A 273,121-nucleotide genomic window follows, 5' to 3' on the forward strand; every position below is an offset into this window, starting at 1 on the left:
AATGGTTTAGTCTCAAATCTCCTCAATATATTGTATCAATTCACCTCCATGGCCATAAAGCGTGTTAATGGGCCTCGGTGTGTGGGAGACAGACGAATACAGAAGGAGCAATTCTCAGGCTATGAAAGGAAAAGGGTTGGAAAGCTCCCAAAAAAGGTCTTGTGCAGGTCAGTACAGGAGGCTCAGCTCTGCACCATTGAGGGAAAAAGCAGCTTCATGTTACTGGTAGGTGAGGTGTATGAAAGAACAATAAAATGCTTCAGCTGTGGGACAGGTTGTGTTCAGGTTGCACTTGGACGTCTCATGTCACACCTAAATTAGCACACGTCAGAAGTGACATTTGCAATGGCAGTAATGCCACTGAGCTGCTGCAACAAAAGCCCAGGGTTTTATTACACAGGGTTTTATGAAGCTCTCGCTTACAGAGAGGCCCCTTTACGCCTGTCTGGCACTGGAGAATGGCCTTACAGTGGGTGCAAACAACATCACATTCATCTTTGTGCCCTCCACACTGGCAGAGGGCTGCAAAGGGGCCCTGTAGCAAAAACAAGACCTCAGTCCAACCTATTGTCTTAAGGAATTATATAGTCTAAATCACCACAGTACGTATTTTCTTCCATAAAAAAACCCTAGGTTCAGAGGATGGTTTCACAAGAAACGAAACTTTAGTATGCATAAGCTGTAAAATGCTATGTCAGTTTTCTCATTGGGTCATCACAAAAATTTCCATCGCATTATGCATTTTTTGCTTTGTTAGCATTTTTGTAACATTGCTGATGAATCCATAGAGCACCTTCCAGATGTGCAGCTTGGTATGTCAGTTTAGGGGCGTTGGTATAGCTGGACTCTTCCAGCTGAACTTATTTTCTCTAAATTCAGAAAAATTAAAAATATATACATATAGATAAATAAATGCAGTAGTCTTCTGTGACCTTAGGGCATCTCAGATCGAGGTTGCTGCTGAAAAATTAGTCATATTCATTCACGGCCAATTTCTGCTTTCCCAGACACTCAATGGGAGCCCAGTCTTCCCCCACCAGCCCCAAACTACCCTTCCTTGCAGGCAGCACGGTTTGTTTATGGGTAAAGCATATTGCTACAGGCAGAGAAAATGTTTTTAGTGTAGCTCCCCTTCTCTCCACGCACTCCTGCACTCCCAGCAATGCCGCTGCCAGGTCCTTGAGGATAGCAGGATAGCAGGAGCAGGACGGGGTGCCGAGCATCTGGCTGGCAGCCACAGCCCTGAACAGCACAGGTTTGCACCAACCTCGGGAGCGTGTGGTCAGGAATTAGGTTAGTATTGATTGGGACAGGCTGGTGGGAGCATCCTTTGCTTTAGCCATAGACAGGCTGGTCACATGAGGAACAGCTGGCGTGCACACAGAGCCTTCTTTAATTAAAGTGCTACTCGCCATTTTTCTGGCAGCGCTCCCAGAAAAGCAATAAAATGGCAGCAGAGAAAACAAATACTGCATAACACACTTCCACTCTCCTTTATGTTCCCAAGTCCCCCCTTCTCCCCCAAGCCCAATCTCCTTACTTTCTTTTTCTTTGTTTTCTTTAATTTTTAATTTTTATTTCAGTTAATAACCATTCCTCATCTGTGACAGGCTAGGAAAGGAAAAGGTCAAGAGGAAAGAAAAAAAGGGTCAGGAGAACTGAAGCAGCCATTCACTGCCATTCATGATTAAACATGTGGAACAATGTACCTGCTTATTAGGACATCTCCAGCTCTGAGAGAGAACATCTGCAGCACACACACCTTTTTCGGAGCTGCGAACACACACCAGCACCTCGTGGGAGCTCATCACCATTCACGTGCCAGTCGTTATGGAAACATTTTCCTTTTCCCCCCCTTTCTCCCTTGGATCTACTGCTTAAACAAGCTTGGGGTTGTCAACACACCAATAGCTGCAGTCTTATCCCAAATTAGCCAAAGCTGGTTGTGTTTCCCCAGCCTCCCGGCTCCCACCAGACGAGCTCAAGGAGAGAGGAGCGGTGCCTGTCCTGCAGCACACGGACATTTCACAGATGGGTCTGTTCCCAGCAAGAGACCTGTGCGAGGATAATAATAGCCACAATGCTATTTTTGTTGTTGCTGTTGTATTATTAGGCTCTCTCCAGCACAGGGCATGGAAAGAAGAACACAGGGACACATGGAACAAAAATGTGAACCCAAAGACAGGTACATGTTGCTTCCAATAGAGGAAACGCATAATAGTCTTCTGAAGGAGAGCAAGGTTATCAGGGACAGGGGTGCTGAAACACAAGGGGTGTTTTGCTCCAGGAAAGCACATTGGAGTGGAGAGAAATCAGGAGCTAACCCAGGTCATGAAGTTTAACTGGAGTGCAGTGGGACACAGGGTGTGAGACCCAATCCTGTCTGAATGCAAGGAAAGAAGCTGGATCTAAATGAAAAACCAGTCCCAAATCCTCAAACCCAAAGCCCACAGTAGAGCTGATCTGAAACAGAGAACGTCAGAAATCTGGATTTGAGGTTTGCAGCTTTAGCCCATCTCTGTGTCTGAGATTTACAGTTTGACATGTTTATATTGAAACAAGATGGCTATAAATACAGTATATTTTTCTCCCAGTAGATTCTAAGGAGAGGAATGTTTAAAGCACTCAGCAGGGGACTAGCACAGCTCCCAGTGAATTTAATTATAAACTCTCCCTGCTTTTGCTCCAACTAGTTTGGGCTGGGAGTAGTTAAACTGCTTTTGAAAATCCCGCTTTATTTTTGAATAGCTGCAAATCATCTATATTTATATAGCTGGATGTGCATCCTAAGAACATACACAAGAATATATTTTTATTAGCACAAATCAGAAATTTTCCATGCAGAACTTTTTAATTTAGAGGGTTAGGAAGAGAAGACAACATTAATTCTGTGCATAGGGACAAAAATAGCAATTTTGACAAAACAAATTGATACTGCGAATAACCAAATAAAGAATTTCACTTTATATCAGTTGGCCTGAACCATTACCTCTCAGCACTGCTGGCATAGCCTCAGGTGCTGTGGATGGAGGGATGGCCCTATTCTCTGCCATGGGCTGGGATTTCTGCCCAGACCACATGCCCAGTCATGCACAAGTCTCATTACTGCTTTAAAAGCAGCCTGGTATCATTTCTGAATAAAACCAACACTGCTATTAACTTATTGGGCAACACTGGCCTACTTAAGAGTTTTATCAGATCTGTCTGATGATCCACAGCAGGGACAAGAACCTCTTGCAAAATTTTATCTGTGGCCATGTAATCCTGTGTGATTATTTTTCTCATTGTCTGAGCAAAATTATTTGGCCTCATAAGCATTTCTGGCATTTCACTCCACACAGAATGAACCAGTTTTTAAAATGGAAAAAGATTGAAGGCAAAAAAGCTATTGTTGATGTACAGAGTCTTTAATTATAATACTTTACCTTCGGAGAAAACTATTTTTCATTAACTGAACAGGTAGTAGTATATGAGGGTGATTATGTTTAATGGAGCTGAGACCAAGGTGGGGAAGATAAAGTTACAACTGAGAATCCACTTTAAGTGCAAAGCCAGCTTCTGTTTGGAGAGGTGTTTGATGGAAAACTGCACTGCTTCACACTAAACGAGGCTTAAATAGGTGTAATTTTGTATGTATTAAAATTAAGATTCCTTTAGGTATAAACTAGGAAAGTTTCCACACAATTACCACTCTTGAGGAGCACAGAGTGCACACACCATAAGGAAAATGCCACTTTTTGATTTAATAAATGAGACCAAACACATGCTTTTCCACTGGGAGAAGGAAATAGAGCCATCAATGAGCCAGATTTAGCCAAAATTACTGAATAAACCTCAAAACCATTCACTCCAGTGAATTCTGCCTGTTCCAGTCTAAGAGAAATATTTTTCTTCCTCACCCTGGTTTTCCTGACCTGGGCTGTCTCTCCTCCTGCCTCCTGTGGACCCTCCAGCCCCTCAGCCGTGGATGGAGACTCCGGGATGTGTATGAGCATGGCCTTTTGACCCTCCTCTGTTCCCTGCATTTAATCCAGAGGTTTATCCCAGGGAGGATAAGTACAAGTGGGAATTTCTCCACCGCAGGCTCATTTAGAATCATCCCCCTGGAGCCAGGCAGTGACCTGCCCCATCTCTCAAGCACCATGAAACACAGAGAAAGGCTCTAACTTCTTCATTAACCATTGTCAGCACAGGGAGCAGAATAATGGAGTAAAAAGGTGGGAAGATAATAAACAGGCACCATCTCACAGGAAAGTCTTGATGAGACAAATATCAGACGCTGAATAAAATGCATCCCCTCTTAAGTGGCATTTCTATATTTAACACGATCTAAAATGTGATAATTTACACTGTCACAACATGTCTCTTAGAAACAGTCCCATTTTATTTGCAGTCAGCCAAAGTCTGGAACTCAAATTGCGACCTCCTTTCTAATAGGGAAAAAAAAAAAAGGAAAGGAAAGGGGAAAAAAATGAATAAAAAAAATAAAAGGGAAAGCTAACATCTGGCAGAGCTGGGTATTTATTAGACTTTATAAAACTCCACGCTTCTGTTGTACATAAGACAGGCACAAAAGGGGCCCCCAAAGTGTTATTTCCCCACCAGTGTGAAACAAGTGGCTTATTCAGTAAGTTTTCAAAGAACAGAGGCAAATGGATTATCTCAAGGAGAAGTTAAACACAGAGAAATGCACTGTAGCTCTCTGTTGGGTTTAGCTGCCTGCTGGATGTGGAGGAAGGGGGAAATCTATAAAATCTATCATCGTGGTGTCCAGCTGAGACTTTACACTTCTCAGGGAAATCTGAGCTGTGAAGCACCAACAGCTGCTTTTCTCCCAACTTGTGAAATCACCCACGGAACGAAAGTGTTTTCTTAAGAAATTCTCTAAACACAGCAAAGAAGAACTCACTAAATCCTCCAGCTCCTGAGGCCGGGTCAGGATGACAAGGTTTTTCCAGCCTAGCTGTGACTGTCAGGCACAATGAGGTGTGATTTGTGACCAGTGTAGCTGGGCTGCTGAAAGCCCCAGCCCAGGGAGAATTACAGGCTTTTGCTTGTTTTCTTTCATCCAGCCTCACCATAACACAGGTTACCTGCTCAAAGCCAAGTCCCTCTCCACGGGTGCTTGATGCATTCCCCACTCCCAGTTTTCCAAACAGGGGCAGATCCGAGGTAGGATTGCAAGTCCCCTTCACTTTGCACCCTGGCACGGTGCTCCTGGGATCTGCTCCAATGGGTGCCCCCAACACCTAGATCACACACAAAACCAGTGTTTTCTTAGGTCTGTGGGGTAAAAGAAGCACCTTTTACCTAAAAGTTCCAGTTGCAGACTCCAGGCAGTGAGAGCCAGGACCCAAGAGTGACCTTGTAACAAGAGCAATAATTCTCCTACCTAATTCAAAAGCAGAAAACCTGTTCTAAATTTGGATTTGTGAGTTGTTATCTTTTGTCTTGATAAGACTGAGATGTTTCTTGTCTCTTCAGTATGAAGGACACAAGGGATGGCTAAGGACAATGGTTAAAATGAAGGCTACAAGGGGGTTTATGAGCAGTCCCATGGGATGATCAACACAGTACTTGGTCCTAAGGCTGTTTATAGGGCACAAAAATAAGAGACTGGTACCAGAGGGAGGCAGAGCTGCTGGACAGTGGGGGACAAAGTCCAACCTGACCATGACACAAGTTCCCCAAACCCTGGGGTCAGCTCAGGGAACTTAGCTGAGCCTTTTCCTGGTAGAACCCAGCACTGTCTGAGCTAATTAGTTTTTCTTTACACCAGACAAATTCTGGCTGCCATTTTCAAAAACAAGCAGGTCCTTAACACAGAGATACCATCAACCAGTAAAATGAGTTTGAGGATTTCTGCTTGGCACAGCAGTACAACAGGCTGGAGGAGGTAGAACTGATATGTGAAAAATCAATTTTTTTTTTCAATTATACAGGGAAGCTGCTTAAAGATCCTGCTTCAGCCAACCTGAAACAGTTTGGGTTGCACTTGCTGAGTACTTTTAAATGTATAAATAGTTTCAGGGCATTTGGCACCTTTCACAGATTGAGAGACACAGCTGATGTCTCTTCTGCTGCAGCATCTCAGACATTAATCTCAGTTCAAATCACATCCCTGTTGAATTCAAAGTCTTTCTCCTCCAAAAATAGCCTGATCATGCAGCTACAGGGCATGTCCAGGGGTGGGCACAGCAGGGTATTCCCACATGGGGTGATCAGAGATTCTTTCCTGAGCTTAGCTCACCAGTCAGAGAGATGATCTCCCTCTTCACAATTCTGCCCACTCATTTTTCACACAAATGGTAGAAGAGATGGAAACCAGCCCAATTCCAAGGCACCCTCATGGAGGGCGACGACTGAGACCTGAGCCCACATCCCAGAGTACAGTCAAAAAGGAGAGTGTCATGGCAGGTATTAGTATCTGTTCTGAATGTCCAAGCTTTCACTCTTATTTATAGGACTCATTTTTGGTCAATAAAGCATCTATTTAACCCTGAAACCCCTTCTTTTCTTTCACTTTGCAAATCCCAAACCAGTCAATTTGGGGCCAATCTAAGTAATTACAATAATTGCTTTAATGTTGAGCTATTCACTCAACCTAAAGCAATTTATTCATTCAGCCTATTCCCCTTCACCTAGACTCCAGGTTTTATACCACCCAGCAGGGGTGACACCCAGCCCAGAGTGTCTCTACAGTGTCCTACCACCCCTGAGGATGATCCCCACAGCAGGCATGGAGCACCTTTGCTCTGCATCAGGTCCTCCCAAAACATCCAAAGAAAAAGATAAAAATAGCCCCCCCCCCCCCCCAAGTCCTTGTCTTACTCTGTCTGCAGCAGAGATGTGCCAGTTACCTAATGGCATCAAATTAACAAATGAACAGGTCTGCTAGACCAATTAGCAGAGAGTGCAAGCAATTTTCAAACAGGCTGAAATTGTCAGCTAATGACCTTGGGAAAAGCTTTAATTTTTCTGGCTCCCTCAGAAAAGTCCATATTAAAATTGTTGATAGCTGCTGAGCGTCACTTTTTGGGCTTTCATGCCATGAAAGTGAGCTGGGTTAAAAAAAAAATAAATTAAAAAACGGGGAGGCCACGTAGGTGTAATTCAAGCAGCATCTCACTGCCTTGCCAGTCATTTAAGAGCACTGCATCTTTTCTCAGCAGGCATATCAGCTTCTCTCCGGGGCCATTAACTTCTCAACACCCAGTAATGCACCACACACCTGCTGGAGCTACCATAGAATGAGCTGAAAGATCATCTCAGCTGCACCCTGCTCTTCCAGACATCACTGGGGCTTTCCTTAGTGAAAGGCAGCTGCCTTCTTATGCTTCTCAAGGAAAAGCCTGGAACTGAGTCTTTCCCTCTGCCCCTCCTGTTTTTTAAATAAAATCAAGCCAGCGTGTGACCCACAGAAAGCTGTGCACACCCATCCAGGAACTGATACCTCGTGTGTTCCGAAGGTTGGTTACCCCTCAGTGCCTGCCAGGAGAGCACAGTGCTGAACATAAGGTGGGATAAGATAGATTCCTGCATACCAGAGCATTTCATTTGGGACCGTGTAGGTGTGTCACTTCACCTTACTTCAGCTGGCCCCTTCCCAAGAGCTGCCATCAGCCCTGGAGCAGCCCAAGAATTAACAGCCAGTATCACTCCAACCCTCTGGGCTGGAGGGGAAAGGTTTCCTCACCCACAGGAAGCTGCTGTGGCTCTGTTGAAGCCAGCTGAGTCCCAGACATGGAAGGGACACGACCTCACGGGGAAGAGGAAAATCCCAAGTGCCCAGGGCATGCAGGCTTTGGTCCTCATTCCCATCCCTCCAAGGTGACACAGCAAAGTCTTGAGATGGCCAGAAACACAGAGCATGTTTTTGGTTGGCTTGGAATTCCCCAAACCCTTCCTCAGGCAACTGGAGTCCATGATTCCCAGAGAGGTTCCTCTAAAAAAGGAGAGTTTAGAGAGGGAACAAAATAGTCCAGGAGAGCAGAACCACTGCTGGTTATTTTTCTTGCATGCCTGCAATTTTTATACCTTGCTTTGCAACACACCCATGGTATTTCACGTGCTCCCCTCTCTAGCACCCGACTCTGCCACACCTGGGAATGTCATGCTGGAGTCTGTGGTGGTGATCCCCCAAGGGCTTCCCTGTGCTGCCAGTTCCACAAAACTCCCAAAATCCGAGTGTCTTTGAGACCTCCATCCCTCTGTCTGCTGCAATTGGAATCAACTGAGAGGCTCACCCTTATTAAAGGTCAAGAGGAAGATAGAGAGGCTGTGGGTGGATAACTCCTGCAATTGTATGTGCCTTGTTCCCTTAGGAAAGCTGGTTAAAGATGGAGTGGAAGGGATTAAATTCTCTGAAAATGCTTCAGAACACACTTTTCTAAAAAATATACCACATACCCATAACTCCTCACAAGAAAGAGCAAGATGAAAAGATTTTAAAGGTAATTTGCCTAGGAGGAACAAATTATGAATTACCTCTGGCTCAGATGCTCCTGAGTAAGGGATCAGACCAAAATGAGCCTGACAAAGCCTTTGTAATTTCTCCTTACTATGAGGTAGTAATAGCATCATCTCTCCTGCAGCATCAGGGTCACAGATGATTGTGTAAATCAATAAAGTAGACAAGCATCTTTCATCTGAATCAGCTACTCTGTGTGCTGTTTATTTGGTACCACTGTGACTCAGAAAGTTTAATTCCTAGTCTGTTATTGGACCTGGTCCAAGACCTCAGCAAGTTCCTGTGCCTCAGTTTCCCCACTATAAAATGGAGATACTGGCATCAACACAGTTTCAGAAAGGGCTTGGAAACAGGCACCGATATTAAAAGGTGACCATGACAAGTCTCTTGCTGCCACATAGCCTGCAGTGTTCCACAATTTGCTATTGCAGTGGAAAAAAACAGCAATTCAGAACATCTCCACATACAGGTGTTGACAAGCTGTCCTTTAGGCACCCTGGGCACTACCAGAAGCAAGAAGAGATCAAAATAAAGAGTAAAAATGGGCTGTTACCCCTCCTTTAACACTGCTGACTTGCAGTTGCAGTCTCGGAGGTGCCTGATGCCCTGGGCTTGCCTTCCTCGTTCCCAGCCTGCCTTAATCCCTCCCTGGAGGTGTTGGGAAGGATCCATTTTGGTCTTAGTCTGTCCCTCTTCTCTTACCAAGGTTTGTCAGGGTAGAAATGAAATTTCCACAAGCTTGATACAGGTGTTGCCAGTCTTTGCTCACAGCCAGAGAACCAACACCATAACTTCATACACACCCTCCCAGGCTCGTTTTCTCAGATATGTTTTGGGCCAGGCATTTTCACACAGGCTCCATCCCCAACATCACATCTGATAAGCTAAAGGGCCGAACCATTCAACTAAAAAAGAAGTGTGAGTCAAGAAGTTTCAAGTAAGAGAGGGGAAATTTTCTGCTGAGATAGGAAGTGAGATGATGAGCTGATAAGTAGGAGAGGGTTTGCATGGCTATGGATGCCTTGTGTTTATATGGCTTCACACCATAAGGATGAGCTAATAAACAAGATGTACTTGTATGGCTATCTCTCACATCCAGCTGGTGATAAGCACATTGTAATGACATAACGATACAACCCATATAACCAGATTAAAAGGCATTGCTTCTTTTAGCAATGCACTGTACTCTTCCTGGACATAAATATATTTACGTGGTATTTATTTGCCATTCACCGTGTGTGTGACAACGATTAAATTTCATCCAGTTCTCTCTCTTTGCATGTATGTATTTGTACCCCTATTGCAGACTTATTCAAACCTTTTAGGATCCAAACATGCATTGCTCCCGCGGCTTTAAATTTCACGTGCACGCTCACCAAAAGCGCTGGGTTCAGAGCACTGCCGGACTGGGTTCACTGCACCAGAAAAATGAACACTCTGATTTAAGGTCATCGCTTTGCAATCACACTTAACACCAGCCAGGTTAAATTAAACAAACAACCAAAAACTGTTCCAAAGTGAACCATACTATTTCGAAATTCCATAAAACCATCCACCACCACCAGAGGAAAAGTCATTTATAGTGGAAAAGTTAAGAGTGTGGAGATAGTTTTACCTCACCAGAGCTAGTTCAGAGGATGCAAACAACTGAGAATGCAGAAGTGCATTCACACAATGAGGGTGGGGGGAATAATCAAGAGTTGGTGCATCCTGTTTCTCCCCCTCCTTTAAAATCAAGCTCCGTTTAGTCTCAGCATCACTGATGCCCCACCGACGGGAGGCAATTCCGCCGATTTTCCCGCGGGGCTGGGAGAGCTCTCCTCTCTTTGGAAATGCAAATCTCCAGTTGGGTGGCCAGGTGCAGCCATCTCCTGTGCTTGGGAGCCATCAGGAAATGATTCCAGTGCTGAAGGAGAAGCTGCTCGGTCTCACCTGGGCAGGTGCTGTGCAGCCTTTCTGCATCCTTTGTCCCAAGAATGCAAACACGGGCTCAGCACATATGCTAATGCTCCCAAATGCTTCTCCACCGAGCCGGACCTAACAGGAATCTGCCCCTTTTGGATGCAAATGGAGGGGGTTGGTACCCCCATTCTTATCTGGGACAAATTCTCCTGCTCTGTTGGAGATTAATTGCTTGTGCTGGGAAATGTGTCAACACCTTCGGAAGGGTGCCCGCCTATATTTTCTTTTGAAGTCTATCTCAAACTACATTTGTCATTCAGTTACAGTAAAAAAAAAAAAAAAAAAAAAAATTATTATGTTTTATTGAAGTCCACTTGAAATTTCCTGCAAATCATGGTTTTATTCCTCCTGGTACATGAAGGGGATCTGCAAAGGGGATGAAGGGGAATTTGCAAAAAATGTGCTGATTTTCAACTTTCTTTCCTCAAGATCTCAAAACTTCTGGCACATTCTTCTTAGGTGTAATTCTGAAATAAGAGTTGTGTTTTAGAATACAATAACAGTAAGTTTTGTTTTCTTTTAAGAGCATTAGCCAGGGGTTAAAATGACAAAAAGATCCCTTAAACAACAGCTTTCAATTGTTTTTTTTTCTTGTAAAGAAATATAACTAAACACCCATTTCAGATGGTGGAATTTTATAAGTGATGGAGGGAAACTGTGAACACTTAGGTATGCACATGAAAGACTTGAGTTGCCCCAAGGACAGCACTGCAAAAGCCCTTCTTCTATATTGCCTTTGGGAGGGAGAGAAATGTTTAAACACATTAACCAATTTAAATAGAAAAAAGGAAGGGAAGTTATTTCCTTTAGAATCTATAATTCGCTGCAAATCAAAGAAACTTTCTGGAAAATGTAGTAGACATGAGATAACAGATAAAAGACAAGCCAAAAGACACTCAACTTATTGCTGTAGAAAACAACAAAAAAAAACGAAGTACGTTCGAATTCTGTTGTGTTAGATCCCTGTTCCCAGGGAACATGATTTTCCTTCTGAAAGAGAAAAGAAAGAGGCATGTAGGTCTGGTTTCTGTCTGCCTCAGTTCATCCAATGTGTGCCCAAAAGATAACCAAGAGAGTTTGGTCTATGCTGTCATCCATCTTTAACATCTCGACTAGCCAAAGGGATGCTGAGGATGTCAGGGAAAAGAGCAGCCCTGTTAGCCCACCTTTGATCTTTCTAATGTGAGATATACAAATAAAACCCTGCACATTAAAACTGGTTTGGTTTTCCAGTTTAGTGCGATAGAGAGACAATGCTGAAGCACAGAGATGACTGAAAGGAGAGAGAGTGCCGGGTCAGAGAATGCAGAGTTTGCCTGGGGACATTTGAGGACCATTTTATGAACCAGGCTCCAGCTGAAGTTCATAAACCAATTTTACTGCAGTGCTGCCCACCCAGCCACAATTAGCAGGACTCCTGTATGGGGTGTAGATATCTGTGTCTGCCAGGTTACAGCCCATGATATCCTTGATAATTGTTGTTTCTCTTTGTGAATGTTTTAATTATTGAAGAGATCCCTGAGAAATATGGTAGCTCAGGGACTATCAACACGTTCAACCAGCTCTGCTTCAGGAGGGGTCACGCTGGGCCAAGGAGCTGTGGATAACCATGGGCAGAATCTGGTTTGCCTCCCTCAGCCCACCCTGACAGATCACATGTGTGACAGCTTAGTTTTGCGTGTCTTCACCTGCTTTTATCTACAGTGTGGGAGAAAGATTTGTGATTTAAATGTCTGAGAGCATTGCTTCAAATTGCATGTACCCCTGCTGAGAGCCTGAGACAGGTGCCAAGGATGCTGTTTGATAGTCAGCAACATCAAGGCTGATTCAGGTGATGAGAGAAACCTGTCCTCTGCTAAAATCAATGAGATGTCTTTGCAAAGTGTCCTACTGTTCTATTTGTGAGGCATGAGACCCTGGGAGTACTGTTTGGTGTAGATATATTTTGTTGGCATGTTTCATTACTTGACATTTCCTCCACAACAGCATTGCTCACCATAAAAAACGTGTTTGAGGTGCAAGTCAATGCCAGGCAGCCAAGGAGAGCATTTACTGCCTCCTCTGTCTGCAAGGTTAGAAAGCTGGGAGGGGAAGAGAAAACCATTTGTTCTAGCTGGGATCATGGTGTGCTCATCACTGGGGATGTGCTCAGCACAGTTCAGTCCCCAGAGATCTGCTGGGGATGAGGGCTGAGCCCTCTTGGGTAGCACAGTGGACAGTGGAGCTGTGGGAGGTGAAGTACTTTGACAATTCAAGTGCACTGCAGGGAGGTACTTGGCCTCTTTGCAAACCTCTCAATATCTCTCCATCCCTCCATTACTCACCTGGCAGCAGTAGGCACAAGAAAAACCCAAGAGAGCTTAAAGCCAACAGGAGCTCATGCCTGGGGATGTGTGTGGAGCAGTAAGGAGCCAAGTGTCTGCAATAGCTGCTCAGTAAGTGAGCACCATCTCCTCTGCCTCAGCTGAGACTGGCTTTAGTGGAAGAAATAGATGGTGACACTTTGAATGAAGATGATATCGTGGGGAATTAGGGTTGCATGAGCAACCCTGAACCTGGCCTTCCCTAATGGCAAGACCTGAACAAGGCTCTGGAAGCAACAGTGGGATTTCTGGGGAAGCTGCAGCCCACCCTTAATGTAAGAGTAATCACAGGGTGAATAAAAATACTCCAGTTTTCTGTTTTTTTGAAACCTCCTTATTTCCCTCAAAGACAGAAAGGATATAAGACCTTCATAGCATCATGTTGCCATATACATTACACAATTCCTCCGAGTAAATATTGCATTACACCACGTCACACAGTCCTACAACATGCAAGATAATGTCTAAGCCATGGGGTAAGCTGGATAGCTCTGCTTTTTCAGCCAAAAATTATGCATTCACCGTGGTCTTAGGGCTTCCTCATTTGCTTGACTTCCCTATTCTTGTCTCAGCCCATAGTCTTCCAAAAAAAGTAAAGGTTTCTGGTTAGAGGTAAAAGTTAGTTTGAGGTGTCATGCCCTGGGATGACCCTGCCATGCTCCAGTCCACAGCCCTTCCCACGCACACACAGCTCATCCAGTGGGGTTAAGACACAGAGATATCTGTTGCCAATAGGACCTTTTGACTCCAAGCTTCAGCTCTGAACAATTATCTAAGCATATCTGGGTCTGTGGGTCCTCACTTTTTGCTTTCCTCTGAAACAAGGTTTTAAATCAGCTCATGTTTGCTCTCTCTTGAGACACCACAGGATCTTCCTCTGCCACACTGCCTGGGAAAAAAAGAAATCTGTGCAATCACTGAGACAGATCTAAATACAGCATCCTTCTCCATAAGTTAAATACTTTTAATAGCAGTCAAAAAGTCTAGTACAAGTCCAAATTGTCTGGCCACCTCTTCCTGTTCTCCAGGCTGTTAAAGCAATGCCTGTGCTGAGCTGAGTTTTACTTTGTTAGCAGTAGCTCTTTCTTTTTTTTCCCAGACCACTGCTCCTCTTCTTCTTGGGGACATTTGCCATCTGTTTTATAATTTCACCATTATCTGATAGTAGGACTCAATGACCTTTCTAGACTTTAATTAAAGTTTCTTTCTTTTTAAATCATCTTCATCAAATTCGTGTTTCCAAGCCACCTCTCTTGTGAATATTTTATCATTCTGACTGCAAGGAGATACATGACAGAAATATATTAATTACTTTTTATTTTATCAAACCAATGAATTAATCTGTGATTTGGTATGAAAAGGGTAGAAAATGTCTCCTGAAGTCTATACAGATGTCATGTTAGTAACTCTGAGTCACTTTACAATTTTTACACTATTTGAGTTTTCAACTGCAAATGCAGGCTTTAGCAGTTCAAACCCAACATGTGACCACCCAGTTAAACCTTGTTAAGCATTTCCAACAGCTGAACCTGTCTGCATGCACACACAGCAGCAGCATCACTTTCCCCTGCAAAATATGTTAAAGGTGGTAGAAAGGAGGTAACAAGGTCATTATCTACTCCAGGTGGAGGGACCAAGATGGGAGCACTTGAGACATGAACTCCAGGTAGGTGACCTCCAAGCAGGGAGATGCTTCCCCGGAGCCAGATGGAGCCTTTCTGGTGCTCACAGTGGCACTTTGGCCAGTGCTGCAGGGCTTCTCTGTGTGGAGGAGAAATTCTTGGTGACAGGCTCCTTTCTCCACTGTGGAATTCTTTGATGGCTGCTGTCAAGACAGTCAGGCTGAGCTTTAGCATCTCTGCTCCACTCCTCATCCATAAAACAGAAGGAGAAGAGAGGAACACATTCCTCTGTGTCCCAGGGAGCTGTGGATAAACACATCAAATTCTGCCATGCTGTCAGGCAGTGTCTGTGCAGGGACATGCAAAATCACAAGCTCAGAAAGTCAGCCTCTGCTTTTGAGTAATCAGCAGGACAGGAGTGATTAGTCTCCCCCTTTGCTAGTTTCAGACACAGACACTTCCCTCCAGGCTGGGGAGGAACCTCGGTTGCTCTGCTTCCCCTGCTGAAGCAACAGAGCCCCAGCGATGAACTGTGAGTGCAGGCTGGGCTGCATCTGTTCACCTGCTCGAGCTGCTTCCCAGGGCACACAGCTGGAAGGGAAAACCTCTACAGGGCCTGAGAGGTGTTACTCAAACTAGGAACCACATTTATCATTGAACCACCTGGAATACAGTGATCTCTTTATCATGTTTCCAAAATAGCGTCGCACGTAAGTGTCACAAAAGTCTGTTTAATATTTTGTAATGTGAAGCATGAGGTTTTACAAGATTATGGCCAGAATGGAATTAGAGAGAGAAATAAGTAGCCTAATGTTCAGACTGACAGTTACATCATGAAAAATAGGAAACATTACTCAAAAAACCTCTTAGGAAAGCAAGGAGCAGGTAAGATGAGTCCATCCCTCTCTGGTCCCAAAGTATTCTGTGGTTCTTGTGCAACCCATCCCAGCCAGCAATGAGGGAAGGACTCTAAAGGTCTGGAGCAGTTTAACCTCAGGTGACGGTGCATTTATTCTGTGCCTTTCTGTCCCCTAGAAAAACTCCTATGGCAAGGAAACTCCACTTTGAATTAATAGAGGGTGATTCCAGGTTCACCTAAGGGAAAGAGAAAAAGAATCTGGGAGATTAAGCCCTGGATATTAACAATGGGAAGATCACGGTAAGTGTCCAGCTCCCTAACATATTCAAACACCACTAAATGTGCTAAGAGTAAATGCACAACCTGGCATGAAAATTGTCAGAACAGAGCTCAGGGAAGGAAGAAATGTCTTTCTCTGGCAGGGAGGAGCATAGCTGAACCCCAAGGAGTTTGTGAAGGACAGCAGTCATTTCTAACAACCAAAAGACAACACACTACTGCTATACCCATTAAATACTGGTGTTTGGGCTGTCCTAAGCCCCACCACTGCACATCTCTGTCTCAGTACGAGCTATACTTGGAGAGATCTGCCTTTGTTCAGATGTATAACTGTGTGCAGCTCTGTACAGCTGTGCAGAGGATACCTCAGTTATGCATGAAATATGCATAAATTGATGCTTGAGTCGGGAGTTTTTGGCACAGAAGGAGAGCCCTGGCTTTATGAGGGGGCTAGAACAGGAAAGGAACAGAGGGTGGGCTGTCTCTCCTCAAAGGCACTGAGCCTCTCAGGGTGAGTGAGAGCCCCAGTAGTGCTAGAATACCTGGGTTATGGGTGGTGAGAGGATCCATGGAAGCACTCTGTGTCATCTGGAAGCCAGACTGATGCTAACTTCCAGTACACAACCCTCAGGGACACTGCATGTCTTGAAAAATATAGAAGTGAAACTTACTTTTAAATTGAGGGAGCGAAGGGACATTGTTTTCACTAAGGCAGGACAGGGAGCAAGGATCCCTCTGCTCTCTCCTTTGGTTTTCTCTAAACTATCTGTGCTAATTGCTGAATTGTTTTGTGCCTTGGTTTCCCCATCTTCATGACGGGGAGGGTGCTGCTCCATCCCTGAGAAGTGTTCTAGAAGTTCACAGACCTCAATAGGGACACAATATTATCTTAACTCTTCTGGCACTCTAACCAGACAATCCTGTGCCTGTCCATCTGTCCATCCATCCCTCCATCTGCAGGAAACATCACTCAAGTCTGTCCCCTTGCTCTGGCAGGCTGTCTCTCTCCATGCACCCCACTGTACCTCTGCTGCTTCTGGTTCCTTGTTTCTCTGCCCTGAAATTCCCTGTTTCCCTGCCCTGATTGCAGAGCAAAGGATGCACAGGCCCTCGGGATGCTTTGGGACTACTAGCAGCTCAGAAAACAAACCCTTCCCGTCCCACACTGTGCTGCCTCACATACCAGCACCTCGGGGAAATAACTCAGCTCCACTGCCTGCTGCTCACCTCCCCAACCAGCTGATCCCACTGATGGTTCCCTCCCACCCACCAACTTTCTGCTGAATTTATGGCACAGTCCAGACATGTTGCACTTGGGGTTCTCCCCTCTTCCACTTGGAGAAGGAGGAGTAATTGTCACTTCTGATGGCACACCCAGAGCCCAGGGAAAGCAAGCCTTTATTCTCATTTACAAACAGGCAGGTAATCTCTTCTCACATGCCCTCAAAAATCATTGTGCTATCGGAGCAGGCTGTGCAGATTAGCCAATACTGGGAGACTGTCCTCAGCAAAGCAGTAAAAGCCCTAAGTGCACTAGATTGGTTTCTGATTGACTTCTGGAGGAATAGTATATCAGAAGAATCCCAATATGCTCTCCCTGTGGTATTTTAAGTGGACATAATGGTCAGAACTGACAGACAGTAATGAGCCTTGTAGGCAGGGTCAACTGTATGTTATTTAATTTCCACTAAAGAAGATATCTCAGCATGGAACCTCAGGTTTAAGACAACACACACTCACCAGCCAGATTTTGTTTCTAACGCTGCTGAAGCACAGGGCGGTCCAGTTCCCTCTACTGCTTAAAATTTGGGGGCAAAATCTTAAATGTCACCCAGCAAGGAATGCAAATAATTACTTCCTCTTTGGAAAGGCTGAGCGAGAACTCTCTCATACACCCCACTTCCTACCGTCTAATGGCTTTTACACAAATCATTTCAAGCTGAAAATGTGAGAGTGCTGATTAGTACCAGGGGAATTTCAGCTTGGATGTGGGAGAATGAATCCCCTCTGCAGCAAATGTCAGACAGCAAGACATGGACACCCTTCAGCTAGGGGTACTGTGGGGTTTTTTTCTTTGAAGATGTGAGACTTGAAGGAGAGTTTCGTAGAGAACATGGGTTAATTACCCTGTTAGACATTCCACACCAGGTTTTGGGAGGGTCTCCATGGCTTTCCACTATCTCCTGATTCAGGAAGAGGAGAAGAATATTCTAAAATAACACTTCAATGAAAATTCCAGACAATCCACAAAACATTTAATATATAAACAGGACCGGTTGGGTGCTTTCATCCACTCTACTAAAGATGTAAACAGACTCTTTTCTGACTTGCACACTGCTGTTTTCTCATGCTTTCTTCCCAATGGACAGCAGGAGACTGAATTTCAACTCTCTCGGGGGTCAGATGGGGCTGAAAGCAGAGCAGGCAGCTGCCAGGCCAGCAGGGAGGAGGCACTGCCCTGTCCATCCCCAGCTGGGACCATACCCAGGAGAGGAGCCCGAGCCAGCCCACGCTGCCTGCACTGCCCCAGTGCCCAGCCCATGTGTGCTGCTGCTCCCAACAGTGCTGGAGTCAGCACAGTTCTGCTGGGAGCTGGCCCAGCCAGCCCACCTGTCCTGAGCCCCTTCCCAGCACCTCATCCCACTGTCTGGCAGACCCCACTCACCATCCATCCCCTTTCCTCGTGACAGCAGGCTGAGGTTGCAGGGGAAAATATTATACTGCCCCAGTTCTCATAGTGCTGTAAATAGTTTTAATGGATTTATGACTCTCCCTTCAATTCCTATAGAGCTTGCCCTATGTGGCCCTAAAAACTGGAGCTATTTTTAATGTTTTTTACTGGTTTTCTCATATTCCTCTTGGTTGTCTCAGCAGTCACCCCATCGGTCTGTGCAGCAGCCCATCCACTTACTTCCCTGTCCTCTCATGTCCTCTTTTTAATTACACGTAGACAAAGATATTAAGTCTGTGACAGATTTGGATAAAATGTGCCTAAGCCTGGAGGTTTTCCTTCATGGCAGCTACAGCTTGTCCCCTCACCTACTAAAGTCAGTGGTCAGTGCCAGCCAGCAGCCACCACGCCCTGTAAATGTGCTTAAAGTCCTGGCACTGTTTGCCACCCGGATAGGGAACAGACTCATCCAGTCTGCTGTGGGAGGCACAGCAGATAAGAGGCTAATGCAAAATCTATAGGAAATTAGAAGGCAGTAAATCTGCTTGTTTAATGAGAGATTCGGGCGCTGAGGCTTGGTCTGCTTTCAAGAAAAGAGGAATTAATCGCTGCTCAATCCGCCTGCTGCTGAAGCAGAAAGGCCAATATTGAGAAAATGCTGCCTGTGTGCTCAAGATGTGTGTCCAAGGGGTCCTGGCTGAAACGCACTGAAATATGTGGAACCCAGTGCCAGTGACAGCCGTGCCTGAAGCCACACACACGGACAGGACACGCTCTCCCACGGCAGCCCCCAGCCCACATGGAGCAGATAAATGCTTTTATCCATCCCCAGGGGAAGGGAAAACGTCGTGTCAAGGAACTCCAGTGGAATTCAGGGCAGGCCTCAGCGTGGCTCTGGAGAGTGGCTTTTTACTGTGCTGTTTTCAGCACACAGGCAAGGAGCAGCTGGGTTGTGGCCAGGTCTGAACATCACCCCAGGGCTCGGCTGCTTCTGCAAGGGCTGAGACTTTCACCCTGCTCAGCTCCCCCTGCTTTGAGGGGCTGATGGCAGCACCCCAACATCCCACCCCCTTGTGCCGTGTTTCTCAAAGTCCTGCTTTCCATGTGCAAGGGCTGAGCGAATCAAATGAATTCACTGGCAGTGAATTAAGGGGTTAAAAGCTCTCTAAGAAGTGTGTTTCTAATCCCACAAAGCCATCACGATCTATTATTTTTCTTTAGTTTAATGTTTTACTTCATTTCTTTGATTATTTTTTTCATCAGATTTTGCAGCATTCTCTTCTCTCTAGAGATGGTCTGAGACTTGCTACTTGCATGCCTGGGGATGCACTGGACATCTGTGACCCCACCCAATACAATCCCATCCTCCAGCACACATGAAAACCCAAATCATATTTGCTGAACTGAGCCAGAGGTGGCAGAGAGGCTTTTCTGGTTCTCTTGTTGTAGCAGGGGGCTGTGACAGCTGGGAGACCCAAGAGTCTCCACGATTTAAATGGGTTTCACTGGTTAGACAAGAGCTGCAAAGCCAGCACAGGCAGCTCCAGAGCTTGCTATGACTGTATGTAGAAGATTTAAATAACAGAAGACACATACATAAAACCCCTGGTTGTCCTGCCTCCCAATTACAATCCCAACATACTAATACCTGCCACAGCATTCAGAAACAAAAATTCACACAGGAGCAGTAATTCAACACGCTGAGCTAGCTATAAAAGTCTCCTTCCCAAATTCATCTCCTGGTACCTCCCCTTCCTCTCCCAGTAGGATCAGAGCTCTCACTTTCCCAGAGGCTTTGCAGAAAAACTCACAGTTTGTAAATTCATTTTTACCAAGCTCTCCATCCCTCAGCACTGGCTCAATGGGGCTTGTCCTTAGAGGAAAGTTCAGGGAAATTAACCCACACAGCTAAGCAGGATTTGTCTTGCCTCTCACATTGGGAGTTGAATGACAGGGGAGATGTGATAAGGGTCTATAAGCCCAGAAGTTGTATGGAGAGGCTGAGCAGGGACTGATGTCTCCTTGCCTTCCACACCACAGGAACAAGGTGGCATCAAACCAGTGGATGACAGTTAAAAACAAACAAAAAACAGGGCTTTAAAAAAAAACAAACAAAAAAACCCAAACAAACAAAAAAAACCCCCAAAACCTACACACAAAAAAAAAACAAAAACAAGAAAACAAAACACAAAACAGATCAAGAATAAACAAAAAAAAAACAACCAAACAATTAAAAAAACACAAAGAAACCAACCAACAAACAAAAAATTGAGATTAAAAAAAATGGAAATAAAACAAACAAACAAAAAAACCACCAGCTCTGGAGCTCCTTGCAGCACTGCCCTGGGGATGCTGAGCATTTACCTACCTTCAAGGAGAGAATGAAAGGTGGAACATGTCCACAAAAAATAAACCTGGGGGTGGTTAATCAGGCTTGGGATTAATACCAGTGCCTGGTAGGGGCTGGGGGGTGCTGAGGAGAGCCATCCTCTCACATCTGCTCTCTCTTCCCCTTCTCCCAGGGTGACAAGGATGCAGGCATTCCTGCAGGATCCTGGGGCCGATGCCAAGGGCTGAGCAGTCCAGGAAAGCCATGTCACAGATCCGTGGGATGGAAGAGCTGCCGCAGCTGCCAGGCTGAGCTGGGGCTGCACCCACACCCAGACACCTCCCAGGGCACCATCCCTGGCTGCCTCCATCTCCAGCTGCACGTTCAAAGGAAAACAGCATCCATGCTTAGATTGTGGCTTTCACTTTCCACCGCTTTCTAATCAGCGGCTAATTAATTCTCAGTGCCCCAGCGAGGTAAATATGTCTGTTTCATGCATTAATACATATATATATAATGTTTGATCTTTCCTTAACAAGTCCCCATAGCCCTGGAAATCCACACTGAAAACTGAGAGAGGGGGGTAAAAAACAGCAGCAGCTTTGAAATCCAAAAGATCTTCATTTGTATGTCAAATTGAAAGTAAAAAGAAAATAGTTATTTGGCAGGTCTGTTTCCACTGAGGGATTGGTTTGCCTCAATTTGTATTTAATAAGTGTACCACCAAAAAGTATTTAATGCATAATGTATAATATAATACAACTAGCACTACACTAAATAATATCCTGTGACTTTAAACATTAATGAGTGCGTGTGACTGTTTCTTTTGAATTTCAAACTACACAGAAAATATTTGTCAGCAGTAAAAATATGCTTGTGATAGATAAATAAAATATTGGCGCAATAAACCCGAGCCATGATGTGCCTATTTAAATGCATATATACCTCTATTTAATGCAGAACAGTGAATGCTGGTTTTGTATAATATTCTACTAATGTGTACACTACAATATAGTAATATTCAACATATTTTTCCCTTCAGCTGCAGAAGAATTGCCAATTCAGTACAACACTTGCTGCTGAAGGATATGTTTATACCTTCTCATTTTTGTAACTTCTTGGTTTTATGCAAAGATGAAAGAGATTGTTTCACCCACATACAGACGGGGGATTTCACACCAAAGAGTATTTAGATGACATAAATCCAATTATTGTCATTTTATTTAACTATAGTTTTTACATTTCTGGGAACTGTGCACTGGGCTCATTCTCTTTACCCAGAAAGGCAACAGCTTTCATGGGAACCTTTGGGACAGCAACAAACTGAGCTCTGGAAAATACATGAGCATTTTCAGGGCCATGTTTAGATCCAGTTTAAGTACATTCCTAAGGCTGGGAACACGTTTAAGTGCTGTCCTAGCTCAGGCTGAATTAATTCAACTTCATAACTGTTATCTGAGCTGGAACTCGAGCTCTTCTATTTTTATTTTTATATTTTCCAATTGGATCTGATATCACACTTGGCTGGCAAAATAAGATGCAGTACTACAGCAACACACAGGCTTGTCACTGTGATGGTTATGTAGATCAGAGCCTAAAAGTTTGTCCCTCCCAACATTTTTTAGCCCTTCTGTTGTTCAGAAAATTCCTGCTCTCTGGGAAGCTGCCCTGAGTTGTCACAGGAGACCATCCTGAAAGACCTGATGCTCTTCAAGCCAAAGTCATGCTTGGCAACACAAATGTCAGTTCACCCACAGCTTTCACATGGGGCACGGTGCCAGAGGCAAGACTTGGGGGTGTAAGATTGGGAGTTCCACGTAGGAAAACCAGCCAGAAGTATTAAGGTGCATAAAGATTTTTTTTTTTTTTAATGAAATTCTCAAGATGGCCAGATTTTATTAGCTTGGACTGAACTTCTTGGGTATGTTCCAAATTAAAAAAAAATAAAAATGAGAGGAGTGGAATTCTTGGAAATTCAGGCATTAAATACATGGCTTTGTTTCAAGCTTCATAATGAAAAAATAACAAAGTCAAGTACCAGAGCAGTCAGACTTTATGTTCTCAGTAAAACAAAATATTTTGCCTAATATTTCACCTTGCAAAAATACTTTTAAAAATCTACTTTGAACTGATCTAACCTGAGCTTCCTTCACAGTTTGGCCAAAGAACAAAATACTGGAAATCCAGCATTTGCACAGTTCCCTTGTGTTCATGTGGGCATTCTATTTTGTTCTGACCCAAAAAAGATCTTTTGGTCCTCTGATACTTGGTGAAAGGGAGCACCGGTGCCTCCCACCTTGCTCTGCTCAGGATATGGAACCTGGGCACAGGCAAGTGTCTCAAATGTCTTAAAAAGCCTCTAGAAATTCTGTTTCCAAAGAAAAAAGTGTGGGAAAAACACAGATGTCACAGAGATATTTCCTTGAGTTTGCTGAGAGCTTGGAACAAAGATCCATGGGGTGCCTCTCTCAGCTGATGGAGAGATGGTTCTTTCTACAGCTCTTCAAAGCAGCATAGGAAAAAATAACTTAATGTATAATCTGGCAATCTACGTAAATAGCAATAGGTCAAGGACGTGCTCGTTTTGGTACAAGGAGGCCTTTACAAGGCACTCCAATTACAAATGCTGCAAAAGTGCTGAGTTAACCTATCTGCTGGTAAGTGCAATCTTAACCCAGGGTGCAGGCATTCTTGTGGCACACAGTTGTCAGGGTGGGGTCAGAGTCAGGAAAAGATGGTTTCTGAGGCATTCATGTCTGTGCCACTGCTTTATTACATGAGAACCAGTGATAGCTCTGAAGTGTGAGCCACATGCTGCTCTCTGTTATACTGGATTAAATGTGTAACCCATAGGATGCTAAATCTGGGTTTACACTTGCTTTGAAAATGCAGAGTCTGGTCTCTACCCCTGCAGAGTGTCAGGAGGTGCAAACACTCGAGACAGTCACTGCAGCATCCCTGGACTGCTCTGAATGCAGCATCCTCTGCAACCCAACCCTCATTCACGAGCACCCAGCCAGTTTTCCAGCCAGCCTATCAGAAAAAAAAAAAAAAAAGGCCACAGAAGACCAGGAGTATTCCCAAATCATGAATCACTCAGTGTTTTCATATGCTGCTCAGTTGATTTTAATGAGGTTTCTTCAAAGAGCTACAACGGACACTCTGTGCTTTTACAAAGAGCCATGCAACCTCCATCACCTGAGCTTCATTTATCCAATTTCCCTGGTACCTGGAAAGGCAATGCATGGTAATTACTGAAAGTTATTTTAGTAACTCAATCATTCAAATTTTGCCAAGCTTCTCATAAATTCAGAGAAGCCAGGGTTATGCTATAGAGATGGGTGTGTTCACATGCCAGCTTTAGGTATCTAAAAAATTAAAGACTTGACAGCAATTTAGAAAATGAGTTGCTGGGTTTTTTCACACCAAGGAGATCAAAGGACTGATGCAATTTGGGGAGATGTTGTAATTGTTAACTATTTCAGAAAGGATCTCCCATCCAAGTGTTCAGCTTGAGGAATTGTTTGGCAGTGTACAGGATAGCTCTGCATCTCCCAGCCTCAGAACCAGCACAGAAATATGCATGGGATTTACTGTGACAGAGAAAAAACCCTCCTCATTTGGAGTTGGGCTAATCTCAGAGCAAGACAGCTGAGGCAGGAATAGCCATTTAAGTAATGCAGTGTTTAAAAGGCCTGGTCTGACCTTCATCTCTATCTGCTTTCTTGCAGGGCTGCCTCTGAAGTGCTGTACAACATAAATAGCATCTGCCCTGGGATTTTAGCCTGAGCTTAGCAGAAATGGCTCTGGTGGCTGTGATGCACGCTCTCACACTGATTAGTCACCCAGGTTTTCCAGTTCTTCTGCCATTTGAGGCATATGTTACACTTCTATTTATCCAGACATGATTGGGGAGGCTACTGATTAGTAGTGACTGAGGGCACTCTTATTCAGCAAACCTGTGTGCCAGATAAAAATAGCAGGAAGCACATAGAAGGGGAGGATGAGAACCAGCCCAGCAGAGAAGGCAGCTTCAGGACACAAAGATTTCCTGCAGCCTCCAAGTCTGTTGGAGTTAAACTTGTCTCCAGAGTCAAGTGATCAGACTGGCAAGGACTGCAAGGACTTTCTTGCCCCTCTGTAGCACAGGCAGCTTCCTGGGGCAGGTTACACAAGAAATTGCTGTTGCAGGGACTTCAACATTGCTGATTTGCTTAACCTCCTCTGCACCTTTGCTGATTTATTCTTATTTTATTAAAAAAAAAAAAAAGGTTCTGGCTGATACAGGTGGTCAAGAAGTTTCTGTAAGCTATGGCAGAGTATTGTGCGACTCCTCAAGATGACTGCTGGGTTCAGGAAGAGGCCAGAAGCAGGATCCCTGCAAACTTTTGTGCACAGCTCAACCTGCAGCTGCTGCAGTTTTAATAATGCTTCTCTTCAGTTCATTGCCTCCCGTCTGACCACGTTTGCACCATCATCCATTCTCTGGTCTCTGAATTATGTGGTCACTGACTGGAGCTGGGAAACAGCAGGGGTGATGCTCACTCTTCCCTTGCACTGCACAGAATGCCCTGCAGCAAGGAGGGCAGAGGGGATGGTGGAAGGAGGGAGGGAGGGATGCACAGCCCACCATGGGATGCCCACATGGAGGATGGGGCTTGGAGCAGACACAGGAGCAGGGGCCAGTCTGCAGAAGCACAAAGGGAGGCTGATAAAACATCAAACCCTAACTGAAAGCAGAGCATAAAACAAACCAAGTGCCAGGCACATGGATGTCCTTATTGGCTTTAACAATGTTATTCATTCATTTAAAAACAAGCACACACACACTTTGCAGCCAAGGATCTCGGAGGGGCTGGCAGGCAGCTACAGTGACTTCTTGGACAGGGCCTGAAAGCAGAAGAGCAGCTTTTATTCCAGTAGAGATTTTGGGACAAATGTTTCAGGACATTTCCAAGTTCTGTCTGACCTTCTGGGAACCTCACAAAGTTTCTCAGAGCACTGGCAAGGACAGACTATATGTTAAAGACCTTTTAAAAGCCCAGCAATTCTTAGCACATCCAGCAAGCTGCCAGCACCTGATGGAGCAGAATCAACAGTCCTGACTGGACAATGAAATCACTCGGAAACATTCAGCCTCAGGCACTCACTTGTAACAGCAATCTGGGCTCAGAACCATTCGAGCATTTCTTCTCACCACATCTCACTTGTTGTACAGGGGAAAAAAAAAAACAAACCACCGAGCCCATGAGACATCTTTTTAGGGCAAATCTAACTTGCCAGGCTCCTAACCCAGAGCTCTAGATAGCCAGGGACATCATTTCTCCATAGGGTAACCTAATACACCAAGGGGTGGGATGATCCCATATCTACCCTCTGGGAAACCTTGGGGTCTCCGTTTGCTATTTGTAAATCTGAGCTTGAGGTTTCTCTTATAGTTCCTGCCTGACCATAGCAGTGTTTCTAGATGCTCCACACAAGTCCACAGGCACCTCCTGTGACACCACATCCAGTCCCCTGGGTTTACAGTCTCCATCAGCCAGACAGACAAAGGAGGGATGAGGAAAACCGCAGCATCCTCAGGTTGCAGAACAAAGTGTGGCCCCTTAGACAAGTTATGTTTTGGGCCTCCTGTGCCAGCTTTGATGAGGAGGCAGTTCAGCTACAGCTGGGGGGGGGGGAAGATTAAGAAGTCCTCAGTTTTGGCAGCAAATCCATTTTCCAAAGTTCCTCCTTCCCATCTGACCCCACATCTCCAGTTGCAAACAGGGCTACTGAAATTACCTGGGGCTGGATCTGGTTTTAACCTAGGGTTAAAAGAACATATATCCAAAAAGGATATCTCTAACGTGGATCATGTCAGAGATTCAGTCAGTGTCAGGGCAGAGCAGGGCATTGTGATCTGACCCTGATATGTCCCTGTTTCTGTCACATCCTGATCTGGTCAACCAAGCCCCCAGGGATCCTGGAGAAACCATTGGTCCCACAAAGGCACCTGCTGAGCAGAAAGGGTTTGCAGAGCTAGCAGAGACACTGAGGAGCCTGCAAATTCTTCAGATCTCCCTAAAAAAGCAAAAAAACTGTGGTGCTCTGGTGAGAACAGAGGTTTGGTTGCTTCCTTCTGCCAAGATGGAAGTTCACATCCCTCTCTAGAAAGACCTGGAGCAACATGTGCCTCATCCAAAGTCAACTGTCAGGAATGGGAGCTGGGTATTAACTTCCAAGGCCAAACCTTCCAGTCCTTAAACAAACAGAATATGAAAGTAATACAGACAGAAAGAGCTCACCATTTCCAACACGTTTCAAGGAGCAGTGTTCACTCCCTGAGACTGAGGAGAAATCTCACCAAGACAACAGGAAGAAGTTAATAAAGTTTTTCCATGTGATTTTTATTTGGTGTCAAATATCAGTCAGTTTGCCCATCTGGGATATTAATATTGCAAATAGTGCTAAAGCTTGCTTTGCTCGGAATAAGCCACAGGAACTTATAGAGTTCATTAGACTCCCATATTTACTCTCCTCCCATTTAACTGAAGAGAGGGGACGCTGTGCCATTTCCTTTCACATGAAAGTGTTGGGCTTTGGCAAGGTTTTTACATTATCTAATTAGCCCACTCAAATTTCACTGAATCGGGAATATTCTAGTGACAATAATGTCCCTCTCCTGCTGAGTATCAGAAGGTGGAAAATAAAAAACTCTGTCATGCAAATGCAGCCTCAGCAAAGTGCCTAAGGTGGTTGGAAAATATCATTTAGTCCAATTATTCTTCCTGCAATTCTTGTGAATTTGGGGAAATGAAAATGAACCGGAGATGTTCCCCTCTCTAAAATCTGCTGCTGCCTCACCCCATGAAAAAAGGCACTCCACAGATCAGCCTTGCCCACTGCTGGTGCACTGCCCCAGGAACCCCTGCAAACACACTTTGCAGTCACCAAAAAGGAAAACAACCAACACAACATGACCCAAAATATGATTAGCAGACAAAAGCCCTATCCAAGGCCTAATGTAAAATATCCTGCTGCTGTTCATGGGAGTTAGCAGCAGACAGATGACTCACTGATTGATATATTATCCTGCCCTGCCAACGCATCTGGGTACATCACAAAGTGGAAAACAGTGCATTAATCTCTGTCAGAGGGAAATCAATGAGAATCAGGCACCTAATTCCCTTAGCTGCTTTGGGAAGTCCCGCCCTTTCTCCACTTAGCATAAATCAAATTTAAAAGAAAATCTTTCTCTGCCTGTGAACATACTGCATCTGCCCAGCCATGATCCCTTCCCTCTGAAATTCATCCCTCAGCATCTGCTCCTGGGCCTGAGGACCATGTGCTTCCATGGCTCTTTCCAAGGTCCGTGGATGATGCTGCAAGAGGCTGTGATGGTTTTGTTCCCTGAGTGAGAGTCACCTCCTCTGCACCCAGTTATCCCCGAGCTGATAGATACAGGGGAAAAAGCAAAATGAAGGTGACACCTTAAAATAAATATAGAACTGAGAATCAATTATTAATTTCGCAGTTGGGCACCTGCTGGCTGAGCTATTCTGCTCCTCAAAGCACTGGAGCTTCTGCCTGTGGTAGAAACATTACTTAAAACCACCTTTGTTATTGGGCTGTTACCAGTTCAGCTATTTAGATACATATCTATGAGCAATCACTTCCTGGCTTGCCATGTTCTGGGTAGGATTTTCACAGGAAAAGCTGATTAATCTCAGGAATCTGAGGGTGACAGAAGGGCTGAGCAAGATGCACACCAGGTGGATTTGCCCTCTGCACAATACAGAGCTGGGTCCACAGAGTGGCAAAATGTTTTTGCCTGCTGACAGGCTGCTGAAGTTCACTCCCAAATGTGGGTGTGGTGGGCTGAGCACATGCACATTCCCCTACATTTCCCACAGAGGGAAGAGTCACACACGGAGGAGGTTTTCTGAAGAAGAGGTGGTGCTGCCTTCAGACAAAGAGGAAAGAGATGAGCACTTGCTCACCCCCCTTTTCCACACCTCTGTGCCAGTGCTTTAGAAAGCACTTCAAACCAAACCATGAAAGTACAGAGCAGCCAGTCTGGGGGCTAAGTGAGCCTTACACCTAGCTCAGCCATGCCTACAGAACACCCCCCCCAGCCCTGCTCCTGCTCAGATCCCTCCACCAGAGAAGATGTGGGTCACTTCCAGTCTGGGGAACGAAAACATCAGTCCCCAACATCCACTGCTGAACAGCAGTACCACCAAAAAATAATATATAAAAAAAAACACTAAAAGCAAACACATTTTCTTTTCTCGGTCCTCAGGTGGTGGTGTTTTGTTGTGGTGGATTTTTTTTTCATCTTCAAAAGACATTGATTCATGTTAAATTGTACAGAAATAATTTCCCTTTCACGGCACTGCCAAAGTCCCTTTCTGTCACAAAGTCCCACCTCTATAAAGCTGTTGGCTTCCTGCCTATTAATTTTCTCCTTCAGAAATCAGCAGGAGGACAGCAGAAGTTATCCCTGCAGAGATGTGAGCTCAGCCAGGAGCAGGGAGCATTGTAAGGCCCCAGCTGCACCCCAAAAACACCAAGTGCTTCAATACAGAACAGCGATTTCCTGATACTGCTGCTGTACCAGAGGAGTTATGCAAAAACTTCCCAGACAAGAACAAAAGGCAGGAGAGGAGCAGGGGCATCTGGTGGTGTTGGGGGCAGAGGATGCAGAGCAGCTTTCTCCAATGCAGGAAGGAAACTCTTTGTTCAGAGCTTATGCAATTGAAAATGCAGATTCAGATGGACCCAGAGTTCACAGATGCATGTCAGGCTGGTTAAAGAAAAAGGGAGCTGGAAGGGTTGTCTGACAAAGGGAAGTTTGACTACAGTATTAACATTTTTTTTTTTAAATTTGCTTTGTGAAGCAGTGTTTTAAAAGTTTACACATGATCCCTTACTATAAATACTAGAGCAAGTGTGCATTAAATATAACTTACATTTCAGGTGTGTGTGTGTGTGTAGTAACTATTAAAAAATACACAGTTCCTTTGGAGCGAAATCAGATATCTGGATTGAGATCAAACAAAATGTTTAGAACAGCTTCTTTTTTTCTCTTTTTTTTCCTCTCTCCCCTCCCCCTTCAGTGTTTTAGCTCAGCTGACAAATCTGAACATCCATCATTGCCCTGCTTATTCTTCCGTCCTGTCTGATAATGCATCTCCACATGGGGATCAGAAGCTGTGGCTTCCCATAAAGCCCACCTTCCAAAAGCACAAGTAAATCAGCCTCAACAAGCCCCACAAGAGCTGCCAAGGAGCAGAAAAAACACCCACATGAAAATGAACTAGATCAAATCAGGAGCTGTGCATTTGTTTGACAGGTTGTGTCCTCTGTAGTTCAAATAAACCTACTGTACCAGGGATGTTTTCACTGTAGTGCACAAACATCAAGTGCTAAGAGCATTTCAGTTTATTGCAAAGAATCTGTTTCCTAGCAGCTGCTCCAAATCCAATCATATTTTTCTCTGATCTTGGTATTTTTGCATCTATCAGAGACTTTAGTCTCCTGCTACTTCTACAGGATCTTGAACTAAACTCTGACAGGCTTCAGGAAGCAGGACAGCCCTGAGAAACCACTGGCAGAGCAGGCTCTCCTCTTGCAAGCTGCTTTCCAGCTTGTTCGTGCTGTTGCCGAGTTAATGAGGGTTTACAGGCACGTAAAGAAATGTGCATCATAGAATCAGAGAATCACAGATTGCTTTGTGTTGGAAGGGAACTTTAAGACTCCTCTAGTGCCAACCTCCCTGCTGTGTGCAGGGACATCTTCCACCAGACCAGGCTGCTCAGGGTCACATCCAGCCTGGCCTTGAACACTGCCAGAGATGCAGCATCCACAGCTTTTCTGAGCAGCCTGTTCCACAGTCTCACCACCCTCACAGTAAAGAATTTTTCCTACTCTCCAATCTAAACTTACCCTCTCTCACTTTGAAGCCATTCCCCCTTGTCCTGTCACTCCATGCCCTTGTAAAAAGTCCCTCTGCAGCTCTTCTGATTTAGGTACTTGAAGGTGTTCTAAGGTCTCTCCAAAGCCTTCTCTTCTCCAGGCTGAACCATCCCAACTCTCTGAGCCTTTCCTCACAGGAATGGTGCTCCAGCAGGGCAGTGTCCTGGGGGATCCCAGCTCATCCACACCTCATCCACATGGCAGAGCTGACAGCCCCCCCATCTTCACAGCCTGCCTTGAGTGTGCAGTTAAGAAATACAGGGGAAAACATGGGATCTACCACTGCTTTGTTTCTCGAGCCTCTGTGCTGGCCCAGCCCCAGGCCAGTTCTGTCCCACTTGCTGGCAGAGCAGCATCACAGCAAAATAAGGATAAAATGCTTCCCCCAGCCATCTGAGCCTCCTCTGGCTGCTTTCCTGGGGGTAAAGGGATGAGCTCCATCCGAATAACAGTGCTGCCTGCATAATCCTACAGCAGGAGTAAACATTCAGGCTTAACTGTTTTGCAAGCACAAACTGAGCTGGCACAGCAGGAAGATTCTACCCCTGTGCATCAAGACTGGGGGTGACAGGGCTTATCCCTTAACCTGAGCTCCTACAAAAGGAAGATAACCCCATTTAGGGTGGAGGAACTTAATGCAAGTTGGGAAACTCCTGTTTCATTGATTCCAGCAAAGCCCCTTTGCCCTCATCCCCTGCAGAGCCTTTGGCAGCACAGGGAGGGAGAACCCTGGCTGGGATATCACTGCTGGCAGGGTTTGAACCAAAGCTGGGGACACAGCTGCAAAATCAGATGGTGGCTTGGCAAACAGAATTAGCTGAGCGTTATCACCTTCCTGGCCTCAGAGTGGCTTCCACAGCACATTAGCATTCCTGAGTTTTATCCTTGTCCATCCATAGCATCTCACCTTGCCTTTCTTTGCCAGCTCTGCTGCCACGGCACCCTGGCACACACCTGGAAATGCCATCACAACTGAGGAAGAAAGGAAAAGTTTTTGCTTTTTAAAAAAAAATAAATGTGAAATAGATCAAGTTCTTTTCAGGGAGACTTTTGCCCAGTCCCCATCAGTGGGTTCTTCCACCAAGTGATTGGTGTGACACTGCAATATGATGTGTGCTAGGAAGTGGTAGGTGGTAAAAGAGCTGGCAGGGAAAAAGCCAAGAGCTATAAAGGTGCAGGGGGAAAAAAAAGGAGGTGAGATTTCAGCTGTTAACACACAGTTTCATGTGTGCAAGCAGCACTTGGCACCTGCAGTGTGAGGGGCGGGAGAGGTGTCCATTGCTTTCACAGCTCACCCTGCCAGCCCTCGCCTCTCCACTGGGCCCACAAGCAAGGCAAAGCTCATGTGGAACCCATGGAGTGGGTGCTGCATGGATCTGCATGCCAGAGACCTCCATCTCCCAGGGGCTGGAGCCACCTGGGGTCCCACTCACTGGTGTATGGGCCCCAAGGGGACTGGATGCTGCTCCACGGGAGGATGGAAACCTGTACCCACCATAGATCAAAAACAGTATTTGATCTAATTAATGCCAAGAGTGATCATAAAAATCAGTGCAACCACACCCCTCTTCCCGTGACATTGCTGCATTCATTTTAATTGGCTTTTCTGCTGGCCCAACATCTCTTGGTTTCTAAGCAGGAGAGGTTTTGCATCACCAGTGCTTGACCCTATTGAAGACACTTCCAGGAGCCAGCCCCAGGCAGCCCTGGAGGTGGGATGGAAGGGTGGTGATGCCCATCAGGAGCGCAGGGCAGGGCTCAGGATCATTCATAAGCACATTAATTTTATGTTGCTTCCAGAAACAATCAGCAGCAGGACAGTCAGAGATGTTGGCATGAACATGTTGGTCATTACATTCCAGACTCATCCTGTGGGATGCAGAGGGAGCAGCCTTTATCTTCCTCTCCCAAATAAACAGAACATAAAACCAGGAGAAACTCCCTAGAATACCAACAAACCTTCCAGTTTTCAGCCTAGATCACTCCACGGCTAATTTATTCTTATTTATTCTTATGCAACCTTGGGTTTTTTTGCTTTCTAGATGATTCCCTGGTGCCTGCCCCTTTGAAGTATTTTTAGATTGAACTCAGATCCCCTCTTTGCCTTTGCTCGGTGAGACAAGACACATACTTCTGAGTGTCTCCCAGGAAAAATGCTCTATTTTCCTGCCAATCTGCTCTCATTTACAGCCACATCATAGGAGTGACCAGGACATGAGATCTAGTGGTCCAGGGTCAGCATCACACAACCAACCCCTTCCCCTCTGGGGCTGCACTTCATGGTGACTCTCCCCTGCTCAGCATCCCATGGGCCAGACATCCCTTCTGCAAGTGGGTCCCAGGCACTGGAGTGAGGGCAAGGACATGATTTCTGTTTGTGCAGAAAGGTGGTCCTGTCACAGAGTCACAGCATGGTTTGGACTGGGCCAATAAAGATCATTTTGTTCCAAATCCCCTGCTCTGGGCAGGGACACCTCCCACTTGTCCAGGTCACTCCGAGCCCTGTCCAACCTGACCTTGAACACTTCCAGGGATGGGGCAGCCACAGCTGCTCTGGGCACCCTGTGCCAGGGCCTCACCACCCTCACAGTAAGGAATTTCTTCCCAATATCTGGTCTAAATTTGTCCTCTTTCAGTTTAAATCCATCTCCTCTTGTCCTATCAAGATGCTCTTATAAAAGGTCCCTCTCCAGTTCTCTTGGAGCCCCTTTAGGGCGCTGTAAGGTCAGCTTGGTGCCTTCTCTTCTGCAGGCTGAATAGCCCTAGCTCTCCCAGCCTGTCTCCAACAGCTCCATGTCCCTCTTGTGGTGGGGGACTCCAGAGCTGGACAGAGTGCTGCAGGTGGGGTCTCACTAGAGCAGAGCAGAGCAGAGCAGAGCAGAGGGACAGAATCACCCCCCTCACCCTGCTGCCCACGCTGCCCTTGATCCAGCCCAGTTTATGTTTGTCCTTCTGGATTGGGTGCACACACTGCTGGGTCACCCTGAGCTTCTTATCAACTAAGACCCCAAGTCCTTCTCCTCAGGGCTGCTCTCTATCCACTCTGCCCAGGCTGAATTTGTCCCTGGGATTGTCCTGACCCACGTGCAGGACCTTGCACTTGGCTGTGTTGAACTGTCCCCACAGCCCGGCAGGTGACTGGGAGCTCCTAAACCAACACCAAAGCTGAGGAAGAGAAGATGCACAAGATCCAGTGATGCAAACAGGAACACCCAGCCCACTTTTCAGAGCTGTTTTCAATGCCTCTGTCCATGCTGTGAGAATCAGTGGTGGATGTCACAAAATGCCCTCTTGCTGCCACTCAGGACCTGGTCCCTCCCAGCAGGATGTCCCAGGGTTTGCACAAAGCTCCTGACACAGAAATTTTTAGTGGCTGCCCCACTCACACCTGGCACCTCTCAGATTTGTGGTCCTGCCCCTGCACATCTCATCTTCTCCTCTCTGTCAGGAGCATTTTTGGGAATTTCTCCACAGTGCTCAGCAGTGTTTGCCTGGGAAAAAGCAAGCAGCAGAAATGGTCTAAATACTTTCAGGCTTCTGGCAGTTCACAGAGCAATACCCCAGGCAAAGAAAAAGATATCTTGATTAGAATAATTATAATTGTCTTTTCCTTCATTCTTTCTACAGAAATTCCAGGCTAAATTATCATCTAATTTCAGAGAGCTCCATGACCAAGATTATCTATGAGTCATTTGTAATTATGTGCCAGATTGTATTAAAGCATGAAAATACAAAGGTTTCTCATTAAATACTAAGGGGGTTGGGGGAAGAGAATCAAATTACATTGGAGCAAGATAACTGTTCCAGCCACTTTCTGATTCATGGCATCCAGCAAATGCAAAGGAAAAAACCTGAGAAAAATTCTCATTTTAATAACTGCGTAATTGTGAAAACCTACAAATTACAGGAAATCTCAGTTTTAGGCTGACATACCATCCCCTTCTAGTGCTGCTCTAGAAAACACTGTAAGGAGCTTAAAGACTCTCCCATTCTGACTCTGCACTAATTCCCATGGGAATTTCTACAGCAGCTTCACCCTGGGCCTGAGTTTAGTGCTAAAAAGTGGATAAAAACTGCCCATTTAGAAATGCAGCCTGTATCTATCCAAACAGCTTTAGCTGGGGGCAGCAAACACAGCAGCTGTCTTTCTGCACAAAAGAGAATAAATACTCCAGCAGCAGGAAACATCTTGCAGGGACTTCTGCATCTCTCTCTGACTGCCTCCCTAGCCCGACTCTCCTGGGACAGGAGCTTCACTGGAAAACCAGAACTCTTCTCCCACAGCAGCACATCCATGGCCCCAGTTCTGCAGCATCAGTGAGGAGCCCCAGGGTCAATCCAGGCATGCTGCATACTGTATTTGAAATAGCCAGAGGGAAACAAAGGAGTGTGAGGAGGAGAGGAAGGAGAGGGGATATTGGAATGGGGGTCATTGGCTGCAGGGGCACAGTTTGGGGCTGCTTGTCAAGGGAGACCCAGATGGCAGCCTTGACAAGGCTCTAATGTGTTCACTTCATAAACAAATGCACACACGAGTTTTAAAAGAAATATTAACATGCTGTAGAGCTTGGATGGGACCAACTGTCCTTCCTCAGAGAACTGAGTTTTCCCCATATAACTGAGCAGTCATAAACAGCAGGGGAAAGTCTCTAACCCCAACAGCCACGTAAAACAAAGCACAGGATGATGAGAGCTTCCATGTGATGCAAAGGCCTGGGATTGTGTCTCCCCACATGCCTTTGGTTAACTTGGATCCACAAGTTAACACATCTACCCAGAGCCAGAGCTCCTGCAGGTGCACCTGCCTGCCATGCTCCAGGGCAGCTCACACCTTCCTCTGCTCTCCATAGGCACAAACGTGGCAGGCAACTCATCCTCACCATCACAGGCACAGCTCTTCCAGACAGCTGTTTTGGGAGGAAATGAACTTCTTTTGTTTTCCTTGACTTTGCTGTTGGCCTCTCACAAACCTACAGTCAGAGCTCTGCCACAACCCACAGGGATTCCCCATGACCCTGGGAAGGTGTTGCACTGGGATTTGTGCCCCAGAGTCCTGTTCACAGGTTTGCCCAGCTCCAGGGAGAGATCAGATATAGGGTTACACAGGTGCCTTCAACCATGCTTGGCTCACACAAGGCAGGTGAAGCAAAATGTCAATAACAGCACTTATTTACTCAAGGAGCACCATCACAAATGTTTGTAAAAATCAGGGAGCAATTAAATAATAAAATATTGGCATCTAGCAGCCCTAGCTTGCCATAGGAACCATATCCCCCATTCCCAGTCACACAGTTACTCTGTGCCTTAAGCCACCCCTGCCAGCTGACCCCATGACACACCTCACTGTGAAAAGGAGAACCCTCCACACGTGCCCAGAGTACAGCTTTGAAGTCCTCCAGGGGACCTGAGAACTTTCTTTTACTCAGAAACTCAGTTCATTCCTGCTGCCAGGAGATAATCCTGTTGTTTTACTCAACTGAAATGAGGACACCTTGTTCTCTGTGGGATGTAAGTGTTTCCTGGAGCCTCATGTACCTGCCCTGCCCTTTAGTGACCCCCTGCCTCAGGGAAGGGCACTAACTCCCCTCTCCCTTCCCCATCACACTGGTGTGCCTGAAAACAATGAGATCTTTCAGGTGAAGCATCATTTACAAAAGAGTTCCAGAGGCAGATGGAGCAGTCGATTTTGGAGGGATCACAGCATCCTGGGAGCCTCCTTGGAGGGCTTCAGATGAGTCCGAGGCACAGCACATGGACACAGGCACCACAGCAGTGAGCCAAGGGACAGGAGGAGACCCACAGCATTCAGGATGTGGTTTAACTTCAAATTTCATTGATGGAACCCACATTAAACAAGCACAGACACCAGGATGTGACACAACTTTAGTAATAAAGCTTCAGTGTGGGAACTGTCAGGGAAAGAAGCTAGCAGCAGCATCAATGAGTGTGCAGGGCAAACAGGCCAGCTGCAATTTATTCTGCGTGTGCTTCAGACATTTCACATTGTCTTCATTCCTCACAAAAGTTTTTGTGATGCCTGTCGCATGACCATGTTCTAAACACCAAATTTAGCCGCAATGAGCATTGCTTAGCAGCCTCATGAATGCTCCCCCTTCCTATTGTAAAGGGGAAAATAAACAAATTATTAATCTGAGCTATTTATGGTGCAATATTTTACGATGACTAGTCAGCCTGGCTATACATTAGAAGCTGTTTTGTTTTGTGGCACATGGTGGCTGGTTAATAGCAGAAGGGAGGCACTCCGGCCTTTCCTTTCCTCAGAACAATTAGCTCTATAAAGGAAAGGTGAGACAGGTGGGAATGGGATTTCCTCACCTCATTCCTGGGGCCTACAAGGTTGCCACTCTGTCCCAACAACTTCAGTGGAGAGCAACAGGCAGTCCAGGGAATCACCAGGCTAAGACGATGGCTATAAAATATTCCTAGAGAGTGGACAGCCATATGTGTATCTGTGGGTGTGGCTGGCACTGTCACACCTGAGAGCACAGAAGGGTGAATTTGGAAGCCAATGAGATAAATAGGCCACATCAGTGGTGCACAGTCAAAACAGAGCAAGAACATGAGTCCCTGTACGTTTTTGTGTGACCACAGAGGCACAGGTCTGCTTCTTTCCAGAACACCCTTGCATGGAAACCTTCCCAACTGCAAAGGTGTTTCCTCACCCAGCTGAAATGCAGGGCTCCTTCTTGCCCCTTTGTCCCCTGGGCCACCACACCAGCCAGCACTGCAGTTTGAGAGTTAGAAACTGCAACCTCTGCAGCGCCAAGCCTGGCAGAGCTATCAGGAGTGGGCTGACTGGAATTCTGCAGGAATCACAGCACTGTGGGTGGCAATTTCCTGCTCATCAGCCCCGTGGCCACTTGAAGGCTGTGTGCCAGGGCTGAGAGAAGCCCTCATCATGCAGGGCATCTGCTGCAGGGGGCAGAGATCCTTCTTGGGCAAAAAAGCAAAGGCTGGGATTGTTTCTCTTGGCAAGCGACCCTTCTTTTCAGCACAGGGCTCCACAGAAATACCCACTGTTGCACAGAGAAAGCAGCAGAACATGACAAGGGTCTGTGTTACCAAAGAGCTGCTCAGGAGCTAATGGGGATGACTGCAGGGATGGTGACAAAGTGACAGAGGATGCTTCCTATTTGGTATTAAGATCACAAAGCAGGGGAGAGAGTGAAAAGCTGGTGCTTCCCTTGATACACCCCTTCACTATAGGGATCCTGAAGGGCAGTTTACCCTGATCTCTGTTTCCCAAGCTCCTCCTGAGCAGCTGGCAAGGAAACTGCTTTTTGAGGAAGGAAACTTCATGTCAAGTCTTTGAAGCTCACAAGGCATTTCAGAGCAACTGTTATTTTCGTTAGGGTTTTTTAGTTTCGTTAGAGAAATTCTCCTCTGCTGAGTGTCAATAACCCAGCAAACTGTCCTGTTTTCCCTTCTATGCATTGGTCAGGGCATTTCTAACAAGCCTATCACTAGAGCCCCAACACACATCAGAGATGTTATTTCTTGCTGGTGTGTAGTTGCTCCTACACACTCTGAGAGAAAGGGGAAGGCTTTCCTTCAGGACCTGTGCTTAGCTGTGAGACTATTCCAAATCTGAAAAAAAAAAGCTTTTGAGATCAGATCAGCCAGATCTAGAAAAACCTGAAGGACAAAGGTCCCAAACAGTGCAAAAAGCTGACACTGAAGCTTGGCCAGGGGAGGAACAAAGGGTTGGACAGCCTAAGGAGGTAGCCAGGCAATTACTTATTTAGGAGGCATTTTTATTGCTTTTATGAAGCATGATTCATCTCTTAATATGTGCATGGACAGTCAGTTCTCTGGCTGTTCAAATGAATCAGCACTCACTCCCCTCTCCCTGCTCCCATGAGACTGAGACCCTGCATGGCCAAAACCAATCCTTGAAGGAGCAGGTCTGAGAGTCAGCAGCTGCTCACAAAATCACAAACAAGAATTCACATATTTTAAGGGACATAAACCCCTGCCATCATGGACTGGGTGTTGTGGATGTGAACATATTCCTGTAAGGCAGCTTGCACCTCCTAAGAACGTGGCACTGGTTGCTCAAGAGACAATTATGCAACTGGAAGAACCATCAAGGCCTTGAAAGGGGTTTTTTGCCAACCATGTTCCTACCTGCTTTCAACACAAGCATCTTATTCCTCAGGATATTTATCAAGGGTGGGATAGTTTTCACAGGGCTTTCCCACATGGATAGGTTCTCAGTGCTCTCCAACCTCATTTACCTTATCCCCACATGCTGCTCATGCTCACATGCAGAGATGTCCAGAAGGAGTTGGCACACTGCTTTACTGCCTGTCAAGGGGCTGCCTCTAAGCTTCCCAAAAAATGTCTTGACTCCAGCAAGGGGATGAGGTGAATATACAAAAAATATACTATTTTCCTGAACTGCATCAAGTTAATGATATTTTCCTCCCCCTTTGCACCTCTGTAAATCAATGCATGACTGTGGAACTCAGCAATGTTACACTGATGTAGAACCACTCTTGGGAAGGAACTGGTTGGTGTAAATCATCCCCTTCTCTTTCCTAGTACGTAATCTGGTGCCAGGTTCTGCCAAAAACACAGAGAAAACTTTCACTAGATTTTTCCAATGGCAGTAGTCGGTCTAAACACAACTTTAAATGTCTGCCATTAAAGTTTTCTTCATCACATGAAAATGACTTGCAATACCATCTGCTAGCTAATGAGGAGTTTTTAAAGCTTTAATATTTTATTTTATAATGAAATATACAAAGGGGAAAACAGGACAGGTATTTAGAAAGGCAATGGCAACAATCTGCTGTTCTTCCACAGAAAGCTGATGATGTTCACTCCCACGGCTAATTAAAGTGACTGAACACTTCAGCCCTTTGAATATTCCTTGTACAAATAATGCAATTCCTATTCTCAAGATATTTTCCTAACACACAGCAACTGAAAGCAACACTTCAGGAGCTATTTATCAGCATCCTTCTCTTCCAAAAATACCAGTGACTGGTACATTACAGAGAAGGGCAGGCAAAATTTATGCTAAGGATCTATGTACACTTGCCAAAATCCCTTGGTGGTTCTAGATTCCCTCAGCCCTCACCCTCAACTTCCTTGAGTTACTCAGAAATTGAACAAGACATGAGAAATCTTGCTGAGATCAAGAACAGCCATCAGCCAGATGCAGAGCAAAGGCATGGGCAAAACCCCAAGGGACAGCACTTCCCTTTCCAGGAAAAGGAGCTGTTGCCATTACATCCCAGTCCCTTTTCCTGTGGAGTTGCAGAGCTGGGCAGGATCTGACTGTGATCTGTCTGTAATCACCAGCAGGAGGAGAACAAGTTGGGTTCATGCCCCTGTGAGCAATTAATGGCAAGGAGTAAGGGAAGCCCTGGGGAGCCGTCTGAGATGGTTCCACCACCCCGCTCAGCAGGATTAGGAGAGAGCCCATCTCAGAGCTGAAAGGAGGAGGAATTTCAGGTCACAGCTTACCAGACCAGGTCTCCTCCACTCCCTCCTCACTTCTTCACCTCTGATGTGGGACATCCCTCTGATGGCCCTGATACCTGCACCAACTGATGATTTCACACTCAACATTTCACCAGAATTCTCTGTTTGTGCTGCTTTCCCCTGCTTTTTGTCTTATTTAACATCTCTGCTCCTCAGTAGTGATTGCTTACTCCTGCTGAGCCCTGAGGACTCTGCTCAGAAGAAAAGCTGCAATCCTAAGCACAGTCCTTGCAAAACATGGCAATAGAGGAGTAACTTAAAAAAAACACATACATCCCACCCCAAACCCTCCAAAGCACCTTCTTGGACAGCAAGCCATCCTATGGCCTTATCTACCTAAGATATAACTAAGATAAAACAGCTAAACCTGACTGGGAAAGTAGGCTTGAAATTACACTGGCAGAGCTACAGCCTGCCTTCCAAAGCTCTGCTAAGTCCTGTAATGGCTGTGTCTTCATCCTGCCTACTGGTGATCTTCACCTGAGGTTTCACAGATGGCCTTAATGGCTTATCTCCTTCTGAGCTTCATACCTGCTGTGGTAGATTAACAGATGGGACTGATCAGTGGGCTGAACACAGCCCTTGGGACCCCTAAACTACCTCTCTGCACAGTGATTAGTGCAATGGCTTCTCCCCACTCCCATAAAATTCATAATCTTCTAACTGATGTACTGTCACATCTCACCTTTGGTGTAGCCCCCTTCACACTGTGCTACATCCACAGGCAGTGACAATACCTGGGGTCTGTGCTGGGCAGCTTTACAGTGCTGGCACCACCCCTGCTGACAGAGACCTTTTGCCCACCAAGAGGCATGGGGAGATCAGAAAGTCCACACTTGCACCTGTGCCAAGAGCACTGGCCAAAAGTGTTTCAGATGGCATTTTATTAAGGCAGTGCAGCCAGCAACTCTGAACCAATATAAATTATACTGGGAAGATGAACAAGATGAAAGATTGTTCATCTTACCACAGGCAGAAAATACACTCAGACTCTTCCTCATGGTGCCTGATGGTCTAGAAAGAAAACACAATGATTCACATTGTGCTGATTTGCTGTTGGAGACCTCAGAGCTTATGGTAGGTCCTACTGATTTAATGCAGCATGCAGCAGTAACTAACAATTTCTCAGTGGCCTAGCGTAAGAGTTTGCTTGAAAGCAGTGAGTAGAGTTTTGAAAACATTTGCTTTAGCTCTATTTTATGCCATGCCAACCCATGAATCTTACCTGAATGGTGCTGGTGTGTGTTGGACTCCTCTGCTGAGCTCCAAGAGCATGGGCAGCAATCACAGCCAATACAAGCATTAATCTGTTTCCCAGACACAATGCTGTGCTGAAGAACCATTATTCAATTACAGCACATCCACATCAGAATAAGTCTGTGACCACCTAGAAAGTTCTGACAACCTCAGCCATCCCAATTTATATTAAAAGCAGTAGAATAGGTAACACTCCTTTGCTGCTTAATTAGGCAAGGCTTGACTAATTAGTCTTACTCTTAGAGTAAGAAGGGGCTTTGGACTTAGCACAGTATCTGGATTTACTCCAGGGCTGGTTTTACCCACAGTACTCTGGTTTTATCCCAGAGCACTTCTATGCCTTCCTTCACTACTGCTACCACCTCTAGAGACTGTTGGCAAGAGCACAGATCCTTGAGTGATATAAACCAGCAAAGCTCTTCCTGCCTGATGCTCACTGCCTATTGCACAGGGCAGTGCACATCATTACAAAGAATATTCCCTCATCTTTCTGGTTTTAATGCAGCTTTTCTCCTTAACATCCCCTTAAACTCACTCTAAATAATTCATCTTTTTTTTTTTCATTCGAGAAATAATGGTACCTCACCATCTCTTCTTCCTCATCTGGCTTGGTGTCCTACCTCTTTCAATACCCTCCAGTGGACTGCTCAGGCTATAAATGATGAAAATCATGCAGGATATACCATGAAACAGAAGAGTCTGGAACTCCGGTGTGGAAAATGAACAACACTGCTTCACCTCTGCTGCTGCCAAGATGCAGCTTTTGCCCTTCTTAGCCTCTGCACATAAATCCCTTTTACTTTTCCCACAGAGGACCACTGGAGAAAAATTACCTGGAAATCAGAGTGTTGGTGCTGTTTCTTTTCATTGCTCTGCTCAAATTCCTTTAATTCGCTGTATTTTTCTGCTTTTAAAGAATGGAGAAACTTTACTAGGAGCACTGAGAGCAGTGAGAAAGCATTCTTGCTGTAATTTGGCAATAGAAATGGGTAACACAGTGATTGCCATCCCCATGCCCAGTACTGTGCCACTTACTGCCCTCCCACACAATAACAAATGTACAGTTCAGGCTACAAGTCGTTAAATCCTGTGCTCCTGGAGTCCCATGGCAAGAAGGGAATTTCATTTTGCATTTTTATGAACTGTATGTGCCTCCCTAATTTCCATGAGAATGCACAACAGGTCCCGTAAGAAAAAAAATAATTACAACGAAGCAACTCACGAAGTAAATTTGTTATGCCCTAAGCCCTGAATTCTCACTGAGCCTCCTTTCTCATGTATTTAACCCCTTTTGTTAAACAACCACTACTCACCAAGATCACTGCCAGGTACCAGGGTGGGCAAAAAAACCCCTGAATAATGTGCTGTAACTCTTCTTATAGACAAGACGGGAGTAGAAAACTGTAACAGCCTCTTCTGCATTACAAAACACAAATGTAAGAACAAATGTGCTATGACCTACTGGTGACAAATGAAGGTAATACAAAGCCTTGTAAGATTTCAGCTTTATTAGCATTATTTAACTTCTGAGACCATTAAAGGAGGCATATTTGATGAATGCAGCTGTGGGGACAGAATGGTTTTCGTTATGAAAGCCTAGTGTGTCACAGAAAAGAAACATTAGAGGACAAAGCCAAGAGCTGTACAGCTTGTGAAGAGCAGAAAATATGAGGCCAAGGAGGTCAGTACTTTTTAACAGCTCAGATGTTACCAGGGAGAGGGCATCCCTGATAGACACTGCTGGAGAAGCTCCCAACTCCCATTGGAAATGGCTGGAACAGTTGAAGAGAAATTCAGATTAAAACATCCCAATGTCAATGAGAGAAGAAGTGTGCCCTGATCACACTATGGGAACACAGTGAAATGCTGGAATGACACATACTGGCTTATCAAATCTACTGTTAATCATCCTTTTATAGGCTAAAACTTTTCAGGAGACACTCCTGAGAATCCAGTAGTATCTCTTTTTCCAACAAAAACTAAAAAGAACAAACACCCATCTATACAAAGGGCAGATGTGGATTTTTGTCTCAAAACTGTGGCAGCCATATGTTGATAAAATAACATGATTTTTAACTCAGCACACACCTTATTTATCAAGATACAACTTTCAGAAACAAGCACTGGAACAGTTCCACTAAATACACTCACGATATATTGTTCCCACAGTCAGTTAATTATACAGCTTAGTGGAAAAGCCTCGTTAATGTTATGCACTTTACAGAAAGTATCTACATCTATCAGTGGAACACTGTCTTGTAAAAAACACTTGTCTGATTAGCTGTGTCTTCCCTTTCAGAGACAAAAAAAGCTCTGAATGACAGATTTTGGCCACGACCAACCAATCACACAGCAATCGAAACCAAACACTTCTAAGAACAAAGACAGAAAAATCAGAAATTATCAGGAAAGCATCATAATAACAGACGGGCTATGTAAAGGTTTTATTTTTTATTTACAGCAAAAATATTACAGTAAAAAAGATTAACATGACTCGTGGCTGTGGAAGGATAGTATGCATGCTTACATCAAAAAGGTTTCATTTCCTTGGCACTAACTGAACCAAATACGAGGACTCAACACAAAAATAAGAAACAGAACATTTACTAGGCAAACTCGAACTGTACACATCTGCAACTGGGGTTTCAATGCAATTCAGTCATCAGGATGGCAAGGACTTTTTCGACGAACATATTTAACCCGCAAGACAAGGCTGTCTGACACCACTTAAAAGTTGCTGTACTGAACACACTGATTTTAAAGAAATGTCATAGATGATTAAGACACTGAAAATGCACTCAGCACAGTGAAGAAGCCCATTATTTTCCTTATTTCTTTTTTTACTCCCACAGTATCAGAGTGTTAAAAGGCTGCATGGCAGACAAGCTGGATGCAGCAGCTGGAGGGTTTTGCCTGTCAAGCAAAGTGACTTGCAGCAAGAGATGTGCTTTCTGCAACAAACCAAATGATACACAGCTTGTGTGGCTTCAAGGAAGATGATCTAAGAACAACAAATGTTGAAGCCTTATAAGCTCTTTACATCATGATCAGAATCCTCAAAAAAGCAGGATCCAAATTACTCCACGTGAATTCGGGCTTACTTACACACAACAAAATTGTCCAGACAGATCAACAGTAGTAAACAGAGTTAATGCAGTGTTAATCCTTTTACATTTTAATGACTAGCTATAAAAACAGAAACTAGCATGTTCAAATCTGTTTACATTTCCTGAGCTTAGTTAAATGAAGAAGGAATGACATTATAAAAAATCCCAGTAAGTCACCAATAAATTAAAAATGTACATAACCACTATAGCTTAAGAAGCTCAGAGTGAAGTCTGCCTATCCAATATCCTTTCTTTAGGAATCCTGTACAGGAACCATGACATTAACTTCACCAGAAACACTGAGATGCTATGGAATTGTAGGCCTTTTCTTTTCTTGCTCTTCCAGCAGATTGCCTGATGGCCTTTCGTAATCAAATCATATGAGAGCATTCAAGAATTGCAACCCTCTGCTTGCAGTGCACAAAACAATGTTCTCAACAATGTACTACTGAAATTCAAATTTCCTAGCTGCAGTTATTTGGGTGGGCTCTCAGCTCCCACACACAACATCACTACCCTGGCAGCAGGTTTGGTATCTTTTGGGGGAACATGCCAGGAGACTGGAGGGAAGACCCTCAGCAATATTAATCTCAGCAATATTCATCTTAGCGGTTTCTTTAAGAGCCAACATCTTGCATCTGAGAAAAGCACTCGACCTACATGAGTCATACACATGTTTATTTATGCATGTTTATTTCCTGCATAGAGAATACTGTGTACCTTGGAATAAAACCCAAGCCTTGAGAATGTACTGAGAGTATATTTGCAGCAGTGCTATGGAAGATTAATTCAAACCCAAACAATCAAATTCGACAGTCTCAAAGACTTGCAGAGCAAAAACTTTGATAAAACAAACCACTTTTAAAAAAACTGTCTGCTTATAGCATACTTTTATTTTATGGTGTAGATAAAAGAGAGGTAGAAAGGTTTATCTCCTCAGTATCAGTTTCTGTGCAGTATTTATAAAGCATCAGAAAAAAATCTATAGCTTTTCAGTGAAAATGCCAGCTTTTCTCCTAAGAATTATAAGAAATCTTCTTTCCACTTAAGTGCTGCAAATTAACTAACTGGAGTCTGGTTCAGATGAGCTATTCTTTCCAGTAGCCTCACCACACCAATTTTGTTACCAAGTTCTGCTTCTAAGAAGTTATTACAGAAATACTCCTATACAGGGCTCAAAAATTCCTCACAGATACAACCCACCAAACCATATTTACCAGCCAAATAGTATCAAGTCTACTCCTAAAAAAAGCATTCACTCTTGCTCAACTTGCATGATCATCTTATGCAAGCCACCAAGAGGGAGAGAGAAGAATGGAAGCACGGAAGGCCCTGTGGGCCTTCCCCTCTTTGGTGATGACCTCAAATGTGAGCACCACCATCACCCTGTCTGACAGAGCATCCTGAGGCAGCTTCTCTTCCTGCCACAATCCATTCTCTGTAGAAGGATGGATGGTGCTTTAGTAATGAGTGCTCCTCCAAAAAGGTAGAAAGGAAGACCCAGCCAGGAGACACAGCTGAACAGAAACCATGCTGGTAATACCCATCTTTCCCTGGTGTTAAGACAAGCCTGCAACACTAAAGTTCTCATGATTGTCACCAGATAAGGGAGAGAAATGGAAACATCAGCTACAGACATCAAGAGGGTGATCCAGAGTGCAGCACGTTTCCCACGGAGCCGAGAGTCTCGGGTCCAGCACTGCCAGGGGAAGGCAGGTCAGAGGCACCAGGCTGGGATCTGCCCACAGGGGCTCCACTCCTGACCCCTGCTCTCATGGCACTGCCAGAACTGATCTATCTGTAAGAGAGGACCTGCCTGCTGACATTTCGGGGCACACAGGGCTGGAGCTCCAGCTTTATTCACATAGCAACGACTGTTCAAGGGCGGGATTTGAGCCATGAAAGTCAGACTGCTGCATGGTGACCTTTAATTTACCCAGAGAATGTTAAGCAAATTACATTAAATTAAATTCAGTCACAGCAGATGCTAGCTTATTTATTAAAAAGCTCAGCTTTCTCTTTCTTTCAACTGGTTTTAGAGACCAGCAGCTCTTGGGAGCAGACCTTCACTCTAACTTAGTCAGATGAGCAGCTCCACAGAGATGGCCACAGTGACTCTCCTGCAGCAATACCAGCCTAAAGAAAACCTGGCTGTCCCTAAGGATGCCCAGCAACACCTCATGAGCATAGCATCTTTGCCTCCTTGCTCCCTACACTTCCTTCCTGACCCAGGTCTCCTCCCTCCTTCCACAAAAACCACACCAGACCCACAGTGGAAGACAATTCTTCACTGCCAACACTGACTTCTACTGCCAGATATTTTAAGAAATCTGTGAGTTGATTAATATAAAGAAGTATGTACTCTGTTTCAGAAAACCAGTACTGCTCTGCAAATATGTAACTTGTCATTAACTTCTGATAGGGCTGGGTAAGGGAGCTTGGATATTGTAACATGGTCACATTTCACAATCCAGGTTGGAAACCTTTCTTTTTGTCAGTTGTAGCATGAGGAGACAACTAATGCAAATAATCAAGAGGCCCTGTCCTTCAATCTGCTCCCTTTCAGCAGTATGCCTAAAAGCAGTCACATAAATAAGAGATGTGCTGTTTTCAGCCACACAGGCTTCATGCACAAGTCTGTTTTGTCTCTTTTCTTTTGTTCTCTGGAAACATTACTCTCATTAATTTAATTCTCCAACTATGATCCACCAAAATAAAAATAAATTCAAGTAGGAATCCAAACTGGTTATTGCTGGGTTATGGGTCAATGCAAACTGACCAGACCCAATGCCAACCTCAAATTCACTTTACAAAAGTAAGGATTGTTTGTTTACATTTGCTGACCATAGACAGCTTCTTTCACTATCCATACAGTTTGAAGACCAAAGATTTGCTGAGAACAAGACACAGTCCATGTCCCCTGGAAGTAAATGGAGCTAATAGCCATCATCTTCATCCATATCACAGCCATAATCTGCAACACACAAAGACAAGGGCATATAAAAATGCAAATATTCTCAGTAGATGGAAGACACAAGAGAAATATTTCTTCTTTAAGGTTATTTTCTTGCTATGTAACTACATGGTAAGTTTTGCCTTAGGCAAGCATTTTAAAAATCATCTATTTTCTTAGGCCTAAATAACATGCCTCTTGCATGTACTTCCCTCAATGAAATAAAATTATTTTTAAGCATGTATGTGTAAATATCTCTTTTCACTTGTCACTAGACCCTCATTTAGGAATACTTGGCACATGTATATATTAAATACTTGGTTTAATTTAGAGACTAAGGTAATCAAGCCTGACTGTCACAAGTGACTTGGCACACAGTGGCTGATAAGCAGCAGCATTACATTTACAAGTAGGCACGTTTTTCACTAGACACAGGCACCAAGGAAAAAGCTGGTTTGTTTATATTATTCATGGATTTATGAGCTGAAATTGCAAGGATTCAGAGATAGCTCAGAGTTCCCATCAACATCAAAAGAGTCATGGAACAAATCCTGACCAATGCATCTGACTCAGATCTCCCTTATCTTCTTACTTCTACACTTAAAATTTTTGCCCAGATTTTTAAATCCAGTTTTGTTTTCTTAAACAATGCTGAGTGCAAAAACTGTGTGCTGTGTGTCAGAAGGCAAGTCTGTATGTTTCTAATGCACCAATTTCTCTTCTGTGTGCTTCTGCATGCACCAACACAGATACTCTCTGTTGTGTAGATGAACCTATGGATAATTATTACATATGAGCAGTGAGAAAAATGAAACTTTATATTCCAAATCCAATGCAGGGCAACATCTCACACAGAGAGACAAGCAAATGTTCAGAAGTAGAATTAAGTGTAATCTATAATGATTTGTGTAGAATGGGCAAAGTTCACCATCTTCATGTGTGTTCACCATCTTCATGTAATTCATGTAGTTATTCCAACAAGACAGGTCTAAAATCCATGGAGAAAGCAGCTAGGAAAGAGTTATTTGTTGTGCTGAGCAGCTCTGCACACCTGCATTCAAATTCTGGGAATACTTTCCTTTTCTTTTTCATTTTTATTTTTATTTGTTAACTCCAATTTTTCAGCTTTGTCCAGACCAGACAGGGAGTAGTGGAATGTTCTCAGAATGATTCAAAATTAGTAACATTTACAAAAAAAAAAAAACAACTCAGTGACCTTTATTCTATTTTTGTGGGGGGTTTATTAATAAACATAGACCCACCCTCCCCCATATGGGTGCCTTTTCTTGGGAACGTTATTCTAATAATAAATGCAGGCAACAAACTGTTTTTCCTATGGTTCAGCAATTATTTTCCAGCAGAGAAATCAATTTAAAAGCAACAGACACTTTTGTGAAAAGTATACATATTGTCCACAAAAGCTAAATGAACAGTGATAGAAAGATTTTTGCAGTAAATAACATTTCAGTAGGAAACTTATTCCCATCTTGAGTCTTCACAACCCATAATTAGCAGCTCTCATTTTAAAAATAATTTTGTGTATTTTCAAAGCTTAATTTCCAAACAAGTTTTTAATAAAGGATAAATGTGGATGTGTCCAGCTAGGAAAAGCCACATCAGAGAGGGAACTGCCTTTTCCTGCCAGCAAAGAAATGTAATTAAACCAGTGGCTTTGCTGGGTAACCCAAAGAAATTAGCACACATCTGTGTACCATACATGCACCACCAATGCCATGCTTGCACTTGGGAACAACTGCTTCCTCCTTACACCTTCCCCAGAAACAGAGTGTGATGATTTGCTCTGTTTTGAGCTGGACAGACATGTCCCCATGGCTCATGGACAGCCTGGACATAAGGGGAGCAGGGAGGGGAGCTCAGGGAGCCCCAGGCACTGCTAATGGAGGGGTTACTGACCCTTAACTCCTCAGATCCACCTTAATAAACTTAATTCTGGAAAACACTTCACACTTCAGTTTGCTCTTGAGAAGCCCTCTTAGCCTAAAGCTTGAGAGGCAGTTTTCTCAGGAGGAGTCCCTAAGATCAGGTTTCAGACAAAGGTGATTCCAGGCTTCCCACAGAAATGGGCAATGCTGAAAGGGCAGCAGGAGCTCCGGGACAGGGACCAGCAAGGGAACCCTGTGTGCCCCCACCCCTACAAGAACAAAGCCCACAGCACCAGGAGATGGTAACCTCAGCTCACCATTTCCTCCCAGTAACTGCAAGGCGCTCATGCAGTGTTCTTCATCTTCTTCTACCTCCTCCTCTTCCACCTCTTCATCAGGGTTGTAAGCTACTGGGCCACTCTCCACAAGCACAGCTGCTGGTTTTTCTACATCAGAGGCTTCAGCCTGTGCATTTGGAAAGGTAACCTGCATAAAAGAAGAGGGAACAGTAGAGCAGCCCTTCCTTTGGCCCAATATTTTCACAGAACTTAAGCAGCTTCCAAACAATGGGGACAGGAGACACGGAAGCTCATGTCCATTCAGATGTTCTAATAAAATTCTGAATGAAAGTCAGGCAAAACCACTCAGATTTTGCTTGGTCCAGAACCAGGCAACTGAAATATCCAGTAATGTTAACAACAGAACAAGGATTCTCTGGCAAGCACAAGGGGAGGAGAAATTTGGGAGTGAAGGCTTCTCAGTAGAAATCTGTGGGAAAACTTAAAAACCTCTCCCACGGTGTGCTCAACTCACACCAGGCCTATTAAGAAATAAAAACATTATTGACAATTTAATGATAGCAAAAATGTACCCTTCAAATCAGAAAAAGTCCAACATGTATTAGTTTTGACAGCTCTGGTTGGATTCATTTGGCGGCGCAATGAGCTGTGGAACAAATAGTACTCTGTAGACAGCACTTAATGTGATGGCAGAGCACTCAGTTGATAATACACACTGGCACCTGTAACATTACCTATGGAATTCATCAGAATAATGATCTCCAAACAATAACTTGGGAATCAATCATTGACAGGACCTGTTCTGTACGTGTTCCTCCCCAGCTGCTCCAAGGTTAGGCATGACACAGCATGGAGGGAGACAAAGGGCAACACCACAACGGGACAGAGGTGGATTTGGAGTAGATAATAGTGTCTTTGGTTCACTAAGGAGAGACCTGGGAACAGGGCAGGAGGCAGCAACACAGTCTGTGCCAGCACAGCCCAGGCTCTGGTCTTTCTGATCTTTCTTCTCATTTTCATGGTGTGCTCAGTCTGGAGCTCCATCTCCTTCTCTCATCCAGGGAAGAAACATCACAGAAGCTTTACCTCCATCAGCTCTGTAACAGGATACTTTCCACACCCATTCTGTACTTGGACTGTTTGGGGTTTGTACATTAGAGTCCATGGCACACAAAACCAGCCAATTAGTAGCAATCTGAAGAAACTTAAAGATTAACCATGAATGCTCTGTTTTCATGTGAAGAATTCTGAGGAGGGAGCACTGACAGTACCTGTCACCAGTCTGCTGGGACCAGCACTGAGTCATCTTCGCCAGTAAGAAAGATGTAAAAGACTGGGACCACTTCCTTGGAAGGACAATGGTGAGATGCTTCTAAAAATGAATGGTCCAAAGGAGACCAAAAACTTTGACTCCTCTGGTCTGTACCATGAGAAAAGTGCCACAGAGCTCTAGGTTTCAAATTACAGTACACAACTATGTACTGCTGCATGCTCTCCAATTCCACTGGCAGCAAGTTCTGATAAAATGCTGCAGTTTTTATTTATTTATTTACTTATTTATTTATTTATTCACTTGTGATGCAGTAGCTCCCAAAATCCCTGTAACTCCAGGCACTTCAGAGATACACCGTAAGAGAAAATCCCTGAACCAGAAAGTTGATAAGTCTAATTATTCAAACATCAAAGCTCTTCCTGAACTTGTCATACACCATGACAGTCAACCTAAAGAATCTCCCTGAGTTTTACAAAGTCACCTCAGGGTTTGCTCCAATAGCTCATTAATAGGGCAAAAAGGCACCCATTAATTCTGATAGAAAATCAAGTATTTAGGTATTCGGATCAGTCAAAGACAGGTTTTCATGATTTTTTAATGTTCAAATTAGTCATATTATTTAGAGGAACTTCCCTCCAGTTTATACTTCCTATCACTGCTTTTGCCTCTAGAGTGATCATATGAGTCCATCTTGGTATAAAAAGAAATAGACACAACAGTTTGAGACAAATCAGCATCATAATATACAACAATTTATAGGTTTAAAACTATCCATCTGCTCTGAAAAAGTGGGTGAATATAAAGGAGCTACAATTGAGTCATTATTTTTTAAAATTGCACCATGCTAATTAAAATGTGACCTTCTTCTAATTATCATGTCCACTTCCAGACTGCTGTACTTCTAAAAATGTGCAGAGTTTTCTAATGAGCATAGAATAAGAAGTGAAAATGTATCTCCCCAGGCAGGATATCAAACTGTTTCTGAAAATCAATGACTTTTAGTCATTTAAAAAATAAGGCAGTCAAACAACACCTTTAAATAGAACTTCCTGAATTGACTTCCAGCCGTCCTGGACTGCAGTTTTGCACTTAGCTTTATAGAAGGATGGGCAGTTGTTAAAGGTGTTTAACTATCCAAGGGAACTACTTCACTTTCAGAAGGGTGTCAGTGTCACACATTCATGGGCAAGAGGGAAAAATACCTTTGGTATACTGAATTTTTAGATATGCAGTAGACAGTTCGATGTACACAAAATGCCTGTGAATACTGTGCACAGTGTGAAAATAACAGTGAAAGAAAGCAGCTGTCATTGTCTGGTTTCACTCTCTGATAATAATCATCATCCCTTTGGGAGGTGCACAAAGCTACCCAGAGAGGGCTTCTGGCAGTGGCCAGTTACCAGCACTAACTTTTCTGTGGCACTATTGCATTTTCAAACTAAACAAACAAAGCGAAGAGTAACCAGGCTGTATAGGGTAAGCTCTTTCCACACTGGTCTCTGACAGAAGCCCAGCCCACCCCTGGGGTCAGCTCAAAAGTGCAGTTTGCAAAATCCTTCTTCTCTGTGGGAACAGTCCAAGGAGCTCTGCCCTCTCCTACCCCTCCTGATCATTTATTTGACATGGACCTTTTCAGATGCTTGCAGGGAGTTTTCTCCTTTTTGCTCTCCAGTGAAGCATCATGAGGCTGTGCTAATGTTCCTAATGAGTAAGTAAGGGCAAGTCTAATCTCAGCTTTGCAGTGTTCAACAGTAACCAACTCCTGTCCTGATCAGACAGACAAGACTCATTTCTTTCACCCTTATCTATCACATGACCAGAGCCAGGCTGAAAACAGCTGTGGGAATTTCCAAATTTAACCTGTTGCACCAGGAGAAGTGCTGGACTTTCCATACCTCTTCGGTGGCAGCTTTCTTAGCAAACTGGGTTGAAATCAAGGGTCTTAATCTGCAAAGAAAGAAAGAAAAGAAATGCTGAACATCAGAAAAGTTGCACAAGAGTTTGACACAGAGTATTCATTCTCCAAACAGTGAAAGCACTTTGCTAGTGTTATGTTGTGCAATTACTTTTTAAATTATTTAAGATAAAGCACAGAGAGCCACAAATGCCACAATAATTAACACACACATTCCCTTGGAAGTGTCTGTCCCAGATCAAGGTAAAAATAAAAGATGCCAGCACAGTAGCAATACCTCATCTCAAACTGCAGCCCCAGCTGCTCCCCAGGGTCTTTGAAATGGCTGTGTTTGTCACATTTTACAAAAATCAAAAGAAAACTGATTTTTGGAAGAATGCAGACATGGCAGGATTGGGCCATACTCTGATTACCTAGCACTGGTCTGCAACTGCTTCCCTGTATCTGATGATACATAGAGGATACCAGTGAGATTATTCATGCAGGATACCATAATCACCACAGGCAAGATCCTAACATCCAGCTACAGAAATCATAAAAAAAAAAACCCAAAACAAAAACAGGGACCCTGAATACCCTGAATGAGAAATAACAGAAAGTGAACATAAACATCTTTTAAAACTCTGCATCAGATGTGAAAGAGACCTGCATATTTGAGGAGAAGAGCTGGATCAGTATAACTTTACAGCTAAGTGTTAAATATTATTACTTCTGAAAAACATTTCATAGTCTGTTGTTTCCTTACTGCCAAGAAGGCTGCTCTCAATCCATCATTTATTGCTACTTTCTGGTCTCTCCTGCTCATCTAGATGTATCTAGTCACGAAGAGGATGACTTGCTTTCCACAGAAACACTGCTCAGACAGCTCCTCAAGCACGTCTTTTAACAAAGTCTAGGCAAACAACTTAATGAATACCAATTTATGCCTCCAGAGATACAGTCTTTTATGATAAGCAGTATTTTACTCTCATTTTTCTCTTAGTCATTCCTCCTTAACACACAGAAACTCATTGTTTTCCTACTTATTTATTTATTTATTTCAAATAATCAGCAGGAGGAAACAAAACCCCAGAGAACGAGCAGGGGAGACTCAGATCATTATCTCTGATGGTGGAGACAATATTAAAATACAAGATATTGGCTAAGCTCCGAAAAGGTTCAAAAACTGGTGATCTCTGAAACACTTTGCAGGACCCAAAAGACATTTCAGCAACTCAAGTAATTGAAGGTGGCTCCTCCCAGCAGATCAAAACAAAAAGAAGCTAAGGGAATGTTTCAGGAGCTGTGCCACTGAAGAATCCAGAACACATTATTCTGCTACAGATACTTCTTGTCATATTATATAACTATAAAAAAAATTCAAGAAAGAGATTTTCTTGACCTACATAAATGTCTAGTACTTACAAATCCTGGTTGACTTCTGGGCTCAGAGAGAATACATCTGAAGGCATGGACACACTCCTCCCTATGTGCTCAGCCTTCTCTTTCCATTATCTAACCCCAACAGTAGTTTCCACCTTTAAATGCTGTCTAGTCCAACCTGCTGCAAGGAGCAGAGATACCTTTAACCTGATCAGGTTGCCCAGAGCCCTGTCCAACCTGACCCTGAATGTTTCCAGGGACAGAGAATCCACCACCTCTCAGGGCCTGTGCCACTGTCTCACCATTCTCATAGCAAAAAAATTTCTTCCTTAAATGCTGAAAGTTGAGGGTACCTACCTACTTTCAAGCATCGTTTTCCAAAAAATCACCCTGTCTAGATGCTTATAAACATATGCATGCAGCAAAGCCAAAAGGTTGCACAGCTGAAGGATTCTAATTATCAAACAGGTTGTGTTTCATTGACATAACTGAAAAACACCCAACACTGGTAAGAAATGGAATTTATTTTAAACTCGTAGTCATGATTATTGCAATTAACATTGTACCAAAGATAGCACCTTTTCCCTCCTGCTACCCAAAGACATCAGACCTCCCTGGAGCACCCTGAAAATATTTCCTCCCCCCAATTAAAATCAAGCTGTTGAGTAAGACTCACAAGGTAATCAGAAACTGCTGACATTTCTTTTAAAGCAAATTATACATGTGCTCACACAGTGAAGAAAACAATCACAGCTACAGGAAGCAGAGTAAACATTCCAGTTTCATTTTAATTAAAATGGTCCCCTAATGAAAATAAAAATATTCACGTTTATGAAAAGCCTATTTGCAAAAACTTTAGTGCTACATCCAAGATCCCTTCTACACCATTTCTCAGCAGCAAGGGACTCAGACCCAAACTGAAATTAAAGCTGTATTTCTGTTCCACAAGAGCTGCTCACAATGTGCACGTCTTCCCTTCCCTACTACAAATACAGCACTGCCATCTGATTAGGGCAATAGTTTCTCTCTCAGCAGAATATAAAATGCATACGAAAGCAGTGGGGTGGATCCTGCTCCTCTGCCATGGACGGTCAGCACTTGCTGCAGGCTGGATCCAAGGGGGTCACTCATCACATGGGTGGAACAGCCCAGCCCACTTCCCCTCCATACTATCTGCTTCCTGAAACACCAGCCACAACAATGGAAAAAGGCAAAACCATTGCAAAGAGAGACAAAAACTTATTTCCCTGCTGAAATAATGGCTTCGATTCGAACGACAGCTATAAAAGTTATAAATATATAACCCCCTTGGCTCTCCTTATGCCTACAGAGAAACTTGCTATTACTGTACAGAAACATTTAAGAAGGTTTTATAGTTGGGATGTTGTTTTGTTTCTTAAATGCCCCAATGTCCTGACCTCCTTAAACCAGAGCAGCTGCTGCCACACCAGCCATATGGAACAATAAATTACTGGCTGCCATGGCTACAGATACAGGCTCCTTCTGCTGTCTGGCTGCACCTCAGAGGGTGGAAAAAACGTGTCTTCATGGAAAGACATGACTGCTTTTGAGGCTGGCACAAGTCTGAGTATTAGTGATCAAAAAGCACCTTGAAAAAATAAGCAATTCAAGTATCTTATCCAGCTTTCACTGTGCATGACTCAACATCATCTGTAAAAGGCTACCAAGGGACACACATGCACGTATACACTACAGAAGAAAGATCCTGTCCATCAAAGTCCAGACTGAATTAGAGGTTCACAAGCTCCATAAATAATAACATCCTACATTAAGGTACAATTCCATATATATACTGAGGTGGCAACAGCATCCATTTAAAATGTAATATTGTGACTGGGAAGTAACGGGGTTCCTGGCCTTCCAAAGAGTGTCAGTTGTCGTTCACTATTTATCATGACTTCTAGTTTGGGGCATTTTCCTTACGAACTTTGAAAATTAACACAGTACCTTTTGGGAGGGAACAACAGAACAAGCAACTTTCTGAACGTCAACATGATCCGTAAAAGGGGATAAAAAAGATTTCACACAGCCCCGAGTGTGTTACATCCACACTTCAAACTACTTCAAAAATTATGCAGATCTACTAATGCTCATGTCAGCCAACACACATAACACTGGAAGCAGATTATCTTGACATGTTTGTGACAAAATATAATGGCATGGTACAAGGCATCAGAGGCTGCTCCCTGCCGAATCTGCTCCGCTCTCAGCTGAGATGTGCACGGTAACGTCTGGGTTTGTCCTCCAGCTTAACAATTTAAAAAGAAGATTCAACGTAATAGCTCCTGACAGGGCTGGAGATCACACAGACTGAACTTTCAAAGTGTTTTTCTCTGAAAAACAAGCTGGCTGTGACAAACAACAGTTTTTATTTTGCTTATTATTTAATAACAAAAGATTACACAGCACAGTACATAAAAAAGAGCAGTGAGAGGTAATAAACCCACCTCACTTGCATCAGACTGTTAATCCACCAAAAAGTTTGACAGTACCGTAACAATCTCCTCAGTGCAATCCCACAAATAATTTGGAAACTCACCCAAAGCTCTGTTTCTTACTGAATTTTAAGTTAATCCACCCATGTAGGGAAAATCTTATTGCTGCTTACTGCCCATACTAATTTTATACACGGATGGTCCCAGAATACACAATGGGAAGCAAAAATCAAAAAGAGCCCACAGCCACAAGCCTGCAGTGCAATTATGCAGGTCATCCAAGACAACTGTCCATGATTCCTATATACCCATGCCTTTCATGTGCAGGGACAGAAAAAACTATTGAGAAATGACTCAACAAGAGACAGGTCAGGTTCTTCACGCTGGCCAAGGTCCTCCTCCCACCTGAAGCCAGATGGTTTTGCCTCAGGAGGTCAGTTTACCAGACATCTGTGTGAGAAGGAAATTAATATAAATGTTTATACAGGCTAAGAGTGCACTTTAATTAGGTACCGTCAATGTTATCCTTACCGGAAAGCTGGGAATTACCTCTCTGCTAGGATTTAAAGCTCCTCGTGGAAACACAGCAGCATCAGGAGATCCTGACCCACTGTCCTGCCATTGGGTCAGGACAAAGGGGTGACCCTCCTGGACTTGGATGACTGCTGTTTTCCAGAGGGCAAAACAAAGGCTGCAATGACAACCATAACCCTGGAGCACTTCAGGGCTTGCACATCCAGCTGTGGAACCCACCATCTTCTACATCTGCCACACAGCCAAGGCCATGGCTCACCATGACATCTATGAACAGCAGCATGATGCCCTGAAGACAGGGGCAGGGGGTCAGGGTGCACTGCACCACTTCAGAAGTTCAGATACTGACACAGATACCATCATGCTCTGCAGAATGACAAAGCACCTGTGATGCTTGCACCTTGAAACTGTGTGTGCCTGAATGTGAGGTAGCCAGGTTGTTTTGGCTTTCTCAAGACCAGGCTCTTTACCCTGTCGAGCTCACCGTCACTGGGAAAGCCCCAAGGAGTTTCCCTGAATTGCACCCCCAAGTGCCAGGGCTGCAGAGACCCCAACTGATGGCAGAAAGGCTCCAACTAAGAGCATGTCCAGACTGCAATGAGCTCAGCTCCCACACAGAAAGGTCCCTTTGGAGATGGCTCAGTACTGCCAGCTGTACAGATATGACTGATGGAGCAGCAGGCAGGTCTGAACCCTCCTGGATAATAGCAGACAGCTAAGCCAGTGCTTTCATCCTGTTTCCAAGCAAGCAACACTATAGAAAGAGCCATTTCAAGCAGGAAAAAAGCAAACTGAAGTTGACAACGAAAACTTAAGTCAAATGAGGAATTGTTCCCACTTCTGATTCCCACTCAGTCCGCTTTCATACTGGATCAGAGGAGCTTGGTTTTCATCAGTGCAGCAGCAGACAACACATCTGAGAACATCATGAGAACATCTTCAGCGCTAATGAGAGCAGCCTCTCTCAGCAAACACCTGGAACTGAGCACTGAGAGACCAAAACTCGCAAGAGGACACTGGAAAAAAGTAAGAATCTCTATAATTCACTAAGGAATAGATTTATCACTGAGGAATTAAGCATCTACATCACTCACCCACAGGCTTTTGAAAAACAGGAACATTGCTAGTGTGTCGTGAGTTAAACACCTATTTCAGGCTTTTGTGAGGGGGGCAGGGGCTATGACATCTGTCTTCAATAACCCAACTCAAGAGTGGGCAATATTTTTCTGCATAGCTGCAGCACTTTTTCCTCAATTAGATGTTGGAAAATAGCAACTTGCTGTTCTTCCCCATGACTAAACCAACAGATTTTCAACAGCAAAAATGAAAAGGCCACCTCATTGGGACCAAATGAAATTATGCTCCTGCAGCAGATCCCAAACAGTATCTGCACATATCTGCTTCTAAAGGAAATTGCTGCAGACCATGGGAAATTACAATTGCTTCAGGACAAGACAGGCTGACTGATCTAATATTTCTGGTTGACACACCTTCTTCCTGGGTTTGTCAATAAAGATACTGATGAGCTCATCTCTCCACAGGTCAGGAAAGTATTAGCTGAAAATAATGTTATTCCTTTCACCATGGAAATTTTTCCAGATGAAATGATGGCAGCAAGGCAAATCTGCACCTTGCTGAGAAAAGCTACTTAAAATAAGGAAGCTATGAAGCATTTTAATGAAGGTAAATGAGTAATCATAATGGTCTCAGTTAAGCAAGTCTAATGGCAGTGTCACTTTTAAAACATGGGCGTGAGACTCATGTGGTGACAATCCATATGTCTTAACTATCCTGTAGCGCCGTCCTTCAAATGGTAACAGTGCAGAATGCAACTGCTATGGCAGAAAGAACCATTATTAGCAGACAAGGAAAATAAAGATAATTTTTAAATGGTGTTTGAAACTATAGTAACAAGAAGTGAAATTTTAAAAGTTAAATGAACACATTATCACCTCAACAGAAGGATTATGCTATTGAAAAATTCTCAGCAGTAGCACTGCCGTCTGTTTCTGGTGCAAATATATTTTTCTAGACTCAAGCAAGGAGGATTACTGATATTTGCTTTTGGACAAGTGTTTTGATCAATCTTAACCTCATGAAAGCTTCAAATGAGGCAAAAGATAAAAAGAAAACACCTTAGTAACCTGCAGTCTCTGGGAACAATTCATTGAGGTTGTTATACCCAAAGGTGATGCCAGATCGATCGCTGGATCTTCCCTGTTGACATTACAAGGACAAAAATCATGCCAGACAAAAGAGTAACTCACTTCTTCCACACCTCTAGCAGCCTATACCACCGGGCAAATTCAGTTTCTCTCATCCAATTATACAGGTAAAACTAATATTTCAGAATTCAGGCAACTAAAGATGGATGACTGATTTTTTTTTTTTCCTTGTGTCTGGTCTATTATACATTAAAGAGCAATTTCACTGGCAGCCATCTGGAAATCAATGTATTCCAAGCTTTATTTTATGATTACCAACATTCTCCTTCATAACTCATTTCTAATTATAAGCAATAAATCATTCCTTCTTGCTTGTAATTTATAACAGCCAATTATGGCAAACCTCTTATTTAAATAGCAAATCTCACTGTAAAACATCACATAGTTTGAGGTATGCACAGAACATCTAATCAGGCAGCTGAATGGTAGAACAATGATTTAATGTGGGTTTTCAGCCACCACGAAGACACAAGTGGAAGAATCCACCCTCCCCTGTGACCTGTAATGCACACCAGAACTTTTCAAAACTGAAAGCACAGGTCTCATCTGCCTGACTTAATGTAGAAGAGATTTACATGCAGCAATAGATGAGCCAGGACACAACTCAGGGCAGGCTGGTGTCAAGGATTCCCTTACTGTGTCAGGAAATGAATAAAGAGGCTGTGACAGAAGAAGCTGTAGGTTGGTTCAGTAAGAATTTCTGGGCAATGTCTAGTTTCATTTTAGGAGCTAGCAATGAAAGAACACAGTTCTAAATTTAATATTTTTAAAAAAACAAACTCAAGTAGCTTTTCCCATGTCTGGATTTGTGTTTGAAATGGGCTGGCTTCCTCCTCCCAAGCCAAAGGACTCCTCCATGCACTGCCCAGGTGTTCAACATCACACCTACTCCCTGTTACATGGGTTTTGTAGGTGTTAGCATAGAGTATGAGCAAGGCACTCACTCAGACCACTTCTCCCCATCCCTTCCAGCCAGGAGAGGATCAGCCAGAACAAAGCAATGAAACAGTCAGCAGAGAAAAAGTGTCACCAAATAAATCCAGATTCTTCCTTCGGGGAGAAGCATTTAATGGTGGTCTGCTATGGCAACCCTTCCAACAGAACACCAGCAAAGAAATGTAGTGGAGGATGTCAGATAAGACCAAACAGGGTCAGTCCAAAAGCACAGGCAAGGACACAGAAAAAATTTAGTTATATTTGCTCTTCAGTGTAGGTCTGAGTAACAGGCATGTGAGTGCAAACACAAGAGAGAGGCTTCTCATAAATAGCTCTGCTGGGATTTGTCCATTAGGAAAAAAACCTCACTCTTGTCAGAAAAGTATTTGATACAATTTTGGATACAGAATTTATTACATGAGAAACTGATCTCAGGAACGTGGAAGTGGTTCCCACTGAGATTTTATTCGGTCATCACACAGCTCGAGTCTGTTCCAGCTTCACATTGTGTCATCTGGTAACCGTTTACAGTAGGAATCTAGGGAACTGGAATTGGAAAAAGTCCATCACAACTGACCTAAATCTGATCTGACCTGAATAATCAAACTGAATACCAAATTCAAAAATGGCTAGACAGAAAAGAAGAGAGGGAATTCTTCAGCTGCAGGACTTATCTCACACTCTCCTCGGCCATACATTGGGTTAGGCACCCATCTTTTCCCAAACAGCCACTATGAAGAGGGCTACGTGAACATCCCCTTGTTCCAAAGGTGTCAAAGACAAATGCACAAGTGCTGCAGGCTCCACCATGTTCCCTTTCCTTTTGAGATACCATTCACTCATGAGAGAACATGGTGGTGCATTCCTGCCCCCCAGGCTGCACTATCATCTAAGCGAAGCACCTGGAAATGGGGAATGGAAGATAGCAAGTGAATATGAAAATCCAAAGAGAATGCTTTGGAAGGGCAGTGGTGACCATAACAGTACCATCTGTCTGTGTCTTTGCCACAGAGTCACCCCAGAGGGTGGCCTTGGCTGGCGTGGTGCTGCAACAACCACTGGGAAATGCTTTGTTAGACCCACAGCCACGCCAGCCCATGCTACAAACACATGTCAAAGCCACAACCTGCCTTGTCACCAAGCCCTGCCTGCATTGATACTTCAGGGTCTCAAGGGGTTACACTGCTAGCATAGCTTTACTGCTGAGAGACTGAGCTGAAGATGTACAGGTGCAGCACCACCTAAGCAACACACAGCAACTCTCCATAGATAGATCATTATTTACAGAGACCTTGTAGTGATGTGTTTAACAAAAAGTTTCACCACTTTCAAGATTCCTCATCTTCTTTTTATGAGAGATCTAAATATTATTTATTAGTCTTCTCCAAACACAAAGCTCAAAGGCATTTTAACATCTGGTTTATTCTCTCAGCAGTGAGAACAAAAACACTCCGAAGAAAACTAAAAAATCACTGGCTTGATTTCGGTGAAACTTGGGCAGTATTTCTGGCAAAAACTTTGAATAAGGATGCAAAAAACAGCCTGTAGAAAACTAAAGGGAGGGAGCAACAGACACCAAAGCCTATAAATTTCATTTTGAAAACAAGGTGTCATTCTTATTATGCCTGTGGATGTGTATCTTCCTCATACAAAGTTTTAAAAGCTTTATATAAACTATACTTCTAAGCAAGCTTGCAATTAGCTAGGGGCAGGCTTGGCTTTAATTACAGCTTGAAGAGGCACACATTATGGAAATACTTAGCTAATAACCACAGCGATGCTCTGTTGATGGCTGAGGTCAGGCCAGCATGTGATTGCCATGTAACCACCTGAGTTCCCTCTGTGCTGTGCAAACTGGGCTCCCTAATGAAGCAGAAGGACTGGTCTGTCAGGTCTTCCTCCCTCTCTGCCATACAGGCTAAGCCAGGCTTTGCTGGCAGCAGTGCTGAGATGTCCTGAGTGCCTGCATCTGGCCTCCCTGCTCCTTACAGGAATTCTGTGGGATACCTGTTCTCACCTCACCTGGAGATGCTGTGCAAAAGGAACCAGGGAACCTGACGGAGAGAGATGAAACTGCACCATTTCAGCACCAGGCAAGAACAGCCTGCACCAGTGCATGAATTGGTCAGGTATCAGCATACATGATGAATACTCACACATGAACCTGCACAGCTTTTTTCAAAGTTAATATGAGGTTGATCCCATATCCCATCCCAAAAACCCTACAGGATGGTCTACAGGAAGAATATACCTCCAATACAAAATTCCTGCAAGTTCACACAGCCCTCTAACAATTTTGGGTCCAACCTTTACTAGCATAAGAAAGGACCAGAAAGTAAACTATACTTTATTCCAGCCTCAGAAACTGCTTGCCTGGTAATCTCTACTTGGGTGTAAGTATGCATGGATAATGAAGTGCAAAACCAATACAAATCACTGGGAAAATGGCTATTTACCACTGAATATGACACAAGCTTAAAATATGCATTGCTACACACTGTGGGTGCTTGCTCATACGCTCTGTTCTGTACCAATGAATTGCCGAACTGGGTCACAGAAGCCCTTCATGATCTAGCAGTCTTGTCTCCTTCACAATGCATTTTGTACAGATAAAGAAATGAGTATAAAAATACAGCCACATTTTTTTACAGAAAGAAAATTGCAAATGGAAATGTTGTGAAGGAAAGCAATACTAATTGCTGTTTTAAAATATGTGTACAATACGTGCAACTGCTTTTGAGAGATGAGAACACTGCTGCTGATGTGGGGAGCAGACAGCACCATCTTCTCTGGTTTGTGTAAGGTTGCACATCTGTGGTGAAGTTAGGTGAGCTTTGCAGGAGATCCTAAATGTAAAGATGACTTACTTGATAGTGGTTTTGCTTTAATACACCTTAATACTAGTGTTAACAGATAGAATTATCCAATAGAAACCTGACTGTAACTGCAGGGACTGTGCCTCTCACAGCCTCTCATGCTGGTTTAACTGGATCCATTGGAAAACCTGTCTAGGTGAACACTGTACTGCCCACAGTCAGCTGCACGTGGCTGGTGTACAGGGGGCAGCTCTGGGCCACCAGTCCCTAATCTGGATCAGTCAAAACAAGCCAGGTCAGCCTAAGGAGACCTCTGCTAAGTACTACCTTTGAAATTGCTGGAGTTTTCACAGTCAGTTGAAGGGCACTTGCACAAGTAGGTCAGGCAGCAGATCTGAGCATGGAGAAGCTGAGTTCAGCTGGGGAGAATTTTTCCCAACCTTGGCTTATAGCCAAGATTCCCAGCATCTCCTCTGCACCAAGCCCTGACCTGGACAGGTGGAAGGCTGACCCCAGTCTCCAACGCTCAGATGGCCAAAACTTCTGTAACCGGGAATCAGCCACTCCCCATCAAAGGAAAACATGGCAAAACCCACGTGACAAAATCTGCTTAAAAATCCTTACTCCACCTCAATTTTTTATCCAACCCTTCTAAGAAATTATAGCCCCTGCTGCATCATTCTTCAGCCAACAAAAATCCAGCTTCTGAGAATGGCCAATGTAAAAGCAATTCCTCTTGCTGAACATCCTCTCCTCCACTTCACTGTAGCTACGGAAGCTGCATTAAAAAGAAAATTACTGTAGCTACAAGGCTCTATTCAAAAACTGCTCATGCACATCCTCAGCTCTGTGTACACAGAAATACTGAGGGGCTGGGGTTGTCCTTTAGCACTGTGCTGCTCTATCTGGGAGGGAGTCACATAAATGCTGTGTAAGCTACACTCCTACCACAATTACTGATATGGGCTGTGAACAGTAAAAGAAGTTCAACTGACCATGAAATGTGCAAATACTACAATAAATAGATATTTATACACTGTCTTATTTATACAGAATTCCTCCTTTCCATCCAAGCATTCATATTTTGTCACTGTATTGTGTCTAGTTTTTCAGACAATTTTGGACATATAACAGATTTTAGTACAACTCTTGTGACGATGTGTAAAATCTGAAACAAATGCTATCCATCTCAAGTAAATCCCTTCTTTTTCCTTTGTACTTAGCAGAGCTTGCTCTCCAACCCCGTCGTGAAATAACAGTAGTGAACAGAGAAGACAGCAAATTCCCACTGTAGTTCAAACCCCCCTAAATACTAACCTATGTTTGAAGATCAATTTAAAAAAATATACTGTCAGGTTAATCTCCTGCCTCTTTTTTATTTTTATTTTGAACTTCAACTCCTCACAATGAAAATTCTCAGCAAAGAAACTGATATTCCTGCAGGACCTGAGCTACTTGAAGTGAAGTGCTCAGCAGCATGGTGAGGGTGGGTGTGCACAGCCCCTTTCCAGGCTTTGTGCCTCCCACCCTCTCCAAAGGGAAGGAAGGGGCTCCCTGCCGCACACAAAGACGAGGCTGTTTGGGCTGAAGTCACAACTTCAAAGACCAGCAGCACAGAACTTGCCAACTTGCTTGGCCATTCAAGCAAATGTCAACTGAAACAAAAGCACACCCAGGAAAAGTTGTTACCCAAGGCCACGCTGAGAAAATAATGCAAATTTGTATCAATGATCGACTTAGCTTTAACTGAGCCTAATGAGCAAGTTGCTTATGTTAGTTTTGTTTTGTTTTGTTTTTTTTTTCCTTTCACCACCACACTCATTTTACTCTCTGGAGGCATTGCTTTAGAGAAGCATCAGTTTCAGAAAAAAATTGATTAAAAAAAAAAGTGACACCCTCCCCTTCCTTTTTTAAGAAACTTTCATGCATAAAGTTTAGAACTCCTACATTCTGTACTTGGTGAAAATATGCAGCAAATGCCAAAGAAGTGCTTGGCCCCAGGGAGACAACAGTCTGTACAGACTCACTTGTAACACACGCCTGCCTTTCAGCTGTTTAATCTCCATATACTGTATTTCCTTCATCAGCACTACAGCATCGCTCCACTTTGCCTTAGTTTTTTGTGTTTTGTGTCTACAAAGTATCGTGAGAACATCAATACTTGGCAAGCTAACACTTGAGCTTTTAGCATGACATCACAGTTCTCTGGGTTACTTTGCTCCGTTGGTTAGTAAAATGTTACAGCAAATAAATAGTTGTATAAAAGAGGGCTTTTTGTTGTGTGTGGGGTTTTTTAATGCAATTTAATTCTGTACTGCAATATAAACACTTTTTACTGTGCACATTTTTATAGAAAAGGTTTTACAGAGTAAACTGCTTTAAAGAAACTGAATCAGATTTAAACACATGCACAACAGACTTACATTAGAAATTAATTTGGTAGCAATTTATGATCCTTTGGTGTGAATTTTCACAGTCATTCTTAGAGCAAGAATGTATAAGTTCAGAAGTGTTATGTTTTGCCTGGCCTCAATGGGGAAATTACAGCTCTTAGGTTCTTGTTACCTCTGGGCCTCTGAGTATTAATAATTTATTTGAAAATCTTAATACAAGAACAAGAAAGCAGCCTAAACCTCTTAAACAAAATACATGTTTCTACCATAAACACACTTCACAAAGAGGTGCTAAAACCAATTGCCAACACTGGCAAAAGTTGATCAATCCAATATTGAATTCATTTACCGTCTCTACGTCTTCCCACTGAATTGTGATGCCCATGCAAGCAGTCCTAACATTCAGATTCCCCATCCATCTCACAGCGTAAATATGAAAAAATACACTTCAGAGACATACGAGCGATGTGGTGTTTGCAGCAAATGGCAGCACCACGCAGAGAGCCCAGCAGCAGATTTCTCTCATCTCTCAACAAAAGCAGTCTGGGGAGGCCACTGAGTGAATGCTGTCCCTACAGTCATGTCCCAGGCTCCTGGCCCACCAGCCCTCCTGGCAGCACAAGGAATGTGTTTGGCAAAACCACGCTGGAACAGCTCCCCTCCCCTGCCATGCACCCATCCTGAGATCCCCCCGGCCCCCATTCACAGCTGTTGGTGTTCAGACACAAAATCTACAGGGTGTTCCAGCTCCCAGGAAGCTCAGGGCACAGCCTTGGGAGCTTGGGATCACCAATCATCCTCCTGCAGACATCACCTGAACAAATCCTCCAGGATGAGGCAGGAGAGATCACGCTGATGCTGATGCCTGACCCACCAGACCCAGCTCTGCTCTCCTCCCATTTCCCAGTTTTCAGAAGAGGACTCCACCAGACTCACCCCAGCATCAGCAACAGCATCTCAGACCCAACCAAACCTGACTGGTCCAAATGCTGGTATCCACCTTGGCCAGCAAGCAAATCCAGGTGTGTGCCCTCTTATACAACAATGCTTATGCAAAGCATTTTTGCAGCCTGGCTTTTGCTTTCCTTTCCTTCACACATTTCAACATCACAGTTCAGGGAAGATGATGTGAAAGCCCCTTACATTTTTAAAAGGATAACAACACCCTTAGTGTCTTTAGCAGCAAGAGCTATAAAGTTAAGACTCTACATGTCAAACTGCAACTCAAAGTTGGCTTTAGTTCTGACATGAACAGCGTGCAAGCCTCATATTTATTAAAAACAGATGAAAAAAGTCTCAATTCTTTTTGAACAGCAAAACTACTGAAGAGACCTGGTGGAGTTTAACACAGTGGGAGGTTCAGTTGTCTATCACCACACGTTTAAACACTTGAGGTCTCTGCAATAAACGTTGAGTTGAATTCACCATCAAAAGACAAAATCCATGTTCTATCTGCCAAAACCTTTAGCAGCCTAAACAGAAAATGTCACAGTTGATTTTCAGCAAGGTTATCGAAATAAAAACCAACATTTTCAAGTCTTTAGGGGATAGATAGATAGACAGATAAACAGCATGACAGACAGATGAATTTACTTCTACAGGTAATTCTTTTATTCCTCCTAAGCAAAAATCAGGCTTCAAATGGATTGTTACAGCTAAACAGATTAAGAAAAAAAAGCCCAACTAATGAGTAATTTTATTGTTAAATTCTCTGGCCTGTCACAACTATCAGCCTAGAGGTATAAAACAAGCAATTTTTTTTTTTTCTAAAACACTACTGTTTTATTTGCATTGAGGTTAAAGAGATTCCTCTCTCCTTGACTAGTGTCAGATACAGTAAAATAAAACCATTTGAAAGGAGAAAAAAAGCCCCGCCTGGAGCAATCAAAAGTGCTGTTTTGGAGGCTCTTTTCCTCCCTCTCCATTTCTCTGACAAAGTCATGAACTACCTTTGGGCTCACTTCACACCACAGAGCTGCTGCTGGGGTTTGTCTGCAGAGCCCCCCCCAAACCCCTGGCCAGCTCCAGCTCCCAGTGGCCAGGAGATGCATTTGCTGTGGGAGGAGGCAGGGCTGGTGCACTCACAGACTTCCTCTTCTCTCTAAATTTAGCAGGGGTTTAAAACTCCTGGTTTAAAGAGTGCAGTAAAATACAGAGCAAAGGAAACACGAGCCAGTGTCTGTAAACTCCCAAGGCTGACTCCCAGCATTTACTGAGCACACGATGCTGGCAAGAGGCAGCGGCTGCTGAGCCGAGCCCTCTGCTCCGCTCACAGCCAGGCTCCCACGTTGGAGGGGACTGCGAAATAACCAACTTCATACCACTGCTATAAGTTTAAAGAATTCATAAGAATTAATGCTAATATTAGAAAAGCTAATTTGAATAATCGGGCTCTGTAAAATGCAGGCCTACTAAGCAGCAAGCTGGACCACTTTCAAAGCTACCACGTAACATGTTTTTACACAACCCGTTCAACATGAACAACTGACCTGCACCCACCATCAGATTTTAGTTTCCCCCTTCTGTTTGCTACACTAAAAATCCCAAAGAAAGAACTTAAAGCAACGGCTCCTACTTAAAATGGTAAAACATCTGTGAGAATGGCCACCAGAGTGGGGAAATAGTTAGCTGGTGATTCGTTTCTTTAGGACTAAACCCACTTTAACAGGGTCAACAGGAGCAATGGTGGAGAGAGGTCAAGACAGCTCCACTTCACACCAGCACAGCCCTCAGGTTGCAGGCAGGAGCTTTTGGCTGCCCCCATTCCAAAGAGCATGTGGCAGCCCCACTCATGCAGGAGAAACAAAAACAGCTATGGTGATTTACAAACTCCTCTTAAGATGTTTTCATTTCGCACTTCTACTTGTGTGAGTACCCAGAAAAAAGAAACTTCTCAGGTGTTGACTTCAGTGAAGGAAGATGAAGCTGGCCCAGCCTGGCATCCTCATCCTCCCCTGTCACCCATTAGTGACTGGGATGTGCAGCACCTTCTGCTTACACACAGTTATTGCTCACCTCCAGCTACAAAGCATCCTTTGAAGTGAGTAAATGCTTCACCATCACCATTTATCTTTTTCTTCCAGTTTGTGAGTGCCCTAAGGAAGAAATTCAGCCTTCATCTAATCAGATACATCTCCAAAAGGAGACAAAGATCTTAATTTACCTCAGTATTTGGCTTTGACCCTGTATTTTGACTGTGCTCTCTTCCAACACAGCACCCAACCTTACCACCACTGAGACTCCTGCTGTCCCACTGAAATGAGCCTTTTCCTCAGCTGTATCCCAGCTCGACCATGCCATATGCTGCTGTTTCCATCATCTACACTCCAAAAGCTTGCACGCTTCCCTGTTCATGGGCTCCTCACACCATACTCGGGATGGGGCTTCAGCATTTCCTCCAGAACAACATCACTGTGTTCTTTCCTGCTGAAACCACACTAATGACTCCCTTCTCTCATCTGCAGAGGCAAATGGTTCTCCAAGACAGGCCTAATGCCTCCCTTATCTGTCACATGCTGCTCCTCCAATGAGTGGCCCAAATTGGTCTTTTTGTAGAGCCTCATATCTAATTTGCAGTCCACTATCTCTTTATCTTTTTCAGCCTTATGGCTTTTACAGCTTCGGCTGCCGTGTTCCCTGCGTTTCAGATTGTATTTCTTTGGATGCATTAGCCTGGATGTTTTCCAAGATGCTCTTTTTTATTTCCTACTCTCGGTTATATATTTTTTTCCTTAGCAGCACTACTTTGCACAGCCATTTTCAGTCAACTTTGCTGTATGACTCACTTTATTGTCTCCTGCAGATTTCATTAGTGCAGTTCTCCAGCTCATTATGGGGTAGGACTGAATTTCATGCATTGTTCAAGCTTTCCATAAAACATCTTCTTGCAAGTTAGCACCCTCCTTGCTGTTCACTTTGGCAGTTGTGGAATTGCTGCTCAAAAGGAAAGATCTTGGGGTAAGAGAATCTGCCTAAACAGAGCAGCTTTCCTGAAGTGCTATGAGGAAAATGCTAACAGAGACTCCGGGTGTGTTATCACCATTAGCTCCTGGAAGACTTAGGTTTTTCCCATGACCTGTTTTGTTAGGTATTTGAAGGTAACTCCTTGCCAGGAACAGATGGTGTTCAAGCAGACAACTGGCAAAGGATCCAGAAGAGTGCACTGAGATGGTGGTGTGTGAAAGTCTGGCCCATTATCCAAAACAACACTGTGAATACAACAGGAGCTGCCAAAAGGCATTGTTTTGGAAAGAAAATGTGGTAAGTAGGACAAAAAAACCCTGTAGGTGACAGAATTTAGGAAACTTTCTGATACAAGGATGGTGCCTTGGCTATTAGCTAAATTTTTGAATTTGTATCAAATAGTCTACAGATGGCTGGAAGTGAGTAATGCTTTGACACGTGCCCGGATAAAAGAATATGATAATGATCTTCCACAGATGTGATGGCACAATTAAAACAGCGGACAAGAGAAGCACTTTTTGAGAAACACTTAAAACCAAACAAATCTTAATGCTCCACCGAATGCCTTCAAGTGGCTGAATAAATTTCCTCCCCATTTTTACTCCAATATTACCTTACTTCAGACCAAAAAAAGGATAATATAGGAGACCTTAAAAAGAATTACACTATACATTATGTATGGGTTTCAGATAATCCCTGCTAACTCAAAAAACATTTCATTTTTTTAAATGAGAAATTGCATACTCCCCCAGCATAAACATTTCTAATGATGCAAAATAGAACCAGAAGGGATCCATCTCCTTTCTAATGCTAAATATTCCACAAGTAACTACCATCTTTGTAATCTTAACGCTGCATCAACACAATTTCCAAAATAGAATACAAAATTGAGAATAAATTGTTAGGAGATTACTCTTCAAGAAAACTATTGCCAGTAAGCTCCTAATAAGACCTGTCACTTTGACCTTCATGCATATTCTTTAACACCTTCACTTGCTGCAATGTTTGTGTGAGTCTCAGTGCAACGAAGAGCCCATTTAGGGAGCAGTCCCTCGTGCATTATGCCTCAGCAAGCCACAACCTTGAAATACCCATGGAACCATTTAAAATATTTACAGCCCCCAAGGTCAAGCTCTGGAGAGCCTGGACAGAAATCTATCACGCTCTGAGAAATGGAAACATTTCTCCCTCCCTGAAAAAAGTATAGTTAATGCCAAATAATTGTTTTAAGCAAGCCCTGCATAAAAGGAAACCCACATATTTTTTCTCATAACTCACCTCTCTGCAACACACAGGTAACATTAATCTTTAGAATGCCCCCTATAGAATTTGAAAGCGGTCCTAACCACAAGATTCCATGCCCTTATTTTGAATCACTGTATTCCTGGGGAGCAGGAGATGCTGCAGGTGGGAAGCCAGAGCCAGCATTACAATTCCAAGTGCCAAACACTGCAGCAGAAAAGCCCCATAAAGCTGTTTACCAAAGACTGCCCTGTTACCTTATTACTCATCAGGGGCAGTGGGGCCAGAGAAGCTGCTGCGTTTCAGGTTGTGATGTAACTCACTGTATTGTTGCAGAATCCTCACTGAATGCCCTGAGGTGTCATTGCTCGTTCATGCCAGCTCCCTATTTCTCTCAGATCAGTGCATGTACCTACCATTTAATGGACATATAGGCAACTCCAGACTTTGCAACATCACAACCCATTTAGAATTCACTTTTTGCCCCTTAAGCATCCCTCCCTGCACCTCATCTGTAAATGACTTTGATTAGGGCATCTTAAGTACAGTCAAATAATTTGATCATGATATGATTTCTCATAACTGAGCAATCAGGGAAAGTTTTAGTTTTATGTAGACACCATTTTGAAAGAAGTTGTTTGCTCTGTTCCTCCCACTTGAACAGCAAATTGATCCTTCTCATCCTAACCAACAACTGAAGGCTACTGAAGAGCTACAAAGCCCACAGAACGATACTTGCATAACCATTAACTGAATGTTTGCTGCAATCAAGGCAATAATTAAAAGCCATTAAAAACAAGCCACAGGCTGACCCAGCATCAGTCTCAACCCTTTCAGGCAAGAGAACTGTCACTAGAAGTGACAACTTTCTGGCTCATCAGGACACTGGCAAAAAAAAGGCCCCAAGAAATCTTGCAATTTTTTTAACAAGATCCTAGTCTATCTCACAAGTGAGGTTTTCCACTGCCAGATGGTCGATAGGAATGCTAATGGAAAGAGTTGAAGCTGAAACAAATCTGCCACTTTTAATCAATCACAGACAACCATGTCATCAATAAGGGACTTGTGTTATGACAAACTCCCTTCAGTTCTCTACAAGCACAGTTGATAAAATACATCACACCTATGTATTTATTACCAATATTGGGCAACTTTAACATAGGTGCTCTTGAGGGTTAAAGGTTATTTTTGAGGTTATTCTTTCCCTAGCAATGTGGTGATTTTGGATTCACCCTGAAAAAACAGAAGTTACTAAATGTTGGAAGATATTTAGATTGCAAATCAGTTGGGGAAAAAAAAACCCAAAACCCAACAAAACCAAACCCCACACCACTATAAGCTCAGAAGGTCCCATTAATTTACAGAATCATAAAACAATTCAGGTTGGAAGTGACCTTTAAAGGCCATTTAGTCCAACCCCCAAAAATCAGCTGCTACCTAAAAGAAATGCACTCCTTATTTCCAAGTCTTTGCCCACACAAACAGAGTGCACTCTCCTCTGTTTAGAAAAGATAATTATGAAAAGATAACTGTGCAATATCCTGACACTCCATCTATGTCTCTTACACTGCACTCCAACCCCTCTAAACATCTGGTGACCACAAAAAAAACATAGAGGCAGAAGACACCAAGATAAACAAGTTCCTTTGTGAAAACTGCAGAGGAAGAGGAGATTCAAAGGGGAAGGAATCAACCACACGCCCCACAGCCAACAGCTACAGAACTGGGGATCTTGCTTCAGCAAAGGAAGGGAATGACCAAGGGAAAAAAGATGGCCACCAGTAGAAAATTAGACTTTGATATTTCCATTGCTTACTGGTTGTTTTGCAAACACATTTTTAACAGAGACTTCCAAATTCAGCCTCAGTACGAATCGTGTCTTTTTGCTTTTCACTGACAATGCTTCAAAATGTAATTATTGCAAAACCAAGACTCTATGATTAGGTGAAGGAAATCTAATATTTTACCAGATTAGAGGCAATATGTGATTCAGTTGCTTGAAAGAAAAAATAATAAATGACTGAAGTTACTACAGCACAAGAGCAAACAAGTCATTTCAAATCCATTTACAGAGACACAGGAAATTACAATTAGCCAAAACTTCATAACTTGTCTATCAGTACAGCAATAAATACATCAGTAAAGATGCTTCTCCCTCCTCAACCAATTATAAACTTATAGTATCTAACAAAGACCCTAAGTCGACACAAAAAATTTTCAAGGTGGATTTGCAGCTCTCTCTGCAAAAAATCAGGCTGACACAGACACTCCTTTGCCTTTTTTTCATCAGCCACCTGAGAGATGACATCTTTGCAATGACGAGCAGCAGAAATTAAGCAGTCACACTTTGTTTAGGTTTCTTGGATTTTTTTTACATCCCCATCCAAGAGTAACTGTGCTGGACAGGATGACTGGAACAGCATGATCATCCTTCAATATAATTTTGAAGGAATATTGAACTGTGTCTACACACAGAGAACACTGTGGATCCATTTTATGAAATAATGAATACCAGGATGAGGATCCCGATATCTTCACAATTTAAACCCAACAATTTATATTCCAGTAATAATACTCTGAAAGATAATACACTGGAGTTATTATAGACTGCTGCAGCATCATAGATTAGTTTCACAGTATTGATTCTCAAGAGACCAAAACAGCAGATATGTGAATGTTCCCTACAGTTTAATCAGTGAGCCCCTTTCAGTGTTTCTGAATTATTTTTCTCCATTTTCCTACTTAAATTTGTTTGTGCCTGTGAAGTTCTAAGGAAAAGAATAACATGGCTATTTTCTCCTCTTCATGTGAAATGAAAGGGATTTTCTAGATTTTTGAGAGAACTGCAGTCAAAACTGTGCTTAGGAGCCTAAGTTAGACAGAAAGATAATAAATCACATTGAGATATAATGATCATATAATCAACTCTTGGTAAGAGCTGAAGAAAGATCATTAAACACAAGGGTGATGCCCATCCTAAAAAGTCTCACAAAATAAGAAAGGAAAATATTTGCATCAATAGAATAGACAGCATCTACAGTAATTTATCTGAGAAAGCTGCAGCATAATTTGGAAAAAAATCAGATGTTTTAAAGTAGATTGTTTCACCATTTCATTCCAAAAGCATGCACAGTGCCTGGGTACATCCATTCAAAGGGCTGCCTTGCTAGGGACAGAGCCTCACCATTTTGTGTGGTGCCTGTATACATACCAAAATATACCATATGCATACCAAATTACACCAAAATACACATTGCTCAGGTGTGAGAGTGTGAACCAAAGTCCACTGAGGTCAGCAGGACAAACTCCAGGCCTAGGTAAAAAAAAAAAATCTTCAGGTGATCCATTAACAGAAGATTTGGGAGATTGGAATCACTTACCTAAAGCATTCTTTATCTAATCTTAATGACATTTTAAAAGCAGCTACATCTGAATTCCTCTTCAAAAATTCTCTTGAATATCAGTGCTTCTGCAGCTCCTGGCTTCGACCCTTTGGTTATGGTGGTAAATTGAGAGTGTTTAAATCATTTCAAATTTACCCTATTAAGTGAATTTAAACTGGAAGCTGGCCAGATATCTCTGGAGCAGTGATGTGGAGCAGAGTGCACAGGCGAGAGGAGCTCTGCTGTTCAGAGTGCTTTAGGAAAAGATAAGTCTCCCAATAAAAGCCTGAAAATCTTCATCAACTTTTAAAATTACTTTGAAGTAGAGCCTGAAATGGGTTACCTCTGTTCCACTATGTTTCCCACAGCATATGCCAACACCCTGCCCAGCACAGGCAACAGCAGCACAAACATCAGCTCTTAAAACTGTGGTCTGTAGAGAGGTGGGGTATTAAAGGTCTTGATTACTGTGCTAGAAAAACCCTTAGCTATCTCATTTGCTTTAAAACGGATTTTAAAATGAAATCAGCAGATACTGAAATTGAAAAGAGAGGGAAAGTAATTTAGACAAAAATGCATCTGTTGCTGTGGTTGGCCTCTTTACAAGCACTCTGCAAAAAACATCTGAAGTCTGGACTTCCCTCAGTGGCAAATCCTATCAGCAAATACTGAACCATAAACTTGAGTTTTCTAGTGTCTGGACTTCACCAAAACGTTAATATAATGCTGTGCTTAATACCTGTGAGCTACTGAAGTAGCAACAAAATAATGAATATATACTATACTGCAAGCCCATTCAGTGCCTTGGATCTCAGGATTTCCTACTGCTTCATAATTTAAGACTTCCTTAAGCTTTAAGGAGTAATTTTAAATTTTGACCCCAAGCTAACAGAAACTACAGCCTAGTAATCATTGGATCTCAGAAATATTGTCAATTCTCCCCACGAGACAGAAATAAATGCATGAAACCTGCATTTTCCTCCAACAGCTATTTGAAGAAATTTATCTGTAAAACTTGTGTGTGTGTATATATCTATCTGCATGTATAAGAATATATAATTTTTTAAAAAACCTAGACTCTGAGGATTACTATGTTGAAAGGCAAACTTTCAGTGTGATGCAATTACATTATTTTTATATTCTATTTTTCTATTTTATTTTCTGCCGCTGAACATAGGAGATATTCATCCACTCCTGGATGAAACACAGGAAGCACCTGAAAAATGTTGGCTCAGTAAACCCAGCAAATCTTCCAAACAAGTTTGGGCAAATGAATCCCGGAGCCAGGTTTCCCATCCATCATGTCAAGAGCGGTGGGTTGTTTTTCCAAGGATGGCCAGCCTGACCTACAGCCGGGGTTGCATTGTTGGTGCCAGCAGGGGAAGGCTCCGGAGCAGGAGCAGGCTGCTGCTTCCTGAGAAATCACTCCTCAGCACAATGGGGCTCTGGGAGACAATGGTGTCTAGGGCTCCTTTTGATGTTTGGAGTTTTTCTAATCTCTTCAGGTTAGATTAAGAGAGAGGCAGCCAGGGTCGGCAAAGGTCAGCCAGATGAGGTTTATTTTCACAGAAACCTTTCTCTTCCATCCAAGATCTCTCAAGCTACTCAGTCATTTGCTATGAAGTTGTTTTGCATTATACAGAATTTATGATTCCTTACAGCTTACACACACCACACTTTACATTCGACTCAGTTCACTGGTTGCAAAAATGTCCAAAGCTCAGTGGCTTTAAATCCTTAATTAGCCCTTTTTCTTTGTCTTTCTGCACTTCATGGCTTCCCCACACTCCTTATTTTTTTTTTTTCTTAATAGAACAGAAGCACCTATTGTCATCTCATGCTTTTAGATCTGCTGAATTGGTACAGCATTAGGTTTATTTTCATGAAATGTGACACAGTCTATCTGAGCCATACAAGATCAATGTATGAAATCCAGTTAAACTAAATCCTTTAATTAACCCAGTGCTTTGCTCTTGAAAATGAACAAGAACATTTCAAGAAATAGCAGGAAAATGGAAATAAGAATGGACAAAAAGTATCTCTATTCCTCCAGGGATTTGTGGAAATTTAAGATATACTCTGGACTCTTCCCATTATGATACTAAAGTTTTCTCAGCAAGCTTCTCTCTTGTACTTTTGGACTATTTATGTTCTGACTTGAAAAATAAATTACATGTAATCTGATCGTAAGGCCCAATAATTTTTTTATATTCCAGATTTCCCAGGGGTGGAAATCACATTTGTACTGGACCAGGTTGTAGGCAAAGCAAGCTCTTAATTCACCACTGCCTTTACATAGTTTTAGAGGTGGGGCAACAAATGAACATGCTAGCAAACAGTGGGGTTTTTTTTTGCACTGGCACATCACTGAGAGCTACTGATGATCCTAATCTCCTGGACACTGTCCAGAGGTTGAGGAGAAAGCTCAGAAGGTACAGCCTGACATGGGAACCCCCAGACAAAGCCCACAGTAGGCACCATCAGTGATACCAGCAACCTAAGCTGCTCTCCCAACCACCTTGTTCCACAAACAATCCACACAAAGGAGTTCACAGTTCTGCTGCTCTGCTCCCATCATTTTCCTCTGTAATATTTCAATAGTTATGAATAAAGTGCAAACATGTCTAAGATGTGCTGTATTTGCATATCAAATTTTAAGCCAATATTGCTTGCACACAGTTTATCTGGCAGGAAAAAGAAAAGGTTTCTAAACCACCTTCAATTAAGCAGCACCTTCAGGCACAGAATTAACCCTTACATTGACCTACTAAAGCCCAGACTGGATGGTCCCACCTCTGCCTCCAGGAACAAGGCAGCAAGTGACATTGCCTTGTAATAACCTGCTGCAATGTTTTAAACTGCCCTGATTTCTGTCTTGCTTCTCTTCATCTAATAATTTGATTCACTGTTGACTTTCATCTCCGTTATTAATTCATCAGATCTCTGATTGATTCAACTACAGCTTTAATCTGATGATTATCTCACTCAACTTCAGCAACAGATTTAGCTAGGATTCCAAATTATTTTATTTCTTTATTGCTCCATGATAAAATCCATGCAGAAGTGTGCAAAGCCGTTTTTCTCTTAATACTACTACATTACCCCTGTAGACAGGCAAAGATAACCTTACAAAATAAATATGCCAGCCACTTCATTTCACTTCCAAATCTGTATGCATGTCCTTCATACTTCAGATTAAATATCTCAAACCACTCAGATTAAATGTTGATAACTTCTTAAAAGAACACTAGGCTGCAACAGCATATATTTCTTTCACATAAATATCACATCTTAAACAATTTCAGAATAAAGAGGTGACAGACTACTGAATACATATCTGAATACTTCTATTCTGCATGTGGCCTGAGAGTGCTCTTAATGTCCAACATCTTCCAGTGCTCCAATTCAGCAGGAAAATTACACTCAATTCTGAGTATAAATAAAGCTTTAAAATCTATTGCACCATGTCACACTGTGGGCTGTTACAGCTTTGCTGTATCCTTTAGTTTGCCTGGGTTTTGACAGCTGTTGAGCCAAGCAATGCCTGGGAAGTGTGCTCATGGCCAGAGGTTCTCCACCACAGATGGACAGCAGGTCCTGAGGTCCACACATGCTGTACTCTACTCTGTGTCTTCCCATCTGACCTCTGTGGCAGCACAATTGTTCTGTTCATGGGCAAAACTGTGGGGGAGAGCAAAATATATATAAAAGCTGGTGGTTTCCCTCCATCATACTTTGTAGGTCACAAGGCAGGGGCCTACATGAGAGAAGATGAGCTGCTCTAGAGCAGGTCAGGAAGGGTGCTCGTTTCTGAATATCCTAAACACAGCAATGGGTTTGTTCAATCTATGGCCTTGCAGCACTGGAGGAAGGGGAAAATGCTGGGCAGAGATTTCTGACTCACAATAAATTGGAAATCCAACAACAGAAGAAAAAGTTAAAATTGCTGCATATATCTTCCAAGACCACATGTAGAAGTTATCTCAGAATGTTTCAACCTATTTTTAGCAACAACTGCAGCAAGGTAAAATTGAACTCAGCGAGTGCACCAGCAGCATCACTGGGTAATGGAACAGCACTTAAATAAATGACTAAGTTACAGCACACTGGCTGATTTAAAACTAAATATGTGGATGCTGCTAAATATTATGTGAGCAAATAGTACTTCAAGTTTTGTAATGAACTGAGGCAACTTTCAAACATTTTACCCTGCCATGGTGAAAGAGCTGCACCCGTAACCACAGCCACCCATCCCAACTGGAAATGCCTGCACACAGCAAGGAACACGAAGTTTTGTGTGACTGCTCCCCTAGTTCTGTATTGGTCTTGGTAAAATAATGTATGCCACGTTGAAGTGAGGTTAACTTTTTGTTTGGTTGGCTCCTCTCTTTTCAACATTTTACTAATACTCACTGAAGACTGAACTTCACTGACACATCTAAAACACATCAGATATACACTTCCTGCAGTTTAAACTGGAAAAATGAGCAGACACACACTGTAAAGATTAACAAGAAGACCCTGCTGGAAAAAGGGTCAAAGAAAAAATCAATTCAGAAACCAACCATTTTCCACCCATGAAAAAAAAAAAAGGAAAAAAAAATCAGAAAAATCTACAGACTGAGAACAAGCATTTCACAGTGCTGAAGGCCTCTCAGCCACAGGACGTGCACCTCCAGGGTTTGATAACAAGACACATAACACTTCCAATTTTTTGTTTCTTCCCACTCTCCTCATCCCTGCACTACATGCAACTGTTTTTGCTAACACGCTATAAAGTTCAAGAGACTTCACATACATATTTATATTGTCTCCCATTTGACCCACTGAGTGTAATTTGGAAGAAAAAAGCTTGCACAGTCTTTTCTTATAACCAACCTGAAAATGAGAACATAGATAAACAAGGCGCTTGCAATCCAACTGTCACACAAAATTATCTTCTGGGCTGAAATTGCTCCTATTTGGTTTTAAAATGCAAGAAGAAATTATATCAGACAGACACCAAAAACCCCTCTGCCCAGCCACCCTCCCCCAGAATCCAACACAGGGATGACTTTCTTGAGTGGGAGGCAGAAAAGAAATATCCAATTTATATTAAACAAACAAAAAGGCTGCTGTAAAAATAAGGGGACTTGACCTGGGTCTAGGCCACAAGGTCGATCCGGATCAATGCCTTTTTAGTTTTAAATTGAAGGCATTCTAGTAATTTGGGGTAAATGGAACAGAGCACTGGATTTGCCAGATTCTTGTTATTCCTGAAATACTCACACAAGTCTAGATGTGTCCTCACCCAATCTTGAAGGGTTTTTATATGTATATTTCTCAAAAGTTCTCATAACTCCCAGTAAATGACAGCTCAGGAACACTCCTCTGCAGTCCCAGCAGACAATGATCCCTTATCCTTACACTAAACCACATTCTGACAGCATTAAGAGTCTGTACTACAAAATTTGAAAGCTCTTAATGAATGATGTACAACTAGGGATGGATGATTTGCAGCATCACTGAACTTAAATAAATTGGTACAGGTCACATCAAGGAGGCTTCTTTACATTATTTCTCCTACCACTAAGCTATTTTTTCTCCAACTGTATTTTACAGAGTGAGGATACAGATGTGTTAATTGCCATACTGAAATTCTGGCATTTTACTCCAGTATTCAGAAACTAATGAACCCCAAACTGGGATTTTTAACAAGAATACTCATTTTACTAATGTGACAGCCTAGAAAATCTTTTAAGTTAGTTTCTCTTACTGGCAGACTCACTGGCAGAACAGGCATGAAAGGGGAAATTATACACCTCCTACAGAAGGAAGGAAAGAACTAAGGGACGAAGGAATGAGTTTTTGATAACCTCACCCTAAGAAACACGACAAAAAGTTCAGAAATGCTGGAATGTGCAGGGAATGACCATCAGCAGCAGCTCCTGCAACAGGCTGGGGACACAGGCAATGGCTGGGTGGGAGCTCCCTTCCCAGGGGTGCAGAGCACAGCCAGTGAAACATCCATACATGTTTCAGAGTTTAATGCAGCTGTATTATGAGAGGCATTGAGCCTGACAGATGTGAAATAAAAATGCTATTTTATCAGGGGAATTGATCTTCAATATAGACTGAGTAATCAGAATAAATATCAATTCCTGACAAGCACCTGACATCTTCTGTAAGGACAGGGTTGGGGACAGTTTGTGGGGTTGCTTTGTTGATGCATTTTTTGTTTTGTTTTGGGATTTTTTTTTTTTTTTAGAAAAAATTATTCTTTCCCCATCTTTCTGTCCTAGCTCAGTGTCAAGAGAAGAGAATTTCAGGGTTAAGTGAAAACCTGCTGCATTGTTGCGTGGACCCCAAGCTGGTTCCTGCCTCCAAGTCTCTCAGTGGCATTTGCTCAGCTCTGTATCGTCTCAGTGAGAGGTGTTACATGCAGAAGACTTCTTTCCTTTTTCCTCCTGTGTCCTCACTTACTGAAGAAGGAAAGACTGCTGGTCATCACATTTCAGCGTTCAGATGTTAAAACCACACACGCTCCTTTTAAAACATGTTGGGTCAGATCCATTTCTCTCCCGTTCTTGCCTCTGCTTTATCTCTTTATTACAAAAGGCTGCTCAGCTCACAGGAACAGCAGTAACCTGCAGCATTAGCCAGGTTACAACACTACAGGCTTGAGCAGATCCACTCCTCAAATCAACTGTGAACAAGCAAACTCAAGTGTCAGCTCCTTTCAAGGTCATTCGGGAGGCTCTCCCCCGAAGAGCTAACTTTAATAAGGAGATGCATGACTTAAAAGGCAGAACCTTGGAAGCCTTGAATTCATTTTTTTTTCCCTTGGCTTAGCTTTTTGTAAATAAAATACTAAACATAATTGGTATAAGCTTGTCTCTCTAAAAGTTACAAGATTGGAGAACACTGGTAGGATTTATTTAAAGTGGAGATATTTATCAAATGTCACCGTTTTCCTGTTCAAAATGAGTAATCATTTTGATTAACCTTTGATTTAAAGGATTATATACCACAGCAAAGCAGAAACACACATGAAATTACAATCCAAAGAAACTCTCAAAGCGCAGATCACATAAGAAAACAGTTATGTCCAAGTGGTTAGAGAATTTATTCACCATGTACACAATATTCAAACCAAAAGCTGACTCTACGCACTCCTACCACATGTACCCAGGAATCACAGTCTAGCCTGAATCCTGCAGCCAACATGATACTGCTTCCATACAAAACACTAAATAATACTAAATAACAACTAAGCTATAAATTCCTAACTGCCATCTCAGAAAGGACTACCAGTATCTTCTGTGAGGAATTTTATTCCAGATGGGAAATTAGTGTTACCCCTTTAGTCACATATAAAAAGAAGGCCTAAAGCAACACAAGAAAAGAAATAAAAGTTAGTATCTCACTTTGAGTAAATACATATGAATTCCATACCCTGTAACAGAATTCAAAGCAGACAGAAAAAAAGCATGGCATCAAAAGTAAATTAGACAAAGAGCTGAAGGCAATTCTGGAAAACAAAAATATATGGTAGAAAATAAAAACATATTAAGATCTCATATGAAAGGGCTCATTTGTAGAGAGAATGACCACCAAAATCAGTATGGAAAAGACTCTCAAAAGCTTCATATCCACCAAACATAGGGATCTGTCCCTCTTAAGAGCTCTGCTTCACCACCAATTGCCAACCTGTAGGACTGGTTGCAGACACCCACCAGCCCACCAGACTCCACTGCACCACCTGAAGACAGGAAACTTTTAAGATACCCATTCCCAAACTTTTAAACTATTACTGCAATGTCATTTTTCTTAACAAAGAAGGTTCTGAACCAACAACTGTCTTCTTGATACAGTGAATCAAAAGTGCTCTAACTTTTGTAATTACCTGGTTTAATACAAAGGTTTTAAGATGCTTAGGAATCCCTTAGATTATTCAAGCTGAACTTTGCTTCAAGCTGTTTTGGAATGGCTTCAGTCATTAGGGAAATATGAGCTGATGCTCCCCCCCTCCACAAATACTGGTCTTATAATGTAGAACTAAAAACATCATACACTGAAAAAACCCATTTCCTTTGGTTTTATAAAAATCAGTGACAAACTATGGCCAATGTAGGATAATAATTCATAGAGTCATGGAATCACAGAGTAGTTTGGTTTGGAAGAGACTTTCAAAGACCACCTAGTCCAGCCCAAGGGACAGCTTTCACTAGACCAGGTTGTTGAAAGCCCCATCCAACCTGGCCTTGAACACTTCCAGGGATGGGGCAGCCACAGCTGCTCTGGGTAACATTCAGACTTGCAGCTGAGTTTGGAGCACCCAACCTTACAAAGCAGCAACTCCACCCTGGACACCAGACAGGGACAGCTACAAACCAGGGTGGAAGCTGGGGGAGGCAGCTGAGGGCCTCTCTTTGTTTCCCCAGGTTCCCTTGGCAGTGTGGTATTGCAGGCTCCTCCAAAGCATCAAAATTAGGCTTCTGCCCATATTTCACTCTCCAGGGAAATATGATTCCAATTAGAGACAAGAAAGGACCACGCAATTTATCAGGGTAAACAAGATGTCGCATGCTAGGCTGCAGAAAAGCATCACATACATTCTCCTTAATAAAGAGGCTTTTTCTGGAGTTGTGACACCCATTGAAAAGCTAACAGAAATGTAGCTGGAGCAGATGGTAACTGAAAATGTGCATCCTAGAGCAGGAACTTTAGCAGCAGAACAAGTCCCTGGCACTGAAAGGGCACAATTCCCAATACCCAAATCCCACGGCTCTGAAGTACAGTGGAGCCATGCACCGAGCTATACTGGCAGTATGGATGGTCAGCAAATAAAAGTGACACCACAGAGGTGAATTTTCAAATCAAATCAGATCTGAGATCACTACCAAGGGTTTTTGTCATACTCATAGTAGGCATGATTTGGTTTGCTATTATATATTCATATGGTTCCATTCACAACAACCTTGTTTCATTACAGTGGATTCCACTGTGCTTCACAGTCCTGCTTCATTTCTTCCAAGGCAAATTCTTCAGGAGATTAACCTGACACATTTACTCCCCTGATAATAGATCTTGTCTTTTCTGATATCATTACCAATTTCAAGCACATAGCAAGAAATAGGCTTAAAATTTTTAAAAAGTAGTGACTTGAAAGCTTTCTTGTTCCCACATTTTCTTGGTACAACACATTTCACTTTACATGTAATGTTGTAAAATTCAGCTCAAGTAAATACAAAATAAATTATTAAGCTTCTTCCAGTCCTAAAAACCATCTTTGTTGAACTTGAAGTGCTCCAGCACATGGCACAAATCTAACTGGAGTTCAGATTTTAAGGAGCCTGAAGCAGCAATTGTTCTTTTCTTGGAGTTCAACATATTATTCTTATGTTTCATGAGCACAGAAGACATTAGTGAAGATAAACTGTGCAACTGGTAATTGAAATTAGAGTTGCACCATCTATTATAGTAACATCCACTGTGCTACATCAACACACTGGGAATGAAAAGGCTTTTGCATATGAAGCACCAGTCACGATACTCACTGGAACAAAAATGCGGTAATAAATTGAATGAAATACATTTACACAACATAAAGTTTCCTAAAATTACTTATATTGTTGTTACTAGTCTTCTACCATCCTGACAGATAAAATAAGTAAACTCCTAGTATAATTCTGGGAGATGTGTCTGAGGAAAGCCAGGCTCTTTCTAAAGCTCAGCAAGTTCACAGCAAACAAACCTGTTCAAAACATCTGTTTGCTTCTGAAAATACTGATGTACATAATATATACCCACCTTACAAGGAGAAACCTGCATGATCTTTGGAAGAATTCTTTGAACTACCTTCCTCCCCAAATTGCAGAAATTACCAAACATTTCTGAGATTTCAAAATTAGGATTTTTGATAAATAAGACGTAGATAAAACTATTTTGTCTTTGAAATCCAAGTCACCATTAGGTGATTATAGTATCAAGAAAGCTGTAATAAAAGGGCCACCAACTGAAAAACTACCCAGTTTAAGCATACTCCTGGGACCTGCCTAGCATTTCACCTCTTTATACATTTCTTCCAAATCCACAACTTTTTACAAGACTGTAAAATTTGCCTGTCATTATCACACCAGGAAACAAAAGCCTTTCTGTATTTAAACTGATTAACACAGTAACTGCTACTTTATGTGATATTAAAAAAAAGAAAGCCCACCCAGAGACTGCACCTGTCTGCTTGGGGTACCCATTTTTTAGGGAGAATCTAAAGTCCTCTGTGTGGAAATAACAGCACAGACTGTTTTAGAGCAAGAAAATATTAGAAAAATGTAAATTAATATCAGCTTCCTATTTCCAGAGCGCTTCAGACTGTATATGAAGATGATTTCTAAGACACATGACAAACTTGGCTACATCATCTGTCCAAATCCAGTGTGGTAAGTAAAATTATTTGCAAAAGGAAAGCAAGAAAGATATTTATCTATATATATATATATATAAATTTCTATTTTTATACCATTACAGAAGAACTGCTTTAATCACCAAGAATGAGTATTCAATTCTCATCCTGTAACTTGGTACTCCCTGTACTGGCATCTTCTAATTGGCATCAGGACTAAAGAAATAGCTCTTTAAAATCCGACTACAACTCCAATGAACTAAATGACTGGATCAAAGCCTGGTTACTCATGGTGCTACTGCAGTCAGATGCAGCTTACTAAATATTTAAAATACATAAAAATAAATATGCAGCCCTGTAAATCACTACAAACCAAAACAATAGATGATCTTTAAAGACCCTTCCAACCCAAACTATATGATCCCATTTCTGCAAATGCCTCCTGGAAAAAGACACATTATGTGATTCATTCATTTTCTAATAAGCAATGTTCAGGAGTTTTATTTTTATAAATTGCATAAAAATTATGACGATTTTTGTATCCCTAGGAAAGTATTTAGCCATTCACCTCTCAGAGGAACAATGCTGAACAAAGGCAATGAATGCAAGGCATATAAGAACAATGCAGAACACAGAAATTTATGCATGCCATTTAAAAGGCATGGCATTTAAAAAAATAAAAAGTGTATCATAAATCTTTAATTATAAGGAAAAAAAAAGCCCAACGAATGTTTGTCAAGTCCTTGATAATATTTAAGCAAGAGCACTGCCTACTTCATGAGTGCAAAATCTTCTTAAGTCACTTATCTGCATGTATCCTCAACCTCCTCTGAAGTGTACTGCTGCAAAATTCATTGTATCTGCTAATCATCATCAGGAAACTCTGTTATGCATCTTAAGGACGTACTTTAGGTTCTCAAGAGGAAAAATAAACACATTTTATTAGCCGCTTTTGGAAAATACTGATTTGTATTTATTTAGAAACCTTTTCAAGTTGCACCACTGTTAAATTAAATATTTATGGCATGATTTTCAAAGAGTTTAACACCTGTTAAGTTTTACATGTTGACTCCATCAGGAGTTCCAAGGGCCCAACATTTCTGCAAAGCTCAGAAGTGACAAGTGGGATATGGTGAAGGAGCTTGAGCTTGGATGTCACTGCTCAGCTCTGAAATGCAACCAGGATCCTGTCTAGCCCCTACTTCCCACCCAGCATTGCATTTCGGATAACTGAATTGGTCCTACTTTACTGGAAATACCAGAAATATGACTCATTAATACCTGCTAACTGCAAGTAAAGCATAAGCTAAATGCTGTTAAATTAATCCTCAATGCATGCATCTTCCCTATCCTCTCCCTAATGGTAAACTTAACATGCAACATACAGGAGAGTCTAAAATCCCCAGTGAGTCAACAGCTGGAAAGCAAAGCATTTGATACTGACAATAAGAAGTTGAATGAGGATGAAGCCAAAAATACAGAATAAAGAAGAAAAGATGTCTGATACACTGTAAAAACCTGCATCTGGTGACAAGTGGGGCCAGTGATTTGGGCGTTTGGCTTCTCAGCCCAAACTGAAGCCTGTGCCTCATGGCCTCACTGCCAAATGAAGTTAAAATAAGGGGTTAGGTTTGGCCATTCTTATTTTCCCCAGCTTCTGAGAGATTTGCACTTGCTGTCCTTCCCCTACCATGTTTTCAGGTATCCCACATATCCCGTCCTTTCACAAAAAGATGTTTTCTCACACCTTGTAGGTGGCTGCCCTCCTGCGCTCCTGGGTCCCTTACCCAGTTTCAACACATGCCAAAATCTGAACAACAGTGCAAAGACATTATTTCATATTTTAAAATTCAACACCAAGATTTCCTTGCAGCATTTGGCCTATAATTCTGGCAGTAAATGAACAGGCAATAAATAAATAAATAACATCTAAGTAAGAAATTACATCAAAATGATTCAAATGATGATCCAACGTGACTTCATAAACCAAAGACAGATAAAATAGTTGAATATTGCAGATTGGACACATCAATCTCCTTATACATTTTACAGCACACTACAAATCTGCCCAGCAAGTTGAGTATTTCTCTCATTAAAACAGGAGCTTTCATCACACTATAAAACATTTTCAAAATGCAGACCAGAAAACCGACAAGCGTATTTACTGTAAAGCTTTGTATTTGTGTCATCAATTAACAACAAAAGTTTGGAATAAAACGAAAATAAAAGCTAATCAAAGCAGCTAGCTGTCAAAACAGATGGGAATTATAGTTTTCAAATCAAGGAAAAAGGCAAAGCTTTCGAACATTTAGTGTCATGTCAGCTCATACAGACAACTTAAAGGAAGGACAGCAAATGTCAGGATTTTATGAAGAAAAGGTTTCCCTGACTGATAGATTCACATTTATGAATTTCCATTGATTTTGGTGGATTTTTTGGCTTCAGGATGATTAACTCACACCAAAGCAGACCTCTGAAATGTGAACTATAAATAAGGTGTCACCATGACAGTGCAGGCAAAATAAATAAAAACAGAGCCCCGACATTATTTTAGCCTCAAACAAATGTTTCAGTCCCTACATTGTCTGGCTCAGAAAGATACATAGACAGTCTCACAGACAGAGATATAAATGAACAATTGCAGTACCTTTTTCCCACACTGTTTACAGGGTTGGCTATATTCCTACTGGCAATAGATTTTCTTCTTGACAGCTTCTTGGTGTTGGTGCTGTCATCAGTGCTGTCATCCTCTTTCTTTGGTGTGCTACTTCCTTTGCTGTTCAGGTCCCTTAGCACATTATAATTAATTTTACTTGAGATTTTCTTCTGTTCTAACATCTTTTCAATTGCCTCTCCTGCTGTGCTGGCTTGAATTGGCTCCCTCTTCTTTGCAGATTTCTTTGGCTTAATTAAAATATAAAATTAGTGATGTAGATACAAACAAAGTTCCCATGAAGCAGAGGGGCAAGCTGGAGTGCAGCAGTCCTGGCTCAGGTGCTGCTGATGTGGGGGATGCAGGTGATGTGCCCAGGCTAAGCCAGTGCTCCATCTCCTGCCACTCAATGGGAGTGAAGGGTCTCTTTTCTCCAAGAGATGTGCTTGCTTTCTTGCGGAATACCCAGGGAGTTTACTAGAAATTCTTTACTTAACAGAGAGGTGAAGGATGGGCCATTTTTCACATGAAAAAAAAAGGGGGGGTGAACTATTGTTACAGGAATAGGGACCTCACAGCACAACCCAGCATGTAAATAAAGAATCTCCCCTGCTAAAACTGCCTCTAAAGCGAGAGTGAAGCTGGGTCACAACTCCCCAGAGCACTGACAACTCTGTATTGGAACTGTGACTGTGTTTCATATCAGATCTAAACACAGTGTGGGAAGGGCTCTACCCAACTCCTCCTCCATGCTGAAAAGGGCCCAGAGCAGGAGCAGCAGCAGCAGCTTCCCAAGCCTGGGCTGGCAGCAGCACCGAGGGACAGGGGCAGGAGGCTGCAGAGATGGGAGCACTGTCACCTGCAGCTGCCTGTCCCAGGCACAGGCTGCAAGCCCAGCTGATGCTGTGCAGAGCCAGGCAACCAGGAATGACACCAGAGAACACTTCCAGCCATGTCCCATGCCTGGGTAGGTACAAAAAAAAAAACAAAAACCAACCCAGAACCTCTGTTTCTCATTTGGCATTTTCCTATTCAAAGGAAGGTTTTAACACCAAGCTCTGCGGGAGATTTATTTTTTAATGGATAATAGCCCCTCTGTTTACCTACATGGGTCAAGTGCTACCTTGAAATTGGAAAGCACCATATTAATCAAGTTCTACTCAAGCTGTCAGAAACAATAAAGGGTTAGAGAAAAACTCCTGTGTTGTCTGAACAAAAAAGTGGATGTTTGGGCTACTTGGCAGTGCCAACGAGTTATACAATTTTGAAAATTGCTGGTAGACTGCCACGTCTGCATAAACGCAGGATGAATGAGAAACTCTGAAGTATAAAACAGTGTTTCATTGTCTGGTTTTGTTTTTATTGTTAAAATACCTAGGGGAAGCAGGAAACTCTGCCTTTCGCATTAGTCGGAAAAAAAGACAGAGTATATACACACTAAAATCTAACATGGGTTTTAGCTGCACGTGGAAGATTTGACTTGTCACTTGCTCAATTACACAAAATACTAATGCTGTAAATCGTGAATATACGGCCAATTAGGCTGCTTTAAACTGCTAAACATGGAGACAGGACATGCCATTTGTTAACATAACCGTTGCATTCTTTATGAAAGGTAGAACAAAATACCCCTTCAAGTGACTGTAACAAGGATCTGTTCAGTTCTTCATAAAGAAATCATTATTGTAAGAGCAAAGAAAGCCACTGAAGTTATGGCAAGTACAAACAAATTCCCCATGCACATGTTAAAAAAAAAATCAGACGTCTTAAAACCTGTATTTTAATAAGCAAGCAATTAGAACAGCAATCACAAATGCAAAGAGCTAGCTCTGATTTTGACATGCACAGAATTTTCTCATAATAGCAATTTAAAATAAAACTTTGGGCAAGAAAGTGTTTTACTCATCACCTAAAAAAATACAGCCTTGCAATTCAGTAACAGTTAGATGTACTGTAGCTTTTGCTCCTTTAGTAGTGACCTCTACCATTATGCCCACACATCTACATGAGCTGATCAGCAGATATAATGAATTTCCAGGACATTTTCAAACAGACACAATTAATACACAATTTAATACCTTGTGTTCCTTATAAATCCCAAGTTCTTTCTCTTTTGCTATTCTTGCTTCCTTTTCTGAAAGATGACAAAAGGGTAACCAGCATGAAGATTACGTATTTCAGCAGCACAAGCCAAAAGGCAAATTTCAGTCCTACATACTTACCTTTTTGTTCCTTCAAATAATCTGCATTTTCTTTCATCCACAGCTCTGCTTTTATCTGAGCTTCAGCTTCATTAAGTATATACTAAAAGAGAAAACAAATAATCTTTCAGAAATCAAATTGAAAACCATAGAGCAAAACTGAACTGAAAAACCACTGGCAAGGTCAATCTATATGCCACTTAAAAAAATACATTAAAAGAAAACATGAGTGATATATGACAATCAGAGAGCATTTCTAGTAACATCTGAAGCTGGCACAAGCAAAAACCTGTTTACAAAAAACAGTACTTGGTTTCCAAACTATGATGAAGTGACCAAAAACCACGCAGGACTCATTATACATGGTCTGTTAATTGAACAAAAATGATCTGGGTTTATGATCTTTTTCGAATGATACAAGAGGTTATCATGACAACGTGGTTGTCTGTAAGTAATTCTGTGTGTTGATGGTGGTCTGTAATTCAAAACAGGATGGGAACCATTGCCCTGTGCAACCAAAACAAAAACATGTGTCTTCTGGGTAGGTTTCTGCAAAGCTGTACACAGAGTTAGTGAGATTATTAGTTCAATGGCCACATCTGTGTGAAGGAAACCAGCTCAGATTGCTGGAGCTTTAGGCCTCCAGATTTCAGACTGCTGGGCTCAGTAACCGCATGTAGATATTTTGCAGTTAACTCCATCTAGTCTCAGCAACATCTTTAGTGGGAATGAAGCTGTAAAATACACTATTCAGATGAATCACGGAAATAAATAGACAGATAGGTAGCACTTACATAATTGCAGATGACCTAAATGTAAAAATTAACCCAGCATTTATCACAATTATCAATGAAACAAAAGGTGTCAACAGATGATGCTGTTTGGGAGTGAAGAACAACAGAATGAAGATAAATTAGGTCATCCATCATGAACATGACACTTGAATTTTAAGCAGTGCACCTGAGACTTGTAAAACTATGGTTAAGTGCAAGAAAAGCTATCTGACGTTTCTCCATCTTTTGGGTCCCAGCATTCTGATTTTCTCCAAAGTAACATGTACATCTAGGATTTCATAAGAAAAATAATTCCAGTCAAATGAAACTAAGGGAGGTGTCCTTCCTCTGAGGGCTAAGCAGGCGAGCAAATATCTGTGCAAGTCCTGGTTTATCAGACCAATATTTTCACTCTTTCATCTGCTTCTATTAAAAGTGGGCCATAACAGTAAAATCCACTTTTTCCTCGCTCAGTTAGTCATTCATTCCTCTTAGGGTTTCAAAGATTTCATAATCTTGGGCTTACAATATTACAGTCTATTGCCACAGAAATGAACATGAAGTCATAAAAGCAGAGTTATGACCTCAACACAGAGCCTAGGAAGAGCAGAAAATGTGTTCTTCCCTTGTGATTGTTTAAATTATGGACTGGCTATGGTGAAAAACCTCAGCCTTCCTGCTCCCTCCATTCAGTGCTCGCTCAGATCGTGAGACCCTAATGCCCAGCCTAGCAAATCCCACCTCACAGCTACGTTTTGGGGATCAATAACTCCTGTGCAACTTCATCAGTCTCAGTGATTTTGTACCCCAAAACGAGTTTTTCGCACTGACATTATCTGCTCAAATGACACTGTAAATCAGCGTGGCAGCTGGAGAGGGCATCAGGCTCAGAGAGCTGGACTGTCCAGTGTCCAAGTGCTGACCAGCTGTGTGGCCTCCAGGCAAGCCTTTTCCACAGCCATTGTCTGTCCCACTCAGGCTATATGTTAAATGGTATTTTTTGCTGCCACACAAATAAAAATAAATCCAGAAAACATTACAGAAATCTTTGGAAGTACATAGGAGCCGCACATGCTGGTTTTACAGTTTGGTTTCCATGGCAGCCTCCTATGTTGAATCTATCTTAATTAATGAATTTAGAGCTCCACCAAACTTTTTAGAGTTCTCCTTTGGAATAAAAGACGTTCTAAAACATAATTATTCCAGCATGTTAAAAGCAAGCAGCAGCAGCAGGCTCATAAATATATATATATAACTTGGGCAAGGAACACCAAATTCACAGGTTTGCATGAACATTACATTTCAGACCACTGAAATTGCTCAAAGCTCTCCATAAATCAGAGAGAATAGGCTACTGCAGAGAGAGGATAAACCAGGTAAGAACCATTTTGTCTTTCTCAGATATCCAGACAAGCAGGAGAAGAGACACCTGGGACAACAGGGCACCTTACCCGATCTATTTCACTGTCGTCAATTCCGCTCAGATCTAATTCACCATCTCCTGTAGTCTCACCTACAGAAAAGAACACATTTTAATCAGCCCATATGTTTGTCCAAAATCTATTGCAACTTCAGTTCTGCAGTAATGTAACACTTCAGGACTGTCCTTTAGAGATTTGCATCCTTCTGCCTTCATCTGGAAGGTTTAATGTGTTGCTGAGTATTTTCAATACAGAACTTCACACACACAAATTCACCACTTTGGATTAATTTAAAATTCAGGAACCAGCACAGTCTTCATCAGTACTGAAAATCTGCCAGAGACTTCCAGTCGCCTTTTTTTCACCCATTTTAATTTACAGCCACAAATGTTCAGCAGGAAGCTGGGGAAACCATTTCAAAAAGATGAACACTTTTCTTTCATCATAACAAAAATTTCTCTGTCAGAGCATATAGGTCAGTAATTTATCTCTAAATTATGACTTAGAAAATATTTTCTATTTTCAAGGAAGCAGCACAGACCACTGCTGACAGTTACACCATGGCTTTCTTCTTGACTATATGCTTTCTTCTTGTTCTATAATTACAGTTTCACTGCAATTTTGCTAGTTTGGTAGTTATTAAGACTTCTGAAAACAAATTTTCAAATATTCCATCTATTAAAAAGTGTAACAGCACAGAACTGAGGCTTAATTTGGGATTGGCACAGCATAGAGCTGCAAAACCTGATTTTCCACATCACATTAAAGAAGTATAGTAATACACAATTAATGTAGTCCAGGTAGAGAAGAAAACAAATTATTTAACAAAGACTTATGCTGGTGAATGAAGCAATCTTCTTGGTCATCTCCATTATATCTAATAAAGATCAAACAAGAGATGACCTCACCAGTCCACTTGCAGAAAAATATAAACAAATTAAGTTTCAACAATCTACAATAACAAATTCAAACCAAAGTAGTGTAGAACAGCTTGGCATGTTCACAGTTCCCAGTCCTCAGTACCGAGGATGTGCCTCCCCACAAAACAAAATCTTTGAATGGATTGTTTTCCCAGCCTGGAGCTCCTGCACAGTGCTGAACCAGAGGATGGTGATGCCAGCAGCAGCTCTAGATCCAATGGCAGGTCATGGCAACCAAATGGCAAAACCAAGCAAAGCTTGGAATTAAGAGCATTCCCAGAAGATAAAACAAGGATCTGCTTGGCAAAAGTCAGGGGTTTATACCAGTTGCCAGGAGCACATGAAATCACAGGGCTGGGAATCCAACCAAAAGACCTGGTTAGGAATAAAGTCTGAGCTTCCTGAGGTGGTGCAAAGGATATGACTGCTCAACTCAACAGACATTCCCTGAGATCAGCCACTGAGCACTCACAAATGTATTTTCAAAATCCAGCTTAAACAACCAACATAAAGTTTTATACTGTCTACCCCAAGCCACAGGCAAAATGGGTTTTAACCCCCCAAAAATGTCCTGTCACAAGGAACAGTATAGAATCATTGGTTTGAGTTGGAAGGGACCTTAAAGATCACCTAGTCCCAATCCCCTGCCATGGGCAGGGACACCTTCTACCAGACCAGGTTGCTCAAAGCCCCATCCAGCCTGGATTTGAGCACTTCCAGGAACGGGGCATCCACAGTTTCTCCAGGCAACATATTCTAGTGTCTCACCATCCTGACAGTAAACAATCTCTTTTTAATATCCAGTCTAAGCCTTTTAGTTTGAAGCCATTCCCCTTTATCCAGCACTCCAAAGGTCCCTCACCAGCTCCTTTGTAGCTCATTAAGGTACTGAAAGACTGCAAATGGGTCACTCCAAAGCCTCTTCTTCTCCAGGCAGAACAATTTCAGTTTTCTCAGCCTTTCCTCAGCAGAGGTGCTCCAGCCCTCCATAACACTACGGTTTGATTTTTTTCCTGAGATTGTCTCATAAAAGTAATATCAAGTCTACCAATTTGGATAATTTGGTGCTGATTTGACCAAAAAGGCTTTAAAGAACATTTCTCACTGTTGTTACATTTAGAAATTAATTACACATTAGTCCCAGGCACCAGATTTACTTTACAACCCTTTTTCCCCAAAATACTTTAGAAGTGCAAAAGATTTTATAAAAACCACATAATTGATCAGTACATATGCTTTTCTTTTGGTCTGATCTCTGCACAGCGCAGTAAGAGCAGAACTTTCTGCACCAGTGCCAGCAGCTCCTCATGCAGGCACCCCTGCTACCAGCCAGGCAGGGATGCACCCCTAGGACATGGCCAAGCCTCCCCTGGCTTGAGGATGGGGAGGAAAAACGAGGTCATAAAATACATCCCCAGTGGTTAGCTGCCTTTTTAATGTGACTGACTGAAGCTCTTTTAGCAAAGCATAATCATTCAAAGCGTGGAGAGGAATCACCCAAGGGTGTGCAGGGTATTCTGCAAGACAGTACTGTACATCCCCCCTGGTAGAACCCAGACAGAAACTTCCAGTGAGCAAAATGGCTGAATTTTCCCCAAGGAAATGAGGAAATACTGTAGTCCACTGTCTGAGACACCTTCCCCGGAGATGGTCCACCTGGGTCCAAGAAATGTTCCATCACATAAAGTAAAACAGTTCAACAGCAGAGTGAAAGGGAGTTCAGACCAGGATAACCTGGCTCTCAGGTTGGAAGGAGTTCATACAAAAATGGGACTTGAACTGGGTCTCCCATATTCTGGATCACACTTTAACCACCAAGTTGTAGGACAGAAAGGGGGATGGCCTCCACCTTTCCTGCATTATCTACCCCTTGTTTACTCAACGGTTTTCTGAGAGAAAACCCCTGGATTTTTAATTTGTTTTACCTGCATGAATAAAGGATTTATTTTTCTTCACTGTTCACTGTACCAGATAAACTAAACTGTCCACTGTCGACACAGGCCTGGAATTATGGACAGAGAAAAACAGAGCCAACCTTGAAAATCACTACTAAGTTCTGAAAATCATAGGTTAGAAAAACAAAACTTGAAACAGGTGATGGACATACTCATTGTTCATCTTCACACAAAATTGATCCCAATATTTATTGTAGTAAAAACTGCCAAAGCATCTTAAAAACAATAAAAGTATCCCACTGAAATCAAGCTGCCACTGCTTTTCACCATTATACACCTTGCTCCTCCTATACCCCGCTATATTTTTGGATCAGAGGTTTAAAATCTAATATGTCACAGTACAGTAGGTGCCTGTTCTCTTACACAGCCCTAACATGCCAGACTGAAAATGATGCAATTTCAGGCACCATGAACAATTTCACTTGTCATTTTAAATATAACTTGTTACTGAATTAGGTGCCAGTTTTTCTCATTGGATCAATTAGCAACAGGGACAGAAAACTCATTCTCCAACTGTTAAATTGCAGAGAAGAATCCAGAAGCAAGTTACACATAATAAGCATTTCTTAGACCCCCATAACAGCAGCAGAGGGAGTAATTGCAGGATATCCCTCTGCCTGCAAATCTTCCTTTTTCCTGCCATGGAGATAGGCATTCATTAAATGGGTTTTTCAGAAGCGAAGGTGCCTTCAAATCCCTAGTTTAATGCTTTCATTGAGAAAAAAACCTACATGTTTCATTACAGAATGCCAATTCAAAATAAAACGCATGATGCCATTTTGGCATGAAAATTTCTGTGGCAATCATTTCCAACAGGAGCAGACCCTACCAGTCACAAATATCTGTATGCTTGATGCTATACACAGCTCACTGCAGGGCATGGAAAGCAAATCCATTGCTTTTTTATATACCAGAAACATCTTCCCAGCTGCTAAACTTTTCAAAGCGATTTCCAAATTATCATTTTCTCTTTTAATAAAAGGGTCAAAATGAAATGTTCAATGAAATGAAAACACAGATGTGGCCAACATCTGGTCCAGCCTCTTAAGAGCTTATTTAAAAGCAGTAGCATCACGTGGCACAGCTCTGAGACAGCACAGATTTCTTCTGTTAGAAAAACAACCACTTTACTGCAGGGCACAGGCAAAAAATAAGTTGGTCATTAAAAACAACAACACTCCTCCCCTTCCCTCCAAATCCAGTTGTTAAATGAAAGGATCACCAGGAAGAGCTTAGAGCAAGGACCAGCCCACTCCATCCTCACCCAACATCTCTGTAGCAAGTGGAGGAGGACGGGCACTTCTAGAGCTTTCCATCAAGGTACTGAACATACTACCTAAAACCACCAATCATCCAGCCAGCTCCCCAAATCTTTAAAAAACAAGTCCCCCAAAGCCCTCCCTCTGCAGCCTTTTAATGTCTTTCCAACCAATTCCAGTAGACAATCAGACACCGGGGATTAGGTTTGTAAACCTGTAGGATTATTTACTGCTCTTGTCATTACTAAATACACACTATCTTTTCACACACCCTCTGCCCCTCTCCCTACCTCTGTGCAGCTAGTTAAATGTATACATAGTGCACTATTATGAGCACTTATTACAGAAGAATCATTCCACCCAATATATTTTAAACCCCACATTTTTAAAAACAGCCACGTGAAGAATATGTTTTTCTGTTTCTATTACAGGAGGCAACACTATTTATTGCTCTGCCCAGATAAGAGGATTTCCTTACAGACAGAAATGGAGGCTGAACACTTCCCAGGAAATCCTCTAGAGCAGATATAACAGAAAGGCATTTGGTCCTCTGGTCCTGTGCAGCAAATACATCCTTCATCACACTGTTTCACAGCAAAGAGTTTAAACAAAGTACCTTTCCACCTATTTGGCACAACATCAGACAATAAGCACTTCCAGTATTTAAGGCATACTTTGGGGCTAGAGCACGACAAAGTCTGAAAGGAGTTGGGAGATGCATTTTCAGCTACAAAAATCCTTAAGCAACAAACCAAACAACCTGAGCCAGAAACACTGGGATTGATTGCTGCTCTCCAGGGAGGGATTAAATCCAGTGGGAGCCACAGAAAGCTCCCGCAGACCCAATGGGCAGAAATGCTTTAACATCTCAAACTGATGAGCAATGCTGGTGCCACTTTGGGGAGCTGCAATGAGTGTGAAGGGAAGGCAGTGGCTTAGTGTCAAAAAAGGAACTGCACAACTGCACCAGGATATAACTGATCAGCTGATCAGAGGGGACACAAACCCATCTGGAGGGGGAGATAATAGATTTACTGAGGGGCGTGAAGGGAACAGTCATTAAGGGTGGGCAAAGGGCAGACAAAGTACTGTGGTGACCGTGCTGTAGGGACCAGGCAGGGAAGAGAAATGGATGTGAAAATGCTGCAGCAGCAGCCCGGGATGAAGTACAAGGATGGATAGGTATGCAAACGAACACACTGCACGTCAGGGTGTGAGCAGAGTCTGTGGGGCCATATGAGCAGAGAACACTGCGAGTTTCACTAACACAGGGCAGGAGCCTGCCTCTGGAGCAGGCTAGGAGGTAATCCTGGCTGTTTCAAGCTGTTGCCAGCCCCATTGCTCCAGGTAAGGCACCTCTTTGTGCAATGCCAGCCTGCCCTGCCGTGTTCCCATCCCACAGCATGCACCCTGCAGCTGCCAAGGGCTCCAGTTCCCCCAAATCATCTTCGACAGAGTAATCATGTGCTGTCACAGAAGAAGTATTCCACAAAAACAAAGCATAAGGACAGAGCAAAATTAATTGCACTTGCTGACGAAATAAGGTCACAAAACACATGACGTGTATGCTCATATTTAAGAGAAAATGTTTTTTTACTTTATTGTACCTGGAGCCACCTTGAAAATTACAGCCTACTCCTTCACAGTGCCAAATCGACACCAGGATTTAGGGCTGGTGGTGTACGGAGCACACGAGGCCATGCACACAGCATAAAGATCAATGAAGTCTGTCACTTTATTATTTCCTTCTGCCAAGGCAAGGTTAAGGGGTCCTCTCTCCAGCCAAAGCCAAGTTTCCAGCCTGCTAGTTCCTCAGAGAAAGCAAACACATCACACCACAGAGAGCGAGGCCCCATCTTCCCAGAAACACTCATTCCTGCCGGAGAGGGATGGTGGGAAGCTCTGCCGGCTGCCCGGCAGGGCCAGGACACAGCCCTGCCTCTGCAAAGTGCCACTCTGCCACTGCCCAGCTCCTCACACTGCGACCACAACAAGGGTCAAGGCAAAGCCCAAAAGGGTGTAAATGAAGGGCAAAGAGGGAAAAGGCACAATTTAATAAAAAGTAAGAAATTCCATATACTCTACCATCGCAGCTGGGCAACGTCAGCCTGTACAAAAGCTGGGATGTACAAGCTCATCAGCTATTTCCTCACTCGTGTCTACTGAAAATAGGACTTTCTCACAAAGCAAAGCAAAGTAAACGCCAGGGCCAGCCCTGGCTGGTTTGCAGACACTGCATTGGGCTCATCTGCTGTAGGCAGATCTTCCTGCAGCATTGGGATCTAATGCAGCGCAGAACTAGAAACCCATCTTTGTAAGTGCCTGCATCCATTTCCCCACACTGAGACTCAAGCTCCAGATGCTCTGTCTGTACTGCACAGCTGAGTGACACCCAACAACCTTCCCCCATCAGCCACCTTCAGTGGTCTCAGAACCATAACCCCATCACAGGAATGGAATTTCAGATTTGTGTGCTTAATTATATATGGGAATAAATTATGAGGAACATTTTTCCTGCAGTCAGTCACTCAGAACTTTTACTAGATAGTGAACATATTTTTTATAAATTAAATTTAAATTTTGAAAAAATAAAAAACCGCCTAACCACCAACCCTTCTGCTTTCCTGAGATCACATCCATACCGAAACAAACGCTATTGTTTCACCTCATAGTCCATGGAGGATCTAACCAAACCACATCCTCATATTTTACATCCAGTTAGAGGTCTTGTCTAACAGACATAGAAACCTTTTAACTTAAAATTAATGCTTCAGAGAAACAGTTAATCTCTCCATTCTTTCCAGAAATCCTTCCTGCAATATATAGTCTTTCAAAGCAGATAGCACAAAACCAGTCCAGCAATAAACAAAACCCTTCTGATTCTGAAGAATTTTCTTTGAAAAGGTAAGCTCATGTTCATTGAACTACATAGCAACATAAAAAGCCATTAAGAAAAAACCACTTTCAAACTCCCAAAATAAATACAGCTGAAAATTAGGCTTTTGAACAGAAGAACATCTTGACACTGTCCTCAAAACCAGAAGCAGATGTTCTTCTTCTGGAATAACGTTCATGCTCCTGCAACACCTTTGGAAAACAATGAAAAAGAACATGGTTTATGCAACCTACTTGTTGCAACCTGTCGTTTCTTTCTGAGCTCACAACCCCACTGCCATGACTGCATGCTCAGAGAACAGCTGTTCCAAACAGTATCAAAAGAGTTATCTTTTGCTGATGGAACCAATAATCAAATTGACTGATACTCACCCAGAAACATACTACCTAGCTACCACAAATTACATTTTTCAGTGCCAAACCCTGGAATTTGTAAGAGCGCCCATGCACATACACGAGTCTTCTCCAGCCTGTGATTTCTGCACCCAGCAGTGCCAAGACCGACCATGACACTAGTACCAAAAGTGCCATACTCACACCTCAGCCTACATTCATACCTTCACCCCCTCCTGTCTGAACAGTTATGGACATAAAACTTTTTAAAACTAAAACTATAAAAACATATTTCCCCTGCTTATTGTGCTTTTCCAGGCGATCACCAGTTCCCTGCTGTATTTTCCGCCTTTGCCTTTTATGCTGTTCTTGGCATCTTTTCTCCCCTTTCCCTTCCCCCAGCCTTCAGTCTTTTCGGTGCCTTCTGGCCTGTATATTCTGCATTTTTTTTTTTAAATCTGTGCAGGGGGATCCAAGAGTAACAGTTTATACAAAGGGAGAGACCAAGGAGAAGAACTGATCAGCATCTCAATCAGCTCCCCTCTCCCAACCCCACCAGGTTATCTCTGGCAGAGGGCGAGGGCAGTCCAACACCCTGGAGAGCTGACAGCAAAAGCAGCTGTGCTCAGATCCCACTCAGCTCGCTTTCCCCATACTGACAGACCACTATGTAAAACAGCAAGAGCACTTTACACTCGAGCCAGCCCCAAAGGGAACAGCTGGCTTAATGTTTAAGTGCTGAAGCATCATTTCTGCAACTCGCCAGGTCTTGCTGTGGGTGCTAAATGCTCTGCTGTCTGTCCCTGCAAGCCCAGGGTCCTTGTCTGGCCAGTGCTCAGCCACCCCAGTACATGTTTTTTTGAGAAGTATCTCCTCCTGGAACCCCTCACATCAAATAAAACACAACGGTGAGCTCTGCACTACACAGAACTTAGAAGCAAATCCTAGAATTTTGCTTGGACTCCTATAGCTGGTTTTATTTCTTAATTATGAATCAATTTCTGCTCCACTGGGAAAAAAAAATTAAATTTATACAGCCATGCAAGTATACAATATACACAACCTGATCTAGTGGGTGGCATCTCAGCCCAGAACAGGGAGGTTGAACTAGATGATATTCAAGGTCCCTTCCAATACAAACTGCACCAAAGAGCTGCTCCAGGTCACAAACAGCCTACCAAAATAACTTACCCAGATGAGAAAGAAACTGAAATGAATTGCACTTTCCACTTACGACTTGTGTCTAGTCACCCTTACCATCTCTCAGCAAAGGTGGGATTATTTCTACTCTGTTCTTTGAGGATCAGAGCTCATCTATGGTAGATTATAGACAACCTCAGCACCAGCCACCAGAAGCCATCCAGACTACAGAAATGCTTCAGGAGAAAACTATTAGCATTAAGACAACATCAAAATATAGAGTATGAAATTATATACCTAAGTCTTTATTTAGAGGAAAAAAATCAATTTGTGGCCTGGCCATTTACCACACTGTCCAGGTGGGCTGAATGGTGAGAAGCTGTTAAGTGAAAGAAAATTATTAGGTAAGAAATTTCTCATTTTGTTACCCAGCTTCTTCCTCCCTTCACTGCTAATGAGAAATAGCAAGCAGGGAATTACAGAGATGGAGAAAGAGAAGAAAAAAATTTATTCTTATTATTAAATAGAATAACAGGCAAGAGCAGAAGCTCCCCTATGAAAAGCAAGGTGAGAACCTGGCTCAAAGGAAATCCTCTGACACGGATGGGGACTGGACTCAGAGCAGGTACCAGGAAGAGTTTCATGTTACCAGGACCATCAGAGACATGGAGCAGAGAGAAAGGACACATAAGGACACCTGGTTCGGTGATCAGAATCACCAGTCGGGGTTCACAGACATGGAAGTAGGAGGTACTTGGTTTGAATTCTTAAAAGGTGGCAGCTACAGAAATGCAGATCTGTGGTGAGACCATCAGTCATTATGCAGCAGAGACCTGCTGCCAGCGCAAACCGTATTTTAAAATAAAAATTGCAGCAGTTGCACTGTTTCTTGTTAGATGAAGTACAATCTTTTTGTCTCTGACCCTGCCTAATGGCTGAGAAACATGTAGGTGATAAAGTACTTCTCTATCTTGCTCTGGACCAAACAGAGCTCTTGTAGGAGCCCTGCTCCAGGGACCAAGGCAGCTCTGTGTCCATTCAGGCAACTATATATATGAAGCATATAAGGATGTCTGCAATCCAAAGTTTAGGCATTACCTGGGTAGCTCCAGGAGCACAGCAAGCTCCCTTGATCACCTGGCCACACTGCAGCCAGCACACAGTGTTGCAGGCAGCACAGCTCCTGCAGAAACTCCTTGGGAGGACAGGCAGGAGCTCCAACCCCCACCTCCTCCTCCTCCTCCTCCTCTCCCCATGTTTTAGTGACTGCAGTGAACCTTTTCCCAGATGCACACTAGACAGAGGAGAAGAATTTTAACATTTCGCCTGCAGCAGCTCTAAGGCCTTGGCATTTGGACAGACTGATCCATAAGCACAGCACAATTAGTATGTGTACTCCATATGCTTGAGATCCATCCATAACAGTGCTGGAATGCCCTCTGACACTGCAACTCTCCAAAAGAAGAAAGTCGTGGATAAGTTCCTGGAGAATAATTTGTCTTTTCCTGCAGGAACAGTGGGAAAAGGCACTTTGGTACACAGGAGGTTTTGGTGGAGCTGGAGAAATAACCTTTCCCCAACAAAGCCCAGCAGCATGATTCACCTATAAAGCATGGAGCTGGCTTCAAAGCCAGCCTTTCAAGCTAATGGCTATCAGAAAGGCCAGCCATCTGCTTGTGCAACCTGTCCTTATGATTAATCTCAACATCTGACTTGTATATAAAGTTTATACACTAACAGGACTATACTTCATATGTCATTTTAGCTAAGTTCTGCATTGCTGATTTTACAGTTTCTCCTGTAAAGGAGAAAAGGAGGCCATCCTCTCCAGGTTACAGGCACACAAAGGACCCTGCTTAAATGTTGATTAGATGCACAGCAAAGCAAAGACTTCGGAGAAATTTTACTAAGACTCAAAAACCTGGTAAGCATTTCAAAGAGCCCACTGGAAAAAATAAGGTCCCACATCCACATGTAATTAATTCTTTATTCTCTACTTAACACGGTGCTGCAGAGGCAGAAAGTAACAAATCATGTCCCAGTCTCACATACACTGGAAGGATTCATGGATCTTTCTGCTATGCAGCCATTTTGTTGTACAGCATATGGCAGAGTATCGGAGTTGTTGTTCTTTAATTAATTGAATAACGATACTTTCTGTGGAGCTCAACCCAGGTCCTCCATAACACACAGGATATGGCACCCATTCTCAGGAACATGACTACATGTCCACAGCCCACTGGGAGAGAATGATGTACTTGTCTTGTACCAGGTCATTTAAACACATTCAGCACCACAGGCAATACTAATTTCTCTGAAATCAGGAAAGTTGATTTTGAGTTAACGAAACCAGGGTTGTCTTCTGAAAGTAAGTTCTACATGACATTTTACTATTTTTTTTACAAAATCCCACCCGATCATGATTTTAAATTCAGATATACCATCCTCATCTATGGAATAGACTTTTATTTATATTTTATTTCTTTTACTTCTTTAGGTAAGAATAGATGTATTGTTCCTTATGCTAGTTTTAACTAGGCAAACTCTTTCCACAGCAAACTTTAGCGTCATGAGCTGTGCAGTGAAATAAGCCCAGGATAATGAGCTGACAGAAGGGACCAGTGAGGAAAGAGTTTGCAAGATGCACAGACAAAAGCCCTGTCTCCTGAAGGAGTAAGATTTTAAATCTTGCTAGCAAGATAAAGCAGAGAATACTAAAGTCCAGACAAAACACTCCCATGCAATTCCCTTCACGCCATCAAAACCAACATAAAAATCATTAAATGCTAAAACAAAGCCAAGCAAAGGAACATTACTGTCAGCAACTGCCAACTGAAATGAATGACCTGGGTTGAAAGTGTTTGCTGACTTAGCTACCAGTGGCCACAAAGGCTTCAGGGCTTGTGGCAGCAGAATGGTCTGTGGAACAGCTCGAACCAGGCACGTGGAGCTCAGCTCTGCTATCACCCCCAGGGAGGGCCTTTTGGGAGCAGAACCACCTGCACCCCTCCCTGCAAACCAGGAGTAACAGACCCAACATCAGCCGAGTCACTATTTGTGGCTGCAATGGGAAAGAACCCAGGAATTCTGGCCTTTGGCCAGAAGAGGTTTGCAGGTCGATGAAAGCACCTGGCACCACTGACAGGCACCAGTGTGGCTGTGCCAGGGCATCCCTGCATTTTCCCCACCATCTCCCACGGGAAATCCAGCAAAGGAGCACCCAGAGGCTGTGGAAGCATGGATCCCAACATCTGCATCCACTAAAGTTTAATTCTCAAGGTGTTTCTCAGCTGCTACCAAGAAACAATTTCATCACTGCAGTGACACTGCAATCAACCAGCTCGGCTGACCAAAATGATGCATACAACTCACAGAATACTTTATTCTGCATTTTGCCCAAAAAGAGAGGACAGATTTGAACAATACAAGTCATCTAAATCACAGCATTAATTGTGTTGGCACTTAAAACTTAAAAAAAAAAAAAAAAAGGAAATAAGAACAACAATTTCAGGCTTTTGTGTTAAATTTTAAACATTACATTTTCCTTCACATTGTAGTAAAATCAACATCAAAAATCTTTGAGTGCAGTAAAGAGAATAAGGAAACTTGTCAATTTTTGAAGAATCAACAATTAATATAGCAATTAATTCAGAAGAGTGACTACATGATACTGTAGGGTTCCTTGTGTGTTCTATCCCAGTGATTGCTTAAGAAAATTTTAAGCAATGAAATGAAGTAAAAAATGTTCTGTTTATTTACTTTCCTAAATTACCAGCATTGCAAACTCCTGCTGGTTTTTGAAAGTCAGTCTGGGCTTTCCTAGATATATATCCTTATCATAAAGATTCCACAATTGGAAATTAGTTTTTGTGACACTTAAGCCAAAAAGAAAATAGCTCTATTGCATCTGCAGAACCAAAAGCAGTAAATTGTAATAAACATTCATCTTTGTCAGTGGCTCTCCAAACCAATCTGTTCAGCACGAAAGTACCATTTTTACACAGTTGCTTTATTACTACATAATTATTGATGGATCAGCCAAGTGCCCTCTCAAGGAAGACCAATCTTAAAAATGAGCTTGTTAAAAATTTAAGTGTAAACCTTGGGATAGAAACTAGCAGTTACGTTTCAACTGATACAAACTTTTAAAGAGGAAAAAAAAATAAATTAGAGGGAAAAATGCTACATTTCGAAAAATGCTACATTTGAGGCAGGAATGAAATTGAAGCAGACAAGAAACTTTAATGTGATAGAAAGAAAGAATTGGGGACATCTGTACTGAGAATAAGCTGTAAGTAGCAGAGGAATTATCAATCTAGTGATGTGCCAGCTCTCTGTATTTCAATTGCTTCACAGGCCATACCATAAAAATTGTTTGCAATGAAAGAAGTATGAAGCATCCCCAGATTTTATTGCTCCCAGTGATATTCCACCCCATTTATGTGTGTACACCAGCTGTAGCCTTTCAAGTACAACACTGTTTCATATTAGAACCTGTTTAAATTACCTGCCCACAAACATCGTTCGGTGTTCAAAATGCCTCACTGTTAAATTTTCTGTTTCAGTCAAAGTATTTCAAGAGTTTCTATCAAGCTTTCAAAGGCAAGGAAGTTTCATGCAGGTTTTCTGAAAGTCAAGATAAAGCAATAAACTTTAAATTTAAAAGGAGGCTTTTCAGGAGAGAATTTGGTGTACCTTTTTGAATTCCCTCCCCACCTTGTTAAACCAAACTTCTTCATTGCACCCAGATTCCTAAATGTTGCCTTTCAGGAGCTGAATTTCCAAGTATCAGCCTTACTCTCTAAAAAGACCCTGCATGTAAAGTGACCTCGGGCAAGAGCATATCTGAAATTGCCAATTCCAAGTCACTGATGGATTATATAACTTTTCCAACACTGGAACCTCAGCACAACACAAATGCCACTCTCAGCCTCCAAAATACACATTCTTTGCTGCTGCAAAGACATGCTCTGAAAATGTTCCTCCAGCCCCAGATGAACTGGGGGAGCTGGTTCCTTTCCCCATGATTCAGCCCTATTTCCTCTCCTTCTGCTTCTCTCCCACCTTCCACTGCACCTGCCAAGGTGTCATTCCCTAACATACACCCATCAAAATAACCCTTCTATTAAAAACGCCTGCACGAGCCTGTGACATTTTTGACAGACCTGGGTTAGGGAGGCAACTACATGTGCACTGATGTCAGCAGATAGGAGGGGGATGAGCCAGTAAGGAAGGCACTTCTTAATCTCAACCAACAGCACCCACAATATCCCATCATATCTGCTCTGTCTTAAACTGGAGGCCAAATCCAAACAGTGCAGTACAAAACAGGGAAAGAACTTGAAACAGCAGCTTTGTGGTAGTCTTGCAGCAGCTACCAACCCATGAGACACAAAAGCAGGGGTCCCACTAACTGCAAAAAAAATCTGGCTTAAAGTGAGAAGAGAGACTTCATGGAAAAGCAACATCTCACTGAAATATGTCTTATTTAATGGAAGCCACTGACAGAACATAATACTGCCACCAGTGATATCATTTCATGTTGGTAATATGCTGCTGCATTTCAGTACCTGACTTTGATGGTACTGTGGATTTGCATTTTTCACTTTTAGCTGGAAATTAGTAAGAACAATTAAACATAACTTCCCAAATCTGCCATTTGCCCTGATCCCATGCTAGTGTTAAGGATCTGGTCACAGAACACTTACTTCCCACGTGTGAGCACACAGTGGCTTCCCCACCGTAACTATATCAAATATGACATGTCAGTAGTGAATTTGCTGAAAAATTGTACCCTTCCACCCCCTGCACAGCTGTTTACTTCTGGCTTCTGTGCTTATACCTGTCTCAAGAGCCCTGTTCCTTGCTCCTAATTTCTTTCCAGGTACTACTTAGCAGCATTATTTACTCACTCTAACTTAATATTCATTCCCTTATTCCTGCTACACATTTGTGGATGTCCAAGGCTCTCACAGCAGAAAACAACTTCTACAGTCTTATGTATACATGTGTGTTTCAATATTACCTTAAAACTCCTAACTTCAAAAATAAAGTATCTTCTGCTTCCTCTTAGCAAAACTTGGCTGCAGAAACTCCCCAGAGGCAATTGTTTGCAATTTTGCCTTAATTTGCAGCCACCCCTCCCTTGGCAGCCTGCCAGCATCTCCTCCTCTGACCGCTTGGGACATTGGCTCAACACGGTCCACCCAATCCTAGATAAAAGATCACAATTTTTGCTATTAATAACCAACCAAAAGTTGTTTTTATCTGCCCACTTCTTCAGCTCTGCACCACTGCAATTAATGAACACCGAAAACTCTACACACAATTTTTTCAGCCCTGCTGAATGCATTCTGGTGAGTGCCTATGAAATAAAATTAAATTGAAAAGCCGAAGACTACAGTAGCCTCATGTTGACAGGTCAGTCTGATTCCAGGTCAAAGCAGAGTCTATATTTGGCTGCTTTGATTATAATTGCTTTCAGGATAAAAAATAAATAGCAATTATCTCATTGTCACACAAGAAAAAAGACCTAATAAATGAACCAATGCTAAAGTAACATTGCAAAACAAATTATTTCAAAAGCAATCAGGAGAAGTAAAATTCAGTTTTCAGGATTGTTTTTAATTGCCAACAGTGTCAACATTAATATTCTTCCTCTATTGGATAATACATCCCTTTTAGTTATGAAAGCATTTAGCAAACTAAAAATGTCAAACTACAATTATACAAGGCTAAACTCAGGGCTGTTTTCATCCCCAGCCCACAGTGCCACAACTGAAATCCCTAATTACAAGGGTCATCTACACAAGTCACAGTCCAGCCCATGCATCTTGCCTGCTGTGACAGTCCCCTGGATTTAAGACCAACAAACAAAACAGATGAAGTATTTAGGGGTGTGATGAAGTTAATCCTTAAGAGGATATAGGAATTAGTTTTTCAAACTAAATTCAGAGCTACAGAACAAAAGCAAAACAACACAACTGCTGCACAAAAACACTAAAACCTTGCAGAAACAGCACTCCACTTAAAGGGTTTTACTTGGGTGGATTTTCAGTTTTCCAGGTACCACCTTTACCAGCTGAACCAGTACCAAAAGAAAATGAAGTACTAAATGGAGGATTATTTTAGCTTTTTCAGACAAACCCAAGTGGTTGGGATCCACCACAGCACTGCACACAGATTTATTACCCATCGTGTTAAACCCAAAGTAGCTAAGCCTTGCAAATCTCTTGGTGTTGTATTTCCTTCTTCCAAGGGCACGTTTTGTGGCTCCTTGACCTGGGTTAATAAGTCTTTATTCTCAATAACAACTGGGACCATGGAGACTCCCTGAACTGAACCCAGGCCTCCACTCCTGACATTTCAGATACTGTGATGAATTGCTCAGATAACATCCCCCTCAGCAGTCAGCTTTCCCTGCAAACTTAGTGTCCTTTCTGTAGCCTCCACACATTTCACTTTCCACAGTTCTCTAAAGAAAAATTTCAGTTTGCACTTGAGTTTTTGGGTGACTTTTCTTCCTTTTTGGCAGAAGGGTAGGGCAGGAATGTCTGTTTCTTCTGCAAAGGGTCTACCCACTCAAATAACTGTGAGCATTACTGGGCTCCAGTTTGGGCAGGTGCAGAAAAGGATCAAATAATTCTTATAGCAGCAGGGAGTTCTTTTAGCCAGGTTTTCTGAGTGCCTGTAGGTGTCTGAGTCATCACCACCAAACATCACCTCCCCAGTCTTGTTTTAGTCTGCAGTCTATGGGGGTGAGGGTGGTAAAACACTGGAACAGGTTGCCCTGGAAAGGGTGGTGGATAACCCATGCCTGGAAACATCCAAGGTCAGGCTGGATGGGACTCTGAGCAGCCTGATCTTGTTGAAGATGTCCCTGCTCACTGCAGGGGGGTTGGACTAGATGACCTTTAAAGGTCTCCTCCAACCCAAAACATTCTGTATCTCTATGATTCCATTTCAGCCAAGGTTTAGGAGCAAGACAATGACTCTTTAGATGGTTATACTTCCACAGATTCCTTGAGAACTGCTGTCCAGAAAGACCAGAGAAATTATAAATGCCCCAGAAAGTATCTCCCATGCAGAGAATCAGCATTTTTTCAGGTGCTTGGGAGTGCAGAGAGGAGAGAACCTTGAAAAGAAGCTCCAACAGAAGGAACAGCTTAGATTGGCATTTACAAACGCTGAGGCTTGGAGCTCAACCACAAAACACAACTCTCTCTTAGTATTTGGGGAACAACTGTTTATGCAATTCAGTTATTTAGGTACAGAAAAACGTCCATTTCCAAAGCCCCAGCTGAGGTCCTCCCTGCTTGCCCAGCTCTGTGCTCCTTAAGCCTACGCCTAGAGCAGGTGACAGCAGAGACCTGGAATTCCCATAAACACAATGCAAAAAAAACCTACTGGGGCTGACTGTTTCTCCTTGCTCCACTAAAAAGCAGGATCTATGCGACAGCACACACATGTCAATTATCTCACATGGAATGACCTAGCAGAGCCCCTGTTCCACACATCCAACCTCTCCAAACCAGCGACACAGCCCTGCTCCCACCTCCCTCTCCAAAGAGCCTGCAGCCAGCAGCCAGCTGAACCAGACAGAGGAAAAAGCAGATTTTTGTCCTTTTTTTTTTCCCTCAAGCAAGAAAGGATGAGGCCTTAAATGGCTGCTTAGACCCATTAAAGAGCAATGTAAGGCTTTTATACTACTCAAACTGAAAATAAAGCTCATTTTCCACCATGCTTTCATTGGAGAAATTAGACAGAAAAGACATGCTGCCCACTGCAGTCACAACACAGAAGGCAAAAAAAATCCAAGCCTGGAAAAGCTTTCAGGATTTTAACATTCCCCATTCCAGACCAGAATTTTATCAAACAAACAAACAAACCAAAGCAAAAACAACCAAACAAAAAACTCCGAGGAAGAAAGAAGGAGAGAAGGAGAGGAAGAAAGAAGGAGAAAAAGAGACAGAGAGAAAGCAAGAAAGCAAGATAGAAAGAAAGAAAGAAAAGACACAGAGGACATAAAGAGACCTTCTCCTTTGAAACAGTTGGGGTAGGAGGGGGATAAGAAGACAGCCAGGCTGGTCAGCCAGGTGCTGAAGGTCTTCATTCACAGGAAATGTAGCCAAGTAAGGTTTAACAGATGGGTCTTCTTCACTTGGCTAAGGAATCTGAACCCAAATTTCCAGTATCTTTTCCTGACCCCAGCACCCATTACTCTGGGGCACTTCTTTTCTACCAAGACTTATGACAAAAATGACACAAATTTTCCTATAGGGAGTGTCTCTATTGACAACCCAATCCTTTGGAAAATTCCTAAAACAGCCACAAATGCTATAAAAATGTATTCACATGATTCAGTTTATGCTTTCACTCAAATTTATCCCCTTGATGGCTCTAACAAAGTGCAGATTTCTCTCCAAAACCCCCTCTCTAAATTTGTTTAAAAGTCCTTCAGCCAAACTCTATGATTAGTTTTCATCCCTTAACCTTTCTAGTCACTCAAGGCATGAATATGGAATGAATTTGTGGCATTCCTATCCCTTAATGAAATGCAAAGATTCTGCATGAAAAAACACGCACACAGATTTTGGAGTGAGACGTGCACACGCAGTACTTGTGTGTGAGTGACATACATAGCCAAGTAAGAAAATGCTGTCATCTGTAATTCACACCCAAGACTCCAGGTATCAAAAAACTGCACTCAAAGCAGCTGGTGGTCTTGTATTACCCTGCTGGCTGCTGCAAGCTCTTCACATCTCATTAACGGTGTAATGAAGGCTCAATCAGGGATATAGCCTATCAAGACTGCCAAGCACAGGCACACAGAGGCCAGAGGAGAAAGATCAGCTTGTACCAAGGTTTTTATTGTTTAGATCTCAGAACTGGGAAAGAGCTAGTTGTGCCAGAGAAAATATTTTCCAGTGAGCAAACAGCACGTGGAAACAAAGTTCAAACCCTCGAAGTGCTTGGAAGGCTTTGCACAAGGAAGGTGGCACTAAGCAGGTCACACACGGGGCTCATTTCCACAGGTGGGGTGTAAAACCACTGAAGCAATGGGGGTGCTGAAGCCAGAAGCCAGAGGAGCAGTCAGGATGGGGACACTCACCCTTGCGCTGATGATCAAGTGCCCCTTCAATATGCAACACACTTAGTACTAAACTCAGCAGCTTTATTTCTCATGTATGCAGCAATTACTTCTAGTAGAGCTTCCTAATGTTCTCTCTACTGATTGTATCATGGAATCAAAGAATAACAAGTTGAAAGAGACATTAAGGATCATCTGGTCCAAACTTTCATAGTCTACATAAGATGGCTCAGCACTCTGTCCAGGCAAATCTTATCAGTGCCCTATTTTGGGGTATCCATCACTTCCCAGGGGAGATTAATCCGATGGATGATCTCACCGTGAAAAAATTTTCTCTTCTGTCCAATCAAAATCTCACCCATTACCCCTTGTCTTTTCCATCTGACTCCCTGCAATAATAAATGAATTTCCATCCTCTCTGTAGCCACCCTTTAGATACTGGAGTATGGTGATAAGCCTCCCCTAACAAATCTGTTCTCAAGACTGAACAAACACAAAACCTTTTTGTATGTAATATATATATTTATATTATTTCCAAACAGTTGGCACTGATGTGTTCAGACAAAATCTGAGGAAGAAAGGATGCTGGAACAAGAAATCAGTACAAAGAGGGATCCAACACCCAACCACTGATGGAGCAACAACAGCACCAGCAGTGAGGCTGCTGCTCACCATCCTGCAATCTGTGCTGGGATCCAGGGTGGGGTCAACAACTCTCCTTGGCACATGCCTGCAGATCCTCAAGCATCCTTCCCTGGCAGCTCAGACCCTGCCAGAAATGTCACATTTCTGCAATCTCCCCTGCCCAAAGCGCTGCTGGCACTGGTCATCTGCTGCTGTCAAAAAAAGGAGGAGGATAGAACACACATGTATTTTTCCTTGCTGGGTGAGGGAGCTGAATATGCTCACAGAAGGACTGGTAAAGCCCCAAGGCCAGGATGAAGTATGAGGTGGGAGTTGGCAGCTGCAGGGGATGAAATGCAGAAGACAAGAGTAAGACGCAGGAGGACGAGCCCATCCCCACCCTATATCAGATCACCTTCAGCCAGTTCTCCCATCCTCCTTGAATAAGCTGAACAGTGCTGGTACACAGGGACAAGGAGCACGATCAATGAACACTGCCTGCACGGGGTCTTTTAACACCCACAGAAATCGATGGCAATATCTTTCAACCTCAGCCCCTTGTCAGATTATGCTTGCAGCAGTAATGGAGGCGTTAAATACGAGGAGCAATAAATGAGCAAACTGCTAATTGTGAAGCTTTCCCATGTATTCTCTGTGAAATTAGCAGCGAGTGCAGCTTGCTGGGTGCCTAACCAGGCACAAGATGGTACTTGCACAGTGATTGCTCACTGCTAAAGCTGCTGGCTTTCATGGGGACGTGCAGGAGCACGTTACCACTCACCACACACACGTTACCTGAAATTACTGCCCTGAACGACTGCATGTGAATTTTGACTCAAAACAAAACCTAAATCAGGTCTCAAACCTTACCTAGATTATTAAGGGGAAGTTATATAAATCCATTCAGTAATTTACACCCTTTATTTTACCTTTTTCTCTGCTATTATCAGACCTTCCCCACCTTTTCTTCTTGTGGCAAGAGATGAACTAGCAGGGTACAGCCCAGTGTGGGAAGGACAAGGTGACAGCCAGCAAACAGCAAAATGACAGAAACACCAAGAAAGATGATAAAATATTTGAAATAGTATAAAAGAGACATAAAAATAAATTGCAGAGAGAAATTTCACACCAAAGGAGGTTATTTCTTGAGAACAAACTCCATGATATTTGATTGTGATAGCCTCCTAAAAGAAATGGTGCACTTTTTTTTGAGGAACTGAGAATCAGAAAGAGAATGAAAAGTGTGGAGAGGATGCTGGGATGCTGCCTGGCCAAGAAAATGGACAGACTGATGTACCTTGTCTCCATCTCTGAAACTGAGATCTCACCATAAAGCACTTTTATCGTGAAGAATAAGACAGAAATAGTTCGCAAAGACTCAAACAGTTTTCAGCTTAAAGTCTCTGCAAATTAATACACTTTGTAGGAAAAAACAGTCAAATGTAGTGTTTATTCTAAGCATTTTACTGCCTCAGACTCATTAACCCAGTACCTTACATGCTGTCTTTGTAATGCAAATTTGTTAAAATACTGTGCTTTTCATGAAACATTCATACAGACAAGCTTGCACTGCTCAAATACCAATTGTATGTGGAGCAAAAATACACTAACTTTTTCCTAATATTTCAGCTCTGCACATAAGTCTTATCTGCATAAGCAGTTTGTGAGAAACCTGCTGCTGCCACTGTAGAACAAAGGTGGAAGATTTCCCAAAGCAGCTGATGTAGGCAATTATAAACTGAATACCACATGCCAAAGCCAAATGAAAAGACTTTGTAGAACATACCTGCAGCAGAGGTTTTTTGAGGAAGAGAGATCATTACAGAGAGGAGGGGAGATACCCTGCACTCAAGGAGGCCAAACATTGCACATACTGCACCTGTTTGCTGAGCTCCTATTTAGGAGCCACCTGCCCTGCCTGCAGCACATCACCACAAGAGTTTGCTGGGCATCCTCACCATGCAGCACCAGGCACGCTGCTTCCTATTGCTGAACTGGCTGGACATGATACACCCATCTAACCACACAGAGCCCAGCAAGGGACACAAAATCATCTCCATAAGGTCTCCAGCCCAGCTTGAACCACGCAGTGAGAGATGACTCAGGGCTGGAGAGGGCTGAGGGAAGGAAAGGTTCCTGATTTATGACTTACACAGCTGTGGAGAAGGATCAAAACATCACCTTCAGGGCTCAGTGTTACGACAGCACTCTCCCTCCTCCAGTGGACTTAGATCTTGGAACATTAATTACCACAGCAAAGCCATGGCCAGCTGAGATTCACAATATAAATTGCACTAAACCAAATTCAAACACACAGGATAAATGCAGGAAATTTTGTGAGCTTTTCCTCCTTCCTTCACACTTACCAACTACTTTTGTTTCAAGATAATCTGTAACTGTGCTATCTCAAGCTAAACTCTGAGCAACTGCTCTTATCCTGTATTTAGTTTTGAAGACTGTCATTTCATTTTCAGGCCTGAAGAAGGGCCCACAAACCTAGAAAACGTCTAAGTTTTACAACTGTACCAGTTGATCTGACAGAAGAAAATACTACCTTCCCAGACTTCCCAGAGCTATGAGGCAGAACTCAACAACATTGCCCGAGGTGCCAGAATCATCTACACTGGTTTTCATCAGGTTCAGAGCTATGACACAAAGGCAACCAACGTGAGGCTTCTTAACAACAGGTTTTCTTCATTCTGCATAATAACAGGCCAACTACAAGCCAGGTATACTTCCCAATATACTGTCTGCTAGACCTGGTTCCCACTCACCCAAAACACATCAAGGTTCCATTACTGCTCCTGAACACAGATGGCTTCCCAAAGGAAACCAGGTCCTCAGGGGGATGATGCACACATACTGGGATGCACCCACACCACAAAGGCACTGCATGGCAAGGGCCTGGAGGCTGGGAGCTGCACCCAGATTGTATTGCACCCTGCAGTACAGGCATAAACAAAGTGAATCGGACTTAACACAAAAATTCTAAATTGTTAAAATAAATTAGCAGGGTCACAAAACAAAACTAAACAAAGCAACAAAGAAATCCACCCATAACCCCCTCCAACACCCTCCTCACCACCCAAAGAAAAACTCCAAATCCAACAAAGACTGGGGCAGGATCTATAATCAAAATAAAACTAAAACAGTAATTTTGCATATGTGCTTCATAACAAGTTAAGAAAATAAGTACTTGTTCAAACACCTGCAATGATTCCTCAGATGCAGGAGAAGAGTGAACATACTGAAACTTGCTTGGTTTCGAAATTCAGTTCATTTGGCACATCCTCCACTTTTGCAAGAAAACAAACAGCAAAGGCAGACAAGCCATGGCATGAGCAGCCCTGCATTCTCCTGCCCGCCTGCCTAAAGCCCAACTCAGAGGAACCTCCCTGGCTACACCAGCTCAGTTTCATTTTTACACTCAGTCCTCAGCCTGCCCATTAAAATGGTCAATAGCAATGCCAGCTGAGAAATGTCCATCACTGGGAGCTCCTTTTTACAGGTCACTGGCCAACCAGACAACAGCTTCTAGCCATGACTGACCTCTCTGCGACATGAACCGCTGATTTCCAGGAGAAAGACAAGCCATGAGCCATCCATTTTCTTAATCATAATTAAAACAAAACCAAAACCACTCAACTGTTCCTGTACGAATTTGTTTGTACAAAATAAAAACATGCAATCATCCTGCTACGTTTCTGGAAACTGAACACTAACATAATAAGAATCTGAATGCATTCAGTTCATCTACTCTTGAACAGAAATCAGCATCACAGTCTGGATAACAAAATGTTCTGCTGCACAGACCTCCAAGTAAGCTGACAGAACAGATTCAGATGGGTGTGTCCTATGATGGAAAAATTAACTGTGATCAAGGATAAAATGCCCCTTAGATATGTTGTTTTCAGAGTCACTAAGATGCAACAGGAATTTTTTAAAAATGCCATCTCCGTAAAGTTCAAGCACGCATAGGAAAAAGCAAACAAACCTGCCTGGATGACTGATTGTTTGCAATACTGGCTCTGGCAAAACTGGCTTCTTTAGTTGATCAGTCCTGCTCCCACTGTGCTATACAGAGCTGTATGATGCAAATAGATCTGTGGGTTTTAAGAAAAATGGAGCAAAACCAGCACAACACACACTGAAGTTCATATCAAAGAAAAAAGCATAACACCAGTTATTTCCTCTTGCAAACATTTTAAATGCCATTTGCAGATTCTCAATCAGAGACAGACTGCATCTTGTTTGACTCCAGTAAAATGTCTCCTGAAAAAGTCTGCCTTGATCTAAGTTCCTCATACTTGGGTTTTAATTTCCAGTCATATTTACAGGAATCTGCTTCTTCCAATCTCCAAACTGAGAGTGCATGGCTTGAAATATGCTTATTAGCTATCATATGACTGCAAATCAACTATCAACTTAACCAAGAGATACACAATCTCAGGCTTCAGAAAATAATTAGGCACCCCAGATTTTCCTGCAGCTTCCAGAAGAGCCGATGTCAACAGCTACATCAACACCACTGGTCCCATCCAGCCTTGCAGCTCCTGTACCCTGAAGTCACAGTGATTCACAGAATTGCTACCACAGTAACCAAAAAGATACATGGAAATGACACAACAAACCCACAAGTGGCTGCCTGTGTCCAGTTTCTGCTCTGAGCTGAACTCCTACTCACCAGGCTCCTGGTCCTTCGTGGATATGCACTCTCTGATGGACTCTGTAATGCCAAGACTAGCGGCGGTGGGCAGTGGGCCAAGCAAGGATTCCAGTGCAGGGGGTCTTACAAGAGTTTCATTTCCATTTCTGCATTCCCCATCTTCATTTCTTTTAACGCTATCCTTCTCATTAAGTTCATCATAAAAGTCCTTGTTTAAGTGATTAGCAGCTGCTTCTAGTTCCTCATCTTCTGCCTCCTCCTCTCCAAGTATGCTAGAGGCATTGTCATCTATAGAATCTGTAAAGGGAAAAAACCCAACAGATCATTGCATACCATCTGTTACAGAAACTAAATAAATAGAGAGACACTCACATAAAGAATAAAAATCTTTAGAGGAAATCTGTAAAAGAAATACACAATATTTTAGTTCAGTGTATGAATACATGGAGCTTCCAGATGCTCTTCAATTCATTACCTTGACTATTAAAACATACTTACGTGACTACAGTCATCATTTAAAATAGAAACATCATCTTATCATATTAGGTAAAAGGGCTTTGTGAGAGAAGTCAGCTATGTCCTAGTATAACTACAAAATAGCTTTAAAAATACTTTAAAAATAGCCAGTTCAACCTGCACAAAGCCTTTCCATATGGGAAGTCAACTGGGGAATTTGGCGACAGAAGGGTCTAGATACTGGTCCACTGCACTTTCAGTGATAAAAAGAATCATTCTCAGGTGCCAGTGCCAAGCTTATACTGCACCAGGAAAGAAAAACAACTGAAATCATTAATGAACAATGTGGTTGTTTTGAAGACTGATCTATGAACCACCTATTTGGCAGAGAGAACCCCAACGCAAGAGATCTTGTACTATGCAAGCATATATATGATCACATTTATCACAATAATGTTCATACACTTCAGACTGCCAGATCTGAGCTCAATACTATTTAAGGAGTCAGAAGACTTTATAGACTCACCATCTTTAGTGAAATTTGCAAATACGCCTTTTGCTTTTGGTCTACTGTTTTCTAATTCACTCTCTATTTCATCTTGGTAGCTCGATATTTCTCCTGTGGTGTTGAAATAAAAATAAAACTCAGCAATCATTGATGCAATATTGAAAAAATGAGTGATATGTTACATTAAACACAACTTATACCTTCAAAATCCTCCAGCTTTTTTGATAATGCCTTTTCAAGCTGAAATGACAATAAACAAAATAAACATGAAATTACTAAAAAAATATGCACAACTTTAAACTGTTTGTGAGCTGTATATAGAGAATAGCAGGGTATTTCAAAAGCATAAACAGGTGAAATTGCTGAAATTACTTTGTAATGTCACACAGATGTGACAGGTCTAAAAACACTGACCAGTTTTGAAAGTTATCTCCTCCATCTCTATACTCCAAAAGGAGCCTCCACTCTGGCAAGCTGTAAATAAAAGGCCTCGTTCTGCAGCAGTCAGACTCTGTGACTATGCCTGTAAATATGAGAAGTGCAAGGACAGTGCTGGGACTGCAGTGCCTACACCAGACAGAACACACTGGTGATAGCAGAGTGAAGCTCTGACCTACAGCACGTGGCTGGTTCTGGAGAACATCACTACCACCCCTACAGACCTTTAAATGATAGCACAGTTAGAACAAGCAGAAACCCCAACAAACCAATAAAGTAAGAATTCACTATGGCAGCAGTAAAATTTTCTCCTCTGCTGCCAGCTTTAGTTCATGATTTGTAAAGAAATTAAGCCACATGAGAACTAATCTCTATGGAAGCAGGTGCTGTACCACACAATACCACCAGCAGTCTCATTAAAGTAAATGGGTTATTGTTTCCATATCTATTTTTAAAAAGTTCTCTGTAATGGCACTTCTCCTAACCACAGACATTACTCAAAAACAGTGCATGGTTTCTGATCCCGTGACATTTTTAATTGGGAAACTATTCCTTTGCCAATAAACAAAAAAATATCTTTAGTTAATGGGTACCATATGCACTAATGCTCATCCCTCTCTCAAGAACCTCAAAATAAATGTACTGAATCTTATAAAGGGCTAGTCAATTAGGATGTAGCATTAACTTAATTCAAAAGGGACTGCACAGAGGGAGGAGAGAGGAAAGAACCACAGAGAGCATCCAATTCAGTATTTACCTGCTGTATTTTCAGTTTTTTTTGACCAGCTGTAAACGAAGGAGGATCACATTCTTCTTCCAAGTCAATCTTCATAAACTCATCTATGGTTAGCTGACTGGTTGGTGTATCTTGAAACTCTGTCAACCTACCAAAGCATACAACACATGACCAAAACATCTCTAAGAACTCCTTTGAAAGTAACACAATTTGCAACTGCCAAGCTATGTCATCCTTAGCAACTCTGGCTCAAACACAGACTACATTAAAACTGAAGTGCTACTAATTGTTTCATCTGCTGCAAAGAAAGTATCTTTTCATATCCCAAATCAGCTTTTGATTTACTTGAGTATGTAACATACTTTTTCTTGATGAACAAAGACTGAACAGAAATACTGCAGCCCCTACAGTCAATTAAGTATAGACAAAACTAAGACGAGGAATACAGCTCACTCCTCTCCTCTTGTTGCTTTTGTTATCAACAGCAACAACAAAACGTATTCACCAAATAAGATATCTGTCATCCTAGTTTAGGAGTTTGCTCAAAAATCTTCCTGATATGTCAGCATGATTAATTTACACAAAGCAAATGTTAAAGTAACATCTCTTCAGCAGGCTGGAGGAGGGACAAGAAATAATCTTCCCAGGATGCACAGAAGCAGTGGTAAAATAAATTGATCATTTGTACATCACATAAGAAATAGATGGATGAACATAAATTTGACAATAATAAATTTTGTATTTGTTTAATGTTTGCATTTTAAAAATTCCTACATATGTGAGAGATAGGACTGGCTCCATGGGGAATTGCCATGAAAGCAGATGAGTCTTTCAGAGGTATTCAATCTTAAATAAGACCACGTGGTCATAACTTAATCCACAAATACCAGCATTTTATACAGGTGGCTGAGAATAAGCACATCCATTTTACAGATGGAGAAAATGAGACAAAAGGTTAAGTACAAAGCCAGGTCAGGAAACGTCTGGCAGAACGCTTCTCTGACAGAAAGTGCCCTTTTAATAATATCAACATTTTCCATGGGAAAATGGGCAATGATGGGTCTGCAGCTGCTTCACTGGAATATTCCCATCTTTCAGAGGAAGCAGAGCTGACAACAGCTTCCATCTGCAAAGCTAGGGAACTAAAAATGGTGATTCAGTGCTCTCAGCACAGGACCTTACTGCATTTCTCTCCCCTAAAAACAGTTGTGCTTGTCTCCTCAGTTCTCTTCTCTACCTCTGGTTGCAACAAAACTCCTGCCAAAGAAGAAATTTTCTCTAGGACAGAAATTAGTTTCTAGCCAGCACCAGGGTCAAAGCCAAGAGCATAAGGCCACATTCTCCTGTTATATCCTCATCAGTCGTTGTGTTTCTTCCTTTAAATACTGAGGAGCAGGACAAGACAGACCATACAGAGGGGTGTAGTTGCAGGCTGCAACTGCAGGACACTTTTCCCAGAGGCATCCCACTCCTGAAGCAGGGACCAGAGGCCAGAGGCAGCATCTCATGTCATGAAATGCACAGAGAGCCAGACACCTCTGTGTGACTCCAACAGCAAGCAGCACACGAAGCCCATGCATGGCTATGCCAGCCAGAATTAGTGCTGCTGAGAAGAAAGCCTCCAAAAACTAGACTTGCTTTTGGAATTCAAACATCTCCACAAAACCTCAAATTAGCCATGTACTTAAGAGTGACTGACAGCCCAAACCCTTCCCTCAGAGCACCAGGGACCAGCTCCCTCCTCCTCTCTTTCAGATCAAATTGGAAAGGAGAGGAGGATGCTGTTGGCAGTGGCAGCACCCAGCTTTTAATTAAAAGACTAGAAATCTTTCTTGGCGTTAACGTGCTTCCAGCATGCACTACCCACCTTCCAGGAGGGAGCCACATCTATCAGGTTAGAGGGAAAGCCTGGCTAGGGCATTATTATTATTATTATTATTATTATTATTATTATTATTATTATTATTTTATTCAGGATTCACTTAATGCCAAATCCATTTATCATTTGAGGAGCATGGATCTTCCCAGTCTCAATCATTAAAGAACAGCCATCTCTCCATGAATGAATAACGTACTCACAGGCAGCCCCACTTCAGCAAGACTCTTCCTCCCAACCAGTCTCACCTTTTAAAAATATTACTCTCCTCCCAGTGTTAAAAGCCAAGATGCACTTTGGCAAAGACAGACAGTTTGTTTATACAACATTTGCTCTGAGTCTGAGATGAGCTGCCAGAGCCCCACCAAAGCAGCACCACCTCTGTGCGTGCTGAACAGCCAGGAAAACACCAGGAGAAAAACCCATGAAGCCAGGCTGGGGACAAGATCACCATGCCTCTGTGTCAGCAGCTAACACCTGCACACACCTCAGGCTCTGTCTCCTCCCTCTCCTGCCCCCAGTGTCATCTGACTCAAGTCACATACCCTGCACCCATCAGACATCAGCCCTGGGATGGCACGAGCTCCAGCCCAAGCACCAGCTTCCACTCCAAGCCAGAATGGCAGGATGGGTCTCTCCCAACACCTTCAGTATATATGCATTAGGACAGAGCACAGCTACATAGTGTTTACTGCCAAGGAGCTCAAACCCACAGCACAGCATGGGTCAGCTGGTCAGGGCCACCAGCACTTTCCTCAGACCTGATCCAAGCCAAGCGGGGCAGGGAGGGGAGGGCTGTCAGCATCACAGCTGAAGCACAGGCTGGTGGTGATGCAAATTTAGAGCAGCATGTTATTTTTTCACTTCTCTCAAGTCTTGCCCCCAAAGCTCTAACCCTTCTCCCAAAATGAGGAACCATCCCTGATGGTCAAGATCTCAACTAGAGCATCATCTGTGTAGGAGAGCGAGATGCACACTCAATATTTTCTCCTTTAACTTGATATAAATAAATACCTGCGTTTGCCAACCACTCGCCTGCCTCATCATTTTACATTGGCTGATATCCTGTCTACAGATTTTTAAACATTTCTTTAATTTTATCCACTGTTTGGACACATGCCACCAAGCAACAAACTGATGCTGAAGCAGTCTGTACCACATGAAACAAAGCAATATTAGTTTGGCAGTTAAGAAAAACTGACACAACCTTAATTATAAACACAATAACTTCAGGGGCAAGGGAGTGGCTTCATGAAAAAAATAAAATAGCTACAGGCTATTTTTAAGTCCCACATAAAAATGCCATCCAAGTTCATTTTTCATTTTTGCTAACCTAAAAAAATCTAATAAGCGCTGCCATTTTAAGTTATGCACAGACAGAGGGAAAATAAACAGATATACAAATTAAAATAGTATTTCCTTGGCACAAATTCCAAAAAGGCTCTAAAAACTGAAATTTGGCAGACAAGGATTTTCTATTTATAGTCAAAACAGAGGCAACCACTAAAGCTCAGGCTAAGATTCAACTTCCAGTATAAACCATCCTCTTACAGTTTCTCACAGCAAACTCTCTCAAGAAAATTCCTTTGGGAGAAAAGTTTTTCCACGGCCTGGTGTCATCTGCCTCTAACACCAACCCTTTTTTTACAAAGAAAAATTTCCACAGTTCTTGTTTCATCCATTTAGAGACAAAAACCACACCTCTGCTTCTGATAAAGACTTTTGTGCACAAACCAGTAAACCGATTCCGTTCACACTTAATTTAACTCCCAATAAGGGAAAATGGGTCAATCATTTTGAAGTTACACGCAATGTCCTTTTTACTCAGTTTTGTTCCAGGGATACCCTCCAGAGGAGACTCCTGAATCCAATCTACAGCAATGGAAAAAGCAGACTCGTGTGCACAGTTAAGGGCTTGGTTTTAGTGTTTAATTAAGATTCTGCAGCAGTGGCATGCAACAAAGCACACAAAAGAATAAGGACTTCTGGAGTCCAGTTCACAAAAGCTTCAGAAGCCCAGGTTCAAAGACCAAGAGGGACTTCTAAGCAGAGGCCATTCAGGAACAGCCAAGGTGTCCTTCTATCTATACACAATCAGCATCGAGCTCTAGAAAGCAGGCAGCATGAGCTGAGGTATCTCTATACAGAAGGGCAAATAAATTACAACTTCAGAGACAGTTGGGTTTTTTTTTGAAAGGGAATACGGGGTTTAGCCTGAGCCATCAGCCTTTAAGTTACCTGTTGTGAGACATCTTTTTAAAGCACTTAAAGTATTTTATCAACGGATTAGAAAAATAATAAGCTGAATATGCCATACTGTTAGCAGAAATACATGAAGAAGAACTTTTAATGCAAGATAAACTGATGCTAGTAATTAAACTCCCCTGAGTTTTCTCAAATTAACAATATAATTAAAACCGTAAGCAATAACTTATATGGTATGTACATAATCTTAACTGTTGTATCAACTATAAATATTCTAGCAATGTATCAGCTATTCTGACACCTCAGACAATTCCAGACTCTGGAAACGTAAGGGATTTACTTTTCTGTCTTACTGAAGAACCAGAACATCGCAGAACATCCCCACTGTTTTGATTTAACGTTCATCAGTGCTTCCTGTCACTCCAAACCTGTGCACTCAGAGCAGAGAAGCTCAGAATTCACACTGGTGTTCAAACCATCACTGTTTCTGTACTATAAATCTAACAATCTATTGCATCATCCTTCTCTCCTTATTTTTTATCCAAGACATACAATATTTACACATGAACTATTTATAGAAGTATGTAAACACATACCCTAAAAGTGATACTTAATATAGAACACATATCTGAAATAGTCATTAAATGCTTCTTTCATGATATAACAAAAAGTTTCCCAGTAGCGACCAGTAAGTAAATAAATAGAAGAGTAATCTCCTGATATGTAAACACTGTACATATATGCAATTTTACATGTACTTGCAGTAATGTAAAAAGTAATTTTAAGTCTGTATGAATAAGTATCTCATTACTAAAGGTAAGGGCAAAATCAGAGGTGATCCAGTGGCTGTGGTTTTACAACTTACAACTTAACACCTGATCTGTGCTAAATTAGTCTGTCTGTTCCCAGCCAAATGCAACTGTTAAAGAGAAATATTCTCACCTTTACACAACTTCCAACATTAATACACATCACCTCTTTTTGCAATGGACTAAGAGCATACACACAAAGTCATTTACTTCCAATTAATAGGTGACTGATAATTTATGGGGCTCATTTGTTGGCAATTCTCTGATGTTTCTCTAAGGTAACTCTAAAGATTGTACTAAATAAAGCACCCTTTAGAATTAGTTCCTGTTACTTACATCAACACAGAGATTTAAAACTGTCACAAAAGCATACATTTTGAAGCCCTGATTCAACAAATGCTTACACACAGAGTGAACTTGCATCACCACTTGTGGCCCACTGTCCACCGCTGGCTAATCCCACCAGCACATCCCTGGCCATCCCAGAACTCTGTCAGTACAAAACACCTGAAAATTTCTCTTCTTTTTACCCCCCCTGACTCAAATGCTCAAACCATGCTAATGAAACAAAATGTGCCAGCATTCCTTAAAGTTCTGCTTTATTAGCGTGGTTCCTCTGCTGTGGTCTGTCAAAAGTACTCTATAACCTCCTGGAAAATAAAAAATAGAGGTGTTTAACTTCTTAACAGCCACTCAGATGAGGGAAGTTAAACCTAGGAAAACTATTTACAAGATCTAAGCCTGAGTTAGTGCGAATAAGTTACGAGTTGTTTCAAAAGTAAGACTAAAGAAGTAATTTTGAAATTATATTTTCAAGTATGATGTACTAAAATATATTAGGAATCTAATTAATATGTTGACTTGCTAACTGTATAGAAGCTGGATTTATAAACAGGAACACTGCCTGTGAAATTGGATTCCTCAGAAAGAAAACCTTTTTTTATTAAACCAGACAATCCAACTTACAAAGGTACACAGCATCAGCCCACGTGGATCAAGTTGTATTTTACTCACCATACTAGAAAGGTTTCTAGAAATCATCTGTAGGCCACTTGAATTGATTTAACTGGAGACATAAGATATTTCTCAATTTAGCTTATGGCAGCAGCAGCCAGTGAAGGAGCTGCTTGGCTGCTGAGCTGAGATCAGAGCAGAAAACACCACAATGTCCTTCACATGAAATAAATTTCTTGGCATTCTAAATGCTTCTCTCCACATCACACTTCAAGCAAGAGCCCTTACATGACTCTGACATTCTAAGCATCCTGAGCCCCTCCACGCTCAAACACCTCAGGTGGTCAGCTCTCACTGATTCACTGGACATCCCCCACAGAATTTTAGCATGGCTGTACTTAGATCACAGCCCAACACTGACTTCTACATGCCTTTCCCTTCAGTCCTGGCCTTGATAGGGCTCTGGTGTTTTGAATAGCAACAACCTCACAGCTACCCATGTCCCTGTTACCTTCCCTTCTCATCCTGACTCCAGACTCATGTACTCCAGGCTCCTCTCTCTGCCTGCTCTAACAGGCATCTCCCCAGCTTGACACAGCACTGGGAGCTTGGACATGAGGTTTATGCCAACCACATATTACAGAAATTGAAAAAAAAAAAAATAAAGAAGAAAAGCTGCAGGTGGTACATTCAGGACATTTATCTCTATGCATAAATCTTTAATTTTTCCAGAAAATTACCACCTCAGTCATTGAAAGAGCTGTAACAGGGTCCCCAGGATATAAGTAAAGGACCCCATTTATGGAAGTCCCTGCAGAATCTACTACTGGTAAATGAAGCTCCTTCGTAACAAGTCTTGTCTTCCTTCCCAAAACACTATGATGTTGCAAGAGAAAAAAAAAAATCACCTCAAAAAGAAGCTATTTAAACCCATACCAGCCTTTCATTCCAATTTCTTCTAAATGAAGCTTTACTGCTTCTAAAGTTCATCACAAGTAAGTTTTTAGCAGACAGTACTTTATGGAACTGAGAAGAAGTATTTTTTATGCAAAAAGCAGTTCAATTTAAGGATAAAATGCACAAGTCAAAACAGAAAAACGGAAATGTTAAGAAAGATAAGCTGATTTTTAAAAAAATTTCTATGGAAGAAGTGCCTAAGATCTTCAAACAGGCATAAGGGCCTCATAGTATTGATAATGCAAAATGGACAAGTATCACAAGAATTATTCCTACTGAAGATAACACAAAATGTAGAATGCATAGAAAGCATGCAGGAGGTGAATAAAAATATGATGGGGCAGAGTATTTAAAGGTTAAAAAGACAGAGGTGAAGACAGGTGCACTGAACACAGGCACAAATGTAAGGACTGAAGTAAATAAAAGGACTGGGTATATTAAAAGTTAATTTCTTCTACCTCCATGGATCATTACATAGAAAATAACAATTTGACTAATTAGCTAATATTTGTACTGTACTTTGAATAGGTAAAGTGATATATAAGTTAATATAATTTCAATTAGACTGGAAATGAGATAGAATTATCAGTGCATTTATTAATATTTAATAACTTCACTTTCAACAACAGCAGCAAGCTTTACATTTTAATTGTGTGCTTCAAAACATAAAGCTAGAAGGCCCTGCAAAGTGACTACAAAGTTTTCTCTACCAATACTACTGAAAACTCATTCACATTACAAATAAACAAGCACTCTTTCTAACCAAACTGATGTCCAAATTAAGAAGTCTTGATTGGAAGATGAGTGACAGCACATATGGGCCATGCTTTGTCACTTTTTTCCTTCCAAAACAGATTCTCCTGATGACCAGGTCATGAATTTTTATGACCTGGAGATACTTCACATTTTTGTGAACATCCTCCTAAGAGCTACTCCTCCAGCTCAGAGCAGTGAAAGGGGACACAGCCTCCACGCATGCAGCTTGGTGCTCTCCAGCTCATGGACAACAGGGTGAACTAATCCAGTCCCAGCAGCTGCACTGCCAGGACCAGAAATAGTGCCCTTCTCAGGAAGAAGGCCTGTCACCCCTTGCTGAGGGTCTTCCCTAAACATTCCCAGGATTTCTTAAAGAACATTATTCCTGCATCCTCATCCACACATTCCTGTCTCCCCCAGGCAGACACACATCACGTCGGGCCTTCCCTTGCACATTTCTGCCACAGGCACCAAAAGCAAGCCCAGCTTCCAATGGTCTGTGCTTTCCCCAGGAAGCCAACTGGGAGCTAAATCAAACCACACAGCAGAACCTGCTGGCTGGAAGTGTCAGCATGATCTGGATTCACGTTGGGTTTCACTTCCAGAGCTGTCAGGGCAAAGCCATCAGCAGTGAGCACAGCATCCAACACCTTCATAAAACACAGAAGCAGCTATTCTTTACCAACCAGAGTAACTATAATTAAAAGGAAATAAAACTGCACATCAAACTGAGAAGCAGAGGAATTTTTAAGAATGTAAAATAAGTTCTTATTCATTTAGACAACTTCTATTTGATGGCATTTTGAAAGGAATTCCTGAAAGAAGAGGAAAAAACTGGAGTGCAGAAAGAGTTATTCAAAGGTATTTTTTTTATTTGCCTTCGTTAAATACTATATAACATACTCTTATTTGAAAAACATCAATCAAATTTATAGATTCGTGATAAATAGTTGTAATTATAGCTGCCTGAAAATAATTCAGCTGTCACGTTTACCCTGTCAAAGTAAATAAGGCTGTCATTTTAGTTGATGTGTGTGACTTGAGTAAACATTTCAAAGCATGAATTTTGAAGTAAGATTTTCTCACTTGAAACAATTGCTCAAATTAATTTTCCTTCCAACTCTAATTCATTATGCTTATTTTCTTAGTAAGTACAAACTCTTTAGCTATTTAATCAAAGCAGCTTGGAGTAGATTGTGGTGCATAACTCATTAATCATACAAAATGCACAACTAAAACACATGACCTTTTGGCCAGAGGAAAAAAAAATAGTAGCTTTGGTACTGCTCTATCCTTATAGCTGCAGTACTTTGAAGTATTTAAAACGCTTTTAAATTTATCCCTATACCACCCATGCATAGTTGGAAAATAGCATCATTCCTGTTCCACCACTGAAGATGAATAAGTGAATAATATTTTTAACAAGTATTAGGCTCAGCTGGATGTGCCTAAGCTGATCCCAGCAAGGTGAAGAGAGACACTCAGGAAGCTTTCTAAAGACAGGTGCTGGGGAATAAACATCAGAATAGATTGGTGATAGAAACATTTCCAGCTGTGGGCATCACAAATCATGGTATTTCAGTTAGGAAATTTTGAACTCAACCTATGGAGAAAAAGTACACCACAACTTTTCAAAAGTAAAATGACAGAAAGTGGGTATCTGCTTACATCAATAAACTGGAAAATACAACTTGATCTTTAAAAAAATTAACACACAAAAGGTACTTGGAAAATTCCCACTTTCAGGGGATCCTTCACTGAACTTGTAATTAGATTCACTTTGCTGTCTTCTATTTATTAGCAGTGCAATGCTATCAAAAATGAACATTTCAGCAAAATATTTTGAAAAGTTCAATAACAAACTTAAAGACTTGAAAGCTGTTCAATAATAGCTAAAAGACAAGACTTTTCATCACTTGGCTTCTGGATTAACAAAAAAAAAAATCTCACAGCAGACGGTCAGCTTTGAAAATCAATGATTTTTTTTTTCTGAGGACATGACAATACTGTTAATATTACTGACACAGCATTATTTTGCCTTCAAGTCTTCACCTGTTAAATAGGCACAATTCTCTTTACCATCTTTGCTAAGCATTTGAAGCCTTACATAAGAGGCGAGGTGTTAGTACTTCAAAATGACCAGCTAAAACATATACTTGATCCATAGCACTTAAGAAAATAACCTGGTTTTCTCCAGTACACATTTATTTTTAGACTGTATCACTGTTCAGTACTGTAAAGGAAAGATAAAAGCAGTAAGACTGCACTGACCTTTTCCTTAATGTAGACTCACAAACCTTCACCACCCTGATGACCTCTTTAACAGTCCGTCGGAAATCATGCATTCTTGCGGCCACTAGCAGAGCTAGAGAACAAGCAGGGAAAGTTAATATCAAAAAAGAGGGAAATTTCCTGAAGGAAAGCAGAAAACAGTCAGACGACTATATTCTCTCTTTGTCCCTGCCTTCAGCTAAAGAGCTGTAAATGCCTATGCTCAGCTGTGTCCCTGAATACTGGTGATGGACTTGACTTCACAAACTTTGCTTTCTAGCCACTAAGCCAAGTGCAAGTTGCACCCCAAAAAATTCTGTGCTTTAACATTTGGGAAACCATGGTTATCTACAGCACAAGAACATTTCATTGATCACTTATTTTCAATTGCCATCTTTTAAGCAGAACTCACCAAACTTCTGTCCCAAATAAAAAGATCTCCAGAGAAACACTGAATGTGCCTAAGCTGGTTACTCACTGCTGCCACTACTGTCCCTGTCTTGCTGGTGCCCAAGTGCTCTCCTGCAAGACCCTCTATTCAGCCAGACAATCAGTTGTATTTACATGGGGTGTTGATTCAGAGCACCAGCTCTGTTTTGAAGCACCACCCCCACTCACCATACAGTAGCTCACTGCACAGAGCAGTTTTAAGCATAAAAAAGTGCTTTTCTATAGAGGAAACTAAACCAGAGCTCCACTTCTGGTATGCGTTTAAAGTGCTCCTAACAGGAACGTGAGGGCTGAATTAACAACTGGTCATTCAAGACTTTTAAGCCAGGGAACCAAACTAAACTCAGCCCACAGCCCCAACATGTGAGCTGAATATTGCATGGATGGATGAAGGGGGCTCAGCACCACCCGCGTCCATCTATTGATCCATGTCTGTTGAATTAAATTACTTGCTCGTGTGGATAGAGCCCATGTAGTGCATCAAAGAGCAGACTGCTCTCCCAGAGTCCATACTCGAATTTTTAGCAATGTACAACAATCAACTACTATTAACAAAAAGGGGCTAGAAATGTAAAAAAAATTGCACAGTCCTGGGTTCTCAAAGGTTTGAGCATTACTTCTCATTCATGCATATGCATGTAAGATCTTTCAAATAAAATAAAGCACATACATGAACTCTGTGACTACCTACACTCTTTGTTACTGACCCCACTGGCTACTATCTTTTAACCTGGCCCTCCCAAATCCATAGGTTTTATGCAAGCTTCATGATAGTGATGGATCTTGGAAAAAGATGAAGAAAGAGAGAAAAATAATTTCACAAAACAGGTCAAAGAGGGCACTTCTTGCATAAGACACTGTGTAAAGACACAAATCAAAGTGCTTGCACTAATGGTGTCATTTTAGCTGACAAAAAAACCTTTTAGCAGCTAGATCCTGCAGAGTGGGGGCAAGAAAAGCACCAGAAAGGAGCTTAAAAAAATGTTCAAACTGTAAGCTACAAAGGGTCTGAGCAAGTACTGTAGGAGCAAGGGCAAAAATGAAGTTAGAGTTTCAGAAACTATTTCGACGAAGTCCTATATAATCTGTAGCTGCCTGACAGAACAAAACCCCTAGAACGTGGATATCACCAATGAAAAGGGGAAGTCCTCATTTGCTCCAGGCTTTCCCATTCCACCTGCTGTGGGCACCAGGCTCTGACATACCTGCTCCACAGAGCCCCGAGGGCCGGCGGCCGGTGTGCATCCAGTCCCGCTTCATCCTCTGCAGCAGCCTCAGCGCTGTCATGGACACCTCGTGGTTCTTATCCCCGAACTCCAGCATGTGTGCAAAACGGGGAATATACAAACACGGATCTGCAACGCAAAGGAACACAGTTATGTCTAACCCTAACGTGGATTTAGGAAATGCAGGGCAGCAAGGCTGCTGTGCTTGTCTGGCCTCACCTCAGCAAACACAGACTGTGCTGCTGGGCAGATCCTCTACCATTAAGCTTTAGAAGCACTTTTTTAGATAACCTAAAACAAAATAATTTCTTGCTCTACAGTCAGGAGATCTTTAAAGCACTGCACAAACATTCTTACACATTATTCTTCTTTTCAGCACCCAAGGCTGCACACACTGACTGTGACAAGTGAGCAGTGTTACTAATATCAGGGAAATCATGCCCATTTACAAAAGCTTTTGCAGAATGAGGACATGATTTAGGCCCAAAACTTCTAACATATCTCTTCTAACATCCCTCAAAAAGTAACAGGTAACTTGCCTGTTTTATCTCAAACCTAACTACCAACTAAGCTTGAAAAAATTCATTCGCTTAAAATCCTAACAAAAATCTAGTTACCTTCAAAGTTAATTCCAGCTGCTTCTCAGACTCACATTCCAAGAATACAAAACATTGTTTATGACAGACACTAAGGCAGACTTCCGTCAGCATAAAGTGCTGGAACCCAATTAACATCATTAGCACTATGACAATTTACATCGGCCACAGATCTGCCTCCAGATGTATAAACTATTTCATGCTTTGGTGTTATCAGCTTCAAACTAACCAAAATATGTCAGTAAAGATTGTGCTCTGCCTAAACCAATTTATAATTTATCAAACAATCTTGTAAAAGCTACACTTAACACATGTTTACTCTTAGTTGAGATATCAATTTCTCATTTCCTGCCAGCCTTTTATCACTTGACCGAAAATCCATGATGTACGGTAAATTGTTAACTATTAGTCTCAACTCAATTTCCTCTGCTGGTCCCCTATGTGGGCACTTAAACTGATAAAAATTCAGCTCAAAACACTGGAAAAATCTTAGGGATTTACAACTAATCAAAGCAGTTTCATTTAGCACCAAGTTCTAACAATGATGCCCTGTTGCTATCCATAATTACCAAGATCACACCATAGGTGATAATGCCTGTCAGCCCTGCAGAAACATTTAAATGAAAGCACTTTAAAAGCAACAACTTCCAACATCAAACCCCCTCAAAACTGAAGACATTCCAGGTTGCAGTCCCCTCCCAAACATGACCTGAAAAATCAAAGATTTAGGAGAACTTTACCAATCCCCATGATTCTAAGGACAGGTGTTCTGCACTTCCAAGTATGACTTTACGAAGCTCTGCTCTAGAGAAATTACATATTCCAAATTCAACAACAAAAAACCCAGCCTTTCAGAAGCCATAGCCTGGGGTTCAACATACATTAAAACATGCTCCTGAAACTACAGGAACACGTGCAATGTTACAAACCAATGCCTGGTTTGCTTTTTCACCTCTTCTTATGTGGAGAGTGCCCAGCTTTCGCTCCTACAGCTGCCAGAATGGAGCAGAAAGTATCCTGGACAGATATTGTTTTAAATATCCATCACTTATTTCCACCCCCCACTAGGTTGAGAATTACAAAGGTAGGGCATTCCAGCATCAATTCAAAGGGAGATAATTGAATCTCTCCTCTGGGTCTGGCCCTTATTCTTGCTAAAGCCAGTGGTAAGAGCCATACCCATGGTATCTTAGTTTCTATCACCAGCTTCAAAAAACATTTCTTTATTTCTCCATTCATTCTTTTAACCAAGCCCAAGCTCTGGGGGTGCCAGGGGATATGGAGGTTCCATAGTTATTCTGAAGTAGTCATAACCCCTTGAAGGATCTCTCCTGTAAAGTAAGTTCCCCTGAGTCAATTGCTTCCACAATCCCATATCTTGGAATTATTTGTTCCAAAAATACTTCAGTAACTAATCCTGTAGTTGCTGAAACGGTTATAAATGCTTCTGGCCACCCTGTTAGCTGACATACTATTACCAGAAGATATTTAAACCTTGCCACTCGGGGCATTTCAGTAAAAACCACCTGGCATCTTTGGAATGGACATACAGCCCAAGGCCTCCCTCCCCTGGCAATTTTCTTTGTAACCCTGTTATTTGCTTTAGCAGAAATCTTCAGTATTACCTTCAATTACCTTCAAAAGGTAACCTTCAATAGCTCCCTCTGAAAAGGTACAGCAATTACACTTACCACTGTTAGGGGTACCCTCTAGAATTGGACAGAATTAACAATAGTAGTACACAATGTAAACAAATAAGCTCACCTTTAGGAAAACCCCCTTTCCAGTTATCACTCGTCCATCAATCCATTATTTATGTGGAGCCAAACTTTACAAGAACCAAACTTTGGCCAGCTTAATACTACTACCAATCGGACCAGAACTACTGCCATTCTACAAAACATGTCAGATGTAAATTCACCACAGACCTCACTAGACTGCAAGGAGCAACTCTCACCTCTCTCTCTCGAGCTGAGTTTCAGAGCTGAATTTCGGGAGCATTTACACATTTGCATTGTAGCTATTCAGACATTTCTGCTGGCATTCATGCCCACAGGTCATTTGACAAAACATTGCACATCGTTAATTTGAATTCTGAAGCTACCAAACAGTCAGAAAATGAATACGTGGGTGTGTTTTAAATAGCAAGCCTTAAAGAAACCAAAAGAAGTAACAGTGTATATGTAAATCAGAGGCCGAGTCCAGGTTAGCACAGACAGGTCCTGCATGGATACAAACATTAGAAAATAAATAAATAAGAAATGTTAGAAGCTGCAAACCCCGAACACATTTTTTCGTTCCGGGGGCACCAAACCAGCACGGGTGCGCCGAGGGTGCCCTGCTCGCAGGAGGGTCCCCTTTGACTTTGGGTGACCACTGGGGCTGCAACCCCTCCACACGCCAGCAAGTTACAGTCGGGCAAAACCCCGCTCGTTTTCCTCAAAAGGGATGTTGGGGGCCACGAAGCAGATCACAAGAAAAGCATTATTTCGTGTTTCAAGAAAGAAGCATGTGTTTCGCTGAAGACTTGCCCTTCTCTCCTGATCCCAATTCTGACTTGGAACTTGGACTTTTGGAAGAACTTTGATGCCACGCAATCCCTAAGAGGGATGCCAGAACAATTTCGAGTTGTGTTCGAAAAGAGTCCTCCCCACCGAAAGCGGCAGGGCCCGCAGCGCAGCGGGAGCCGATCCCCGCCGCAGGTCGCCCCCAGAACACGGGCACAGCGCTGGGGGTCAACCCTCGCCCAACGATCCCAGAGGATGGGCGGGACGGCCCGGGCGGGGAGGGCGCGCACAGGCGGGGCACGGCGGCTGCGGGGAACGGGGAAGAACCCAGCAGCGTCCCTCGGCGGGAGCAGCCCCGCCGCTGCCGTGCCCCCCGCGCTCCGGGCGGCGGCCCCGGGGGCAGCGCGGCTCCCCCGCCCAGCGCAGCGCAGCGCGGAGCGGCGGCGCCCCCGCCCGGGCCGCTCGGGAACGGCGCTGAGCGCTCGGGGCTGCCCCCTCCGCGCCCGCCGCGCTGCCCCCGCGCCGCCCCGCGTCCCTCCGCGCCTGTCCCGGCGCGGCCGGAGCGGGGACACCGGGCGGCGCGGGGACACCGATCGCGGGGGAACCGCGGGGCTCGCTCCCGGCGGGCGCCCGGCGCCGCGCACGTAGGCGCGGGGGGGCGGATGACGGGCGGGCAGCGGGGCGGCCCTTTCCCCGCCGCGCCCCGGCGCTCGCCATTGGCGCGGGCGGCCGTGACGCGCGGCGCGGCCGCTGCCTCTTAGTGTGGGAGGCGGAGGCAGGGCCCGGCAGAGCCGCGCTGAGCCCGGCCGCGCAGCGTTGCGTCCCGCGGCCGAGGGAGCGCCCAGGGCAGCGCCGCGTCGCTCCCGCCCGCCGCGGAGGAGCCGGGGCGCCCCGCGGGCAGCAGCGCCCCTGGCGCGGGCGGGAGGAGCGCGGAGGAGCAGCTGCATCGGCGGCCACCGGGGGGACCGGAGCAAAGTTGGTGCGAGCGGCGGCGGGGCCGCCCGGGAGCGGGACTGCAGGGAGCCGCTGGCTCGGCTCGGCCCGGCCGCCGCGGATGTGCCCCCGCCGGGCCGGGAAGGACGGAGCGGAGCGCTGGCAGCGGAGATCGGGCGGCTGGCTGCGCTTCACCCTCGCCGGGCTGCTGCACTCGGAGGATTTGTGGATTGACTCTCGCTCCTGACCCACCGCCTCTGCCGGATTCCTGGGGTTTTGTTGCTGGATTTTTCTTTTTTTTTTTTTTTTTCTGTTTATCTTTTTTTTTTTTCTTATTTTTTTTAATTTTTCTCTCCCCGTTCCTCGGGGAAGAAACTGCCTGCCGGCCCCGCTCGGGCTCCCAGCTGCAGTCGTGGCAGTGCCGTGGAGGCTGGGACCCCCCCACAAGCCAAGGTGAGCGCTGGCATTGATCCGACACAGCGTCACCCCTTTCCCCCCCGGAAAGGTGCGTCGGGCCGGTAACCAAAGAGCGGGCACACGTTCAAAAAAAACACCAAAGATCGTCCTGCATCTAGAAGCGTACAAAATATCCTGATAGTGGGACTCGCATTTAGGATCTGTTAGTTCTCTTGCTCATGCCACTGCCCCATGGTTGCCTCAATGGCAGGATCATGAAGTGTTTGACTTTTTTTCTTCTGCTTCCAGAGACCTTAAAGAAGTCCAAAAAGAGTGTGAGGTCAAACGGCAAGGTGCCAGGATGCTATGAGATAGTGCCCCTGTCCCTGAAGAAGAAGATGGCTGCAGAACTTTACCCTGCCAGCACCAACACTAACATTGCAAACAGCAACGCCGCCGCCGCCACCGCTGCCAACAGCAAGAAGAACGCCCTGCAGCTCCAGCAGAGCGCCCAGCCGCCCCCGCCGCCCCAGCTCCAAAACCTCAACAACAACAACTTGGAGAGCGCCAACTGGCAATCCTTCCATCCCACGCTGCGGGAGAGGTAAGGGCCAGGCCCGCCGGACCCTCCCGGGGCGGGCGGGAGAGAGAGAGGCGCCCGCCCTGTGCACCTGCGCCCCGGCCAGGCGTGAGCGCAGGGATGGGCCGGAGCCCCGGGGGCCGCCGGCGGGAGGCTGGGGCACCGGGCGAGGGGCAGCCCGCGGCTAACGGGGATTCTCCCCACTCCCCTGCTTGCAGGAACGCGCTGATGTTCAATAACGAACTCATGGCTGACGTTCACTTCATCGTGGGCCCGCCAGGGGCATCCAAGAAAGTTCCTGCCCATAAGGTTTGTGCAGATAATTTTTGGCTTTCTAATGCTGCTGTGCAGGTCGCCTTCTCCCCCTGCCTTACAACTAGGTTCCACTTTTTTTCCTAATTATAGCTTTTGTCTAATCTCAGAAGTAATTCACATGCGCTAAAATTAAAGAGAGCAGTCTAACGCAGTGTTCTGCTTCGACTGACTGCAGCTTGTAACTTTCGCTAAATGTAGCTTTTAGGAAAGCCAGCATGCTCAGCTGTTCCTGATCCATGTTACTGAGGCTTCTCTCTCTTTATTTTCCAGTATGTTTTGGCAGTTGGTAGCTCTGTCTTCTATGCTATGTTTTATGGCGATCTCGCAGAGGTCAAATCTGAAATCCATATACCAGATGTGGAACCTGCAGCCTTTCTAATCCTATTAAAGTAAGTGGCCACTACAAGTCTGCTAATTACATGGACAGAATCAAAGTAGCTTATAAAATATACATCTCCTAATTGACATTGTGCAATATGCACTTACTGCTGTTTACTTAATGTGCTGACAAATACTGAATGTCAGATTGACTGCCAGCAAAGACGACTATAGATTATTTTCATGGCCTACTTTTTTTTTTTTTTTCCCTCTCGAGAAACTAATTTTTTTTTTCACTCCTCCGTCTAGATACATGTACAGTGATGAAATAGACCTGGAAGCTGACACAGTTCTGGCTACCCTCTATGCTGCCAAGAAGTACATCGTGCCGGCCCTGGCAAAGGCTTGTGTAAATTTTTTGGAGACCAGCTTAGAAGCGAAGAACGCCTGTGTCCTGCTGTCTCAGAGCAGGCTCTTCGAGGAGCCAGAGCTGACGCAGCGCTGCTGGGAAGTGATTGATGCTCAGGCAGAAATGGCACTGAAGTCAGAGGGGTTCTGTGAGATAGATCAACAAACGCTAGAGATCATTGTAACCCGGGAAGCACTCAACACCAAGGAAGTGGTAGTTTTCGAGGCTGTTCTCAACTGGGCAGAGGCCGAATGCAAAAGGCAAGGGCTGCCGGTTACGCCACGCAACAAGAGGAATGTATTAGGGAAAGCTTTGTACTTGGTGCGGATTCCAACCATGACTTTGGAAGAGTTTGCCAACGGAGCTGCCCAGTCCGACATCCTCACCCTTGAGGAGACTCACAACATCTTCCTATGGTACACGGCCGCAAATAAACCCAAATTAGAGTTCCCCCTGACGAAAAGAAAAGGACTCGTGCCTCAGCGCTGCCATCGGTTCCAGTCGTCTGCGTATCGCAGCAATCAGTGGAGGTACCGGGGGCGATGTGACAGTATTCAGTTTGCCGTAGACAAACGGATATTTATAGCGGGACTGGGATTGTATGGGTCGAGCTGTGGCAAAGCTGAATACAGCGTCAAAATCGAACTGAAGCGTTTAGGTGTTGTCCTTGCTCAAAATCTGACAAAGTTCACCTCTGACGGCTCCAGTAACACCTTCTCTGTGTGGTTTGAACACCCTGTGCAGGTTGAGCAAGACACGTTTTACAATGTAAGTGCTATTCTTGATGGTAACGAACTCAGTTACTTTGGACAAGAGGGAATGACTGAAGTGCAGTGCGGTAAAGTGACATTCCAGTTCCAGTGCTCCTCGGACAGTACTAATGGAACAGGAGTACAAGGAGGACAAATACCTGAGCTCATTTTCTATGCATGATGCATTTCACCTTGATTGTGTATTCCAGTGCTGCAATGATGCACATTAAGGGATTTTTTCGGTTTTACTATGAATTCTGCAGCAGCATGGAATGTTATGCTACTTACCTATCTGCTACATCAGGCTATACAAATTAAGTGAAGGAATGCTCTTGAATTTAATCTTATTTTATTTATTCATAAGCTATTTGACTTAATTATTAAGACTGCAACATGCAGAAAAATGTTAGATTTTGCACGTACTGTGCATTTATTTTGTATATAGATAACTAACTTGCAGACTGCAGCTGACTCAAACAGAGTGTTCTAAACTAGAGCAGTTCATGGATCTGTGAAATATAAAACATTTTTACTTGCCCTAAATCCTGTGTACTTGATCTTTGCTGACCTTACGGCTCGTGTGTGTGTTAATTCATGTACAGCTAACAGGGGTGATGACACTGTAGTCTGGTCCCTGTGTGTATCCACACCCAGCAAAGAGGAAGGTTGCCTCTCTTGGTAACTGAAACTGTCCTTCAGCAGCCTTTATTTTTCCTTCATGAGCAAAGGAGATGACATTTGAGGAAGCTCAAGAGTGTTTTTGTGTGTTGCCCAGCTGAAGACAGACAAACCATGAATGTAATCAAAGCTGATCACAATCATCCTGTGGTTATATTTAAAAACTCCTAATGCCCCTTCACATGCAGCATCTCTGTTACCCTCCAGCCTGCCCACCAAACAGCAGCACTGCCACTTGCACCTGTCAAACTACACCCCCTCTTGAGTGGCCAGAGTCAGTACACACAGATGAAGTTAATTAATTCAGTGACATCAAAAATTTAGCCCAGGGCTGTATACTGGCAGACACTATCTGAATTTACATCCCATCCCTACACAGAGCAGCAGCCATTAGAAAAGTACTTGCAAGATGGTGTTTAGGTTCACTTAAGATCACTAATCAGAAATAAGCCACCTTAAAAAAAAAAAAAAAAAAAAAAAAAAAAAAAAAAAAAAGGGGGGGGGGGGGGGCTGTTGGATCTTGCCTCCTGCTCTTTTTTTGAAAATACATTATCAGCAATCATTTTATGCTAGTACTTTTCCCAGAAGTGATGAAAGTACTTGTTTTTTCTCAAAAGTCTAATGATCATAGCTGAGCCAATTAGAAATATTTACTGCATTTCGTAAATCTTAGGATGAGCTTGGAAGAGAGTACTCAGCAGTCTAAACCTGTATTTTTTCCATGTATAACAAGAACATCTACATCTCACATCTTTGCCTTTTCCCAAGCTGCATTAATTTTCACCTTGAAACTAAGCTGCAATGCAAATCCTGTTTTCTCTCTCTTAAAAGAAAAAAAACAAAACAACTCAAAGAAGTAATGAAAAATAAGAAGGCCAGTGAGTGAAAACAAGACCTCTCGAGGAGAGCTGGGGCTGTGCAGCTGCGGTGGCCGCTGGCTGCGCAGTGTCGCACTGCCCGGGCACCACTGTGGTGATGTTCCCCTTGCTGCAAAGGCAGCAGTCCTGTGCCAGCCCAGTTCAGATGAAGGGGTGTGCCTGTGTTGTTCTGCAACACAGCCATCTGATTCTCTCGGTACAGATTAAGGAGAGTGGGAGTGAGAGTGGGTAAAGATGCAGGCAGATAATTCCTACACAGAGGTGGATAACAGTCACAAGACCTCACTATAAATGTACTCTTTGAACTGGAATTGGCACAAATCCCCTTGGCTTAAACCCACAGCCTAGAGAATGGCTTCAGTACCTTTCTGACAGGTTAAAACCCACCCTCCTTATCACAGTTATGATTTGAGTCTTGACTTAGTAAAAATTAATTCACATTTGGAAAAAGTTGCTCCTCATTTTCCACCAAGCCACTTGTATTTCAAGCACTGAACAGCTCAGCTACAGGTGATGGACAGATAGTAAATTTGGCAAATACTTATCAAATGTTGCATCTGTGGAATTGAAGCGTGACAGGCCTGTAGGAGCTTGCTGACACACACAAATTTGTTATGCGTCAGTCCATTGTCTTAGTATAGCCCAAATTACTCTTGGAAAAAACAACAAAACTATTTGCAAAAGAGAAGAGCATCTAGTTCCAAAAAAGCTCTTACATAAAGGACAACAGTCTCTTATAGTCAGCAATGCTCCTCTGCCTGGACTGATTCCAGCTTCACTATAAAGTTACTACTTGGGTATTAACATACAATACTATCTAGCTATACGTACATACATATTTTTTTAAAGTAACCATAGAAAAAAAAATACTCAAATAGTCAAAAGTCAAATCATTAAAAAAATACCTATGGCTGGAGCATTTATGCAGAGTTCTCTGGCCAACACAAGGAAAGTTTTTCCCAGCACATAAACATTCACCTATTAAAAGACAAAAAAAGCATTATGTAGATCTTAAACCACAAATGTTTTTAATATAACATTTATATGGAATGGAGAAAACCCCAACTTTTTAAATCTTAACCTGCTTAAAAAATTCAAGTTATACAAGCAATATTCATATGCACAGGGTAATACTTATTGCTTGTCAAAATCTGCACAAATTAGCATTGTAAATCAAAGCATAAGTTTGTATTGAAAAATTATAAAAAGTTGTTCATCATGCTTTTCAGTTGGTTCAGTGCTGCTCTGCAGTACAGTGTTTCAGTTGTCACATTACATCATAAAGCATTAAGTAGACTTCAGTGTGATATCAGTACATATAAAGTGTCATTTATCTTGTACCATTACAAAACCTGAGCAAATACAAGTCAGTGCAATTTTTGGTTCTGCATGATAATCTGTAGTGGCATAATTAAGTATTGCACAAGCACACACCAAACTTTTCACCAAATCAAGGAGCGGCGCTACATGCCCCAAGGGTTATTTGTCATATCTTGCTGTTTGGACATTGCTTCCAATCACATTAAAAAACATTAACAAACAAAAAAGGGGAAAAAAAAAAAGAAAAAAAATCAGAAAAGCCCTAAAGCACACCAAACCTGCTCAGGCACCAGGGACAGAGCTCTGCTCCCCTCCCCTCCTTCACTGCTGCACCCAGGAGTATGTAAATTGAGGGGAGGAGTTACTTATACTCTGATTTTCAATTCACAGCACACACAACCATATTTGTATTTTACAAGTCTGAGGACATTTTCTTTCTCCATCTTAAGATGTGTTTTTGTGGTCAGCAAGAAAGGCAGGATATACTCCAGTTCCCAATCAGTCTCAAACATTCCCACGGAGCTCCGTGAACACCTTGCTTCCCCCAAGGCATATGTAAAGGTCAAGGTTAGTACAAAAAACTCCATCCTCCTACACTCCAAGCAAATAGGTTTTTGGTTTGTTTTGAACAATGGTATTTACTCTATTGCTTTTATGGAACAAAACTGCTCCTCTCTCTCCTATGCCTGGATAGTGAAGGTGTTTACTTAGCAGTCAATTACACAATCAAGTGATGATTATGGTATAAGCCTATGGAATTAAAAAACTACTGCTCTTTCTATTTCATCAGAGCTCTGCCAACATTAGTTTAAATGCAGACTTTCCTCCCAAGTGTATACATGGTTCTACCAAGCTAGCTAAAATATATGTATCTCAACAATAACAACAACCAAACCCTCTAAACAACTGACATATTTTCACCTAGCCCTTCCAAATGTTTATGTGAAAATGTTCTTAATGTGCATTTCTCTCAAGTATATTAAAAAAGCAGAAATTAGAACTTCAAAGAAATCCTCAGAATGATCACGTATCCTGAAAGTGACTGTGCAATCAATTATACATGCTATGATGGTAATTCATTCCATATTTAGTGAAAAGTGAGTGTATTCCGCGCTGTGTCTGACCAATGGTTGGACTGGCCTAGAAGATGCAAAAATACACCTTTAAATTTTAGTGTCCACTGTCTTCCCGAAACAGCAGACAAGACAGGAGTGCTATTCTAGGAGAAGGAAAAGAGCAAAATATACCGTCTGAATGAGAAGTCTATTTTCTAGGAAATACGTCACAAAATTTTATACAGAAAAAAATATACATCTACTGAATCTGGCTATTCATACTGGAGCCTTTCATGAGCCACAGTGACAACAGATATCACTCTAAAGCAAAATGGCTGCAGCGTTTCAGTTGGCTTTAGATTCGCTGCAATCTCAAAACGGGTTGTTTTGACCTTTTGTCTAAAAAATATTAACATAAAGAATGAGTGTTTAGCTGTAATTTCAGCCTTCTAAGCTGGCCAACCAAGTTACTATAAATCTTAAACCTCATCACTTAGATCTTGTTCTGCAAGGACGATTTCACTGCACAAATCAATAAAGTTACTTCAGCGGAGTAAAGTACATATGACGTTTCCATTAGAGACTTCACAAACTCATCTAGTTCTCTCATATTAGTCTAGAAAAAAAACCCCATATAGCTCTAATCCAAACAAGTATTCTTCCTTCCAGCCTTTTTCCTTGTCATGACATCCAAATACCTGATGTTTGTCACCATCAAACCACGTCACTCTCTGAGAAACACATCCCAAGCCAATTTTCCATAAATGCAGTAATAAAGTGGAAATAAATATCAAGAGGCATAAAGAAGCAGTTATTTTATTCTAGTGAAGTTCTAATAATCAAAGTGATTGCCAAATTAAATCTAAAGCAAAGACAAATGAATAATAAATGTGCTCAATGACTATTTATCCTTTCCTTGGCCAAACTAAAAGTCTTCTGATCTATGGTTTATTTGAGAAGTAATGCACTTAAATTTAACCTGCTTTTCCACTTCACCCACATCATGAGTGTTTTATGACTGACTTCAAGGGGCAGGCAGTGTATTTGCACAAAATAGTAAATTAAAACAGAAATGGTAAATGAGGGAATTTCTTTCTTTTGCTCACAAGTCTATTTCTTTGTAGTTTCTGGTTACTACCAATTTAGAAATAAAGCAAAATACACAGTACAGTCCATGTTCTGTATTGTTTTCCTTACAAAGCTCACACACTTTTAATGCCAAGGTCACAAAAAGAATCAGGAATATTTAATTGCTTCCAGTTTTTCTGGCAAATCAGTAGGAAAAAAGACTCCAGGCCCTTTCAAACATGCTTCTCCACTTTAGAAGTTAACAGATATTCACAGGTTCTGGGGCACTTTTCATAAACGAAAAATTAAAGATGGCATGAAGTTCACCCAGAAATCTGTAATGCCATTGAATTGTTGAAACATGACATTTAAGATCTCCTGAGTTTAATGGAAGGTGGCCCTTTCTCTAAAATTTTATACTGCTGTCACTGATTTCAGCTATTATTCACACATACGCACAGATCCCGTGATAGAAGAGATATGATATAAAAAAAGGCATTTAGAGAGGGTCTTTCTTTACTCTCATCATTTGGTTTTTCTGCACTCCATTAAGCTTATAAAATTAAGAGAATTAATTTAGAGGCCTACTTTAATTTCTAGTTCTTTCTTCATTAAGAACTTCTTATAAAAATTCATATACTCCAATCCATCAAAAGCTTAATGTTCCAAATTTAGAATCATATGACATTTGCATTTATAAAACCTAATTTTATATGAGTTCTTAGAATGTTAAATAAACAAAAATGCCCTTCTAAAAGGATGTCTCTGGCTTAAACTTGAATTGGTGCAGCTTTAAAGCTTACTTTATCAACTTCAGCCTCTTTCCCCCTTAATTTAAAAGGATAATACTGAAAAACAGTATTTCTCCAAACTCTCTGCAATCAAAACTGTTGAAGTGCAACAATTGTTTTATACACTTTCAAAAGACTTATGCTCCTTTTTTTGCAGATTTTCACCAGACATTAAAATTTCCTAAATTTGATGCAATCACTAGGTTTAAGATCAACACCTAATACAAAAGAGGGGTGTCAATCTCTGTTAGAGGGGAGATTTAAAAATATCTGTATACCCTGATAGTTTTTACCATATTCTCTTACATTCAACTCATATTGAACAGAGTAAGTTTACAAGCATGTAGAATCATCACAGATCCTTTATTTAAAAAGAAAGGAAAAACAACAAAAAAACCCCAAATAGCTTCTTTAGCAGGAAGACATTTTTTCAGACAAAGTAGGTGCTCACCAAGGCACTGCTAAAACCTCTTTTTACAGGAGACTTTTAATATTCTCTACGATGTTGTCCTTCACCAATAGTTAATTTCTGTTCTTATTATCAAACACATTATGTTAATTAAAAGGGGCATTTAGTGAAGGAATGGCTTCCAGTTATTCAGTTACATCTTCACAACCAGATCCTTCTACTTGTTATGCTCTTTGCCCTTCACAGTATTTTTTGGAGACAATCTTTTCATTTCACATCTGTCAGTCATCAGACACTGATTTCAAAGGGACACTTTCAGAGGGACTCTTATCCTTTCATAATTTCCTCTTGCTTTCACATTATGCCTGATCTGTTCACAAATGCCAATATCATTTCACTTTCAGAAATAACAACAAACACCTCATTTCCAGTAACACAGGAATTCATCAGTCTAACACCTTCCAGAATTTTAAACTCTCTTGGGGAAACAGGGAATTTCCCATTCATACAGTTACCAGGTTACCTTAACTTCTGGACAGTAGCAAAAAACAAAGCTGCCACCATTGAATGGAAGTTTTTGTTTGACTGTAAGCTCCATAAAGTTATAAATCAATAACCCTTCTGCAAGCAATTTCCAAAAAGGCTTTTCAAGACCGTAGTGTGGCATTCTGGCAAAGTACTACAGAATGGTGACAGTGGTTAAGATATTCCTCTAGAAAGACAAAGACCGGGCAGTTGGAACACGATGAGAATTCACACTGTGAAACATCCATGGCTGCTTGCCTAAATAATTAAGCAAGCATGAAAAGCAAATGAGTTTTTAAGGAGAGTGTCTGTTTCTGGGGAAAGAGGCACCTGTGGTTATTTGATTCATTATTAACATTTCTAGTGTAGTAATGCCTGAAGGTCCCAAACAGGTTGTTTAAATTAACTCAATCAACAGCAATTTGCATAGGGGCAATAAAGGCAAATACAGTCAACATGTTAATAATTTTAAATGAACAAAGGGTATCAAAAACTGAAGCAAACCAGTACAATCTTTAAAAGAATACCTTTCTCCATGCAATGAACTGACACTTCCTTAATTTTTTGATCCCTACTGTATTTAGAGCAGTAAAAAGGTAACACACAAAAATACAGAAAAGTACCTAACTCAGCTTGTCAGGCTGTTGTTTAAAAGAGGCACAACTCAAAATTAAGCAGCTCCCCTCTCATATTCAGCTTTAAAGCACGATCTTCAGTCTGGGGACTCCAAAGGAGACTCTCCTTCTGCTAATCACATCCATGGCAGTCCTGGAGTTCTTCCTCCAATACCACAACAGTACAATAAACCATTATCAAACCATCTATGTAAGAAAGTCAAAGAGTAATAATTTGCAACAGTCACAGAGGAGTCAGGGAGACCAATGCTGCCTTATTTAATAAGTGAAAACAAGTGTTCAAAAGTAACTTGCAATAAAAGTCCTTGTACACAAGCAAATACTGTTACTTGACTAGACTGCAGATGAAGAAATAGGGGTGAGAGTTGTGTTTTGAAGTGAAAGAGAGACCAAACAAGTACTAGTTTCTGATTTTCACTTCTTGTGCATCCTCTTCCCTTACATGGACCCACAGTGTGGTTCAGGCTGGAATGGATCTCATCATGTCTCCAGTCCAACCTCCTGCTCCAAGCAGGCTCAGCCACAAGAACAGACCAGGTTGCTCTGGGTCTTGAGAGCCTTGATGGATAAAAACTTCAAAACGGCTCTAAACGACCTGTTTTCACACTTGGCTGCCCTCATAGTGAAAAACCTTTTCTTGATATCAAGTAGAGACATCCCATTTTAATGAATTACATCCATTGCTGGTAATTTTCCTGTTGCACACTTCTATAAAGAGCCTGGCTCTTCAGATGTGTAAGATCTCCTCAGTGAACATCAGTCTTGTTTAACAGCAGGACACACCACAAGGCATGCTAAAAATTATATTCTGCTAGGCTGAAACTGGGGATCAGAGCACTGCCAACCCCTCTCCCCAAAGTCTTTTATGTCCCCATTGCAAAGACCATGACACTGGAGATGACAAGAGACTAAAAAACCCCAGCCATTTCTGAGGATGTGAAAGGCAGCCTTTCACCACACCGAGATGAAACTTCAGCCAAATTGTTCTCCAGGTGCAAGGAATGGGATGCTTGGAAAGATGAGAGAAAACCTAAACTGTTCAAAACTTGGCCAAGGCTAGACAGGCTTTGCAGCTCTCCTAAACAAGCCAGGCCTGTCGCTTAGATTGGACTAACAAAAAAGCAAACAAAAGGCCTGATTGCAGACCTCTCTAAGGACTGTATTTGCAAGTAAAATGCAGGATCTGAAAATATAAGCAAGTACTTCCCTGTCAGAGACTGATGACTGGTCGTCCTTCCAACTCAATCAACAAGCAGCACGACTGCTCGGCACAAGGAAGGCACCTGATTTGTAGCAGTGCTCTGGACATTTTCAGTTCATTTCAGATCATGCTTTGAAGTCCAAATCTATCAGAGGCATTCTGGATAAAACACTTTCAACAGGAGATTTCCAAGATATATTTCTCATGAAGATAAAACACCAAGGAAATTGCCTTTCCCATTAAAAGAAAAAAAAAAAAAAAGACTTTTTGCCTTTTCCCAAGATGGCTGAAGTTCTAAAGCTCTAAAAGTTGTTATGAAAATGTAGTAGCCCCCCAGTGGAACAAGACACTCCCACATCTCAGTCATCAGCAAAAAAGGAAAACTGATACAACTTTTTACACACACTGCTACTAACAGTGAAAATTAGTTTCCTTTTTTGCTAAGTTTTAGCAGCACAATACTATCCTAAAAGCATATTACACTGTAGGGGATAGCTTTTTAAATATATATATACATATTTATTTTTAAGCCCCAAAGCAACTCAAGAAAGACAGGAAGAGGGGTTGTACAGCAAATACAAACCAGAGCTTAAGAGGTCATGCTTAGGATTTCCTCTACCACTTAAAAAAAAAAAAAAAAGGCTAAACAGATCAGCAAGAGAGAAAGACTGTAAGATAGGTCATTAAGCAAATACTGAATTGCAGGTAACAGCAGGTTCAGGACATGGCCTAATGGTGGACACGGTGGTGGTTGATGGCTGGACTTGGTGATCTTGGAAGTCTTTTCCACCCTTAATGATTCTTTGATTTTGTCACCCTCAAATGCACTGAAACCTATTTCAGGGTGCTCAATAATTCAGTCAGTAGCCTCCATGAAGACAACCTGCAAGGATGTTTCATGTGGTGACTTACAAAATTCCTGCAGCCAGATGACAAAGAGCCCTGCAGGTCCCTTACCTCCCACTGCAACTGAGCTGCACCAGGAACATTCTGAAGAAAAATCTCAATGTTTGCTATTAGTTTCTAAGCCAGAGTTGGAGCAGATCAGCACTAGCTCATTTTTTAGACTTCAGATGTGATTTTTTTTGTGTGTGTGCGTTATAAAATCAACACTTTTCTCATCTCACCAAGAAAAACAGTTACCTGGACCACTATGACAAATTTTGTAGATGAGTATGAACAAATTAAATACTTTGGAAAGGTAATACCACTGCCACTACTACTACTACTGCTCTCAACTCTTCTTCCTTAAGAATATTTACAGCCCCATTACGTGATGGGAGAGTAGTCCTTAAAAAAAAGAGGCACTTCAAGGGAAAACAGTACCACCTAATGAACTATTTTTAACAAACTTAATTCTTTTTTAGGTTTTGTCAAACACTGATCTAAAGCAGAATGTACTGAAATCTTCTGCCTGGGCCACAAACGTTTAGCTACCAAGGTAGTGTGGATTTTTTTTTTGGGGGGGGGGGAATTTAGCTTGGTTTGTAGTTGTGGTTTTCTGTTTGGTTTGTGGTTTTGTTTGTGGGCGTTTGTTTGATTTTTTTTTTTCAAACTTGGGGTGGGAGAAAAAAAACCATCAAGCCAGAACCTGAAAAACTCATTTATGTATTCTTAAACAGGACTTTCTGGATAGGTAGAGTTGACAGTAACATTCAACATTCCTGTTTGCTCAGATTCACCTCAAAGAAGCCATAAAGTAGAGCTCATCAGAAAACACAGTTAAATGTAAATCAAGATACTGAAATCATGGATTTTTCTCTTTCAGGGGTTGATTATTTCCCTGCTATTAATGTATTTCTGTCTCTCCCATCTCCTCAGTTGCCCCTCTTAAACCTCTTGGTCCCCATAAGTCCCATCTCAGAATCTTTTCTGGCTGGAATGCACAGAGGGGAAAAGACAAATTGTTCAATCTTTCTTGTCTGTTTCTGCTGACAATACATCTTTTCCTCTTACAGATACAATACCTCTTCTACTTCATATTGTGACTGTTCTTCATATTACTGTGATCATTCTATTTCAAAAACATCACCATGAAAAATTACCTGTGTTTAGAAGGAAACAAACCTCCCATTCTATACATATACTGTTTGGTCGTGAGCAATCAAAATAATTCAATCAGAGTTTAGAAAAGAGAAGAAAGTTACTAAATTTCAGAATTAAAGATTCATTTGATTATTGCAATTCCAGCAGATTGCTTCAAGCAATAAATAGTCTTCAGAGGGATGCCATTTACCAAGACAGCTGGGAGGACAAAAATAGATGCAAGTAACCCACTCACATTGTATGTAAAACAGTTGTAACAGAGAGAATGAGGGTAAGACAACATATGTCAGCAGAGCTTTCTATTTCCACAGACAGAGCAAGTTCGTATTTCTCTCAAAATACATTTTATAAAACACATTTCTGAAGTGCATGAATACATTTACACAGCATTACCTACCAAAAAAGTTATTTTTGTCTTCAACAACTGTTGTTTTAAAAATATGCAGCATCTGACCCTGTGCCACTACAGTGACTCTGAATCCTGATGAAAGGATCATACTCTTACTATGTTGTTTGTAGCATTAAAAGCAAAAGATTTTACTGAAAAATTACTCAGATTTCCTAACCCAGTGATTTTCCAGTCAGAATGTTCAGAGAAAAAATGAAACATCTTAAATTTTAACAATTAAAAAAAAGGTCAAATTAAAAAAGGGTACAATACCTGAAGAAGGTCGCTGAGGTCAAGTAACATGTCTGTGAAAGAAGTCAAGGAAAATACATGCTTCTTGAATGTGACAGTATTTCTTCATTTCATTTCATTAGCAAGCCAAAGAAAGGGAAGAAACAAACCCAGGTTGACTGTCAAAGACACCAAATATGGGTTAGGTCAATTCAACTCTTATGCTAACAGCCAACATCCAGTTAATTGTTCAGTTGCCTAAAACACCATGCCAGCGCCTGCTGAATTTACTGCTCAAGTTTGTCTCAAAGAACAAGCCAACAACTTGTGCCACCCTACAATACTCACCATATCCTGCAGCCAGTGGTGAGGGGGTCCCTCTGCTCTGCTGAGAGCCCACTGCAGGGCTGCATCCAGCTCTGGGATCCCAGCACAGGGAGGACACTGAACTGCTGGAGCGAGTCCAGAGGAGGCCACCAAGATGATCAGAGGGATGGAGCAGCTCTGCTATGAGGAAAGGCTGAGATAATTGGGATTGTTCAACCTGGAAAAGAGGAGGCTTTGGGATGACCTAACTGATGCCTTCTGGTACCTGAAGGGAACCTACAAGAAAGATGGAGAAGGGCTTGTAGTGACAGGACAAGGGGGGAAGGGTTCAAACTGAGAGTAGGGTTAGACTGGATATTGGGAAGAAATTTGTTAGTGTGAGGGTGGTGAGGCCCTGGTACAGGTTGCCCAGAGAAGCTGTGGATGTTCCAGCCCTAGATGTGCTCAAGGCCATCTTGGATGGGGCTTGAAGCAACCTGCACTAGTAGAAGGTGTCCCTGCATGAGGCAGGGGGTGGAACTAGATGACCTTTAAGGCCCCTTCCAACTCACGCCATTCTATTATTCTACAAAAACTAAAAACAGTAATAGCATCAAGACAGAACACGCATAGTACACTTAGAAATCTAAAGCATCATCAGTCTCCTATGCAAGCTTAGGAGCCCAGAAACACAGATGGAAGAGCAAACTAAGAAAACTGAAATGATTTTCTTTTATTCTCTTCTATGAAGGCATGTCAAAGAGCTGGGGAGGGAAAGCTGCTTTGGCTGCTTCCTTCTCTAACCAAGCAAATCAGCTGTTGTCTTTCAGTTTTCACTCCCTTCATGATATCCTGTGCTGCTGCAAAATACTGTATCACCATCTACTCACTATGGGCACACTTAGAAAACATAATAGTTAAAAATAAGCCAAACCACTACAAGTTTCCATTTGATTTAACTGAAAGCAAGCACACTTATGGATGTCTAAATAGCATCCAAAAGAGAGGGGGGGAAAAGAAAAAAAAGCACCCCAAAGCCCAAGGTGCAAAGGTAGCCCTTTGGCTGCTGTTAATGAGCACATGCCGGATGTCCTATCAGTACTCGGGTGTTGTAAAAAGGTTCTGGTTTTATTATTAAAAGGAGTGTCAAGGTAAAGTGTTAGAGAAGGGAAGAGAGTGAGGCAGGCAAAGAAAACATGTACACAGAGCTGTATGTGAGTTTTTGTATGCAGCAATGTGTTAAGAAATCCAGCATTAAATAAAATGCAGGGACAGCAGTGTAGTTTGGTGCATACTGTGGTAAAGTAAGTACTAGTGAATGTTCTTCAAGTAAGCCAGAGCAATATAGTGCACATTTCTCCTAAACATTATCAGCTGTGGAAGGAGAGTAATTCAGATAACGTAATCAGTTTATACATAAACATTTTCCTTGTTAAGAACTTTTATCCTTCAGCGTTTTTACCCTTAGTTTGCATTTGAAATTGTACGAATGTACTCCAAATTTGTTACAAAATTTCATACATTATGTTAATATTATTTGGTGGAAATTAATTTCCACATTAAAAACCACAGCATAGCTCGGTAGTTAATGAGCCGAAAATTCAGTATGGCTCTGAAAAAAAAATCCATTATAGGTAGTATTATGCAAGACATTACTGTAATCTGAAATTTTAACACAGTAAGGAAACTGCTAACAAAAACCATCTGTAAAATACACAGTTTAGAAATCTACACAGAGCAATACTGAATTCAGTGCAAAATTTTTGTAAAAGTGAAAAAAGAGAAAATGGAAAGAATTTAGCAATACAATTGCCAAGGAACCATAATAATTGTCAGCTCATCAAATAGATCTAGGAAAAAAAATCACTGTGCCAATTTTGTTCTCAAAAAGTATTCTAAGTCTGAAAATGTTCCCAGCTCATTATTGACTTGAAATAGCTGATTATTCTATGCCCACCCTGACATACTGTCCCCAATGAGACAAAGTAAAATTATTCATATCTGATAGATCTCACCACAATTTAGGAGGAAAAAAACTCCTGAAGCACCAAAAGAAAAGCTTCTCATAGGTTATTGAGGCACTGAAGTGAACTGAGTGGTCCTAGAGCTTGGCTGCTGTCACTGGAGGCAGGAGGAGTCAGAAAGAGCATCAGTGCCAAATGCTAATTCAGATTTTAGGTGAGCCAGAGGAGCATTTCAGTTACAGTCATGAAATCTGTACACCCAGAGTATTCTTCAACCTCTTCAAACTGTTAAACACACTTTGGTGCAAAGTCTGAACTTACTAACACATTACAAACGCTTAAGCTTTGTTACTGCAAGGAAAACAGCCCCACCTTTTTGTCCAAGAAGAAACAGAGAACATGGGATGCATTTATAATGACACAAGATCAGAGCTAAGGAGTTGGCAAATTCACAAGCAGGGTTCAGGCAACTCTGAATCAATTCAGAGCTACACTATAGAAGCTTTAACATACAGTTGCCTTGCTCCTTAGAGAAGTTAGTTCAAATGTCCACTGAAATTGTAAGCAAAGGTCACAGTAAAAATGTGGTGCTTCTGGATTTCATTTAAGGTAGCCTCCAGCAATCTCTCTCCCTGATTAGATGTGTAGCTACTACAGCAAAGCAGAAGGGGAAACTTGAGTCATGCAGTAGCACTGGGTTGGCCTTTAGTACGAATATTGTGGGCACGATTATCAGCAGGAAGTGGTTGTAAAAACAGGCCGTTGTTTTCAAACTTCTTTTCAGAGCTGGAACAGTTCAGGAGAACATACAACAGCAGCTGAAAACAGCAGATAATACTTAATATGTATTCAAAAATTATACAATCGTAAGATAAATGTTTTCTTTGAGGCTGGAAGAAAACAATGATCATTTCACATATGGAGACTGCTACCCACATGGAAAAGCTCCTAAAGGGATGGAAAGCTACTGGTACTTTAGATATACCCATGCAAATAACAGAGCACAAGGGCACTTAGGTCATAAATGTCCCCACATTTAAAAAAAAAACCTGAAAATAAAAAGCATTAACAGTTTTAATTGCTTTTCCTTTGCTATTAATTCTTTAAGCAAGTTTCACCAAGGTATGCAACTGACTGTCCATCACTAGAAATGTCTAAATCAAAGTAAGTCTAAAGGCATTATTTCAAAAAATTAAATTCAAGGGAATCCTTTGGCAAACATGATGCAAAAGGTCAGATCGAGTGCCCAAAATGTTCCTTTTCTGCCTTTATAATCCAAAAATCTGTGGATAACACGAGAGCTCCATGATTCACAGCAATAATGATCTCATTCTCAGCACCAGAGGAAACAAAAGTTCATGAAGAAATGAATAGTACTGGAAAGCTAAAACCCAAAATACCAAAACAAGCATGCACTTGTAATTCAGAGAGACTTACATTTTACATATTCCAGCAATCCTAAAGTACTTGTGCAGCAAAATCCCCCTGATTTTCACTAATAACATCTAGCAGGAGGCAAATCTGCCATTTGCAGGAATAAATTGTGCAACTGTTAAAATAACCACCATAATTTACAATAAAGTTGTTACCCCTCCTAAAAAAATCTTTAGAAACTTAAAATCTTTAGTGTCTGGCAATCTACAATAATCAGGAAACCTTCAGATTATTTCACTCTACTGTTTCAAAATTCTTCCACTGTGTAGGATATTGTACCTGGGAGACACAGGCCCGTATTAAGAAGCAGGGAGAAGACAAAATGTCTAGTATTTATTTAGTTATTAGTTAGTTGTTTAAGTTACCCTTGGAACATTTTTTACTTATTTTTACAAGCTTACCACAAATGCAGCCATACCATGGAAGGAGGACTAGTGCCAAAGAACTGTGACTGCAAGCCACTCAGCAGAAATTTGACAGCCATAAAAGTCCTGCTGACTGTAATGAAGTGTCACCTTTATTCAGTTTTTTATTCTCACCAAAACTAACATCAGATCCATTAAATATATAAAATATTTAAACATAATCTCACTTTCTGTACTCAACAGCAGCAATTCAGCTGGTTGCAAAGAAAGCAAAGCTTAATGGGAAAAATGTCCAAAAAGCAAAATTAAAAAAAAAAAAATCTGAATATTAAACGAAAAATTTCTCAAGTTCCTACTGAAAAGAAATATTTGCAATTTCAGTGTCAGGGTTCTGGATAAACTAAATAACAAATGGGAACTTCCCAGAAGCACTTTCTTTGACAAACACATGGAAAGAAGACAAAAGAGAAGGTGAACACAGAAGTGGGGTAATACCCGGGTGAAAAATTAGTGACAGCATTTGGCTGGCCCAGAACCCAGTTTTCAGCCTTTCAGATCAACACCCAATTCACAACCTTCCTCTTCCTTAATTTCATACACCATATGATTTCTGACTATGACTTATCACAGTTGCACCTCTGCTGCTTTTCAAACTTTCACCATTTTAATTAGTCATTAATTGAGACCGACCGACAACTCTAATTGTTCAAAGCAAACATTTCTCTTTCCAATGGCACGAACTAAAACAATTAGAAAATAACACCCAAATTCAACCCTTTAGTAGAAAACTCCTTTCTGACAACTCTTAATGAAAGCTTTGCCTCGAGGCTGAATCCCCACAGAGTCAGCTTCCAAAATTTCTTCAGTCTCCAATTTTGTCTCTGCAAAGAAGTCCACGTAGCACAGGCTGCACTCGAATACACAAACAAAAACAGCACTTAACAAATGAAACTGCTAAGCACAAATGCTGTTTTTATAAAAAGTAATCTTTATTTATGTGTAGATTAATGCATGATTAAAAAAGAACCGCATTTTGGTCTGCAGGGTTTTTTTCTTCTTTGCTCACAGCTATATGACTGTGTTTCATAAAGGCATATTGCTCTCAATTCTGTATTCTAAAATCCCCAATTTGAGAACAAAAAGCAGTGCCCCACTCCCTCCCCAGGTCTATCAGGACATTTCTGCAGCAGCTCTCTTTCAGCATGTGCAGCCTCACTATCCTCACAGCTAAGGCAAAGTTAGCAGCAGTAATTCAGCACCATGCAAGCACCAGGCAGATCAAAGAGCACACAAGCATTTGGGGCTGCATCCAGCCTGCCTGATTCCCTGGCATTAACTGGAAGGGTCACAAGTGGGGCTTTCTGGCTCACCTAAGACCTGAGTAGCCTTTGACACCAGTTCTCCAGCTGCATCTCCAGCAGCTGCAGACAAATCTGGGCTGCTGCAGACAGGAGGGATCCAAGGCCTGTGAGCTGCATCAACCTTCTGACTTCAACACATGTACAGTTCACTCTTTCCTAAATTACTGCTGCAGCTTTTCTCAATAATTGTCTTCAGACTCACTGCCATTTTTCAAAGCACCCAGGCTGGCTGAATATGCAGTGAATATGCTCAGCACTTCTGAAAATGCTGCCCTTGGAGAACATGGTCTTCAAAGGACTGGGGCTAAAAGCTGTGCTCCCAGTGTTACTGACTTCAAGTAAAAAACCTGCTTTGTGGGGTAGTGCCAAGTATTTACACAGTCACATGTAAATTTATAACACAGTACAACACAACAGAAAAAAAAAGTAAAAAAATGCATTTCTTGTCTCAGAATGCTTGTACAGTCAACTCACAATTATACAGGGTATCAAAGGGATAAAATATGCAAAGAATATCCATACTAAGCCCCTGAAAGATAATCTAGTTAGTATATTTGCTTAGGGAAAAGAAAAATTGGGCATTGAATGAAAATGTAAATATTAATTTAAAAGTTCTGAGAGACATGAGGTTAATCTTCAACTTGAATGATGTGGCCATGTATAAATAACAGTTGGCTATATTCAAACAACAAAAAGTCTCCAAACAGAAAAGAGAGACCCCATCCCCTGAACAGTAAATTGAACAAGCACTGGTGAGGGAAAACAAGAGAGGTTGCTAGGAGAAGCAAGGTTTAGGGAAGAACTTAAAAGAAGAGCAGAGCTGGCAGATGAGAATGGGAGAGAGGCAGTAGGAAAAGAGCAAAGCTCAAGCTGCAAGGGGAAAAATAAACCAGAATTAATTATAAAATCATTGCAGAAAACACAAGCAGGTATGAAAGTGCACAGTGCAAAAATCTGCAACACTTGATTTGATAATCAAGTGGGCTTTTACAAAGAAGCTGGGATAGGAGGACATTGATAGTAAACTCTTAAGTAAATGTAAAGGAGTTCAGTTCTCTCTCTTTTTCTTTGTGTACAAAGTCTATAAAGGTTATGACTCCTGTACCAACAGTGAAAGAAAAGTTCCAAAGAAGTCAGAGGTGCAGACTTAGAAGAACTATTCTGAGATGGCTCTCAAGTATTCAGCACAGCAGCAATGCACACATTTGGAAACATGAAGCAGCTGGCCGAGAGAAGCAGCAGAGGAAAATCACTGCCTGCTCAGAGGTGGCAGAGGAAAAGCAGCAGAGTCATGAGTCTGACAGTCTGCTTTTTCAGAAAACTCCAAATGCACAAGTTTGAAAATATGTAAAAATAAGAAAAAAAAAAAAAAAAGAAAAAAAATCCCACCTGCCCTAACTAGCTTGATTGCATTTCATTACCACCCCCTCTCCATAGCTGCTATTTGTGCAGCAATATGGCACACCAGCCTAAGGAACTTCCTGAAAATACTTTCCTCTTTTTTTTTTTTTTTTTGCCTATTTTCAGCTGTATTAACTCCCCAGTTCACATGTAACTATAAAAACACCTGGGCTGATAGAAGGCAGGGGATGGACTGAGGGAGGACTGAGAAAGCAAGGTAATTTCTTTCTAAGGCTGCGCCAGCTCACAATGGCTTAAAGCATTCTCTAAAACTACAGCCTGACACAATCTCTGTCACCCATCCCACCTTCTCAAATTTCTCTTTAAAGTTTGCACAGTTTTTCCCAGCTTGCTCCAAAACACAAAGACATACCTTATCTGAAAGGGAAGCCTTAAAACCAGTAAGGACAGAACACAAGTGAGCAGTTACTGCAGAGTAACTGCTTTATAACAACCCAAAATGTTATAAAACTGGTAACACCTCCCTTGTTTTAAGTACAAACACAGTTCCTGTGTGAGAGCTGTCACAGTACAACTCTGGTTTTACCCACTGTAAGCAGTCACCTATACTTCTTTTAAAAAAGGAGCATTACAGTGCTCAATTAAATCACAATAAAACCAAGTTTTGTAGACACGGAAAGTTTTACATTTCCCATGCCAGAAGCCAAGTGTTACATCTTAGCTTTCATACCATACTGAGGCAAATGCACTGGTATTAAGTGCTCCTGGGTGAATTATCTGAGCAGACTGTGCTGGGATGGGAGCATGGCAGCTGTTGTCCCTGCACTGGGACATGCACACAAACTCAGATGCTGCTTTCCTGCCAGGATCAGTGGACGTGATTTATCCAGGCATAGGCATGATCTAATATCATAGACATAAAACACTGTCACTCATTTAGCTAAAAGAAAACAATTATGACACTAGAGCCTTTGTTTTAAGAGGAAAATATGGCTTCAAAAGGAATTAATTCCATCCTTGCCCTTCTGAGGCTGCTGGCTCCTAATGGCCCTTGGTGGGAAGTACAGCAATGGGATGTGCTAAATTTCCCACTCTCAAAGGCCTTTAAAAGAACCATCTCTGCACATACCACATAACACAATCACAAACCCTTCTCTGTCAGCTGGCCACAGGCAGAAACCTGCAGAAACCTTTCATCACCTGCACTGCACCAAAGGGAGCCCTTGTGTTCTGGAAGTGGGCACCACAGGAATACCTTTCCCCTAATGGTGTATTCCTGCTGATCAGAAAACCTCACCTGGGCAGGTGGAAGAGCTCTCTGCATCCTCACCCTCCCTCACACCCACAGCACTCCACTGGGAAAATGTCAGGTAATGGCTCCATGGATGGCTGGCTCTCTCCTGGGGCATGGGTGGAGCAATGCTTCCACAGATGCTACCAAACTTTTTAATTACTATTCTTGCATAATCAAAGTTCGATTAAAGGCATTACAGTAACTCACAGCAACTTCCCAAATCACCTGTGTTTCTTACAGAACTTCAACTCAGTGTGGAGCTAGGAACTGGGCTCTCAGGACAAGTTCACCAGCAGTGCTTGGAAGTCAGGACAACACACCACTTTTACAGTGGCTGAATTCCTCAAAGCAGCCTGGTTTAGGTATTATCAATAAAATGAAAACAAATACATGAAGGTAAACTGATGCACTGCATTGGTGGGTTGAAAAATCCTCAGCCCATGCTTTCAACTTAAGAAATGCCTACACTAAACGTAAAAAAAGATCCCTGTGTGTTTGCTGTAGCAGAAAACAACATAAGTCATAACAGCACTGAGGTATGCTGAATTTGATTTTTATTACACAGAGTTGCCTTATGGTTCATGAACAGCAGCATATCCCAAATGAGTTACTAATAAAGCATTTTACCAAATTATATAATAATGCATCTTGCACTTTAGAGTACCACTGGAGGAGTGTTCAAGGGAGGTTTATTTGGCAATAGGAGAGTAGAAAACTCAAATTACCTCCTTGGACAGCTACTCAGGTATCTTGGGATATGATAACAGACAGAAGCACTGAGTTAGCACATCTGAATTTACCAACCTTTGGAGAAGATGCAATATGCAAACACGTCTTCACTTCTGCTTCCCAGAAATGCACAGAGTGAGAGATTACCTTTAGCTGTCACTGGCAGAGTAAGAAGATACTTTCACTGATACTTTCTGTTCAGCTCAACTGAGCAGAGCTCAATAAGAACTAAAAAAAAAAAAAAAAACAACACCCAAAAAAGATCTGCAACAGCTTTTTAAACTTTCAAAATACCAAATACCAATTTAAAATACCTTTCAGGGCTAGGGAAAAGTGATTCATCGTGCCTGAAATGAATTCTCAACATGACACATTCTCTTCAAGGACCTAATATACTGGGTTTTAAAGTTAAAACAAATTTATCTCTCAAAAGGTTGTCTCCAGAACAAGATTAAATTTGGTCCTTGAACAAGCATAATAGAGCAGGTGGAGGGAGGAGTTTGCATTTCTGAGATTTTAAAGGCAGCTAACTTTTCAGACAGTTCAATTACATGAATAAATCTTTGAGGTGATCTATTAAGCAGGGAAAATACAGTCACAGGCATTTGATACACTTTGTATTTTATCTACACAAAAGGATGGGAAATAAATGCTTCCCTTTGGGAATCTGTCTTTCCCAAGAAATTGAAAGGTATAACCCAGAGGGACTCTTGGCTGTGCCTCAGGACTCTGGATTTCTGTTTCCATTTTTGCCACTGTCTGACAAAAAACATTCCATCCTTTATAATGTTTTTATAATGAAGACAACAGTTTCCCCTTCCTTGGTAAAAATGCTCTGAAATATCCCGATTATCTTACTACTATAATTCACATTTTGAGTCTGGGGCTCCTGAGTCTCCCCAAAAGGTCACAGAGACAAGCTTTCAAATGTATTTCAGCTATAATACCCCAGCAGGCAACTAACTTTATGGGTAACAATTCCTTTTCAGACCAGCTCCCTGCCTTTGAAAGACCCAAGCTACATCCTTTCTATGCAAATCAACAAAGAAATTTGTCCCCCTGTGCAAAATATGCAAAAGGGCTTAACAGCTAAGAGATATCCTGAATTTCTTACAATAAAGAGATACAAGATATATCATGGATTCAGTCCCTTCTTTCAAGTATGACAGTCCTAATTTTCATGCTTCTATTATCCAACACACATAGTTAAGCACCTCATACATAACTTTAAAATCTTTTATTCAGTTAAATATTTATTTTGATTTTGTACCAATTTGCTCTAAAATCACTTTGTAAGCACACATATCAATTTTAAAGGTTTAAAAAAACAAAGATAAGGTGAGTGTCAACTCCTTCATTATTAGTTACACATCTTTATGAAGAGATCATTAAGGATAAAGGAAAACCCTTTATTGGGACAAGATGTGCGGGGAGAACAGAGGGTAGGAAGGGGACAGAATACCCACACTGATACCCTATTGAAAACTTGGGTATTCAGTAACCAATGTGATACAATGCACTTGTCAAAGATATTGGAATTCTCTTGGCATTACTGTCAATATTTCCTTCACTTAGGTAGGAACTCTCAAAGCATCTCAAGACAATGTTGCACAGCATTAGTTAGTGAACATACTGAAGTTAATTTACTTGCAAATGGTATTTCTCATATTCTTAAAAGTTAACAACTTTCATTGAATAGCTTTAATCAAGCTGGAAAATAAGGTATTTTCCTGAAGTGTCATTTTAAACTTTTATCCTTTTATTATCTTCCTTTGAATGCCATAGCAATGGCAAGCACTTATCTCACATCTCTCTTACAGCACAGAGACTGCTCTGTCATTATCAGTTTTTAAGAAGCTGTAAACTTATCTCAGCGGCTGGAATTCTTCATGAGAGAAAGCAAATAAAAAAAAAATCAGTAATGATGTACATATCATCTGCCTCTGGGAAAATAAAAGCTGCCAGTGATATGCTGGGAAAGATCTCCTTAGACGCCTTTCATGGCATCTTGCAGTAGTTTTATTGTAACCCAGCAGTGTGATTTCAAATAACATTATCCAGCAGGCTGATGGCAAGCTCCTAAAATACAGCACTGCACTGAACAACAACTGAGAATGCTATTGTGAGTCTCATGTTTACAACCACTCACTGATTGTGTCATATTTGCACAGCTTTCAAGAAAAAAAAATAACTTTTTTCTCACTGCTAAGATTTTTAAATTCAGCCTAGAATTTTGTTAACAAGCTCAGTGCAATACCAGAGCTAGTGCAGAACTTGCTCCTCTTGGAAATTTTAGCAAAAAATTCAAATGTATTTAGCCAATATACTTGGAAAAGTATAGTTTAGTGTCTTAGAAAAATTAAATAGAAAGCAGTATGTACAACAGGGCTCCTACGTTATGGGAGTCAGCAGTGAGAGGTATAGGTGCACACAGGACACAAAAACATCTACATCTTGATGAAAAAGTAATTTTGTTTTCTTTCTCTGGCTCAATTTCTCCAACCAGAAGATACTTTCTCTATAAAACACTGTAAATTCTACACTTCTACCAACAGGACCCACAGCTGGGAGGCTGTAAACTGGAATTACAGTCCTACTGCCACAACTGTTCATGCATTAGGTCAAGAGAATAATATATAATTCATACATTTGTAAAAGAACACACAGGAGTAACCTTAGAGAAAGAAGCTGAACTAAGTACACCCCCTCTCTAAGCTTGGCCATTCACCTACAAAAGATTTCACTTGTTTGCCTTTCTCCTGGCCTCACAATTCTCGTGTTTCAAGATTGCACAGCAACAACAGCTTGAAAAGGAGAACGGGAAGTGTTCAGCCCTGACTCCCTTCTCAGTTTTTAACTCCCTTTACTGAAGTGAATCTGGGGTTTGTGCAAACCAGGAACAGTCACCGGTACTTAAAAAAACCCCTGAAATTAAATCAATGAGCACCTGCTGTGCTGCCCATCAGAAGAGAGATAGCTCCAGACTCTGAGCAAAGAGAAGTTCTCCATGTAGAGCACCAACCAAAAAACCTGCTCTGTGGACAGATACAGCTCAGCTGCACCCCTGTGAAAGTGTCCCCTACCCATTAGTTTTACACAGCCCCCAACCAACCCCAGCTCAGGGACACTGGTACTACAATGGAAACTGCTCACTGTGACTTCAGCAAAGCTGAACATGTGGTCTACCACGGTGTTCTTAAAGCCAAGTTGTTGAGACATCATGGCATGGCTTGCTGGCCTAGACAAGCATTAAATTGGCTGGACTGCCAGGTTTGAAGGGCTATGATTAATAGAACAAAGTCCAATTAGCAGACAGCTGCTGCAGGCATCCCTCGGGGACAAAGCTGTCTCCATTAGCAGTGAGACAGGGAGGCAGAGGCACCCCAGGCAGGTATGCAGATGGCATCAAGCTGGGTGAGCAGTCCTGAAGAAGAGGCTGGGGCTCCACTCAGAGGGATCTTAGGAGGCTGGAGAACTGGGCTGACAGGAGCTGCATCTGTCTTTCAACTTCCTAAAAAGCATCACATGCAAAGACAGAGTAGTCTCTTGCTACAGTCCGGGCTGGGGCTGACCAGGGAAAGAAGAGCTGGCACAAAAGAGCTGGATGTCCCCACAGAGGAGCTGAGCAGCAGCCAGCAGTGGGCTCTTGCATTGAGAAAGGCCAAACAGGTACTGAGTTGTGTAAGCAAAAGTGCAGCCAGCAGTCCAGGGAAGTGGATAGTCCCCTCAACTGACTACCAGTGAGGCTGCACCTGGAGAGCCTCGGTCACATCTGGGTTCTCAAGTACAACACCAGAACGACACTGACATGGTTGAGGGGCTGGAACATGCGATTTACAAGGAAAGCTGAGAGAGCCAGGCTTGTCAGCCTGGCTTTAGGGGACACCTAACACAGTCTGCCTAATGAGGGGGTCAGAGAATACAGAGCCAAATTCTTCTTAGAAGCAAACTGTAGCAAGAAATAATCTGCTTACACATTTGGAAAAAAATCTTTGGCGTGATGGTACCAAAGCCCAGAGAAAACATGACATGTCCATTGCTAAAGACAATCAACATTCAACCAGAGCAGGGCTTCAGGAATCTACTGAAGATGTAAGCAAGGAATGGAGAAATCACTTCCAAAGGCCCCTTCTAATCTAAATTATTCTACAATCCTGCAAAGGGCACAGGCTTTTCTAAATATTTCATCACCTTCAGACACATTACCTATACAAACATTTTCCTGTTTCACACCTCTGACTGCTGGAGAAACAGTGGAAAATGCATTTTATTATCTTTTGTCCTACCCTAGAGCTGTCAGTAGGAAGGACTGTTGTAATGAAACACTTCTGTCAAGCTAAATTCTGAAGCTTCTTTTTTTGATGCTACCCTCATGTTGTGGATACTGCCTCTCAGCCAATGCTCCTGGCTCCTGATGGCGCTCCCAAATTCTCCAGTTGAAACAGGAGGAAAGCGACCAGTTCACAGCTCTGCTGACAGAGCTGCCAACATTATCAGCAGAAATCAAGGACTGGAGCATTCCCTTGTTTCACTATTGAATGACTGTGAGAAACAGCTGAGGCACTGAAGCCACCCATTCAAATTCTGAGGAATAAGAACAGCAGTAGTCAATACTTGAGTTGTTTTCCTCTGCCACAGGGACAGTTTAGAGCCAAGGTGAATGACAATAAATATTAAACTGAACGCTGACAAAAAATATTTTTCCACTGCAAAACTATAATCTGAATATGCACTGGAAATAATTATTGGCAATGAACTGGGTGCTCCAGATGTGACAAGAATGCAGTGATCTGGGAGTCCCTCAGAGACAGCAGCACAGATGCAGTCCATCTGCTGCATCCTCTAGAAGACTCATCCTTTAAGGACCAGAAGTTTTCAAATGGAAAAGAAAATTCAGCTTAGATTCTGCAGAAGTTAAAAGCACTCACATGGGAAAACCAAACTTTGAACTCCAGGTAAGTATGAATTGAATGTTCTCTGATCCAAGGTACCAAGTGAGAGGCAGCAGCTGAAACCTCCCGATGTCTCTTTAAAAGAAGAGTTCCTCAGTAATGACTAAAAATTATTTAGCATTTCTTTCCTCACTTCCCTGGAGATCAAGGATGGTACACTGGTGATTCCAATGGCAAATTTCAAAAGAAACAGTCTCAATTTAGACAGCCCAACTCTTTTGCCCAAAAGTGAGAGTCACAGAAAAGCATCTATAATCTCACAGCCTTCAGAGCTGGACAGCCAGAACTGCATTACTCTGAAGCCATGGATTCATCAAGGAAAGAAAAAAAAGTGCATTTTTAATGCAAGTGAACTAGAACAGGGTAAAATCCTTGCAAAGCAAGGGCACAGTGGTGCTTTCTCAGAAGCAAGCAGGTTCAGGTATCCTCTCAAATTTTCAGCAGTCTAACTTGAAACACCAGCTCCTTGTTTGCCCTAGAGCTGTGCCACACATTACAGCCCCTGAAATGACAAAACCAACTTTGTTTTTCCTTGGAAGATGCAAGGCCGCTACAGGCACAATAAAAAGTTTAAAAGACCAACTGCAGAATGAAAAATACTGTAAAACAGACAAGGTGAGAATTTCTCCTGACAATTAGACAGAGGCAATGTTTGGAGTTCTGGATTTTATGTATTTTCCATTTCAGTTCATACATGTCATGTTGCTGAATATCCATTTACACTGCATAGTTTTCTCTCCATAGTAAAAATATTATAGCCTAGTAGAAGTTACATGCTATTTTTTGGCCACACTAAAAGGCTTCTATTTTTTAGTCTATATATCTCCCCTCTTTCAAAATCTGCTTTCCATTATGACATCTGACAACATAAAATACATTGTTCACTATTCCTCCTTGCTTATCAACACAAAAGGAATCTGAAGAGCACTCAAGAGTTCTACTCCCTGGCGAGGCATAAGCTAAAACTTTAATTTTGGGAGCCAAGCTGCTTCTTCATTGAAGAAACAGCAATGTATCTCCATTTAAAAATTACTGATTAGCAAATCTCATACCACTTAACTAACACATGCAGCCAAAACATCACTGAGACTACTGTGTTCCTCCCAAACTGGAAGGATGTTGAAAACTTAAATGATTCACTTACAGCTGATCTAAAGATGAGAGCTCCGCAATTTATGTTTTATTGTCAAATGTTTAAAGGATTAAATCTAAATAAAATACACAATACACAAGCTTCAAAGCACACGTTATCTTTAACATCTTATTTCCAATTAGCAAGTCAAAATAAAGAAGACATGGGGAACATCTGGCTTCAAAAGAAAAGCTCTGGAAGAAATCAAGATTTTGGTTTTTTCGGGCCTCATTTAAGGCTGCTATTTTCCCAGACTCTTGAAACTGGATAAGATGGAAAGATTATTCTCTCTCTCAAAGAAGGGAAAATAGCAGACATACCATCATGTGATTGAGTATTACATCATTCATACTTACAACAATACTGAGCCAGTCTGGCAGTTGAACTGAAAAGACATTTTCTTTCGCCTTCAAGGAAGGACACGGACTTGCCGTAAATGCAGATGAACAGGGAAAAGTTAGAAACAGCTCAGATCACCATTGTACTTGGCATGAATTACAAAATGCTAAAAATGTCTCATTGAGAAGCAATTCCAGTATGAAGTTTGTGTATGAAAACTACATCATGCAAACAAAATCCTAGCGACAAACATCTGAAGGAAAGAAGACAGCTCTTGAGAAGGATCTTTGCCCATTTTTAAAAGGCTTATACTTTACTAGGATGTAAGAAATCATTATCAAGACCACTTTTAAGATAGAAGGCCAGGTCAGGTGTGAGAATGAATCCTGTTTTTACAAAACAAATTTGACAGGTAATATTGTTTCTCTGATATACCCTCATTTTGTTCTTAGGACATCAAAACCTGCAAGACAGAAAAAACTGCATAAGACTTAAGAATAGGATGAAAGTGGACACAGTTTGAGGAAAACTCAAGCTAAAATATTTGCAGATAGCAAGCACAGAAGGGCTTATAGGTCTCAATGCACTGGCTTTTGTTCACCCTATTTTGCATTACTGATCTTAATTAATCTAATAAAATGAATTTGTGTTCTGAGGCAGCATTCTTACTGCATTAAAATTCAAATACAAAATCTTCTATTTTAATGAAAGAGAGCATTTAATTTTCTAATTGACTTTTAAAGTATTAAAATGCATAAAATATTAGTCATGGCTACAACCAGGAATATTTTTCAGTGACTGAATCAAAAACATCAACCAGAATTGATCATGTTTGCTATCTGGATTTTTTTAAACAAAGCATCAGGTAATGCTTTTTCTTTTTTTTCCCCTTTTTTTTTACCCTTAAGAGGGGCATGGAAGGGATGTCATGCAGGGACGGAAGGGGAAGCATCTCCTCCTCATCCCACACCATATCCAGCATATCCTCTGACAAAAGCAAGAATGTGCTGCACAATGACCAGCTGTACCTCACTGTTTTTTATTTAGCTGGTGTTAGCAACATATTGGCTCCCATCAGGTCAAAACACCACCCAGTTATAATTCTGGTTTTGCTGATATAAGCCCCAAAATTCAGATGGAGAGATAAACCATATTAAGCAGAGAGCCAACCTAATTATTTCCTCTTTTAAACAAGCTTCAAGAAGATTGTTAAATATTTATTTTCACAAGCATGCAAGGATCGCTGAAGGTCAAAGACATCAGAGGTGTGATCCCTTCCTTATCATCCCTCCTTTGTATTTATTTCCCTAGAAGGAGGCCTCTCTGCCATCACACTTCCCTCCCCACATCCATCACCCAGAACTCATCCTGGCGTTGTTCCTGTGGTTATCCCCCATGCCTCTGCCACCACCTTTCAGCTTCACCCCCTCTCAGTGCTGCCAGTGAGGGCTGTCCCTTGTATTTCTACCCTGGAATTACTGATGCCTTTGTATCTCTCCTGCTCCCTGCTTCTGGTTCTTCCCTTGTTTCACCTTCACCATGAGAATGTCTCATCAGTTCAGACACCCCAAACTGGAACCAAATTACTGAGAGGACAGACCATGCAATTCATTTCAATAATTATTATTTTTATGCACTCAGTAACAGATCAGTATTGCACACATTAAAAATCTGGCTCAGATGCTTCTGCTCTAAGTATTTCTGGGTTACACAAGGCCTGACATGGTGACGGAGCACAGGGTTACCAAACACTTCTCCTACCCACACATGTAATTCAAGCCCACAGTGACAAAGCCTTCAGCAAACCTACTCCATTCATTTCAACAGTGATTCTTGTTTGTCTCAACACAGGGCAAAGGGCAAAGGAACTCCAGAATTAAAACAGTGTAGGTGCAGCAGCTCTACTGACTGTAAACCCCAAGATTTTCAGCAATCACAGAACATCCCAAGTTCAAAAGGACCCACAAGAACCATCAAAGTCCAACTCCTGACCCTGCACAGGACACCTCAAGAGTGTTGTCCAAATGTTTCTTGAGTTCTGTCAGGCTCTGTGCTGTGTTCACTTCCCTTGGGAGCTGTTCCAGTGCCCAGTCACTCCCTGGGTGAAGAACTTTCTCTTGATATCCAACCTAAACCTCCCCTGACACAGCTTTAGGGCATTCCCTTGGGTCCTGTAACTGGTCACCACAGAAGAGACATCAGTGTCTCTTCTCCCCAAAAGGAAGTTACAGGCTGCAGAAAGGTCTCTCCTCAGCCTCTTCTTTTCCAGGCTCAACAACCCACAAGACCTCAGCTGCCCGTCCTACGGCCTCCTTTCATGGCCATTCACCATCCTCATGGCCCTCCTTTGGACACTCTAACAACTTAATGTCTTTTTTATATTGTGGTGCCCAAAACTGCACCCAGGACTGGAGCTGAGGCTACCCCAGTGCTGTGCTTTGAGAAAAGAACTGCCCAGAGACTTGAAACACTCTGCTCTGTAAAGCAATAAAGTATTTCTGCAGATGGATTTCAAAAGAGTATTATTTTGACCTCTACTGTTCAAAATTTCCCTTCAATGAGGAAAAACAAAGCTATCAACACCAGCCAAAATTTGTAATCTTGACAGGCCATCTTGTGACCCTGTCCCCCTCTCCATCTCTGCAGATGGTTTGTTTAATGCTGCATTATGGAAAAGCTGACAATTTGAGCCACCTGCTGTGTACCAACATCCTGAAAGGAAAAAAGTTGGTCACCTCTCTACACAAAAGCTGGTGAGAGTTTCATCAGTGAATTTAATGGGGCATGATCAGGTCTCCCCTTGGCAGGACCAAAGGTCAAGCTCTATTTTATTCAGAGTTAGTAACAAGTGAACAGAAAAGCAAATTTTCAGAGTGTGCAGTTCTCAAACAAAACACTAGCCTGAGCACACACATATGCGTGCAAAATTGCAGTCCTCCTGCTTCTTTTGGATGATATATTTAGAAATCCTATTAGCTGTAGAGATCAACATTCTTATCTGAATTTCCAGGATGCTGTAACATGCAAAATTAGAGCAGCTCTCTTAAGTGGGTCAATTATCACTACTGCATTTACAGCAGCTTTTCCCCTCCCTCCCTGCAGCATCCATAATGGGCATTTAGCACAAGGATTTAAACAGTCAGATGTTGAGTTGACACGCACCACAATGTAAAGTTCCCTTCCCCTTCTGTATTTTCAGAATCTTAGAGGAACAAAGGAAATCAACCAAGTACAGAATCTCCACATTAAAATTGCAGTCTCCCAGCAGAAAGCTTCGATGACTTCCAGAACAGGGCACCCTGCAGGATAATTCCAGTCAGCAATCACACTCACTGTTTTCCTGCCACATCTGAATCAGGCACAAGTAAGGTTTATGGCTTTCCCCTCCAAGGGACAAGAGGAGAACCTGAGGCTCACTAAGCATGTCCCCAGCCCTGTCCCTCAGGATGAAAGGCCACACAACCAGTTTAAAAGGCTTCAGGTTATTATCTCAAAAAGGAATTCTCTTTAAAAGACACTGCAAACCACCAGACACAAGTGGAGTAATTCAAGTACCCAGCACCACTTCAGACTCTATGAAGACATCCAGAGGACCCAGGGAAACACAGGCTCTCCTGCAAAACAGCTGGAGGCCAGGTGAGATATCTGAGAGGCTCCTTCTGCCTCCCTGTCCCACTGCTGCCCACCCATGAGCAGCCCTGGCAGAAAAGAGGATGCAGCAGGGAAGAGGACAGAGCCACACAGTGGAATATATAATGTCAATGAGCACATGGAAAGGAAAATTTTACTTTCCCACCAACTGGAAACATGAAACACATCATTCTCTCAGCACCACACTTGCTTTATACATACCTCTTTATAGGGAAAAAAATGTGTGAGGCAACATTGCAAGTGAAAGATGATATGACTCTCCTTCCTTCCATGGAAAAGCAGACTGGATATGCAGGTTCAGGTCATGAGCCCTGCTGCTGAAATTCAACAGGTCCAGCCCTGGCTGGAGGAGAGGGTGATGGGGAGAAATTAAGGAGCAGAAATTAAATTTCTGTTGCTGTCCCTGGCTGCCCTCTTCCCTACATCTCCAGCATTTTCTCATGTGGTACTAAATAGGAATGATCACAAAAGCCAAGCATTACTAAACACCTAACTCTTTGGAAATCTATGCAAATGACATGGGGCAACAACAGTCACACCCTATTTAAGGCAGCAATTTTTTTCTTAATAGATTAAACTCTTCCAGCTAAAACCCATCTGCTCAAAAACAGAGCAATTTTAAAATTTCATTTTGAAATTAAGTGAACAAGGCTTTTGCAAGCCTTCAAGTCCAAGCAAATGCTTCATTAGGAAACATTTCTTCACCAAGAATGTGGTCAAACACTGGAACAGGCTTCCTAGAGAGGTGGTCAAAGCCCTCAGCCTGTCAGTGCTTAAAAAGCATTTGGAAAACACCCTTAAAACATGGTATAATTTTGATCAGCCCTGAATTGGTCAAGCAGTTGGACTGGATGATCATTGTAGGTCAGTTTCAACTGAAAATATTCTATTCAACTTACTATGAAGAACTTCGTATCTCTTACCTCACAGTGAAATGAAGTAATTTTCCTCAGTAAATATTATGTGTATTTTAACAGTGCAATTTAAAATCCATTTTTATACTCATATGTCCTTGTCACACTCCACACTTGAACAAAACACATTTTCAATGCAACACCAGTTAATTGTAAAAAAAGTAAAAGGTCAGTTACTAAAAAGAAAGTCCTTAACCAGAGAGAAATAGAAACTGGTTTTATTAACCTCCCTAACCACAGCTTTACAATTTTCTTGATTAAAGCCTAATTTCAAAAGTTAACTTTTTAATCAGGAACACTAGGGCCTGCTGGCTCCAGGAAGTTTTACTGGAGGTCAAAAGATTACCGGAGATCTAATTTTTCATTTCTAATAAAAAAGGAAGTCTTGCCCTTTTCCTTGCAAAGACAGACCTTGAAGTGTTAGTAGAGAAACAAAGAATGTATCCATCAAAGGTTCTCATGGTGAGGCTGTACAAAGCTTCCCAAGACAGCATGGAGCTGAAGAGCTGCTAATGCTCGAGAGGGAATTAGTTGAATTTCTGTTGCAAAGACCAACGTGGCAGAAAAGCCCAGTAGCTGCTGCCCAGCAAGGATTAGAGACCAGTTCCTCAATCCGTCACAGATTTTCTGGGTAACTCTGAATGTGTCACTTAGCCTCAGTTCTGCACCTGGAAATGAAGATAAATACTCACAACTTCCCTTTCTGTGACATGAAAATAAACACATTAAACCAGGAGACTTTCAAATAGCTTGGCAATAAAGTACAAGAACTGCAGACAGATAGGAAATAACAAAGTGCTGCCCCATTCAGCTGCCCAGCTTTTTCCCAAACCCTTCTTGCCTGCTGGGATCTAGCAATGCCTTCGTGATCTTCCCTCAAACAAAAGGGAGGTTCACAGGGCAGAGGAAGCCAGGGAGGAAAAGCTCCTTATGCTTTCCCACCCAGCTCAAGTTTACATCTGAAAGACTTCAAGGCACCAAATGTTCTCCTGACAGCCTTCTGCCCCCAACGCCCAGACTGAAGAGGTTATTTTTCCTATACATTTATCAGAAATGTTCTTTTGCAAACAACTCAGGAGAGAGGCCTCACTTGGCTGCTTGTCTGATCCTGGGAGGATCTCACCTCTGTCTTCTGACAAAAGAAAGCTACCCAAGACCTGCTGAATAACCCAACCTCAGTCTCAGAGGCTGCCCAGCTCAGAGCCCCCCATAATCAAGACTGATCAGCTTTACTGGAAGGAGAAAAACCTGCCCTGAATTTACCTTCAGAGGCAAACAGAGGGATATTTACACAAGATAGCCGGTGAGGGAACTTTGCAGAGACTCTTCTCATGTGGAAGAGGATTTACTTACTATGCTCTGACAAGACAGGATTTGGTTTACAACTAAGGGTGCATTTTTCAGAGAGCTTCAAAGGAAAAGAATAAATAAATAAATAGTATTTTAAAAGGTGCATGTGTGTGGGATAAAAGACATTTACCATGTAAAACGTTGCTATAAAAGACCCAGGTGGTAGCATTGGAAAATATTACACAAAAGAGTGGACAGTTTGCAGTTTTTCTAACTGCTGTGTACAGTAACAGGATTACAAACAGAATGAAATGTTCCTTGATTAAAACAAACTGATATCCCACCTGGAAAATCCTGGCCAGGCTGTCATTGTTCCTGAGTGACCCTGGGGCAGCCACAGGTTACAGCTGAGCCCATAAGTCACTCAAACACCCTGCCTGGCTCTTCCCAAGTTCTCTCTCTCAGAACAGCAAGACCAGCTAAAGCGCCCTTTCTTTCCATTCTAACATGTGTCAGGGTGGAAAAGCTGTTCAAAACATTACAGAGAAACAACTGAGGGCTGTTACTATTCCAAGAAACAAATTAAAAGCCAGAGTCTGAACTGCCTGGAGCGCTGGCAGTGCCAGACAAAGTCAGACGTCACTGGAAACGCTCAGCATCACTCAGTCCCTGGGAAGGGGACAACAGGTTTCATCACACCTGAGGGTTTAAAAACCACTGTCTCATTCAGATGTATTTTTTGCATTACATCTTTACTTCTGACACTGATAATACAGACACATCGACATTTTATAAAGAGAATAATAAATTGAAGTTTTTATAGGCAGTTCATCAGAAGGATGAAACACCTCCCAGATCCAGCTAATAGTTAGCAAGCTGTTTTCCCTGGAAAACATTAACGCTGACAAGCAGTAAAGGAAGGCAAATGAAAAGCTATGCCAAAGTGGCTGCATTGTGGGGGTTTGTGTCTCATAACCTAATAAAAACCATAAACTAATGTAAAATCAATTCAAATCTCAAACAATATATACAAAAATTTCCAAAGGATTAAAAATAAAAGCTGCTCTTCAGATAAATAATTTTTAAATTTTCTCCTTAAGCTCTATTTTTTCATATAAAAAAAAATCGAGTTACCAGAATATTTTGCATTTTTGCATTAATTAAATAATGCATAAGAACGAAGGAGAACATAATGTTTTCCTATTTCAGGCTGAGGTTTATTCAGGCATAATTCAGATTGCACTAGTAGACTTGGCTACAGTATGCTTCACATTTTCACAGAGGCTGGCTGGCGACGTGCACATTATGAAAAAAAGAAGAATAAGCAGATAACCATGTCAGATAAATACATTCCACGCCCTCAAACTGAACTTGCAGACACAATTAAATTCTCTTTTCCCTCTCCAAATGCTTCCCACTCCTTTGGTTCTGCCACAAGAACACAACATTTCTTGTCACTTCAGCCCCTTACTACATCTCCCTGTACCTCCCCAGGCATTTTAGCCCCTTCTACCATGCAGCTTTTTAAGAAACACAATGTCTTCTACTGCTAACACCACTCTGTTCCCAGGTAACATCTCTTGCCTCCACAATTCCCAAGTCACTTGTATAACTCATTTGGGCCACCCAGAATTAGTGAGCTGTCTCTCAGTTCTGAGGATGTTGCAGCTCTTTGCTACTTCTTCCATGTCACCTCTTTGCTCTAAAATGCTTTCACCAATCTTCAGCCTTTAGCTTCCTTTTCTAAATTTCTCCCACGTTTCTTTGTTAGAATTCTGAAACTAACACAATGACAATGAACATTTGAACTCAGGAACTCGGCTGAGCAGTGTATTGAAATGCTGAAGTGTTAAAAATGCTCCATGTCCTTTGCACAGAATTATTCAGTGTACTGCTCCTCTTTCCAAGCCTTCCATGGCACCTTCTCCAGAAGACCAAAACCAATGGCAAGTTTATTACCCTGAATATGGATTTTAATTCTTGTTAAAGCACTTTGTCACATGGCCATCCTCTCTACACCTGCTCTCGGCCCCTCTGCTCTGAAGGCCCTGGGAGCACCCTGCCTCCTCTGCCCATGTCTGTACTGCCAGATGTAAGCTGGGAACAAGTAGAACATGCTGATAATTATCATCATAATTAATCTACGGAGCCTTGAACACATTCTAATTTCAAAGGTCGGCAATTTGTACCCGTAGCCCTGGGGTTTTCAAGTTTCTCATGAAAGGAAAAGATACCAGAAAAGGAATTTGCATTTCAGTGTTGAGAGTCCATCATTTATTTGGATTTTGTTTTTTAAACTACACTGGATTTTAAATAGTAATAGAAAACAAAACAAAATAAACAAGCAAACAAAACCACAGTGGAACACAGGCAGAGGCTGAATGAACTCCCTCTCCCAAAGTAACAAAGGTTAAATTCTTAGTATCAACTACAAAATTAAGTTTATCTAATGAATTAAAAAAAAAAATAAACATTAAAAAAATTTAGCTGTATGGACATGCACAATGACCTTTTCATTCCCAGGTAGCACAGTAACTGCACAAATGAGAGTGGAGTATTATTGATATAGAACGACACAATTCATCTTTGCAGTTTCATTCATACTTTACTCCTAGTATTTTATGTGAAGTACCACACAGAGCATTATCTCCATTTAACAAGGAAAGCTGGGAAATTCATTTAGGGATTTATTAAGTGTCAACCAGACCAGTATGTCTTGCACAAAAGTGAGATACATGCTGAAATACTTTAAAGAAGGTTAAAAAACAAGTAAATTATTCTTCCTTTATTTGTTTGCTACACATTAGCTACTCTTGCTGCACAGATGGCTGTACATTGCAGTGTACCTATCTGCTTTTTACAGCCCTCATTTCTTCAAATGCTTTTTTATCACTATCAGTGGGGGGAAATGTATGTGCATATTACAGCTGGGCTATCATTCAGAAGTATCAAATAACAACTGTAAATAAATTACTTTAAACATGACATGAGCATAAAAATAACATAGAATCATAAAAGGGATCTTAGAGATAAACTATTTTCAACATCCCTCCCGTGGGCAGGGACAGAACAGGTTGTTTAGAACCCAATGCAACCTGGCCTTGAACACCCCCAGGAATGGGGCAGCTACAGCTTATCTGGGTAACCCATGTCAAGCCCTCAGTTCCCTCATTGTAAAGAATTTTTTAATAGCTAATCTAATCCTACCCTCTTCCAGGCAGTTACCCAGAAGATATATTATCAAAATATTGGTAGCACCTTAAAATCAACACTGTCTTTATAGCAGTGATAGTGCTACTGTTCAAAGTTCACATGGAGACTGTACAGTAGGAAAGATCAGTATAATAGGCAAGCCTGCCTTTTAATTCCATTATTCCTGCAAAACCACATTTTTTTTGAACATGCAAATACAATGGCCAGAAAGCTACTACCTGAAAGTAAAAAAAAAAAAAGTAGTAGAAAACACTACTTTTAGAATACTGAATATAGTTTCTGAAACTACAAAAAAATCACCTCAAAAGGAAAGCTAAACTGTTCAACTGCAAAAATACAGAATGAGAGCAAAAATCTGGAAAAAGCATCAAATTAGAATACTGAAGATGTGGGCATATTATTTTAAAGTAGAAAGGAACTAAAAACAGAATTGTAGAATGATAAAATGATAGAATGGTTTGGGGATTGGAAGGGGCCTTAAAATACATCCAGTTCCAAGTCCCTTTCACTACACCTTTCACTAGACCAGGTTGCTCAGAGCCAGAGCAACAGAAGTAATTGTTTGGTACTAAGCTCTGAATTCCAGCAACTAAAACACAACGTAAAAGAAATAAAAAAATATATAAAACAAATTAATTTGGATGGCCATCAGTATTTAAAGCTTATGTGGATTTTAATTATGTTCTCCAAGACCAAAATAGGGATGGTAAAGAAGGGAGTACTCCCTTGGAATTCTGTCCTGTGTGTGCACCTCCAGCCACTGATCTCCTGTATGATTTTTCAGCAAATTTCAGAATTTATCAAACATATTTCTTTTCAAGAACTAAAACAGGAGTGACACTGTCCTTCCTGCAAGTATCAGAAGAAGGAAATCCAAATATGTTAGTGGAAAACCCACTGGAACTCTTATCTGTTCTTTGATACTGCAGGAGGTTTTGAGTTAACTGTCATTTATTTTAAAAGAGAAAAACAAACAAAAAAATACTTCACAAATAATAAACCCTAGCAAAGCACAGGGGAAGTTCAACTTTATACTTGAAGCACATGTTGCAGAAGAAGAAATTCAGAGTTATGATGAGAAGCAGAGTGATATTTATAGCATTAAATACTAAGTATTGTACATTTAAAAAGGGACCAAATTTATTTGAACCACAGGAAACATTCCCATTCACTTCAATGTATAAAACCAACAATGACCAAGTTAGCTCTTAAACACTTACCTTTTCACATTTTGAAACAAGGTCTAACTGGGACAGTTGACTTGTTAAAAGTCTACTATTTATTTACATTTTATAACTGTGAAAGGATACGAGGAGTTCCTTCTGTCCTACACACCAGGTAGAGACAGGCAGCAATGATGTGGGTCCTCTTTCTGCCCCGGGTTAGATGTTTGCTCACAGCCATCTTGAAAAAATTAAAGGCAGTATCCAGACAATGCTGATTGAGTTGAAGCTGGTTTCCCAAGTGGTGAATCTGACGCTTCCCTAGAAAAATTAACAAGGAAAAGAAAAGCTTAACAACTATGCAGTTAATGTCCTTTTAGGTTGGGGTATTGGTTGGGGGTATAGGGTATAGGTTGGGGTTGCTTTTGTGCTTTCAGTGTTGGGGTATTTTTTTTAAGACAAAATTAAGGAGACGGATTTTGGATTTCATCTCTTTGTGAAATACAATGACATCTCAAGTTTCAGGAACTATTTAGCCTCGGCTCCCAAGGACAAAAAAAAAAAAAAATAAAAAAAGAAAAAACAACTTGCATTGGACTGGTAAAATTGAAACACATGCTTTCAATGAGCTCTGCAACACTAAGCCACAAACATCAGCCCCACAGAGGATCTAAGTCATACCTAAGATTTCTCCAACAAAAGATTATGCCCCTCTCCCTTAACATCATTTGCCAATTAGCACTTGATAAGCTGAAGCCAAAAACCAGAGGTCATGATGTGTTTGACACTGACATGCAGCAGAGAAGACATTTTGCTGCAGCTCTCCAAGAAGTGATGGAGTTTGCTGTTCCTCTGACCACAGACGAAGTCCACAAGAAAAGAGCTCTGCTCCTGACTTGCCCATGATCCCAAATAATGGGAGGCACTTCCTTCCTCCAAACACTTTTATACCCCAGCCTTCACTTGAGGCTTGTCTGCCGGACTACTTAGGTTAGCTTGTGGCTTCAGGAAACAAATGTGCCTTCACCCTCAAATAAAACAATAAAAAGAAAAAAAGTGTGTTTGGGATGATTCATGGCAGGAAGTGGTCCAGCTGCTGGGACAGATGCGGGAAGCAAGGTCCAATCCTTCCCCACAGCTCCAGCTTCAGAAGAATGTGCCAAAAAGACAGCTTAAGAAAAAAGATGGGGGAAGTCACGAGGAAAACAGAGCACTCAAGTTCCGCAGCATACAGGGTCAGACAGCACATCAAGAAAAATCCTTTAATTCAATGTGCCGGGCAGATGTTTCCAGCACATGTATTTACAGGAAGCTCTCATCTGCTCCCTTCAGAAATGACAGGGGCAGCTTGTGGAAGGGGCACAAAGGTACCTGCCATGCCCACCACTGCTCACAGGAAGCAATGGCAACCACACAATGCTTCCCAGAACACCACTAGCACCTTCACAGACCACACACCTTAATTTTATGCAAATCCCTACACCATCATCACTAACAACACTGCAAAAATGCTTCACCTCTGAACAACCTTTTCCCAAAGATGCTGGTTTTAACAAGAAGTGACTCCAGCCAGGCAGCTGGGGTCAGCAGGACTCTGGCCAAACAGGAGCTGCCACAAAGCAGCAGCTGCTGCTTCCTGCACACATGGTAATTACTGCACTCACCACCAAGACATCCTTTAAGGCACACTGGTCAACCAGGTGTAACATATTTGGATGTGAAGTAAGAGCAGAGGAAGAATCCATCACCATCCCTGGGAGGTGTGGGCTCAATAAGCTACTCAAGAGTAATCCAAAGCCCATTAGGTGAACAGTTTTTCCACTGCCATCAGCAGGCCCTGGACTGGCACTCATCAGCCTCGAATACAAATACCCCATCTTCCTAAAATTATTAACTAGCATTCCAGAATTTTATTTCACACTCTACAGTCTATATGCTGCTTCTTGTGTCCCTAAGAAAGACTCAGTTTATACTCATTTTGGGGAAAAAATGCACTTGAGCACTAAAAACTCATTTTGCAGTGGCAGCAAGCAGCTTCTTTTCAAAAACAAAGAACACGCCAAAAGAGGAAAAGAAGAATAACATACAGGAATATACCTGAAAGCAATTTCTTTCATATGCTCTTTTCACCACTGAGCTGCTCCCATCCCCAAGCTCCCATTAATATTCTGAGTATTTAACCTTTTCTTAATTTCAAATGTTGAGATACAATTCATCATAATCCATTCTAAGAAAACAGTATGCTTGTTTGATTAACACATGCATTTTTAGCTGAGCTCGTCATCCACCATCGATATTTTAAAGCAGAATTACTTTAGGGGTAATTGTCTACTGAAAAAATACCAAAGAGATCTAAGAGAAATGTATTTGTCTACTCAAGAAATGCTGTTTCCCTGACTGTTTTACTCAGTCTTCTGCAGACCAGAAAAGGTTTTAATTCTACATACTAGGACTCCCTCAAGCTGCTCTGTGGTATTATATCAGTCATAGAGCTTGTGGAAAAACAAGACAACTGTTACACTGCTGCTATCCCCAAAATGAACAACTTAATTCAGGACAAGAATCTTCCTTGAAATTAAGTGTATCTTGATGACTAACTTGGTTTTGTCCTTATTTGTCAGAAGAGAGAAAGAAATGTACTGCTTACAGCGTCATCTAAGATAAACATTTACCTTCTGTAACCAGTCTCCTATTTACTAAAGAAAGATCAAAAGCTTTGTTGTTTCCCCATCACCACCTCCACCCCTTGAATTTAACATGACAACAAAATTCTATTTTTCTGGTATCTTATGTAACACTAAGGAAAAAATAGCTGGAAAAGTTAGCATTAGCAATCGTTCTTCTAGATTTCTCCACAGGAAACTTCAAGATACCCTTTACTCCTTCTGGTTCCTTCCCAGATTTAAGAATGCACTCACAGAGTCCAAGAAAAGGCAGATACCAGCTGGATGGTTGTCACCCCAGTACTGCAGTACACAACCAAGCCATTGCAGAGTGCCCTCACCCTAGTCAGATGACAACCAAATATATGTCATTTTGTGACTTCCAACCTTTTCTGCCTAGCTGGCCAATATGACATTTCCAGGGCTGAAAAATGTGTCTCCGTAACATTTTATTTAACTATAAATACAGTGATTTAATCTGCTGGTATCTGAAGAGCAGATGTTCATACATAGAGAAACTGGCCTTAAGAAAACAAGTGATCAAAATAAACTCTCTATCCAACGCTCCAGTTACTGCTGACAAACAAGAAAAGAGTCCAAATACTCATTCATACTGCCAGTCCTCAACATAAGAAGTCCTCAAAACTGAGCAGTGGCAGCCACAAACCTTTGCTAAGCACTGGGATACTGCTCTCCCAGCAGCAGGGTCAGTGCAGGGAGGAGCTGCCGAGCAGCTGCAAGCTCCAGGGCTGGGAAGATGAGCAATCCCTCCAGCAGACCTACAGCACTGCATCATGGCCATCAGCCCTTGAACATCCTCCCACTCCCACTGCTCCCTGCTAGCTGGGTGGCATTTTATAACCTTGCAGTTGCTGTTTCCCTCCTGTCTCCATCTTTGCTCTGACTGCCAGCATGGCTCCAGTCCCTCAGGGCTGCACTCTCACCATGGTCTAGGGAGCTGCTCCACCAGCTGCAAGGATGCAACAAGCCTGAGGATCTGAGGATCTCAGCCAAAATAGTGGGGATATCCAACAACAACACAACGCAGCTTATTAAAAATTTGCTTCACTCAGTGTTCACCTGATTCCATCACAGTGCTAGAAACTCCAATGAAGTGGGATTCTCTACTGGATGAATAAGAACTGATACACCTTTAAACCCTGCCACGCTCTGGGTTATAGAACACTCACAACACCTTCCTGACTTTCTCATCCATATTATCCTGCAGGACAGCTTTTTAAAAATTTCAGTGTGACCCTGTTCTAAAAACCAGCAGCTACTATCTCAGTACAATAAAGGAGTATCATCACGCAGAACAGTCAGAATTAAGTATTGCATTTTTTCCCAAATTGCTATGGAGAAGCACAAGTTATAACACAAAATCTACAGGGGTAAACCAAGTCTATTGGTAGGTGCATCTTTTATTAGTAATTTGCAATAACCATTGTCTCTTTTGGGCCTTACAGGTTTTTGACAGATGCTGGGATTCTTTTTTTAAACCACAAGAAATAGCACCTTTGAGGTCAAAGCTTACACTTCATGCTGCCCTTGCAATTTAGTGATGGCAAGAAAATTGGTATCAAAGTACTTTTGGGAGAAGGGCAGGAACAGTGCCTTTTTAAAAAGACAGGACAAGCCCAACAGCAAGGTTTCAAAAATCCTCCCCCTTCCCTCACCAGAAAAACAGTAATAAATTTTCCTTTAAAGAGTAAAAGAACAAAAGTCTAGAAACTACAGAAATTTTGCAATGCACGGAGCACACACCATGCAATTCCCATTTATTTCTCAAAGGCTCATCATGCCATCAGGGTGGAGGGGGAGGCATGGGGAGAAGTGAGAGAAAGACAGAAGTTTGCACTTCTGTAATCAACACACAAAATCAAGTTCCCAGGCTACCAAGCAGTAAAGTTTATCACGCTCCTGAATCTGCAGCAAAAAACAAAAGGCTCTTTTCAGCTTTTAGTTCCAAGCCTACTAAAAAAAAAGTGTTTCTACCCATCTACTCCCAGCATGCTGAAAGAAACACCATCATCTTCTCATCCGATGCCAAACTCAATGCTTTGAACTGGCACAGCAGACCTGAAGTGACAAGTTCACATAGGACCACTGAACACTACTATCCTTTTATTTCAGATCATTTCCATTCTTTTGACAGAGGAAACAGTGGTTATTACAAAATGTGTAGGCCAGAAATCACTGTCAAAAAAAAAAAAACAAAAAACAACAGATTTGCAGAATATCTTGCTTCTATTAAATGCTTACACAAGACACAGTTGAAAGCAAAACTGCAGCTTAAGTTATAACAGAAGTGAAGTGGAAAAAGGGGGGAAAATCAGACATATTCTTTACAAGCAATTTTCTCTCTTTTATGCTCTCATTACTACAGAAACATCTTGTTCTCTTCCCCTGTGGAAGAGGAATCATACCTTTTTTGGACCTCTTAAAAGTCAGTAATGTCAAGCATCTACAGGTCTACATTACTCTTATCTGGCTTCTGCCTGCTCATCTGCAGCCTTTCCTTCAGTCTGACAGAGGCTGTGACACTGCTGCTCCATAGTACTTGTCAGGATGAAGCATAAGTTTCTAGGGAAATAACAGGCAGTACAAAGCCAGAGCCTAAATGAATTGTTATTACGATACTGAAGTGCATCATCAAAATCTAGGCATATGAATTTTCCCCCTTTTCTGCAATTTGCTCAAGGGGCCCTGAAAACTAGTGCTACCTGAAGCAGGGAACAGTCATGTTAACAGCACTAATCCTTCTTTTGCAAAAAGGATTGTTATGGTAACAAACACTAGATTCTATTAAAAGAAACATTTTGGATGGTTTTCGCTTGGGTATTCATTTCCAGCATTTGATTTACTTTACCAACTGAATTTTATGTGCAGATTTTATTTTGCATTTGCGTTTTCATTCCTTTTCTTTCTTTGAAAAAGGTCCCCAAAAGAACACCAAAAAAGAGGGAAAAGAGCAGATTTTATGCGTGAGCATCCCTGCACGCTTTGTCACATCTTTCAATTTCAGCAATTCCCAGCTCAAAGCCTGAATGAATTTCCTGCTCTTTGCTCCATGCCAGGCTTCTATGTTATTTGTATTACAAATCAGTAAAACAAACAAACAAAGGCACAACAGGGACAATCCAGTGGGGCTACACGCATGAAGGCTGGTCCCAGCAGCCTAATCAAGGGGAGAGTCCTGTGATGAGAGACAAGGAAACATTTAAAGGAAAGGAGGAAAGGAGGGAGGGAGGGAAGGAGGGAGGGAGGGAAGGAGGGAGGCGATGGCTGCAGCGCTCACACTGAGCATTTCCAGCCACACACACAATACTGGTTGCGAGGAACAGCTTTATCCCTGTGAGCCTGTAAGGAAAAAGGCCAATGAGCAGTAAAAGTAGCAGCACAGCAGGACATTGCAGCAGTGCTGACCCAGCACAATAACAAGTTTAATTTTATCAAGGTTAGCTAAGAGTTATTCCAGTAACACCTAATTGCCCGTGAGGAAAGTGATGACCATGCTGGCCTCGTGCCATGCTCTGCCTACCTTGAGCCCAGCTCCAAATCTTGCCAGCTGATTGTGGGTGCACCCCACATCCCCAAACCCAGGCTATTCCAAACAAGTACTCCCCAGTTCTATGAGACGTGTCAGTCCCCAGGCTTGAGCAACCTGGAGCCCGGGAACACTTGGCCCTGCTCCGACTGATGCATCCCCAGTGCCTGTGTCACCTGGCAGACCTGCTTCAGGGGCTGCCCAAGGGTACACTCTGTTCCTGTTATCTCAGCAGAATAAAACAGTTCCTGGCCCTTTCCCTGTGACATTTCACCAACTGTGCCAGCAAAACTGCTTGTGGCAATGAACAGAAAACCAAACCAGTAAACTGACCTGTGTTAAAAATAACCTTGTGAAATAAAAGACTTAATCCAGACCTGTTTATTGAAGGATTGATGCCTCCTCTTTATCTCTGCAGGGCCAGACCCAGACTATCGGAGTGCAGAGACCTGTATTCAATTTCTCTGCCTGCTGACAACAATCCAACCCATCCATTTTGCTTCCCATGAGAGCACCCCATCTACCAGGTGCAGGTCCCCTCTGTCCTGGTAAAGCCCTTCCAGAGCACATCCAAGGCTCATTCACTCATTCAGCTAAAGGGAACAACCATGCATCTTTAAGATTAATGCCTTAAAAATTCAGATGGTGGTCACTGCTGCAACCACTTTTTAAATATTTGATACTAAGCTACTTTTCTTTCACCTAGAAAATTTGCTGTTAACATCTCTTCTCAGCACTTACCCATACTTCTTTAAGTATTCATTCCCTCAAAATTGGCCCTTGTATTCTATTAATGCCAAAACAGGCCTGCAAAGCACCCACATAACTTCTCCCACCCCCCTCCACAAGCACGTTTTCCATTCCCTGATCCTGATACCACTCCCACATGGAGAGCCTCTTTGCATATACAACAACCAATCATTTTAATTAATTTGTTTTAACCACTTCGAAAAATCTGGCCTCACAAGTGATTTTCTGCATGTAGTTCCTGGAATTCTGCTTCCCTCACAGGTGGCACTTCCACTGCTGCCTTTCATTCCCATTATCCATCTAACTGCTACCCACACTTCAGCAGATGAGAAGCCTTACGGTTGATGCAGGGGCTGCATTTAACCTACTGCTAATCTTGCTCATCATCCTCAAAATAGTAGCTTGCTCATTTCTTAACCCTGCTTAATTATTCTATTCAGCACAGCTGAAGAACTGCTTGCTCATAAAGTCCTTACTGAACTTCATTTAAGGTGTCCTCTTTGTTGAGGAACCATAGTCAAGGCTGACATTAAAAGTAAACAAAAGCAAGAAAACGCCAACAAAACCCTTAACTGTTGATTCACCAGCATTGAAGAAATTGGATCACAAGTGTTTTAAGTGAAGCTAAAGCCCAAGCTGTTCCTGCAGACAGCGTGCCCACCTCCAACATGACATTTACATGGCCACACACTGGTACTGATGAGGCAATTTGCTGTACTGAAAATCAACCCAAACAACAAAAAAAGCTGAATTTTCATTTGGACCAGTTCCCTCATGTAACTCAACAAGCAGCCTCCCAAGCCCTAATGGTGGCAGAATGTGGCAGGGGCGAGGAGAAATACTTTAAGCAGCCACATACACATGGATCAACTTAAAGCAAATGTGAGACTGAAGCCTAAATGGGTCAAAGAGAAAAGTACACACTATCCCTACCCTTCCTCCTGCCTCCCTGCTACTGCTCCCAGCCCTCAATGCTCCTCCTGTACTAGGCAGCTTACACAAATGTCTGACTTACCACAGTTTAAACAAATAATTATTTGTCTATTAGAATGATTCAGGTCATTTCAGATTCATTTTGGAGGAAAGCAAATATGGGCTTTTTTATATCCAAAAGTTTAGCTAACTGAATTTTTTTACTTGCAGAAGATTTGCAGCTGTTTAGAAGTTGAAACAGCTGGAAAGCTGCACTACTGGCAAGAACTGTGAGCACATGCATGATTAATGTAGCATAAACCTTACCTGTCTCACATTAAGGGAACTGGAAAGAAAAAAATAAAATACCAGGAACTTTGAGAGAGTGGAGGCTTTTGGACATGCAAGATTTCCTTCTGAAAGCACCAGCAGTTAGGCCTTGCTTTAATCTTCCTCTGTATTGTTTGGACAGCGATTTTATGGGGTTTTTTTAAAATTACATTTTAAAGGACAGTTATTCTTAGAGATTCTTCTATATCTCTCTACATGTAAACCTTTCCCCTTACACTTATCAATTACCAGTTGTTACTCTTGTCACAACAATAAATGGAACATTTCTGCTGTCACACAGCATTACTGCTGATCCAAGCACCACCTTTAACCACCTGAGATAATTTTTATATCATCGCAAGAAAAAAAAAAGTATTTGCTCATGACATAATCTGACAGTTTTGAAAAGAACACTTTTTAAAAGTTTTTAAAACCTGCAATTCTAGGAGAATTGCAATTAGGAGAATGACAAAATTTACTTCATACTTTTACAAAGTAGAAAGTATTTAACTAACAAGCAACTGTCATCAATCTACACAGCTAGAAAAATTAATGAAGACTTCACAATATAGGAACAAAAATCCATTACCTATTGGTAGAAGTTATCAATATCTTTAAAATAAAACAAAAATGAAGATTGAACACAAAGGGATCCATTGCTGCAGTGGAAAACTTTGCCGATGCGAGCAGCATATAAATCAGCGCAGTGTTATCTGCTCGCTGACAGCCAGCTCTCCTGCCTTCCCTGCAGACTGGGGCTTTCACAGGCACAGAAGAGTGAAAGCTGACAGGAGCCATTTTTCAGCCCTGCAAACACCACGGAAGCCGACAGGAGCTCTGGGAGTCACAGTACATCTCATGGACGAGCAGGATGCAGGAGCTGATGGCATCCCCTGCCCGAGCTGCCACTGAGACCGAGGGACAGGGACAGGAGCAGAAGTAATTGAGTTACCACAGCCGAACAATTACCACTTCCCAGCTGCACTGCAGCAGCCATTAGATAAGGTCACACATACTAAGATTGTTTAAAAAAACTCCCAAAAGCAACCTTCCTGTTTAATCCGTATTCCCTGCTATAAAAGCCAGTCCAGCCTTTCCCTTTTCCTGCCAAGAGGCCCCTGTAATATCCCTGTGAACCTTCCCTGCTTTCCTTGTCCACCTTTAACACGAACCTTTTATAACATGTCCGAGAATTTACTTGTCCTCAAAACAGTTTTCCTCTCCTAGAGTTCAGCCCTGCTCCTCTGCACAACAGTTCTGTCAAAATACAACTGTTAGGGGTAAGTTATTTCCACTCTCCATCATCCAACTGTGCAGGCAGGAAGGACCATACTGACAGACACTAATACCCACTCTGCTCTCAGCCTCTACTTAAGGCTGCTGCTGCTGCTTCTGCTGCTTCTGCTTCCTCAGGACTAAAAAAGACCTGTGAGTCCAAAGCTACTTTTGAGCTCTGATTTTCGTTTTGGGCGTTCGTTTTTGGGGCTTTGGGGTTTTCTTTCTTTTCTTTTCCCTATAATTCCAGGTACGCATCTAACAAAGGACACTTTCTTCCCATCCAGACTCTACCTAGCTGGTAAGGTCAAAGAAGGTAACATAGTCATTTCCAAAGTAAAAATTTCATAAATATCGACTAATTGGCAAATTTCTTAAATCATCAAAAAGCATGGAAATACAGTGAGAAGGCATCAAGGTAAAAGGATGCAGAGAGAAGTAGTTGAGGGGGTGAAGTTATTAAAGATATCAAAGGGATAAGAGATAAAACATGATCTAAATATGGAAGCAGAAAGAGAACTGAAATCAAGCAAGGAAAGGCACAGAGCTGTTACAAAAGCAAGAAAGACTGTATTAGGTTAATACTTATTTAAGGTATTTTTATATGAAGCTGATGAGTGGTCAAATACTTATTCCTTTATACAGAAGGGATAAGAAGCCTGGCAGTTAGGTAAGACAGCATCAATCTTTATCCAGGCTGCAGCTAAAGAATTAAATTCTGCCCTTAGCTTGTCCCTGGCAGCTGAGTCCATCAGCTACAGCATTCATGCAAGCAGTGTGATTCTGTAGGGGCTGCTCTCCTTTAGCACCATAAACGGCCTATTTAGATCAAAGCTACAGCTGCCCTTGGTAATTGCACCTCTGTCCTGCCCAGAGATGATGGAAGACGTTATGGACAGGGCTTCAGCCTCAACTTTGCATTTCCTTCCTCTTTAAACTGAGCATAACTGAAGGTTGCCACAAATCTCAGCTAAACCATGTAGTGAATCAGTGATGTCATTTATCAAGTCAGTCTCTTGTGGTATCTACTTCAGGCTGGAGTTGGAAAGAGATTTATGTTCAAAGAGAGAATGCACATATTTCAGGAACAGCCTTGTATTTCTTTAAACAATAACATTTATACAAGTCAGATGTACAGACTGGTTCAGTAAAGAATTAAAACTACAATGCCATGTACATATTTCTAGAGACCCAATGTGGCCCTCTTAGAAAGAATTTGGCATATCTGAATAATATTTATCTGTATGTTTGTGATGTCTTCCATTTATATGAAGCTACTATTTATGTATGAGATGTCATACATCAACAACTGTTTGGGATGAGGAAATTTCCACTAGACTTTGTTCTTGTCCTCTGGAGCCCTGATCACCCCATAGTAAAGACTGAGAGCAGGCTGGGAAATAGGGGGTTTGAGAGATTGAACTTAGAACCTTCACCTAATTATTAGACAGGATTTGTTAAGAGAAAAGTAGAAGATCACTAGATCTCTGGAAGATGAGGGAAGTTTAAGTCATAAATAGATAGAAGCATGAGTTCATGCCTAAGGGCTAATAACATGAAATTAAAGGAAAATGTAAGCACTATGTTAACAGGACCTTAGAACAAAACTCACTGGACCTCATACTAGTTTCCCAAGGGAGCTGGTGGAAACTCCCACTGCTTGGAATATATGAATCCAGTAAGGGCAAAACACAAGAAAAATTCATGATATGGAATTCTGCTCTATAAGAAAAATGGGATAAGGTGATTTACTAGGTTAAAGGAAGAGCTTATGCTTTTGCAAAATTGTAACCTTCAGAGAGAGGCTGCTTTGCATGACAGAATCATTCTGTATTCTGTGTGTAAAGAACAAGGGAAAAAAATTCCTCCACCCTTTCCTCCCCAAACAGCCACCACTGCTGACTTGTACAACTACCTTCAGCCTGCTCAGTTTGACACAGAACAACACAGACCCACTGCCAGTCACACAGAACAGCCTGACCTGGACAGCCAAGATTCACCTGCTCAAGTTTCTGCCTCTGAATTTTTTTCTTTCCAGTCACCACATCATTCTAGTTTTCCTAAATTAAATATTTATTAAATATTAAACTACATTAATTATTTATTAAATACTGTATTAACAGCACATCCCACCAAAAAAAAAAATCTCAATATTTGTTCATGCAACAAAATCTGAGAAATTTTCTCCATAACCAAATCTTCAGATACCAACTTCCTGCGCTCTTGTACATGATCCACTTACCTCTTGTGTGCCAGTCCTTAGTAGTTAAAGAAAATTTAGGCAAGCACAATTACATTTTTCTGCTCTTTATATGCTGAACCTCAAAGATCAATTACAACAGGGCTTTTTCTGTGCAGCCTGACTCCAAGATAGGATGTGAGATCATCCATTAAACATACGTATCCAAGACTAGATGCATTATTAATTCCTTTTCCTCTAGGTAATACGGTATGGTGAAAAATAGCTACCAGAGAACATACTGACTACTAAAGACTTCAACAGAAATCAGTGGGTTTATGTGATGATTGCAATGCAGCAACCTAATGGATCTCATTAAAGGAGACATGGATTCTTCTCCCCTGATACGGCCACTGCTCCTACAGGATGCTCAACACAAGGAAGAGTATTGAGTGCAACAAACCCCCAAAATAGAGAGACAAGCTGAGAGAATGATCCATCTCAATTTAACATTGTCTGAGTCTGACTACAGACAGTAGTTTTATAGCATTTTCTAAATTTCATAGCATTTTCTGATTGGTGACAATGTTTAGATTTTTTTTTTTTAAAATAAGCTGACTATAAAACACAACCTGCCTCAGAGTTCCAATCAGGCAGGTGCTGTGAACACCAAAATGATCTTCTTTTTTGACTTTGTGGAGCCGTAATCAAAGAAGCTGCCCTAAGGAATCGCTTAACATCAGCATCATCCTGAACCTAACTAACATATTGCTTCAATACAGTCCACAGAGTAAATTCTATTTACTGACCTATTTCAAGATCCACAAAAATAAACAAACACTTCAATCAGCTGCCTGCCTCAGACCTGTTTATTTTGCAAGCAGCTCCTCACTGAAGGCCTCAAAAGTTCTACTGCACATTAATCAGCCTCAAGGACCATGTTTCCCCTCTGCAAAACAATTATAATCTGGCCCTTCCTACCTTTTGTATTTTACTCGAGTGTTATGAAAAGCAGACAGGCTGATGAAATGCTACCTAGCTTCATGCAAGATAACCTAATATCCAGGTATCCATGTGCTTGTAGCAACACCACACATCAAAGTTCACATTTCTCTATGTGAACATATCTCATCCTATTGCACTGTCCTACAACAAGAAGCATAGGTGCTGCTTTGTTTAATCCAGCTTTTATTATCTTAAACACTCAACTCCTATTGAAGGCCATGCCCCTATGGATGGGAAGCTGAACTTGGCACAACCAAACATTTCTGAGGGCTTCAAATCAACTGTGGTTTTACCCTCTTAGTAGCAGTGTTATCATTTTGAAATCAGAGCGCTCATACTTTAACAACAATCTTGTTGCAAGTGGCTGTTATTACGTCGTCTCCCTTTCATGCCTTCTACAGACTGAATCAGGAAGGGATATCTGACACAAAGATCCTTCTTAGCTTAACAGGGAGCAAGTGCTGCTGGAGGAAAAACCACACACGATTCCCTGTGCTGAGCCTTGGAGGCTCGTGACAGCCCTTGACTTCTGCTGCAAAATGCAGAGGACACAAGTCATTCCAAATCTAGTTTTCTAAGAATTATTTTCATTTCTGTGTGACTGATTACACTTCCTTATGCTCCCCTTTATCTTCTGCTGAAGTTTTCTTAGGATATTGAGTTTGGTATTTAATATTCAGTGTCACTGTAATCCCACAACTTGACTTTGCCGGCACTAAAAATCAGTGTTTCTCAGTAATCCAAAATAAACTCAAAGGTTTTTTTTTTCCCCTCTATGTCAAAGACCTTGATCAACATCAAGCTTCCTTTTCTTCTTAAAGCTAGAATCAAATACTGCAATGATCTCAGTACGAAATTTGTCGTACATGTCAGATCAAAAAGTAAAGAGCAATGTTGGGGGAAACAAACTACTCACACATGCAGTAGGAAAACTGTGTAGCTGATGGCAAAATGAGCATCTGAGCACCACTGTAATCCTGCAAAATGAACATTTTTTCTATTCCCAGTTCCCCCAGATCTATAACAGGTTGCAAACTACCCCTGAGGAAACCATCTGCCATCAATGCATGGTGGACTCACCATGGACAGAGAACACAAAGAGACAGAAGTATGTTTATGATCCACAGGATGTCTAACAACTTTATTTTGACCAAAGCTACAGACACCCATTTGCTCTCAAGAAGGAAGCTGGCAGCAAGCAAGAGGTAACTTTTAGTATAGGGCCAGCTGGAATAACACAGACCACTCAGACAACAAACGTCACCTCACAAGCACCCTGGATTTGTTCCAAAAATCACTTGAAAAGTGGTATTCTTTCTTGACACACTCAAGGACTGATTCAGCTTGCACCAGAAGCAGTATTTTTTTTTATTTTTTCTAGTGCTTGTCAGGAGCCATAGTTTCTAAATCTACTTTGAGATGCCTTTGAATAGTCTCAAAATACATGTTTTCCCACAGTATCACTAAGCAACCGTGTAAATTATTTTCCTTGTGTTTAAGTTTAAAAAACAAGATTTCATGTAGCTAAATATGTCAGATTATTTCTCTACCTCCTACCTTCTAAAAGAAGAAACCTTTAGATATACTTTTTTAAGGTGAAAAGGAACTGTATTTCCAAAGCTAGTCACCCACATTAGTATTGCTATGAAATTGCTTACAAGATTTCTGCTGACATTCAATAATTTTATTTCTAGCTACTTCCCCTGAGTTTTCACAATGAGGGAGCAAGCAGACATAACACCTGCTTGGACTTGGCAAGCTGCGTGGGGCTCAGGATAATAAGGTAACCCCTTTAAAATCTCCTAATTTATAGATGCTGATTTGCTGACAATAGGACAGCTTCATCCTCACCTTTGAAAATGAGAATGAATTTGGATTGGCAAATTGTGAGGATTCATCTCACTTTTAAAATGGAGGATAGAAACTAGAGAGGAGTGAATGACAAATTAAGAGCTGTTAGTGATTTACTGCATTTTCATATAAAGTCTGTTTTCCTCTCTTCACTCCACAGCAAACGTAGGGCAAAAAGCAGGAGAGGACACACAAAAACCTCGGCCTGAAGACTAGATTTGACTGGACTAGCTGGGCCTGTACTTTTCATTATTTAATTTTTTGTAAGAGTATTTTCCCTGTCCTTCTTGGATTAGAAGAAATCTCTTTTTTTTCTTCCATAATAAATCAGGCAAAACAGCAGAGGATGAAGTTGCCAGTGACAGTTGAAAGGGGAAATCCAACATCCCCCCCATCCATCCCACCACCACCCCTTGCACCAGCTCCCAGTGCTCTGAAGATTTTGTGCTGAGACACAACCCAAGGAAAAAAGACAGTCAGTTTTCTACAGGCATCAACCAGAGCAAGAAAGAGAAGTGAGGCAAGCCTTGACAAGAAGTGCAGCCACAATCCTGGAGTGAAGCTCATCAGTAACACACAACTTCTATGCTTTTTCCAAGATTATACAAACATCATAGGATCACAGAATGGTTTGGGCTGGAAGGGACCTTAAAGATCATCAAGCTTCAAACCCTCTGCCACGGGCAGGGACACCAGACCAGGCTGCACCAAGCACCATCCAACCTGGCGTTGAACACTTCAAGGGATGGGGCAGCCACAACTTCTCCAAACAGCATCAGCCAGTATCTCACCACCCTTAAAGGAGGAAGAATTTCTTCCTAACATCTAATCTAAACCTAACCTCCTTCATCTTAAAGCCATTCCCCTTTTTCCTGTCACTACATGCCATGAGCAATGACATCCACCTCCTAAACTAATTTACAAATTGTCTTTTCCCATGTAAAAGTATTTCTATGCATCTGAGCTTGCATGTATATGCACATGCCCAATGGAACCAGAAATGCATCACCTGGCTCTGCTAAACTCTAGAAATAAGTACCAAGATGACTTTTAAGGATGATCACCCATGCTTTTTAGCACTTGTGCTAACCTGTGAGAGTGTGGCTGGAAACTGCAATATTTATGTCTCCCTTTTAGACAAGACAATGTGATGCTTTCTAAAAAGGAAGGACACTGAAGGTGGCTATGTCTTACAGATCAATTTTGTAAGGACAGGAAACAAACAACGTCAGGTTCCTTAGGTCTGTATCGTTATCAAAAAAACCCTCAAGCCTCAGACCAGACCTAATAACCAGTGTCTGCAGAGCAACCCATTCTCAGAAATTCATCCTAAGTGGATGGACTACAAAGCAAAGTAGCAAATTCATGATTCCTACAGTAAAAATGCACAGAGTGCTTTCCCCAAATACTGATTTATAAGAGCAATCAAATTGCATATCTAAGGTACAATGGAAACACTAATCAACAGATTCTCTCTAAGGAATGATGGCCACACAGGAGAAGGCATGGGTGTAATTCCTGTACATCCTAAGTGATTCCACAAATCCAGCTCTGTGTATACCTCAGAAACTGGAACTGGAATCCTAATCTTCTTTCTTAATATTATGGATTTCATAATATACTACCCAAAAGTACAATCAATCAACAGAGAGGTGTTAGGGTACATAAAGGAAGAGTATACAGCTTTCTTCAAAAAATCCCATTCCTAACTGATTTTATAAAAAAAAATCATTTATATGCTCATTCATGTAATACAACTTCTTAAGGAGTCACACATTTGGATATAATTAGCTACTTGTTTTGTGGCATTCAGTGCTAATGGCCTCTCTTTGAAGAAAGATCCATGTTTGATTTTTCTATTGTTCAAACTTAACAGAAGCTTCTTTGGGCTGAAAACACAGGAATCCTCTGAACTGACTTTAAACACCTAAGCAATCAATAGCCTTTGCAATTAATTTTCACTGTGTTTGTTTGGGACAGCTTTGTTGTAACAGCATGATGGCTTTAAATCTTGGTGATTAAAGCCATCTTCTAGGTACATACTTGGTGTCCCAAACAGTAATGCCAAGTAAATACAGCTCCTGCTGATATCCAGGGTAGGTCTATACAGCATAGATCAATACCAGGCTTAAATATGATAAACCCAGCTTGCCACACTGGAGCCTTGGTTTGAGGAGACCATGCTGTACTTCCCTCTCTACATCTGACATCTAAAAAAGATGTCATTTGCTTACAATTTCTAATGGAAAACCAAGTTAAAAGAAAAATCTCTGCGTAGGAAATAACAACATCTATTTTTCAAGTGTTACATTCTTAATGTGGGAAATTACATCTAACTTTACAGCAATAATAATGCCTCCAGGAGGGGTATACAATTGAGAATTCTTCCCCTCTCCTGCAATTACTTAAACCTCCTTCATTTCTATCTACATGTTTAGTACTACCTAGGTTTAGTCTAAGCAGCCTAGTACTTAGCTGTTTTTATTGTCCAAAATGATTCAATTATTTGAGTACAAAGAGGGGGAAAACTTCTTCATTTAAAAGAACAGTTTGCAACTTTAAACTCATGATTTCCCATTCCACATTTAACCATAAACAACCAGTTCTGCAAAGCCTTAGGAAAAAAGCAACTTTCTTTACAATTCTAATTACTTTACAACTACTGAGGGGAAAAAAATACTACATTTTATATGTATACTGCAAAGTTGTTTTCTAAATAAGAGAGAAAGCATTAGATTTACTGAAGACATTGAAAAGAAATTGTGCATTAAGAGCCTAGAATTCTGTTTTTTAAAGAGAGTCTTTCCAGAGCAAACTGGAGTTCTTGCCCCTCCAAATTCACCAGGTTATATTACATCTCATTCATGAAACACATTATGTCCAGCTTATGCAGAGACATCACTCTTCAGCTTTTCATCTTTGCTAAAACATTCAATACTTGCATATTACTCTCCTTCATTCCTTATTGCAAGCCTTCATAATCAGCACCCAAGAAGGAATCACACTGGCTACAGCCCACATACCCAGCATCCAACCCCCTAAATTTTCCCATATAACATTTGTACATCAAACGTGGCCATAATTCACGTGAGAGAAAATTCCACTCTGAGCAGCTCTCACAAGAACAAACCCAAAATTTTCAGGAAAGGCTCTACTTTAAAGACATGGCTAAAGAAAGGCATTTTCTTTCTCACCACTCCTCCCATGAAATTACACTTGAGAAGTATGGCAATGGCAGGATTGAAAGTTATTTTCCAGGCCTGTTTTGAGCAGTGTGTAACAGCACCACCTGGTGATTGAGGCGGCACAGGATTTTGTTAAGTTAAGGCACAGTCATCAGCACAGAAGAACAGCTTTTAAGTCTGGTTGTGTATAATTTGGATTTTTTTTCCATTAAAAATACATGCAATTTTTACAAGCAAATGGTAATATTTTGTGATTCTGTTGAAAAATTAATCCAACTCCTCAAACCTAACATCAGCTGACTTCGGATGGTAAGTAAGGAAAACTCTTGATATAGGAACACTCAGTTTAAAATACAGTAATTGGTTCAAATGTTTTAACATACTAAGTTAACCAAATGATTGTTTAAAAGTTTGCTCTGTAGTTCAGACAGATAGAAAAGCATCCTCAGGAACAGAAATAGTCAAGCCTGGGTAACTAAAATACTTGAAAAATATCGAACTAGATGTCATGGATGCTCTATTTTCTACACTGATTAATATATAAACAGAGTTTATCATTTTGGTTCTAAAATGCATTACAAATTTTACTGCTGCTCCATCGAAGCATCACAGAATATCTAATACACATTGCTCAAAAAAAATCCTTAGGGATCCTGAAATGAAAATGTATTCCCTAATGTCATGAGCGACAAGAATTCTATTAGAGCTGAGCATTTCTTCTTCATCACTCCTTTTTAAGTTGTGACTAAATTAGCACAGCCTGCACACTCCAGGGTGTGTGCTGAGAGGAGGGAGGGGGAGAAAACGGAAGATATGAAGGCCTGAGGCACTTCAAGCAGAGAGTATCCATCTGCCAGCAGCAGTCAATGAACAGAACATTTCTAAAAATCTTCCCACTCATATTAAGTCAAGCCAAAAGAACAAAAAACACCTTCCTTCACTCTGACTGTGCAGAACTGAACGTAACAGGACAGTGGGTTATAAATAAATGTTGAAAAAACCACTAAGAGAAAAAAGAAAAAGAGAGGCTCACTACGCAGCTCCACGTTCAGCCTCTCCTGCTGCAGAATGGGTTTAAGAGGCTCCTGCTCATCTCAACGTCACCCATTCCCTCCTCCAATCCATGGTGGTATTTGGAGGAGTGAAATGATAAAAGGAAAACAAGAAAAGAAAAAAATAAATAAAAAGGGTTGGTTCATTTTATTTTTTTATTTTGCTTGTGAAACCCAGATCTTTTCACTGTCCCAGTAGAGAGGGGCATTGCCCAAGCTAAGGCCCAGCATATTTGGATGAAGGGAATGGGAAGGGGCAGTTGAGGGATGGGAAAGGCTGGTATTGAACTGGTTTTGCTGTTACAAGGTGCCTATTGTGGAACTGGATTCCAGAGCTGCAGGATTCTGATGGCAATACCACTGAGAGGAGTTCCCAACCACCTGCACAGCACACTGCACCAAATCAGTGCTTTGGGCTGACAGGACAACCTGCAGGGAGGGCAGCAAACCCCAGGGCTGCAATCACCCACGTCAAAGATATCCTGCTTGCATGCACAGAGTTGTTGTTCAGGCTGGGACCAGAGCTTAGTTTTGAGGTTTTTGGTGGTTTCTTCTTTTGAGCAGGGGACTGATATAGGTCAGTCTGCTAATAAATTTGCTTGTGTTGCTGTACTGGATGCAGGAAGCTCCCACTGACACACACTTCACGCCTGATACAGAACCCAGTAGTCTCTGAATTTTTTCAGTTGTTATTCCTATAGAGGTCCAGAAGTTTAATGCTGTGGCCATATATCAGAAAAACAATCTTCCAAAAAATTGCAGTAGCTCCAAAAGCATATCTCACTTGCAGACCCTCAGGCTTAGGGAATTCTTTCCTGTACTGTCACATCATTAGCACTCCAATTTATTCCACAGAGCAAAATAAGAAGCACTTTCAACACATGACAAGAACTCAGCACTATCAGAGAACACAGCATTAAAAAGCAACAACAACCTTCCTTCTCTCAAATTTTGAGTCACAGTGCCTATAAAATGACACAAACACTTCAAAACTCACGTTTCAATGTTCAAGACAGTCCTATGCCACAAAAGTGACATATATATTCTTTCATTATCAAAAAAGAAAGCAGCAGTTACATGGAACTTAAACCAAAGCTATATTACCCGGAGCATGTTTTTATCTTGTCTAACAACATTACTAAGCCAACATGGCTTAACTGAGATGCCTGTTAGAAGAGGCACATTTCTAGGGCTCAAATTCAAAGATATTACCAGAGGGGCAGGAAGAAGAGAGTCAGTCACCTATTTTCTGCCACACTGTACAAGAAGGAAGATAAACCTATTAATACCCAAGTTCATTTCCTTGTGAATAGTACTATAAAAAGCAAATGTTTAAAAAAACATTAGCCTAGTAGGTAAACTATCTTTAAGTACAGGATTGCTCTCAAGAGAAATGACAGGTTTCAATTACCTTCACAAGGCTGCAGGGAGATAAATCTCCAGTGAATTCCACAAATGGGATCAGTATGGTGCTACTCTGTGTCACAAACTGTCAAACTTAATAGGGAGAAATCTGGACATACAAAAGGCCAAAACTTTAATATCCAAGCAAAAACCTTCACAAGTATGCAGAATTGCTTCTCTTGTTTGATAACATGAAGGAGAGATTTGTGCTTTCCTGCCACAAAAGTTCTCTTGCCCACAGCCAGCTAATAAACCAAGAGACAGAGCAGAGACCAGAGAGAAGACAGAGCACAGGAATCATGAAAGATGCTTTTAACTCCAGAGTCACAAACAGGCCAGTTCAAAGCAGCTGAACATGCAAATATTTCTAGTTATTAGTTAAGACAACACAAGTTACGTTAACTCATTTGATTAAGACTTTAATTTTATTTTTTTTCAACTTCAAAGACAACCTTCAAAATTAAAACAAAAAGTAACAACAGCGACTGTCCGTAGTCACAGGACAATCTCTCTGTTGACTCACTCACATACAGACTGAACCAACAACTCCAAGGAATTTTAGAAATGCCTTTTCTAATTTTTCCCTTTTCAGGCTATGCAAACACAGGAATAGGGTTAGGAAGACCAGCAAAGCTTGACTCACGTATTTCAACCCAGTGGAATGCTGTGCTCAAAGTTTTAAGTTGTCAATTAGCCACTGGACAAAATTTGGGCATTATCTCCAGCAGATCCTCTACCCTTAAAGGATCCCAGATCTTCTTAGAAACATAACAGAGCTCATTAAATGACATATGGATCCTTCTCCATTAAACTACCCCTACAAGGATAAAAAGCACATCAACAGCATCTCCAAGACAGGTACTTTATTCACCATTCCCTAGCAAAACACAAAAACGGCCAAGATTTAAGACAATTAAAATTTCTGAATTTCAACTCAAATAGAAACTAATTAATCAATGTATAACCAAAAGGTTGTCCCAGAACAGCTGATGAACTCAACTGGTCTTATAACAAAGGTAACTGGAGATGATGAAGTACAGTTAGCAAAACGAGATTGAAGAGTTTCTCCATGTGCTTAAGGAAAAGCCAAAAGCCAGAGTACTAGAAATATCCCAGCTTCCTCAGAGGCCTCTGAATCAAACTCCAGAGTAATAGGGAAACAGGCAGAGAAATACAATTTTCTGCTTTTACCCAAATTCTTGGAGTAACTCATGCTGGCTAAAGAGTAGGTTTTCTGCCCCTGAGGTTTTTTTGTTTGTTTGCCTTAAGTGTTTTCCCATCTCATCAAGTCTTTACACATTAATGCAGTTGCCTGCAAATCCTGGAGGATGAAGGTCTGAGAAAAGTGTGCAAGATAGTGAGATACCCCAAAGACTCAGCCAGCAGGGGAGTCCAGCATCAGGCTGTGGCTTGTGCTGCTGGAACTTACCAGAGCCTCCACTGATGCAGAGGACCAGGAAAGCCCACACTTACTGACATTCAAGCAAGCCTCACAAGCACAGAGGTCCAGAAAACTAGAAATCAAACACAACAGCCCAGTAACACCAGGAAAGTTCCCTGTTGAAATGTTATGTGATCAGTAACAGCAATCACAAATGTGAAAGGACAAACAAGCAGGTAAAACAACAGTCCTTTAAAAATTGTTTGATGAAGAAGTTAAAGAACAAAGAATCAGCATTCCAAGTCACAGCTTTTCTGCATTCCTGGCTCTGGAGCATGTTCTGATGAGAGAGAAAAAGTAATGAAAGTCAAGAAACACTTATTCAAGAAACAAATATGTGAGTGTTACGGCTAGGACACATCCATGGTTTAGGAGATGCTAGAGAGGGTGGATCTAAAGAAAGCTGTGAGTGGCCTCAGTGGGAAGAAGTTTGAACTTGTTAACATGCAAAAGGGCAGAACAGTTGGATGCAATTTGTAGTTCAGTTTTGGCCATGTTAACTCTGTCAACAAGGGGATACACAAATACAGACAGATTCAGCAGACACCAAAGCCTACGATTCATCACCCTTATCTTCAGAGATGAGTGACTGGGCTTAGACAATATAGACTTCCTTTCAGTGAGTGAAGAGAAACAGACGCTTCAGAGAATGAGTCATTGACTTCCTTTCGGATTAAATTAATCACACTCTAAATCTGTGTGCCTCTATGCAGAGCCTCTGAAAGGAGATGAGAAACAGGAGCTCACACAGACATCTAAATTTTGCCACCTATGTCCAGCCATGACATAAGACTGGATGGAAGAGGTATGTTGAGGTTGAAGAAGTCTACTAAGGGAAAAGGTTGTACTCGAAACATCAACCACCAAACAAAACAAACAAGAAAAAATCCACCATCCAACAAAACACACCTACACACGAAAAACATGTAGTATCATCCCAAATGAACAGGAAAAGATGCCCCCTTATCCTCCCTCAGAGAGATATGTGGGAAGTTAACACATGAAATGTGAAGATTAAGGAAATGGATGGAGAGAGAAATTGCTAATGATAACAGAGGACTCATACGGGACAACATAGTAGACAGATCAAAGGGTAAAACTGAAGCAATGGTTTGGCTAGAAGAGGAAGTCTTTCAAAGCCTTAGTAAAGAAATTTAGGAAGATATGAGGCAAAACCAGAAAAGGAGAACATTAAGCAATGATTAGTTTAAAAGACAACAAGAGAAAACTCGATGTGGTGCTAATAAACACATAGATGAGAGGATTAGGATTAGTTTCTATCACAACAGAAATGAAGGCAAAAGGACAAGATAATGGCAGACAGCCTAGAGTAGAAGTTTCATATTGAAATCAAAGCCAGAGACAGAAATTGATACAGGAGGAAGAGTCAAAGAAAAGATTGCATCTAACAAAGGAAGCAGTCTGGAAGACTTCAAAGCCCATGCACAGCTGCAAAACTACAAATTCACTGGTGAGTTACAGACACATTGTGGAACAGCTCACAGGCCAGGAGTAATGAGATGGATGGTTACAGGCTCCACAAGAAGGACAGACAGTGAAGGTGACAGGGATTCATTCTATACAAAGGAACAGCCTGAAAATGTGAGGTTCTGCTGAAAAATGACTGACAGGCCAATAAAGAGTACACAGGTCTGGATGAGAGGCAAGGCCAAAGGAAAGAGTCACGAGCACCTGCCACAGACCACCTGATCCAGAAGATGAAGCCTTCTTTAGAAAGCAGGAAACTCTCCAGGTTCTCATGGTGAATTGCATCCACCCCAGCAGCTGCTGTACAGGAACTATAGGGGGTCAAAGGCAATCCAGTGGAATTCCAGAGCACATCAGGCACAGGTCAAGAAGAAGCTGTGATACACCTATCCCTCTCTTCTGAAATCAAGAAGGGGTGGAGGATGTAAAGTCTGATGGCAGGCTTGGTTACAGTAACCCAAGATAAACAAGATCTTGAGGGGTATGAGGAAGATGAGTAGCATAATTATAACACTGGATTTCAGAGGGCTTCAGTTGGTTCAGAGAAAGAAGTAGGCAACTATCCGTAGTAAAGAAAGGCTAAGCAAGGGCTCCCTTAAGCACAATCTACACAAAGTTAATTGGACTTGATGGGATACATCTGAGAATGCAAAGGGATACGGTAAAAAGAGTAATCTCTGCCATCTTTAAAAAGCTGTAGGAATTTGAAGAGGTTCTCTCTGACTAGAAGGCAGCAAGCATCAGGCTTCTCCAGAGAGAAATAGGACTCCGAAGGTGAGTGAGGCTCCTCTCAGCCTCTTGGAAGGCTACAAATCTATCTGGAAACCATTTCCAGACACGCAAAACCCAGGAAGGTTACCAGGAATTGCCAGCACAGATTCAATGAGGGCAGATCATGCCCATCTGCAACAGCCAGAATGCAGCCAAGATAAATTCTAACTAGAGCTCTTACCTCATCCCATTTCATCATTCTCCCTGGTAGCCAAATTATGGAGATCTGGACTAGGCCAGTGAATAGCAACTTGGGTGAAAGGCTGGCCTGGTTCCAAGAGAAGTGCTCAGCACTTTCACCATCAGACTTACAACTGGGATTGATACTGGGGTGAATAGTGTTTAATGCCTTCATTAACAACATCAACAATAGACCAGGATGTTTCCTTTGCTAGCCTACAGATGACATCCCATTGGAACAGTGGCCATTATGCTGATGGACAGAGCCACTATTCAGAGGAATCTTAAGATAGTGCAGAAATGAGCTGACAAAAGCCTCATGAGCCAAATGCAATTTTTCTGCACCTGGGACAGAAGAACTGCAGGGCAAAAACACAGGCTGGAGACTGTTTGACTTTTTTGTAGAAAAGGGTCTTGGTTGCTCCTGGACAAAAAGCTGAACATGGCTCAGCAGGCAGCACCCAATCACAGCGGTGAAGGTTAACTCCATCCCAGAGCCACGTTATTAAGACTGCAGCCAGCAGGTCCAGAGAAGTGATTATCATCCCCTGCTGAACACTTGTGAGACTATATTTAGAGTACCTTGTCCAGTTCAGGACTCCTCTGCAGAAAAGGCACTGGCATATTGGAACAAGTCCAGCAGACAGTCCCTATGACGATTCGGAGACTGCAGCACATGGATGAGGCTGACAGATGAATTTGCTGAGTCTCAAGAAAGCTGACAGAGAATTCTCTTTGGTGCCATCAGCTTTGCAGTAGGAGGTTATAAAGATGGAGCCAGACCTGCATCACCAGAGATGCATAGTAAAAGGACAAGAGGCAAGAGTCACATTTCATCACAGTAAGTCCTGACTGGACACAAGGAGAAAATTCCTCATAGTGAGGGTAGCCAACCACTGGAGAACAGGTTGTACAGGGAAACTCTGTCATATCCTTCCTTGGTAATAACTGAAGCTCAGCTGCCCTCGGCCCTCAGCAGCTAAAGGCAACTTCAAAGCCACCGTGTTTTGTCAGCCTCCACAGGTCTCTTCCAACCTCAGTTATCCTAGGATTCCACTATTCTCCCTTCCCTTGCTGTTTTAGTTTTATTAAACAGTCTTCTCTATTCCTCCCCTTTGGATACTTCTGTTCTTCACATGTGTAATAAATATATTATCCTAATATATTTATTATATTATTATATTATTATATTATAATAATATAGTATTATATTATAAAGTATTATATTATTATAATATAATATTATATTATTATATAGGATAACTATTAATATATACTTATAATATATATCCTAAATATATTATCCTAATTCACAATGTATAGTTCTGGGAGGAAGCAGAACCCTCTATAATCACTTGTAACAAACCAGCTATGAAATGAGTGATGACAACAAACATTAAAGAATTAAGCAAATAGCTTAAAAGTAAATAGTAAAAAATTACAGAACATCTTCAGAAACACTTTCCCATTTAGCATTAAAATACTGTTAGCTATGTTTTGGTATTTAAGACAACTAAAGGAAAACACACATTCATTTAAAGAAATCATTAAAAACAGAGAACAACAGTTCCGAAATTGGATTAAGACAGATGCAGCTGCAATTTTGAAACAGTTTAAATCAAATTTTAGTATCTGCAACTGAAATTTTCAATAATCATATAATACATATAATAATGCCATTGACCCTCCTTCCCCTCTCCCTTTTCTTTTTGGTCACTGAAGACTATTGAAAGTATCAGAACTTCAAGTCAAGAACAACTGCCTTGTAACAACAACTCTGACACCTATATAGTGAGAGCAGATTGCCTGCAAGGAAACAAGAATAAACTGGCTATTTAGAGAGATTATGTAATGCAGCACGGAACAGTAAAATGGGATTTAAAGAGACATCACTCTGCATTTCAGCCCTGGAAGTAACTGTAAGTATTGACCAATACTGCAGAAATTTGAAGAGGCTCAGGAACAGAGGAAGAAGTCTTGTCAAAGAGTCCACCCTCTGAGCTGGTATTTAAATCATAATTCTTTTTCAGAAAACCAGTAGTTTTTAGCTATTTTGCCACATCCCTTAAAATAAAGCTGAAGCTAGAACACCACATCATCTCACAGGTGTGCAGGTTTTTACTACAAAAATGAGGTCTGTATGTACAGATACAAAACATTTTGTAGGTCTGAGCTTGTTGAACTTGTGGAGCTTCATACACTCAATTAGCACAGTACTGCGCTCTGAAAATCAAAGTGATTATGAACAAATACAACAGTGTTAAATCTTCTCTGCATAAATATTTTAGCAAGTGTAAACAAGACTCTAGTTTCTGTAAGCAGCCAATTCCCAAACAAACACACACAAACATCAGCTGGTTCAGCAAAGAAAGGGAGAAATTGAACAGCCATGCCCTGCTGCATTGTAAATAGCAAGGAAAGGTACAGCAAAGGCATGTGTGGTAAGGGAGACTAGTTCTGTGTAAAGGACATTCTTACACAAACCTGAAAACTACAAAATGTTCAGGGGCTGCCCATGGCTTAGTTTAAAGCATAAATATACATATTAATAAAAATACCGATGCACACCATGATTTTGTGGAAGAGTCCAGTACTGATGAGCAGCTGCTGGGAGATTTCACTTTTGCATTTTTTCACTTTAGAATGCATTTTAAAAAAAGTTATTACCTTAAGCATTCCAATGCAAAACTGTTCTTCATCTAATTCTAAACATCCTTTCATTAAAAGCCTCAAAAAACCAGCAGCATCATACATTCAGCCAAGCCCAGCTGCTTTGCTGGTAATTAAGTAAGGGACAGTGAGTCCAAATCACCTCCCCTCCACCTCCCCTGGAAACACAGACTTTACAGTAAGGAAGAATTTGGCCCAAACTACATGGGGAAAGTGCGGGGGGATGGAGGGATAGCAGGGAGAGGTGGTTGTTTATTAAAACCCAGAAGTCCCTGCTCCACGCCTGGACTTTTCCCCACGCCACATCAGCCGGCAGGTTGCTGGCAAGCAGAGCAGGCACAGAGCGAGCCCTGCCAGCGCTCTCGGACCACACACAGGCTCTCAGCTGCTCTCCAGCACTCTGGGGACTTCATCCATAGCCCATCCCTGCTTCCCAGAGCCTGGCTCTTCCCTTCAGCCTGTATGGAGCACCAGTAGTTCAGGAGAGAATCGTGTCACAGCACTGAAGGCAGCACCAGCGAGCAGCAGGATCAGGCTTCCTTCACAGGCTGTCCTGCCAGCATCCCCACGGGAGTGAGTTTCAGCAGCACAGCTAACTTTGGAAATGCCAACATAGTGGCACCAGCAAATAAATAAGTAACTCGGCTTTTTTTATAACTGCTCATTTTTCATACAGCCAACTACAGTGCACTTCAGTTTCACTCAATGAACAGCTCCACACCTCTCCTTTAAAATACATACAGCAGGTTCATTTTCCTGGCTACACTTTCAAGTCTAACCATGATGGATATTTAATGTAATTTCACCCCCCAGAAAAAGCCATGATCATGGGCCCACAGTGACTGGGTGAGATTTTGTAAGCTCACTGCCATAACTCAATTTGCAATTACAAACTATGTAAAGCTAGAAGTGCGATTAAAAGCAGCAGACAACCAGCTCATTATACAGTGGCAGAAAAGAAAAGCCTTTCAAACACCAATTGCTCTACCTGAAATATCAGCTGCTGTTGTCATGCCTGGGACTGAGCAAGAACATCACTTAGCTCACTGAAAAGAACTTTCCCAGAGACAGACTGGCAGCATGACAAATGTAGGTTTGCTACAGAAATCAAAAACCAAATACTTGGTCCTTATGTAAAGGATAGACATGGGGGGGGGGGCGGAAAAGAATGGAAGAAAACCTGCAAAGAGCTTCAGAGAGGTGTAACTAGAAAGACAAATTCTTTTCCTGTTTCAGGACTGTTTGGGAGATAAGTTCACGTAAAGCAACTAGAATTTCTTGTATACAATGCCGATATACTTTAGCCAAGTCACAATCATTGTTTTTGATCAGGGAGGCCCCCTACACAAAAGCTGTGGGGAAGGAAGATGCTCAGACATATTCTCCCACAAACACTCATCCAAGAAAAAAGCTGTGTTTAGATTCTAGAAGAACGCCTACACTGTCTTTACTTGTGATTACCTTTTGGCATAACCAAAAGGGCTTTTGAAGGATTCAAACACTCCACGAAGCAACAAGACAGATTTCCTTCCATCAGCATTTTACTTTTCTACAATTACAGACAACTGTGAAGTTCTTATGCACAAAAAGCCAATTTATTTTTAAAATGCCTGTTCAAAATTACAGTTTTGATTAAAGTGCCTTAATCCAAAACCAGACTTCATTAAGTTTAGTGGCTTTATCCCACTGCTTATATAGGTTACATGTCAGACAGGAAATTTAAAATTCCTAAGATAGTAACTTCAGACCAAACACTGACACTAGCTCACCTAACGTGCAAGCTTTACTTTGCCAAACAAACAGGGCCCAATACTCTTAAGTAAAAACAGCTGCATAAAACATTCTGTATATAAAACAATCTGCATAGACATCAGCTGAATAATGCTGAGTAGAGTAATCTGGCAATACTTCAATGACACAGATCAATCTTAACCTGTCTATACCTATGAAGATATATCAGATCAATCTTACTCTTCATACACTTATGGAGACATAATATAGGCAAGTTTTCTGTGTGTTGAGTTGCAAGTGTAAGATTAATTTAGGAAAATACCTTTCTCTAAAATATCTTCCCCAAATGAGTACCTTATCAGTAAAACCCATTTACATCCCTGGTTAATTGCATGTCAGCTTCTGAGACTTTGCTATGACAGTCCATCAGCTGTCATCTCCCAGAGTCATGAGACAGGAGTATTAATTAGCCAAAAAATGACAACTCCTGTCCCTTGATATGAGCAACAGCAAACTGGAAGATCATTCTGCTTCTGGAATAAAAGCTGGTTTTATTCACCCTCTTTAAAGAGTGTAGAATATGGAGATCTCAATTAAAATGTAAAGTGTGTAATGAGAATATTTATTTTAATGTTATCTGTGCGCTAAAACCTTTTTTCCATTTTTCCTCTCTCTATTCAGCAATCCCATCTTAAACACATGATTACTTATATGCATTATCTCACACTTGTATTACTTAAGACCAAAAATATTTGAAGAATTATACTTAAAAATAAACATGAATAAAGCATTTCAGGACCCCTGCAAAAGGACTAAATAAAAAGCCACAATAGGTTTAACAGATAATAAAAAGGTGCAGTGGGAATGTCAACCTTGAAAAAGCCCTTTTAAACCACAGTAATATTGTCAGGTGCCATTACCCTTTGTCAGTCAGCTACATGAACTCATAAATCAGGTGTAGCAGCCAAATGAGAGCACAGTGAAAAATCAGCACTAGACAGATTTGTCCACGGAATAATGAGGGGCCTGCCAAGGTTTTGAGGTCACATTCAAAACTAAAAATTAATTGTATCAACCATATTAATAAAAAGAATTCATATCAGCAAAGCTAAAATTTGCTAGTACCATTCTGTAGAGTTTTTGCTCGTGACTCCTTTCCCAGATTGGCGTGGAATCCTCCTCCTAAAGTCGGTGTTTTCCCTGCACCTATTAGGGGAAAAAAACAAACACCAGACATGTCAAAGAGAACAACTTAATTAAAATAAAACTTATTGTGCCAATATATCCAGTATCTGTACAACCTACAACATGCCAAACTACATTAAGAAGGTCTTAAAGTACTTAAGACATCAAGTATCCATACTGCGAAAATTATTTATCTCTTGGCAAACCATAAGAATTACATGGCTCCATAAGCCCTCCCAATCTCAGTTCCAAAGAAACTACAAAAATCTCTCAATATCTAATTTAAGCAGAACATGAAAATCAGTACTGTAAAATATTTCTCAAAATAAAGGAGGAAAAAATTGCTTAGTATTTTTTTTTTTGTCTGAAGAATAGGCAATTAAGAATTTACAGAATTTTAACAGTTAATTATTGGTATTACAAAACATAATAGACGTTTAGCATTCAACAATGACTGTTTTGGCTACTAAAGATGTAACACTTATTTTAAAGTAACTTCAGTTTGTCATTAGGTAAACACAGCAACACTTAGGCTACAAAAATTGCAAGTCTGGAACTGCTACTTTTACACCCTGAAAGGCTGGAGACTTAAAAGAAGCCTGACTTGTGAATCAGTATAAACTAGAGACTGGTTTGGGCATCCATGCCAATGCCAAGCAGCCTGAATGCAGAGATTGCTGGGAGTCAGTGGAACTACTCATGCAAACCAATCTTGCAGAACAGGGAATTAAACTACCAAGGACAAAAATAGTCTCCCACTAAAAGCAATCAGGGTACCTCAAGCAGGATATCTGAATCTATCAGCTTAACAGCGAGACCAAAAAGCTAAATTGCACAGGATTGAGAACAAGCAATTTGCTAGTAATTGGACTTCTACTTAATTCAAGTAGTCTAGTCTTCAGGATAGGTAAAAAAGCCATCTTCTTGTCTAGGACGCCTACAGCTTTTCTTCAGGTTCTTGTGGCTGTTTTCTCCTCTTAGACTAGCTCTTCAGAACAAACTAGAAAGGCTTTGGGATAGACAAAGAGAGGGGAATGAAGTGGCTCTTTAAGCCGTTCAGGGCATTTCTTGCATACACCTGAGTAAGACACTTCCATGACAGGTAAAACTGATGAGAAACTGTGACCTAAGTTGTTCACTCTTACCAGATTTTTTTTAGTTCCAGTCTCCTCTCAGTTGCACTTAATGTACAACTATACTGAGAAAAACATCCAAAACCAAACAAAACCAAAACCCAGAAAAACTAATAAGCTAATATTCCTGCAGAGTTACTATCAGCTTTGAAAGCTTATTTTTCCATACAACCTTTAAATTAGGTTTCCAGTGCCATCCAAAACAGAAACCAACTTCACTTCATTAACAGATTTCTTTAATAAACAATAATCAACTCTAAAATAAATGCTCCTCAAATTAAGTACTTCATCCTAGTAAGAAGTGAAAAACATTCAATAGTGATCTGTTCACTGGGTACAGAGGTAACTCTCCCAACTGTGTCTGACTATAAGAAACAGCAATGTCTCCTTGCCATTCTTACAGGTTCAGCCTTGTATTTCCACAAACACTTGAAAACAAACCAATGCAGCAAACAAAGCAATGCAGCCATGCAGGGAGAGGTTACCAAGCTACAAAAGAAGGCATAACATTTTTGGTGCACATTTATTAAGAATAGTTTACCTGACAAAAAACATATCAACAATGGCAATAGTTTTACATTCCTTTTCTTTGTTAGCAAATCTAAACAAAAATTCTGTCTCCCAGTTTCCTTTTTTTTTGTTGTTGTTTTAAGGTTTGCTTTACTACAGGTTTCCTCACTAGTCTACTAGTTGCAGCAGGAGAGCCCACACTCAAGCATCAGTACACGGGAGGAGGACACCAGCCACAAGGCAGGAGGAGCAGGAGCAAGCAGGCTGGAGGCAGGAGGCTCAGCCAGCACTTATGTGGCATCATTGCCCCCTCCTGTACACAAAGGCTCCAGTTCCCAGACCCCTCTACCCTTGAATATACCAAAATACTGAACTGCTTTGGACTGCCACTGGCAAAACAGCACTTCAAAATGTTTCCCTGTTACTACTAAAAAGCTTGCACAAAACAATTTTACAGTGGTGAAAAACAATACTAATAACTAAATAATTTAACTTACTCAGGAATTAAAATCCAGAATAATGTAAACAAAATCAAATTGAGATTTCAGTGATTTTCTTCTTTAAGACTCTTTTTCATTAGACATCAACCTATAACATCATACATAAAAGTAATTCCTTTCCAAGCTATAGAGACTGCAGCAGAGACCAGCAGAGCTATGTGAAAGACAGATTCTGCTATCAGAATTGATGTACCCATTTTTCAGCAAGTTAACTGTAAAGGCTGAACATCTCTACTTAGTATTTGTCTTTGAAAACTGACAGAAAACTAGTCTGTTGAGCACTTGCACTCTCAGAACTGCAAACTAATGTTGCCATTGACTATAGTCAATGACTGGTAGTCTCACCATCAGCTTTAGTCTTACAAGCAAAATGCAAACCAAACTCATTAATATAACTGTTTGGCTGGGCAATAAAAAGATAAACTCTTAAAAAAGAAAATTGAAATCATCAAGTTCGTTTAAAGACAAAAATCCCTACAAAGCTAGCAATTTAAAAAGTACAAAGGAAAGGAACAGCAATTGCTAGGCACAACCAAATTAACATCCCAGCTTAACTGCAATTTTTACATTTCTTGACCTTTTCCATTCTTCTCCCACAACTTCAAAAGTGAATTAAGCAGGCTTTTGGTTTTTCACATTCAGCTTTCAAGACATACAAAAATATATCCAAGAAGTACTTGGTGTCTTCAAGTTCTGCCTGCCAAATCTTGAACATTAACACTACCATTTCCCTAAGGCAACCCAAATGCACTCCTTCATGAGGTGGTGCCTCCCAGGGTACATTGCCATCTCCTCATGCCATCTGTTGAGGAGGGCCAGCTGTGTCCTGGGGACATCAGGCACAGCACCACCAGCTGAGGGAGGGGACTGTCCTGCTCTTCTCTGCACTGGGGCAGCCTCACCTCCACTCCTGGGGGCAGTTTTGGGCACCACAATATTAAAAAGACATGAAGCCATCAGAGTGTCCAAAGGAGGGCCATGAAGACAGTGAAGGTGAAGCCACATGAGCAGCAGCTGAGGTCACTTGGTCTATTCAACCTGGAGGAGACTGAGTTACAACTTTGTCACGGGGAGAAGAGAAGGAGCACACACCAAGCTGTTCTCCCTGGTGACCTGTCACAAGACCTGAGGGAACAGGCTTGTGAGGGAGGTTTAGGCTAGCTCCTAGGAAGGAAGCTTTTCACCCAGAAGATGGTTGGGAACTGGAACAGGCTCCCTAGGGAAGTGGTCACAGCACCAAGAGTGGCAGATTTCAAGAGGCATTTGGATAGCACTCTCAGACATTTGCTGTGATTCTTAGCGTGTCCTGTGCAGGACCAGGAGTGGGACTTTCATGATTCTTGTGGGTCCCCTTCCAACACACGATATTCTATGACTCTAGGCTTACTTTGAGAAATGCACTCAGATTTGCAGCTTTGCATAACTGAAGTTTTCTTCTCTCTTCAAGTTTGCTTTGGGCATTTACATGAAATTTTTGACAACACAAGGGTGTGGAGAGATGTGTTAGGCAGCTCAGAAATACAGCTATTCCAGTTTTTGTGTGGTCCTTTCAGCGGGTTACACTGCCTTAACACAACAGAATTGAAGATGGAGGAGATCATGTCTGGAAACTTGATGACAGTCAAAACTCACACAGGTCCAGACCTAGACCATAACCCTGCATCATTTGAGTGCTAAACAGCTTGTCAGAGCTGAGTTAACATCTGGACTCTACAATCTTAACTAAACAATTATACGGTTCTACAGTGACTATCCCTCCATCAGCCAAAAGCAGCTATCCCCACTCTGCTGTTCACAGCACAAGCACCTCGGCAGTTCCTGCTTTGCTCCACCAACTCCCTAACAAACAAAGTCACATTACTCTGCTTCTCTATAAAAATGCTCCTCAAGCTGTAAAAGGTGCAAGCAAAGCTTGAAGTCTGCAGTAATCTTGAACAGCAACAAAAAACAACAGGTAACAGCAACAGCACTTATCAAATCACTCCACATAGTGGAGGCAGAGAGCAGCCACTTGGGCTTTGCAGCTTAAAGGGCACTTTTCTGCCAGGTAGTGACATGATGAGTTTCAGATTCAACACGTGGAGGAGAAACAGATTCAGTCCCAGCATTACAGATTTTGCTTCCTCTACATAAATGAGCAAGTGAAGACAGGGAATGAAGCTGCTTGTAGCCTGAACTGAAGTGCACCTGCTATCTGATAGGACCAATCCTACCAAAATCCTTCCCTAAAATTAAGCCCAAAAGCCACCAGTCCTTTCTTCAGGACAAGGTAGGGGCAAACCTTCTATTTCTTAGACATGTATTTACAGACCCAGCATAAAATCTGGTAAAGTCTGGCAAAGAATGCAGACTGCATCACGCCAATGGCTTCAGAACTGGGGAAGACAAGATAATCTAATATAGAAAAATTAAAGAGCTTTGTCCTGAAGCTAGACCATAAAAGTAAAAAGGAGGGTAAGTAAACCTCCCACTACAATTCATACTTATAAAAGCAAAATTATGTGATTCAAGGTCCGAAGTTTGTAACTGACACAATATTTTTCTCACTTATTTTTCCAGGGAAATGAACAGATCTGCAGGCACCAGAGCCTGCTGAAACAGTACTGCCACACAAACTTACATAGACAAACTTTAAATCTATTCCATCATAGCTTATTTTCATAACTACCAACTGTAAAGACAAATATAGTTGCATCCACCACAACCCAGATTAGGACTGCCCAAGTCTATAAAAACAGTCTGCATCCAAGTTATTCTAAACACTACCACAGCTGACAGCAGCACGCTCTGTTGCTGCCATCCTAAGGACAGCCCGGAAAAGACTCAAAGACTCAAAAAAGCTTCATATTAACTCTGGTGCACGACTGCCACCTGGAGGATTTGGGGAGAGAAGCAAAAATCATTTGATTCATCTCACTAAAACATACAGCAGAAGATTATTTTAGATGGAAGTTCCCCCTCTTCCTTCCCAACACAGTGTGATGAGGAATTAGTTTTGTAATGAGAATATCTGGCACAGAATAAAACAGATAAATACTCTTCAGGATGTCCATGAAAGGGTCTGCAAACACAGCATACTTCCTTTCTCTCTACTGCAATTGACATCATGACCACTCTGCATAATGTAACATTAACCATGAACTAGTGTCATCTCTAAAAAGCTGGGCTATACATATAAGGAAACTTGTTGATATTAACATTATTTTAACTTTTCAGTACCCAGCGTTTTCATTACAAGTTTAGCATGTGTATTATTGGCAGAGCCTAGTTCAGGACTATTTGAGGCTGCACTGTAAGAAACTTAATGTCAGGACTTGGTCTATCAATATCTTACATGGAAACTGATTAACAACTACCAATTAAAAACAAAACCATTACTCCTTTCACTTTTTTAATACTTGAAAATACACAAGAATCATTTATTGTACACAAGAACCGAGTAGACAGAAGTGCAGAATTCTATACAAACACAGAGCTCATCCCCTTTCCCAACTGTGTCACTAGTAATCACTGTGACAGTAATTGTCCATCTTAAAAAGATCTCCAGGACAAAAAGGTAGAGAAGATGAACGACTAGTAAGCTCAGCTTAAATTTTATGTAAACTTTGTCCTCTGTGTAGTCTTCCTTCCAGTTTGCTGACCATAACTTTTCATTTCCACAATCCCCAAAAGATAAATAGTGTATACCTAAAACATTGAGCATACCACAGCTTTACTGAAGACCTAAAGATACATTACATCTGTCATGGGACACTGCAGAGTGAGAGTACACATTCAGCATTTGTGGCAGGGCTAATGGGTCTCTGTAGTAACTTCATTATAATTTACTTGCAAAAAACCCCTGTAATAGTAGAAATAAACTCTTTGATGTTCTAAAATTTGAAGCAGGCTACTCACAAATGTAGTGGAACCTCCTACACCAAAAACTTCAACAAACACTTCTTGGTGTGTTAAGGATTACAAGTTCACAATTTCCCTTTCCCCTTATGAGCAAAAGCAAGAAGATAAACTCCCACCAGCCTAAAATTAGTGCACTGCAAACTCATGTACATCTGAAGATGCAGAGTCTTAATGTATGTTTGCTGTACCAGAGCCAGAGATCCTGACTCACTGCTGAAGAACTGATGCTGTCAGGGCCCACTGCAGAATCACCTCCAGGCTTAGTCACTAAGTAAAAGTAAGTTAAAAGTCTTATTAATTTAATAATTCTCATTTAAATCTGTACTAGAGATGCGACCCTGAATTCTATAGCAGGGCAGAGACAGGCAGAACTGAGGGCATTGGGCACCTCCATGGGTCCAGGGATGGGCTGAGGCCAGGCAGGACGTAAGACTGCATGTGGGGGTCAGGGTCAGGCCCAGCAAGTGGACCAAGGTCAGACATAGCACCAGAATGTCCAAACATGGCCACAAGGATAGGCTGAGGCCAGACAGGACATGAGCCTGGCTCTACAGGGTCCATAGGTGGGCAGGGCAAGTCAGTGGGGAGCTGGAGAGCAGCCCTGCTGTGCAGTCCCTGGGGCAGGGGCTGATGTCCCTGAGGACTGGGGTGGGACCCTGGGCCATGGGCAGCCTTGGGGGAACCCCAGAGTTGGTAAGGGACAGCAAGTACCAGCAGTACTTGGTTTGTGACCAAGAAGCATATCAGGTGTCTTTTTCTCAACTTACTACCAAGCATTTAAAGGGCATTTCTGGAACAAAAGAAGCTGAGCTTCCCCAGACAGTATGCTTGAGGATCACAAGCTCAGTACACCTTGCAGCATCACTTCTTTGTGCTGTATTTCTCAGTTACATCTTCCAGCTTGCTGCTGTGCTGCCAGCATATCAACCTTCCCAGGTGGGACTTTTCTTCTCCTTTGATTAGTATCAGAAGTCCCAGACTTCACCTTCCTCAGCTTCTTTAAACAAAAACCTGAAGAGGGATCTGGGCTGTCAGGTTTGCTCCATGCTCAGCTTCCTCTCACTCTCTTCACCTTGTTCTTCTCCTGTCAGCTTCAAAGAAAATACTTGTGAAAACAGTTCCTCCCAACAACTACTACAAGACAGGGGACTCCCACCCAGACAGAGTGAAAGAGCATTCAGAGAACTCCAAACCTTCAGACATGGCACACAACTCTTAACTTGCCTTTCTACAAAAGCAGCAGCCATCAAAACAGCACAAACTGGCAAAGGGCTCAGTGTAACTCAATCTTCCAGGATGCAATTATATCATAATGGAGAGGGAGAAATGCAGCTCACTCCTGGACCCTGTACTGCTGTACTTCCTGCTGGGATGTGTTCAAATGTAGTGACTGATGGGCAGAACTATTAAGAACTTGGGCATGAAGAAAAATAAAAAGCAACACACATTCATTCCAATTAGGAGGATTCAAAAGCTCTCCAAATTTGTTAAGTCAGAGCAAACAATCTCTTTGGCTAGTCTGAACTGACTGTCAATTATAAAGTGAATAGTTATTGTTAAAATCACTCAGCTAGGAGAAATACATGTCTTAAACACTTTCTGTGCAATCAGCAGAGTTCCTTGGAGCTAAAACAGGCATGATAACCCTTCCCCACTAATATCTGAATTATCCAGGGTCACATCAGTCAGGTTCAGAAATCAAATTTCCAGGCAGGGCCTTCACAAGCTTCTATCCAGTAACATAGACAGGGTGAAGTGTCGAGGCTGGATTCTTTCCTGACTGTGACCACTCGCAACAGAATTAAGAATTACAACTAACTAGACCAGTATAGGGCATCTCAAAAGCTTTCAGAGGACTTTCCCCTCAAAAGATCAACAAAACCATAAATAACAGCTCCTTCTAGAGCTTAAAGGGGTTATTCCCTTGCTAGTGAAATAACTTACCAGCTCATGACCCAGGAAGTGACAGGCACCTTGCAAGAAGAGCTGATTTGCCAGTCTTTCAGATAGACAGCACAGAAAGGAATGGTGGGATTAGTTCTGTAAATCTCAAAGAACATGTTCTTTCTGTGAAGACTCAAAAGAACAGCTGTGCCAAATCAGACTGAAAAACTAGTCCAGTATCCTACCTCTGAATGAGAAAGTCCATCAGTTTACATGCCTACAAGGGTAACACATAACACAAGAGGAAAGCTTGTTGTGATAGTTCTCTCATATAATCAACCAGTGTCTAGATATCTGTGACTCAAGGACTTCCTGACCCAGAAAAAAATGTATTTTTTTAATGGCCACGACACATTTCTACTCTGTCTGACCAATCATTTTAACCTCCCACAGCTTCAGATTTGCACAGGAGGGTTTTCTGTAAAAACCAAAACCAACCAAACAAAACCTCATAATGTTTCTGAACCTCCCACCCACTACCTTTGCAATCAGGTAGCTGCTAGACTTCTTAGCACTCCCTAGCTTTTGTATTGTGTGAGCCTGAGCAGCCACTCATCCTTGCTGTGTTATTTTACTTCGTTGCAGTTCTCTACTATGGCCCCATTCAATCTTCTCTTTTCTAGTCTGAAGTGGCTGAGTCTATTCAGTCATTCTAACTGAGAAGCTCTCCAGGAAGCTCTCCTCTTAATCACTCCATCATCCTCTCTGTATTTTTTCTAGTTCTATTAGAGGTTTTCCTGAGGAGGGGGAAGACAAGAGAAACCCCCCAGAACTGCACACAGCACTTCAGTTGGAGGTAACACTGTGGATATGTAACAGTGTACAGACATGATGTATATTCTTGCTAACTTCCAACATTCCCCTCCTCACTCAGGTGTTTTTGTACCATGAATGAACACTGAGCAGTATGTTTTTATAAAGCTATCCATTATGACCTAGGGATCTCCTTCTAATGTTACCCTAGCCAGTCTGGATGTAGAAGAAGAAACCTTCCTACATGTGGAAGAAAGCAACTATGCTAACTCTCACAGCAACTCTTGATCCCATTTGCTATCCTACCACCCATCCACTAAAAGCTTGTCCTTCTATAGTCTTTACTACCTTAAATAATTTAGTATTGCCCATAAACCTCATTAACTCACAAGTCATCTGTTTTCCAGATCATCAGTCCAGATTCTATGGAATCTCAGTGGCACCTCCTTCTGTACTCTCTAGACTGTATTTATTACCATTTGAAGAGTTACTCTGCTCTGTAAAGACTTTTCCATATCAATGACAGCTCACCTTCTATAAAAGCTTCTGGCGAAGGATCTTGCTGATCTTCCCTTGAAAATCCAACTTTCTGCTTTGTCCATTTACCAACTTCCTTAGAAAGCTCCAAAGGATCTTCAAGGCAAGCCACTTTGCCAAAAAGCACTGTTACCCTGTGCAGAATGCCTATTTTATCCTTCACTACTTCCACCTTCTTGGCTCATCCTGTGCATGTAGATGTGGCACTCAGGAACATGGTTCAGTGATGGACTTGGCAGCGTTAACAGTTGAGTTTATAATCTTACAGTTCTCCTACAACCAAAATAATTCTATGAGTCTACCCTTTTGTCAAACATACTTAACTACCCTGCATTTTCCCAAGACTTCACGGAGAGCAAAGAAAAACCCCTCATTCATGGCCAAGCACAAGCCCATGCTTTCTCAGCACATCAGAAACTCAGCTGCTAAAACATCAAAACAAGGGAAAGGAACAGATTCACTCACCTGCACTGGAAAACACTGGCTACACCAAACCTCTCTGTGAAAGGCATTAGTGTTGAGGCTTCCTACATTAGGCACATCATTAGATCAACATAAATACTGCCAGAGAAAACTGATCTCACACCTTCCTCCAACCCTGAGCGAATAAAAGAGGGGTTTTCTGATGTTTTACAGCGACTCTACACGACTTACTAGCAAGGACTTGGCCACTTTGTGTTAATGTACAGAAGTGCAGGACTCACTCCTTCAGTAAAGAGAAGCAAGATTCTGAAATCTTAAAAGTGTAGCTTGGCAAAATAAAAGGCTTTGTTACATGCAAAAAAAGAAAAATCAGTGTCTCAGTGCTTTCCATGCCTTTTTGCTTTTTTATGATGAAGGTGAAAATAAATTATTAATAAATGCCTCTGTATTCAACATGTAATAACACACAAATAGAAGCTGCTGTAGATCTTGAAAGGATTTGAGGAATATTGTTGCACAACCAGTAGCTCTGAACTCCACAAATACCAAAAGCCCTGCTCAATCCCCAGCCCTGCAATAAAGAACCTGACATCCCTCATCCTTTGCAAACCTTAGACAATGTTCTCCAAGACACCCAGCCCTACTAACCATGAGCCAGGCACCAAAAACAGCACCCCAGGCACCTCTGACACTGCAAATGCTCCACAGCAAGATTCTCTGAGATCATCAGACCACAGTCCAAGGAGCCTCAGACCAAGGCATTTCATTCAATTCTGGTGGAAATTTACTAATATAATCCAAAGTCACTGAAAGGTATAACTTACCAGAAAATGCTGCTTTCAGCAAGTACAATAGTTTCTGACTTAAACATGTATTCCTTTGTAAATTCTCCACCCTTTGGAGAGATACAAAGTACTTTTTACACAGTAAATTACTTTTCTCCCCATTCCAGAGGATTTTAATAAGTCATAAACACATTAATAGACAAGCACACATGATGAAGACAATGGTATTGCAGCACAAATACATCTTTTCAGATTAGCTTGCATCACTCAGTTTATGTTGAGGAAAAAAATTATTCCTAACAGAAGCATCTGTTTTGGAGCATAAAAATTGTACCAGCGTGAGTCACCCATATCCTAATTTCCTTAAAGTATTTCTGGTGTGAAACAGGAGCTGCAATTACAGGTGATTTGGACTGGAATTGAAGGTCATCTAGTTCCAATCCTCCTGCCATGGACAAGGACACCTTCCACCAAACCAAATTGTTCAATGCCCCATCCAACCTGGCCTTGAACACCTCCAGGGATGAGGCATCCACAGCTTCTCTGGGCAACCTGTGCCAGTGCCTCACCCTCACTCACCTCTACAGTAACTTAACAAACGCACAAAGAACACTGTCTTTAAAGTTCTGTTCTGTCATTTCCACAAACAACACTTTCCCCAAGAGCACACATCAGTGCACACGGGGCCTTGCTAGAAGACCACAGTGTGAACACACAGTGAAGTCCCTGCAACCACACCTTGTGCCAGCCAGATAAAACCACCATGAACATGTCAGAATGTGCTGGTATCATTTTCATTTTTACACACCCACCATCTTTAGGGTGCCTATCTGTCTTCATGGGCACTAGACTTTGTTCTTTCAGGGTAACATATAACGGGTAACTAACTAGCTATACAAGAGCCAAGAGTTAATGCACTATCCAGGAAAAAAAGATTAGCCAAGAGCAGCATCTCAGGACATATACAAAAAAGAAAGGCTATACCTTCAAGAAATTTTGTAAAGTACTGTGCAATTCATCCAGAAGGGTAAAAAAGCCTTAGTATGGTGCATATCTCTTTTCTTTTAGATATTTTTTTAAGGATAAAGGCATCCTAAAATGCACTCTAGCTTGCACTGCCATCTGTCCTGCATAATTTTGGGTGGGAGGGAAAAAGCAGAACAAGCCCTTAAAAATATAATCTCCACATCACAACAGGAAAAAGCGAAGGATACAAGAACTGCTCATAAGCTATAAAAAAACTAATGCCAGCACCCTCAGTTGGAAGACAGGAATGGCATCAGACAACTCCTAGCCTACAGTAAACTCCTAAACTCCAATTTGCAGGGCTGCATTCTCCACCAGAGAAATAATTTCTCTTTCTTCCCCACAGCTATACAATCCATCAGAGCCACTTGTTTCACTGTTAAGCTCTTTCCCATGGTTTTGCTTATGTTTCTTTCTCTTTATACACATTCCTCATATAGATTTTCCATCTCTCCCCTTTCAAACACTTCATCTTCCCCACACCCATTTTCTTTCCCTCCCCTTCTAAATGCTGTGTCTTCTTGATGTGGCCTTTTGCCATGTTTTATCCTCCCGAGCATTCACATAATCACCCCAACCCACCTACTGACAGGAGACTCTTGACCTTTCACATCCAACCTATTTCTGCTCCTTGTGTCCCATGTTCCCTCTATCCATTAAACACCCAACCAAACCTTTGCTGTCCTCGGTCCCAAATAATTTCACCTACCTCCCCATTTCCTGTACACCCAGCCTGTCCACAGAGCCCCAAACCTTCTCATATACCTGGCCCAGTCCCTCACACATTTACTCCATCACACTCAGAGCAACTCTCTCATCCTGCACAGCCCTTTTCTCCTATTCATCCTAGCCTCTCCCACCCCATTTCTGTCTCACCCTGCACAGCATACTCTCCTCTCCATGCATTGACTCTCCCATTTCCATTCTGTGTAGCACTAGCTCCCACATGCACCATCCATATCCCTCCTTTGCACAACAGTTTTCCACAGTCTGTCCCTCACATCCTTTGCACAGCACCATTTTCTCTATACACTGTCTTTATCTCCCAGCACAGTGTCCTTATCTCCCCTATACATTGTCCTCATACCCCCATGCAGCATCCCCGTAACCTCACCCTCTGACACAGCATCTCCCTGTCCCTTTCTGCACACTGCTCACTGTTCCTTCACTCCCATGCCCTATCCGTCAAATCACAGAATCACACAATCAATTAGGTTAGAAAAGATCTCTGTGATCCTTGAGTCCAACCTATGACTGAACACCACCCTGTCAACAAGACCATGGCACCGAGTGCCATGACCAGCCTTTCCTTAAACACCTCCAGGGACAGTGACTCCACCATCGTTCTGGCCAGTCCATTCCAATACCTAATCACCTTTTCCACGACGAAATTCTTTCTAATGTCCAACCTAAACCTCTCCCGGCGCAGCACAAGGCTGTGTCCCCCCGTCCTGTCACTGTTCCCTGGGAGCAGAGCCCGACCCCCACCTGGCTCCACCCTCCTGTCAAGGAGCCGTAGAGTGCTAAGGGCTAAACAACCGCAGACTCGTGCTCCAGACCCCTCCCCATCTCTGTTCCCTTCTGTGGATGTGGTCCAGCTCCTCAATGTCCTTCCCGAACTGAGGGGCTCAGAACTGGGCACAGCACTCGAGGGGTAGCCCCACCAGTGCCCAGTACAGGGGGACGATCACTCCCCTGGTCCTGCTAGCCACACTATCCCTGCGAGAGGCCTGGATGTCACTGGCCTTCTCACCTACCTGGGCACGCCTTGGGCTCGTGTTCCGCCGCTGTCGATCAGCACCCCCAGATCCTTTTCCGCTGGGTCACTCATCCATGTGCTCTGTCCCTGATCCCACACCGCTCACGGCCCTTTCACCCGGCTCCTACCCACGCCTCTTCCAGCACCCTACCCCTTCTGCCATGTGCCCCATCCCTCAACATCCTCTGTTCACACACCGCCCGCTATTCCCCACACCCCGTTCCCTGTGCCCCCGGGCTCCCTCTCCGCACACCGCCCCCCGCCCCGCCCCGGCCCGGCCCGGCCCGGTCCAGCCGCACTCACCGTCCAGCGACACGAACTGCCCCACAGCGGAGGAGCCGCCGCCGCTGTTCTCCACGAACTGCACCTCGGACACGATGATGTTGTCCTCCAGCACGGACCCGCAGCCCGTGCACACCGCGTCCCCGCGCGCCGCGTCCACCTCGATCTCCGCGCACCCGCAGGCGCCGCACACTCGCCCGCCCGGCATCCTGCCCGCTGCACCGGGACGGGACGGCCCGGCCGCCGCCGCTCGGCACCGCCCGGCACAGCCCGGCCCGGGCCCGGCGCAGGCCTCGCTCGCCGGCACCGGCACGGGGAGGAGCGCGGCAGCCGCCGCCGCCCGCCAGCTCTCGCGAGGCTTCGCCCGCCGCTCCCGCCCCTCCGCAGCTCCCGCTCCTCCCTCAGCTCCCGCCCCTCCGCAGCGCTCCTCCCTCAGCCCGCTTCCCTCAGCCCGCCCGGCCCGCGGCTCGGGGATCGGCTGATCCGTGGCTCCCGGCTCTGCTGTGGGCAGGGATGCCTGTCGCCAGGCCAGGTGGCTCAGAGCCCCGTCCAGCCTGGCCCTGAACGTTCCCAGGGATGCGGCATCCGCAGCTTCTCCGGGCAGCCTGTGCCCGGGCGTCAGCACCCTCTGGGCATCAATCGAATTCATCAGTCAATTCGATGGTAAAATGAGTTGTTCGTTTAGAGGCACGCTGGGGCATGCACTCAAGAAGTATCTTTCCATCCAGAAAGCTGAGCGTCTTATAGGCCTTGAGTTGTGTCGTCTGCCTAAAAATCTGAGGGTTCTGTGCTTTTGAAAAGAAAAATAACGACACCATAATGGAGATTGTACCACTATATACACAGTTGGTCTTGTTTTTATTCTATTCACAGAGGTGTATTTGTTAAACTAAGAACTTTGGGTCTCTCCAGATTCCTTCTGCTTCTGCAGGTTATTTCCTTCCTAAAGTTCCTCCAGCTGATGGTGAAGTAATGAGGGCCACAGTAGCCAAGCATGATCTCACAAAATTATACACAGTGTAGATAATATCAGGGAAAATTATAATCCTGATAAACAATCCCTGATAGGCTCTGACAAAGGCCAGCACGAACACAAGAAGTCTTGCAGTGAGCAGTTTTGAAATAACCTTTCCAGTAAGAAGTTTCTTCTTACCTCACTTAGGTAGAGACTTATGTAGTCCTGTCCCATGAGGACTTGGGTTTTATATCCCTTTGAAAATTGCTGGTGCTTCAATTAAGTGTTGCAAGACTTTTCTGTGAGTCCCAAACAACCCCAGAGTGTTTAACTTTGAATGTGAGCAGCAGAGGGCCCTTGTGAAAGCTTAAAATACAGCTGCTGTCCAAAGAAAGAATCTCATTTAATGTCATACTGAAGAACGATGTCGGGTCTAATTTTTACCTTCTTATAAGGTGAGGTTAATGTAGATCAAATAAAATGGCTTCCCAGTCCAGAAGACTTCTGTCATTGTCTCCCACTCATGAAAGCTTTCATACACAATACCCCTTAAATATTTCAAACATTTCCATTGGACTGTTTTCTACCAGCCAAAATATAAGTAATTTTTTCCCCTCTCTAAGTTCTTTGCCCTTTCTGCTTGCCAGAAGATTAACTAAACTTCTTTTCACTTATAGCCTGCTGAATTAATAACCTCTAAGTCAGTTCATTTACACTAAAAAATAACCTTTTTGTAAATTGTCCTAAACCTGAGGGTAAGAGCTGGTCATTGAAAAATTTGTATTGACAAAGCTCCTTTCTCTGCATTATTTTGCCCTTTTTGTTAAGAGCAGGAAAGGACCTGTTTTCCATTTCACCTACTCATATTTAATATCTCTTCACTCCTAAGTGTGACAAAAAGTGGTGATCAGGATGTCTGTTAGCCCAGACCAACCAATTTCCTTCCTGCTGTGCCTCCAAAAACATCAAATACAATCCACCTGTGGGTGTATGGTTTTGACATTCGGTTGCTGAGGTTTCAAAGAGAGGAACTGTTCTCATTTGCTTGAAAATTGTATTTTTTCCCTACTGCTCTTAACAACATCAGGAAGGATGCAAATGGGCTGTACAAATCCAGCCTGGAGTGCGAGGGAATCCTACTCTGCTCCTGCAAATGCTGTGCAGCACCACAGGAAATACACCAAGGCAAGCTGATGACACATTTCTGTACTTCCACAAGAGATAGATCCTCCTCTATGAACATAAAGACTGGAAGCAGTTACTTCTGTCATATGACAGAAAAGCCAGAGCCTTTCTGGCTTTTTGGTCATAACTCAACTTTCTGGGCACACCAGCCTGCGTAGGAAATATTTTCATATTTGAGGTGAACAAAGCTTAATCCCTTAATTAGATCAGCTTCTCTGAGCACCCTCAGCTTTCTGGCATTTCAGCTGGAATTGTTCCTCTTAAAATCATGCCTAAGAGCATTGATGAAATCACTCAAGAAGTTTGAAAATGCACAAAACTTGAAGGAAAAGACAAGCAGAAGAAGCCTTTTTTGGTTTTGGACAGTCCAAGATAAGGCATAAACTACGCACTCAACCTGAAAATTTACACTTTGGAGATGAAGTCATGGGGCTACTAGATAGAGGGGCTGAAAAAAGGATTTCAAAATGAATTAACCTTATAAGGTGATAGCAAGTGGATGCTTGGGGTTTTTTTTATCTGTGTCAGTTCAGGCTATCGCATTCAGCTACACTGGTGATGGACACAAGAGGGCACCCAAGGAAATGAAATTGTCGAGGAACTGTGGTGCTGCAAAGGTTCACAAAGGTTCAGGCTGATTTTCCATCTGTTTTCTTTTTTTTCTTTTTTTTTCTGCGTATTTTAATTATGCCTTTCACATTGTTTTAATGACACTCATGAATGAATGGTAATTGAAAAAGCTTTGGGGGGGAACATTCTGAGAAGAAAAGATTTTGGCATCTAGTCACATCACTACTGTCCAACGGTAGCACTTGATGGCTTAGCTTGATTTCTGAGAATGTGGCAGAGACCCTATGTCTTTTCCAGTTACTTTCCCAGGATCAGTGCCTGGTACAATTCTTAGTACATGAGAACAGCAGAAAGCACAAATTCTGTCAATTGGAAAATCTGCCAAGAAATTAGCAGAGGAAAAGTCCAAAGATATTGAGCACAAAGATCCAGAAGCTACCACCACTTGAGGAAGTCTCTCATAAGCTAGAAGCTGTGAGCAGCTTTTTTGCTCTGAACATCTGCCCCTGCCAACACACCACTTGAAGATGTGCGACTTGTCAGTGGGTGCTTTTAAGAAGGATGTAAGCAAAGTAAAAATAGATGTGTCCTCCTGGTTTCTAGCAATCTGCAACTTAAGGATTCACTAGCTGACGGCTCATACCCACTTGCACTTGCTCATACCCACTTATCTCTTTAATCAATTTTTTTATCTCTGTATGCTTTCAAGAACTATAACACCTGGTGCTTTGAGGTGTATCACAATATAGCTGAGTAGCCAGTGAAAAAGTTTAAAAACACCCCAACATTTCACTTGACAATCCTGAGCTCTTGTGCTATAGTCAGTGGTGAAGAGTTGCTCCCATCATACCTCTTTCATGTCAGTTGGGGTTTTTTACTCCTCTTTTATAGCTTCCCTCAATCATAATCCCTTCACAAGAGTATCTCTTTCTCCAGGTAAGTAATGTGATGCTGATTAGACAGCCCTAGCACAAAATTCAGGGAGTCATTTAACAGGAAACCCTTTCTAGTGAAACACTGGTTATGATCTCCACTGAATAACTGCAGGCCACCATCACTTGGGCATATTAAGTACAGGCAAATATTCCTGTAAAAATGCAATTCTGATTGTCTGCAGCTCTTGTATTTTGAAATTTATTTATTAAAATATTAATGGATTCATTACTCACCATCAGAGAACCATTCCAGTCAGCCAATTGCCTGTTTAAGCAACTGTCTGCATGAGGAAATTGAACTAAAATGAGGAAATCCCTGGTTACAGGTCTCATTTTTGTGTGCACGCTTGATACTTTGATGCAAATGTGTCTTCTATATAGCCTAAAAATGAGACTTTCACTAAATACTGATATTCATGTGCAAGGGTGAAAAAACAGGGACTTGACACTGAATGGTTCTGCATACTCGGACATAGAAGCAAACCACAGATCTCACAGAGAGTTCCTATTGTTTTCCCAAATTTGGAACAGAAAGCCAGAGTTTCAGACTAAATCAGTTGGAAGCATCAAAAAGTAAATATGAGCCTCCTTTAGTTCTGAAGAGTAAATTTGAAAAAGTAGCAGTGCAGTTATCTGCTTTAGCATCGAGGTAAATTCAATGCAGTAAATTCAGTGCAATTAAAAAGTGTATATACTATAAAGTGTATACTGTAAAGTACCTAAGATAGTGCTGACCATTTATAAATCATACCTGGCAAGGTACAAATAGGATTAGGAGAAAAGACAGCCACTTAAACAGAAGTTCACTAGCGTTGGATTAGGACATTAAAAACCCTGCTGTCACCAGGGAGTATTAATAAATAAACTCTCTTTATTGGCATTTCTTAGGCAGAAGTCTGCCATAACCAGAATGAGTGTGCTGGCATCGAAGAAGAGTATACCAGTCAAGTGTTATTGCCTGGGTGTCAACATAGAGTCAAAAGTGTGTATTTTTTAATGTCATGAGCCTTTTGGCCATCATGGACTCCCTTCAGACTGAAGCCTGCAGCAGTAAGAGAGAACATTGCTGCAGCCACACTCAAGCTCCTGCTTTTGCCAGCATTGGAAGAGAGTCTGAAAGCAGGGTAAGGAACACACAGTGTCCTCCTTCACACAGCCCGTTAGTACAGGGGGAAAGGATGGAGCAAGCAGCTTGGATAAGTACAGGCTGGCCTGTGGGTGAGGCCAGTTCTTGCCTGTTTGGGTCATAGAGGACATCAAAGAATTGTCCTTTGAATGAGCTGTGTGTCATTGCCTGCTTTTCTGACAGGAGAGTCCCAGTGCCTCAAATATGCCAAAGTTATCCAAGTGCCACAGAAACCATCAGTCAAAACTGCAAGTTGCTGTCTACTGTCTAAAGCTATGAGCAAGCTAAATAAAAACACCATTAGACTTAGAGAAGTCACAGTATAATAATTTCCTGTCACAGGAGAATTGTCAAGAATTTGGCAGATTTCCTAGTTTGAATTAGTTGAATAAATTAGACAAGTAACATTTTTCAGAGGGCAAACATAAAAATGCCTTGAGTAAATCAAGCTGTTTCATACCAATAATTTGAGTCAGCCTAAATTACCAAAAAAAAAAAAAAAAAAAGAAAATCACGTATTTTCTTTAAGTCTGGAATTATCGAAGGGAAAATCTGCCATGGTTTTCAAAATGAGACGTTTATCATCAGTCTAGGTCTCAGTGAGTGGTGTGAGTGAGGGACAGGTCTGGAAATTAACACTTCCCTGGGAGAATCTGTTGGTTCTCATTTCCTGGCTCTCTGTTTCCAGGTGCTGTAGATTCAGACTGCCTCCTGTCCACATTAAATTCATGGTTTTGTGTTCTTCTTCCCCATCTCATGTGTTAAACATGCATTTTTTTCTGTAAATTAAAAGTGGGAATCTGATATAACAATATGCCAGTAAGATCTGGAGCCTTTGGCTTGCCCTTCCATTGTCTGTGCTTCAATCAGTCAGCTCACACCAAGATTATAAAAAACCTGACCCAGGAGTTTACAGTCTGAAGCCCAAATTGAACAGAGCAGTCAGCAGATTATATATTCGACCAAACAATGAGGTCTTCAGTCCCTTTTTGAACCAGTTTTCATTACAGGGGTTATGTTTGTACCAAATTGCTAAGAATTACACAAAAACATTATTTTTGAAATGAGTACAGTGGACAACAGTGTTGTCAGTAATGCAAGTTTGTAGTAAAGTGTGTATATTTATAGCAGCGTGAGAAGTATTTCGGGGAGTTCTTAACATGTTCAACTCCACATCCACATGCATGCAACATTTCAGAAAATGTAAAGCTTAACTACTATGTGTTCCCATACATTTTCTACCTATCATATTTTGCATATAGAAAGCCCCTACTGGAAAGGTCTTTATATATGATGTCAGTAGAAAGGATGTCCAAAAAAAAGAATAAAATCAGCGTGTTGGTATTTCAAACAAATCAACTATCTTCCCTTCCTAGTTTATCCCATTCTAAATAGTAACTGTGGAACTTTCTTCCTAATAAAGCTTTAGAGCCACTACCATGACTTCTCACCCGTGCTACAGAAATACTATCCCAATGACCAAAGATTTTGTAATGCAGCAAGCTGCAACAAATATCCAGCTGAAACAGCAATTTAATGGACTCAGAGCAAAACGTATTTTTATGGCATATAAAATTATGAGGAGCCTTTCCCAATATATACAGTGACTAATGATCATCAGCCTGTACAGTGACACTTCAGCCACTCCCTCTGTGGTCATCTTTCATTTGCAATCATCAAGTCTGCTAAAAACAAGAGGAGAAATTGCAGTTTAAAAGTGAGATTTTATCAGCTTTCCCAGACAGAACTTGTTTGGGAAAGAAGAGAAAAAGAAAATTTCCTCTCATAGCTGAGGGAGTAAATGAGCAGCTAATAAACATTCTAATTCTAAACATTCTAATAAGTGCACATATCCTGCTAACAAATTTTCTTTTGAACAACAGAACTAAAAGGCTGATGTGGTGTTTTAGTTTTGGTTTGGTTTGATTTTTTCAAAAGTAAACCCCACAACTGAATTACAGCAATAATGAAAAAATATTGAGCAATGTGCACATAAAGTTTAAGCTGGGAAATTGCAAGGCAAATATTCATTTTCCAGTTTGTAAATAAAATCCTAACGTGCTGTTTTATGTTCCCTCCACACCAATTTTCACTCAGTGAAAACAGCACTGGCCTGCATTGACAATTCTCTTGAAAAGACCATGAACCTTGAGCAGCATTTCTGAAATCCTACATTTCTGCCATAACAAGCCTGGCAGCCTGAAGAGAGCTGATGTGACTGTATCCAGACACGTATACTCCACGTCAACAGAGCTTTGCTTTCCTATACTGATGTGGGAGAGCTGACATGCAGCACCCACGAGGGAACAGCTTGCCCTGGGTCCCCTGCATGTCTTCATTGGCCCAATCCAATCCAGCAAGTTCAGTGATTGAAGGTGAGACCTTTTCAGCCAAACTCCTCTGTGGACGAGTGCATAGTACACGTTCTGTGGTATCAGGCTGTGGCCTCTTTCTTTCTGTACCTCTGCCCTCCTGCCTCACCATCCATGGACAGCTAGCTCTGCACTACAGGGTCTTGGAGGGAAAGCCAGGATGTCATCCATCCAACTCCATGCAATTCCACTGGGTAGCTCATGCATTGTGTTCAGCCTCTAGTTTGCCACAGGATCACAATCCATTAGAGTTTTCCATCATCCACAGCACTGCCACTCCAGCCTGTCACTGTCACAAAATCCCCACTAGGTGACATTTCCTCCTGAGAGACTGTAAATGACAAAAACTAACCAGCCCTGAGGAGGTCTGGGAGAGCAGCACAGTGCTGATCAGGACATATAACACCACTGAGTCTTCTGGGAAAACTTCATCAGAATGGGAATCTTAACGTAAACAAATGACTACTTCTGGATTCTTCCAGCCCAGCAGGCCAGAACAGGTAAATATCTACTATCTCAGCATTTCAGCAACTATTAGAAATACACAGATAGGTTTCAATCATGCTTAATAATTAACAGTAAGGAAGGGAGTTTCAGGTATTGTGTTAATCAACAGGTGCTAAAGGAATATGACCTTTTTGGAGGCGAAGTTTGGCATGACAGTCAATTTTTTCCATGACACATACTAGAAAGCACAGAAACACAATCAGCAAGACCACTTTCTTGCTTCAAGTCTCAATGTTTGAACAAATGAGTCACTGATACATGCTTCAGATATTCCTACACTAAAACTAGATTATAAGTCATATGTATGAAATCCACTCCTGTGCTGTAAGCTGCCTGTGACAACTTTTTCCAAATAGTGACCTAGAGAATGTCTGGTATGTTCAGACTGATCTAAGAAGTCTGGGTTTTGTATTCATGATCCCAATTTATAAGCACATGTCACACAAACGGATTTGTCTCAGCGCTGATTTCAAGAACTAAGGAAAATGCAGCAACAGAAAAAGTTTCGCTGGTCCACTGGCTGAAGAAGCAAAATTTCATCAGATGTATATGCTCTCATTGCCTTAGTAGAGGGAAAACGTGGATATTTCTGGCAGTATCTGAGTACAAAATAAAGAGTTCATGACTGAAACTGTTAAATATGAACTATTCATTAGTACATGCAGGCAGAAGTGTAGAAAAGAGCTGTTATAGGTGCTCTAATGAGTAAGATAAGGGTCTAAGATTCAGGAAAGCTGGATATAATTGCAGGCTCTGACACAGACTTTCTTCATGACCTTGGGCTACTCACCAGATACTGTGAATCCCAAGTTATCCAGCTATACAATGAAGATATGTTTAAATATCTTTAAATAGCCACTCTATTTTGGTTGGTTCTCCTATATTGTTACATGAGACATGGACCAAGAGGGAGATTTCTTTGACCATGAAGGAAGAGAGGGATGTGGTGTGAGAATCCTCTCAGAGATGAATGTGATTTGATCCAAGAAACAAGCAAAGCACAGTTCTGGCAAGCCTGGGGGCTGAAGGAGAGGCTTCATCCATGCAGGTGGCATGGAGGTGGAGCTGGGGGACAGGGATTGCTGTTGGGGACATTAGCACTGTAGAGATGACAGACCCACCTGGGAGGAGGGTGTAGGTTTTACTATCAAGGTCAAATTCATCTTATTTGACTTAAATCAGAGCTACAACAATTTGCACCAGAAAAACAGCTGGTTCTGAAATCAGAATAGCTCCTTAGTTAAGGGCATATTCCAGGGCTTGAATCATTTTTAGCAAAGGAGAGGGGCACAGTGTCAGAGAGTTTGAGAGGGAACATGGGAAAAGCTAACTGACCTTTATGGAGAATGTCAGCACAGGGAACCAAGACTTAATCCTCAGAAAGCCCTGAGGTATCGCTCTCAATGGTGCCAGGAAATTTTTGCCCCTCTAAACAGGCAGGCACACTTATCAACAGAGCATACAGGTTCAGATGCTGTGTGTGCCTTGATTATTGTATAGTATTACCAAATAGGATGTTTTTAAACCTTTAAAATGCCCTGCTCAAACAAATCCAGCTTCATTTTTCAGAGGTCAGTAAAAGGACCAGCTCATTTCTTAGATGTAAATATTAACTGAGTCTGTTGAATCTGCTCTTTCACAGAATCACTTCTTTCCTGAAGAGAGTAAAATGATATGTTATCGAACACAAAGAATTTCCCTTTTGCCAAACTGGAATACCATCACTAGAGCATTGAGTAAATTGACCTGGGATAGCTCAAGAAGTACCTTTAAAAAGTGCAGCATCAACAGCTTTGCCTTGTAAGGATGAGGAACCTTTGACATATATAGATCTCTAAATTTCCTATAAACTTTCTTGATTCCTTTAAAAACATTTTAATTCTCTTGGCAAAACCATTAAGCCTTTATACAGATGCCTTGGTGACTTGCCTTTTTGAGCTTTATCTCCCTCCTTCTGTTTCTTTTCCAGGTAAGAGCAAGCCAAGAATTACAGAGTTCTCTGGTTCACTACTGTCGTCCCAGGACACTTTGGCACAGACAGGGACCAGCTCCTGCATTTTGCTCACCACTACAAGTGCCATTGCATTGAGAATTATTGACATTGCCACCAAGGGGGCTATAGCTGTGTGAGTATAAATAAACACAGTGCTAGGAAAAGCCACTCAAGGATAAATAGCAAAGGTAGTGCATTGTGTGAGACCAAAATAACTCCGTGCTGTTCACTGACAGTACCTTCCACTGGCTGTTGCGTAGTGGCTATTTCCAGCCGAGGCCCTTGTCTTCTCCTGAAAGGCAAAAACCAGGTGTGGCTTCAGAAGTCATGGGTCTCCTCTCTGTCCCTCCAAGGTGGTGGCACTGAGAAGGTGGGACCCTTGTAAGTACACTGTGAGTAGCAGTGCTTGATATCCAACATCTGCCAGCATTCTCAGAGCTGTGAAGATCCCAGGTAAAATTACCAGCACCTGTATGGACTCTGCTCTCTCTCCCTCCCTTGCAGTCACAGGATCTCTTCAGCAGCCCTCTCTGGAAGGGCCCAGTTTGGGGGTTTCACTCATGCTCTGTACCCCCAGAGGAGGCTTATGGATGGCACAAGGGAACTAAAACATACAAACTCTCTCATTGAGAGGCAAAAGCATGACAGAAAGGTTTGGGCTAAGTCAGTTGGTGTATGTTCCTTCAATGTATCTCACCAATTTGGGGAGAAGGTCTGTGGGTACTTGAGGTTGTGAGGGGAGAGAAGGATGCAACAGGTCCACAATGTCCATGTTTTGATGCAGTGGGGAGCTTGAGTGAGAGCTGGGGTGGGTTGTGCAAACTGGACCAATTAAATACCAATTTGATCCTAAACTAATGGGTGTTGAAAGAGCCACACTCCTGGCATGTGACACCATTGATATTAATTCATCAAGGACAAGCTGGGCTTGATGATACATCAGATGAGAGACACAGAGAAGTATTTTGTCAAAATACAATACATGGTCAAGTTCCTGATCTTCAATGGAACTGACAAAGATTCACATTTAGAACTCATTGGAAAGCTACAACAATGTTTTGGTATTTTTAATGGTGTTTGTAAATGTCTTCTTAGCACTTCAATTATGTTATTTTACTCTACAAAGTTACTATTCCAAGGATTATTTTTTTTCTCTGTTTCTTCTATTTTAAAGTAGAACGTTCTGGAGAAATCCAGAAGTCAAAGCCAGTTCATCTGTTTTGCTCACCCTGGTACAATGATGTTTATTTTGAAAGGAATCTTTTAATGATCTAATTGCAAAATAATGAAGGAAAGACAATTCTTATCCTGCATTAGTTATTGCATTACATGTAAGCCCATGTAAGCAGTAAATTCCTCATGATACTAAGGCTAGATTACTGGATTTTTACACAATTTCTCTGCTTTGCTACCAACCTTCTGCTCAGTGTAGTACATCAATTTTCCCTTTGAAGAGAATGTCCCCTCTTGAGTGATATTCTAATCACAACAGTCAGATATTTCAGACTGTGAAGGGAAGGTCAAAAATTTAAAAAGAATATAGTTCTATCATGACAAGGGGATAGTAACACAGTGATCAAGTCCTATTTGGAAATTTAATTAGAATAGCACAGAAAGCAATTATTTCAATGCAGATATGCTCTCAGCTAGGTTTCTGTAGTCACACAACTTCTGCTGAAAAATTATACCTAGGACATTTGGACTGTCATCAACCAATAGTTCAGACTCAACATAAAGAAGTATTATTCTTCAAAGAGATTATTTAAATTGTCTATTTCATTTCTTATAGGCACATGCAACTTTGTCCCGCTTAAAGCTACATCCTCACTACAACATTAAGCTCAGTTCTTATTGGGTTTTTCTCCACCAGATTTCATCATCCACAGAGATGGTTCAGAAATGCTGTGAGTTTTGCTCCAGGACATTCATGGCTCCATGTACTCAGTCAGCAGGGGATGCAGTGTCTTGCTTGTCCAGATACACATCTGCTGCTTCAGGCCTGGAAAATCTGTTCGTGCTTCCAGCCAGAAGTCTCCAGAGGATTAAGTAGCCTCCAGTAAAACTCTTCTGTAATAGTGTTGAAATAAAAAATGTTAACATGTCCAAAACACAGATTAAACCGAAATTAATCAGGAAGTAGTTATGGCAGCCCTTCAGTGTGTGTGAACCTGCTGAACCAGCAACTGTGCACCATCTGAAGCAGCAGCCATTCAGGGACAAAGTAAAAGAATTACAAGAAATCCAAGGTCTGCTTGGGGTATGTTTCAGAGAGCTTGTCTGCTGCTAACTCCTAAGTGGCAAATCTTTCACTTAGTCTGCTGCCATAGTAACCTCTGTGAGACAAGAACAGATCCACTATCAGCTGCCACAGTTGGTCATGTTGATGTAAATTCAGTTTCAGAGGTCTCAGGGACTCTTATTAGATCTGTTAGGGACTCACTAAGTCCTTCCACAACATCTTGAATGAGCACTGGGAGGTTCAGGACAGGAAGTCCTGCAGTACCTGCCGCACACCTGAAGGGTGGCAGATTAGAGTGGAGCAGCAGAGTGCTGCTTATACCCTGTAATCCTCACAGCCACAATTTAGACACCTTCCTGGCAGCTCTGGCTCCTGGACCACTACTACTACCTACCACCCTCTCATTTAGACTCCCATGTCACATGGGTGATTTGGGGCCTCTGCGGCATTTAAGACATGCTACATTCAATGTTGCACAATTTAAGGCACATTTCCAGGAATTCAGCAGAGGAATTTTCTTGGGCTTCCTTTCACTACTAATGTACCTGTAGAAGCCCTTCCCGTTGCTCTTCTCATCATCACCAGCTATCAGATCAAGCCCAGTTTTGGCTTTTTTAATCCCATCCTGTGTAGTTCTGCACTGCTCCTTGATTGCCTCTCCCTGCTTCCCCCTATTACATGTTTTCTTTTTATGTGTGAGTTAGTCAGTAGTTCTCCGTACACCCTGGCCTCATGCACTACCTTCTTAACCTCCTGGATGACAGTAGGGATCATGCCTGGGCTTTGAGGAGATGGCTCTTGAAGATCATCCACCCTAAACATGCTTTTACTCTTCACAGCAATATCCCATGACAAACTGCTTGCTAGTTTCCTGAACAAGACAAAGTGTGGTGTTCCGAGCCCAGGGTCATTTTTCTGCTACTCACCTATCTCTGCTTTCTCATGATCTTAAATTCTACCACTTCTTGGTCTCTCCAAGGCTGCCATTGACTATCACAACCCCAACTATTTCTTCCTTCTTTGTGAGTAACAAATCAGTCACAGCATCCCCTTACTCAGCATGTCCAGCACCTGTGTCAAGAAATCATCCCTGACCCACTGCAGAAATCTGAATTTCTTGCCCTACTGTGTTTCCTGCTCAGCAGATTTCAGATCAGACAGTACAAAAGCCAGAGCTTGAAACAGTGACTAGTTTCTCTCACTAGTGAGAGAAAGCTTTATCTATTTTGTCTTCTTGGCCAGATGATCTGTAGCAAATGCTTACCAAGATGTTCTGTGTTGGCCTTCCCTCTGCTCCTGGCCATCACACAGTCCATAGCAGAATTCCATGCATCTGGGCTGCTCCTCTCTGTGCAGAGCATAACTGTCTTTCACTTCTCACCCTTCCCCTTCCAAATTGCACATATCCACCCATCCACAGCCTTTCAGCTCTTAGAGCTCTTACAGTGTCCAAGTATGAAGGAGCAATGGGTGAGTCAACACCCTGCCTATCCAGGTCTGCACTGTGTGTATCCCAATCCAATCAGTATGAAAATCCAGGCACTGTCTCAAGATGACTTGCTGAAACACCTAAATTAGATGGTGCACCTTCATCTCTTGGTTATTACTCTGAAAAATTATAATAATAGCTTTGGGGCAAGGCTTTAATCCACAATCCCCATACATGCCATTAAAGTTACAAACATGTCATGCATACTCTGTCAGGTTCAGTAGAAAGAATAACTATTCTTTCCCAATGTAGTAAAGACAGATGAACAATGGAAGCCCCCTCAAAGATCTAGTTTCCATTTCCTTCACAAAGTCAAGGGCTTCCCTGCTTGCCCAGATACAGTCACAGTTGATGTGCTTTTGTTGGCTTCAGATAGGAGAGCAAAAAGGAAGGAGCCACACAGAAGGGAACCCATTTGAGGTCAGACCTCGTCAGGACCAGCAGACTTGGGAATTTGTGTCCAGAAGTGACTTGTTTGTGTTTGTTTCTGCTGTATTCAAGGAAAGGGGAAACTACTGTTGGTCTTCTGTAAATAATAAGATCACAGGGAGAAATACACTAGATTTATATGAGCATTGTCTCTTCCAAATAGAAAGGCTGTGACAGATGACAGCATACTTACAGCCTGTTCCTTGAGCCTTAGTATGATCTCTTTCACATGGAAGAAGAATTAGGGTAAGAACATCTTGAAATTCTTCAAATTGCAGTTTGGTTTCTTTCCTTCAAGCTGTAAAAATCTCACTGCAGATATTTACAATTCAGTTTGAGCCACAGGAGCTGTAACTAGTTTGTGGCCCTTCCAGAGCCATTTCTTTAAAGAATGAAGATTTTAGTCCCAGACAGCACAGGAGCACATATCACCAACATTTGGAAGCAGGTAAATCCAGAAAGGAAATCCACATTTTAAGGAAATCCAGACTGACAACCTCTCTTCCTGCAGCAAATCACTGCCTGATCCAGTTTCCCATTTGACTGCTGCTCTTTCCCACAGTACTCCTGCAGGTGAAAAAGCAACACACCCATTCCCAGGTGAGGAGCAAGTGAGGTGATGGTGCAGCTGTGTTTGTACAAAGGAGCTGCTAATGGTCCTCCTTGAGTGGAGGATGGTTGGTTGGTTGGTTGGTGCAGTTTTGGCTTTGAGAGGGTAAGGGAGACAAACCACAGAATAAACAGGAGCAGTAAGGAGCATCTTTAGAGCACTGTCACAGAGAGAGCTCTGTCACAGAGTGTTTTGTCTATTTGTGAGGGGAACTAAATGGATGAGCTAAAAAATATTTTCCCCCAAGGCAGAGAGGAAACACCGGTGGGATCAGGAAACACGATGGCATCTTTAACTGCTGCAGCACCCAGTGACTCCCCATTTTTAGGGACAAACAGCCGCATTCCTTAACACATATAGAAGTGTGAGTTCTTTAGTCTCACTAGAGCTTAGCACTACTAAAATGTCTCTATGATTCCAAGCAAAAATGGACAAACACTGGCTTTGTGCTGATGAAATGCTGGTTTTGGCCTGCACAGTAAAATGTGCTGCTCAGACTGCCTTGGTATTCCATGTATATCAGGTCCTGGCTCCTAACAGGACAAGAGCAGTCTGAACCAGACCGACTGGAGACAGGGAACCTGCAGGATGTCCAGGTCCTGCCATGCTGGCTCACAGAGAACCTGCTGAGCACAATGGATGCTGCCTTCATAGGCTGCTGCTCCAAACCCACCTGCAATACAAGTAAAATGGACTTGAGCTCACTTCACTTTTTTCCATTCCTCAAGACACCCAACTGCCTATGACAGTCACCCCAAATCCAGCTCCCTTCCCTTGCTACACTGCCCCCTTTCTCACAGCTGCAAAATATGAAACTCTCAAGGACACTTTCCTTAATCATCAGGCAGACTTTTTTTTCTTCTGTCTCTTTTTCCATTTCTGAGTTGCGATGTTTCCTGCCAATGTTCTGCTTGGAATGAATTTCTACAACAGAGCCATATAACTTCTGAAAATAGATACTTACACTGGAAAGCCTGACACACCCTATATGGAGCCTGTGAGTGGCAGAATCATAATCAAAAGAGAGTCAAGACACTAGGCCGTGCTAGCAACATTCAATTAGGCTGTGAGCAAAGCAGCCCTAAGAGAAGAAAGTAAATGGGAACTCTGTAAATGCCCCCAGGCTCTTTTCATCACTCAGAGGCATTTCAGTTTGTTCTCTTTAGGGTGAACCTAGCTCAGGCAAGTTGTTCCAATATAGCTGGTACATTCAGAACTCCTTGAAAAATAAAAATTCTCACCAATAGCCAACTGTCATGATTTCCTTATATGAAACGGCGTGTAAAACCTATGGGGGAGAAAAGCCAGTAGTTGTATGATATGTCTGAGCTCTGCCTATCATTAGCAAGGGTGGGTTTTTCAGGATAAAATTCTCCTGGGCCAAATAACAGGAGAGTGATAAATAAAGCCTGTCAACTGCCCTTTCTGACTCACTCTCTCCTGCCCAAGGGTGACTCACTGTCATTTGTGAAAGGCTGCCAGGTCTTGCTTACATGCTGAAACAAGCATGGGTTCTCTGTGTTAGACACACATAACCTCAGAAAAAGCAGACGCTTGCTGCTGAGAAGGCAGCCCTGGAAAGGACTCAGCTGACTAAAGGACCTGAACTTCAAGGTATTTCTCAACCCCTTCTGAAAAGTTCAAGGATGTTGTTAGATTACCACAGAAAACTTAAGACTCAAAGCCACAGCTGAGGACTTGGCTGGTGAATGCAGTATTTTAAACCACAGCTTACTAGGACCATGAGGGTTTACCCAGGAAACTCTAATGGACTGAGCCAGCCAGAATGTTCTAGGTGCAGACAGAAGTAACCAAGACCCTGCCTGGTTTAGAGCTCCCTTTTCCCCAAGGAAAATGACATGCAAAAAGTGGTCCTTTGTTGCTCACTATTTCATGGGGCTGCTCCTTCAAGAGCCCTGTGAGGAACCTGCCTTGAATCTGTAGATTTGTAGAATTTGTAGAAACAAAGCAGGTTGAACATATCTCTGAGAGTGAGTAGCCCACTGACTGTTCCTGAGCAGCACCAGCAGCTGCTCAGCACTCCCTCCTCTCTGCGCTGCCAAGGACCTTGCAGGTAAGTGGTCATGCACAAAAAACTTATTTGCACCCAGGAGCTTTGCTGCCTACGTGAGTGTGTGCTCCACCCTTTGGTCTTCTCCTGTCATCCCAGGCCCACCACTGGCCAAATGCACAACTCTGTGAAATCTCTGCCCCAGGCACTAATAACAAATCCCAGTTATTAGCACGTACCACAGTCTGCATTGCCCCGCAGACAGGTGGCAAAGGACACCTTGCCCTTGTACTCTTTCAAAGGCTCCATGCACTGTCTGTTGTCATGCTGTGACAAAGCAAAGCGCTTTTGCAAGGACAAGAGTGCTGGGATGTCAACCCACAAGTCCTAGAGGGTGCAGCTGTGCTGCAGCTGGAGGGACACAGCTGCATCTGTCCTTCAGCGCACAGAGGACTCCTAATGCAGGAAATGACAGCTTTCTCCCAGACTAAGAGGTGAAGATGTTCCATAGCCTTCCTCAGCTCCAGGTATTGGCCAACATCTTGCTGCATCATGTAGGGAAACCCTGGTGCCACAGGGCAGTGATACCACAGCTGCCTCCTGTGTGTTCCACCAGGCATGCATGCTCCAGGAGTCACCTATGCAGCTGGGAAAGCCACTCACACGTGCTTTGACCCAGAAAATCTGCAGCTAAAGCCCATCTTTAGGTCTCACTACCATTTTTCAGATCATATGATCGCTAACTTGTCTGCCCATAGTGAAGGTATAACCTAGAAATGTTAATTTTCAATAGAATCACAGAATGGCTTAGGTTGGAAGGGACCTTAAAGATCATCTAGTTCCAGCTCCCCTGCCAAAGACATCTTGCACTAGACCAGGTTTCTCAGAGAATAGAGTGTACCATCATTTATATAAGAAAGATATAGAAGCCACACACAGTTCTAAACATGTATTTTATATTTATTCTTCTCCAGGAGAAGGTTTCCATGCCCTAACATTTCTAAGAGGTTATATTAAAATATTTTTGATGTGTACCAGAACAGATGTCTAATGAAAAGCTTAAGGAGAAGCTGCAGGCCACAATAGCCTCACCAATGGTAAAAGGACTCACCTGACACATGGAAAACAAGCCTAGGCCACAATGCTACTTAGGCATTTAATATCACATGTGCCAGACTAAGTGAGAAGACTAAGTATTAGCTGTGAACCTGCACTCCAAGTGTCTGTCTCAATAAGGCAGTGCAGGGCCATCCCACAGAAGTGATCCAGTCCCTGGACTATTGGTTACTCCAGAAGAAATACATTTCTCATCATAATTGTGCTGCAAATTTTCATCCTCTTAAAAAACGAACCACATATATTGCAAGGATAATATAATTGCATTCTTCTTATCCAGCATTCATATATTTTACCAAAAAACTTCCAAACTGGCAGTAATGTATCAAATTTCTCTTCTTAGCAATGATGAAATATTACACTTGTGGTTTTCTTCCACACTGTAATCATCCATTATTTTTCCATTTATTTTTATCAGCTATGACCAAGTGAGGATTTAATCCTAAATTTTCCTTGCTAAAATTTCCATGCTAACATTTTAACATTTGGCAGGGACAGATAGTTTTATAGGTAAAATAGTCATAATTAAGGTTAATTCTATCCGAGAAGAAAAATGAAAGGAAAGGAAATAAAAAAAAACCGTGAACACAATACATTAGAGATTCTGGAATAGCTTCCTTCAGAAGCAAAATTGCACCAATTTTTTGGCTCTACTAAGTCACGTTTCTTGTTTGTTTTGCTTACTCTCCAGAAAAACAGGGTTGACATTGAAATCAATAATCATATTCATCTGCAGGCGTCAAGGCAGTTGTCAAAATCAGCCAGGAAAAAAATCTTCTCAGAAATGGCCCAACAAAGCCATTAAGATGAAGGACTAGAAGTTACAGCCTAGATCTCGTCACCCAGCCCAGTCTCCTGTGTGTCAAACTGCCCCAGCTCTGACAAATGGGTTGGGCATCCTGAGCTGCAATTTCAAAGTGATTTACTGAGCAAAGTGAAACCATGCTGTCCCACAGACACCACTGCTGCCAGCTGCTCTCATTGCAGTCACCTTCTGCCGCTGCTCTTTGGAGCACAGTGCTGCCACTGCTCATCTTTCCTCTGGGGGCTTCTCAGGGTGGCAAACTGAAGTCATGTGTCAGGACAGAGAAACCACTCGTCCTTGTTTTTGTTCTTCTTTTTCTCCTCCATCGTCCCATGGGGTGTGCTCATCCAGGATTTTAACTCACTACAATGAGCTCCAGTGATGCTCGCCCTGCTTGAAAAGATCATGTTAATCTGGTTGACACAATGAAGAAAAGCAGGATAGAGGGGTAGAGGTTTGTAATGTTTCCTAGGCAAACCAGCAAAGAACCTTGCCTCCTTTAGCAGAGAATCCCTGCTCTGCCCCAGAGGAAAACAAATAACCGTGCTTGTACCCTCAGCACCTTGAAAACTCATTTTGTTCATGTCTGGAGTGAGCATGCACACAACATGGATTGCAGACATCCCAGTGAAGCTCCCTGAGAGTTTGGTTCCTTTGCATACCAATTACAGGACTCTGTGCATAATGTATAAAGTCAAGATGCTCAGGATGCACCCGATGATCCCAAAACAGTACAGAACAATTACAGGAGCGTTTGCAGCAAATTTCACACTCAAGAAATACCAGACTCACTGGTCATGTGCTGGAGACGTGTCCAAAGATTTTGCATGTGCAGTGCTGTAGCATTCATGAAGGCAATTCTTAATTTCTCATTCCCAGGCAAAAGAAGACTTAAGTCTTAAAGGGAGCTTTCCATACACTTCAACAGAGCAAAACTGATTTACTGATAACTCAGTAGTCCTGAGTTATTGCATTTAAAAGTACTGCAGTGATACTGCTGTTAACCACAGATGGATTGGAAATAGAATTCCTCTCCCTATGGCATGCCCAGGCTTGAAAGATTTTGTGTTTATCATGAATCAGGAGAAAAGGTTCTATTTCTATTACCATCAAAATTGCATGTTTAAAGTACAATGTAGTAACAAAATTACTTTTTTCAATTAAGGTATATCAGTAATTTCTGATTAGAACATTATTAAAAAAACTAAAAGTCAAGAAGACTGAAGAAGTTGCAATGAATCATGAGCAAGGAAACAAACCCCATTTTGATTTTCAGAAGTTTTGATTGATTTCTGCTCAAGCTTATGTTAAGGCCTATTTCCTTTCCACAGAAAACTTATGATTTTTAAACAAGTACTACTACAATTGGTGGTAGGTGCTTTGCCATCAGATAACCAAGTGAACTATCTCTGCAAGCTTCAGGCTCTCTCAGGCCTGCCAGAACCTACACCCCTGTTCCTCCTGTGCAGACCAAATCCTCAGTCCAGTGGACCGTCTCCCAGTGAGAAAGACTTAGGTTTTATCCTTCCTCATAGCACTGCCAAATCCATGCATGGACCAGGAAAGATGTGAAAACACTGGTTTTTTTTGAAGGCATGCAGACAGATGAAGCTAGAAACAGAGTGAGCTCAGGTGGATTCCATCTTGCTCAGCTCTGACCAGTTTGGCACAGTCTTGGCTCATCTAACCTGAGATCACCACCCAGTTTCCCTCAATAATCAATGGAGAGAGACTGATGGAATGAGTCACTCTGCGGGGGTTCCTATCACACACATCTGTCTCAAGAACCAGCAATTCTCCCTCTGGCTGAGGTTCTCTATTCCACAGTGGCTGTTGAGGCATGGTCTGACTGGACAGAGAGTGTTTAGGCAGCTGCTGGTAGACAAGATGATCCCCACCCTGAATGACAGCCTTATTATCACAGAAAATATCACCACCAAATACCAACTCACTGCATCTCACCTCCAAGTGTCTGCTTGCCGATTAAAAAAACAAAATCTGGCTTTTCATTCCTATGTAGCATTTGTCATCCCTGGCATCAACTGAATCAACTCCCTATAAATCTGATCTCTTCCAAGTCTGTTCTCACTGGGACTGCTGGAACTGAATCCACAGCTCTGCTCTGTCAAGGAAAAGCTTCCCAGTTTATGAAGTAGAAAGCGCAGTTTGGGCCCAGATATTTTGTATTGATTCTTGTGAAGCCCTGCTAGATGGCAAGTGTCACAAATGGCTGATGGAGCTGTATGTGGTAGGCCAGAGGAGCTTACTGGAATCTGGAAATGTCACCAAGGGCAATGGCAATGAAAGACTGTAAAATTTCTTACCTACAGAGACAAAACAATGAGGCCAATGATGAGAAGAAATCTGTAGAGCAGACTTCCCAGAGGGACCTCAGGCTGTGGTGGGAACTATCTGGGGTCCAAGAACCCCCAAGGGACTGAAACTCCCCAGCTTAGGGCTCCAAGAGGAAAAGTTTTGGGCTGAAGGGCAAAGATGATATTTTACAGGGACACCTAGGCCCTCGAGGTAAAATTTTATTCTATGCACTCTTTACAAATAAACTACTGGGGGAACCAAAAATGGAAAGGAAAGGAGCATTTGGGTGTATATGCAAGGGAGGGACACACCCTGGGCTGACACTCAGTCACACTCTGTTTATCTTTGTGACTTTTTTTACCTCAAAGAAGCTCTGATCTTTGTGCAATGATGTTTTTTCTCCTAAGGCAGCAAACAAGAGCACAAAATTAATAGCAGCAGTCATCCTTTCAGTTCTCTGAACAGAGCACTGAACATGACTCATGGGGCTATGCCAAGCTGGCATTCCACCAGGGCAATAAAGTTGTTGCTGGTAGATCCTCATTAACAGCACTTGGAGACCCACTGTCCAAGAGAAAGATGGGACTTCTGCATTGCCTCAGAAGAAGAAAATGCAAAATACTGTATGGCTGAGTTAATGAAATCCAACAGAGAACAAAGCTGGTTGTGATGAGCAGGCGAGGCTCCCCTGCTATGCTATCTAGACTGAGCTCTCTGCACGGGCCCCTCAAAAGTGGTCAGTACTGATCTAACCCAGTTCCCACTGAAGTCAACAAAAAAAACTCTTCCTGACATCACTGAAAGAGCAACAAGCAGAATTATTGAGGGCAAAAAGCCAGGACAACACTGAGACAATAAACTTGAAAACCAGGAAGGAGGTGCCTGATGTATCTCCAAGAAGAAATGTAAAACATGCCCAAGAACAACAAAGGGCCTCTGTTAAAGAAGCAGCAATTTGCCCAGTGGAAGCCAAAGAGATGCTGTTGCCACCCACTTGAGCCCAAAATGGTCACACAAAGCCAAGTGACCATCCATTGTGGAAGTGGCCATTAAACAGAGGGTGATGCACACATCCCAGCAGCCACTCAGCTCCCCTGGAGATGGCACAACTCACCCTCAGGGGAATGCAAGCACATTTTCACTGCTAAACTACAGATCCCCAGAGGTCTGGCTTGGTCCTGCCAGACGCACAGGGAAGCTTGTGTCCACATCAGCTTGCCAGCTCCTGATGTGTCCCTTACCTTCCTGATAGCATCATGTGGTCCAGACCTTGAGGGGATCCCCAGCTGCCATCACCCCAGAAATATCAGTGCAGGGTAGTCCATGAAGATAATACCTTTCAGCCCTTTAGGTTTATTTACCATCCCTGGAATTCTATTTACTGATTTTTTAATCAAGAAAAGCATGTATCTTCATACCTGGTTCCCACCAGCCACAATCCTGCTGACACTTCATACATATATACAAGGGAAAAGAGGCCTGGCTCTGCACACACAGCATGGCCCTTTACCAAAGAAAACTCTCAAAACAACTCCAATGATTTGGGTTCCTTATGGATTCTGGTAAAGCACAGCATTCTGTCTTCAGAGCAACAGAGGAGAGAAACCTAAAGTGACCACAGGTTCTTAAACCTAAATAGGAAACCCAGATTCTCCTTTTAACATTACAGAGCTCATGTGGTGTCTGGGAACTAAGCTTCTAGTTTAGCAGAGAAACCTATGTAGAAGCCAGAAACAGAAAATAACACTAATAATTAGAGACAAAGAAGGCCAGGGGTCTTCACCTTTCTTTCTCCCAGTGCCTTCTTCCCTGAGGTGAGACACTAAGCCAAAAATGTGAGTGAAGAAAAGTTTCCTAAAATAAGTATTGAACTAGGAGGCACCTCCCATGTCTAGGGCACAGTTGCTAATTAAGAAAATACAGAGAAAGGTCAGGAAAACATCCTGGAGCAACAAGCTTCATGGCAGGACTTGTAACAAATTTGAAAGAGTGAGCAAAAAGCATCATGGCTTCTAGTAACATAACAATATTTATTACAGAATTGACATAGCAATATTGATTTCTCAGAGCTGTCAAGAGGACAGGTTGAGTTCATGCATAAAAAAAAAGAGGAGGCCAGCACAGCCCTGTTTGTCCCATTGATGCAGCTTTGGGAACACTGTATTTTTCCCATCATGACAAATGCCCATAAGGAAAGTGGCACTACAGAAAGGTTGCACAATCCTCATAACTTAAAAGGAGAAAGCCAGACGCACCTATTCCTTCCTTAGTGTTGGAGGCACAAAAGGACTAATGCTAACATATACAAATAACAGGTCTGCAGGAACTCTCAAATTCCAGTCTGGAATAGTGTCAAGATAGGATTTCAATGCTGCATTTTAAAAATCATGTGTTTAAGCTGAAGATAATCTCCACCTAAGCATCTCTTTTTACAATTTCAGGGAAAACACTTCCATGAAACATCAGTAATTTCATGTGAACACACAGACATTTAGCAGATCTGGTAGAGAAAGCACTTTACCAACATAGTATAAGATTTAATTAAAATGTTGCTATGGTGAATTAGAATCAAGACCAACAGCTTCAACACCACCATGAACCCACAGCTGGGTTATAAGGAAATACAGCAAAACTAGGGGTGATGCACCATCAAGAATGTCTCAGCTTTTTAACCTGAACGTTTTTCATGTTAAAAAAATAGCTCATCAAAAGTCACCTTCCCCACAGTTTCCATTTCACCCAAACCCATGTGTGCTCAAAAAAATCCTAACCATCTTATAATTTAAGAGTGTTAACCACTTCTGTCCTTTAGCTCTTGTACTTGGCTGTTCATATAATGGTCTGGGAGGAACCAGATAACATTTAAGGCTGGAATGAGTCAGCCTGGAAAAGATTATGTTTATATAATTGCAGCATGGTATGGGAAGTGCCCTATATTATAACAGGCTCAGCATTAACCTAACTCTGAAGGCAGCTGTAGTCAGCCACCCTGCTATGAGTAACTCAGTGATCCCTCTCCTCACACAGCACCTGCCTTACATCATGAGGGCTTTAAAAACACGGCCCTTTTCCAGCTTGTGTCTTTCCACAGCCTGGAACCAACATCCTGACCCAACCCAGCCTCCAACCCCCACTGTGATGGAAGTATTCAAGAACAGTTTCACCCTCATGCCGGTGGTTTTTCACCATTGCATCTCCTGCTTGTCTCAGTCACTCCTTTTCACCAGGCAGTAGGAGTGGCTGGGGAGGCAGCAGAGCTAACTGGATGTTTTACCCAGCTGCATCCAGCTCTTGGATCCAAGTTACTGCAATAAGTTCCTCCAAGTGATTCTGATAAGCACAGACATTAGGGCCACCCAGTAAGTAAAGAAATGCTGTCATGACCCTCCCTATCCAGCCAGAGAGAAGGTTAACTCTGCTCATCAGGATTTGGGAGCAAGAATTTGGCAGAGAAGGCTGCTCCCAGAGTGCCTGGTGAAGAGCTGGTGTGTCAGGATCCAGGGGAAACACATTCTTATTCTGTGTCCTTGTGGTATGGAACACACTATGGTGGAAGCCCTGTTGGGACAGCAATTTCAGCCCCCTTTGACTCCATCATTTCATGGGTTATCTTCTCCTCTTGATTTCAAAGAAACCCAGGTTCCCTTACCCCAGCCAGGAGCAAGGCTGCCTGGAGCAGTAGTGCAGGAAGGCAGGTGCATATATGTGACTCCTCTGGGGGACTGGCAGCAGTTTCACACCAGCTGACTGAAAGTTTTCATGAAACTGCTCTGAGAGCATCCCAAGGGACTGGAGTGCTGTGTAGGGACTGCTCCTCTGTATTGCCAGGGAAAAGAAACATTGTGTGAGGACATGCATGGCTGAGGAAAGAGTCCCAAACACTAGTACACTGTATGATCTCTCTGTCATTACATTTTCCTTCCATTAAATATTTTTTTTGGTGGTGCTTAGTTTCTGGCAAGGGTTAAACCACACCATCCTTATCACCTGTTTAAAATCCCCTTTTTCTTGCACTCATCATTCCCTTAGTTTCTCTCCCTTTTCAAACACCCTCTTATCCTCTCCTGCCTTCTTCAGGTTCTTTCTTAAATCTCACGATCAGTGTGTCTCCCATTGCAGCTATGGCTGGGACCATCCCTGCTAAAGCCTGGTTGGTCTCCACCACTCTGAAATAGCCATGCACCACTCAGAGGTGGGATCCTACACTTCTAATGCCCAAGCACAGCCCCTTTTTACCTCTACTCCCTGCACTTGCTGCCCTTCAGGTACTTTGTCTCCCTCCTTTGCTAGGATTTTCCTTTATGCTATCTCAGACATGGCGTAAGAGAAAATTTATGCAGGCATAAATAACAACCAGCAGGCACCCAATGATTTGCTTTCAAGACTGAGTTAAGTGGAAGTAGCAGGGGTAAGATTCAGGGCTGCACTGATTTTTGCCATGCTGACTTTCATGTTGAGCCCATAAAGTTTTCTGCTCCATGTATTCAGCAACACTTTTGCATACCAGGGCTAGAGCTTTCCAGTCTGGTACCCAGAGCTCTGCTGCAATTCATTGTGGCCAAATCAGTTGTCAGCAGCTCTTTAGAAACACTTTTGGAATTGGTTATGAGATGAGACAGAGCTGCAGGAAGACCAGGACACTTCTCTGTCTCATGATCCCATAGGTCTCTGTGACTCCTTGGCTCACAAGACATTTATTGTCCTGGGCATTCACTTGTGTCAGGCAACAGAGACCTTGACCCTGGGCTGCTGAGGCCCTGAGAGTCCCCAGAAGGGACTGGCTTGCTTTGCACTGGGCATGGGGTGCTGCTCTGCCATGCCTTGTCCAAGGATGAGGATAAGTACACCTTGGCAAGGTAAGCCCTGTACATCCCTGACTTCACCAACACATCTTCTCTAAAATATCACAGTCCTTTTTAAACCAAAAAGGCAGCAATGTTTTCAGGGAAGGGGCTCTGGACAGTAGGGATGCAGAAAGAGTGACTGCTCCTGAGACATTTGTGTGGATTTTAGGCACCCAAACCAAGATGCCAGGATCCCTCTGGGCTCAGATGCTGCCAGAGCAGCTGGGCAGTGCTGCTGGGGCCACAGGGGCTGGGGCTTGGGCTCAGACAGTCTTTCTTGCCCCACACAATGTATGAGCTGCATGCCCACAGCCCGTCAGGCTGCTGCCTTTGATCCTGCACAGCTGATGAGCCCTTCCTGAGGCCAGCACAATCCTGGGGCAGGGATCCCCAGGGCTGGCTTTGTCACAGCAGCCTGGAGCTGTGGGTCTGGCTGTCCCAGAGTCACCACTTACTGCTCTTCAAAAAGGCCCACAGAGAACTTTTGGGACTGCCTTTAAACAGGCTGACACTGCAAGCCTGTATTTTAAACCAATTCAGATCAAACACTAAGGAAATTCCAAACCAAAGAGCTTTCTATTTCCTCTGCTTCCCCTGTAATCCACCCGACTGTCTGCTGGTTCCTGGGAGTGCTGCTGGCCTGAAAGCTTCCAGCCTCTTCTCACACACAGGAGAGTTGGTTTCATCTTCTGCCCTTCCTTGATGGGTCCCAGCTCTAAAGCTTCCTTACCCAACCCTTCCTTAATAAATTGGAACAATTACTCCGGGCTTCTCAAGGCTAATTGCTAATAAAATTCAGCAGATTTCCCCCAAAAGACATGAAAGGGTTGGAAGCAGAACCAGAAACTAAAGGAGAAAGAAAATGCAGGACAGAAATAATAGCCCTTGTTCCATTCATGTCTCATTCGCCGCTGGTGAGTTTTTGTTCTTAGAGTCACATATTTCAGAGATGAATCCTCCCAAGCTGTCTCCAGTGGGGAAATGCCTCATGCTCACTGCTTTGGAAAACTGGTTTTAAAGTTATTTTACAAGATCTTCTTGAATCTAGAAAAAATTAATGAAAGCTTCAGGCTTGGACTTCCAAAGATTCAGCAGGGCATCAACAAAGGACAAAGTCACAAGAAGCAAAAGATGTCCAGAGTCATCCTGACTTTCTCTGACACGACCACCTTCCAATACTTTATTTTCCAAAGACAGTTTAATGCACAGAAGCCATAAATTGTGAAGCCTGGATGGTCTTAGGTGTTCCCTTTTGAGGGACTGTGGAGTCTGATACTTCTACAAGTATCAGTAGTTTAGGTTCAAGACAGCTCCTCTGCTGTCTTCAGATCATCAGGTCTGGCTTGTTATGGACAAAATTAGACCCAAGAGATGAGTTAAGTCTCTCGAATAGCAGGAACCCCCAAATACACCAACGAGGAGCAGGAACAACCAGCTTTGTCTTCTGTGTTGTTAGGTTATCACACTGGGGCTCCAAGAAGAGCTGCTGGAGGACTGCACAGCGTTGGATGTGGCTGTCACATGAGGCTGATAAAGGACTAGGTGGGTCACCAAGCCCTGTCTCCCAGTAATCTATCTGTCACTTTAACTGGGAGCAAATTACAGGCAACACTAACAAGAAACTTGAAGTGGTACTGGCATGTCTTGCCTCCAGTCTGTCTCTCCTTGTGGCACATTGCCAGTGCTACGCAGGAAAGCAAAAGAGCCTCTGAAATTAAATTATATCTTGGAGGAAGGGGGAGGAGTTTTCTTCCTGAGCAGGCCACAAGCAACAGCCCTGAGCATGGCATTTATGCGGGATAGATACAGGAAAACAAATGACTACACAATCTTATTTCACATTTGCCCAAATACATCAACATATCACAAACCCAGAGATTCTTATCACAAGTGTAATTTTATGTCATTCTGATTCTATTCTGTAGTTATGAAATCCCTTTCACAAGCTCTCAGAACTCTACCTTCAGAAACACAGTAGTTTTTTTGCTTGTCCCCACTAGTTTCTAGTGGAAGACCATTCCAGAATTTTACTCCACAGGGGAGGAAAGACAGTCCTTGATACATTCCATCTGAAATAAAGCACATATAAATTTGCAATTAGACCATGTGGACAACAAGAAATGGGAGGTCTTGAATAGGGAAAGAATATGTAATACCAGAAAGCTCTTCACAGCATGACTGGCATCTCCCTGCTTCTCCAATTCAGCTAAGACACTAAAACAATTAGGGTTGAAATTCAACATTAAATGGGACCTAAAATTGCCTTTTATAATTTTATTTTCCTTACTTGTATTTATAATTCAGTAGATCAATAACCTGAATTCCTGCTTCTGCATGGTAAGTGCCTGTTCTTTAATCTTCTCTTAACACTCAGTTCAGATAATCCTGACAAGCAAGCACTTCCCTTCAGGGATGGTAATGAATCTAAATAAAGCCCTATTGTAGAAAAGGACAGTAATCAGTATATGTTTCCCACCAATAGGCAGGACTCACTTTGAGAGCACTGCATGGCACAATGCACTGAAAAGTCTCATCTGACAGGGTTTATCCAGAAGCTTATAGCTGATCCCTACTAACCAGAGGTCGCTTGATGCAGGAAACATAACCCCATATTGCAATAGGTCTGAACTCCCCATTGTTTCAGTTCTGCTGCTGCATTTTCCTCAGCAGTCAATGACAGTGAGGTGTCCTGAACCACGGCATGGCCTCCTGGTCCTTTACCAGCCAAGAGCAAGAGAATTGTTTTGTGAACTGCAGCCCAAAGCACCTCAGCTGAATCTATGACCTTTGTGTACTGAACTATGCTGATGGTTTTCTTTATTTATAAACTGTTCCTTGAACAATGAAAGAAACACCTGTAAATCTATGGATGTAGAACAAATCAGTTTATTAGGGACACCAATCTTCTAATAATATTCTTCAATCCAGATAAATCTGCCTGTCTTTCTATCAAGGCTTCATGAACTGTGAAGCAAGTAGTCATGAAGTGTTTTAAGAAAACGGTGAACCAATTCCAGAAACTATTATAGACTCCAGAAAATCACAGAAGTTTGTTATAATCAGAGCTTGTAATTCTGCAGTTCTTTCTCCCAAGGCACGTGACCCTCCAACACAGCAGCTCCTGATCTGTTCCCCTGGCATCCCCACTTCTACTCTGCAAGGCAGCAAATGTGGTCACACACCCTGACTTGGGAACTGCTTTCCTAGCACTTAATTTCTCATGCTGTAACATGTTTCTAGCACCTAAGAGTCATCAGAACCTGCTGTGCAAAGTATTTAGAAATTAAGTCTTAAAGCAGTGTCACCCACAGCACAAATTAACACGCAGCAGACTCAGTTGTGACTCTTTGCTGCTCTGGTTTGCAGGCAGAAATGGCTGGATGCTAATGTTAGTCCTAGGAAAAGGCATTAAAGGATGGTCATTTGGTCTAGGGGACTCACATAGATTTAATATCAGTGGTAGCAGAAATTATTTATTCAAATCACTTTGTGGACCCAGATTATTTGGTGGCCCCATTGCAGCAGGACTGGACCCTGCCACCATCTTCAACAGCAGACTGTGGTGATGCCATGGCACAAGGACAACAGAATTCACCACTCAGGGAAGGGCTGGGACAAAGCAAGGCTCAAACCCTGCCAGAAAATCTGCCTCTCCCCAGCCAGAGCAGCCTATGTCCTGGAGAGCACAACAGGGAGATGGGAAACATGAATGGAGAGACCAAGGGGGTTTTGTAGCATCCCATATATCCCAATATAGCAAGCAGTTCCTGCTCACAAGCAGAATCCCACTGATTCTGAACCAAAAAATTAACTATAATTCCAGATTTGCTGAGGCAAGTTCTGTGTACTTATACCCCTAATGCACTCACAAAATCAAGGATCTGCATTACTTTTACAGGTAATTTCCAAGGTTCCCAGGTGAAAAGGTAGGTAGAAGAGCAAGGCCATGAGGGACTCATTTAGTTTCTCATTCCTAAGTAGAAGGTGGAATGGTCACTGTGAAGTTTACAGATTTGCAGATAGAGACATCACCAGACTATTACGAGAAAGAACAAAGTGTCTGCTCAAAGGCTGCATTATACCAAATATTAGCAAAATGGCTGAGACCTATTTGTAGCAAGCACTCCGCCCCACACTAAGTCTTTGAAGGTTTTTAGAGATTTACTGGAAGTCCAATAAACATGCTGAGGGGTGGACTGAACTGGGTATTCAGTTCTGGAAATACCAGAGCTATTTCCAAGAAACATATTTTCTGCACTTCACCTTCTTTTAGCTAGCAGAACAGAAAGCTTTCAAACAGGTGACAGAATTATTTCTTTGCATGTGTTCATGACAACATGAATTCAGTATTGTTTCCCACTGAACTGCACAGCTGAGAGATTTTAATCCTCTAATATTTTTCCATTCTGCTTCTTAATTAGAAGAGAGGTCCCTCCACATCCAGCTACACGAAAAATTCTTGAAATGAACTCTACATGACCAGCTACAAAAGGTAATGTGATTTGAGTCATTCACTTCTTTCAAAAGTAGAGCAGCATCTGAAAGCATACAGAGGAGAAAAACAGTATTTCCTCAAAAAATTGCTAGTGTCAGCAGAAACAGCTTTCTAAATTGCAGAGGCAATGTCTCACTGATGTGAAATGCCAGAAATTGCTCACATTTTACATCATCCAACATCACGTATTCATGTTGTACCCACTTGGACAGCCTATGCAATTTTCCTCCTTTGTCAGCCAGCCTCCTCTCAGGGAGCATGGCACTGCAATCCTCTCGGAAGGTGTTAGTGGTTGACCAATGCTAAAACATTCAGGGACACAGTGCTCATTCCAGTCTGAGAATATTGTCTGCCGGCACACGTTCTCTTCATTGCACTCAAAGGTTTCAAAGGGACAGGCAGTGAAATGTGCTTGGCAGGAATCCTGAACTAACTTTCAACTGTTAAAACTACAAACCAAGCTGGGGAAGTTGAGAGAAACATGACATTTCCCCTCTAAGTTTGCATCTGAAGTTGCTTTTTTAGTTGCTAATGTAATAAATTGCAACTGTATTACTTAGATCAAAGAGGTTTTAAGTAATGGATAAAAGTCAGCTATACCATGTTGTGAATTTATAAAATTAATAATAATAATAATAATAATTTAATCTTTGAAGTGCCTTACACAGATGAATTAATTACCTCACAATACTCTTTGGAGTAGATGAGAATTATTACCTCGTTGTGAGTGATCTGGAAACAGCAACAAAGATGCTGAATGGCTTTACCAAAGTCAGACCAGGCTGAGCCTGAGCTAGCATTCAACACCAGGCATGTCTGGCTCTGTTTTTGTGTTCAGACCACTCATCCACCCTGTTGAAATGACAGCTGGCTTCCTGCTTCGTGTGCTTTGTTCAGACATGATCCTCAGACAATGGATGAAAATATTCCCACCCAAATGATCTTGTTTCTTTTTGAGCTAGTCTAGTTGAATTGAAATACCTCTTTAATGTCTTAACATGCTTTTCCTGAAAGAGAGCATTTTTTCCTCCCTTGAGGTTTTCCTCAGTTGCTAGATTGGAGCTGAAATACAGAGTATGAGCATGCAGCAGTATGACTTTAAATTACTAGCAACAGTACATCCCAGAATATGAAGATATATCTATTTTGACCTCTAGCTGACACTAAGAAAATATTTTAGGGTTGTGGTGAGGCCATTGTGAGATGTTGCTTTCAACAATACAGAAGCAAAGAACAAAAGGACTTATGGGGGTCCTCTTGATCTGCCTCCTGCCCCATACACCCCATGACGCATAAACCCTTCCAGCAGTGGCTTTAGGAAGATTTCAGATGCAAACTGTCCCATTCCAGAGCTCTTCTTTGGGATCACTGAGGGAAGATCAGGCAGAGGTCACCACAGAGCCCGCACCTCTCCCTGGAGGGCTGCCAGGCAGAGTCAGCAGCATTCCCAAGCCCAGGGGAGAAGCTGGCTGCAGCTGCTGAGACACAGACCATGAGAGGTGCCTGCTGTAGCTGTGTGACCAGGACAGAGGTCAGCAGCCTGGTTCCAGCTGGACAAAAGTCTGGAAAATGCCCAGCAGGGCAGCATGAGTGACCCACTGCTCCACACTCCACTGGCTCCCCGTCCCTGAGAAAAGAGCAGGGGGATACTTGGGGTGGTTTTAGGTTTTGGGGGTTTCCCCCTAATGGTTTAAAAGGCCTGCTAAAGCCCTGATCCACACCTGCCACAGGAATTCAAAGCAGAGTTGGGTGCACTTTTTCCTGCAGACTTGTGGTTTCCCTAAAGGTCTGCAATGCTCCACTGCCCACCACTGCAGAGTCACACACACCACCAGGGAACATCACTCCATGGACTCCACCTGTGGACACCTGGGGTGGCATTTGGCCCTTGCATCCAGCACGGCTGTCCCAGGGTATGGGGCACATTTCTGACACACAACACACAAATTTTAGCTGCCCCTCTGTAGCTCAGCTTGAGAGAAGTATGGAGTAAATGTGTATTTCTCCTTTACTCCATTACCATGATGGAAAAATTTGTCCTGCAGTTGATGCTTGGGTAAAAAAAAATATTAGACTGAATTGACTTGGAACTGCTGCATTTATCAAGGTGTAAAGCTGCATAATTTGAAACCAAACATCATTATTTTACCTTGCAGATTCCAAGGTGTTAGTATCAGCTTTCCAGTACCACACACCTCAAGTCAGTTTTATCCTCTGCAAGGAAGCAGTGTATAGAGTGCATGTCATAACTCTGTGCTCAACTTCTCAGGCCAACCAAGTATTTATAATGCAAATTCTGCATATTGGGCACTTTCCATCATTCTTAAGCCTGCTTTTCCCCTAGATATTGTTTGTGTGTGAGTTGTTTTAACAGAAGTTCTCAAAGGTTGCCAGTGTAAGAAAGAAAAATGAGTATTGTTCTTTTTTTTCTTTCAGGTTATGAATAACTAATGGGAAATTTGCTAAAGGAATCAGTTCTTTTATTGCCAGTGCATCTGAAAAGACTGAGAAATTGAATGAAAACAGGCATTAAACAACACGTTACTTTCTGGGTTTTTTATAATATTTATGTAATTGTAGAATCTAAGTATCAGGAGAAAATAAACCTTTGCCAAAAGACGGAATATGTTATGCATGTTCATGACATTCTGAGAACTTCAAATAAACACCAGATAGACTGTTCAGGAGACACTTGACCAAAGTACTAATAACAGCACTTTACAGCATCTATACATTTTTAAAAATTCCAAACAAAAATATCCCCTGGAAATAAATGAGGTCTACTATTCCTTTCTTAATTAACAAGAGACACTTGCAAACCCTTAACTGTTGTTTGCAGGTCACCTTTAAAGCAAAATGACTCTTATTGCTGAAATCCCTCTGCCTACAAATTTAAACCAAGTGAAACTTTAAGCTTTCCTGTGACTTTTTGCCAGGTACTATTTAGCCAGACAGCCACAAGGCTCTCACAGATTCTTACTCAATCTAATTTGGTAGTAGAAGCTGGATATAGGACAACAGAATAATTTCAAGCCAGCAGCCCACAGCCCACGTGGTGGTTAGACCACAGAGATGAATATGAGGAAATCATGGCTCTAATCCTTTGACAAAAAGTGGTTATTTCAGCTTGCCTGTTCCAGTCTTCAGTTCCAGCTTTCTAATAGTGTTTTGCCACTCTTGGATGAAAAGGTCCATGCAAATGCTGTACCTTTATGTTACACACAAGGGATTATGAGCCACGAAAGAAAAATTGGAAAGGTGGTAATCCAGCATAGCAAAACCTACCAGCAAACCACAGAAAGGAGAAAATTCCACCCCTGTGTCTTCAAAATACATCCCAGCCGCTTCTCACTAATGCAAATGGCTGAATGACAGTCCCAGCCACTGTGCTGGGGCAGCAGGACAGGTCCCTGCCCACCCGTGGCCCCTGGGATCTGCTGCAGAGACAAACGTGAACAGCAGCAGCAGGATGGAGCTGGGAAAGGTGGGGAGGCTCACAGATGGCATAGTGCTGCCAGGACACCATCAGGAGTGAAGGGAATAGAGTGACACTGCATATAGTGGTGACCATTTGCTGTCCCCTGGGAACTGCAGATCCCTCCACTGCAGCCAGCTCTGCGTGCTGGGGCTCGTGGCCAATGTGCTCTGCTCCTCCCAGCTCTGCTAAGCAGCTTCCCTGGGTAACATTTTAGTCCAAACAGGGAAATGAGTTTTTTCCATTTGATAACATCTCCACAGCCACTTATTTATGCTCATTGTGGCATTGACGGTCAGGAGCTGCAGAGATTTTCCTAGTTTTTCCAGGATTGGCAGCAGTGAGGGCAGCTGGTCTGGTCCTTCTGTTACAGGCAGTGACAGCACTCTGGATGTTAAACACACTTTAGCTTTGGGCTTTACAAGATTTCGAATTTATCTATCAGGTCACAAGTATGTGGCACAACCTAGGTCCTTATGTGAGCAGTCAGCTCAAGATTTGGAAGCTGCACCTGGAAATAAATCCCATATACAAGGCAGGTCACTTTAGGGCATGATTTTGAGGCTTAGAATCTTTGGGATATCGTGAAACATTTGTTTTTTCAAGCAGAGAATCTCTCACACATCATTCACAGCAGGTCAGTGTTGTGTATAACTGGTATTGCTTAGATCACACCCAAAATTGGTACAAGTTATGCTGACAAAAGCACTTTTTGCCAATAGAAGTCAAGTCTCCATCAAGGGTGAGGTTTCACATTACAGCTAAACCAGCCTAAGAGCCAGTTGTTAATCAAAGAAGCATTCTTGATCCCATCAAAATTTTCCCATCATTTACTTGTGTGATAATTCTTTATCTTTGACCCCACAGCAAGGCAGTTCCCTAAACTGTCAAAAGTAGTCATCCAGCAAAAATAAATGAGCAGCTTTCTGTTTAGTTAGCATTTTATATCATTTTGTGGTGGAGTCAGACAAGGGCCAGTGGGTATACAAGTAAATATAAGGAGATAAAGGAAGAACCACACCTTGCAACAGACCAGGTCAGCTACAACCTAAGAAAATGTTTCTGCACTACTGTGTATTTTGAAAGGATGAAAATACCTGATCTAAGACTTTTAGACAGGTCAGGTCAGTAAGACAGAAGGAATATTTCTTGTGCTTCCACTCTTAAAAACTGCATTAATCATTTTTGCAGTAGTTGCTAACTAGGGAAAATAGTCCTGAAAGTAACACAGGTGTTCATGACCACACGGAAGAACAAATGGACAACACAATGTGGGGAAAGAGAATTTCCATAAAGCAACCTGTCCCTAACTTCCTTTATTTCCACAGCCTTCCAAACGCTGCATCTTTTCTCTTGTGGGTACTATTTAGAGGCGTATCCATGCAAACAGAATCAGTCTATGGATAGGTAACCAAGGATCTCAAAACAGCCTGAAAATTCCCCCCTGGCTCTGCTCTCTGCAGCCATCTCTTTCCATTTTTTTAGACAATTGCATTGTGTATGTTGTGTTTCCAGTTGCTATTGCCCGCTGCCAAGTACATATCTATGACTTGGCAGCCAAGTTACATATTTAAGAAGATGAGAGAAGCAGGTTTGGGAAAAATCTCAGATCTCATCCGTGGCAGCCAGGCAGTACTGTAGAAACAGGGGGAAAGAGAATGTATGGAACTGATGGCTTGTTGGATCACATTTAGAGAGCACGGCTGTCATCAGGAGACCACTGGCCCATCTTGACTCCAGTAAAAGTTGTGCTAAAAGAATTAGCAAAAGTAAGGGATGTGTTGCAGACACCCAGGGCTACCTGTGTTAGGTTGAAGTGCAGGAGGCAGGGGAGACAAACCTTCCTCTGTAATGGAAATCCGCTTTGAACAGTCCAAGAAAATCATAACACTAAGCTCTCTGAAAAAAACAGCTCATTGGCATTTCCAGTGGAAGATGTCATAGTAGACACATGGCATTTGGCTTTTGCTGATTTATCCCTTTCTTTCTTGTGGGAATTATACACATCTGAAGGGTAAAAACTAAATAGATAATGTGAAGCAGTCAAGATGTGATGAGTTCCACAGGCAGCATCCTAAACAATAATTCTTCTTCAGACCTGGGGCTGAACAATACACAGTAAATAAGTTGTATGTTGAATCAGAAACTACTACCTTCTTAGAGCTTACACTACCCATTGTGTGCACTGACTGAGGCAGGTGCCCTGCAGAAGAAAAGAAAATTTAAAAACCTGTTAGTACATAATTAAAAACTGGGTTATGAGGCATGAGCACGAAGAAAGCAAGAAAAAGACTTGCTGCAATTGTCATAATTCTCAACAACTGACCTTGAACCCTTAATAGGCTTCTTTTAGTGTTGTTTCTTGTGGTGTTGTGTGTCCATGAGCATCCCAGTAGCTGAAAGCATTCAACAACATGTATATGTACCTATTCTTTAGGTATATCTAATGTTTAATTTGGATATCACACCCAGAAAATAAACAAATGCATAAACTCAACAAAAATATCACTGACTCACCATCCAGTCATCCACCTCTTCTCTGCCTCTTGTTTCTCCTTGCTTTTTTAAGCCTCTGTCTCCCATACCCACCGTATTAATTTCCTCCTCTTTTCCCAGGGGCTGTTAAATGCCAGCCCTAGTTTCTCTGGGAATATTAGACTCCATGTGCACATTACTGTTTGTATTGGATACACAAGCACAGATTTCAATTTCACAGTAGCTAATACTGTCCATGCCTATGCCATTTACCTGCCAAGTGCTCTGCCTGCTCATTAAAAACAGGATCATGCTGTGTAAATGGAACAAATACTGTCCTTGGGTGAAATACTGTGAACATTGGTGCAGGTTTTCATTTCAGTTTTGTGCAACATGGAAGCTCCTAATTCCCTGTTTTCAGAAATTTGAACAGTGCATTCCTTGGCTAATCCAAAGCAAGGGGCAGTTTGGTAGCTGCACTCTAACTTCTGGAGAGATACGATGTCCACCTCACGTCCAGCACCAGCTGTGTCCCAGATGCAGAGCCCTGTGGCCTCACAGCCACATCCACAGCTCCAGGCTGGCTGAAGGTATTGCCAGGCAAAGGCAGAATCACATCCTGAGTCCACACTAAAGGTCTAAGGGAACTCAGGAGGCAGCAACTGCCTGGCACCATTTACAGGCATGCAGTCTGATTTTGGAAAGCCAGAAAAACCAGCTGCACGTTCTTTTACTAAACTCCTCATGCCATTACTCCCTCTGCGTGGTTTATCAGATGAGATTATTGAACATGAGCAGTTGTCAACCCTTTTCACACAGCCTCCAACAATCAACCTTTTGTTATTGAAGTGCTCTGATGGAAAGGAAGAAGTATTAAAAGGTACCTCACACTCAAAAGGTATTTTCAAAATTTTGATTCTGTATTCTGAGGTGCTCAGAAATCCACAAACCTTACCGAAAAATTCCATAGCCTAATTTCTAGCTCTTCTCAGGATATAATACCCATCTCCCTGCCACAGAAATAGAGGGGGGGAAAGTGAAAATTTAATATAGAAGTGCTATAGCCAAGATCTTCTCTATTCAGTTCCATGGAGGGAATTTTGGCAGAGAAACTTGATTTTAGTTTTTAGTTCATTACAAAGACTTTTTACATTATCAGAATTTTTAAATTAGTTATCTCCCACCTGTAGTGCTGGGAGTAGGACTAAGGACTCGCTACCATTAAATGTCTTTAACCAGGCTGTGTTGGAACATTTGCAAACACAAATTCAAATTAATGAAATCTTCAGCAGGGAAATAAGAAGCCTTCCAACTGAGAAATATATATGGTTTTGAAAAAAATATGTGTACCTTTTTAGATACAGCCTGGCAGAAAGAAATTCTGCTTTCACCCGTGACATGTGATTGCTTGACTATCAGTGCAGTTGTGCAGTAGCTTTTACAAGGATTGACAGAAAGTATTTCATTATACTTGGCAGTGAATATAGAAAGGCAACCAAGACTTTCTAAACTCATACATGTTTCTATCAAGTACTGCTAAAGAATATAGCATTGCCACTTCTGGAAGTGGTTTTGTCTCCCTAATCATATTCAAAATATATTTTTAACTGCTGACCTGCAAATGGTTTGGAGCAGTGACATTTTTAACTGCTCCAGCAGGTAAAGTACAGGTGCTGACAACTGCTACCTAAGCATGGGCAAGAACAACCTCACACTGTTTGGTCCAGGATGCAGCAGAAATCTGTCAACTTTTGCAGAGGCCAATACATAAAAAACAATTCCTGGATGGTGGGAGAGAATATCTTTAGCAATGGAAAAAGGGGCAAAAATTTCCTGTACTCTCTATTTTCTTTAAGACTATGAAAAAGTGTTGGCTGTTACAGGGAAATTTCTCCCCTCTGAAATTCCTAGCTGGTGCTGTTACTGGGATGACAAGGGGAACCAGCTTCTCTCTGTCTCCACCCTCTTGATGCAGGAGAGAGTAAAGGCAAATGGGTCATGCAAGGGTGGATCAGGGGGTTTTAATACTGCTGTTTCATATGTGGAAGTGAAATATGTTGTTGCATCTGGAAATGCTGGCCTGGCTCCCTCTATAATCACCGTGCTGCTGCAAGCAAAATCTGCTCTAGAGACAGGTCTGTGCTATAGGCTTCTGCCTGCATAAATATGTGGAAGAGAGCAGCAGAGAGATGTGATACCTGACCCACATAGGTGTGCTAAAGAAGCTTTACAAGCAGAACTTGTTTCGCTCTGGGGTAGGGAGGGGTGATAACTTTCCTGTGATGAACAACTACAGAACCTAATTTTGCTGCTATAAGAGCATCCACATGCTTTGCTGGTTTAACATCCCAGGACTCCTGAGTGCCAAGTGTACCTGCCATAGCAGAGATTAGACCACCGTGTGTTCCAAAGGGATGCAGTAAGGGAAACTCATTCCAGGCACAGGGCCAAGGAGGAGATAGGAGATAAGTTGAGTTTGAAATGCTATTACCTTGCACTGCTCTGACAAGACTGTAAAAAGGAACTTTAAGTATGCGTGCTGAGTGTAAGCCCGTGTTTTTTAATGCACCGCCTTGCATTCAATGTGAGTGCCAAGACTGGAAATGTGAATTTCCTGAACATTTTTTCTCTTTCTTCCTGTTCCTCATATGTATCTGCAGAAGTGGCTCGCAATGAGGAAGACAAAATTTATGGTGCAGTCCTGAGATCCTTCATCTCCTACCTTGGCTGCACCCCACAGAGCCCCAAACCTTCCAGGAGAACCTAAATGACAGGCAGCTCCCAAGAGAAAATGCTACCCAGCCTGCAGGGCTCTCCTCCCGAGAGATAAAAGGCAGGCTGCTGGGATGTATTCATCCCTGCCTTGAAGATGGTATCACAAGCAGGGCTGCAGCCTGTCTGCAAGCCCTGTGTGCACAACTTCAAACAGACGCTCCGGAGGCGGCGGGGCCGGGCTGACTCACCCGGCCGGCTGGGTGGACACAGCCTGTCCGAGCACATCCCTGGGCACAGCTCTCCTGTCCTCAGCTCCCTCCGAGGGCTCTCACACGGCACGGGATGTTAGTCATTTCGGCTTTGTATTTTATTTTATTATTTTTTTTTCCTTTAGCTCTCCCCTGCAGAGCTGCGGTGGGGGAATTGCCGGGTGACCTGCACCGCACGCAGGAGGCATGGCTTTGCTTTAGGGGTTTAATTTGGGTAATTAAATTATCCAGTATTAATGCCACGGGTGTTCCTCGGTTTGAAATAATACTATCCAAACTCAATCAGAAAATATATGGAGCCACCAAAAGTTAATGCAGGAATTGCACAAGTGCTAGGAAGGTACCAGCACTTTATGTTCTCCCTTATGGGCTTTGTCTTTCTTGCATAGCCTTGTTGCAGAGTGGCAAAGCTCAGAAACCCAGATCCAGGATTCTGACAGGAGCAGCGTTCCTGGCTTTTCCTTGGCTTTCCTGTGAGCCAGGGCAGCATACAGGAGGAGGAACACAGAGCACAAAAGCAATGAAACTGCAGATTTCAGACAAGATTATTTTGGCTTTGCCAAATTAATTTAAAATGTGCAACTGCTCCCCAGAAGGGCACGTACATCTATTAGCAAATGAGGAGCAGCATTTGGGAAATTGACTTTATTTCTTTAAGAAGCTTGGGAGGGGGAAAATAGAGACCCACTAGAAGTCTCCACTAACAGGATCAGAGTTCACTCTACAGTTAGTAGAAGATACTGAAAAATGACTTGAAGTTATTCTTTGTTTTATAAACTAAGTGAATGAATGCAAGGAATCCAGCTCTGAGCTCTTCAAGTGTTCTGCCTCTTGCATTCCGGGGGCTTGTTCCTATATTTGAAAGGCTACTTTGTGCCTCAAGACTACAAATCTTTTCCCAAGTACTTAAGTCAGCACAAGTTTCCAATCCTTTACATACCCTACACATAACCTTAGGTGCATCACACAAAAAAAAAAAAAATTTTAGAAAAAAAAGAGAAAATACAACTCTCCCAGCATTAACCTGCTGTTGTCCTCAGCCACTTCCACCCCACAGAGATGTGGGGACTCCACATCTCTGGTCTCTTTTCCCTGACTGCCCCACTGCTGGACCAGGCATAGAGCAGCAGTGGCCGAGGTGAAGGGAAGGACAGACAACAGCACAGATGTGTGACAAACTGTCTGCTGTGTGCATTTAGCTACATTAGCTCTGCAAGACACTTAAATGACAAAAAATTGTGCTTAATAACTGGGAAGCGACACTTAGGAATGCAAACCAAGGGCTGAAAAGTAAAGGAAACTATGTGGCAAGGGCAATTACCAGTTGGTTAATAGAAAAAAATAGTTCAACCTGCATTTACAATGAAAATGGGTGCTACCTATTCCTTATTGCCATCCCATCTTAGTGGGATTTTGGTTAGGAAGAGTTTATCTGACGAAGTAGTATAGTTTGCAGCAACAACTTTTCACTTATGGAAAATCTAGTGCCATTCATAAACATACTTACTTACTAGTTCCTAAGGGAAAAATAAAAGTCACAGTACCTTCTCATTCCCAGGGCCCACTCCATGTTACAGCCTGGAAATCAAGAGGCAATGTACCTGGAAACAGCCAGGAAAGCACTGTGTACCTGAACATTAAGTGCCTGATTACTGTATTCAGAGATCTCACTGAAGCCCTCAGCAGGTGCTGAAGTTACTACAACTGACTTCCCCAATCTCACTGTGATGGCACTGACATTTACCTGCAAACCCTCGATAAGCCTGAAGTGGGTTTGAGTCATTTGCAACAGCAGCTATCAAACAAGCCTTTTACAAGCCTCACATTCCCCCCTGTGATGACTGCAGCCAATGAAGAGAAACCCACAGTCAGTGAGTGCCCTGCAAAGCAGAGTAAACCAGAGTGTCACATGGTTATTAAATACTGAACAACCTTATTGTTACATCCCTTCTTGGCACAAAAAACTTTTTATAGTTTTTTTTTTTTTTAAATATACATCACCTACAAGCTTAAGGAATCAGAGTCCTAAAAATTGTTTGCAGTAGGGAGAGCTGGCAGGGCAGCACCCACCACGGTTCCCAGGACACCAACACTGTTGGCAGCCAAACAAGCAACAAACCAAAACACGGAGGCCGATTGCCTTCAGCTGCCCACTGCTCTGCAGTTTTTTCCCTTAAAGGACAAGCCAGTCCGAAATGTACATGTCATCAGGCTGCTGCTGGAGACCTCATTAAATAGCAGCACCTCGGACTCACAACGCTGCCTGCCAGGTTTTTTCTTTTCTTATACAAATGAAAAAGCTCTGCAGACAGTTTGCAGCAAAACCAGACGAGTTTAACTACTACAGGTTTTGCCTATTCTATGAAGTTCAGCATACCAGCTCCTTACTCAGCACTCCCAGTTTTGGGGTGTCCTTGCCAGCTCCACTTTTGATTTTCTGAAGAAAACACACAGAAAAGTATTGAAACTCAGCGTGTACACAAGCAATCCAAGAATAACTCAGTACTTTACAGCTGCCCACAAACCGGTCTCTATTTTATCAAGCCCCACCACCTGTCAAGCAGGACTATTTCTGTTGTCCTCATTTCCCCACTGCTCTCTCCCAGGCACACACACACACATGCATTTCCAAGCTAGGACCTGCAGTCTGGACACCAGTTGTGGTTAAGAGCAGGTCCTGCCCCAAAACAGCACCAGCACGTAACTCTGGGGAATTTCTCCCTGCTGTGAAAATCCCGGGAGTCACACTCCCACTGCCCCTGCCACAAGGGTGGGGGGGCTGCAACACCAGGACATCCCCTCCCCAGCACTCACCCCAAGCTGGGCTGCCCTCAGGAAGCCCCCGTGCTCTCTCCCCCTACCACTCTAGGGGCATCAGCCACCCCTCCAGAGCCCAACACTCCCCTGCTCCACTGCTGCCACCATCCAGAGCCACATACACCCCAGAAAGGTCTACCTCATCCCCGCCCCCCCCCTCCCCCCCACTACTGCCCCTTCACAGAGAGGAGAAGCAGGATAGATTTATGCTTTTAAGACATTTTATTTATAACCAAAATTTCCAGAAGCCAAACTTGGCTTTTTTTTTTTTATCTTCTGTAAAGGTTTTCATGCATAACTTGAAACTTTGTCAACTCAACAGTCAAGTGGTAACTTTAGAAGAGACAGAGACAAACATCCAGAATACAAACAGCTGTATCTGAATTAACAACATTTGTCTATTACTAACCTTATAAAGCAGGACGTGCCTTCCCTCTTATCAAAACCAAGCTGACAGATCTGCCTTTATACACACCCAACAGAATAAACTCTGTTATCGGCAAGGATGTTTTCCTTAAACGTTAGAAAAAAAACAAAGCAGAGAATGGAGTGACTGTCCATAAACCAGTCTGTATTTCAGTTCTCTTTAATCTACTTCTTCAATGGTCGGGCCACCAGAGCCACCTGCCCCAGCCCCTCCATCTCCCCGGTACAATTTTGTGACGATCGGATTGCAGAGTTTCTCCAGCTCTTTCTGCTTGTGCTCATACTCTTCCTTCTCAGCCATCTGGTTGCGGTCGAGCCAAGAAACTACCTCCTTACACTTGTCAAGCACTTTCTGCTTGTCCTGGTCACTGATCTTTCCCTTCAGTTTATCATCCTCCACTGTCTGCTTCATGTTGTAAGTGTAGGACTCGAGGGAGTTCTTGGCTGCCACCCGATCCCGGTTAGCTTCATCCTCTGCTTTATACTTCTCTGCTTCTTGCACCATACGGTCAATGTCATCCTTGCTGAGGCGACCCTTGTCATTGGTGATGGTGATCTTGTTCTCCTTTCCTGTGCTCTTGTCCACGGCACTGACATTCAGGATACCATTGGCATCGATGTCAAAAGTGACCTCAATCTGGGGGACTCCTCTGGGTGCTGGGGGGATGCCCGTTAGGTCAAACTTGCCCAGCAAGTTGTTATCCCTTGTCATAGCCCTCTCACCCTCATACACCTGGACCAGGACGCTGCTCTGGTTGTCTGAGTAGGTGGTGAAGGTCTGAGTTTGTTTGGTAGGGATGGTGGTGTTGCGCTTAATGAGAGCAGTCATCACTCCTCCAGCCGTCTCGATGCCCAGGGACAGAGGGGTGACATCCAACAGCAGCAGATCCTGCACATTCTCAGACTTGTCTCCCATGAGAATAGCAGCTTGTACAGCAGCGCCATAAGCCACAGCCTCATCAGGGTTGATACTCTTGTTAAGCTCTTTACCATTGAAGAAATCCTGCAGCAGCTTCTGGATCTTGGGGATCCGGGTAGAGCCCCCCACCAGCACAATCTCCTGGATCTGGCCCTTGTCGAGCTTGGCATCACGCAGAGCTTTCTCCACCGGCTCTAGGGTGCCACGGAAGAGGTCAGCATTAAGCTCCTCGAAACGGGCACGGGTAATGGAGGTGTAGAAGTCAATGCCCTCAAAGAGAGAGTCAATCTCAATGCTAGCCTGTGTGGAAGAGCTGAGGGTGCGCTTTGCCCTCTCACAAGCCGTGCGCAGCCGCCTCACTGCTCGCTTGTTGCCAGCAATGTCACGCTTGTGCTTGCGCTTGAATTCTTCCACAAAGTGGTTCACCATGCGGTTGTCAAAGTCCTCCCCACCCAAATGGGTGTCACCAGCCGTGGACTTTACCTCAAAAATCCCATCCTCAATGGTAAGGATGGAGACATCAAAAGTGCCCCCTCCCAGATCAAAGATGAGCACATTCTTCTCTCCAGCCCGGGTTCCCTTCTTGTCCAGGCCATAAGCAATAGCAGCTGCAGTGGGCTCGTTGATGATACGCATCACATTGAGGCCAGTGATGGTGCCAGCATCCTTGGTGGCTTGGCGCTGGGAGTCATTGAAGTATGCCGGCACCGTGATGACAGCATTCTGCACCTTGCACCCTAGATAGGCCTCAGCAATCTCCTTCATCTTGGTGAGCACCATGGAACTGATCTCCTCCGGGAAGAAGGTCTTCATCTCCCCCTTGTACTCCACCTGCACCTTGGGCTTGCCTCCCTCATTCACCACACGGAAAGGCCAATGCTTCATGTCTGACTGCACCGTGGGGTCGTCGTACTTGCGGCCAATGAGGCGCTTGGCATCAAAGATGGTGTTGGTGGGGTTCATTGCTACCTGGTTCTTGGCAGCATCCCCGATGAGCCGCTCTGTATCGGTGAACGCAACATAGCTGGGTGTGGTGCGGTTACCCTGGTCGTTGGCGATGATCTCCACCTTGCCGTGCTGGAAAACACCCACGCAGGAATATGTGGTGCCCAGGTCGATGCCGATCGCCGGCCCTTTAGCAGACATGGTGTCGGCTGTCTGTGGTGCTGTTTGCTCGTGTCCACCCTGCCCGCTCCCTCTGCCGCCGCGGCGCGATATGCCCGGCTCGTTCCGCCGCCGCTCATTTTATACCCGCCGCCGCCGCTTCTGGAACCTGCCAGAACCCTGACGGCCAATCCGGACGCCCCTTGAACAGTCGTTTGACCAATCGCCCCCGCGAGCCGCCGGGGCGTGCCCGCCCCCAACGCTCTGACCAATCAGAACTGCGAGCGCCTACCCGCCAACCCGCCCCGCGGAGGCCGAGATTCTTCCGGGTTTTTCTCGTGCGCCATCACGCTCAGCCAATCCGCGCTCGCTCTGTCCATTCGCCCCGCCCCCGTGGCGGCCCCAGCTAGAAAGTTCCAGCTGACATGACGTTATGCCGGGGATTGACAGTAGCTTTGTCCAATGGCAGGCGGCCGAACACCGGCGGGGTGGGGCTACGGGACGCCCCCGCGCTCCGCCCGCTCGGACCCGCGGGGTGTGGGGGTTTGAGGGTTCGCGGTCGCTCACGCCGTGTGGTGTTTGTAATTCCTAAGCGCTCGGCCCGGCACTGGGGAATTTGCCCTTATTTGGTCGTAGGGCGGCAGAAATTTCGCCCTCCTTCTCTGACACAGACACACATCTCCCTTCAGCCTCCCCCCTGACTGCCAGGGCGGAACGGCCGCCACCCCTCCCCCGCCGCGGCGACCCCCGAACTGTCATGGCGGAACGCCTCCCCTCACAGAGTTCCGCGCCCTGCCGCTGAGGGAAAGTGCCTGAGGGAAAGTTCCGCCGAGCCCACGTTTAGCTTTATTTCGCCCGAACTCAGCCACCCCCGCCCCGTGTCTGTCCCGGTACCCAAACTCAGGGAGTGGCACCGGCTTCTCCCCTCCTGTCCCAGAACTCGGGGAATGGCACCGGTGCGGCTTTTGGGGGCCCTGTTGCTGCGTGTTCCTGCGTGGTGACCATTCTTGAACCGCCTCCAAATTCTTGTCTGTTGTGCTAATGTGAGATGTCGTCACGCCTATGTTTAGCAAAAGCTATGGAGCTATTAACTCGGAGCTAGGAAAGTGCTTTGATGAAAATATATTAAACATTAAAATCCGCTGTGGTTCCTCCAAATTATGCCTCCTTGCTCTGAGACAAGCACTTCAAAATATTCCAGTTCAAGTAAGGAGGGCAAAACACCAGCCTTAGTTGTTTGGGTTTTGTTTTTGTTTTTTTTTTTTATATACAGGGAATCTTAGTAAGTAGCTACTTTTCACTCCTTTACAAGGGTTGCTAAAACTTGGCTGTCCATAGACTTCAGGGAGTTATGTGAGAGAAGGATTAATGTTGCTGTATAATTGAATCCTCTTTCATTAGTTTTGTACCCAGTCTTCTGCAGTTTCCTATACCTGCCCTCACAGAAAACGTGTTATAGCTTTTACCAGAGTGATTTATATTCACATAATTATTACAGGCACTGTAAGTCCTGTTCAAAAACACCCTTGTTTCTATTTAGTGTATTTTTCAAAGCTTTTTTTTTTTTTATACAAGACATGAGATCTCCACCTCTTCTGTGCATCATGTGTGTAGTTTTGTGATGGAAGAACCTGGATTTCTGACCATATTATACGTGCTTAAATAGCTATCATTCTTCCACTGATCCTGGTCTCTTTTTTTCACACGGGTTCTGACCTTGGAGCAATCCAAAAGAAGTCACTGGAAAACAGGAACCATCAGCTGTCCCTGCCTACAGGAGCTGCTCTGTATATCCTGTGTGCATATTTCTTTGATGGGAAGGGTGTCGGTTTCTCTTGTAGTTAGACCAGTGACTGATTCATCACTGAACCATCTCTTCCTGTAATTCACTGCCACTTCATTCAGTTGATTGTATTATGTGGAACAGGGAGAAATGCCAGAGCAATACAAAGAGAGGTGGATAATATATTCTGTTTCAGCTGAAAAGTAGATGTTATTATTTGTTTCCTTGTGAAGACTGTCCCTTAGGAACACTAATCATGCACAAGAACCCTGTTTTAATAGCTGCAACATCAGACTCTGTTATTCCAGAGTAAAAAGACTCCTGCCTCAAAAACACATATATAGAAACAGTAGATAGAAAGAACAAGTGGAGTAGGAAATAACACAATAAACAGTCTTGGCAGCAAAATTAATCTGATGTCTCATTTAACTATAGCTGTAATCGACAAAGGTTTATCCAATTTAGAAGTGACATTTCATTTATTTGGCCCAAAGCTTTTAACTTGTTTTATCAGCCCAGGCACAAAATATACACAACAGCTCCAGACAAAACTTGTTTGGGGTTTCCTCGGCCCAATAACTAGTGCGGCCCTGATATGGTTGTGCCAATACCCACATGTGCTGGTAACCTGCTGAAGAGGTGTTTGCATTGACTGGATTATTCCTCACCCTGAGAGTACTCCCTCAGTCCTGTTTATTTCATCATTTGAGTTGTTTTGTTTTAGTAAATCTGAGGAAAAGATCTTGGAGGAACATGAGCACACCATTTTAATGCTATTGGTGCAAAGAGATATCCTAAGGAAAAATCTAAAGGTCTCTGGACTGAGGCTGTTTAGCTTGTTGCAGAAGGTCATTTAGCCTGTTGCAGAAGTATTTCTTTCCCAGCTGGGCACACAGGTGCTGTTTCCTTCTGTACAATGATATGTCTAGGTCCCAGCTGCTTTTTAAGCTTTCATTCCTACTCAGTCAGAAGTTCACGTGATATTCTTGCATTCACCTCTTACTGATGTCCTTGGAGAAAGTCCAGTCTAACGAGAGGAAGCAACCTCTAAAACCTCATTAGACGTATTCTCTCTTCTCAGCAGAGCCATTACCGGCCTGCTTTTTGTCAGCAGTTTGTGAACCAACTCATCCATGCAGTCATCCTCTCAGACGGGAAGAGCCACATGATTCCCTTTTATGTTGCTGCATATGCAATCATGGTACAGGTGAGCCAAACCAACTGGTTCAGAAATTAAAGAGCGAGCTTTATGGGGAGCACTTCAGCACAAGTCTGATTTTCCCTTTAACAAAACATTTGCTGTTATTCCCTCATCCTGAATCTGTAAGCCATATTTTCACAGCAACTTCCAGAGCAGCAATTCAGCACCTCTGGCAGTGGCAGGCCTCTTTCTGATCGATTTATTTGTGTTTAGGATTGATTATGCACCCATGTCTTCTGTTTGGCAGTGTTATGTAATACGCTGTAGGCTATTCTCCATTACACCACCCAGCCAGAAATGAAGATGATATTTAGATTTCTTCAGTGAAACAAGAGCTCAGTATCTGGATCAGAACTGAGAACTCAATCCTTATCTTTATCTTGATAAAAGGAAGATTTTTTCCCCCACATTTCATAAAGCAATGTAGTATAAAAATAAGACTGAACCCAAGTTACAGTTCAATCAGACACCAGCCACATGGATCATTAAGATAAAGTTGAAATGCAATGAATCATTTTTTTGGGTTTGTCAGTCAAAAGACCTTAGATCTTAAATTCTGGTATCCATTTCTCTCATATCCATTTCCCTAATACCCATTTCCCTTGTAAAACTATCCCAAAAATTGCATACATCAAATTGTATTGGTGAGAATGGATTATTTCATAATACAGCACTCCTTTCAGAAAAGTCTAAGCAACTGCTATTCTAAGATCAAGTAATACTTCGTCACAATACCTTTTCATCACTGAAGTTCTTCATCTTGTTTATGTTTGTGAATGTATGTCTGGTACTTGGAATTCAGACAAGAACTACCAGTGTATAAAATGACAAGACTCTTCTAACAAGGTGTTGTATTAAAAAACATAGTTTATGTGGGGGGAACTATGTAACTTACTTTGTATTTATATACCTCCAGGTTTTGTGCAAAGCTGCTTCTCATTAATTTAAAGGGCAGCCATAATGCATCATCTTACTTAAATAAGTGCTCCTTTGTTTTTGTGAATAACAAATACAGTTTTGCAAATCTGTATAACATGTTTTTTGGCAAATTACACAAATGCGTGATCAGTACTATGGAAATATTCAGAACAGCAGAATATAGGGCACTGTAATTTCATACTGCCAAACCAGGAGTTCATGAGTCAGATCTCCTAAAATTATAAACCTAGTGGCTTTATTCACCTTCTGGCTTTTTCATCTTTACCATACGTTCAGATTACACTTTCAGGATTTTCCTGCAATCTGCAGGTCTAATTTTTTTAAATAAATAAATAGCTCATTACGCCATCTTACAACTGAAACCAGGCTGCCTCAGATGGATTAAACTCAATAAAATAATGGAAATTGTCAGCCCTGATTAAACTAATGCTTCATGCTTCTAAGAATAATTATTTTATAATTAAGTGGTTTTTAAGCACATTTATTTACACAGATGTCTGACAGTTTGCTGAGGCATGTTTAAAAGCTGAAGTTAGTATCTCTAGTGCTAACTAGATAAACTGGTGTGCTGTGCATTTTAGGTAGTGAGTTCTTTATTCCTTTAACTGCAGCCTCCTTTTCTTGCAGCCAGTACCAGCTCTACTGACAGTCCTAAGCAAGTGTCTTTAAAGCAGAATGTTTTCCAGTGATCACAGAATCAGATCAGAAAAGGTCATTTAGTCCCATTTTGTGTTTAACCAAGATTTCCTGACTTGCAATTTAAGGCAATTCTTTGTATTGGTATTGACTGTGGATATGAGAAATGGTTGTGCCATTTTTCTTTGCAACCAGATTTTATGCATGAAAATCATTGTCTTTTCCCTCTACCATCTCTTCTGTAAAATGACTTAAAATCACTCAATCTGTGCTCAGAAGCAAAATCTTCTTGGTTTACAGATATTTACTGCTTTCTTCTGGATTCTCTGCATGCACCTTGCTTCTTAGTTTTCAAGTGCTATGCTCATAACTGGAGATGTTACCAGCTCTTGCCTTAGTGGTTCTGAAGGAGCAGATGATACTCCAGTTTCTACATTTCAGCTTTTACCTTTATTTGCCATGACCATATAAGGTCATGATGTTGCAGATTAATTTTCAAAATATGATCAAAAATAGTGCATCAATTCTTTTCAGTTGAATTTGAAAGGGTGGATTTAGTTTAGATATAAGGAAAAAATCCTTTACTGTGAGGGTGGTGAGGCCCTGGCACAGGTTGCCCAGAGAAGCTGTGGAAGCCCCATCCTCAGAGTATTCAAGGCCAGTTTGGATGGAGCTTTGAGCAGCCTGATCTGGTGGAAGGTGTCCCTGCCCATGACAGGGGGCTGGAACAAGATGATCTTTAAGGTCCCTTCCAACCCAATCCATTCCAGGATTCTATGAAATTAAGCAGCTGTCCCTTTATTTGCACAGCTAATGGTTCCAGCTTGCACTTGTTCCTATTAAATAATATGTTTTCAGGTCCCATCTGTACCTTGCCATGATTATTCTGAATTCTAGTCTTAGCTGTTAATGTACCTGAACTCTGCTTGGTCTTCTCTGAAGATGTTAAAATTATACTCTATATGGTCTAGGGAGTAAATAAATTAAAACAGACCATTTTATCTAGAACTGATGGGGTTAAACAATATACTGCAATTATTGGCAGTAACTGTAAGGCTGTAAAATTATGCTAAGTCTTAAACAAAATTAATAGTGTGCTGTAAACACAGGCAAAGACCACTACTTCTTACTCAGTGATCAGTATGTGATTAATCTCTCAGATTTACTGATATGCTTAGTGTGAACAATTTTTATAATAATTGAATGGCATGCTATGAATTTCTCTTGTTTTCTCATTTCTGTGATTATTTCATATATATTCATCTCTGCTTTCCCTCTTGCCATTAGCAGATGAAGGGGAAAAACACAGGAGCTGATGAAGCAGGTGGTAACTCCACCCTGTTGCCAGGACTGTTATCAACTCAGGTATAAAATGGAATTCAATGAGAATAATAAGCAGATTTGTAAGAGTATTTTATTAAAGATACTGTCGCAAAGCACAGAATAAGCTTTAAAGATGATGATAACTAACTTGGAATGTCTTTACTGATACTCTACATAGACTAGAAGTAATTGCTAAGATACAGAACAGTCACAGCCTGTTCCAGATGTCCTACACTTTGTATGCTGTTGAAGGCAATGCTATAAATGTATTCCCTCCTCTCCTCTGCTTTGTGGTGGTCCTACTCTTAAGGTCCTTCACGTTTTCTACAGAAAGGACATCCCATTTGCTCTTAGATATCTTGTGCCTTCTCCCTGCAGAGTCCCCTGTGGTGTCTGGCTTTGCCCAGATATTCACCATCCTCCCCTTTGCTCCATACAGCCACTGGGACTGAAGTGTCACCATTCCAGTGCTGCACTGGAGGCTTTTAAAATACCTACATTAATGTTTAAGGTATTATGTGTTAATAGAGCTGATACCTTCAACGTCTATATGCTGAAACATTGGGGGGCTACATAATTAGATTAAGCAACCACATTCAAAGATATCTGAACATATTTTCTTGCATTTGTATAGTAACTTTATAAACTCAAAAAGAGTAAAGCAAGCACAGACACATGCCCTATACAAGCTGCAATACAGACAATATCGTACACACTTTGTAACAACAGTAATGAAAATGATGCCAATTATAAATAAAATTATAGACAGACTCTTCTTGGGATAACAGTTATAGTGAACAATGAAACATCCTTTTATAATAATGAGTAGAATTAGTATGATACGTAACTACAGCAGAATATAATCAGCATGTTTAGTCTGCTTACATGTCTTAATTTGATCTACTCTTGTCTGAGAGAAGAAAAAGAAATTAATATTTTTATAATTCATGCTTTCCCTAATTTGGAACAATTACTGCCTTACTGCTTTTTTGGTTAGGGTTCCCCCCTCCCACCCCCCCGCCCCAATTAATTTAGCTGGAAACATTAGCACTCCTAAAATGTTCAAATCTGAACATGAATGCCTGATTCTCTTCTTTGAGCCAGCTTTTGCAAGGCTTAGCTCCAGAACAAGGTGCACTCTGTGCCCTGCGAAGATGATTTCACATTTACTCGTCTCCTTGTTGGTAAAACGTTTTTTCCCATTCTTTTTAAAAGACCAAAGCACCATTTTTTTACTCTCCACATACAAGCACTGTGCTCCATGGAAGGTCCTCTTCAGCTTGCAAATGATGATCATGGTAGCAGGGGAAATCAAGTCAGCTGGATCTCTCTCACCATCCTGTCCTTCCTCAGGGACCCTCTGTCCTCAGTTTTAAGGGTTTTTTTCACCTCTTACTCTTTTATTTTTCTTTTTAAACACTTGATAGGTTAGCATTGTGCATGAGTATAAACTTGTAATGTTTGAACTAAAAAATCTACACAGTTTTTGACAGCAACTCTAAGAAGCCTCATTTCAGAAAAGGAGTACTCCAGCATGTGAATAGAAATTTTTGCAAATTCATTTCAGTGCAGCCCTTAACACCTGGCATCTGCCTCTTTTGGCTGTCTGCTGCATAAAAGACTTCAAATTTGTTTTTTACAGCTGTAAGTAATAGTCACAAGGAAGTAAGATTTATGATACATAGTAGAGTCCAAAACAACTTTAACTGCATGTTCTAATTTGACTGCTTTGGTGCCTTTTGCGACTGCTGCAGTATGTCAAAAAAGCAAAGGTGGTGCCAATTCAGATCTGGCACACGAGGTTCTGAGTTTTTATGAAATCTTTTGCCGACCAGTTCTTCCTCATGTCTTCTCCAAATCTGGTTCTCTCAGTTGTTCAGAAGCTTAGAAGTCCCTATTTCACTACTGCCATGCAGAAAAGAAATGCAAGAAAAATATTAAAAGTCAGAAGCCCACACTGCAGTACTGTATTTGCTAGCATGATGTGGTCCCTCCCACCTCACCATGTGTGGTTTTGCTCTAAATACCCATCCTTCAGTTATATTCAGAGCACCCACCACAGTCAGGAACTCTTTTAAAAAGCCATACATTTCCTTCAACCCCTACCCCATCAAAACACGACCTTAAACAATGCTGTCATTTTGTTTCAGAAACTTTTGCTTCTTTTTCCTTTGCCTTCTGTTTTCAAAACAGCTATAGATTTGCTGAAGAAAAACTTCACTTCCCAAACCTCCCAGAAATAATTTTTCATAGTGTATGTGTTACTTTCCAGAAGTGGTTTACGGCTTGGCTTAGTGGATGCTCAAAAAATTGTATGAGTATTATTTCCCCTCAGCCACTCATAGTTTGGAACACCCCCACTCTGGAATACTTCTTACTGCTTCATATTTGACTGTATTTTTGGTTGTGGGTTTTTTTATCTTACCGAACTCAGAGATAACTGTTATGTATTTACTCGACACACACCCTGCCACACACACACCCCAAATTCTTATTTTAGATAAATGGTATAAGTATTTATAATTTCTGTAAGTCTCTTTCAACCACACTAGTTCATGACAAATATGAGCAGCTTTGTGTCTGATAGGAACAATCAAGAAACTGGAAACGCAAGGATGTAACTTTTGAGGACAAACCTCAGGGTTGTTGGGGGGTTTTTTTGCACACTGACTTCTTTCTCTGGATATGTGAATCACGTTGTGCAAAGTATATGATTCTGGATAACTTACACTTATCTATGTGTTTCTATGAGACTGGCCCAAGTGGTTTTGCCTACACTGCAGAGGCTGCACACGAAGCCAGGTTTAGCAGCTTTTTGCATTACTTACCTGTCAAAGCATCCTCAAGGCCAGCTCAGGGCTGAATTTCCTGGCACACCTTTGAGAGGAAAGCCTCGAGTGATGCTCCACACCTCAGCCCTCATTCACTGCATGTGCCAGGCCCAGGTTTGTCTGGTATTTTATCTGCCCTTAGTGCCATTCACATACTTAAGGTGGGCATAAGGGCCAGCTGGGAAAAAAGGCTTTTGTTTTGTGCCATGAGGGCAATGTGAACAGGGGAAACAGGTCTTGGACAAACTGCTACCTTCAAAGTACTGCTGGTTCTGGCAGCAAGGCCATGTGTCTGTCTACCACATTCTTAAAATCTTTTTTATTATTTTTTTTTTTGTAAACTAACAAACGAGGGAAAAAGGTGTCCTAACTACAGTATGCATGTGAGCACTGTTTTTCCCCAGGCAGCATCAGTGTTTCCCATTGCTGTTCATTACCATGCCAGCCTGCACTTTGCAGTCCAAAACCTCTGTTGTTCGCAAATCACAGACAACTCACACACACGACTGAGCTGCATTCCACCACCTCCCTCAAACACATGGGCTGTGCTGTGTGGGACCACCTCTGAGCGCGGGAAGGTGGGCTGCCTGTGGATATTAAATCCCCTTTTTCCGATGAGACAGCAGGAGCGCTGCGGATCAGTGCCAGCTGTGGTGGGGCGGGTGTAGCACACGAAGAGCCCGCAGCCCGCAGGAAGGGAGATGAGCGATAAAACGCTGTGCCCTCCTCGCAGACTCTAAACTCGCCCTAAGCACAGAAGCTGTATGGGGATGCACAGCCCGGAGGATCCGCTTCACCTCCTCCCAGCAAACCGGAGCATTTCCAGCCCTGGGAATAAGGACAGGCGCGCTCCCAGCGAGCCGCGAGATGGCGCCGGAGCCCCCATCCCGCATCCCGAGCATCTGCAGCATTCCAGCCCTTCCCAGAGCTTACGGAGGATGCGGCTCCTTCCACTTCATCAAAGTCAGAGGAAGTCTGTGATTAGCTGCATGTTTACAAATAAAAGGAGGATCTGGAGGCAGATCAAAGATGACTCTCCAGATCTGGCCCGGTATCAGATTCCTGTGCTAACAGCATCTGCATGGGTTCCACTCTTATGTTCAGTGGCTGAACTTGATGTATCTCATCATGCATTAATAATGCTTTTTCAAGGCTTAGTGCATTTATTAGAAGTCTGAAGATTCAGCCAGCTAAGGACCTGAATAAACAAAACAACAACACCCCTCAGCCAACAAGATCTTCCAGGCCCCATCTAAGAGAAGCACTGGGCTCTTCCTCACCCTGCTTCCTGCAATGTAAAGGGAACCAAGAAGCAAAGATAATCACTGTTCCAAAATCCAAAGGATGGAGTTACTCCAGACTTAGTAAACAGGAGCAGTAGCTCCTCTAACAATCCAAGCAGCTTGTATGGTCCAATCACACCATACACGCTTTTCACTGACGAGTCTGTAGTTCATCCAGGATCTCAGTGACTTTGTCACAGCCCAAAGGACCAGGGAGAGAAGCAGATGGGAGATAAAAGATGTGGTGTGTGAAATACACTGAGTTAATGTATATCTGTTCTAAGGGACATCTTTGTTTTGACTCTGTGTAACAAGCCAACATCACTTGTGAGGTCTGGAAGGCCACAGACTATTCCTTCTCTTTTAGTAGTGCTCTGTTTGAAGTTGGTATTTCTATTTGGGGTCTAAGCCACACTGAACTTGATCAAATAAACATTCTCCAAAGGAAACTGCCTTTGAACTGTTTAACTCTTTGCACAACAAACTAAAGCTGAAAGAACTGTAACAATTACTGTAAAATCTCTTGTGTCTTGACTGAGTTATTTTCCGTTTTTTAAGTTACTGAACATCAGGACTTCTGTCTTTTCTGGCAGCAATGGCCAGTAAAATCTAAGTGAAACATAATCCATCTGAAAGCAGACTAGGTGGGGCTAACCCTGGGACTTCCAGGCGCGCAGAGTATTAAGTGTCATATTTTACAGCTCATGTAAGTTTACACAACTTCTATTTAATTCACCTGACAACAATGTAGCTCAGACATCTGAGCTCTCTCCTGGGCTGTGGGACATATTAAGACAATTTCTTCATCAGTTCCGAGGGATCCTACCCTGTATTTCCTCTTCCTACAATAATACTGTATCTATCCTTTTCCCAAAGGAGGGGTACTTTAGATTTTTGTCTCTTAAAATGTTTCTGATTTGTCTAAGTAATTCAATAAGCAGTGGCTAGAAACCAGAATCACAGTAGTTTGGAAGCTGGGACTCTGTACCTATAGGTACCAGTAGGAAATCCACAGGCAGGGAAGAAACCAGGGTACCATCTTTAGCATCCTAAATAAAAGCCCTAACAACAACTTGTGTAAGACAAGCATAAGCAATACCAGAAGTCTGGTGTATCTGCTGCCAAAACCAAAAGCAATTTATGGTATTCAGCAAACTCTATTTTTAGGCAGCTTATCTGCATTTCCACAAACTTTCATGGTCTTTGGGGCTTTTGCCACGGAGAGAAGGACAATATGTTATTTTTCCCTTTCATTTTCTGGGGAGTTAGAAGCAGAAGTCCCTCTGGTGACCATCCACAATGTAGTGGGATGGTTACCTAAAAAGGAAAGAACAGGTATTACTGAGTTGTGTAGGTTCAACTGAACATGTGAGAACTATTAAAAAAGGCAACTTCTCAGCCCTAGTCATTGCTTTAAAACAGGAAGAAAGCAAATCTTCCTTTTCAAAAAACAGAAGGCAAATAAAAGAGCCGAAAGGATGTGTTTTTAAAATAGAAACCGTGTCATCAAGGGAGATGGGGAAAAAGAGAGGGGGAAAGACTAATTTTTACATTTTTGTGTTGGCAATGCAGCTGCTGCAGAGACCTTGGCAATTGCTTACACTGGTGGCATTTTGCCTGACAGACAAGTTGAAAACCTAAGGATTTACAACAGTCCTGATTTCCAGTGGATTTCCTACAATCGACACAGCTTCCAGGATTTAGAGATCTATAAGGGATGCACTCATTCCCTGTCAGGAGTCTTGGGATGTCTACAGAGCTACAAGACATATTTATCTGAAGTCGCATCTTACTTGCAAATGAAAGTACACCCCAAAATCTCACTGATGCAAATCACACCTGAGTTTGAGTGAAAACAATAAATGCAGCAGAACTCTGTCAGAGAGGGAAGTTCTTGAACCTTTTTTTTTTTTTTTTCTCCCACCGGAAATTCTAGATGCAGCATTGTTTTTGTGGTTATAGCTGCAGGAAGATTTACTATGGTTTTTAGTATGCCAGAAGGCACAGGAAAGGATTAAACCTTTTCATTTTCTTGCAAGAGAATCGAAGATCCTGACCATGTATGAACCTCAGGGCTGCTGGAGTGAGATATGCCACACTGGCTACAAAAAAAGAGACAATCAAGGCCTGGCCATGGACCATCCGAGAATTCCTCATCTCACCGTTGTTATGCTCCCTTTAATATATTAATATAAACATTTTAATATCTATTTCCAACTTCTCTTACACAGAGAATCTGTGTGAATTACTGAAAACTGTTTCTCTAAAAGCATGATGCACAACGTTGTTATGTCGGAAATTAATTTTAAAATCCCCACCCTACCAGATATTTGAGGGTAAAAATAACCCAAATAAAGATCTGATAGCATTTCTCCTATGAAGCTGGCACTAGCCATTCAAGTACATGAAAAGAAACACGGGCTGTTTGTTTCAGGGCTGAATATTTATAGTCATGATGAAGTGATTCCTAAGTCATGAGTTTTACTGCCCTGTTACAATTAAGATTTGTCTTTCTGCATTAAAAAAATAAAATCACAATTAATTCCAGAATCGTGGAAGTGACTGTAAAAGTAGCAAAAGACACTCGATTTATAAAACGTGTCCTTATTTTTGGTATCTTTCCCCTACAGAATCTCAGCCTATTCACACATCTCAAGAATATACTGCACAACAATATTTTAGGAGTTTTTTGGAAGTTGGAAGAAAATACAGAAAACTGGTTTATAGCTGAGAACTACAGAAATGTCAGCTTTTCAAAACATGTTCCTAATTTCTAGCCTTCAGCAGACTTTATAAAGTCAAATTAGTCATGCTTCATCTTGTAGGTCTGTAAATCTGCGACAAGCATCAAACCAGCTGAGAATTAGGGAAGTCAGAAAATTTGATTTTTAACCCTTTGAGATTGAGAAGCACTTAGAAGTCAGCAGCACACAGGGATAGTAAGAGATACTGCCAGCATCAGCTTAACTTACACATGGAATTACCCCGAGCTTTCAGCATTAGACCTAAAATGAGACGACTGTCTCCCCTTGCTGTGAAAAGCAGTGAGGGGCACAGGGCAACAGAGGAGCTCCACAGCTGCATCTGGGCCCACAGCTGGAGGGCAGGAAGGCCAGAGGAAGGTGGGAGCCATTCCTGGTGTCTGGCCAGACAAGGGGCCCAGCTCATTCCTGGCCTCAGGCCAGGCCAACCACACAAACCCAGTGGTGTGGAGCACTACCCAGTCTGCTGCAAGAAACACCAAGAAAGCTCCAGAACATATTTGCGGGATGAGCT

The 273,121-nt window shown here is 42.2% G+C and overlaps 3 protein-coding genes across 7 annotated transcripts; 1 reads left to right on the forward strand and 2 right to left on the reverse strand.

The window, feature by feature from the left end:
* Positions 1-43,721: 43,721 nt before the first annotated feature.
* Positions 43,722-215,949, reverse strand: BRF1 (BRF1 RNA polymerase III transcription initiation factor subunit). Of its 2 annotated transcripts, XM_062495717.1 has the most exons (18): positions 215,674-215,949; positions 202,041-202,121; positions 172,629-172,802; positions 147,055-147,086; positions 138,249-138,321; positions 128,961-129,110; positions 127,306-127,399; positions 117,499-117,625; positions 116,504-116,543; positions 116,322-116,414; positions 115,358-115,636; positions 91,488-91,549; positions 89,285-89,366; positions 89,141-89,196; positions 87,057-87,313; positions 52,696-52,747; positions 49,546-49,714; positions 43,722-47,366 (listed from the first exon to the last, which is right to left on the reverse strand). In XM_062495717.1, the coding sequence occupies exons 1-18, from the start codon at positions 215,858-215,860 to the stop codon at positions 47,329-47,331; spliced, it is 2,046 nt and encodes a 681-aa protein (XP_062351701.1). In that variant the 5' UTR covers positions 215,861-215,949; the 3' UTR covers positions 43,722-47,328. The 2 variants fall into 2 exon arrangements, with proteins under 2 accessions (XP_062351701.1, XP_062351703.1); XM_062495719.1 differs by lacking the exons at positions 172,629-172,802; positions 202,041-202,121; positions 215,674-215,949 and adding an exon at positions 147,361-147,701.
* On the forward strand, positions 132,771-136,480 carry BTBD6 (BTB domain containing 6). Of its 4 annotated transcripts, none has more exons than XM_062495721.1 (5): positions 132,771-133,865; positions 133,911-134,017; positions 134,212-134,302; positions 134,579-134,697; positions 134,936-136,480. In XM_062495721.1, the coding sequence occupies exons 1-5, from the start codon at positions 133,653-133,655 to the stop codon at positions 135,966-135,968; spliced, it is 1,563 nt and encodes a 520-aa protein (XP_062351705.1). In that variant the 5' UTR covers positions 132,771-133,652; the 3' UTR covers positions 135,969-136,480. The 4 variants fall into 4 exon arrangements, with proteins under 4 accessions (XP_062351705.1, XP_062351706.1, XP_062351704.1 ...); XM_062495722.1 differs by having other exon boundaries at positions 132,771-133,853; XM_062495723.1 differs by having other exon boundaries at positions 132,898-133,470; positions 133,723-134,017.
* A 41,650-nt stretch (positions 215,950-257,599) lies between the features above and the next one.
* Positions 257,600-259,970, reverse strand: HSPA2 (heat shock protein family A (Hsp70) member 2). Its single transcript, XM_062495724.1, has one exon. It carries the CDS (start codon positions 259,889-259,891, stop codon positions 257,987-257,989), a length of 1,905 nt encoding a protein of 634 aa, XP_062351708.1. The 5' UTR covers positions 259,892-259,970; the 3' UTR covers positions 257,600-257,986.
* Positions 259,971-273,121: the final 13,151 nt, after the last annotated feature.

The sequence above is a fragment of the Cinclus cinclus genome, chromosome 6 (genome assembly GCF_963662255.1).
Source record: "Cinclus cinclus chromosome 6, bCinCin1.1, whole genome shotgun sequence".
In the NCBI taxonomy this organism is placed as follows: Eukaryota; Metazoa; Chordata; class Aves; order Passeriformes; family Cinclidae; genus Cinclus; species Cinclus cinclus.

Bases quoted from the DNA above. Each gene is read 5' to 3' on its own strand.
- BRF1 (XM_062495717.1), bottom strand. From the start codon at position 215,860: ATGCCGGGCGGGCGAGTGTGCGGCGCCTGCGGGTGCGCGGAGATCGAG. The intron at 116,544-117,498 runs GTAAATACTGAA...TTGTCATTTCAG, and splicing joins AAAAACTGAAAATACAGCAG to CTTGAAAAGGCATTATCAAA. The intron at 116,415-116,503 runs GTATAAGTTGTG...TCAACACCACAG, and splicing joins AAAGCTGGAGGATTTTGAAG to GAGAAATATCGAGCTACCAA.
- BTBD6 (XM_062495720.1), top strand. From the start codon at position 133,653: ATGCCACTGCCCCATGGTTGCCTCAATGGCAGGATCATGAAGTGTTTG. The intron at 134,303-134,578 runs GTTTGTGCAGAT...TTTATTTTCCAG, and splicing joins AGAAAGTTCCTGCCCATAAG to TATGTTTTGGCAGTTGGTAG. The intron at 134,698-134,935 runs GTAAGTGGCCAC...TCCTCCGTCTAG, and splicing joins GCCTTTCTAATCCTATTAAA to ATACATGTACAGTGATGAAA.
- HSPA2 (XM_062495724.1), bottom strand. From the start codon at position 259,891: ATGTCTGCTAAAGGGCCGGCGATCGGCATCGACCTGGGCACCACATAT.